Genomic DNA, 288,358 nt, shown 5'->3' on the forward strand with positions numbered 1-288,358 from the left:
CCACTTCACTTAATTGGACACAATACGCTGCTTTTTCAGCCTCTACCACGTCAAGCAGAAAGTATAACGGCTGTCCTATCACATTAGCAATGCAATTAGTGGCTGTATTAAATGCTGCATCAGCAGTTTCCCCTCAAATTTTTCCACCTAGTTTATTCTTGAATCAACAGAAGCCTATAATCAGAATGGTGGAGGAGAGGAAAACCAGAAGAGTGGAATCAAACATATAGCTTCACGTCGAGACCTTAGAAATCATCCTTAATTGTGGTCTGGAGCTATGCCAAGCCTATGATGCACTGTATAGGAATATCTATGCATGCTAATCTATAGTATGTTTTTATAAATACAACCACCCATGACAGTAATTTAGGTCAAATAGGTTTATTCTCTCCTGCTATCAAGTTAAGGATTTAACTTTTAATTATTTTAAGACTGTATAGGAAGGATTTTTTAAATCCTGTGTCAGGGGCAATAATTAGTAATTTTTTAAAAGCAGCAAAGAATCCTGTGGCACCTTATAGACTAACAGATGTTTTGGAGCATGAGCTTTCGTGGGTGAATACCCACTTCCTCAGATGCATACCCCGGGTTATTCCTCAGTGAATACCCCGGGTATTTACCCACGAAAGCTCATGCTCCAAAACGTCTGTTAGTCTATAAGGTGCCACAGGATTCTTTGCTGCTTTTACAGATCCAGACTAACACGGCTACCCTCTGATAATTTTTTTAAAATAACCTTCATATGCACCAAACTGAGTGTTACCTTAGCTAGCAATATTCATGCCTAAGTGAAAGTAAGCAATTACTTCATATTAATATGTCTTAGAATGTTACCTTGCATGAAAAATATACAGTCTAGAAAATGGCTGCACTTTCATATCCTCAAAGCACATGAAAGATGTGTCTAAAGATCTGTATGCCGCATGGAGCAGCTTTCATAGAAAAGGACCCAAGATGCTGCACAAAGATCTTCACTGCATTTGTGTGAGACACCTCTGGAATGTGGTGGTTCTTTAACATTGTTCAGTAACACTGCACATGCCTGGGACAGGAAATTACACGGAGGAATTATAGGAAAGCAGAAAATCATTACTCAAATTGGAGTTTGGCAAAGGCAATATTGAGTTCACATATTTATTATAGCAGCTATGTCTTCCCTGTGCCTCCTGCTTGGACTCCTGCAAAGGGCCTGGTTTTGATTGCTTTCTTTGGAGACATGCATGTCCAGTTTCATCTGGATAAGCATCACCAGAATGTAGACACCTACATGGCACTGTCAGAGCAAATGAAGGTGAGCCAATGCCAAGGAGCTCCTGCGAACATATCTGAAGACAAAAAAAAAGTATGGATTAGTTGACTGAACTATAAGATGGATAGAAAGCTGGCTAGATTGTTGGGCTCAACGGGTAGTGATCAATGGCTCGATGTCTAGTTGGCAGCTGGTATCAAGCAGAGTACCCAAGGGGTCAGTCCTGGGACTGGTTTTGTTCAACATCTTCATTAATGATCTGGATGATGGGATGAACTGCACCCGCAGCAAGTCTGCGGATGACACTAAGCTGGGGGGGAGAGTTAGATACGCTGGAGGGTAGGAGTAGGCTCCAGAGTGCCCTACACAAATTGGAGGATTGGGCCAAAAGAAATATGAGGTTCAACATGAACAAATGCAGAGTCCTGCACTTAGGATGGAAGAATCCCATGCACCACTACAGGCTGGGGACTGAATGCCCAAGTGGCAGTTGTCCAGAAAAGGACCTGGAGATTACAGTGGATGAGAAGCTGGAAATGAGTCAACAGTGTGCCCTTGTAGCCATTCGGCACTCGTGAGGCTACAACTGGAGTATTGTGTCGTTTTGGCCCCCCCCACACTACAGAAGGGATGTGGACAAATTGGAGAGAGTCCAGTGGAGGGCAATGAAAATGATTAGGGGGCTGGGGCACATGACTTACAGAGAGAGGCTGAGGGAACTGGGCTTGTTTAGTCTGCAGAAGACAAGAGTGAGGGGGGATTTGATAGCAGCCTTCAACTACCTGAAGGGGGTTTCCAAAGAGAATGGAGCTCGGCTGGGTTCATTGGAGGCAGATGACAGAACAAGAAGCAGTGGTCTCAAGTTGCAGTGGGGGAGGTCTAGGTTAGATATTAGGAAACACTATTTCACTTGGAGGGTGGTGAAGCACTGGAATGGGTTACCTAGGGAGGTGGTGGAATCTCCATTCTTAGAGGTTTTTAATGCCAGGCTTGACAAAGCCCTGGCTGGGATGATTTAGTTGGGGTTGGGCCTGCTTTGAGCAGGGGGTTGGACTAGATGACCTCCTGAGGTCTCTTCCAACCCTAATCTTTTATGACAAAGGAGCATAACAGTACCTCTGACAATGCTCTTATCTGCCCACATTGAGGACCTGGTCTGCTGCAAGCAATACCACCAAACCTGAAACTGATGTAGTGAATAATGCCAAAGAGAACACAGAAAGCACAAGAGAGCCTGGAGACCACTCAACAAATCACTGCTGTTCCCTTGGCCCCACACATGCCCTGGAGTTGGACCAGGCAGAGAATTATGAGGGTCCAAAAACTGTATGACTTAGCAGATGTGGACAAATACATAAGAACCCTGGGTGTACAACCATACTGAAACCACTGGGTAGGAAGCTGTACCAGAACCCAAGGGCACTGCACCAGTAAGTGTCATGTGCTGTATTACAGCACAAGTGTATCAGGGGATTTAAACTTCTCTTTCTGGGTACAGGCTGTCTGGAGCCATGTTTGGTGGAGCTGTGAGCCTCTCTCCCCACTTACTTAGCATTTAACCCTCTTTCAGCCAGCGTGCACTATATGACATCTGCATCAGAGACTTAGAGCATTATTTACACCTTTACCCCGATATAACGTGACCCGATATAACATGAATTTGGATATAAGGCGGTAAAGCAGCACTCTAGGGGGGGCGGGGCTGTACATTCTGGTGGATCAAATCAAGTTCTATATAATGCGGTTTCACCTATAACACAGTAAGATTTTTTGGCTCCCGAGGACAGCGTTATATTGGGGTAGAGGCGTAGATATTACTCTGCAGTAATTAATCTCATAACCACCAGCCACACTTTCTGGGTCCGTACCCACTCTTTTACCTGGAGGCTTCCTGATTGTGCGTCCTCCCTACTCCAGCCAATGCAGACTTACTCCCCCCACTCAGGATGTCAGCACGATGGGGGTTAAAAATAACATATTGCCTAAAAGTCATCTATATAGCTCAGTGGTTTGAGCACTGGCCTGCTAAACCCAAGGTTGTGAGTTTAATCCTTGAGGGGGGCCATTTAGGGATCTGGGGCAAAAATTGCTCTGGGCATTGGTTCTCCCTCTGAGCAGGGGGTTGGACTAGATGACCTCTTGAGGTCCCTTCCAACCCTGACATTCTATGATCAAAACCTGAAAAGCTAGGTTGGCTCCTAGTTCCATGAGTACATTCAGGGCTTGTCTACACTACAGAGTTGCAGCGCTGGTGAGGGGGTTACAGCGCTGCAACTTAGGATGTGTACACACTTGCACAGCATGGCCAGCGCTGCAACTCCCTGTTTGCAGCACTGGCCGTACACCCGGTCGAGCCTCGGGTGTAGAGGATCCAGCGCTGGTCAGCAAGTGTAGACACTCACCAGCGTTTTTGTTGACCTCCATGGCATAAGCAGGTATCCCAGCATACCTTAGAAGCCTCTCTGGTAATCAAGCAAACTCCACTGCCCTGGGCTCACCTGACCCCCTCCTTTAAATGCCCCAGGAATTTTAAAAATCCCCTTCCTGTTTGCTCAGCCAGGTGTGGAGTGCAATTAATCAATCACTCAGCCACCATGCCTCCACGCACCAAACGAGCCCCAGCATGGACCAATGCAGAGCTGCAGTACCTCATTAGTGTTTGGTGAGAGGAGGCTGTGCAAGCACAGCTGCGCTCCAGAAGGAGAAATTATGATACCTATGGGCAGATATCGCAGTCCTTGATGAGAAGAGGCCATGAACGGGACGCGTTGCAGTGCAGGGTAAAAATTAAAGAGCTGAGGAGTGCTTACTGCAAAGCCCGTGAGGGAAATCGCCGCTCAGGAGCTGCCCCCACAACCTGCCGGTTTTACAAGGAGCTGGATGCCATACTTGGGTGTGACCCCACTGCAAATCCTAGGAGCACGATGGAGAGTTCAGAGCAGGGAGAAGTGGGGGAGGTTGTAGAGGGCGGCGACAGTGAGGCTACTGGCATGGAGGGAGACACCCCGGAGTCCCAGGACACATGCAGCCAGGAGCTCTTCTCAAGCCTGGAGGAGGCTAGCTAGTCGCAGCAGCTGGAAGTTGATGTTGAGGAGGAAGCTGAGGATCGTGCTCGGGGTAAGTAGATTTTTATGTTTTGGGAGAGGAGGATTTTGGTTATGGCTTTCTGCATGCATGCCTAAACGTGGAATAGCCCATTGATTTGCTCTATCACGTCTCTGTAATCTGCCTCGGTAATCTCTTGAAATGTTGTTGCAAGAGTGTTTGCAATTTGCTTTCTCAAATTGATCGGGAGAGCCACCGTGGTCCCTGTCCCGGTCAGGCTAACTCGTCCGATCCACTGTGCAGCGAGGGGTGGGGGGACCATGGCTGCACACAGGCAAGCTGCATAGGGGCCAGGGCAGTATCCACATTCCTGTAGAAGACCCTCCCTCTCTTCCCAGGTAACACGCAGCAATGATATGTCTGGCAGTAGGAAACCCTGTTGAGAGTTTAGGGATAATTGAGTTCAGGGCGCCAGGTTCGCGTTTCCCCAGCCCATGGCGCTCTGTTTTTAAACCCCCCCCCCTCCCAGCACGTAGGCAGCCACGCGGTGCGCTCCTGTGTTCCTCACTCCCCCCCTCCAAGCAGGCATCCAGCACCGCGGTGTGCTCCTGTGTTCCCCACCCCTCCTCCAAGCAGGCATCCAGCACCGCGGTGTGCTCCCGTGTTTCCCACCCCCCCTCCCAGCACATAGGCAGCCACGTGTTGCGCTCCTGTGTTCCCCACCCCCCCCTCCAAGCAGGCATCCAGCACCGCGGTGTGTTCCCCCCCCCCCCAAGCAGGCATCCAGCACCGTGGTGTGCTCCGGTGTTCCCCACTCCCCCCCCTCCAAGCAGGCATCCAGCACCGCGTTGCTTCCCCCCCCCTCACCAGCAGGACGGTGTAAACGCGGACCAAGGAACACCCCCCCCCCCAAGCAGCTAGCTCACCACCTTCCTGTTCACTACTGTCCCTTCTTTAGGACACCAGCTACCTCCTGTACCCATTGCTGATAAACCCCAGTGACCCACTGGTCAATTCCCACTCCCAAGGGGAAATCGGGGCAAAACTACTCACCCCATTGCTCGCCATGACTTAGCTTGCCTGCCCTGTCTGTGTTATGTGAGGTATGTGAGAAGGATGCTACCAAAAGTCTAAAAAGTCCTTCAACGTGTGGTGATAAACAATGTAGCCTCTGTGTATTACATGGTTCTCTCTCTCTTTTTTCTAGTGACCTTGACTACTGCAGCCGTATCACCGGCCTCACGTAGGTTGCAGAACTTGAGACGGAATCCTAGGAAATCAAAAGAGGAATTGATCAAATCTGTTATGAGCCACTACAACAGAGAAAGTAGGAAGACACAGGAATGGAGAGAGAAGACCTATGAATGGAGAAACAGTGTACATGAATGGAGGCAAACAGAAAGCAGGAGAAAGGAATTGTCTGCCAAAAAAACCACAAAGCAGATGATAAGCCTCCTGGCTCGCCAAACTGAGTCTTTCGAGTCTATTGTAGCCATGCAGACAAATATGTACCGTGGTAACCCACAGCCCTCCCAAAGCCCTCTTCCTTGTTCCCCAGTATTTCCACAAAACAACATTCTCCAGCAGCCAGTTCCTTATTATCCCCAGCTGCCCCCAACACCTGTAAGATCACCTACCAGCCCTGATAACTATAATTCTTACCCTGTTCACTCCACCCCCATTATTCTGCAGCATAGTAATCCTGAAGTGCAGCAGACATCGAATATTGATCAAAATAGGACATATTAAAACCTGTGAATGTACAGTGCACCACCCCAACCCCCTTGCCTGTTATGTACTGTATGTTGAATAAAGTTTTTTTTTCTATTTATTTCACTACGTTATATTGTTGCTGGAAGTGGTAAATATTATACACCAAGGTAAAGCAAAGCACATCAAATGCATCAAACATTACTGATGGCTCTCAGCATCAAATTGCTCCCTTAAAGCATCCCTAATCCTTGAAGCCCTTTCCTGGGCCTCCCTATTAGCCCTGCTCTCTGGCTGAGCAAACTCATCCTCCAGGCGTCGAACCTCGGAGGTCCATTCCTCACTGAATCTTTCACCCTTCCCTTCACAAATATTATGGAGGGTACAGCACGCGGATATAACAGTGGTGATGCTGCTTTCCACCAAATCTAGCTTCCCATAAAGACAGCACCAGCGTGCTTTCAAACGGCCAAAAGCACACTCCACAGTCATTCTGCACCGGCTCAGCCTGTAGTTGAACCGGTCCTTGCTCCTGTCAAGCTTCCCTGTATATGGTTTCATGAGCCAAGGCATTAAGGGGTAAGCGGGGTCTCCAAGGATCACAGTGGGCATTTCGACGTCCCCTACTGTGATCTTGCAGTCTGGAAAAAAAGTCCCGGCCCTCAGCCTCCTGAACAGGGAACTGTTCCTAAAGATGCGTGCATCGTGCACCTTTCCAGGCCATCCTGAGTAAATGTCAATGAAACGCCCATGGTGATCCACAAGCACTTGCAGAACCACGGAAAAATACCCCTTGCGATTAACGTACTCTGATGCCAGGTGGGGTGGTGACAGAATAGGAATATGCGTCCCATCTATTGCCCCTCCACAGTTAGGGAACCCCATTTCTGCAAAGCCATCCACAATGTCCTGCACGTTCCCAAGAGTCACGATTCTTCTTAGCAGGGTGCGATTAATGGCTGTGCAAACTTGCATCAGCACCATTCCAACTGTAGACTTTCCCACTCCAAACTGGTTCGCCACCGATCTGAAGTAGTCTGGAGTTGCCAGCTTCCAGATTGCAATAGCCACCCGCTTCTCCACTGGCAGGGCAGCTCTCAATCTCGTGTCCCTGCTCTGCAGGGTAGGGGCGAGCTCAGCACACAGTGCCATGAAAGTGGCTTTTCTCATCCTAAAGTTCTGCAGCCACTGCTCGTCATCCCAGGATTGCAGGACGATTTGATCCCACCACTGAGTGCTGGTTTCCGAGCCCAAACGCGCCAGTCCACGGAGCTGAGCACGTCTGTTACTGCCACAAGCAATTTACTGTCTTCACAGTGAGGTGATTCAATATCATCGTCTGACTCCTCACTCTCACTCTCATTTTGCAGCTGAAGGAATAGCTCCACTGCCATGCGCAATGTGCTGGCAACATTCATCAATAAGGTTGTCAGCTGCTCAGGATCCATTTATAACAAAAATTGCAGAAAAAGTGCTGTAGAATCACAATGCCGCCAAACTGCTTGGAATGTGTAGCAAAGCACCATGGGGCGTTGGAACAGGAAGCGGAAAGACAATCACACTTCCTTCTCCTTCCCACAAGCCACAGCGCCGAAATGGGACGAGGTGCTCTGTGGGATAGCTGCCCACAATGCACCACTCCCAACAGTGCTGCAAGTGCTGTTAAATGTGGCCACACTGCAGCGCTGGCCCTATACAGCTGTACTAACACAGCTGTAACTACCAGCGCTGCAAAACCGTAAGTGTAGACATACCCTCAGCTTCTACTGAAGTTTACAGTTCCTGAGTTAAAGGCCCCAAATCAGGCAAGACCTTTCTAAATGCAGACACATTTTAAAGCATTAGAATGCACTTCAATAGAGAATAATTACTGCATTTTGCAGTGCACTTTATGCTGATCTGTAGGAGTCATAAGAGAGACATTAAGGCAAATACAGTGCTCAATTTTGGCATGAACTTTGCATGACAAAGAAGATCTTTCGGAGCTGCCCCCTTTTAGTCCTGTACCAGCTGGCGGGGAAGGGGAGAGGGAAGGAAACCATCCTGGTAAATAGTAGCACTGCTTATATTTCCAATTTGCCCTTTGCCTTTTTGAATCTCTCTCTTGGGGACTTGCTTCAGGTTTACATCCTCCAATGGAATGACAGCCTGCAGAGATGTGCCTGCAATTAGTAACCTGCCTCCTGCATCCCCCACACCCCCACTCTAGAAAAGCAGCATTCAATTCCTGCTCTATGGTTCTCAAACAAACTTTAAAAAGAAATTACAGGCACCCAAGAAGTCCCCCTCCACTCACTCACCCTGCAATACAGGGGGCTGTTGTGTGGGGAAATAACTGGAAGACACTGTACCATTGCAAAGGGAACCACAGAGTGGGAAGAGAAGATGGGAATGCTATTCCAAAATTGTAGGAAAAAGCATTTGGATCATTATTAGCACGGAAGCGAGGCGTGAGACAACAATGATCATGGCACGCAGCTCCAGGCCCTCTATGATGCCTGACAAAAGTTTGAAAATGATGCTGGCAAACGGATGCCAAGAAAGGTATCATAGGACTTTGTTAATTTGACTCCCAAGTCTCAGAATTCCTGTAGTTTCTGCTATGAATCCTAGAATGCCCTGTGAAAACACAGAGTGCAGAACCGCGGAACAGTGCACCTTGAATGCTGAGCAGTTCATTTGAATGAAGGCAGAATTGTGCAGATGCAATGATTAATATGAAATTACCATAGTGAAGAGGCGTGGAAGCACTTTGGTTTGCTACAAATACATTGCTGCATTTAGATAGAAAACTACAGTGGTTAGAAATGCTGTCAGTAATCTTGTCTCATATCTGCATATCCTGTTAGGGAGGTATTAACATAGAGAAACAGTACTATACAGCATGGGACATAATGTGTTGTAAAGAGACAGAATAAAGGATGTTAAAAATGGTATTCATGCAGGAAATTTAAGATCAGTTGGGATTTATGCATGTAGTATAAATTTTCTGTAAACTCAATATTATGATTATTTCTGATGTAAGTAATTTTCAACAATACATAAAAGGGGCTCACCAACTTTGGGTGGAAAGTAGGTAAGTTTGGGGTGTAAGTAATGCCCCATGTCATACAGGACATTTGAACATTTGTCTATACTGCTGCTGAGAGGTGTGATTTCCAGTGTGGGTGGAGAGATCTACACCAGCTGTCTGCCCACATTGGGAATCACATCTCCCAACTGCAGGGTAAACATACTCTGGCCTGGTCCACACTACACAGTTAAATCGATTTAAACAGCGTTAAATCGATTTAACTCTGTACCCGTCCACACTACAAGGCACTTTAAATCGATTTTAAGGGCTCTTAAAATCAATTTCTGTACTCCTCCCCAACAAGAGAAGTAACCCTAAAATCGATATTACTATATCGATTTAGGGTTAGTGTGGACGGAAATCGAAGTTATTGGTCTCATTCCTTTAATGTAGCTACCCAGAGTGCACTGCTCCGGAAATCTATGGTAGCCTAGGACCATGGACGCACACCACCGAATTAATGTGCCCTAGTGTGGACGCATAAAATCGATTTTATATCGGTTTTATAAAACCGGTTTAAGTAATTTCGATTTTATGCTGTAGTGTAGACGTAGCCTCTGAGAGGCTTGTATGGGAAACAGAGACGCTTCTGAGGATTTCACAGCGATTATAATTCAGCTCTGAAATAAACTGGTTACTTACCTCAGAACATGCTGTTAAAAAAGTCTTTCACAGGTCCACCACCAAATATTAAAAACTTTGTATCTATAATGTCTATAACCTTTGTTCCAGTATTGTTCCTTCTATGTTGGGATCAGAGTCATTTTTACAGCACTATTCTATCACTGCTATGGAAGAGGGGCAAATGAGCTGGTTATATTTAAAAAAAAATTGTGAGCAGTTTTATTACTGCTGGCTTCAAAATACTTACTATTGCAGCTTTAAATCTTTAACATGTTGACATGCCAGCAAGTGAGTTTTTCTAGTGGCAGCTCTTTCTTCTAGTGACTTAGAATAGTCTGAAGTGAAGAGAGTTCTTTTATTTGTCAACAACCAGAGTAAAGCTGGTTTTCAACAGCACTAATCAGCAAGCGTGTTTTCCAAAAGGTGCATTCCTAGTACACCAGCTAGGACCCCTCAGGCCCCATAGCCCTTCTTTGATCAGTATTTATAATGGGGCCTAGCATAGCAGTCAAAACTTTCTCAACCTCAGCCCTAGACAGTGCAATTGCACTTTTACTTTAGTTTTTCTTGTGGCTGCAGATGTGTTAAAAAGGGCGGTAGAGCCAGACACTCAGCACAATGCAGAAACAGTGTTACATTTCATCTTAAAGGGCAGGATTTGATGGGATCTACCATGGACAATCGAGCATGGGTAGATAGATAGTGGTCAGCATGTCTCATGGAGACTAGCAGGCATGGGATAAGCCACAGTCTAGAACTTTACTCTGTTATCACAGTACAGACCACATGTTAAAATGGTTTGGTAACTACTGTTGTAATGGTATAATTACTGCAAACTTATCTCTTAAGTTTTTGCTGCTCCCTCTTTTATTACTGCTGTGCAAACACAGACTATTCAAACCATGTTGGAACTATGCCTAAGCAGACTCATATGTAAACAATGCTTTGTTGAAGACATTTATTCACAGTGCTTTCTAGATGCATCTTACATATGCAGAAAAGAAGTGTTCAGTGGCCATTGTTTTGATTTTCTTCCTTGCATTAGCCCTTTCAGCTTCTCACACAGCCCCACGGCAAGGACCTTTTCTTTCCATCATTTACAACTTCAAATTCTTCAGACAAATTGTAATTCTAGCAGGCACTCTTTATTTCTAAATCAATTTGTTTTTCCGGTATCGATTTTAATTCTTATGTTTTTCTTACTTTAATTTAGTTTTACTGAGAGGGCTGCTAAATCTGCACATTTCAGTTAACTTGAGTTTAGCCATCAGAAATTCTTGCACTCCATAACTTAACTACAGAAGAGACTGGCTTTAGACCAATAAGATGTTAATTCCTGAGTATGTGGTGAATGTAGAAGAATAAAATAAACTGACTGATTTAACTGGCTTCAATAATCTTTGTCAGGTACACAACAAAAACTCTACCAAAGCATTTTGGAGCTATTTAATGAAAAAAGCAGAATTTTATTATGTGATTTCTGTCCATTATTTGGCATTGCTGTAAATGGTTCACATTTACTGCAACTTCTGTACAGATGTGTGGTTTTGTATTACCAGAACAGCAAATTTAAATGAAAAATAAATGTTCAACAGTTCCACACACGATTTTACAGTCCAACATTTCACTGAGTAGGTGAAAACTACAGAATTGTTACTACAGAATTATTCAGCATGAATAAAAAACTACAACTTTTTATTTTTAAACAGGAGTCACTGGTTTTAATTTTTACACTGTTTAAAATTACTGTGATAAAAAATAATGAAAAAAGCTTTTTAATATGCCATACACCAGTATAATATAGGCTCTGTCCCCATTATATATCTTTTGTTTAATATACAAAATAGAATAATGACACACTGTTGAATCAATGCTGTTAAGCAAATTAGTTTAGGGTTGGGGTATATTTTCATACATACAGCCTTTATCAGAAGTAAAACCCTCCAAGCATTTTTTTTAAAAACTGTTGTAAAGAGGCTCTATTCCTATCCTGAAAAATTGGTTCCTATGTGACATCAATAACTGGCTTTGGACTAGACAAATGGCGGAGCTTTTAATCACTCAACTAGTATATAATACAATCCTTTTAACATTCTCTCATTGGGTTGGCTTCTGCAGTCCTAACTCACACAAACAGTTTCACTGAAGTGTGGCTAAGAGAAACAGGATTTGCTCCTCACTGCTTCAGGCACTTTCTCCTCCTCCTTGCCCATTCTCAACACTTAATTTTTGTGATACTAGAGAGACTATTATTTAAGCTATGTTGGCACTTAGTCCCATACATTCTTCCTCTCTTACCAGTTGCAAAATAGATTCTAAGTAGAATTTTGTTTTACAAAAACACTGTACAAGATTAAAGTTCCTCCTCTCTCCATCCCATGCCCTGGCTTATCCTATGTAAGGCCATTCCTTTCAGTTTCCATGTGCAATTATAACATACAGCATGTATCTCTAGGGCTGTCCAAATGTCCCTTTGTCAGATGTATGCATTATGTGATAAGGCACTGAAGAGACAGAAATCAGGATTCTCTCTGCTTTATCTAAATTGTAGGTTTTTCCCAGTGCTAAAAGACTAATCGTGCAGGGAACGTATAACATTTCACTGATTGCTAAATGATTACATATTTAAAATGGTGTCGGTTTAAGACTTAAACAGCACATACAGAATGAATTCTCTCTTCCGACATCACAGTTTCCTCTTTTCTTTGAATCCATAACTCAAGAATGAATATATGGGCACACAGATCAAAGGGGTTAGAGCCTCTTTCCTCTGAAGTACTTATTCTCACAAGGTAAAACTATTTTGTTCATGTACATTTCAGTTACTTTTCTATTGGCAAACAAATAACAGCACATATCCTTTGTCCACACACACTATGAAATTTCTTGAGAGCTTGAATTGAGATATTGGGGACTAAAATGAGAGATTAATGCATTGGAGTGTCTCAGATTAAGTTTTAGATCATTCTCTGAAATAACAGTTTTGAAGCTCATCCTTTTAATTAAAGAGCCTTTTTTAAAGCAAACACTGTGAATCTTCTAACTGTGCCTCAAACAACATAAATATTTTCATCCAGTTGGGTTGCCAATGATAGTTAAAATACTTTTTGAGGTTTAGCTTAACTGTTACAAAATGTACATATTCTTTAAAGATCATTCAGTGAGAACAGAATGATTTTTTAAAAATTAAATGTGATATTTTACTCACAAGCACTGAATACATCTTTTTAACAGGTATAACATTCAAAAAAAGATGTAAGAAACGACAAAAATGCAGTTTCCTATTTTACTTGGAAACAAACTTTTGCTGAACAATAGAAATGTATTAATGTATAGTGAACACCCTATGCTCTATATTTACATATTGCTGGTACCTGTATGCATATTATTGCCAAATTTTTCAAACTGTTTTTGCTATGCCACGTGAGGCTGTATATGAAATTAACCCCATAAGTTCATACATCTTTTCGGTTTAACATTTTTTGCAGTAGAGGTCAAGTTAACCTACAAGTCTGAAGATTTACTATTGGAATGTGAAGGGTAACCAACCATGGGTTCCAAGTTCCAAGATGTGGTTCTATACAGTGATCTAATGAATGTAAATTTCAGCCCTAGGAACAACCCACTCAGCATGGGTTTCTTCCTTTAAAAAAAAAAAGTACCTCTTTGGATACCTAACACCTATGCTAAAAGTATTAACACTTCCAGAAAAACCACAATTTGTATGGGTTACCATTCAGCATATTTGTGACCCCTACAAAAACTATAATCATGTGTCATGATAAAGCAATCTGTCATCTAAAAATCACTTATTATACACTATACAAGCTATTTAACAATCATTCAATAAATTGCTTTTAAAGCTGCAGTATCCCTTCCCTTCTTTGCTTAGATTAGTGAATATACCAATTACATATATTTGAAACTATAACTAAATATAAAAATATATTAGAGATTTCATATTTTATCAATTAGATCCCCCCCCCATTTTCTATTACACAAATAATTGGGCCACTTTGAATAAAAATCTAATTTCCGGGTGGCTTAGTGAGTATTTAAATTATGCTTATACAGAAAGTGTTAAGGTGCACATAGAAAGGGCTACTACAGCTTCTAAACTATTTAAAACATCATTATCAATGGTGACAAAAAGTTGTTCACAATACATATGGTAATTTTATGGCACACTAGTAATTTGACATGACGGGATGCAGCCTTACAAAGACAGAAGTCTGACGTACAATTCTAAACTACAAAATCAGTAGCGGAACGTTCCTGCTCTCCAGGAAAAGAAGATGAACCAATCAGTGACAGATGAAAGTGTGAAAATGGGTGACTAACCACTCTCAGGTTTGAGGTTTGTATACCCAGCAAGTTACAATGTGTCAGTACGGTTGGTATGTTTCACTGTCTGCTTAAAGGTAAAAGTCTAATTGAAGAAAACCCTTCAAGAACCAATACAATATTAAAAAAAAAATCGAGGCATAATTACAAGTCTGCCTCATAAGCCAATAATTTTTTTCCATATCAACTTGTATGATGAGACATTTATGTGCATGAAAAATGTGAATTTCTCTACACACACAAGCTATACATATTTTTATGAAAGTTTCCTGATGGACAGTCAGGACTGATCTTGACATTGATGCAGCCCAAGACTACTACACATATGGCTGTTGTACTATATGCAAAAATCAGCTTTGTTTTTTGTATAAAATAACCTCATTTACATCCAAATAGGACTGGGCTAATTTTCTATGATCTGTATATCCAACCCATTTTCATATATACCAAAAGTGTGTGTTTCGTTAATGTCTACTTGGACTAGATTTGAGCATACTTTCCCCTCCAACCTAAAAAAGCCCAAAACCAAAAAAAGTCAAGCCAAATTGTTAAGGTCATCTTGACAATTAAAGCAACCAGGTTAGAAAAGCCAACCCATTTTCACATGAATATGCTCAAGGATTAATGGCTAGAGGTCATTTAGGAAAGCTACAAGCTGTCCCACCTTAAAAAATAGTTGTACAATAGGCATCTTGAAGTATTACAAAAAATTATGTAAGAAAAAAATGAGCAAGCTTAGTTCACGGTATATAAAGTTAAAGGAAATTGCTAAAACCAGACAATAATAGCTATAAAAGGCACAACTTCCCTTTTCTGATATACACTTGTAAACTTTCTTCAGGTTACATGCATAAATCAAAATGCTATCTTAACTATACAAAAACCCAAACCATTTTACTGGAAAAAAACCCCAGAAAATGTTATCCAGCCAACTGCAGAAATTACTAGCAGAATGTTTGTAAGTCAGCCTCAGATCTTGACACCAGTAGTTTTGGAGCAGCCGTGGATGTTGCACTAGGGAGAGAACTTCAATTCCTAGCACATAAGGGTTATTTACCTTTCCTTTCGTCTCCCCACCCATTCTAATCATCCAATGTGAGCAATCTGCTGCTTCTGTAGCTTAAGTCTTGGCCCTCTGTAAACCACATGTAGTGCATAATTACAAAAGAAACACCGTTGCAAGACAAAATTAACAAGTCTGATAGTTTATACAAAAAAAGCTATAGTTTGACTTTTTCTTAAGGCAATCTTTTTGTATTAAGGCAGTCACTTTTGATGAAATAAGAGTTTCTTGATATTTCCATTTGAATATTTTGGTATCTGATTGCTGATGATTTCTGCCAACATCTCTGGGAACTCAATACTCATGGATTTATCCAAAAACGTTTGGAAGCAAAAGCTTAGAAGATTTTCAACCACCTACAATTGATAAAGAGAAGATTTAGTCTCATGCTAATGCACAGAGAAAAAACACTGCTTTGGTACTGTATTTCTTCATTGTTATTAATATTTTGCTATAATAAAGGTTTATATATACCACTCTAAAATGGGGATAAACACAAAATACTTGAAAACTTAGCTAAAACATTCATATTTAAAGGCTGTAATGTTATATTGACTAATGTGTCATTCTGTAATGACATACATAAAATGATAGGATAAAAACACTATTAATAGATTTTAAAAGATTTTGTGTTACTCTATTTTAAAAGAGAGACAATCAACTTTAAATCTAGTCAGTTTCAAAATATGAGTTAAAAGGTGTTTCAAGTATTATACTATACTTGTCCCTGAGACTGACTGTAAAAATTCTGCATCAAGTAAATAAACTAAAAAACAGCAGCAAAATTCTCTAATAATTTTCTATTAATCTTCTTAGGTGTTGCGTATAAAAAGACAAAAAAATACACTTCTGATTTTTTCTTTTAAGCTGACAGTGTCCCTTTAACATGTATTCATTACAAAAACTTCAGAGAACAAAACATTTTCTCTTAACCATTCTATCTGGTCTGATAAGCTCAGGTTCTAAGGGCACAGTACCTTTCCTCAAACTTCTCTATACAGAACATGTACAGTGCACATTTTAAAAACTTACATCATGCATGGAGTCCAAAAGTTTAGTCAGTTGATAAAATCTCTGCCAGTTCTGGCTCGAGTTCCCCTCTCTCTTCACTATGGCTTTCCCCAGCTCTTTGATATACGTCATACGAATCTCATCAAACAGAGCCTGACTCTTCAGGCCTTCCTTGGGAACTGAAATATTGAAATTAACCTTTGAGATGTTACAGATCTCATCTGGTTCTACTGTACATGTGACTATAAAAGTGCTCTTTTCACATTAATTCCATGACAAAATGGCAAAGGGGAATACAATCTGGGACTTCTATGTTAATATGTATCTGGGCCTAAGCAGGAGTTGTCCTGCAGTTGCACTTCCCGACATCTCTGGGCCATTTGAGGTACAGATCTGGGCACCTAAACTGAGGGTAGGGAGCCTCTCCCTTCTGTGCTCTGAAAGCTTCTTCCCAGTGGGCTCAGAAAGCCTGGATGAGGCAGCTGCTCGATTAGAATACAGAGGAGATAAGAACTGGATGGGAGGTGGAGAGTACATTAGGGAGAAAGAGCCTGGGAGTGAATTAAGGAGCTGGTGGAGGGAAGACTGGGGCTGATAGGGCAATGAGACTGGAAATAGGAGGGAGGGAACAGGGCCAGTGCAACCATTTAGGTAAACTAGGCAGCCGCAACTAGTGGTTGGGGGTACCTAAAAGCCCACTCAGGTGAGGAGGTGGAGGTGAGCTGGGGCGCGGGGAGGGCGGCACACAGGAGAACCGCTCCACACCCCAGATCACCTCCACTCTGCCTCCTCCGCTGAGCACACAGCCCCCGCTGTAAGTCTCCTCCAATCGGCGCCACAAGCCTGGGAGGGGAGGAGAACTAGAGCAACGCCAGCATGCTCAGCGGAGGAGGCAGAGCCGAAGTGAGCTGGGGCAGGCTTCCCAGGCGGGGTTAGCTGCTGCAGGAGGCTCTTGAGGCGGGGTTAGCTTCCGCGGAGGTGGGAGTTTTTCTCCGTGGACAGAGTTAGCTATTGCGGAGGGGGGTGTCTCTCCCCGGGCAGGGTTAGCTGCAGAGTGGGGGTAGCTGCTGTGGGGGGGGCTCCCTGGGCGAGGGGGGGGTGGGCTCCCCAGGTTCGGGGGCTGGGTTAGCTGCCGTGGGGGGGGGGCGGGGTTAGCTGGGTGGTGGTGGGGGTGGCGAAAGATGGAAGTTTCGCCTCGGGCGCAAAACTTCCTTGTACAGGCCCTGGGAGGGAAGAAGGGGCAGAAGAGACTGGGGAAGGAATGGTAGATGTGAAGGGGGGGGGGGTACAGGAACCAGTATGAGGAGTTTGGGACTGGTATCCAGAGGGGTGTTGGAAAGGCAGTGGGGGCAGGAAAGGAGACCGATCAGACGGGGAGGCAGTGTGTTTGTGACAGGAGAACTGAGACAGGCTGGGCAGAGCTTGGGATAAGCAGGGCAGACATCTTTGAAACACTCTTACAAAATATCTCATCCCCCTCTAGTGATGGACCACACAGAGGATGACAACCTACTACTGCTATCAGTTACTCCATAAGTTCATGTGGCAGATATCTGCATGGGGAATCTAAAATGTCCCAACCTGCTTATGACCCATATATGTCAATATGATGGAATATGGTTTTTCCAGTTTTATTTTTTAAAAACCTAAGAAATTTTACACTCTCCCCCCTTCCACTGGTAAAAGGGATTTATTAGGACTACAAAATCAAGCACTCAAAAGGTAGGAAATGCTAGAGGTAAGGTTGTCTCTGGAAGCTTAATTTTGCCTGCTTGCGGAAACACATCATGATACAGTCTTTAATTATATGAACACACACTATTTTTTCCACACAAACATTCTCTCATTTAGTGCAGTCTGGACCCACTCCATGGACAATCAGGGTTGTGTAGTGAAGAAAATTGTTGACTGTAGGGCCCTTGCCTCATGTGTTTGCAGAAGTTGGAAGATGTAAAATGAATGAGACAGGAACTGCAGGAAAAGAAAGGATGGTCTCACAGTAAAGGTAGCCGAATGCTGCCCTGAAGAATTGGATTCTATCCCTCCTTCTGCCATAGAATCCCAATGTGATGCTAGGCACGTCACTTAAATCAATCTCTTCACAGATGGTCACTAACTGGTGATCATTTCTGGGTACCTGACTTGAAACTCTGTGGTCTGATTTACAAAAGTGCTTATCATTTGCAACTGAAGTCAATGGGAGCTGTGTCTTGAACATACGAAGCGCTATGTTACAAACCCTCAAAATCAGTTATAGGTATCTCAAAGTGGATACTTTTGACCTTAATCCTCTCTGTGCCACATCTGTAAATTGGGGCTAATGCGCCCCTCATCTCCCAGGTGTTCTGTGGAAATAAATTCATTTTTCTTTGTGAAACACTCAGATACTGTAGTCATGAGTGCCAGAGAAAAGCCCATGAAGAAGTTAATAATTCTGTCTTCAGAGCAGGGTTTGAATAGTGTGGAGCAAATAAGGCACAGGGCCACACACAGAACAAAGAGAACAACAAAACACTGAAATAGTGGCACATTACGTGAGTGCTGTACCATTCTGTGCACTGAATGAGGTAAGAGTCCTGAAGGAAAATGAAAGACTATCGTAATGCATAAGAACAAGGGAGCCAAATTATGGTTGCACAGTGCACTTTAATACTATCATCTCCTAGCTTCTGAGTGCATTGTAACCTTACGATTCTTTTAACAGTTTTTTGTGTTTTATTCTACAGAGGAAACACGCAGTTATATGTACTACTATTTAAAACATATTATAGCAGCATCCATGAACCCCAATAAGATATGAGCCCCATTCTATAAAGTGCTGCACAGCCACATATGAAGGCATCATCTCTGTTCCTTATGCACGAGCATACAAATCTGCAGTCAAAGTTGCAAAGTTTATGAAATGTGAATAACTTACCATCAATGTCATATGTAAGTAAAACAAAAAACATGAGCCCAAATTACTCTCTAGCACATATTCACCTGCAGCAAGTGAGATCTTTGTCTCAGTCTGAACCAATGTTGCTTTGTGGGTTATTGTACATGGGATAAGAGATAGTACTGTTGCCTTTTCTCAGAGGCCAAAAATTCTCAAATGAAAGTTCTTTTGACAATGTTACCCTAAGACTCATTTTGAAAAGTGAAAAATCAGTGAGACTTGGATGCTTTTGAAAATTTACCTTTGGCCTGGGGTTTGAAGCAGATTTTTTATTTTGTATAGAATAGCAGCATATGTATCACCTATAGAATGGTGTCTAGAGAATTAAGAAATGACTTGGTGTACATCCCCAAAGATTTGTGCTGTATATCCAAAACATTTAAGGAGTTTAAAGAGAGCTGTCAGATGGCTGTCTCATAACTTCAGTTTCAAAGGCCCCACAATACACATAGAAGTGTGGAGCTGAGAGACTATGAATGCTTCCTTTCAAAAGAACCTTTGTCCCAGTTTTTGGGCTTGGAAGGCAAAGGCTGCACTGGGGTCCTATGCCAGGACACTGACGGAAACTACTGATGGAATAGCTTGGAATTTTGAACACTGAAGATTCTTGCTTTGTGATCTTGGAACAAACTTGCATGCTGGACGTACAATATTTGAAAAAATAGGTTGCAATATCTTACCACTGAATAGGTTCAATTTAATAATATATCCAGTTACAATAATCAGAAGCAGTTTCCTTCAATAGCACCATGCAGTCATGCTGGAGGAATAACATTTTTGCATAGTGCTCAGTAAGAAGCTCAAACTTTGAGCTTTAACTTTGTGTGAGATATTTGCCATACCATCAACCTAATACACACATACAATCTCATGATATTTGTAAGATTCATTCTTCACACAGATTTTGTAACTGGCCACTTACTTGTAGAGAGAAGCAGCAAGGTTTTCATGCAGAGATATTCTTCATATGACACTTGAAGCCGTGATAGCTCATTGGCAACCATAAGCATATGTTTGCATTGGTCATACATACAGGGCAAATTCATTCTCTGCCTGAAAAATAACAGAATAAAAATCAATTAAGTAAAATGTTTAGCTCTCCATATCTTCATCCCAGGGGCAAAAAAGAAAAGAAAAAAATATTCCTATTGTATGCACTAAAGTTTCAACCGGAGAATCTTCACTTTCAACAACTGGTGAATTTGTTTGGGACTACTGTTCTGCTAACTGGATCTAGAGAAAGATCTAAAAGTGAAGGGGGAATAAAGTATTAAAATCCCACTTTGTATGCCGATAGACAAACCCAGTTTCACAACAGCAGCTTATTTAAGCCAGGCCATGCATTCGGTAACCTAGCAGTCCTACTGGTCGCCAAAAGACAACTTTTGAGATTTCACAACCATCTTGAGCTAAACAGATTTTCAGATTCAGTAGCTTTGCGACAGGTTTCTCTTCCCAAGACCGGCATCCTACACATTTAACAGTGTGATCCATTGGCTACAGTGAAATGAAATGACACACTAAGCTGGGATTTTCAAATGGGTCCAAGGGAGTGAGGTGTCTATATCCTACTGAATTTAATTGGGCATCTTGCTCCTCTAGGCTCCCAGGCCAAACTACCAATCTGTTCATCACTAACGACACCATTAAATCTTTTTAGAACAACCTCCCCAGTTACAGCTTAGCCTTCAAAGCCACTTTATTACTAGTCTTGCATCCTGTGATGTTCTCAAAGAGGTGCCAAATCTAGAAGATAAATTTTAATACATACAGTTATAATCAGGTTTCTAAACATGGTTTAGAAAGTGAAGATGAAAAGCACCATGCAGGAATCAGTTTGGCTGAAATACTATGTTTATGCATTTATCTTCTCACTCATTCGTTATGTCTAATGAAATCTGCATCAGGATGGGAAATCTCCTTCTTAACAATCCTGTAGTTTTGGCCATGGCTACACTGGCGCTTTACAGCGCTGCAACTTTCGCGCTCAGGGGTGTTAAAAAAACACCCCCCTGAGTGCTGCAAGATACAGCGCTGTAAAGCCTCAGTGTAAACAGTGCCGCAGCACTGGGAGCAAGCTACACCCGTAGAGGATGTGGAGTACATGCAGCACTGGGAGAGCTCTCTCCCAGCGCTGGCGCTGCGACCACACTCGAAACTTCAAAGCACTGCCGTGCAAGTGTAGCCAGACCCTTAGTTTCCCACCTGGCAATTACAATTCATTGCTGTGAATATGGCTTTAACAGGATTACAACTTCAGGAGGGGAACAAGAAACAGGACCACATCAACTCTGAAAGTGGGCAAGAGGGAGAGGCATAGAGGCTGCATTCACACAAATTTCTAGTGGGAAAAAAAAGGGCAGGAGACAATAAACAGAAAAATGATAGTACACAAGGTGAATTGTTTCAAATAGGGTGATTTTCTAATTTTTCAATGAGGTGTTAGCAGGTTTTTTTTTAAAGATTAAATGTAGTCTTCCTTAACACAGTTCTTACTCTATTACTTTTCAATTTATAATCCAAGAGCTTCAAATCCCAATATAACATAACCTTATTCCTGAGGGAATTCTGCACCATATGTAAGCATAGCATTAATGTGTCGTCCCCTTACCCCCAGATTCTCCCCCTGCACAATAACTGATTCTGACAGGGAGGCAAAAGAAAGCCACAAGAGATGTCACACTGCAATTACCCTTTTTGCCCACCAGGAGCTGACGGGAAAATCAAAAGAGGGGGCAGCTGGCTGACGGCCCAGAGTAGCCAGCCACAGAGAGGACCAGGTGAGGAGGCATGGGATATGGGGAGATGGACAGATGGGGGTTCAGAAAAGCTAGTAGGGGGGACAGACTGGGGCAGGGGCACAGAAGCTAGTGAGGTGAGAAAATCAAGCCAGGGTTGAATGGGAGTAGGGGTGCAGGGCCATATAGGGACAGATGTGAAGGGACATGGGCAGCTATACTTGTCTGAGTAGGGGTGCAGGACCACATGGGGACAGGAGGATTTGTGCCTGGCAGAATGGGAGAGGCTAAGGATCAGCCAGGGTCTGCATGGGGGAGGCTCCTCATCTCCATAACAATCCCCAACCAAAAACCTGTTCTATATTTCTCCCATCCATACTCAACAACTCTACAGATTCACTCCCAGGCTCCTTCCCAGAAATTACTTTCCTCTCCCTCCGTTATCCCTATCTCCCCCAAGCTTTTGCACTGCTTCTGAGAGGTGCAGGAAATACATGTCTGCATTATAGTTTAAATGAATTATTACTTGAAGTTCTGTAGTAATATGCCTAGTAAGGAATCTATTTGTCAAAAAAAATTTCCAGAATGTTTTTTGTTATCTGTATTGCAACAGAAATACTTGCTGACAGGTATCTCGGAGCGATTGTATTGTGTTATTTTGACAAATAAAATATGCAGAATTTTGCAAACTTTAAAATATTGTATGCAGAATTTTTAATTTTTGATGCAGAATTCCCCCAGAAGTAAAACTAGGATTTGTGTATGAAATTTTCCCAATTTTTTTCAAAGCTGGGATCATTTTTCAGGTCTCCTTCCACTACCCCATGTAAGGGAAATATGCATTATACACTCACAAAAATGTTCAGCCCAGGAAGTATCATTTAAAAAAAAACAACTAATTGAAAACAGGAAGGCACATGCTTCTTCCACAAGGACACAATAAAAAATACAGAAAGAATATGAACTGAGACGGGCAATTTAAGAAATTGGTGACTGCACAGCAAGAAACATGGACCATTTAAAGACTGTTATAAACAAATCTGAATAAAATTCTGGAAAACCCTATTTACAAATACATGTTGCAGTACCATTTTTTGAACTATATTAAGACTACTATTTGTGTCATTTTTCTATATCTATCCCGAGAAACTAAAGCCTAATTCCAAAGTTTAACAATCAAACAGCAGCTGAAAGAATACACAGTAATCTTACAAGGCATCGGGTCATATGGGGCTGGGAATAAACATTAAGAGACCTACCTTTTCTTTGGGATCTTGACATAAATCTACACTAAGTCTGCTAATTTTCTGCTGTCTCCTTCGAGCTTCAAAGTGTTTTAAACTGAGTAATTGTAACACATTTTGTGACAAGGCTCAGCAATTTTCCTCTTGTAAAATATTTCCATTTCTGGGCAGAAAGTTAAAATAAATATTATGAAACAGGCCAGTCTGTTATTTATTTTTATCTATTATAAATACACCCATCAGTAAATATCTGGGTGCCTGTACAAAGCCAAACACAAATGTTAATATTACCAAAGCTACATAAAATGCACTCTCCACAAAAAGAGCAGAGTATAAACACACCCTACCTTCTTTCAGACAAGGTTAAGTAAACAGATGAGCTTTGCACTGTGTCCTGAAGGGCAACAGACAAGCTAAGTCAGAACAAGGGGAAAGCTAATTCAGTGGATGGTTCTCAATGCTAGGAAACAGTCTGGGAGGAGGTCTCAGACATTCCACTCTGAGATCTCCTGGCAGGAGAGCATCAGATGATCTCAGCTGCCACAGTGATGCACAGGGAGGAAGGAAAGGGACAAAAGGATTATGTACAAATGATGGAGCAGGGAACCAACCAAGAGGCAGGGCTCCTGGGTTCTTTTCCACTGCTATTCCTTACATATGGCCACACAGCAAGAAAGTAATTTAATGGGTTTGTGAATTAGTTTATCCACATATACAATGGGTATAATACTTAATGACAGTACCTAACGTGGCCTAGTCTTTGGACAGTGCGTGAAAAGCAACGAATACTCAAAGTGCAAAGGATTTATTATTGCATAGGTCTGAGTGGGCATATACAGATATACCCTTCGTTTCAGAACAGCAATACAGTAATACAGATAGTGCTTATCCAGGTGACTGGCAACTACAGAGTAGTTGCATTGCAATTATAGAGTAATTAAACAGTGGTTTTCCTTTCCAGTATGTAATTATAGCCTGTTCTTATAAGTGGAGCATTAACTAGATGACTGCATTACTTATTATTCCTCTAGTGGGGTTCTTGTTTTGATAGTGATTTTAAAACTGATATGAGTTGGGTAACTTTATTGGAGGGGTAGGCAACCTATGGCACAGGTGCCGAAGGCGGCATGCAAGCTGATTTTCACTCTCGCTGCCTAGGTCCTGGCCACCGGTCCAGGGGGCTCTGCATTTTAATTAAATTTTAAATGAAGCTTCTTAAACATTTTAAAAACCTTATTTACTTTACATACAACAATAGTTTAGTTATATATTACAGACTTATAGAAAGAGGCCTTCTAAAAATGTTAAAATGAATTACTGGCACGTGAAACCTTAAATTAGAACGAATAAATGAAGACTTCACACACCGATTCTGAAAAGGTTGCTGATCCCTGCTTTATTGTTTCTTATGAATCAATTATGTCTCATTCTCTTGATCAGCTACCTTGCAAGGAAACAAACTGGGGAGTTATTTAACAATCAAGCTCCTCAGTGTTTAGTCATCTGACAATCTCATGCCACTGGTATTGTAAAAAGAGACACACTATGTGTTGTTTCAAACATAAAATAATGGTCCAGTCTCCAAAAGCAAGAACTGGATACTAACTGCTGAGTTAGTGCTAATATCAGGCACACACTGCCACTAGAAAATCCCAGCTCTCACTGTGTAAATTCTTACTCAAAACACGCTATCCTATATGCCTACTTTATTTTACAATGCCAGTAAAAAAAAACAAACCAGCTATACTGCATCTGGATGCCATATCTCCCATGTACAGAAAAAGTATATATGCTTTTATTAGACAGATTATGTTGTTACTTAGATTATAATATTCTGTTTTAAAGACTGCCTTCTTTGAACTGATCTTAATAAAAATATATAGGATTTTGGAGTAAACTTTACACAGAATATACAACGCTAGTTAAAAATCGATGTAATTTACAGTTAAAGGGCACATGAGGTTTGCGTGGGACACAAGAGGGAGTTAAAGGCATGTGATTTTCAACATTCAATATGAGTCATTCAGCTCTATTAAATCTAAGAAAGAATAAAATCAGTGAACAAGGTGCTGACACCGAACAACAGGCTATACTGATTCAAGAGTCTGACGTACTAACAAATATTTTTAAAAGAAATTGTTCTGGGAATAAGAAAACTTGACTTCTAAAAACATTTTTCAAAAAGCAAAAATACTGTTTTATTTTCTTTCCACTTAAATAATGCTTTATAGGGTATATAACACTGTGGAGAAAATGAAACAGTGGAGCAGACTTCAGAACAGAACAGAATGCTGCTGAAGTGGTGAGCAGGCAAATGAAAATAGGAGTTTCAAAACACGATTTACAGAAACCTTTTTATAAGGCCATGCAACCGTTACATGCCCTATACTGCTTCATGGCTGCAAATGCATGTGATTTGCTGTTGCTTAGTACGATTCACATACAATTGGGAGGCCTTGTCTTGAAGACAATAGTTAAAATATGCTGATGTGGGCTCTGATATAAAGTGCGTATTGCATGGTATTTTTCGGCAGTAATGATACAGCAGCATAAAATTTCACATTTTTACAGTCTCAATACACTAAAACATGTCCTGGAGCTTAGGATATGGTGGGCTGCCAAGCTCCACCCCAGCTTTTAAAATGGGTCATATAAGCACATGCCATGATGGTGCATTTGTAAGGCAATACACACACACTTCGGATGTATTCTATTTTACATTTCAAGATGTAATGTGGTGCATTTGTTAAGCATTAAAATATTAATCCACCACAGAATATGGTTTCCACATGGGAAAAAATTTTAATATTTGATTTTGTACAGTCTTCCCAGTTTTTTTGCGGGGGGGGGGGGTGTTGAAGAAATTTTTATTTCAACAGGTGCTAGGAATCTAGATGCTTTTGAAAATCCCAGTAGGTGGATAGATATTTTTAAAAATCTGCCTCAATCTCTCTGTGCCTCAGTACCTATCTGTAAAATGCAAATAATACTCACAAGGTGTTGTGTGAATAAATACGCTAAAGAAGCTCAGATATTATTGAGATGGGGGGGCAACATTAGAGTAGCTGATATAAAGAACCGTTTTTCAAAATATTCTGCATGCTTTACATATATTTAAATCCCTTATTGTTGGAATAGCATTATCAGATAGTTTCTCTCTTTCAAGCACCATACTATTGATGAGCCTTTAAAACACAGAAATTGATTAGAAAATAAGCACAAAATATATAAAAATATAAAATGTACCAGTCTGCATCTTTATAGTTAAAAAGCAGCTAAACAAATCCTGTTGTGTTTTTTCTTTATATTAGGTATTAATTTGCAATTTTTGATATGCCCAAAATTCACACACTTGATAATATGCTAGGAGTAATATCAAATACTGCTAAATTCTCTGAAGCCAGTTCAGTTTAGTAACTTTTCCTGTGCTTTACTCCTGCAGCAAATTTTGGTATTGACTTTATACAGGAAGTAGTTTAAGATCAGTTCTATCATGTTGCTGTAAGGGGATGATACAGAAAGATGTGATTTGATGATGTCCTAATCAATAACTTCAAATTATGTAAATAGTATGATTGTTAACAACTTGCACTGCCAATAAACATACCACTTTTAAATGTCTGAGCGCAAACTGAGCTCCAGGGAGAAAGTATGTTAACATGAATTTCAGATTTCTCAGCTTAACTGCAGTAAAATAAATTTAAAAATTACTCTCATACCAGATATTTCTAGCTGAAAACTGCAACTGTGCAGATACCTTTAAAACATTATGAATTATTTTTACACTGCATTTTGCATAAAGACAGTCCCTCTGCCCTGGGGAACATGCATTTAAATAGGATCCCTCCTCTACTCAGTCTCTGATTAAGAGTGTTGCAACAACTGTAAAATGCAAGAAATATGTACATGGATGATGTAGTGTTTAGAGGTTGGAACTGTGAATCAAGAGCCAACAAAAATTCCTCGCTCAGCAACAGATTTCCTTTGTGACTTGGGTCACATCACTTATCAACTAGAAATATTTGGGTGAAGGGCACTAGTCATTCAAAACACTTTTCACTACTTTCGTAAGTGCTTCAAGATCATAATTTCACACTGTATTCTATAAAAACTGTTGTATGTTTGTTGTTGTAATGAGTCTTAAAATCTATCACAAGAACTTTTTTGACACAGTTTTGTATGATTGAACAAGTATAATCCATCCCATGTGGGTGAGTCCAAACAGCCCCGCAAGATCTTGCCAAATCTTCAGTTATGCAATACTCAGCTAAAAGAAAAGGACTATCTACTGATATTAATTTAATATAGTATGATATCGATCAAGGAAAGGGGCAGACAGTTCTATTTCAAGTAGTGAAAGTAACTAATGAATCAAAATTTGTCCGTGTCTGAAATTAAACTAATTAAATTAATATGAGGCCAAAGACAGATTATTTTTATTGTTGCCAGTGGGAAATGTTGTGCAATGTAAAAGGATGGGAGTATGGAAATGCTGTGGGCTATTTGCATGCCTTGAGATGGAATGCTCAAGCAGCTCCTATTTCCTAATCTTTATTTTCCTGTTAGAATTCTGCAACACTGCATGGGAAGTCAGAGTTCTGATGCAGAATTCCAATGCCTGTGTTGCTGCACTGAAATAGTCTACTCCTAATCCATTTTGCTTAGATAGGAGATAGTCAGAACAAACACTAGATACATGATCCTGTTACCACAGCTAACAATGATTAAGTGCCCGATTCACTGGGTACTGAACACCTCCTCACAGGTGCTGAGTGCCTTCAACTCTCAGAATCACACTCTAAAACAGCAATATTCACAAAGAACAATTAATACATTTCTCCCACTATTCAGTATACTAAAAATTGCTAAATCATAGAATATCAGGGACCTCATCTAGTTCAACCCCCTGCTCAAAGTAGGATCAATCCCCAAACAGATTTTTACCCTGTTCCCTAAATGGCCCCCTCAAGGATTGAACTCATAACGCTCAGTTTAGCAGGTCAATGTGCAAACCACTGAGCTATCAATGCTATACTATGGAAAGTTTTGATAATACTAAACAGCACTTTTCATTTTCAAAGGTTTAAATATTAGGTAAATAATTTAATATCTCTGGAAATGTTAAGACCTGGTTCTCCCAACAAATGAAGCTTATCACTCTACCTTGGATTGTGAGTCTGTTCTATTACATAGGTTAAGCATGCTTGAGTCTGGTTCACACTTGGATAAGAGACCTTCAAAACACCCCTAACTTCAACAGAAAGTGGTGTTAGTGATTCAACAGACAGTAGTCTTCCCTTTGAGTTAGTACTGAAAACAAAGCCCCAGCATGGTATTAAGGGATGCTATACTTCAGTTGGTGTCATCTTTTTGGTCACAGGTAAAGAGGAGGCTGTGGTCACTTTGTGTTTTTTAAAAATCTCAAGGAATTTTTTGCAGGTGTATGGATATTACCCCGATGTGCTAGCCAAAATCTCTAAATTTGGTAATTATATTCTGTCTACAATGTCCGAAGTTATCCTTATAGTCTTAGTTGAATATGATATTCTTCATTTCCTGACTTATAGCAGTTGTGTATTGTTTTTGTGCACTATTCGATAGTTGCCATGCTGCACTCAGAAATGCCTACAATTTACTGACAAGTGACATGTGAGAAATTTCAGCCAGGAAGGTAATTTTGGCAAATACGTAACACACTGAAAATAAGAAGTTAGAATGAAAGTGCCAATCTAATTTTACATACAACAGCACTAGCCCCATACTAATTTAATCTCTCAGTATACGTGCTTTACTTAAAATTAATGAAGTTGTACATTCAAACAATATATCAAGATTGTAACTAAATTATGGAAATAAATTAGTTATGTCAGAGAATTACCCATAGTTAATAATTTATCACTCAGACTGTATGCTCCTTGGAGTCACACGGTCTAGTCTGTAACGCTTTATGCATATTTACAGCACTATATTAAATAACAGCAGCTTTCAGAGGTAAAGCATTTTGTGTACATTAGATGGTGTTAATCCTATTAACAATAATATCAGAATAATCAACCACATGAAGGTTGCAGCTATTCAACAAAGACATATTCAAAATATTTTAATATATAAACGAAGTGAGAAGGGCAAAAATCCAAGGCTTTTACAACATAATTACTAAAAGGAATGATAAAAGGGTAAGACAAATATTTACACCAAAAAATGAAATGGAATGTGCACATGAAAAGATAATTTGAAACACAAATGGCCAATCATATAGAAAATAAGCGGATTCCTGGCTCCTGTCAGCAAACTAAAACAGGAATGGAGAGAAATTCTTTAACAATGTCATATTTTCTGCTTCTACAGTGCCTTCTATCCAAGGATCTCCAAGTACTTTAACTGCACTAAGCAAGTCTCAAAACACCCCAGTGAGGTGGATATTATACCCACTTTAAATATGGGAAAATTGAGGCAGAGTTTAAGAAGCCACTTCTGCTCACAGGGAAATCAAAAGCCACATGGGCTTCAATGGTGCAGGATCTGTCCACGGCTACACAGCAAATGTGTGGCACAATCTGGATGAGGATCCAGATTTTCTGACTCCCAGTACAGGGTGCCTTTAACCGTGTAAAGCAGTGCAACCTCTTATGCAATGGGCACAAAGTCCAATTGAAAAGCCAGGATCAGAAATCAAAATTTAGAAATTAGAGTCAATACAAATGAGAAAAAGCACACTGACTTTCATAGCTTCACTGGCACTTTCAGCCCTTTACAAAATATTTCCATTAAAATAGTGATAATGATAAAAAAGTTTAGTGGCTCTATATTTTGAGCACCCTCAATGTACCAATATTTCATAGTTTGTATGCCACAAAGGGGATGATGCTTGAGTTCATAAATAAAAGAGAAGCCAATTTCACATTTTTCATAGTAAACCCTCACATTTACTTTAAGTCTGTGGATGGTTAAACTGAATCTTGGACTGTTCTGGCCAACAACTTCAAAGAGTTATATTTACAGACTGCTTCAAAACAATCAAATGAGTCCAGAGACTTTTAATTAAAATGTGACAAAATATATTGTAACAAGAGTAAAAACCCACAAGACGACAAAATCAGTAAAGAAGCACAAAACCAACAAAGAAGCTGAAGTGCCTAATAAAAGTAAAGCTATAGTGCAGATTCAAGTTATTTTCTTGTCCTGAAAGACAAATATTTATATGCTCAAAAGCAACCAACAAGCAGTCATACTGTAATCTATAAAAAGTAACAGTGCACACTGGAAAAAGCAAGCTAGCAAATAAATTAGTGCCCTGATAGTTCATCCTCAGAGTCATTAGTTTAAACAGCTAAGATCAGAAGTTTTTATTATACAATTGGCTCATCTTGACTTCACATTCATCCTGGGCATTATTTTAGCATAGTGATGTCACCTCTGAAATCCATGTGCAGAAGGGCCTAATTTTCAAAAGTAATGAGCACCTGCAGCTCTTCTTGCCTTGAACTGAAGTTGGGGGTGCTCGCTACTTCAGGAAATCAGGCTCTAAAGCTTATTGTTTCCTTGTTTGGGAATACAACAGAGAAAGTGACTTAATCAGATTAGGTGCTAATATGCTGCAATAGGAGTTCTGTAATTTGTTTTCTCCCTGGCTAGTGAACAAAATATATATCCTGCCTCCAGTTAATTTAGGACAGGTTTAGACAACATGATGATAAGAATGCCTGAGACCTGTACTAGGTACCCACTGGAGCTGCCACAATGGAAGATTACCTGCAAGAACTATTGTAGACTATTCTGACAATTTCTACTCCGTAGAAGAAATAGGTTTAAAAGGTGAGCTAAAGGGGATGGTCCCACTGAGATCCACCTAAAGTAGAGAGACGGCACAGAGCAGTGATCTATCAGCCTGGCAAGCAAGTTACAGAATGTCCTGTAACTTCTGAATATTTTGGCATTTTCCAGAAGAAACCAAATGGTGTCAGAAATACCACATATACATCAGTCATAAATTGGTTTTAATCAATTCTAACGAATGGGCAGCAGCACACAGTTTCTTAGATCAGCCTCTCTGCTTGTGCTTTAGCTTTTCTATCAAACACAAGCTATCTCCTCCTCGTCAAGTTCACTAATCCACCAAGACTCAAACCCATCCAAAAGAGTTAACATTTTTTTTTAAGAAGTATTTAAAATCTTACCTTCAGAAGAGTCCAACAATTCAGTGGAGAGCACTACTCCCAAAATGTTTTATTTAAAACTAAATACAAGAAGACAGTTTGACATCAATGCACAAAATTGAGTTTTCTATAGAAAAAAGGCTCTACCCGTTATGCTACTTACCTAAAAGGAGAGGATGGGATTAGTGTCTGAAGGTACACAGTGCTAATCAAACACTATTGATCATAGTTACTATTAATCTATTAGATACCTACATGGTATTCCCTCACCATAATATCTAAGAAATGGTCCTATCACCCCTTACCCAGGGGAAGATTAAGCTCATGTGGCAGAGGCAAGCAAGAACGTAATTAAATTCTTTAGTGGCAGAAACTTTTAACACTCAACTTATTAGGATAAACGGGTTCACTAATGTAAAAGAGAAGAACGGATATGTGTCAGAGCACTATGATGCCTTCCTAATACTTTCTGGCCTGGCCTTCAAACACTATACTTTGGAAATTGTTTTGGTTTTGTGATTTATATCTCTTTATGCTTCTCTCTAGAACCATTAAGATGAAAATATTAATATACCTAAGTTTTTAAAACACATAAATATTACGTTAGATAAACTGATTTACTTGATTGACCAAATAATTTATCTTGAAGCCATGCTAATCTCTTGAGTAACTAATGTGTTTTATACCCTTTTTCCCCATTGACCTACCCAACTAGTTTTTTCGCTTTCCATAATTATGGACTTTCAGTGAATGACTTGATATTTTACCCTCTTTTAAAAAAATTAAAACCAATGTGCCACACTTTATGAGACAGCTCATCTGTATTCAAACTAAACACTGAAAAAGCAAAAACACAAATATCTTTAGACACATCAAGACGCTGAAGTCTTACTTGAGTTTGAGTGGTGCAACAGTGGACTAGAAAACTTGTAGAAACTGTTACAAAGACAAAGTCTTTTGAAAACATGTACCCACAGAACATACACATTTGTTTTGAAATAAAAGCTAGTGTGTACACCCAAATCTGATTTTAAAACCACAATTGTTGTTCTGCATTTTATCATCAAAATATCAAAAAACAAACAAGTTAGAACTAAGTTAGAGTTAAAGACTTATGTTATCTTTATATTATATACGGTATGAGCCCAATTCTCTTCTAGACCAATGTTATATGCTAATGTAACTCCACTGTCTGAACTGGATTTGCTCACAATTTACACAAAAACAGTTAGAAAAGAATAAGGCCCTATAAATGCAAGAGAAAAGAAGTCCAAATGCTCTAGCAAATTACTCAAAAAAATGCACAAAAAGAATCACCAATGTTTCCTGAAAATGGATAAAACTGGTTAGAAAAGAGCATTATCCTGGGCACATGATTTGTCTATAAACTGACTTTTTGCAATCTGCAGTTTTACAGTAGATTCCTATTAGAGAGTTCAAAACAGAACAGCTGTGGAATTACAAACAGCCGTCCATGGGCCTACTTGTACAATAAGGGTGACACAGAAACATGATTAACTACACAAATTCTTTAAATTGTGTTTTGTAAAATTCTCTTTTTTTTAAATGGGTTCAAGTGAAGCAAACATTTTAACTATATACCAGCAACTAGATCAACAGTACCATAAATGCCACCAACTGATTTAACTGATCAGGTCAGTGACAATGATAGTATTATTGTTTAGGAGTTTATACCATTTGCCAGTCTTCTTTTTTCAACAAAGAACTTTAAGAGAAATATCCTGTTAGCACCATTTTTTCCTGACCCTTTGGAACTAATTATTGTAATGAATAATGCAGGTGCATCAACAAAATAGAATCCATCCATCAACCCACCAACCCTCACCCACACAGAAACAAACTTTCAGCTAGTTCTAAAAGATCATTACTTCAGTTGACTTATTTAAAAGCATACATATCATGTGCTAAAAGGAAACCGATTTGCAGGCAAAATGTCTGTGCAGTGATTCTTTGCACAATTTTGTTACCTACTGACATACATTAGCAGGATTTATTTATTAAAAATAGTCTTATGGCAGAAAAATGTTTCAGGGAGTTTAATACAGTTCTGGCATATGGGGAAAATGATTCATGCACTACTTACTCATTAATAATCAGATCTGGTGCAAAACACAGCAGGTTTCCATTTGACTGTTTATATGATCTCCATCCTAGAGCAAAAGCCATCAGGAACATCCATGAGTACTGCAGAAGGGTCATTTGGTCGTCCAAATGTAAATTTCGGAAACCTAAAAAATACAAAATATAACAGTGTAGGCAGTGAACAAGTCATGCTTAGGATCTGCTCCTTTTCAAATCTATCAAACAAATAGTCAGTACAAATATAGTGTTATTAATACACAGCAGTATTTTAAAATGTGTTTCATATTATTTTCTTTAGTTTTGGTGGTGCATGTAGACTTGAAGACATCAAAATTGTGTGTCGAACTGCAATGAACAGATATAATCAAGTACTTCTGTATTTTATGTTGTTAGTTGCTAAATAATCTGATTTAATTAAAAGTGCATCTGTATGCTGAGAAAGAACAGACTGCACTTGTGGTGGTAGGGAAGATGAGGATGGGAGATTAGAAAAACTAATACAGTGTCTCTTACCTGCAAATTCTTGCTGTTCATCAAAGTAATATACAAAACTTCAGCATAATTTTAAAGTTACCAAGATTACATTCAGCTGCTTAGCATACAATTGTAATGAATCCTTCATTAGCCTAAATTTTTTTTTTGCCTATGCAGATGAAACAATGCCCACCCATTGGACCCAACGTAATGTGGTTATAGTCACAATCTCTTTGCCAGTCTTCAGACTTTGGAAGTCTTTAGCATAACTGAATTCTTGAGCTGGTTTGAATTTGTGGCCTTCCACAGCTTTAATTACACAGAATACAGAAATGCACTGAAAAGGATAAGTAGGAGAAAAGATAACATTTATACCTTACTTTTAAAAAATGTTATATATTATTCCTGAGTACATATACACCTCTAACCTCCAGGTGATTGTTTCCTCCTGGAAGAGTGTGTGTCACTTGGAGAACTCTTGGAAAGTACTACAGAAATCAGAAGGGTGTATAATATTAAAAATTCAGAAAAAAATTTTCCCCATGTAACTGGAAATGAAGATGACTGAAAAATATCCTACAAATGATGACTAATTAAGTTAATTTATTTCCTCATAAGCAGACAAAACTAGTTCAACTATCTTGTGTAAATATTACAGTGACTTCAGACTGAAGTCCACTGGCTTTATTTTAAACTGTCTCTTATTCAACAGTAATTTTAAACAGTAGTCACAAATCATAGAATATGTACCATATTACTCATCATCACTAACTGCCTGTAACATTATAGCAATATACAGAATGAACATGGCCAACAAACATAATGAAGAAATGTGTTAGATCTTAAAATTGCTCCCCTGAGCAGATTTAAAATGTAGGTAGCTTTAAATCTACAGTGGTAGCTCATGTCAAGCTCTGGCTGCTTTTAACAAGATTTTCTGCCACACTGAGTCCTTACCAAATTTAGATTCAAGTTGACTTTATTTAACGTCATCAGATACTTGACATCCCAAAAAGGTCACTTCAATTTCCCTGAGATGTTTAAAATGATGATATCTGGTGAATTAATATGCCCAAATTATATAGCCTCTCAATCTGGTCTACTTCAAAATAAAGGTAGGCACCTCTGAAGGTAGGAAACTTCCCCTCCATATTGCTACTTTAAAGACATTAGTAATATTGTTTAGAACTCATTTCAAAACTACTCGGTCAAACCCCGAGGTCCTTACTCAAACACCGCTCAGGCAAAATTCCTCTGACGTAAAAACTTCAGGATACAGGTCATCTTATTTTCTGTATATTTGTTTAATCATTCTTTATTGTTAACTAATGATACTAGGGCTAACAAAATGATCTTTGTTCCTTATCAGTTCCAACTGCTTGCCTAGTTTATTTCCCACCTGAGGCAATAGTCCTCTGGACATCATAAACATTTCCACAGCAACTAACTGTGATAACCCAAATGGAGGACTACTATGATTTCTGCGGGGGTGCAAGAAAGCAAAGTAAACAAACACAATAAAATGAAAGACGGTTGTGAAGAAAAGCTGTAGTGATAGATTGATCAAGAAAAGAAAGATAAAAAGGCCTGGTATGATCAGAACAGTTACTAGTAGTAATAATATTATTATTAAATAATAGAGCATTCTCTCAAGAAGTATCATCTTCTGTAAGATTAAGAGCTTGTCTACCTGAGGAAATTAACTAGAAGAGTTCCTCATGTGGACACACTAATTCAGAATAAAAAGTGTGCTTCCAAAGCTAAGTGCTTATCCTGGAATAAAGTCACTTTTTATCCCAGAATAGATAACGTAACAAAACTGCTGGGTGGATGCTAATACCTTTACTTCATTGAAATTATTTTCCCAGCGTACACAAGCCATAAGGGACATTTCAATCTCCCTAATCCAGAATAAATGTTTGAATCTAGTCTTTTCTTGCATCTCCAAATAAGTTTATTTTCGAAAAAAGGTGAGACAATCGTGTAAAATGAGAGGGCAAGTTACATTATATCTTTACTTATGTGTATATTGTACGTCACTCTTTAGATTTATTTATGGAAAAGGGTGGCTAATACCACTGCCACTGCCTAGAGCCAAACACAGCAGAAGCAGGTGTGACAGTTTTCCTGTTTATAGCTCTCCCAGATGCTCAACGGCATCACATTTCAGTCTGTCCGAGGACCATGCAATAGGATGCTATGCATGAATTTGTAACTCATGTGAGCTGCCTGTTTCCTGATGTGAAAGAAAGCCAACACAAGCTGTAAATACAGCATCCTCACTGACTCTACAAATGGGAGGCATATTGGCAATTCTCCTTTAAAAGTCACATGTAACAGACCCAATTTTGTGGAAGCAGCTATGGTGCCTAGGAACAAAATGGAACATTAGGCTTTGCTCCTGGCCCAGGATTAGAGATGGCAATGACTGTTCCCATTAAGGTAGGAAGGATGGGCAGAGTGGAGGAACGTGAGGACAAAGTGGCTATGGAGACAAAAAGATACAGGACAATTCAGTTAAGGAGAAGGGAATCAGATGGGTTGCTCCCTGAATCATGCGAACCCTCTTGCTAAAAATTAATAATGAAGCACTACATTCGAAATTGCTGTGGAAACAGACCCAGGAACACTTCTCTTCTTCTGTGTTAAAGTTTTTTAAAAACTGTTCATGTAGTGTGTATATTTTATCACACTGGGACTGAAGAGTCCAACTTAATTTAACTTCAAATTGTAACCCAAAGAAATCAGAAAGAGATTCTGGATCCGTTTTATGTCTGTATTGTTGGTAGGTATTTGAAACATAGGACTGGTTTACACTAGGGGAGGGGATTGATCTAAGATACGCAATGTCAGCTACGTGAATAATGTAGCTGAAGTCAAAGTATCTTAGATCGAGTTACCTATCGTCCTCATGGCGCGGGATCGACGTCCGCAGCTCCCTCTGTCGACTCCGCTACCGCCGTTTGCATTGATGGCGTTCCGGAGTAGACAGGAGCGCGTTCGGGGATCGATATATCGTGAGACGCGATATATCGATCCCTGAGAAATCGATTGCTATCCGCCGATACGGCCAGTAGTGAAGACGTACCCATAATTTATCTAAGATATTAATCAATAAGAGAGTTAGTCCAGAAAGGTATTGAAGGAAACGGTCAAAATAAAAGATAAAAGATTATAATTTGGGACAAAAACTCACATCTTTTACCAAATATCTCTGTATTACCTGGTATTGCCTTTGCCCATTTTACTGCAGCTACCACTTGCCGTCCTCCTAACATGTTGAGAGTTGACATTATACGCCATGTTGAGTCAGGCAGCGTACTGTCGTAGCCTGAATACAGAACCTCTGGCTCAATGACTTCCAGCAGGGAAACCAGGGTAGGGGTTAGCTGTGGCAAAGATGCAGGAACTATACTCTTGCTTACGGGACTTTCTGAAGCATCCCTCGCTGCTGTCACATTGGACTGCTGAATTCCTTTGATCTTCTTCTTCGTTTTTCGAGCTAGGGAAGATTTTAGAAATTACATATAAATTAAGTAAAATAAGGAATCTACACAGTACAAAAAATATAAGACAGGAAGTGCAGCTCACATAGGGAATGCACCTTTTTCTTTAGATTAGTCATTGGCAACTTTAAAAATATTTTTTCCATAGGTTTTTGTAAGAATTTGCATCAATGAAAGCTAAATCCCTATTGTAAACTGATTTATATCAGAGATGTCTAAGAAAGGAGAAGTCACGTTAATGTATCAGAGATGCAGAACAAGGAAGACAGACTAATGTGGGGTCTGCAAACCTATTGGGTGTGACCACTGGATTTCAGTGAGACTTCTCATCATACTGAGCCCACTTAGTACTAACTGTTTGCAGGATTGGGCACTTTATCATATGCTGAATATATGAACTATAGAAAACACACAGAAGAAAGGAAAACTGTATTTTATAAATAGGATGTTACTGAATACTCAGAGCCAGGGAAAACATTTTTGGGGGATGGCACTGGGCAAGAGAGGAGAATTTTCTCTGGCAATTCTCCTGCAAACAAATTATTGCTGCAGTAATTAAACAGTAAATAAAATTCATATGATATACCAGATAAAAACAGCATAAGCATCACATTGACAGAGATGTCAGCTCTGAAATAGAAAGACTATTTATTAGTGTATCACAAGTAACTGAGTCTCCTGCTTCCCTTTTGACTCCCCAGAATGCAGACTGCCAACCATATAGATTATTTAGTACATTTTTTGCAGTACAGGAAATGAAGTGACAGACAATTCTCTTCTGAAGACTGCATCTTGGTCCATACAGGAGTCCCATAGATACACCAACAGCACATAATAATGCCACTTGTGTAACTTCTAAGAGGGGGAGGGACATAATTTCTGTCCTCTTATAATTTGACTCGCCACCACTGCAGAGTAACATAAAATACAACACAGATATAATGAGAGATGGTTGTTTTCTCATTTGTGTCCGTTCCATTGTCCAGATGATTATGAATTGTGGATTATCACAGAAATTGCCTCAATTACCATTTTGAAAGCATACAACGATATAAAAAGAAGTCACAAGCGCAAGTCTGATCTGCCATGAATGGCAAATGAACACATAATACAGAGCCTGCCTCGTTATTCAAAAACCTCAGTTTTAAATTTAGTAATTTTTCAATTATTTTATTTCTACCCACGCTGTAGGTAACATACATTTGCCAAGGACAGACAAGTTACTTGCACTGAATATTGGAAGTAAATTGATATTACTTTTAAAAACATTACATTACCGTACTAAATGTCTACAGAACGAAACTTAAGGATATGTGATATGAGTGGATAATTTTATTATGTCTCCATGCCAACCAGTGCCTTGATTATAACTAATGCATTATTAGAAAATGTATCAGATAACAGTTCTTCTGCTCTCCTGTTGATAATAGCTCACCTTAGCTGATCACTCTCCTTATAGTATGTATGGTAGCACCCATTGTTTCATGTTCTCTTTGTATATAATTATCTTCCTACTGTGTTTTCCACTACATGCATCCGTTGAAGTGGGGCTGTAGTCCACGAAAGCTTATGCTCAAATAAATGTGTTAGTCTCTAAGGTGCCATAAATACTCCTGTTCTTTTTGCAGATACAGACTAACACGGCTGCTACTCTGAAACTTCAGCTACGTGAATAACGTACTTAGATCACTTACTGTGGTGTCTTCACTGCCATAAGTTGATGGCTGACACTCTCCTGTTGACTCCGCCTGTGCCTCTCGCCCTGGTGGAGTACTGGAGACGGGAGAGCACTCGGCGGTCGATTTATCGTGTCTGGATGCGATAAATTGACCCCCCACTGAATCAATCATTGCCTGTCGATCCAGCGGGTAATGTAGACAAGCCCAGAGTCACTCGTTCTCTCATTTATAACTTGGTTATCTGATGCATTGTTTTTCCTAGTGTGTCATGGACATTCTCATCAATACACAGTATTATTCATGTCAAGTTTTTAATGCTAGTTTTTGTGAGTTTTTAAGGGAAATATTACAATAATCTTTTACAATCAAGAAAGTATTTTTTTCTCCCAACTCTTCAATATCTCACAAATGGTTTAACAGATTTTATTCAATTTCTCCCAAAAAAATAAAAATGCATTTTTCATCTGACATCAAGCATGGCACACTTCCAGTGTACAGATATTTGTGTTAAGCAAGAGTAATAGTAGGCATTAATATTCATAAATAACTTCATAAAAAAGCAGGAGATGGGGAGGAGAAAATAATGGAAATCAATTTTGCAAACTTAGCTATGGGTAATCCCAAAAAGATGTTTTAATTATTTTTTATTTAGAATAGTTTCAGAAATTACCACATGACAATTTTCAACCATTTTATCACAGCTTAATCCTAAAGAAAATTACACACAAAAACTACATTGAAAGAATGTTATTAAGGTTGCATGGTCAAGCACTCACAAGTTAGGAGCTACCACAATTAAAGGTTCCATATACCGCCTTAATTTTCTGCTCCCATCCTCTTCCATGCACATTATGATACAGTCTTTACTTACATGATTACATACTATTTTTTTCATTGGACCCTTGCCTCATTTAGTGCACAGGCTGAACTTTGCCGAGCCAGTCCCAAGTTCCCCACATCTGCCCCAATTCCCTGTCCCCAATGTCCTTGTCCAGAGAGTTTCAGTTGTCCCCTCCTGACCACTTGTTTGATTCCACCCCACTGCCCATCTGTTTCCCTTTCCAGGTTCCTCATCTAATCTTAGAGCCATATCCCCTCTCTCCCTCAGCTCCTTTTCCCAATCCCCCCTGCCTTCCAGGCTCCTTGTCCCACTTTTTCTTTGTGAAGCCACTCCCAGTTCTCTCCCAGTTCCTTGTCTGATGTCTACCCTTCCTCAAACTCTATTCCCCACCCACTAGTTCTTAGTCTCAGTCTCTTTGCCCTAGCCCCTCCTCCTCTCAGCTCTCAGTCCCAGTTTCTCTCTTCCCTGCTCCCCAATCTCATCAGACTCCATGTCTCAATCTATTCCTTCCCCCTTCCCCTCCCCCACAGTCTGGCTTTTATTTCTTCATTAACTGAATTAAAGAACGGCCTTCTCCATGATACCTGGGTACCACGAGGGAGTCAGTGAGAGTTCAGGAAAGAGAGAGGGGCTCCCTGTTCTCAGTTCCAGTGTCTGGCTCTACCCAGATCCAAACCAGCTGGGAGCAGCCATAAGAGGAAAAGTCTGGATTTGCCCCGTAACGCTGGTCTGGAGCATCCACATGCACAGTCCCATTATATGGAAGAGCTGGGGAGATGGAAGAGGGGGCATGCAGAATCTGGTCGGTACTAACAGAGGCTCATGTATGCTCAGAGAAGACAGTCTTCAGAGATTTAACTGCTAAAATGGACATGTCTCTATGACGTATGTGCAAACTGTGACTTTTTCAAAGGCTTACAACTTGGCCAAATCTGGGCATATTTTCACAGTAATGACAAAAGGCACATCCCTGACACAAAGGCCACCCACTTTCCAAGTTTCAAGCCCCTATTCCAGACGGCATAACAGATGTTAAAAGAAAGGGACTTAAGAACTTTTTAATATGAGCAAAACAGCATATTTTTCCTAGCCTCATTCTCATAAATGACTAAAATATTTTGGCTTAAATTTTTTCACAAATATTCAGTGCAAGGCAGGCACCTGTCATGGAAAATTTCAGCCTAAACGGTGAAAGTTTGGCAAAGCAATAAGCAACTCAAAACAGGATCTTTTATAGTGGAAAGTGTCAAGCAATCTGCCTATAACAACATGCAAATATTACCCATGAAAAAGAGGAATGTTGAGGTAATTTTTACAGTACCCTGTTTTTAAACATGTATTTTCTGTAAGACATAGTATAGGGTTTCTCAAATGTTTACACAGACATGTCTTCATATAGATATTGTTTGATGGACCAACTGCTCTCTTGTTCACAAACTCCACAACATCACTGTGACAACTACAGAGGTTTCCCAAGTATTAGAGTCTCTTTTCCGTTTACAACTATTAATACTGATTTGTTTCCAAAGACTTTTACTGTCTCTGCTGTTTAAGAGGATTGTGTTTAAGAAGATTAGAGTGACTGACTCCAATACGACTCTTTGTAAATGTTGCCCCAATCAGTAGGGGGTTTCCGTTCAGTCATATTAAAGATCTGGAATGAAAAAATATTTTCTCTAGATGTTCTCCTGTTGTAGAATACCATACCTTTACTAGTGCCTAATCTCAAGAAGTACTCAGTTCCCAACCTTCTCATTACTTTAAATGGCATTTGTAGGTGTTCAGCATCTCTCAAGATTAAGCCTGCAGCTATAGCTTGAAACCAGATTTGATATATAGTGTTCCCATTTGGTTAGTAACATCAGAACTTTACATTAGAGCAGAATTTGGTAAACAGGAATAGTTATCACTGACTTACTTCCCACAAGCTACAGTTGCTTACACTGGCACAGATTATGGCACAAACAAACTAAGTGGATAAAGATGATGGTCTGAGGTTAATACTTAATCTCAGGTCTAAATTAATTAAGAAATTACCCATTTTATAAGTTTAAAAATTACTGTCTCAGCAGCTGACATTAATGAAACAATTTTGCCTTCCTGGAATTTTCCATACACAATATCATACATTATGCATACACAAATGTTTTCTTTCACATACTGTACTTTTTACTTGTTTGATCGCTAAATCTGAATAAACATTTGTGACACTAGCAAAAACAAAATCAACAGCAATAAAACTGAAAGCGAAAGAAAAGGAAAAATCTGCAGGCTGAGCTTTACATCCCGTATGCTCATGGACACAGACCTAAACACTTTTTAAATTAAAAATACAAAACCAAACCAATATATAATAAAATAAAAAGTCTACCCAAATCAGAGACAAGGAATATCCATCACTCGTACAACATGGGAACTATGGCCTAAATTTTCTGGACACATTCTAGTGATTCCATTTCTGGGATTCCAACTTGAGACACCTTAAAGTGGCCTGATACTTATGGAATGCTGAGCACTTGCCCTCTTAAAAAAACAACAACTGAGCTTCTTTAAAATGTGTTTGCAGTTGGGTGCCCAGAAAGAGAGGCAACCGCCACTCCACCCTCTCTCCCCACTAGCCATTTTTGAAAATATTAATTGAATATTCAAGTTTTTGAAAGGAAAATGAGACAATTTTCCATAGCATTCATTCAGGGCACTAGAAATGTCAATTTTTTTCACGTTTTTGAACTTGAAAAAAAAAGATATAAATAACGCTACAGCTGTCAAGAGGAAACCAACTGATGAGACGAAACAAGGGTGCCCAAGAGAAACCTTAAGAACCATCCTTTGCAGGGAGGGCAGAATAGAACATATTATCTCAGTGCCACAGAGCAGATGGACGCGGCAGTTAATGACAAAGAGGGATTCAAGAATGTAGTTACTGCCATGTGCCAACATTGGTGTGAGAAGAATGTAAATAATAATGTCGTGCCTACAGGTTAATTTATTAAACCCAGCAGAATTTATCATTTTTTAAAGCAATGCCCCCCAATATTTGAAATCTGCTGGATCACTTAAGTCTTCAAAATTTAGTTGTCTTGTCCGAGATGTTTATTTCCCTTCCTTTTACATACAATTTTCCCATAATTTTCCATTTATTCTGATAACCTACCTTTCTAGTAAGTTGTAACATTTTCTATAATGTTTATGGCTGGTTGCGACAAGAAAATTGAAGTCCAAAATTCCAGGTGGTGTACAAAAATGCACGCGCAAAAACTTTCCCCTGGCCTTTTTAACAAGCAAATAAGGTCAAATTTGCACTCAATATAGGAGTCTTGCTGAAAAGTTGGCCCTTGAAGCTCAGTGCTTAAATTATCACAGTGGGATGGAATTATATTAGAAAGAGAAAAAAAAATAACCTGTAAGTGCAAGAAACTGCACCTTATTAAAGGATACGTCACCTTATTAAAGGATAAGGTCACCTTATTAAAGGATATATCAGCTATAAACTGACTATATTTGATCTTAGCTAAAAAGAAGAGATGATATTTAGATGTTTATTTTGATTAATTTTGCTGTGTTTTTAGAAATACTGTTTAAGTATTTTTCTCATCTGGAATGGTCTAAGCAGGGATCTTCTGAGGGAACAAAAGGTTTGCTGTTCACTTTTAAGATAAATTACTAATTTATGTTTTTCAGAAGAAATGCTTAACAATAAATATAGTGGTAGTCTGGGATAAACATCTTTACCGACATAGCATAGCTAGTCAGCTAATTTAAATTTGAAATCAATAGCTGCTCTTATTTTAGCTCAATTTGCCACTAACACTCATTCTGGCATGGACAAAGCATGCAGGAAGGATTACAAGAGAACATCAGAGAACATTTTTGTTCAGTAGGAAAAATAAACACAATGAAAATGAAAACTATGAAACTTCAGTGAGGAGTCAAACAGTCTATCTATTGCATCATATACGTCTAATATTTTCTCCTTCAGTTTTAAAGATCTGTTTGTATTCTAAAAAGCCTTTAGCTCTGTTCAGCCAATCAGTTTACTCAACTCCTTAAATATAATGAACCCTAGAATAAGAGTAGTCATTTTTCCATGATACTTTTTTGGGAAAATTATCAATTAAATTCAGCAAAATTCAGCAGCATCACTGATTTGTTTTTACTCAATCACCTTTGTACATCCAGACTTTTTCTGCATTAGGATTTTGTTCACTCATTAGGATAGCAGTCAGGTATGTAGAAGTGTGCTTCAAAACGTGAAAGTGCATTTTTACTCTGTTGATGTCTGATGCACCATCAGATGGCAATGTGGCTTCCCAGGCTTGTTCTCTTTGAGTCATTCCCTAGTAAATGTGGTCAGTTTAAAATAATGGCATCCCCCACCCCCAACTGCCAGCCCAGCAAATTTACCCTGAAATCTGGAGGCCAAACTCCTAAATATACATCAGTGCTCCTGTCTTTGATGGGGTTGCATACATATAACTGAAGGTTTGATTTTGAACATAGAATCAGAATGCAGGGTAACAATTCTGTTGATGAATTGTGAGATAGCAGCACAGCTATGATAGAGGTTTTGTTCTAACACAAGTCAAAAAAATGTATTCTCAATACAAAGGTGAGCAGATAAGACTTTACGAAAGGATAGGAATCACCTCTCAAATAAGAAGGTGCCATTTACACAGTCACTTTTAAGAGTAAGCCTCACTTCCACAAGCATTCAAACAAGCAGTTTTAATCCTTGCACTTCAAGAAGATTACAAACTGCCAAGAGAAACCTACAAATGATACTGCTTTGTATTTGGCTGCCATGCTCTTTCTGTACTGGAAATAAATGTATCATAGACTTTGTGGTCTTATGCCAGATTGCTAGTTTTCTAAAGGCACGTATCTCATTGTTTTCTTGTATCCCCCCCGTAAGTCTGTATGTATCTGATGTCTCTCATGTTAGACTGTAAGATCTTTGGGGCAGGGTCAGTTTTTGTTAGAGTGACCAGGTGTCCCGATTCTATAGGGACAATCCTAATATTTGGAGCTTTGTCTTATATAAATGCCTATTACCCCACACCCTGTCCCGATTTTTCAGTTGCTCTCTGGCCACCATAGTCTTTGTGTTCTGTGTCTGTACAACAGGGTGCTTGCTGATCCATGAGTGGGGCAGGCACCGCAATAATAAAAGTAATAAATAAATAAATAACATTACAAGAAACTACATTAAAAAAATTAGGTTTGCAAAATCAAGAAATGAAAAGTTAAGAAATCCCAGAATTAATGTTGCTGGTGCTCTTATTTCAGGTGCCTGGCCCTGGCATGGCCCGCAGCAGCCTAGAACTACAAATTGCAGGGAAGTCCTGCTCAGCCCCAGGCTGAATCATACTTAGTGTGGATGAAATCTTCAGGGAATTTCACTGCTAAAATCTAAGAAGTCTACTGTGATTATTCAAAGGCCTATAACTTGGCCAAATTTTGGGTAGATCTTTTAGTCAAAGCACATCCATGACACAAAAGCTGCCACCATCTCTAACCTGTATTTCAAGTCTCTATAGCAAAGTGTGGAGCTGCTAGAGCTTTTCAAAGAAAAGGTTGTCAGAATTTCTTAATATGGGCAAAACAACATTAAAAAATAAATTCAGCATGAGGCAGCCACTTGGCAAAGAAAATTTAAGTCCAAATTGTTAAAATCTGGCAAAAGTCATAAGCATCTGAAAAAATAATAATAATGAAGACGTGTAATAGGTTGTGCTACTGTCCCCACGTATATTGTTAAAGGTGGTAATGTTAGCAACACCTACAATTAAGGATGCCCAACACTTCTTAATATAAACCCCTATTTTCAGCAGCTTATAACTGTGGGTCAAATCTTTTTTCCTAATGATGGCAAAAATCCCCACCAACTTCAACAGTGCCAGGACTCCTGTTTATAGATAACTAGAAAAAATACACAAACACCCACTAAAATATGTGAGCTTTTACTGTGTAACATCAAGGTGTGAAACTATAAAAACCATGGAAATGTACAGCTGAAAGGTAGAGGTTATTTATATTTAGTCCAGTGCCCTGTGCTGAAGCAGGACCAAAGAAACCTAGACTATCCCTGACTGTCAAGCTTGTCCTTAAAAACCACCAATGAGGGGATTCCACAACCTACCTTGGAAGCTATTCAAGAGCTTAACTACCCTTACAGCTAGGAAGTTTTCCCCAATATCTAACCAAATCTCCCCTTGCTGCAGATTAAGCCCATTACTTTTTGTCCTATCTTCAGTGGACATGGAGACAATTGATCACCATCCTCTTTATAAAAACCCTTAACATATCTGAAAACTGTTACCAGGGCCTGCCTCAGCCTCTTTTTCGCAAGACTAAACATATGCAGTTTTTTTTAACTTTTCTTGTAGAAGTTTTAGAAAAGTTTTTATCATTGGTGATTATTCTCCTCTTGACTCTCTCCAGTTTGGCTACATCTTATTTAAAGCGTGACTACCAAAACTGTACCAAAACTGGACACAATACTCCAGCTTAGGCCTTGCCAGTGTCAAGGAGAGCAGGAAAATTATCTCCTGTGTCTTATATATGACATTTCTGAGTGATATTAGCCTTTTTAGCAACTGCATCACATTGTTTGATCATGTTCAATATGTGATCAACTATAACCCCCAGATTCTTTACTGCAATACTACTACCTAGCCACTTATCCCTCATTTTGTAGGTGTGATTTTTCCTTCTTAAGTGTTGTACTTTATATTTCTCTTTACCGAATTTCACCTTGTTGATTTCAGAACAATTCTCCAATTTATCAAGGTCATTTTGAATTTTAATCCTGTCTTCCAAAGTGCTTGCCACCCCGCTCAGCTTGGTGTCAGTTGAAAATATATATGCACATTTTTGTCCCATTATCCAAGTCTTTAATGAAAATACTGAACAGTACCAGAGTAAGGACATATCCCTGTAGGACACCAGTAGACACATGATCTCAGTGCAACAATGAACCATACCTAATCTATGTATACTTTTTCAACCAGTTGTGCACCCTCTTATAGTAATTTCATCTAGACCATATTTCCCTGGTTTGCTTAGGAGAACGACTTGGGGGACTCAACTGTAAATCTTACTCAAAATCAAGATATATCATGTCTACTGTTTCCCCATATCCACTACACCAGTAACCCTGTCAAAGATGCAAATCCAGGCTTTTAAGAAACTTTCCCATAAAGACTGTCCCCTATACTGCTTGGTTTTTCTGCTGTTTTATTTATTTGGAATCTTCCTTTTTTTTTTTTTCCCCCCCCTTTCGCTCTTCAATTTCAGTTCTCTGTTCGAACTTCTTCACTCATTTCTACCTTCTCTTTTCTTTACAAGTAAAGTTCTGGGTAACTCTTCAGCCCTGTCGTGGTAAAGCATTTGCAAAAAGCTAGTGGGGGAAGTCATGATTAAGGCTATGTTCAGTCATGGGTATTTTTAGTAAAAGTCATGGACAGGTCACAGGCAATGAACAAAAATTCACGGCCTGTACGACATGACTTGTACTATATAAACCCCAACTAAAACTTGGGCTGGGGGACCATGAGTGCTCTAAGATGGGTGATCGGGGTGTTGCGGGGAGGTCCTGGGATGCTGCAGGTGCTTGCAGGGTGGCCCGCAACACCCGTTAGTGTCGGGGGGAAGAGGGAAGGGTGGTGGCGCATGGCCCAGGAGCACCGCTAATGCTGGGGGTGGGGGCAGGCAGGGGCATGGCCCAAGACTCCTGCTGGTGCAGGGGGGGGAGGAGGGGCAGAAGGGCTACACAGCTCTGCGTGTCCCTGCAGCTCCTAGGGGGCGGGAAGGCCAAGTGGGATCCCAGTGCTGCCCCCGCCACAAGCTTTGGCTCTGCAGCTCCCATTGGCTGGGAACCCCAGCCAATCAGAGCTGCAGGGGTGGCGCCTCTGTGTGCAGAGCCCCCTGGCCCCTTTGGGAGATGCAGGGACATGGTAGCCACTTTCAGGGAGTCCGTTCCCCTCTCCACTCCCGAAGTTAGCACCGCCCCACACCCCAACCCCCTGCTCCAGCCCTGAGCCCCCTTCCACACTCAAACTGCATCAGCATCGGCAGCTGCAGAAGTCACAGAGGTCACGGAAAGTCAAAGAATCCGTGACCTCTGTGACAGACACACAGCCTTAGTCATGATCACAGAGGAAGAGACAATCCCTAAGGCAAATGGATCCAGTCATCATGGGGGGATTTGAATATGAGGACAGAGAGATTCATATGAACAGTTTTCAATAGGAAATCAGTGCAGAAAAGAGAACTGAGAGATGGATGTATCTATTGTAAAAATTTAGAGCTGTGTGTCTTAATTCCACTGAAACTTCTACCTGTATTGTTTCAATAGCTCTCCCAAAGGTTTTACACAGATGCTGAACAACAACAGGGAGATGACTGAGCCTAGATAGGACTTGAATGCATCAGAAACCCTTCATGTAGTTCTTTACATGCTTCTCACTACAAATCCATCAGACTCATGTAATTTAAAAAATGCTATCATTATCTTCCTGCAAATAATTCCTTTAACTTCTCTATACATGACATCCCTACAGGCTAGTGGAAAGTTTTGTCAGATTTCTTTTCTTCTGCCTAAGTCTTTAAGTCATACTGAACATCGCTTCCTGCTAATAAATGCAATTTAAAAATGAACTGGAAAGTTTTACTTTAAAAGTTAACAAAAAACCAAAAACAGATTGTGTGCTCACACAGTGGTACATTTCTTGAATACAAAACACTCCTCAACTGTGTTTTGCTTTTCAATTTTTCATTTGGCCTCAAATGCAAGCATTTTTGTTTTTCTTGCTATGTAATTCTGTTTTTCTGACTTAAAAATAGTAGTTTTCAAAGCACTAAATTAAAATAAAACTAATGTTTAACTCCTACTTACAGATTTATACTTTAAATAAAGAAAAACTGATGAATTTTGCTGAATCTCACGAAGTTACCTACATTACCTGGAACTTCAAGGGTGTGCATCTTTACATCTTCATGAAAAACTAACTTTTAGTCACTGAATGCCATTTTTATGTTTAATGACACAGTTACTGTTAATCAGGTTAAATGGGATAGATTTAAGGGACAGTACAACACTAGCTGTAACCTGAGTTCTGATTTGTTACAGCTTCCGTTAACCTATTTTGAACTTATTTGACTCCCTTTGGATAACAGAAATGAAGCACCACAACTGACAGATTACAGTCTGTGTTATTAGAAGAAAAGTACATTAATCAAGCTAAATATTGGACTGAAAAAGCTGTGCTATCTATAACCACAATAATTCTGAAGCAGCAAAGCATGACAGACAACAATAAACTTTCAATGTTCAACAGCTATGGAGTGCTGGAGATTGTTACTGCCTTGTCCTCACTACATCATTTTGGGCCTATTAAAACTGCTTGGCTCCAAGTAAAGAAGTCTGATGGGCTGGAGAATATTTCTTAAGATTAAAATAATAAGAAATGTAAAATATATGTCTCTTGACACTTCTCATCTACAGCTAAGGCAGCCAACTATTTCTAGCACAAAAATATAGCTTTATCCAAAACAAAGGTTTATTACTAAAATTATCAATACAAAAATACTGTAATATTTAGGTCTTGTTTACACATAAAAGTTAATCTGGAATAAAGTGGAGTGTGAATTTAAATATGTTCTGCAACTATAAATTAGGATTTTTTTCTTGTATGAATTACTTAATATAAGAACATAAGAATGGCCCCAAAGGTCCATATAGCGCAGTATCCTGTCTTCCGACAGTGGCCAATGCCAGGTGCTTCAGAGATAATGAAAAGAATAGATATTCATCAAGTGATTCATCCCCTATCGCCCATTCCAAGCTTCTGGCAAACAGATGCTAGGAACACCATCTATGTCCATTCTGGCTAATAGCCATTGATGGAATTACCCTCCACGAATTTATCTAGTTCTTTTTTTTTAACCCTGTTGTAGTCTTGGTCTTCACACCATCCTCTAGTAAGGAGTTCCACGGGTGTGTTGTGTGAAGAAATACTTCCTTTTGTTCATTTTAAACCTGCTGTTTATTAATTTCATTTGGTGACTCCTAGTTCTTGTGTTATGAGAAGGAGTAAATAACACTTTCTTATTTACTTTCTCCACATGCGTCATAATTCTATACATTATTTACTTTCTCCACAATGTCATGATTTTATAAGATGAAGTTTTAAGTAGCTCTCATTTTTCAGCATTCCTGAGGCATTATTTTGCATTATGGAGAAAGGTTTATCAAATCAGACTTTAAAATGAAAAACTTTGTTTCAGTAACAAGTGTGGAAGAAAGTCTGAAAACCAGAAACATAATACTACAATGTAAATTGAAAGTTGTACTCCCAAACCTTTTTTAGAGTAGCCTTTACAGACTCACAAGACTTTAAGACCAGAAGAGACCATCATGATCATCTAGTCTGATCTCCTGCACATTTGCAGACCACAGAACCTCACCCATCCACTCCTGTAATAGACCTATAACTCTGGCTGAGTTACTGAGGACCTCAAATCATGAGTTAAAAGACTTCAATTTACAGAGAATCCACCATTTACACTAGTTTAAACCTGCAAGTGAGCAGTGCTCATGCTGCAGAGAAAGGTGAAAACCCCTCAGTGTCTGTCAGTCTGATCAGGGAGAAATGCCTTCCGAATGCCAAATATGGGGATCAGTTAAACCCTGAGCAGAGGGGCAAGACCCCTGGGAAAGAATTCTCTGTAGTACCTCAGAGCTCTCTCCATCTAGCATCCCTTCATTGGAGATATTTGCTACTAGCAGCTGCAGATCAGCTATATGCCATTATAGGCAATCTCATCATAACATCCTCTCCATAAACTTATCAAGCTCAGTCTTGAAGCCAGTTGGGTTTTTGGAAGGCTGTTCAGAACTTCACTCTTCTAATGGTTAGAAATCTTTGTCTAATCTGAAGCCTAATCTTGTTGATGGCTAGTTTATATTCATTCCTTCTTGTGTCAACGCTGGCGCTTTAAGTTAAATAACTCCTCCTCCTCCCTGTTATTTATCCCTCTGATGTATTTATAGAGAGCAATCATCTCTCTCTTCAGCCTTTGTTTGGTTAAGCTAAACAAGCAAGCTCTGAGTCTCCTCTCATAAGGCAGGTTTTCCATTCTCTGATCATCCTAATAGTCCTTCTCTGCTCTGGTTCCAGTTTGAATTAATCTTTCTTAAACATGGGAAACCAGAACTGCACACAGTATTCCAGACGAGGTCTCACCAGTGCCTCATGCAATAGTACTAACACTTTCCTTTCTCTATTGGAAATACCTCTCGCCTGATGCATCCTAGGACTGCATTAGCTTTTTTCACAACTGCATGGTGGCTAATAGTCATACTGTGATCAACCAATACACCAGGGTCTTTCTCCTCCTCTGTTGCTTAGAACTGATAAGCCACTAGTTTATAGCAAAAATTCTTGTTAGTCCCTAAGAGCATGACCTTGCATTTTACCGTGTTAAATTCCCTTTAATTTCTATTACCGTAAACTCTACCTGCTACTGGGCCATTAAACCCTTAACAAGGCAACACTTGTCTATTGTATACCAGGACTAGGTAAATCATACTCAAATTTCAAGCTTGCTTGTTAAAAATGCTTGCTTTTGTAAAAATACCATACACACTAAGTCCATGCACTCTGTAAGAGTCGGGAAATAAAAATCCAAGAGCGGATAGTATATGATATGCTACAGTTAAATCCACAATTAGTTTAGTGCCAAAGTATAAAGCCTTGAAAATAGAAGCTTATCAAAGAACACTGAGAAACTCAGTATTATGACAGGGCCTGTGGAGCCTGATTATAAGCAGTTAAACTACAGTACAAGCTGCAACCAAGTCCCCTGGATACCAGTGGTGTTTCTATATTAATCTTGTAGAGTTAATATCAGATCAGGATGATTAACTATTAATCTACTATCATGTTCTGCTATTTAACCAAAAATCCTATTTAGGACTAAAAAGTGTAGGAGATACCAATAGTTCTCTTGCTTTTGTATAGTTTAGTCTAAAGTTTTTAATGCTACTAGTCCTGCCAGTCATTTTTCCCATCCAAAAGCATTAACGCAAAAGGCCAAAAATCTGAATTTGGATGAGTGAGCTGCTCCCATTCTTTTTGGGTATGCCAATATAACAGCTGGTAAGGTACGTCCCAGGGTGGATAGGCAGATGCGCTAGCTCTGCCTGTGCTAGCATGCTAAAAATGGCAGTGTGGCTGTCGTGGCACAGGTGATGGCTCAGGCTAGCCACCCGAGCACTGTCCTGCCTGATCCATTGGGTACATATTCAGGCAGCTAGCCCAAGCCACTGCTCACGCTGCCACTCCCACATTGCTATTTTTAGCAAGCTAGCTTGAGCACAGGTCTGGCTACACCTGCTTGGAAGCATCCTCTCAAACCGTTGTTTAGACATACACCTCGTCAAAGGTGTTTCACTAGGAACTCCATTTATTTGGTTTGTTAGCACACAAAACATTTCTGTGTGCACACATGCCTACACTGAATTATTATTCATTATTTTATTTGCATCTAAAAAGTTTTAAAACAGAAACTTCCCATGCCAGCAGGAAATGTTTTTCTATTTTCCAAGGCTACAGAATCTGAGTTAGAAATCTCTCCCTGCACTCTATCTTTCCAATAAATTAATTTTCTCATTCCTATATTTCAACTAATTGTAATGCAAACGTTTAATATATTTTGTATTTTGGCAAAGGAAAGGCCAAAAAGAACATGTAACCAGTTAACATACAACAAAAACAGGAGTTAATTTCGTACAGTATGGTTTTTAATAACTGAAAGCCAAATCTAGGATTTGAACCTAAGCAGGTAATTTAAAAACAAAATACAACTTATTAGCACAGTTGCTTTCTGTATTTTTGGCCCTGTTTTTTATTTGGGTCTGATCTGGCCCATGCAGAATTCCAGTGATTTCACTAGAAATTCATATGGGTTTAAGAATCTGCCTGTAAACATCCAATTGCAGAATCAGGTCCTGAGATGTCAGTAAACACTTAATGAACCAAATTCGCTAAAGGTTAGAATCATAGAATATTAGGGTTGGAAGAGACCTCAGGAGGTCATCTAGTCCAACCCCCTGCTCAAAGCAGGACCAATCTCCAGATTTTTACCCCAGTTCCCCAAATGGCTCCCTCAAGGATTGAACTCACAACCCTGGGTTTAGCAGGCCAATGCTCAAACCACTGAGCTATCCCGTGGTCAAGAATTTCAACTCTTGAAGGAGATATATGTATCGTCTTGTGGAATTTATTTTGGATTACCATCTCTCTCTCATTTTTTGGCCATTTATCACACAAAGTCATGTATTGTGTGAAAACCGAGCTAAGCATTCTCACAAGAAGGCATGCAGTTAGAATAGGGCTCTGTCATGACTCAGATATTTTGCGAAGCAGGAAGATAAAAGGCTACTTGACTGCAAGTACTTGAGGAGTGTGGATATTCCTAAGTAAGCTTGCTTCGTCAAATGGGTTATTGGTTTTTGTTAAAAACAAAATAGTGATATGAGGGCAATGTAACAAAGAGTACTGTCAGGGTTCCTTCCCCACTCTGAACTCTAAGGCACAGATGTGGGGACCTGCATGAAAGCCCCCTAAGCTTATTCCTACCAGCTTGGGTTAAAACCTGGTACTCTGCCACCATCATGTGATTTAACAAGAAACAGGGAAAGGACCATTTGGAGTTTCTCTTCCCCCCAAAATATCCCCCCAAGCCCTTACATTCCCTTTCCTGGGGAGGGTTGAGAATAACCTAACCAATTGTGATCAAAGACCCAAACCCCTGGATCCTTGGACAATGGAAGTAATCAGTCGGGTTGTTAAAAGAAGGGTTTTATTAAAAATAAAAGGTAAAAATCATCTCTGTAAAATCAGGATGGAAAATAACTTTACAGGGTAATCAGATTCAAAGAGCCCAGAGAAACCCCCTCTAGCTTTAGTTTCAAAGTTACAGCAAAACAGGGATACCCCCCTCTAGCAAAGGAACATTCACAAGTTGAGAAAAACAAAAACTAATACACCTTGCCTGGCTGTTATTTACAAGTTTGAAATATGAGAGACTTGTTCAGAAAGATTTGGAGAGCATGGCTTGATGTCTGGTCTCTCTCAGTCCCAAGAACAAACACCACCAAAACAAAGAGCACAAACAAAAGCCTCTCCCCATTCCCCCCCTCCCCCTCTAAGATCTGAAAGTCATTTGTCTCCTTATTGGTTCTTTGGGTCAGGTGTCAGCCAGGCTACCTGAACTTCTTAACCCTTTACAGGTAAAAGGATTTTGGTGTCTCTGGCAAGGAGGGATTTTATAGTATTGTATACAGGAAGGTTGTTATCCTTCCCTTTACAGTTATGACAAGTACTGATCCCTGTCACTATATTGGATACTTAACAGTTCAAAAGTTCACTTAACCAGACTTCTGGTTTGCCACATGTCATTTTATAATTAAGGGTAACTCTTCACTTAATATTTTGTTAATTTTCTTTGTTTGTTAGATCAATACAGAGCCATTATTTAGGGTTTCAAACAGCTACCTTCTGCCACTCAAGTTTCATGCTTTGTTTTTTGTTTAAAAACAATTGCAAATTATTTACAAATTTACATCCAACAAAATATATTTTACATATATCTAACAATTTTGGTTATACACATATATTCGGGATATCTGCACCAATAAGCAGTGTGGTATGTTGTCTGGATGTACAACTGTCATCATCCATGTCCAAGAAAGATTAATTCAAACTGAAGCAGGACCAGAGAAGGGTTACTAGGGTGATCAGGGAAAGGAGAACTTATCTTATGACACAAGACTAATATAGCTTGGCTTAGTTGGCCAAGCCAAAACAAAGGCTAAGGGGAAATCTGACTGCTCTCTATAAATGCAAAGAAGGTAAACAAGGAGAGAGAAGAACTATTTAAGAAAAAGCATAATGTTGACACAAGAACAAATGGATATTAACTGGACATGAATAAATTTATGCTGGAAATTACAATAAAGTTACTATCAGAGGAGTGTGATTCTGGAACAGTCTTACAAGTAATGGGTGCAAACAACTTAACCAGTTTTAAGATGGAATTTGATACATTTTTGAATGGCATTATATGACAGGGTTGCCTGCAATAGCAGAGGAGCAGACTATGACCCAGGAAGTCCCTTCCAGTCCTACATTCCTATGTATGCCTGCAGGGGCGGCTCCAGGCCCCAGCACGCCAAGCATATGCTTGGGGCGGCAAGCTGCTGGGGGCGCTTTGCCAGTCGCCGTGAGGGCGGCAGGCAGGCTATCCACCGGTCCCGCGGCTTTGGAGGCCTGTGGGAGGTCCGTCGAAGCCACGGGACCAGCGGACCCTCCGCAGGCAAGCCGCCAAAGGCAGCCTGCCTGCCATGCTTGGGGCAGCAAAATGCCTAGAGCCGCCCCTGTATGCCTGGCCGTAAAAGGCATTAATCACAACAATTCAATAGAAACACATCAAGCTTAAATAGAGAGCTATGCTAATTTATTAGTAGAAAAAGTTTGCTGTGCTTATCCTTGATACTAAATGCTAGGGAAAAAAGTTTTAAAGCAGCTAACCACTACAACTGTAGCTGATATGGTTTTGGATTTCTCAGTAGCCATCTATGACTTAACACAAAGTAACCCACACTAGTACATGTGTACCTGTTAATGGTATATTTTCTAGAAAATTTAGGACAAGGTTTTTATTGACCAACATTTGTATTAATTTTCCACAGCCTGCACAGAAGGCTCTCTCTCTCCACCCTTCCCTTACTTCAATTTAGGAAGCACAAATCTACTTCATTTCAGTTCTCTGTCCTTGATCTTTTCTTCATTTGCGTTTTCAAATGGCCCATCATCTTCCTAAGTGATATGGCATATGTAGGATGTTTTCCCCATCTCACTCATAGCTAGGTTCCCACTGTCTGAGGTTCAGTGAAGGAAAGAGGGCAAGGGATATCTGTGTGTGTTGGTGGGGGAATGGAATGTCCTAATTTTTGTGCATGTGTTGTGTCTGTGAATAACAGGACACTGGTGCATAACAGTGGATTGTTAAAAGACAGAGTATGATAAGAGATATAGCTGTCGTAGGAGAGGAAGGAAAGATTAGAAGAAGCACACGAAGAAAATCTTAATTTTTGCCAATAAGAATGTGGGAGTATACCATAAAATAATGAAAAACTATTTTGAACATGTTAAGGCACTGCTCAGATGCCTGCTTATGTCATAAAACCAAATGATCATTGTCTGGGGTTCAGAGACAAATAATCCATTCAAGTATTTTAAGTTACCTTCTAGATTCATGCCAGCTTGAAGACATTTCCGGTAGCGACAGGCTGGACAGTTTTTTCTTCGAATTTTGTCAATGATACAATCATTTCTTCCAGCACATAGATAATTGTGCTGTCCTGTATTTACACAAAAAGAAAGTATGTACAGTTAAAATAGTGAGTACATTTGTCCAGTTAATTTTGGTTTTAGAATTAAGATATTGGGAAGTATATCATGTACTGAATCACCACACCTCATTTTTAGCAGACTTATTATAATAATATTGGTATCCACAATTTCCCATCATCACACACATTTCCTAGGCGAGATATATGAAGAACTCAATACAAATAAATGTTTAAAAATTCTGTTTCTTTATGACCAATTTAGGTGGGTTTTAAACTATTTTTCTCTTAAATTTATCACAAGTCATCTACTGAATCTCTTCAAATTCTTTATAATGCTTTTTATAAAGTCACAAAAATCTGTAAATATTTGATTCTCAGATGATAGTGAGGGAAGAGGAAATTATCAAACAGTCTAAATATACCGTGTAGCCTCCTTGAGAGAAATTTGATAATTAAAATTAAAAATAAACACTCATAAAGCAGTCCACTTTAAAATACTTAACTTTACTGCTTATAGGAAAATAAGATTTCTGAAACAGCAATATGTAGCTCTGCATTTCTGAGATTAAGAGAAGCCAGATAACACCCAGTCCAACTGTCAGAAAGGCCAGTTTGAGTGTGTTCATTTTTAAATTCTTCAGAAGATACTGATTTTACTACTTTTAAAACATGGAGGAGAGAAGCTCCTTGGGTTGAGCTTCTGAAGTTGAGAGACTAAATCCCTTGGTATTTTTATGGGTCTATGGATCCAAAACTAAGCTGACCTTGGAAGCCTAGAAAATTGAACTACATAGTTTACAGAGTTGCTTCTCTCCATGATGCATTTCTCTGCAGTGTTAAAACAGGAGGAACACTAGACTATATATTAATGAGTTTTAACTGTGACTAATTTTCTAAAGATCTTTTCTTGTTCAGAAATAATTGTCATCAAAGGACAGCTTCTTCTCCAGTCTGAAAACTAAAATAGACTCTAGAAGCAGAGCTTTCTTCAGCTGGTCTAATGCTGTTGATCCATAGGCTGATTAAATGGTAATTCTAAAATATAATAGTCAATGAATAAGAACTGAATCCAATTTTTGCTCTAATGGATTATTACAGTCCTGATCACTGTCCTGGCAATTTTCACATAGCATTCAACTATTGCAGAATATAAATGGGAAACAGAAGAAAGCTTTTTATCTTTGCATTAGGGATTCAGCAAGTTTTCTAAAAGTACCTGTGAATTTAGTATTTTTTGCTACAATGTATCATCACCATTATCACCCCTCCCATGAAGCAGGCAGAGGCTATTTCAGTCTGTTTATTTAAAAATAGGCACAAATTGTTTAGTGAAGTAACTGAAAGCCCTACTGTAGTATGATTACACTAAGGAGGTAATTTCATTATAAAAACTCTTTTGCAACTCCCTCTGAGAATAAATCAAGTGTACAGGAAATAGATTGAATTCACACTTACTTAACTGGCTAGCATTTAGAGTCTGCTGATTCTATGCCCAGTTTCTGGGACAACAGATAGAAGGCTTCACCTATGGGAGGGCAGTCTGAGAATTTTCTAAGGTGAAAACAAACATTCAATTTTCCCTGATATTTAAGCTATGAAAACTGCCTGCTTAGTAGCAAAAAAGTTTGATTAAAGAGTGTGTCAGGTCAATGTGTGTAATTGGCTTTGAAGGTGGGGTACAAACATTATTAGAGTGGCTTCACTCAGGCTTACTTCCTCAGGCAGTTCACTGATTTCTTGGGAGCTTTTTTCATTCCGTTTTGTACAAGCTCCAAAAATCTTCCATTTGGAGAAGAGGAAGCAACAGGGACCTTCAGTTACTATGTTCCATCCAGAATGAAAATAGTAAATGGACATCTTGTTCTCATTAGTAAATATGTATGTAAGTATGTATACAACTGGACACTGCAGATCTGCTAAGTAGAAGAAATACCAATCACTGCAATAAGATGAAAAAAGAGTAATGTTTCTTGCTTTCTCACAGAGATGCTGAAATTCAGAATATGAATATTGCAGAACAATTACAGAGGATGTCCCAGGGTAGGTAGTCTTTAGGAGCTGCTCCTCTTTTCCTGACACATGGTACCACTTATGGTGCTGATGCACTCTCTTTTGCAGTCTACTATTAGTGATTAGCAATCATTTCTTTTTTAGATGGAATGTTCCATTGATTCTATGGTGTTGCAAACCTGAGTCCCTGCATTAATATTTTGGAGTGAACAAAATTAAGGTGATTGCACACTGACCAGCTTCATGAAAGCCTGGAAGCTATGCAAAGGTACAGAGTTGGTAATTAAAAACCAAACTTTTCAGTCACCTTTGTAACTAAACAATGGCAATTCAAGCAATACAGTGTTAAAGGTAGCTAATAATTAGAGATCAAATTGGAAAATTTTTAAAGAGCGCTTACTGCAGATATGAATGCTTCAAATGTAGTGCTGAGGACTATATTGGACCATGATGGGAGCAGTGAAAGGTTGTTGTTGATCTAACCACTCTTGCATTATCAATCATGCTGCAGGCATGCTGCGTCTGGATATCAGAACAGACCAAACAAATCTGCTGATCCCCACAAAAAGGTCACAATATAATTTACTGATTCTGTTTCTTTTGAGATTCCAACACCTTCCCACTCTTGCTTGTGTGCCTTTTCTCAAGCTATTTCCTTCTCCTGAAATGACACTCCTCCCAACCTTTCAGTATATTCAGTCTCCTTTGAATACCTCCTCAAAACCCACTTGCTCCATTTGGGTCTTTGCCAGTCTCCTCCACACCCTCTTCCACTACCTTTTTTTCAATTAAAGAGACTATCAGGACTTCTCAACCTATTTGCCCCTCCTCTACCCTCTCTCCTTTGTCAATGCAGAGCATAAGCATAAATTCTCAGTGATGGCAGATGACAGAACAAGAAACAATAGTCTCAAGTGGGGCAGGTCTACGTTGGATATTAGGAAATGCTATTTCATTGGGCGGATGGTGAAGCACTGGAATGGGTTACCTAAGGTGGTGGTGGAATCTCCATCCTTAGAGGTTTTTAAGGCCCGGTTTGACAAATCCCTAGCTGTGATGATTTAGTTGATGTTGGTCCTGCTTTGAGAAGGGGATTGGACTAGATGACCTCCTGAGGTCTCTGCCAACCATAATATTCTATGATTCTATAAACTCTTCGCAGCAGGGATCAAGTTTCTATAAGTCTATATAAATGTGTTACGAAGTGTTTCGATGATATAACTAATAATTATTACTATTATTGGAATCCTCTAAAAAGGAGATGCAGTGTATGTGAGTTTCCCGTATACTTACAAATAAAGACTCTGACAGGTATACCATTTAACCAAACTGTACAAGGATAAAGATTATTTCATTAAAATACAGTAATCTGCAAGGATTACAAATGAAAGGTATTAAAACTGCAGTTAAAAAAGACCTTTACTTCATATAGTCTAAATGACATTTAAAAGTTTAAATTACAAGGCCTGTCATGTCGGATCTTATCCCACCACAGTTCATTCAGGAGCGTCACATAGCCAAAGCTGGCTAATTAAATGTCTCTTCTTAAAGCAGCTCCAGAAAACTGAAACAAGCACACAACCCTGTGGGCCTGATTTTCAAAAGGGTATGGCATCCTGGATCCCCCTTCTGAGAACAATGGCAACCACTGGGTGCAGAGCACTTTTCACAATATGGCCCTGCTCTTTCAGGTTTACAGTATAGCAGCTACTACATATGCTGTGCACCAAGGAAGTTCTCTGTCACAACCCAGTCCAGTCCCATCCTCTGAATGGACACCAGCCTGTTGTGAGGAGATCCAATCACTGATGACCACGTGTGCCAAAGCTCCCTAGGTCTGGGTAGTGACTCATCCTTATTAATAGCTCTGGGTCACTCAGGCACACTCTCCCTCTTGGCAGCAGGGTGGATAAAAATGGCTGACTTTTTTTGTATATCAGATTTTTTTATTTAAATTAAATATTTATTTTAAAAAAAATAAACCTACTTAAAATTATATTTGAAATTATAACCTCTACTAAGGCCTAAACTTAGTATAATCTATTAAAATAATTTAAATTAAATAAAAAATATTAAGAATTACGTTTGCTACCAAGCTTTTTTTTTAAATTTTTTTTTTTTTTTTTTTAAAAAGAGTCAGACCACTGGACTGGTGGAAGTAACTGCCTAAGCACCTGAATTTAGAGCTTATGACGTGCTAAACCAGCTTTCAACAGCAGTAACCTCTTCTGCAGGTCCAGAAAGAGGATTTTCTTCATTTCAGTTTATTAAACTAGTTTAGTTCAATGACTAGTTGAGAGGATGAGATCTCCTAATTCTAACATCTTGAAGGACATGGTGACCAGAAATAATCAGTTCAATTCACTAACTATAAATCATACTTCCTTTGCTTAATAAATCAATTATACCTCTACCCCAATATAATGCGACCCGATATAACACAAATTTGGATATAACGCGGTAAAGCAGTGCTCTGGGAGGGGGGAGAGGGCTCCACACTCTGGTGGATCAAAGCAAGTTCAATATAACGCGGTAAGATTTTTTGGCTCCTGAGGACAGTGTTATATTGGGGTAGAGGTGTAGTTTAAATATAAAACATGCTCTGATAAATGTTCTGATAACCTTTTTCTTATGCATGTGGAACATGTTAGGTAGTTGCATTTAAATAATCAATTAATTTTAGAATGCTGTTTTTGTGCATTTTAAATTGAATTTCCATCCAAATAGAACTTTACACAAAGCATAAATAAACAAAATTAATTGTCATTTGGTAAATAAGAAGTGCATTACTCATCATTTTCTTGCAAAATAAAAAAAGTAAAAAATTAAGAATCTGAATAAATATATGTTAAGCTATATATAGTGTATCTGTCTGATTAGCAAAAAGAAGAACCCAAATATGCCATATAAAGGCTATATTTAGTTGCAAATCAGTCAGTAAGGCGTTTGACACGGTTCCGCATGGGGAACTGTTAGTTAAATTGGAAAAGATGGGGATGAATATGAAAGTTGTAAGGTGGATAAGGAACTGGTTAAAGGGAAGACTCCAGCGGGTCGTCTTGAAGGGTGAACTGTCAGGCTGGAAGGAGGTTACTAGTGGAGTCCCTCAAGGATCGGTTTTGGGACCGATCTTATTTAACCTTTTTATTACCGACCTGGGCACAAAGAGCGGGAATGTGCTAATAAAGTTTGCGGATGACACGAAGTTGGGGGGTATTGCTAACACGGAGAAGGACAGGGATACTATTCAGGAAGATCTGGACCACCTTGTGAACTGGAGTAAGAGTAATAGGATGAAATACAATAGTGAAAAGTGCAAGGTCATGCACTTAGGGATTAATAATAAGAATTTTAGATATACGTTGGGGACGCATCAGTTGGAAGCGACGGAGGAGGAGAAGGACCTTGGGGTATTGGTCAATAGCAGGATGACTGTGAGCCGCCAATGTGATATGGCTGTTAAAAAAGCAAATGCGATTTTAGGATGCATTAGGTGAGGTATTTCCAGCAAGGATAAGGAGGTGTTAGTACCATTATATAAGGCGCTGGTGAGACCCCATCTGGAATATTGTGTGCAGTTCTGGTGTCCCATGTTCAAGAAGGATGAATTCAAACTGGAACAGGTCCAGAGACGGGCTACTAGGATGATCCGAGGAATGGAAACCCTGCCTTATGAAAGGAGACTCAAAGAGCTTGGCTTGTTTAGCCTGGCCAAAAGAAGGCTGCGGGGGGATATGCTTGTTCTATATAAATATATCAGGGGGGTTAACGTTAGGGAGGGAGAGGAATTATTTAAGTTTAGTACTAATGTAGGCACGAGGACGAATGGGTACAAACTGGATATTAGGAAGTTTAGACTTGAAATTAGACGAAGGTTTCTAACCATTAAGGGAGTGAAGTTTTGGAACAGCCTTCCGAGGGAAGCAGTGGGGGCAAAAGACTTATCTGATTTCAAGACTAAACTTGATAAGTATATGGAGGGGATGTTATGATGGGATAGTTTAATTTGGGCAATCGATCTTGGATTATCACCAGATAAGTCTGCTCAGTGGTTTGCGGGGAGATGTTGGATGGGATGGGAACTGAGTTACTGCAGAGAACTCCTTCTTGGGTGCTGGCGGGTGAGTCTTGCCCACATGCTCAGGGTTTAGCTGATCACCATATTTGGGGTCGGGAAGGAATTTTCCTCCAGGGCGGATTGGCAGGGGCCCTGGAGGCTTTTCGCCTTCCTCTGCAGCGTGGGGCATGGGTCGCTTGCTGGTGGATTCTCTGCATTTGAGGTCTTCAGACCAGTTTTGAGGATTTCAATAACTCAGTCCTGGGTTAGGGGTTGTTATAAAAGTGGATGGGTAGGGTTCTGTGGCCTGCCTTGTGCAGGAGGTCAGACTTGATGATCATATTGGTCCCTTCTGACCTATGAGTCTATGGATGTCTCTTCCTAATGTCAGCTCTCCACCAGGCGAGAAACACCTCCTCCTTTTCCGGCCTTGTTATACATTAAAAACAAGCTATGCATATACCAGTTCAAGCTGGCTCCCAATATAGGACACACATACTCAAACTGTGGGCCCAATCCACACATCTCTGTTATGCTGCATTCCACACTAGGAAAATTCTGTGCTTACCTGAAAGTTTCCTGTCTTCAGGCAGTAAGGTCCACAGATCAGTCATAATGGATATTTCAGCCTGCTTGCAGCTTGAAGGCCGAACCAGACCTGTCAGTCACTGGCAGAAGAGGAATGTCTCACCCAGAGAAGCTGCTGTCAGTTGAGAAAACTTCCACAGCCAGAATAATTTTATGCTAGTTTTCTAAATTACAGATTAGGCTAAATATTCTTTGAGGAAAAAAGCATAATCTCTGCTATGCAGAGAGAATGGGAAATTCTCCTTAACGAAACAAATCCAAGCCTTTGGATTTCAATTTCCATCTGCATTCTGGATGATCCATTTGTCTCCAGTGTGGGCTATATCTGTGGACCTTATTATCTGAAGAAAGGAAATTTTACATATATCCTCCATCTTCTTCCCTTTGGCACTAAGACACGGAGAAGACTTCTGCCAAAAAAATGGCATGGTCTAAAGACAATATGATAAATATGTAGAAGTTGGTGAATGTATGTATTGATGGCTGCCTAGCAGATATCCATTCAGGAAATACTCCAGAAAATGTATCACTTTGTGTGTGTTTCCATGTTTTCTCTCTGTACAGAACCCTGATAAGAAAAATTGTCCTAGGACAGGTAAAGGTGAATCAACTTTGGGAAGCCATCCCCAGCCCCACCAAAAACTGCCATCCGTATGCACACCAGAACAACTGTCTATGGAACAGTACAATGGGAAATGGAGATAAGCCTCCGTTAGGTATTTATTCAGATGTATCGGACAGAGCTCTGCTATGTGTGCTCCTGACTATCTGTGGCTAAAAATAGCATGCAGAATAGGCTGTATGTCTCTGATGTGAAGTAGATGATGGATAGTTTCATTCAGGTCCTGACATTTCTGTGGGGCTGCTAGAGACTGGGAATAGAACAAAGTTGTTCTTCCTATGATCCTTGCACAGCTCAACAGAGTATCCCCTTTGGACAATGTCTAGTGACAACATTTTTTACCAAAGCTATAGGTAGCCATATGCTCCCAAAATAAAAAAGTCTGGCACCAATTGGGGGTCTAATTCCAGACAGGGTTGGCTGGAGGCCATGCGGATAACTCTGAGGCAACTGATAGCAGCTAGTGGTGTCACCTCAGCCCTTGTTCTGGCTACCACTTGCAAAGTGGTATTTTTTCCTGTTATACTTCAGAGACTGCTTCAACTTTCCAAAAATCTGTATTCCTTCCTATAGTGTCTGGCAGGAGCCAGGACTGCAAGACAGCTTTTCTGATAATTCTGAATAACCTTACGTTTTCATAAAAGCTTCCCATTATATCACTAAGAGAGCTGGGAACTGCTTTGCCTGCAAGTTTAATTTCAAGGACCAAAGCCCCACATACCTGTGTGGAACAGATTTGTATCCCACTGTTTTCCAGGAAGAAGCCCTTAGAGATATTCTGGTTGAGAATAACGTCCCCTCATGTTAGCGTTGTTTGTGAAAGACAGGTAGCCAGCTAGGATGATTCACCTCAAACTGAGTAAGAATTGCTGCAAGCAAGACATCACACACCAAACCTTTTCATCTGCCCTTTAAGAGCTAGCATGATTCTTCCAAGGCAGGATTGACATTATGTGGCTTAGGGTGTGAGAATTATGGTAAGCTTTTAAATAAAAATATCTATCTAGCTAGCTAGCTAGCTAGCTATCTTCCCCAACAACTGCAACTTGCCCACATCTTTCTGCTTGTCATATAAGGAGGCAGAATCTGGTCCATTTCATAAAGCTTGTGTATGCAGCCCAAAATCATATCAGTGCTTTGGGGGCGGGGGGGGGGGAAGGTTTTAGCTGCCTAACACATGTTAAGTTCAAATCTATTCTCTCTCTCTCTCTCTTTTTTTTTTTTTTTAATTAATTGTTCCCTTCCTGGGATCAGGGAGAAATCTTGACAGTCATTTATCACAATGCTGTCATCTAGTGATCTCAAAAAATACATATGCACATTTCTAGAATACAACAGGTTGATGAGCATGATTATTTACAGCAAATGTTGTAAAATTGCTATAATACTATTATGGGATCAGCTGGTGTACAGTATACTTAAATGTTGACCTTCAAAATCACATGCCCTATATAAAAGTTTTATTACATATTAACACACACAAAGTACATAAAAATGACACCAACCCCACAACCAATGAAAGAAAAGCAAACAAAACAAATGATACCAAGCCAAAAACAACAATAAACCCTCTCACACTCTCAGTGAATGGGTGCATTATATAAATGCAAATGTACTCCATGCTTTAGGTACTCACACCACTATCAATTTTATTTTACTGGAAATAGTCTTGATATGAGAAAGTTACTTTACAATAACTGGAAGTTCCTCAAGATGGGTGGTCTCTATATGTATTCCACTGTGGGTACGCATGTGCTTCATGTGCCCAGAGTTGGAGAATTCTGAAAGCAGCATCACTTGGCTCGTGCATGCATCCTCACTCTCCTCATGGCTCCAACCATGGAGATAAAGGGTAAAAGTAGACTGACCATCTCTCCAATTCTTTCACTACCACAAATTCAAGAATGCAGAGGTGAAGGAGGGTGGGTAGTGCAATACAGATAAGGACCACAGACCTTGAAGAATCTTCACTTGCAATAAGGTAAGTAACGTTCTCTCTTCTTTGACTGCTTGTTCCTATGTCTATTCCACTGCGGGTGACTGATAAGCCGTACTCAAATAGGAGGAGGATGTAGGGCACAGCTATTTGAAGAACCACTGTCCCAAAAGATGTGTCACCTTTTCCTTGGTGCTGAAGAGGAACCCGTTCTATTGCTTCTTGTTGTAAGAGGACAATTTCTTGTTTGAGAATCTCCTCATTACAATGGCCCCTGAAAAGGGCCAAGAATGAAGGATTTGGAGAGAGCAAGGGGGTAAGTTCAATTGCATAATCGGAATGGATGAAGATTAACACCCACTTGTCCATTGTTATTGCACTCCAGGTCTGGAAAAAGAGTGCTAGGATGTGCGGGAATTAGCAGTTGGTGGTATCATGTTTGCAGCTCTTCAACTCCTGTCAAAAATATCATTTGGATGGGGGCGGGATGATGCTGACGCTGGCAGAAGGTGCAGAGAAACAAGACTTCTGAACCCACGGCTCCTTACAGAGTGGCTTATAAGGCTGCTGGTGGTAAAGTGCATGAGCCAACGGTTTAGGTTTGTATGACTGCCTGTTGACTTTTCTCTTGGGGACACTGTATATATTCCCAAGGAGAGGAAGGTGGCCCTGGAATCCTTTAGAATGTGTAAGGACCCATCTATCTTTTGGTTAAAGAGATGGGTTTCATCCAAAGGCAGGTTCTCCACAATGTTCTGGATCTCTCTGAGAAATCCCAAAGCATGAAGCAACGATTCAAGGCACATGACAATGGCTATTGCTGTTTATCTTGAAGATGCGTCTGCTGCTTCTACCACTGACTGAAGAGTGGTCCTGGAAACCGACTTGCCTTCTTCAATGAGAGTGTGGAATGGAGCTGTCATGTTGGGGAAGCTTGTTGATGAAGTCCGTGGATTTGGAATATTTCAGGTAATCATACTTAGGCAACAGTGCTTGGTAATTGGCTATTCTGAACTGAAGGTTAAAAGAAGTGAAGACCTTCCTTCCTAATAAATCTAGGTGTTTACCCTCTCTGTCAGCCAGAGTAGACCTAGGGTATTGCTGTCTAGAAGTCTCCATAGCAAATTGGATAACCAAAAAGAGTTAGGTGCAGAATGAGAAGAGAAATTCTGCCCCTTTTGGCCGGAAAAAAACCCAGCATTTTTCTGCTCTCGTAGGGATAGGGGCACTAGTCGCTGGGGTGCGCCAGACTGCTCTGGCTTGTTCCAGAATGGCTTCATTAACAGGAAGCATTATTTGGCTGGATCCAAAGGCCTGAAGGTGTCCAGGAATTTATGTTGGGGATACTGAATTTCCTCAAGGGAGATCTGCAATGCCACTACCATCCTATATAACAGTACCTGGAAGTGCTTACGGTCACTGGGGATGTGTGTGTGGGAAGATATTGGAGCAACTGCTTCATCCACAGATGAGGACAGTTTTGTCAGTATCAGAAGAATTGCTTGATCTGGCTCAAAATATTCCCCCTCCCCCCTCCATGGGGTCAGACGGAAGCTCTGGATGTCCTCTTGCAGGAAAAGGGTGAACTGACTCCCTAGTGGATCACATCAACTCCACAGAGTGGTACGGCCCCAATATGACCAGTAAGACAATTTAAAGTATGGTTGTGGAGGTCCCCACAGCATGGGGTACCAACAGCTGTGAGGCAGGGTGCTGAGGTGCAGGTTGGCTCCAGACTAGTCCAGGTTCCTTTTTCAGAAACGTAAGCCTCAAAAGGAGGAGACATCAGTTCCTCAGGGGTTCAGAGTCTACTGAGAGAGAAAATGCCAATTCTGGATCCACAAGTGGTACTGATGGTCCGGCTGGAAGGAAACCATGGCTGGATAATGGGATGGGGGCCACACTCTGCCTTTAAGCTGCAACTCATGAAGGAAGGACCTGATGGTGATGGAGATTGGGGGATCAGGGAGAGCAAAGATGTCATCAGATGGTGCATGAGACTCTGCTGCCCCTGTAGTGTGAGAGGTCCTGTCTGTCCGAACCAACAATATAAAGCACTGGAGTGTGGAAGCAAATAAAGCAAATATAGTCTGTCCCACACTCAGACACGTTAAAGCTGGTATTATCAGTGTCTGAAGGTCCTGATGGCTGCCCTCTGTTGGTGCTGTCAGTTCCCAGTGTTTAGGCTTAATTGGTGCCGGATGAACTGATGCTACAAGAGCATGCTCTAGTACTGAGAGAACATTAGATATGTGGGCTTTCCTGTCATGACCATGAGACTCAGGATGTTCTTTGTCCTCATGGGCTAAGTGGGAAGATATGCTTGGCTTACGCAAGGTTGTATCCAACTTCTTAGATGTGGACCTCGAGGAGGCTTTGCTCTTGTGTTTATGAGAATGCTCCCTACCTTCTTGACAAGACTCCAATGGATCTATGGGAGTAGATTCCCTTGTCTAACTCAGATCTCATGGTAGGAAACACAATCCTTGCTGAGTTAAGCTGCTGAATGGGGTTGCAGGAAAGGTCCCCCAGCCTGGATCTGACTGTGATCTCATAGCTTTCTTCATTAAGTGCTTGTAGCGAGGCAGTGGGATACCCCACAGTCCCACTGAAAGACAAGCCTCCCCTAACACCAATGTGGGCGGAGCCACTGAGTCCTGCGCCCACCTCTTAGAGGTCACGGCGCAGACCCGGAAGTATAAAAGCTCACCTGCAGAGCTCACTGAAGAACCAGCCGCCGCAGAAGCCAGACGTCTGCGACTGAGCTCCCTCCTGGGAGACAGCAGCAGGCCGCAGCCAGCCGGAGCTCACACCCAGCCAGCCGAGCCTGCCCCGCGCTCGCTGCCCCACGGAGGACTGGCCAAGCCTGCCCTGTGCCAGCTACCCCAAGGAGGAGCCGATGCTGTTCGAGACAGCCAAGGGAGCTAGCACGACCCAGGTACGCTACGAGGGGGAGTGTGGAAGTAGCCCGGGGGCAGCGAACCCCAGTCTGGCTGCAGGACTGCCTGAACCGATGTCAGTGTGTTGCAGCCAGGATCCCCACTGACAGCAGCAAGTCTTTGCTGCTGCTAGGGCCCCGGGCTGGGACGCAGTGGAGTGGGAGGGCCTGTGTCCCCCCTGCCACCCACTCCTTGGGTGGCAGACTCCCCCTTCTCCCTGGCCTGGAGAGGCTAAGACCTCCTGCTATGGAACTGCTGACTCAGCCCCTGCTTAAAGGCCTGAGTCTCTGACTGCTTGTTTGCTGCCCAGCCCTGACCTAGGGCCTGGGCCGCCATTTGACTATTGACTCAGCCCCCACTCCAAGGGCCTGAGCCCCTAACCGAGTGTGCATTACTCCCCGACCGCAGAGCCGACGGCCGGTGGACTAGAGCGAGGCGGTGGGATACCCCACAGCCCCGCTGAGAGACGAACCGCGGCAATTTCTTAAGACAAATTCCTGCACTTCATGGTACTACTGGGAAAAGTGCACCAGATACTGCACTGTGCCATGACACAAGCTTCCCTGTGGCAGTACAGGCAGCACTGATGGTCATCACTGACTGAGAAGGAGCACGGGCAACAAGTACAGATCCTGAAGCATGCAGACCTCAATGTAGTGCAGCACCCTTAACATGATATAGGAGAGTAATTCCCCAAGAAGGGGGACTACCTAACTATAAAACTTAGCTAAAACTATTGAGTAAAATTCAAAACTATTTACTATATATTTTTACAGACTGAAGAACAAAGGAAGACAAAGATCCAGACACGGGAGGATCTCACAGAGGTCATGTGGCGGTAAGAAGGAACTGGAGAGGCGGTTGGTCAGCTCCGGTTTTTACCTCCCCAGTTGGAGACACTGAGGATAGTGAGGGCACATGAGTGGACCAATGGACACTACTTTCAAAATTCTCTGACTCCGGGCACATGGCGTACATGCGTACCCACAGTGGAATATATATAGGGCTCAGCCTTTGTAGAAGAAATTGTTAATTTCCCATAGGATTCTAGGGAACAGCAAGGATGCCTGCAGATTATACACATAATTTTATCATTTTTAACAGATAATAAACTCTTCAAAACACATCCTACCTTCCACAGCTCTTTTGAAGAACACTTTGCAGCTGCCGCAGGTTAGGACACCATAATGACATCCAGAGGCTTCATCGGAACAGACCAGGCAAAGCTTGGGAGGTGGTCCTGTCGCTGTTGAGGTGGTGGATGGAGAAGAGCTTACATCAGATCTCACTCCAGGGCTAAAAAACAAATAGGAGGGAAGAAATTTCAGTCATACTTCTTGGAAAACCATGTCAAACATATTTCATTCATAGTCACAAGAGGAGTCACATATGTTGAATAACTTCACTAATGTATTTACATATTATATTTTGCATTTACACTTTTTAAAATGATCATCTTTGTTATGGATTAAGTACCCAGTGATATGCAGGTATTAAAATGTTGTATTGCTTATATCAGAATAATTATTAAAACAAACAATATTATTTTTCCAGTCTATTAATTAATCACAGAAATTCAGGATGGAACTTTACACATCTTGAATTAGTTTCCCACAACAAGTCAGCCAGCAGGTATTTCCAGACTTTAATACATACTGAAAATTAACCCCTGTATTAATAGAAGTAATGGACCCACTCGACCCAGGAGCTTAAACTAAGATATTTAACAATACTAAGGTTCCCAGATATCCCTAACGGGGAGGAGGGGGAGTTGTAGAAGTGAGCAAGACCTTGTTACTCTTTAATCTTCTACCCTAAGTTCCTCATACTTTGTAAAATCCTCAAGGTTTGTTTTTTTTTAAATATTGCTTTAAATTGGTATTTCCCAAACTGTTGAAAGTGCAGTTTCAGGAATAAAACCCAATTAAGTGCCACTGCCCATTCCATGAGTTGCTAAAGGCCTGCCCTTCTTAATTTATGCATTTTAGCCTCATTTTCCCCCTCCTCTCTGCCTAAGTGAGTCCTACATCAGCCTACCTTCACTTTATAAAATACTTATAAATCTTCATACCACTTCTCCTTTCTTATACATTTTAGTGACGTGAAACAATTAAAATATCCTATTTGCATCCAAGTTAGCATCAGCTAAATGAATGGGACAAGTCATAGCTAAGTAGTATTGTTCCAGGTTTTCCAGCAGATACTGCTGCACCATGCTTTGAAGATTTTCTTCACAGACAAAACCACCAGAGACTTTCCAACAAATAATACTGTCATAAACAGATACTTAAGGGTTAATAGAACAGGAGGACTTCATGTCTCTTTTGCCTGTAAAGGGTTAACAAGTTCAGTGAGCCTGGCTGTCACCTGACCAGAGGACCAATCAGGGGACAGGATACTTTCAAATCTTGAGGGAGGGAAGTTTTTGTGTGTGCTGTTAGTTTTTGGTGGTTGTTCACTCTGGGCTCAGAGGGACCAGATGTGCAACCAGGTTTCTCTCCAATCTCTTTGATACAGTATCTTATATGTCCAGAATAGTAAGTACTACGTAGATAAGGCGAGTTAGGCTTATGTTTGTTTTCTTTATTTGCAAATGTGTATTTGGATGGAAGGAGTTCAAATTTGTTTTTTGCTGAAAGGATTTTAATTTGTACTTGTATACTTAGGTTGAGAGGGTATTCCCAGTGTCTATAGCTGAAAGACCCTGGAACATATTCCATCTTAAATTTACAAAGATAATTTTTACTGTTTTTCTTTCTTTAATTAAAAGCTTTTCTTGTTTAAGAACCTGATTGTTTTTTTATTCTGGTGAGACCCCAGGGGACTGGATCTGGATCCACCAGGGAAATGGTGGGGAGAAACGAGGGAAGGGGGAGAGAAAGGTTAATTTTCTCTCTGTGTTAGGATTACTTTCTCTCTCAGGGAGAGTCTGGGAGGGAGAAAGAGAAAGAGGGGAGAGGGTGAATTTTCTTCTCTGTTTTAAAATTCAAGGAGTTTGAATCACCGTAAACTTCCAGGGTAACCCAAGGAGGGGAAGCCTGGGAGAGGTAACGGTGAGGGAAAGGGTTTACTTTCCTTGTGTTAAGATCCAGAGGGTCTGGGTCTTGGGGGTCCCCGGGCAAGGTTTTGGGGGGACCAGAGTGTACCAGGCACTGGAATTCCTGGTTGATGGCAGTGCTACAAGTACTAAGCTGGTAATTGAGCTTAGAGGAATTCATGCTGATACCTCATCTTTTGGACGCTAAGGTTCAGAGTGGGGAATTATACCATGACAAATACTAATACTACAACTAATAATAATACATACAGAAACATCTGGAGAACAAGTAGGAGGCCTTTGCTGTAGCTGGTCCTTCGTATCCTCTACCAGGGAACAGTTAACCTGTTGGGATCACCACTGTAGATCAACCTTGAATGCTAGATAGTATAATTCACAAATGTCTCCACTTCTAACTTCCCCCTTTACTTAACATTCTTGTAGAAAACTAAACTGTAGTTAATGTGGGTTTTTTGCGCAAAATTATATTCAGAAAGCTTTGCTGACAGGCTGCGTCTCTTATTTGTGTCAGTGTTATTAGCAAGTGACACAGCTGTTTGTGTCAATGTTATTAGCAAGAGATAGTTTAATAATTATTATCCCATGGGCTCTATGCAAAAATAATAAGGAAAGAAATTTAGCAGAACCATGACAAGCTTACATTAAGAGTTTGACAACATTTCTCTTTTACAGGATTAATGTCAATATCTAAAGAGTTGCAGCTAGTGAACATGTGGAAATTTGGCTGAGAAAAATTAAAATCCATGAGCAGAAAGAGTACAAACTAGACAGAAACAGATTCTACTGAGACAAACAACAACGAGCAGCAAAATGCAGAATTACTTAGAACATCTAAACAAAAGATTGCAATGTAGAATAAGAAAGTAGGATTCTTTTTTCAATAACTTAGTGTGCCTCAAAACAGAGTAATAAAAACACGCAAAAATCCCATGTGGAGGTAAATCCACATGCTTGTTTATCAAATGATTAATAAAAACAAGTCCAAGATCCTGTCAGAGAAAAATGAAATCAGATCAAACAGTTAAAGGCTAAATCTGTGTATCATAATTTTTTTAAAAAATGGATTTGAAAAGTATTAAGCAAAACAACAATAAAGCTCAACACATCTTGATGATACCAAATAATAACTGAACTCAAAAGACAGGAAAGCAAACACGTTTAAAAGCAGGGCTTAAAAATTACAGGTAGCTTTGATTAGTGTTTTGGAATGAATAGAACTTTTTCACATAAAAAACTAATGGGGAAAATAGAGATTTAATTTTTTTATTCAAGGTCTCTTTTGGTTTTCTAATTATTATTTATTGATTTTCTTACATCTAACCCCCTGTCCATCCTTCAAACCGCAGACCTCAACTTCTGTCTGAAACTCAGACAACTTAAAGTGATCATTTTGGCAAACTGTATACAAAGGAGAAGTTTCTTTAAGAGCTTGGATCCAAAACCTTTGAAGTCAATGGGAGCTATGCCATTGACTTGAAATGGGAGAAGGATAATACCCTAACCCAGGAGATTGCTTTTATTGTAGTTCACTTTTGTTCACTGCACAGGGAGTCTCTCTTTGTTTGAGTCAAAATATCAGCATGAAGAAATCATGAATAATACACAATGTATAGTTTTAAATCATCCCATAAATAATTAACACATTAATTTGCTAATTTTGCATATTTTTAAGGATCGTTTATAAACTGTATCCCTTTCCCTCCTTGCAGAATCACTTACAAACCACTGCTCAAATAACAGACAGAAATCATGCATGGAAGGTAATTTCTAAAGTTAGTCTAAGATTCTTTCCTGTCCTCTCCCCCCCCACACCTTGGAAAATGAGAAATATTTTTCCTTGGAGTACTTAATGTTTCTCATTGAGATAGTTATTTTTAGTACCAAGTCCCCCATGCTCAAAAAGATTCCTCTTCATTTCCTAATGTAGAGAAAATCTTCAGCTTCAACAACAGGTTAGGGTACCATTTAGTACAACTATCCATTCAGAGAATCCATGAAAACGAAGGAAAATGTACATGGAATGGAGTCAATTTGTGAATTCATTTTGATATTTGGATGTTTCCTCACTAATGATAAATATTTTTCTAACAATAAGATCAACAGATAGGACCAGGAAATTCAATATTCAGGCAAGTTCCTGAAAGAACCCCTGCTATTATCAGCGTCTGTCTCTACTGTCATCCACAGAAACATTCAAATCTTTCTAAAACTGTGATGACCACATGGCCACTTAGCATTTTCTAACCTCAACACTCCACTTTTTCTAAGACAATATCTACTTTGCCCCTCTTTGCACATGGTGCTTGAATGAGGTGTTTTCACCATTTGCTTCTACAATGATTTTCTGGAGTAATTAAATCATCATAGTGGCTGAAAACTGTCCGATACACAAATAAGCCTATGACAGAGGCTCTCAGCCTCCTCCTATCACAGTCTGATGTTTTCTTGCCTTTGTATTTAGGATGGAGAGCATAGACGGCAGTGAGTAGAGCCCTCCTTCAGGGAGGCTAGCCCCTGACTCTGCCTGTTCTGCTCCCCCACCCCTTGCCAGAGCCCCGCCACCCGCATGCAGCCAGAGCCACAATATCCCCACCACCCCCTTGTGGCTGCAGCCACGAGCTCCCCCCAGAGGAGCACTGAGCACCCCCACCCTTAGCTGGAGGAGCCACAGGCTGGCCGCAGCCATGCCGCACCTCCCTCCCCAGACCCCAAGGTGCCCCAGGGAAAAGCATCTCCTCCCAAAGAAACTTTTGACATGCCCCATGCAGGTTCCTGGGTGGTTGAGGAAGCGGTATTTGCTATTCAGCTTCCCGGGTTCATCAGTAATTTCTCTGGAGTCATGGTGGTGCTTGCCTCGGGTGGAGGGGGGGTAGGGACGGACTCCCCAGAAGCAGCAACATGCCTCCACCTGCAGGCACCGCCCCCACAGCTCCAACTGGCTGCGGTTCCTGGCCAATGGTAGCTGCAGAGCTGCCTGGACACACCTCCACCTAGGAGCTAAGGGAAGGGCATGTCGCCATTTCCAGGGAGGTGCGGAGCCAGGTAAGGAGCCTGCCAGCCTGCCAATGCCCCTCCCAGCACCAGCGGGGGTCTTGGTCCTCCCCCCAAACACCCATGGTGCTCCCGGGCCACGTCCTTCCCCAAGATTTAGTCAAAGTGTATAGTACAAGTTATGGACAGGTCATGGGCTGTGAATTTTTGTTTACTCTCCTGTCCATGACTTTTATTAAAAATACCTGTGACTAAAACATAGCCTTAGCTATTACTAGTATCCTTTAGGTGCTTAAAATTGGTTAATAATTTGTTACAGTATCTATTCAGGTATCAAAGTTAGGCTGACTGGTATATAATTCCCCAGGTTCTCTTTATTCCTCTTTTTAAAGACAGGAACTACTGTTTGTCTTTCTCCAGTTCTCTGGGAACTTACCCATCGTCTATGAAGTCTCAAAGATAATTGCTAACGGTTCCAAGATTGGTTCAGCTAGCTCCCCAAGAACCCTAGACTAATTTCCGACTACATCTAACTGATCTAAGTATTCTTTTAAATCAGTTATCTCCCTATTTTAGGCTGCATTCCTTCTCCTAGGTTAGCATTAATTGTGTAAATATCTGGTCACCATTAACTCTTTTAGTGAACAATGAAGCAAAATAGGCATTAGACACCTGATGCCATCTATTATTCGCTCTCCTTCTCGCTAAGCAGAGGACTTACGCTTTCCTTTCCACAGAGAATATGGTGGCTAATAGTCTCACCAACACTAACTGAAACTTAACGCTTGAACTTAAATAGCCAAATCAGGATGTACAAAACAGCAAATCCAGTTAGACTGATTGACCTCTGAGATCTGAGCACTGAGAAGGGATAAAAAACTTCCAAATTGTGTGCTGGACAAATAAAAACCTTATGTCATATGAGATTTTCAGGCATCTTATACTCTGTCTTTTATTAATAAAGGTTAGAGTCAACCTACCAAACCTTCTCCATAGTGTTCAGCAACACAGGCTTATTTCATTATGATAATTTTCTATTTCTAATACTTTCTTTCATCTAAGATTACTTGAATTGGGTCTTGGCAATGTTAGCTGAGGAAATTAGTAATAGATGCCACAGAAAGAGTACCTCAATTCTGATCTTACGCAGAGAGAGAACCACGATTAGGTAATGGCTTGGATACACAGATGGAGCTGCAGTTCCCTCATCGCCTCAAATTATGCCAGTGACGGCCAAGGCAGCTAGAGTTTGGAGAAGTGAATGATCTGAAAAGTCTTAGACATTATCGAATGTAATACAGAAAATATAACATGGTAGTCTGTGACCATACTATGAAATTATATGATCCCACCATGAGAGTGAGCCCCCAAAATTTACCCTCTATGCCTGCGTAGGTTAGTTAAGTATTATTAGCCTTATTCTGCACCTAACTGGATCAAGCGACTTGTCTAAGCTCTCACAGAACGTCAGTGGCATAGCTGAGAAGTGAACAAAGGCCTCCACTGCCTAGAGAAATCATTCTCTCTCTCCAGACTAACCTTTTCCTCATGGGGAAGAGGGACGAACATTTAAAGAAGACAATTTGGCTACCATTTTGATAGAGTACTTACTCCCTGCTATTACCTGTCTATCTTTGGACCTGGATAAAGAAAGCTTCTTTTGCATTCTTTCACTATGCCTCCAAGATCAAAGGAATCACCATCCTCAAGCATAGGCAAGATCAAAGCTCCCATGCTACTTGTTTGCTCATGTAAGCAAACTCCTATTACATGAAAAAGTTGCTTTTTCCTGCTATAACACAAACAGGGCCCAACAATGCACTAAACTCCTATTGCCACATTAAAATGCTACATATACTCCCTGAACGGTTGTAAGATTAAGTGTAAAATGATCTGTTCTCAGTTCCAGAAAACTTAAGCTCATTAGCTTTTGCACTTGCTGACCAATGAGCTTTATATTCACAACCTCTTTGAATTCCTTGGTCACGATTACTTTTCTTACTGTTCTTTGAAGAAACGATTCCCATGTGATTATCCTAGTACCTGTTAACCCATTAAAATGCACTTCCTTTCCACACCGTCCTTATTATTATCATGTTCCCGGCAGACAGAATAATACAAGAACTGCCATACTGTGTCAGACTAATGGTCCATCTACTCCAGGATCCTGTATCCAACACTGGCCAGTACCAGTGCTTCAGGAGCATACAGAACCAGGGTGTTGGAGATAGCCACCTGTTTTCCCCTTTATATACTGGCATCATATTTTCTGTCCCTTTTCTAATAGCGCCTAACATTCTGTTAGCCTTTTTGACCACTGCAATGCACAGAGCTGTACTACACTGCACAACCAGTGGAACCAAGGGCAGGGAGACTGTCCTTCTTGTGCACTCAGTGTGCCCTGCTAGCACCCAGACAATGCAAGCTATCTGAGTCCAGTGCAGGGGAGACAAAGTCTGGACCAGAGAAGAGGGAAAGGAGTAGGAGGGGACTAGAGAGAGGAGAAGAGACACTGACTCTGCTGGGCAAGAAGACTGACTGGGAGCTAGGGGGGATGGAAGTGACATGAGACACAGACTGGACGAGGAGCTAAAAGAAGGGAAACTGGGACTGGCTGGGCAAGGGAGACTAGGACAAGAAGCCTCTGGAGTGAACACTGGGACTGTTTACATGAGGAAAATAGGGCTGGTATGAGACTGGGAAAGGGACAGGTTGGAGGAGATGGGACAGAAGGGGTCAAGCTTGGGGAGAATGGGCAGAAGAGTTTGTGTCCGCTAGAGCACACGTCCCTCTGGAGCTTGGAATGGAACCTAAGTATCTAAAGTCCTGTCAGCATATATCTGCAAAAGCCACTAACAAAGCATGTTTCATTCCCACAAGTGTTAATCCACAGAGGGTGACAACGTAACTGCTACCATGTACTCCATTAGCTCAACTGAAAGATATCTGTGCAGTGTAACTAATCCTGCTGATGACATGCGTGTCATCGTGATGTCACATGATGGAATTTCTGTGTTTTCAGTTTGCTTTTTTAGAAATGTAGAAATTACATAAATGATGGTAAAAAGATTACAGTTGCAAAGGCAAAGCACTCTAAAATTAAGAAATGTCTGAATTAAGACTGATTGTGCAACCTTAATTCGGTCTACCTGTGCATATGCATTATGATAACTACATGATCACACACTTTTTCCACAAGACCCTGCCTCATTAAGTGAACAGAATGGATGGTGTTCAATTAATAAGCAACTATTCCATTTTGTTTTAGTCTCATTATTCAATGTATGGCCTTAGTTCTTTTATTTATTTCACACTACTCAAAGACTATTAAGAACACAGAATGGCCTCTCGAGCTTTTCTATGGAACTCACTACTACCGAACCTGAGTGCTTCACAAACATGAACTGATATTCAAAGCACCCCCATGAAATAAATGGGTATTATCGTCACCATTTTATGGATGGTGAGCTGAGGTACAATGAGATTAACATAAAAAAGAATGCATTAACTTTTGGTGTCAAATATGAGATACCTAAGACCTACTTTTTCAGAGTACTTTAATATTATATAGTATTTTACATATTCAAGTACACTTCTCATTTTCTTCAGTTGCAGCTGTGAGTGCTCAGCACTTCTGCAAAAGAGACCACAGCGTCTCAAGCTGGGCACTTATAAAATTAGGAAGAATTCACAATGAGTGATCACCTATGAAAAATTTGGTTTGAGTGACTTGACCAGCATCACATAAGAGCTCTATGAAGAAAACTCCAGTTTTCCATGAAGGCATTTAGCTGTCTTGACCATGAGACTATGCCCTCTCTTCCTGCAATTCTCTCTCACACTCACTAGGCAACTCCTAGATGTTCAGTGCTGGACTTTGCAACACTGAGTGAGCGAATGTCTCCAAGTTTAACAGTCTCCTGCAACAATCATATGTATGCCCAGACTTTTTTTTTTTTTTGATATCCTTCTTTGAATATCTCAAACTATCTTCACTTCCCCAATTCTGACAATTATGTAGTGATTTTAGAGCTCCTTCAAGCAAGTTCATGAGAAGTAGATACCACATTCTGATGGCACTGCTTGCTGTTTATTTAGATAATTTGATGTCTGTGTATAATGGTATAGTTTCACCATTTCCAACATTCACTTGTCTGAGGAATTTTTTGTTCACAACACATTACAAACATTACCAGTTTGATTCAGATTGTCAACTCCTTGTGGCAGGGAGCTGGCATTGGGCAAATATAACTGTGCCAAGCACACCGCTGGCATCAAATAAGTAGATTAAAAAAATTCCCTATGTTGTGCAGGCTGGTAGAGAGAAGAAAAGCATTACAGGTTTGATTTCCACAGAGATTTCAGAGAGTAAGTCCAGTGGGTAAGGTACTAACCTGGGACATGGGAAACTGGGGTTCAATTCCCAGCTCCACCACAAAGTCCCTTGTAAAGTTATTTACAATAACTGGTAAAGTTATTTAGATCTTGACTTAACTAGAGAAAAAGGTGTCATTTTACAAGGTGGGAACTAATAGTGATAAAAATACACCTTTTTTCCCCCAGTGTGGACATGCCAGTATGTATAAAATGAGGATAATAATGGTATTTCGCTACTTCATGCTAGGTGTCACGAGGATAAATTCACAGAAGATTGGGTAGCGTTCAGATATTACTATACTATCTTGCATGATATTCTTATAGACAAACTAGGAAAGTACAAATTAGATGGGGCTACTATAAGGTGGGTGCGTAACTGGCTGGATAACCGTACTCAGAGAGTAGTTATTAATGGCTCCCAATCCTGCTGGAAAGGTATAACAAGTGGGGTTCCGCAGGGGTCTGTTTTGGGACCGGCTTTGTTCAATATCTTCATCAACGATTTAGATGTTGGCATAGAAAGTACGCTTATTAAGTTTGCAGACGATACCAAACTGGGAGGGATTGCAACTGCTTTGGAGGACAGGGTCAAAATTCAAAAAGATCTGGATAAATTGGAGAAATGGTCTGAGGTAAACAGGGTGAAGTTCAATAAAGATATATGCAAAGTGCTCCACTTAGGAAGGAACAATCAGTTTCACACATACAGAATGGGAGGAGACTGTCTAGGAAGGAGTATGGCAGAAAGAGATCTAGGGGTCATAGTGGACCACAAGCTTAATATGAGTCAACAGTGTGATACTGTTGCAAAAAAAGCAAATGTGATTCTGGGATGCATTAACAGGTGTGTTGTAAACAAGACACAAGAAGTCATTCTTCCGCTCTACTCTGCGCTGGTTAGGCCTCAACTGGAGGATTGTGTCCAGTTCTGGGCACCACATTTCAAGAAAGATGCGGAGAAACTGGAGAGGGTCCAGAGAAGAGCAACGAGAATGATTAAAGGTCTTGAGAACATGACCTATGAAGGAAGGCTGAAGGAATTGGGTTTGTTTAGTTTGGAAAAGAGAAGACTGAGAGGGGACATGATAGCAGTTTTCAGGTATCTAAAAGTGTGTCATCAGGAGGAGGGAGAAAACTTGTTCACCTTAGCCTCCAATGATAGAACAAGAAGCAATGGGCTTAAACTGCAGCAAGGGAGATTTAGGTTGGACATTAGGAAAAAGTTCCTAACTGTCAGGGTAGTTAAACACTGGAATAGATTGCCTAGGGAAGTTGTGGAATCTCCATCTCTGGAGATATTTAAGAGTAGGTTAGATAAATGTCTATTAGGGATGGTCTAGACAGTATTTGGTCCTGCCATGAGGGCAGGGGACTGGACTTGATGACCTCTCGAGGTCCCTTCCAGTCCTAGAGTCTATGAGTCTATACCAGGGGTTACCAAATTACCTAAACTGGATTTGAGTACCGAAAGGTTATCAGGTTACCTGATGCCTTGCTTCTCCTTCCCTAAAACTTTGTAAATTCATGACAATTACTCTTTTCAAGGAAGCATTTATCAATTTTCATAGAGAATGCTAAAACTATGTCAAGCATATTCTACAGTAACCACTCCATCATCTTTAATTTTTAATAAGGCTCATTTGCTCTATGAATGCCATATAAAAATGTAGTATGAGACAGAAAGCAGATAATATGACTTACAAAACTAAAAATAAACTGATTAATACAACAATAGCCAGCACTCTACTGTCTAATCTGGGTTTCTGGCATCTCTAACAGGTGAGGCTACATCAGATAAAGACAATATTTACTGACTGCATGAAAAACTAACAGACACTATCTTTCTATGGTTCTGTGAAATTGTATTTTGTTTGCCACACAAATATGGAAACTAGGATGGATCACAATGAATGAAAACCAACGAATTTAAGACAATAACATGCAATTTTTAGTAAATATTTAACTAATTATGTAATTAATATAAATCTTTATTCATAATCTCTTACTGTAAAGCAGCATAAGAAGGAAACACAAACTACCTGAGCAAAAAAATTAGACTTCACAGCCTATCCTTTCATTGCATAATTATATTTTTAACCATCTATTAGATCTTCAGAAAATCAGTTAATTCTGACTCTCTTCTAATTCAGTGAAGAAAAAATTGAGGTGTCAGAAAGGCCATGCAAAAAGGCTAGAAAGTGTTCCAAACTGTACAGTATGGATGGTCACAAACCCTGAAATTATTATTTTAGGATTTCAGGGTCCTAGGTCAGAACTCCATCTGCAGGAGAAAACTTCAATTAATTTATATATCATTTAAAACATATACTTCATATGTACGGTTAAGGTTCCTTACATAAACTAAATAATAATCATGTTCTTAATGGTCCCTTCTGACCTTAAAGTCTATGATTCTGGAAGTGACAACGGGGTGGGGGGGAGATGTTATTTGCTTCTAATTAGAGGCAAAGCTAAAGAAAGACAAAGACACAAAGAAAGACTGGCTGGTAAAAAAGAGAATAGAAGAGTAGAGTAAAGAGAAATTAGCTCTTCAGAAATCAAGTTATTTAACTAACAGCAATTTTTTTTGTTAATGATTTGCCAGAGACTTCTCAAAGCAAGCTCAGAGTCCAAACATTGGCAAAGAAGGGTGCAGTAATACTCTTGGTGCTGTGAGCCAGATTTTCACTGCACAATGTCCACTGCCGTGAGCAGACATGTTTGCATGAAGGGATAAAATAAACATTTTTGCATCTGGAAAGAGACCCTAACGTCCATTTGGCTCCAAGTGAGTTACACTGGTAAAGAGCCCACAGCAGACTGGGAAGAAAAATCATAAGATAATAGTGAGTTAGTGATACAAAGGAGACAACCTTATTGCTAGAATACTAAAACGGAGATAGGAGACAAAGAAGCTCATAAAACTGACAGACCTGTAATTAACTATGAAAACTTTAGAAGAAAGATGTGACAGATAAAATTATTCACTCCCCAGAAGTAGTAAGCCTTCTTTCAGTTCAATTCTTTGTTACTGAGAAAAACCATTAATGTTTTTAAATACAACAGTTCATCCTTGTTTCTTCAAGTCTTAATTATAAAATCTCCCTGATACAATGTGTATAGTACTTTTAGGCCAAATTACATTAAAAACACTCTATAATTCTACTAGAGCACTTCTTTTAAAAATATTTTGAATTAGTTTTTTAAAAATGTAAAATCTCTATTGAGACAACATGAAGGCAAATATATTCAATACTTATCTTATTCTTATAGAATCATTGTAAATAATTAATAATTATAAGACATAATTAACCTTCAACCAGTGCATAAAAGACTTTGAATTTTTGCCATGACTTAGCACTCTAAAATTGGTCATGTTTTCAATTCTATCCACTGCTTGTTTAAAAAACAATGAAAGAAATTGTGTAATGTCAACTTATGTGGATGGACCACTAAAAATACACATTTGTCTCCAAGATGCACTTAGTCTACAAGTCTGCACCTCTATCATTCTCTTTTATAACGTGCATGTGAAGTCATGTAAGGTGAAAACTAAGCACATCTCCTATTCTTCAAAAGATAGAATTATAGAAGATAGCTGCCAGTTCTAAAGGTATATTCTCACCTCAAAAGCCACATGAAACTAGAGTCATTAAAGACAATGAGTTATACATGTGACATGAGATGAGAGGCTTAATAGTTTAAAGGTTAGGAGCGGCTCTAAGAAAAACATCTAGAACCCACAAAACAGGCTGAGCAATGCACCCCAGAAGACATATTCTAAGTACAAGCTGCCATCTTAACAGCCTTTCAGTTTACTAAAGTTACTCCAGAAAAAGTGAGAGGAAAATACGTACAGATAAATTCTTTAAGTTATAACAAAAGCCTAGCAATTAATATGAAAACTGGCAACCCTTGTGCTTACTATTACCTTACAAGCATAGTATAACAGCAACTGCCTGCTGGAAAACTGAAGTGAAAGTTGGTAACAGTGGACCATCAGTTTTGGTCTAAGAAGCAGACAGTATGGGTCAAAGTGGAAAAAGAAAATGGCTCACAGATTTGCTAAAATCTCTCAAGTCTGAATCACTCCAAGGAAGATCAGTCATCTTGCTTCCACTGCGCTACTACTTTGTACACAGGACTTTCTCTGATTCCATGTGAAGTCCAAATCATGAAACGTGTATACTTCACAAAAGGATTGGTTCTGGCAGCTTGATTTAAAAATTGTGCTAAACTGAAGTATATTACTGATCCACAAAAACTAGATCACCAGGATTTCATTTTCTGGCCTGCTCACATATTCCTGCTTTACCTTTAGAATTATAAATTATTTACCTCATACCCTGGCTAAGTAGAAATATAGTTTTCAAATCAAGTATGAAAAAAATCTCAGAAACAGGTTATATTACATTATTAAAAATGTAATCTCACTAGAATACTCAACTCAATTTTTCCTTGCCAATTAAAATAAGTAAAAGTTTAAAAAAAAAAAAGATTTGTTTAAGGCAGTCTCACACTATCTGTAACATTTTATTGGTAAATTACAGTGAGACTGTTTACTCGTTATCACAGTTGTACAGATTTTCCCATAAATGGAAAAAAGGTGGAAAAATTACTGCTGTTATTCATTTTAGTAGATAAAAGACAAGACCATGTGCACATTATATAGATGAATTATAGGCAGGGATGGTAACATCACCTATTATTAAGGTTGCCCAACTATTCCTATCAGACTGTCTTTTCAGTTGGATATAACTTTTGGCTAACTCTACCTGTTTGGGCTGAAGTTCTCCATGCTGGTTGTCTGTGTAAGGCTCAACATTTTCAGAAGATTTCAGACAAAACAATTCAGCTATTTTTGAGGCGGCTAGGGAAAAATAGGCCCATATTAAAATTCCATTTCTTTCAGAAGCTTGAGCATTCTCATGCTTTGGAGCAGAGACTTGAAAATTGGCACGTGTAGTCTGTGTCAGGGTTGTGGCTTTTGCTGTTTCCATGAAAAATCTGTCAAAATTTGGTCAAGTCATATGTCTTTAAAAAATTTACAGTTTGGACATGCTTAATGGTGTCATCTTAGACTTTGGCAGCCAATTCCCCAAAAATTTAATCTGCACTGAGCATACTCCAGACTGGGGATTAGCAGAGCTTTCCCTGCAATTGCAACTCTGGGTTACTGTGGGCTATGTTGGGTCCTGATCCTGAGAGCAGAGAACTTGTCTCGTCTGTGCTCTCAATGAGCCACTGCTGGCTTAAAAGGAAGAAGCTGCTTGATACTGACGCAGCAGGAACAAAAGAAGAACCTAGGGGAAAGGATATGGAATCTGGGGACAGATTTCACGAGGAGCCAAGATGCTGGGAATGAGATTGGATAAAGAGTCCCAAAAAGGGGTTTAAGACTGGTATCCAGTGTGAACAGGAAACTGGGGATAGCAGGGCAAGACTGGGACTGGGACAGGGAACCAGGGTGGGGAAGATACTTGACTGGAAAAGACAGACTGGAGAGGATGGGGCAGAGGAGTCCGTGCCACTAGAGCACATTTCCCTCCAGAGCTTGGAATGGAAGCCAGGATTCCTGAGTCTTACCATTCCTCTGCTGCCAGCAAATATCTGTGAAAAACTCACCAAGCGAGTGTTCCATCTGCTTCTAATTGCTGGTCCACAGAGAGGATAATAACCTACTACTGTTATCATTTGTGCTGTTAGCACAAGTGGCAGAGTTTTAAGTGGTTGATCTAAAGGTTGGAACCCTGCTGATGACTCGTGTGTATGTCATGTGATGCTATATGATGAATTTTGTTTTTTCTGTTTGCTTTTTAAAACCTAGGAAATTATACACAAAAAACTAAAATCATCATCATCAAGGTTTCAGAGTTAAATGCTCAAAGGATAGTAAGTGCCAGAATTAAGGTCAAACTTAATTTGGTTCCTTTGTGTGTAGGTATTATTATAAAGCCTTTAACTACACGATCACATACTATTTCCCTCCCAGGTTCTCTGCCTCATACACTGCACAGGATTCATTTATGAGTCTATCTTTACAAATCCAAGTTTGAAAAGTCTGACTGCAATGTGTATGTATACATTAAGTGCATATACATGTACTTATGGGCGCATGCATACACACACAAATACACATCAATTTCTTGATATTTCCTGGTAACATTATTAAATACATCATCTTCTTGCTTCTATCACTAAGACTCAGCAGTCAGAATGCCACAATAATTGTTAGGAGAAAACTGACTGAAGTTAATAATTTACATTAATTCTGATACTTTGTGTGTAGGAAGAAAAAGTCTGAATAATGAGGTGTGTGGGTATTTTTGTTTTTATTTTTTTATTTATGTTTTTATAAAGAAAAAGCATCGATTACCCTACCCTCACAACAAAAACAGAGGTGACAATTAACTATTTCAAACCAGTTGGCATTTCAGTTTTGGGTTAAATAATTCCCAACACTAACTAATTTTTTTACTTTAAGTAATACTGGCCTACTTACCAGATTTACTAACACACTCACCAATCTTTCATTAACGGCCCAGAAGCTGTAAAAAGGCAAGCATTAGGCAGTCTCTTGCCCACCAAACACCTTAGGGAACTAAATGTGACGGAGGTCTCTCATAACATGGTCACTGTGGTTGAGAGTCTCTGAAAATTATTGCTGGTAAAATTTCACCTATGCTTACATTTCAGACTCTCTTTTCAAACCCCAGCTCCACACAAGACAACACAGGTGCTGAGGAATGTACCCATTGGTATTTTACATTTAGTAAACATGAAGACCCTCAGCTTAAATATTTTCAGTGGAGGTGAACATACCAATTTGCATCAAAGTCAGTGGTCTCCCTATGATTTGGACAGCCGGTTACTTTACTTTGGCTGTCTCTACTGACTACCTGGCTCTACAGCAGTTCTACATAAAAAGTATCTATTTTTATTTTTTAAATTTTTCAAAGACAAAAAGCTGAATTATTCTGGTATAAAAAAAGATATATTTTGGATCATGAGGGTATTCCTGACCAGACTGCAACAATTTTAAAAAGGTATATCAAATTACTGTACTTAACCAATAACTCTGAACAAGTAAGTCCAATATTACCACTTCAGAAACCTACAAGACAAGATTGGCACCATTCCCCCATCATTCACTTACATGAAGTACTTTATCACCAATGGCTAAACTGCATTTTATTTCTGAAGCCAAAATCACTTTATGAGTAAAGGTTATTATAAATGCTATTGACCTGTCACTCAGAGTGTGTGAAAGAAAATGTCATGTTCAGCTTTCAACTTTGAAACTTCACACCTCTGAATACAGAAACCCATCCCAGATAAACGCATGCTCTCTCAGAATCAAATCAGTACATACCTATCACCACCCCTCTGCCTTCTGGATCCACCTCTTCTTCAGAGGCCTGATGAATATATTTTACAACTAATTTAAAACTACATACAGTATCTGGTAGTTTCAAAGTGCAATCTATTTTAATAGTGTGATGGTTTAGGTGAAATATATGCTTCATTGTCACATAATCTACTTACTGTGTCTATGTAATAGCCCTCATCATCTTTGCATTCTTTTTTATCTGCTTTTAAAAGTCTCTTTGCATTATGAGTCATTGCTCAGAAGTAAATGTATCAAGCAAGTTCTACTTATGCTTCTAACCCTTTTATATAATAATGAACTCAGCACAGGTATATGAAAACAAACTTATAATGGGAATAAGTCTTCAATCTAAGGGCTTGGCTACACTGGAGAGTTGCAGCGCTGGTGGTGGGTTTACAGCACTGCAACTTAGTAACCGTCCACACCTGCAAGACACATCCAGCGCTGGAACTCCCTGGCTGCAGCGCTGGCTGTACATCTGATCTGCTTGGGGTATAACAATTGCAGCGCTGCTCGTCAAGTGTGGCCACCACAAGCGCTGTAATTGGCCTCCAGGGTATTAGGAGGTATCCCAGAATACCTGTTCAGCCACTCTGCTCATCAGTTCGCACTCTACTGCCCTGGCCTCAGGTAACCCACCCTTTAAATGCCCCGGGGGATTTTAAAAATCCCATTCCGGTTTGCTCAGCCAGGTGTGAAGTGCAATCAATCAGTGACCATGCCTCCACACTCCAAACGAGCCCCAGCATGGAGCAATGGCAAGCTGATGGACCTCATCAGTGTTTTTGGTGAGGAAGCTGTGCAGTCACAGCTGTGCTCCAGCCATAGGAATTATGATACCGATGGGCAGATATCAAAGGACATGATGGAAAGGGGCCATGACTGGGACGTAGAGCCCGCGAGGGAAACCGCACTCTGGTGCTGCCCCTATGACCTGCCGTTTTTACAAGGAGCTGGATGCGATACTTGGGGGTGACCCCACTGCCAATCCGATGACCATGATGGACAGTTCAGAGCAAGGAGAGGAGAGGGAGGTGGAGGGGGGGAGGAAACCAAGAGTGAGGGTACTGGGGTGGAGGGAGACACCCCGGAGTCCCAGGAGGCATGCAGCCAGGAGCTCTTCTCAAGCCAGGAGGAAGGCAGCCAGTCGCAGCAGCTGGAACTTGTTGGTGAAGGAGAAGCAGAAGAGCAGCTTCCCAGTAAGCAGTTTTAATTTTCAGGATGGAAATGTTTCGGCAGAGGAGGGGGGGGTTATGGCTGCATGCATGCATGCCTAGATGTGGAATAGGCCACTGATGTGGTCTATCATGTCGCGGTAATCGGCCTCGGTAATCTCTTCAAAAGTTTTCTGCCACAGCATGGGCAATGCGCTTGCGCAAGTTTACAGGGAGAGCCAGTGTGGTCCTTGTCCCAGTCAGGCTAACACGTCCGCACCACTGTGCCGCGAGGGGTGGGGGGATCATTGCTGCACACAGGCAAGCTGCACAGGGGCCAGGGCGGAATCCGCATTGCTGTAGAAGACCCTCCTTTGCTTCCCAGGTAACCCGCAGCAGTGAGATATCTTCCAGGATTAACTCCTGTGGAAAATGTAGGGATAGTGTTCAGTGCAGGTCCCCCCGCAGCTCTCTGCTTTCCCCAACACACAGAAACTCCAGTGCAGCCCTGAACCAATCATTTCCCTTCCTAGGTGAGCCACGGCAGCGAGATAGCTTCCAGAATTAATTAACTCCTGCACTCATTACCCCTTACTCACCATGTCTTCGCTGCTGTGGGCTTTCTGTGCTGTGTTTGGTATGTGGAAATTATGCTAAAGTGAGACTGTGAACTCCTTCACTGTGATTATACACAATACTGCCTTTCTGTTAATTGTTTCAATTTTTGTCTTTTTTCTAATAACAGTGTCCTTGACTCCTGCTAGAAATGGACTGGCCTTATCACAGACTGCTGAAAAGCTACAAAACCTGAGGAAAAAGCCATGAAAAAGCAAAGAAGGTATGGTGAAAGCAGTTATGAATCAGTCTGCCAGAGAGAGTAAGAAGCTGCAGGACTGGAGAGAGAAAATGCAGCACTGGAGGGAAAGAGAAAGCAGGAGAAAGGAATTGGCTAAGAAGAAAAGCACAAAGCAGCTGATAAGCCTCCTGGAGCGCCAAACGGACTGTATCCAGTCACTCGTAGCCATGCAGGCAGAGCACTACTGTGCTGCCCCCTGCCACAAAGCTCTCTCGTTTGTGCCCCAATGTCAGTTCAAAACCCCCTTCTCCAGCATCCAGGTTTTTACCACCACCAGCTGCGCCAACACCTGTACGTTCACCCACCAGCCCTGAGAACTACAACCCTTACCCTCTGCACTCAACCCCCATCACCATGCAGCATTTTCATCCTGAAGTGCAGCAGTCATTGCACAGCACTCCAGGCAGGACATAATTCAAACCTCTGACTTTACAGTTCACCACCCTACCCCACAGCCCTTTTACTTACTTTCTTTTCAATAAATGATTTCTTGGCTTTTAAAACAGTTTTTATTATTGCAGAAAGTGAAAGATATTGTACCCCAAGGAAAAAACAGGCACTGCAAATCATTGTAACCATTGCACTTCACTCCCGTGCAAGGCACCAAACCTTACTGTTGGCTTTCAGCCTCAAATTCCTCCCTCAAGGCATCCCGAATCCTTGTAGCCCTGTGCTGGGCCTCTCTAGTAGCCTTGCTCTCTGGCTGTGCAAATTCAGCCTCCAGGCGTTGAACCTCGGGGGTCCATTCCTGACAATGTTTCACCCTTCCCTTCACAAATATTATAGAGGGTACAGCACACGGATATAACTGCAGGGATGCTGCCTTCCCCCAAGTCTAGCTTCCCATAAAGAGAACGCCAGCGCCCTTTTAAACGGCCAAAAGCACACTCCACAGTCATTCGGCACCGGCCCAGCCTGTAGTTGAACCGGTCCTTGCTCCTGTCAAGCTTCCCTGTATACGGTTTCATGAGCCAAGGCATTAACGGGTAAGCGGGGTCTCCAAGGATCACAATGGGCATTTCAATGTCCCCTACTGTGATCTTCCGGTTTGGGAAAAAGTCCCGGCCTGCAGCTTCCTGAAAAGGCCACTGTTCCGAAAGATGCGTGCATCATGCACCTTTCCAAGCCAGCCTGTGTAAATGTCAATGAAATGCCCACAGTGATCCACAAGCGCTTGGAGAACCATAGAGAAATACCCCTTCCAATTAATGTACTCGGATGCTAAGTGGGGTGGTGCCAGAATAGGAATATGCATCCCATCTATCGCCCCTCCACAGTTAGGGAAACCCATTTGTGCAAACCCATCCAGAAAGTCCTGCACGTTCCCCAGAATCACGGTTCTTCTTAGCAGGATGCGATTAATGGCCCTGCAAACTTGCATCAACACGATTCCAATGGTCGACTTTCCCACTCCAAACTGCTTCGCGACCGATCGGTAGCTGTCTGGAGTTGCCAGCTTCCAGATTGCAATAGCCACCCGCTTCTCCACTGGCAGGGCAGCTCTCAATCTCGTGTCCTTGCGCCGCAGGGTGGGGGCGAGCTCCTCACACAGTCCCATGAAAGTGGCTTTTCTCATCCGAAAGTTCTGCAGCCACTGCTTGTCATCCCAGACTTCCATGACGATGTGATCCCACCACTCAGTGCTTGTTTCCTGAGCCCAAAAGCGGCGTTCCACGGTGCTAAGCATTTCCATTACTGCCACAAGCAAATTTAGTGTCACACACATCAGGCGACTCAGTATCATCGTCGGACTCCTCACTGTCACTTTGGAGCTGAAGGAATAGCTCAACTGCCAAACGTGATGTGCTGGCGACACTCATCAGCAAAGTCCTCAGTAGCTCGGGCTCCATTTCCCACAGAAATCGAGCTGCGCACAAACCGTTGGGAGACTCACGATGGCGCCAAACGTGGACGGAAAAACAGTGACTGATGGGATGTGAAGCTTTGCACCACGGGGCATTAGGACAGGAAGCGGAATGACCCGCACCCTTCCGTCCCCTTCCCACAACTCACGGTGCCAAAATGGGACGAGGTGCTCTGTGGGATAGCTGCCCACAATGCACCACTCCCAACAGCGCTGCAAATGCTGCAAATGTGGCCACACTGCAGCGCTGGTAGCTGTCAGTGTGGCCACACTGCAGAGCTGTCCCTACACAGCTGTATGAAGACAGCTGTAATTCCCAGCACGGCACAACTCGAAGTGTAGCCAAGCCCTAATTTATAGGAGGATTGTGCATCTCTCCACAATGAAAACAACATGACAACAGCTCACTGGGGCTTTGCTAGAATACTCAAGCTGCTGTCTGAGCATACAAAGTCCTTAAACACCTTTAGTGCAAAATTGCACTTAAGAGTCTGTCAAAGTTTCTTTTAAATGTTGCTCATTAAATCATACTTCTTCCCCTTCACTCACATACCTTGTGAGTCATTTTCAGGGAATCTTAACTAAGACCCAGAGGTCAGCTTTGGATATATAAATACCAAATAGTTGTTTTCTTACTGTACAAGGCTAATGACAGAAAGCACTTATTGGAATCCAATGATCATATATTAAATTATTATTGGTTGGGGTAAACTAGACAATTACTTCTCTCACACCAGTATATTATATCATAACTTATTGAAGAATAAGGAAATACAGAAAAATGTAAACAGTTTTAAAGAGATGTAAAATAGTTTTGAAGTTCAAATAGATAAAACACTATTTAGGTTTTCTAATTTGAAGTATGTACAATTTAAGCACTTTAGATTCTAAAGCAGCCAAATGCTTTTATACATAAGGCAAAAATCAAATTAAATGAGTATACTCTCTGTAAATTTGTTGCATAAGAACCAGCCCAGATTCTTGATGCTGAGACGCTTAAAGTCTCTATATCCAAGAGGTCAAATGGAATCCAGAGAACAGACCCCAATTGTCTTTTATTAAGCATCCCAAGGACATAATAAAATTAGTATTATTGGAGCAATAATATTTTCTTAATACATTTTTCCTGTACTTTACTAACCCTGGGAATGAACAAAACAGACAGACATTTAAAACAAAACAAAAACACCTGAGAGACAAACAGCCCTGTTAAAAGCAATTAGAACTACTGATGCTGGCATCTAGGTAGACCACCTGGTCCAAAGTAAAGAGGGAAGTGACATGCAAATGCTACAGTGCAGGAATGGTATACAAATGTAAATAGAATGAACTAGTTTACAAGATTTCCCACTTTTTGGAAAGTATAATTAGCAGAGTTAGACCTCAGATTAAAAAAAAGTGTCAATAAGGACAGAGTTTAATAGAGTTTTCACTTCCATGGCATCCTGGCAAAAGGGATCTCAACAACTACTGTATCTTCTACAGTTTATTGCATTTCTTATAAATGACTTTCTATTGGTATACATGTACCCTGAGGCAACAGGTAACGGGAGTGTAAATATACATACAAATGAACAAAGAATGGCCTAACGGTGCACAAGGTTCTATCAAAAGACCAATTGATTAAAAGCAAAACAGACAATTCAAGCGCTTTGGTTTCCCTGTGAACTTATTGTTTTACTTAATTTTTCACAGAGTCCTGTGAAATTCCTTCCAAAATGTGCACTTGTTTCTGAAAAGCAAGGTTTTCCTAAGACCCAATTTATGTTCATTTCCACTTTATTTGGCGTTCAATCATCATCTTTACTTTGGCACTGTATGTTGCTAACAAGGATGAGAATCGTCACCTACTGCACAGGGTCTCAGCTTTAATTATTTTGCCAAACTCAGAAGTTGAAGTTACTGGAGTTTGTTTACACTCTAAAAAGTGTGCACGGCTTCGGCTCACTTCAGAACCACTTGCATTAGAGAAATTCTTCTGCGTTTCCTTAAAATGGCGTCTGCTACCATTTTAGAACTCACACAGGAGTGGAAAAGAAACATCTAAAGCCAGTGAGTGATGTGATTTTTTTTTTTTTTTTTTTGGATACTGTCCAGAATGTAAAGGTTTCAAGGGCACAGCCAGACTTTTCTTGGAATGGATAAATTGTAATTGCTGTTGCAGCTGCAATTTTAGGTAGAGCTCTGAGGATTTCAAACATACTACAGTCATAGTATTTATGACTGAAATATAATAATTCAATTAAAGTTTAATATTTTACTTGTATTAATTTGTGTTACAGTAAAGCAGAAAAACACACTACATCCAGACTTGAGGATTTATATGTAACTCATGTTTTTCAGAAATTCTTTTCATCAATGATTTCCATTGTGCATCGTTACCTCCTTTACAGAATGGCCAACAAGACAGTCAGACAGTAGAAACCAGCATCCTACCTCCAAAGAGCATTTAAGTTAAAATACGGAAGCCATCATGGAGCTTCCTAAAATCTCGATGCTTTGAAGGATCAGATCTTTAGGCCTCAGTGTTCGGGGACTTCTTGTTTTATGCACACATATAGTTCCTTTGGTGTCAATATACTGTGTGCATAATGCTCAGCACATAAGGCAGTTTAGTTTATAGGATACTCACTGCTTAAAGAGTAATGAGGTTTGAAGTAGGTAGAGCTAGGCTCAAAAATCTAACACGGACAGGAGTTATGAAAAGACAAATTCTGATTTCAAACAGAGAATGTTTGAAACTGTTGGTCTCCTTTTGATATGGGAACGTAGCAAACATTCTTTTTGAAAAACTCTGATAACAGTTTCCATACATATACAAAATAAACACAAATTTTTCTGGAAACAGATTTTTATTTTAACAATTTTACAATACTGTACTTCACAAGAGAACACAAAGTCAATCACCTGCCAAAACATGAATCATAAAGTTTATATTTTAAGGACATAATAATTTGTTCCATAAATATCTCACAACCTTGGACTAACTGAAAGAGTGATGTTTCTGCAGACAAATATTTTCCAAATGTTATACTGATTAAAAGTATCAGAGGGGTAGCCATGTTAGTCTGGATCTGCAAAAGCAGCAAAGAATCCTGTGGGCGAGGACTGGCCTGCCACCCAAGGCCTGTGAAAGTGTGGGATCGTTGTCCAGGATGTTGGTTTCTTTCTTGGGTTTATCAAGACAAAGAAACCAACAGGACTCCACTGGCCATCACATACAGTCCCCAGCTAAAACCCTCCAACGCATCCTCAGGGATCTACAACCCATCCTGGACAACGATCCCACACTTTCACAGGCCTTGGATGGCAGGCCAGTCCTCGCCCGCAGGCAACCTGCCAACCTGAAACATATTCTCACCAGTAACTGCACACCGCACCATAGTAACTAGCTCAGGAACCAATCCATGCAACAAACCTCGATGCCAACTCTGCCCACATATCTACACCAGTGACACCATCACAGGACCTAACCAGATCAACCACACCATCACCGGTTCATTCACCTGCACGTCCACCAATGTAATCTATGCCATCATATGCCAGCAATGCCCCTCTGCTATGTACATCGGCCAAACTGGACAGTCACTACGGAAAAGGATAAATGGACACAAATCAGATATTAGGAATGGGAATATACAAAAACCTGTAGGAGAACACTTCAACCTCCCTGGCCACACTATAGCAGACCTTAAGGTGGCCATCCTGCAGCAAAAAAACTTCAGGACCAGACTTCAAAGAGAAACTGCTGAGCTTCAGTTCATCTGCAAATTTGACACCATCAGCTCAGGATTAAACAAAGACTGTGAATGGCTTACCAACTACAAAATCAGTTTCTCCTCCCTTGGTTTTCACACCTCAACTGCTAGAACAGGGCCTCATCCTCCCTGATTGAACTAACCTCATTATCTCTAGCTTGCCTGCATATATATACCTGCCCCTCAGTGAAGATCTCACCCCAGGAGATTTCTCGAGTCATTCAGGTGAGATCAAGGACTGTCTGAACAAGAAAACAAGCACAGCATAAATTGATGAAAGCTTAGGGCAGGCCTGTACAACCCCTAAAGCGCTGAGGGCCACATTACTCCAAAGAAAACAGCTGAGGGCCGAAACCTCCTGGCCCCAAAGAAACATCCCCAACCCCCAGCACCTCCCGGCCCCGTGGAAACACCCCGTCCCAGGGCTGCCCAGCCCTGCGGAAACAAACCCTCCTCCCCCAGCGCCGCCCCACCAAAACAGCTGTGGGCCAAAAGAGAAGGTTGGGGGTGGGGAGGTGATACATTATTTTAAATCAACCAGACGCTCCCAGCTGAAGAGGTGGCTGGGAGCCCTCAGGGTCAAATTAAAGGGCCCGGGGCTCCTGCGGCTGGGGGAATCCAGCAGGGCTGGCTCTAGGTTTTTTGCTGCCCCAAGCAAAACAAAAAATTTGACTGTTTTCACACTTGAAGGACCGGGTGAGATTATGCATACTTGGACTTGGCTGTCTGTAAAGGCCACGCTTTCCGGTAGAAATTCTTCCCAATTAGAAATGTTTTTCCCCAAAACACACATTTATCTTTGGTTGTGACACTGGGACACATTTTGACTGATGCACACTGAGCTTTATAGAATGAAAGCCAGAGGACATGTAGGGTAGAAAGAGAAAGAAATGGTGGGCCTAGAGGCCACTCACTACCTGCTGGTTCTTCCACACCTGGACTGCTGTCCCTCATCACTCCATAGCCATCTGCTGGGGGAAGGAGATGGAGGTGCTAGCAAGGCATGGCAACCTGCAATAGAAGTGGGTAGCAATAACCAGGACTCTAGGGCCTTGTCCTGGCAGCTGGGAATGAAGGTCCAATAGTAATGACATGGCAAACTTCAGTGGCAGCTGAGGACAAGAGCCCAATACTTCCCACTCTTCAGATATAGCAGGAAAATCCCTATTCCACTATCACACACTCAAAGGACATTTAAGGGGGGATATATAGCTATAGTGTCTCTAAAGCATCCGCAGTTCTCACAATTGTAGTTCATAATATTCAATGCACTTTTTCTAAAAGTCTGTTTTCGGTGTGTTTTGGGTTGTTGGTTTTTAATATTTTAGTCTCTAGCTATGATTTGGATTGCTTGCCTTTTTCTCAAGCAGGGAGAATTCCCTTTTTGGGTTAATGTATATGTATGTCTAGAGGAAACAGCATATGTCTACAGCCTGGTCTTTTCTGCATGGACTTGCCATGCAGTAAGTACTCTGCAAGGGTGAAGATTATCTGCTCTGACGCACTCTGCAGATTTATGCAGGTTAAGGGAAACAGATTTTATTTTGTGTCTCTAGTATGCCTCCTGGAGGAATCCCCTAAATCAGACTCTTCAGAAGACGAAGGGGAGGGGTAACTGTCTTGTGTGTGTAGGCGATTTAGGCTGGGATGATTAGAGACATCTGTACAGCTTACAGACCTCTTTCGCATGCCTCCCCTTGATCTGCCTCCTCAAGAGAGAGAAATTTCAGAATGATGATTCCCTGGAGAGGAAGAGCAAGGAACTCTGAAGTTACTCCTTTGAGAAAGTACGGTTTTGTGCTGGACTGTGTCCAGAAAGGGGCATCCCAGGATCCCAGGCTTTGTTCAAGTGAGATTCCTGGATGTAGCTTGGAGATAGGCTGACTCGACCCAAGAGGCAACAGGCTCCAACCCTGGACATTCAAAGGAATTCCTTGGCCTATTATACTACACTGGGAGACAGTGCTGGGCTTACATTGCTGGCAGGAAGTAGCTCTGAGCCACTGCAGGGCTGGACCTGCAGTGGAACAGAGAGAGAGGATAAGCCCTGGCCTGCCTCTGACTCCCTACTATCACAGAACTGCAGGGAAGGGGCTAAGCAGCTGCTGTGGTCAACAAATGTGGTTTTGAGCCTGGGCTCTAGCAGTTGGTGGGAAGTTTCCCTGGCCCTTTGATACTGTACTTTAAGCTACACGCCCCTAGTGGGGCTGGGGAGGAGAGCGAGCACTTGCTGATCCTGTGCCGATGCTGTCACCTGTGTCAGGTCCAGGGGATTTTACTGCCAAAGTGTTGCCATTACTTCCTATGAGCTTTCCTTCTGCTTCTGCCTGAGCATTTCTATAGAGACCGAAGCCTCTATCAACAGACACAGAACTCCACACAGGCACTTAATCAAGAGTGGAGATGCAAGAGACATCTGGTTTTTCCTCTCAGCTGTTCTGCCATGCAGCATGCTGCAAGGGTGAGCAGGGTGCACAGAGAGTCCCAACATCTGAGAAGAAAAGGAATCCTCTCTGCTGATAAAGGCAGACCCTGACAGCCAGGAGATTTTAAGCCTGTCTCCCGCTGCCCCTTCTTTAAATTTGCTCTGCAGCAGGGACTAAGGTCCTGCCTGCACCTACTGAGTTTCTGAGGGAATGGATGGGCTTCTAAAGGCTTCCCCACCCCAAGCCCCTGCAGATGAAAACTCTGGTGGTTTCTCAGAAGCGGAGCCACAACTCTCCTGTCTCGGATTAAAAGGTTTGGTCTGCCTCCAAGGCTGCATAACAGCAGCATACCCAATGTCCTGGATCTGTGGACCTCACTGTGAATAAGAAAGTTCTTTGAGAATCTAAATGTTAGCATTAATTAATTAAAGATGGTTACTCACCTTTGTAACTGTTGTTCTTCGAGATGTGTTGCTCATATCCATTCCAGTTAGGTGTGCGCGCCGCGTGCACGTTCGTCGGAGAAACTTTTACCCTAGCAACACTCGGCAGGTCGGCTGGGCGCCCCCCGGAGTGGCGCCGCTATGGCGCCGGATATATACCCCAGCCAATCCGGCCACACTTCAGTTCCTTCTTGCCGGCTACTCCGACAGTGGGGAAGGAGGGCGGGTATGGAATGGATATGAGCAACACATCTCGAAGAACAACAGTTACAAAGATGAATAACTGTCTTTTTTTCTTCGAGTGAGTGCTCATATCCATTCCAATTAGGTGATTCCCAAGCCTTACCTAGGTGGAGGGATCGGAGTGAGATGTGGCAGTATGTAGAACCGCTGCGCCAAAGGCTGCATCATTTCTAGATTGCTGGACCAGCGCGTAGTGCGAGGTGAAGGTGTGGACCGATGACCAGGTCGCTGCACGGCATATCTCCTGGATAGGCACGTGCGCCAGAAAGGCGGCTAATGATGCTTGAGCTCTGGTAGAGTGCGCTGTGAGGTGGCCCGAAAGGACATGAGCTAGGTCACAGCATGTGCGGATGCATGCAGTCACCCAGGAGGAGATTCTCTGGGAGGAGATTGGCAGACCTTTCATCCATTCCGTGACCGCCACAAACAGCTGGGGAGACTTCCGGAAGGGCTTCGTCCGCTCAATATAGAAAGCGAGTGCATCTAAGGAGTGTAGCTGCTGCTCCCGCCAAGAAGAGTGGGGCTTCGGAAAGAAGACCGGGAGGAAGATGTCCTGGTTGGTATGCAAGGCAGACACTACCTTAGGGAGGAACACCGGATGAGGTCACAGTTGTACCCTGTCCCTATGAAAGACAGTGTACGGCAGGTCTACAGTGAGCACTCTCAGCTCAGAGACCCGCCTGGCCGACGTAATGGCCACCAGGAAGACTGTTTTCCATGATAGGTACAGGAGCGAGCAAGTCGCTAGTGGCTCAAAGGGTGGGTGCATTAGTCTGTTTAGGACCAAACTGAGATCCCAGGTAGGGGCAGGGTGACCTACAGAGGGATAGAGGCGCTCTAGGCCCTTAATAAACCGAGAGACCATGGGGTGGGAGAACACGGAGTGACCACCCTCACCTGGCTGGAAAGTGGATATAGCCACTAAGTGCATCTTCAGAGAGGATGTCGCCAGGCCCTGCTGCTTAAGGTACCAGAGGTAGTCTAGGACCATGGGAATCGAGGCTTCCGAGGGAGTAACGCCCTGTGTTGCGCACCAGCAAGAGAAGCATTTCCACTTCGCCAAATACGTGGAGTGGGTGGAAGGCTTCCTGCTACTGAGGAGAATATGCTGTACCGGAGTGGAACAGCGGAACTCCGCTGTGTTTAGCCATGCAGGAGCCACGCCGTGAGGTGGAGGGCTCGCAGGTCTGGGTGGCGAAGCCTGCCGTGGTCTTGCGTGATCAGTTCTGGAAGGAGAGGGAGGGGAACTGGGGTGGCCATGGACAGATCTAGCAGGGTGGTGTACCAGTGCTGTCTGGGCCATGCAGGCGCAATCAGGTTCAGATGCGCTTTGTCCCTGCAGAGCTTTAACAGGACCTTGTGCACCAGAGGAAACGGAGGGAAGGAATACAGCAGGTGGTGCCTCCATGACAGGAGGAATGCGTCTGTGATCGACCCCGGAGAGAGACCCTGAAAGGAGCAGAACTCCTGGCACTTCCTGTTCGAGCGGGAGGCGAACAGGTCTATGAGAGGAAATCCCCACCTCTGGAAGATCGAATGGATGACGTCCGGCCTTATTGACCATTCGTGACATAGGAAGGACCGGCTGAGCCGATCCGCCAGAGCGTTCCGGACCCCCGGGAGAAAGGAAGCCACCAGGTCTATCGAGTGGGCTATACAGAAGTCCCAGAGTCGAATGGCCTCTTCACACAGGGGAGACAAGCAGGTCCCCCCTGTTTGTTGATACAGTACATGGCCGTTGTGTTGTCCGTGAACACCGAAACACAATGGCCGTGAAGATGTTGCTGGAACGCCTGGCACGCAAGGTGGACTGCTCTCAACTCCCAGACGTTTATGTGGAGTGTCAGCTCCTGGGATGACCAAAGGCCCTGGGTACGCAGGTGACCTAGATGGGCCCCCCAACCGAGGGATGACACATCCGTCGTTAAGGCCAGCGATGGCGGCCGTGGATGGAACGGCATCCCTGTGCATACCAGGAATGGAGTTAGCCACTAATCGAGGGAGCGGAGGGGGCTCGGGGAAACTGTCACCAGGACGTCTATGGGGTCCCTGCCCGGGTGGAAGACCAAATGGAGCCACGTTGGAAAGGGTCGCATGCGGAGTCTGGCATACTTGGTCACATAAGTACGTGCGGCCATATGCCCCAGGAAGCCGAGGCAGGTTCGAGCTGAGGTGATTGGGGAGGTCTGCAAACCTCGGATGATCGATACGATTGCCTGGAAGCGGGGCTGAGGCAAGTAGGCTCTGGCTTGAGCGGACTCCAGTGCTGCCCCTATGAAGTCCAGCCTTTGTGTGGGGACCAGGGTGGATTTCTCGGTGTTGAGGAGTAGGCCCAACCAGGAGAATAGGTCCATGATTATGCCGACATATTGTCGGACCTGAGTCTGAGAGGTCCCCTTGATGAGCCAGTCGTCCAGATACGGGAACACATGTATCTGTTGACGGTGGAGGTGGGCGGCGACGACGGCCATGCACTTCGTGAACACCCTCGGGGCCGTGGAGAGACCGAAGGGGAGGACGGTGAATTGGAAGTGCAGGTGGTTGGCCATAAAGCAAAGGTACTTCCTGTGTGGTGGAAAGATGGCAATGTGGAAGTACGCGTCCTTCATGTCGAGGGTGGCATACCAGTCTCCAGGATCCAAGGACGGGATAATCGTTCCCAGGGAGACCATGCGGAACTTCAACTTGAGCATCCATTTGTTGAGTCCTCGCAGGTCTAGGATAGGTCTGAGGCCTCCCTTGGACTTGGGAATCAGAAAATAGCGGGAGTAAAACCCCTTCCCCCTCTCGTCTAAAGGTACCTCCTCTATGGCTCCTGCGGCGAGGAGCAACTGAACCTCTTGTAAGAGGACTTGCTCGTGAGAGAGGTCCCTGAAGAGGGACTGGGATGGGGGGCGGGAGGGTGGGGATGAAGCAAATTGGAGGTGGTATCCTTGCTTCACCGTGCGTAGAACCCAAAGATCCGAAGTCAACTGGGACCAGGAAGGGGAGGAAGTAGGATAGACGGTTGGAGAAAGGAGGGGAAGGATCCTGTCTTGAGACTGGTACGCCGTCCCCGGGCGCACCTTCAAAAGTTGGACTTAGGCCCCAGTGGTGCCTTAGAGGGCCCGTGGTTTTGGCCCCCCTGGGGACCAGACTAGCGTCGACGGCCACCCCGCCCGAGCTTTCTGCTGAGGTCCTATCTGTGCCGAGGCGTAAAGTACGGGCGGTATGTTTCGGGTCTGAAAGGTCTACAGTGGGTTACGGGGATATGCATTCCCAACGAGTGCATGATGACCCTATTATCCTTCAGGCTCTGCAACCTGGGATCAGCCTTTTCCGAGAACAAACCCTTGCCATCAAAGGGTAAGTCCTGGATGGTGTACTACAGCTCAGGAGGCAGGTTAGAGACCTGGAGCCAGGAGATACGCCTCATGGTGATGCCTGAGGCCAAAGTTCTGGCCGCTGAGTCGGCCGCGTCTAGGGAGGCCTGGAGAGAGGTCCTGGCCACTTTCTTCCCTTCCTCCAGGAACGCGCTAAATTCCTGGCGTGAGTCCGGGGTAGCAGCTTGGTGAACCTACCCACTTCTGCCCAGGTGTTATAGTTATAAACGGCTCAGTAGAGCCTGCTGGTTGGCCACTCGGAGCTGTAGGGCCCCCGCTGAGTACACCTTATGACCCAGGAGATCCATCCGCCTGGCCTCCTTGGACTTTGGGGCAGGTGCCTGCTGGCCATGGCACTCCCTTTTGTTGACCAACTGGACAACTAAGGAGGAGGGAGGAGGATGAATGTACAAGTACTCATACCCCCGAGAGGGTACCATGTACTTTCTCTCAACTCCCTTTGCCGTCGGTGGAATGGAGGCTGGAGACTGCCAGAGAGTGTCGGCAGTGGCCTGGATAGTCTTAATAAACGGCAGTGCCACCCGGGTGGGAGCATCGGCAGTGAGGATGCTCACTATGGGGTCTTCGACTTCCGGGACTTCCTCCACTGGGAGGTTGATATTGAGAGCCACCCTGGGAAGGAGGTCCTGATGGGCCCTGAGGTCTATCGGCAGGGGCCCTGATGATGAGGTCCCTGCCACAGCCTCATCCGGTGAGGAGGAGGATGATACCCCAGGAATGAGAGGGTCCTGGATGGCCTCTTGCTCCTGGGACGGTTCCTGCTCCAGCTGTCCCGGGGAGTCCGGAGGACGTGTCGCGTGCTCCTCCGACTCAGCCGCGGGGGGGCGGAAAATGGTGGCCTCTGGTGCCCGATGTTCTGAGGCAGCAGAGCGGGTCTGGACTAGGGGAGCACCCTGGGCTTGATGGTATGCCCAGGGTGTCCAAAAGGACCACTGTTGAGGTCCTACGTCCTGAGGCTGTGAGTCCTGAAAAAACCCCGTAGGCACCTCCATATCACGGTCCCGGTCATAATAGCTGTCCGCATGGGAGGATACGGACGTCTATCTGGACGGCCATGGAGGAGCAGAGAAGCCTGGAGCCGAAGTCCCGACGGATCTCGCACCCCTCGACCGTGGGGACCGGTGCCGGTACGCAGAGCGGTACCGAGAACAAGACCGGGACCCGCGACCGGACCGGTGCCAGGAGGTCGACAGGGATCTTGAGTCTCTACGCTGTGATCTGCTCCGGGAGGTACGGTGCCTGGGTCAGTGCCGGGAACTGGAGCGGTACTGCGAGTATCGGGTCGGGGAGCGAGAGACTGACCGGTGCCGAGAGTCCAAACGGTGATGTGCAGAGGAACAGTGCTGGGACTGGGAGCGGCATCGAGAGTGGGAGCGACGTCTCGACCTAGAGTGCCTGCGGGATCGTGACCTTGAGCGGTGCCGGTCCGCTACGTTGACAGACAGCGGTTTGGTAAGGGTCGGCTTGCCCATGGATTGTAGTACCCGCACTGGCGGTGCCGGGGATAGGGGCGGTGCCGCATCGGTAATGGCGATCAAGTCTCTCGCCGCAGAAAACGTCTCTGGAGTAGACGGCAAAGTGAGCTCTACCACGGCAGGTGCCGGGGAGCTGTCAGGCGCCGGACTCAACAGCCCTCATGGGGCTGGAGTCGACGGTACTGGTTTCGGCAGCGCCACGGCAGGTATTGGTGCCGGGCGGTCTGACCTAGGCGCAGTCTCTGGCTGTGACGTGGGTGTTGTTGGGGCCGCCTGACCCTTCATCGTCTTCGACCTCGGGAAGAGGGAGCGGCGTGGAGTCGATTTCGGTGCCAGCGGTGGCCGGTGCCGGGAGTCCTTAGGCATACCGGCGATGCCCAGTGCCGTAGGGGTGCCTCTGCTCACCGACTGGCTGGTGCTCGGTGGCAAAGGTGTCAGGGCCGCTTCCACGAGGAGCTGCTTTAACCTGATGTCCCACTCCTTCTTAGTTCTCAGCTTAAAAGCCTTGCAAATTGGGCACTTAGCAGATAAGTGCGATTCCCCTAGGCACTTCAAACAGGAGTCGTGGGGATCTCCTGTTGGCATCGGCCTATGACAGGCCGAGCACTGCTTGAAACCCGGTGAGCCAGGCATGAGCTCCAGCACCGTGTGCAGGGAAGGGGCTACCCCCCGAACTCGGCAAACAATTACTAACTAACAACTATAACTATGAACTATAACTAAATCTAACGAACTATATATAGAAGAACAGTTAACTACAACTATGGATACAACAACTAGAAGAGAACTACGAGTAGCTAGGGAAGGTGGAGGTCAGCTAAGCCGCACTCCACTGTTCCAACGACCGACAGGGGCGGTAAGAAGGAACTGAAGGGTGGCTGGATCAGCTGGGGTATATATCCGGCGCCATAGCGGCACCACTCCAGGGGGCGCCCAGCCGACCCGCCGAGCGTTGCTAGGGTAAAAGTTTCTCCGATGAACGTGCACACGGTGCGCACACCTAACTGGAATGGATATGAGCAATCACTCGAAGAAGAACTATTATTATTTGCACTGAGTTATCACCCAAGCAGGATTGGTGTTGATTTTTCATATAAACATATAGAAAAACATAGTTCCTTCCCCAAAGTGCTTACAATCTAAATTACAAGTATAGCAAAGTTGCCACCCCGCATGCTGCCTCCTGGCTGGATGTGGCATTGCAGCACCTTTTTCTCAATTTCCCCCACTGTCCTTTAGCCAACTCTGACTGTAAGAGCGTCCTGGGCCCCCAGCCATACCACTTAGCAAAGTCCTGCTCCCTCTGGGGTCACAGAGTTTTTTTTACCAAAGTCCATCAGAAACTTATATAAAAACCAAACCTTCAGTCTGGCTAGGCTCAGAGGGCAGCCACCTTGTCACAGGTATGCCTCCACTGTCTAACCACAGGTTTCTTTGTCTCTCTCTCTACCAAGGGCTTCAGGAAGGCTACAGCTCCTCACAGAAGTGACCTATGGAGAAGCTTATCTGCTCTTCTCTCCTTCTAAGCCTTCTTTCAACCTGCTTCCCACGGAGAAGGAACTCTCCACTTCAGCTTCTCTCCCTCAGTGCTCTATGGGAAAAAAAAATCCCAGCTACCCCACTAGCTGGCCTGTATCTCCAATTGGTCTGGCCCACCCTCCAGGTGCACCAAAGCAGTAAACTGGCCTCTCGGGCCTTTATTGACTCTTTCACTGCATGTGTGGGGTAAACACTGTAACACAACAACTGTAACAGGAGGAAAGAGGATAAAGGTAAGAACAATTCATTCCTTGTTTATTATTAAAATATTGAACGTGAAGTGTGATAATGTAAAAAAAAGTTACTGTACACATAGATAGACCTCTTTAAACTTGGTAGAAATTACAAAATTGCCAATTCTGCTTGCTTTCTTAAAATGACTAATCCCACAGACTCCAACATACTGATTTGCATGAGTAAAGCAAGTAGGCTTGGCTCTGTCTCTTGAATTCAAACAAAAACAGTACAATAAAGCCATGCAATCTGTTACCAATTTAGCAACAAAAGGGCAGCGGTGGGTGGGAGAGGCCGAAAACCAAACATATGCAGAAAACTCACACAGAGAAACACAAGAAGAAAATCAGTCTGTTATTGGGCATGTGAAGAGCATAGTTTCTCACTGCATTGCTTGCCTACAGAACTGCCTCTCTGCCCTACAGCCCAATGCCATTCTGTATAAGCCAGATTCAATATTTTTTTAATTGTTATCAAAGTTGACTGAAATGTGGAGATGTACATCTGATCAAAATATATGAATGATGGGAATTAAAAAAGTTTAGAGACTACAAATCATACTTTCCAAAAATAGAAACAATTTCTTTAACCATTTTGAATTCTCATTTAATCAGAATGTGGATTTCCTGCTCCCCTTCAATGAATTCATTCTTAAAAAAAGCCTTTGTATTTTTTTTATCAACAATAAATATAAAGACATGCACATACATTTTTTCCTTAAATTCATTTTCTACCATTCTAATTTGGCTGTGCTGTTCCCTTTGGGTATTAACCTCCAATTGCCGGGATGGGAACTTAAACTGCTGCAACTGCTTTCTTTGATGCCATACACAACTTTTCCCCCTAAAGCACAGATTTTTTTTACTCTCAGAGAATCCTACTTCACATTCCAAGAATGTAGTAACGTGTTTTAATTTTAGATAAGTGCCAAGCCCATTTATTCTATGAAATGATTGTAATGACCTCTGCAAATGAACACAAGCAATATGAAGAACAAAATAACCTTCACAAATGCCATAAAGCTGTCTTAGCTATGGGTCACAGATGTACAAGTCTCTTCCTTTTAGAAAGAATTTTCACAGTTGATCTATTACTGAAATCTATAGTTAAGGTGTGGCACACATCCTTAAGCAGAACTGACTTTTAAAAAAAGGAGCAACAGAGATTCCTGGTATTCTAAATCATAGGCATTTATTCAGAAGAAAAGCTACTGCAGTTAGAAAAGAATATGTTCGCAATAAAGGAACAAATATATTTATTTTTATTTACCATTGACCTTCAATTTATAAGTTGCATATTTAAATCTATCCATCCTACTATTTGGGTTAATTAAACCTTACCTCTGCCTCACAAATACTTAACACAGAAATAACACTTTTTCCTTCTTCCTTTCCAGCCTGTAGGAGAAACAGCTTGATTAGTTTGGGATGTACGTGTGCATGCGTATTATATATAAACAGAGAAAAGGCCAGTTCAAAGAAGATGAGTTTTGGATTTCTGAGGCCAGTGATCATTCTTATCTCTCAAGAGCGAGTTCCACAATTTAGGTCCAACTCCTGTACAAGTTGTGGGACCACTTGATTATGGATGCAGAGGTGGATGCAGACAGCTAGGGCCAATTACATGGAAGACTGAATGTCAAGACACAGGGCTGGTCTACACTGAGGGGGTGGGGGGGATTGATCTAAGATACTTCAACTGAAGTTGCGTATCTTAGATCGATTTACCTCGGGTCCTCAAGGCGCGGGATCAATGTCCGCGGCTCCCCTCTTGACTCTGCTACCACTGCTCACTCCGGTGGAGTTCTGGAGTTGAGGGGAGCGCGTCTGAGGATCTATATATCGCGTCTAGATGAGACGCGATACATCAATTCCTGAAAAATCAATCGCTACCCGCCTGGTCTGGACATACCCAGAGACTTTGCACTGGTTCCCCATTTTATACGCTGGTTGAAAGAGCAGGTCACCAAGTGTGTGCTGTTAGGCGGAAACAGGCATTCCACTCTTCTTCCAATACACCCTCCTGATCAGTGGACATTCATTTTCAACTATAATTTTTTCAGAGTTCTGTAATAAAAATACTCCTTTTAAATCCATACTTTTAAAAGAGAAATTGGAAATATGTGCCTGGAAGGAATGCAACAGCAACTGATGCTGGCAAAGGGATTAATCTTCACACAAAAGCAATGATAAATAAATGATATCAATTGTATATTTTAGTATCTAAAATAATATATTTTCCTACTTTTAAGTGTGTAACTTCTGTCCTTCAGATTTATATATATGTAATTCTGTATATATACCTAAAGTAAAGTGTTCAGCATCAGGCAATCTCCAGCTGAATAAAAAAATCACACTTACAAAGTAAACAAACAAATAAATGGGACAAGAATGAGCAATTGACCCAAGGGTAAAATCCTCACCCCAATGAAGTCAAAAAGCAAAACTCCCATTGACTTCAATAGGGCCAGGATTTCACCCCAAAATATGACCTAACACCCTTTTCTCCTTGAAATTAGCTCCCTCCTCACACTCAGACCCTTGCTGCAACAATTAACTTAAATTCCATATTTAGCCTACAAAACATGCTCACTCGGTGTGTCTGTTTTGTTTTTGTGACCAATATTGTGGCACTTTCATATATTTTCCAGTGTCACGTCCTAAGAATCCCAAATAATGGGGCTTAACCCTCTTCCACTGGGAGACTATTTCCCAGCCTAATACATCTCACCCTCAGACATATGGAGACATACTATTGTCTCCTTGCTAGATAAGAGAGTATGTGAATGAAGCCCAAAATGGCATTGTTTTCTCTGTTAACCGATCCCTGCAATCTCAGCTATTATGCTGTTTAACACTCCCTTAAGTCCTGCTTTCCAGATTTCTTCTGGATGTTTCAAATTACCTTTTTCTTCTCAAGCTGTAGGAGGAGGCTGCACTTTTCCCATGATGAATGTCACATTATTTCCTGACCACATTGTTAATCTATGCCCCTTTGTATTCTCTCTCTTCCTGAGTTGTGCTCATAACTCCTCCCAATTTAGCACCATCTGTGAATCTCATTAGCGTGTTGTTTATTCCCTCCTTCAGAGCTTTAACAAAAGTGCATAATAACGAAAATGCTAACACCCATCTCTGCTTATCTATAGATGTCTGTCTCCACATAGTGATAGAAAACGGAGCAGGAAAAGACTCATCAACACCTGGCAGTTCAGAACTGCTCCGTATATTACCATCAAGTTTTATACACTTTGAATGACTGGGTGGCTTTCACCACTCTTTTGAGATAATTTCCCATCTAAGGGTAAGTCTACACTACAGGATTATTCCGATTTTACATAACCCGGTTTTGTAAAACAGATTGTATAAAGTCGAGTGCATGCGGCCACACAAAGCACAATAATTCGCTGGTTTGCGTCCATGTACCCCTGATGAATCTTTTCCAATTCCAATATATCTTTTTTGAGATGGGGTGACCACATATGCACACAGTATTCCAGGTGTGGGCAATACCATGGATTTATATAGAGGTAATATGATATTTTCTATCTTATTATCTGTCCCTTTCTTGATGATTCCCAACATTCTGTTCGTTTTTTTAACTGCTGCTGCACATTGAGTGGATGCTTTCAGAGAATTATCCACAATGACTCCAAGATCTATTGACTGGTAACAGATAATTTAGATCCCATCATTGTGTATGTATAGTTATGATTATGTTTTCCAATGTGCATTACTTTGCATTTATCAATATTAAATTTCATCTGCCATTTTGTTGGCCAGTTTTGTAAGATCCTTTTGCAGCTCTTCGTAGTCTGCCTGGGACTTAACTATCTTGAGTAGTTTTGTATAATCTGCAAATTTTACCACTTCACCGTTTACCCCTTTTTCCAGATCGTTTATGACAATGTTAAGTAGGACTGGGCCCAGTCTACAGATCCCTGGGGGACACCGTTATTTACCTCTCCATTCTGAAATCTGACCATTTATTGCTACCCTTTGTTTCCTATCTTTTAACTAGTTACCAATCCATGAGAGAACCTTCCCTCTTATCCCAGGACTGCTTATTTTGCTTAAGAGCCTTTGGTGAGGGACCTTGTAAAAGGCTTTCTGAAAATCTAAATACACTATATCCACTGGATCTCCTTTGTCCGCATGTTTGTTGACCCCCTCAAAGAATTCTAGCAGATTGGTGAGGCATGACCACTGCCTATTACACTGACCAATACTGTCTTATTGTTTGTACTCCCCCATCTATGTCCATCTGTTGCGTCTTGTACAATACTAAGGCTGAAGCCCCTTGGGACAGGGACTCTCTTTTTGTTCTGTGTTTATACAACACCTAGCACAATGGGATCCTGGTCCATGACTTGGGCCTCTATGCACTACAGTAATACAAATAATAAACTATTTGTATTAATAATTTGTATTATTGTAGTATTTCTAAGAGCCTCTGATCTGAACCAGATCCCATTGTGAATGGTGCTGTACAAACACAGAACAAAAAGACAGTTGTCTTTCAGAGGCCTGTACCATGTACGCTTTCATTTGGGACATAAAAGTTTGTAGCCCTTGTGGTTGCAAAAAGAGACTTCCAAATGTGAAGGAGAGATTATTCGCCTTGTGCAGTAACTGGAGTTCTTTGAGATGTGTGTCTGAATGGGTGCTCCACTTCAAAGGCGCACAGGTCATATTTGCTCATGATCAGAGACTTTCGGGAGCAGTGCCCATTCATCCTAAACATGCACCTTACTCTCCTCATACCCTATACTGAGGAATTGTAGGGCTGCACAGGCAAACCAGCCCCAGTTCTGTCTCCACCACAAAGTCCCACAGATAGAGCCCTGAAGGATAGTGGAGCACCCATAGTGGGAAATATCTCAAAGAACTCTAGTTACTGCACAAGGTGAGTAACTTCTTCTTTGAGTAGTCTCTCCATGCATGGTCCACTTCAGGTGACTTCTGAGCAGTAGCCATGAAAGGAATGAGCTTTGGAGTCAAGCCCAATACTGAAGAAAAGAGTGTATTCCCAATGGCAGCATCTAATCTAATAGAATGAACCATAGCATAATGCTTAGAAAGACCAAGTTGCAGCCTTTCAGATCTCAACAACTGGAATGTGTTTAAGTAATGCCACAGAGGTATAGACCTCGCAGGATGAGCTAGCACCCTAGGATGGGGTTGTAAATTGGCAGATTTGTAACAGGAAATAATATAAGTACAAATCCACTTTGAGAGGCTTTGAGTAGAAACTGCAGACCTGTTGGATCTTTCAGCAGCAGAGATTAACAGTCTGGGAGACTTTCTGAATTATTTGGTTCTGTCCAAATAAAAGGCTAATGCCTCCTGATGTTTAATATATGGAAGGTAGCACTTCTCTGATCTGTTTGGTTTCAGACAAAAAATACATAACTTGGTTAATGAGAAATTCAGGCAATACTTTGGGTAAAAATTTAGAGGTGGAATCATAATGAGGCTTTGTCTTTAAGAAAACTGTAAAGTGAGGATCCACCATTAACACTCCTATTTTCCTGACTCTTTGAGCAGAGGTGGTGGCCACCAGAAGACCATTTTCATTGAAAGGTGAAGGGAACAGGTGGCCTTCAGTTCAAAAGGGAGGTTTCATAAAGGGAGTTAAGTGCTACATTTAAATCCCGTACAGGGGTAGGTTCTCTAATCTACAGAAAAATGTTCCTCAATCCTTTAATGAATCTTCTTGTTCTGGGAAGAGCAAACACTGACAATCTCTCAATCAGGGAACAAAAAGTCATTTTAGCTGCCGCTTGTACTTTGACAAAGTTCACAGATAACTCTGATCCTTTTAATCCCAACAGATAATCAATGACAGCAGGAGGGATGAGAGAACAGACCAAAGGCATTGCGAGATACATCAGTGGTGGATCCCTTACATTTCTGGAGGTTAGTATTGCATGTAAATCTTTTCCTACTATTTAAAAACACTTGTTATACCTCTATGGAAGACATTCTATTACCACGAGCAACACAGTAACCAAGTCTTGAGAGGAAGAATTCTCAGGTTGGGATGGAAAACGCAACCAGTAGCTTGAGAAAAAAAAGTGGGGAAATGGGTGGAAAACTGATCACTGTACAAACTGTAAGGCAAATCAGATAAGGGTACCAGACCTGTCTGGGCTATGTTGAAGCCAACAGAATAGCCTTGGCTTTGTCTCGCTTGATCTCGTTTCCCCACTTTCAAAATTATGGTGTTGGAGGAAATGGAAAAGGCCCCTTCTTCATGGAACAAGGAAAGCATCTCCCAGAGAGTGGGGGCCCAAACCTCCCCTCGAATACAATTGTTTGTATTTTTGTTGGTGATTTTAGCAATCACAGAAACCCCCAAATCAGAAAATCCTAATTAAGAGTCCCCAAGCCCAACTCCCAATTCTTGTCCTGGGAGAAGTGCCAGTCAAAGTAGTCAGCTGTGGTGTTTTGTATGCCCAGAAGGTAAGCTACCAAAATTTGGATGCAACTGGCTATGCACCAGTTCAATAGTCTAGTTGTTATACCACAAAGAGAAGGGGATCTCATCTCACACCCCTCTGGTGATTAATATAAAACATGCAAGCTACATTGTCTTTCATGATTTTGATGGATGCGTTCATGATTAATGGGAGGAAGTGGAGACAAACATTCCTGACCACCCTCAGCTCCAAGAGGTTGATGAGTAAATGAAATTCCTACGAAGATCACTGGCCCTAAATGGTGTGTGTCCCTAACTGCTCCCCCCAGGGAGACACCTGAAACTGAGGTCACTGAAGAGGAACATATAGGGGAGGAGGCTGCTTGTCTTGATGAGAAATATCAGAGGCTCATGAGAACTGCTGTCGGTAGGCAGCCCAAGGGTCCCAATATGAGCATTGAGGAGGACCATAAGGCACAGAAGGTGGCATCCACTGTTGCTCTTACTAAGGAGGCAGAGCATGAACATGTCTGTCATGAGAACAGTCCTTTTCCCTGTCGGTATCAGGAAGTATCAGAGAGGTAGCCATGTTAGTCTGGATCTGTAAAAGCAGCAAAGAGTCCTGTGGCACCTTATAGACTAACAGATGTATTGGAGCATGCGCTTTCATGGGTGAATACCCACTTTGTCGGTATCAGGAAGGTAGCTCCTGTACTGGTAAGCAGGGGAGTCTTGCATCAAAATGTTAAAGTCAGATGTGAGGCCGTCTGCAACATCAAAGGGAAGAATTCTGCTTAGCTCAGACATTGGTGCGGAATTGGGAAGTATTGGAGAGAACTGCAATTCCAGTGGCCAGGTCACCTTTGGTACCAGTAAATATCCATTAAAAGGGGATAGACTGATTCAGAAACATACAAATCCTTAGAGTATCTAAACTCTTGAGGTATTGGATGAGGTGCTGGAGATGTGAAAAAGGTCTGCTTCAATGAGTCTCCTGTAGCGGAAGTCTTTGGTACAGATGATGCTGACAGTCTCAAAGAGTAAGTTGCATGAGGTTGCTTAGACTTCTGCAGTACCAAGGGAGTCATGTGGCGGGGTACCGTTGATTGCAGTAGAGAGTCTATTGGTACCATCTTGCCAGGAGCCAAGTGTATCTTCTTGGTACTCCGATAACGTTTTGACAGTACCGAAGAGAATTTAGGTACCAAAGCCTGCTTGGAACCATGGCTGTTAGATGAACTTGGAGCCTTGGAAGCACTATTAGTACTGGAGGAGCCTAGAATTTTAATGGTACCATGCCTGGTACTTGAAGGTTGAGAAATTATCAATTTCGGTGGAGGCAGAGATCTTTTTGAGACAAGCTGTTTGTGAGCAGAACTAGAACTCCTCTTCTTCGATACCTTCCTGTTACCTTCTGATGTCTTCCCTTTCTAAGATCACGATGACTATGATGCTGAAGCGGACAGGGCACACTATGTTCACTGGAAGGCTGATGTGCAGGGAGGGTTCCCTGACCCAGAATGAAGGGGAGAGATCCATCATGTGGAGTTTGAGAGTAAATTTCCCAGTTATTTCTACTCCTGCTCTTAAGAGCTGCACAAAAATTACACTTCAGGAGGATGTTCCCCCCCCCAAAGGCAACAAATGCACCAGGAACACCTGGTTCTGACCAGGATAACAACTGAACCTGAGTGATCTTGGCATCCACCCCACAACAGAGGAAAGAGATCCCTGCAGGAGGGGGGGAAAATGAGGGAATAAAGACCCTAAAAATGAAATATAAATGTCAAACTGCTCTAAGCTAAATAGTAATAAAAGGCTCAACTAGAAATAAAAATAGCAAGCTGAACCGACAGCCAAGCAGGCACACCAGGCACTTCGATGCAAATCAAGGCAGTTGAGAAGGAATTAAAAGTACAATACTATAGGCCCTCAGAGCGGGGCATGAGGAGATGTATGGCACTTGCACGGACAGAATGGGCATTGCTACCTAGAATCTCTGATCAAAGGTGAATGTAGTGCATGAACACCACAAGTGGGGCACCCATAGGGACACTACTCGAATAAGTCATCATTATTGTCTGAGGCAGCCTGAATTGATAGCTTGAAGTGAAGTATGAATAATGTGCTTAAGTCAAATCTAATAATGAAAAATTCATTCATAAGTATTTTAATGTTGATCATTTTAGTAGAACTATTTAACTATCATCATTATCTAGGAACAAACTTACAAGGATTAAGTATGTGTTATGGCTTCAATGTACTCCTGTAAGAGCTGAATGTACCAAAGACAACTGACGGTAGGCAGAAAAGTAAAGATCTCCCATAGTATGCTAGATATTTCTGGATCTGTTCAGCCTCTCATCAGCCATCAGTCAGAAGTTCATAGAAGAATCATGATGCATCTAACTGGAAAACTCAATCATTGTCCGAAAGTCTGAAGCTGTTACTTGATTCCACTGAAAATATTTTCAGAAATTTTAAAATATGAAACTTTGGAGTGTAGAGGAGACTTTTGGTTGCAACTGACTGGGAAACGGAAACATTTTCACAGCTGCCAGGGAATAAAAGCTTTTGTTTGCAGTTGCAAGCTTTTTCATGGACAGTTTCGGCAAAAAGGCTTTTCCTTCTATGACTTGCCTCAGCTTTCCCCAAACAGAACAAGAATCAAGGGTGAAATCCTGGCCTCACTGAAGTCAGTGTCAAAATGCCCATGGACTTCAACAGATGCTAGAGTTCATTTTAGGAATGTGACAGCTGTCTCATAGTAACAGATCAAGAAACTTCAAGAGTCATTCAATCAAAGAACAGACTGCAATGCTGTTCAGAATTTTCAACACTGATGTCAATAAAGAATACTTGGCTAATAGTGAATATAATTGGGGTCTAAAGGACAGGATGTTAATAAATAGTAAGTACTTCACAATTCTATAGCTCTGTTCATGTTCACAGCACTTTATAGTAATTAACTAACTGTAACATCTGTGAGCTAGATTTTTTTAAACCGATGTGGAAACTGAGGAAAAGAGTTAAATGATATAGCCCAAAGCTACAGGAAGTCATTGTCAGACTGGTTCCTGGTCCTGCCTAATCCACTAGAGAGCATGCCACTCATTTTTCATAAAAATTCAAACTATCTATGATAGATTCAGATGCCACACAGTGATTAAAGAAGTTTTAAAAACAAGGAATCATATATGATTATCTCGTTTGTGTCAAATTTTACTACACTATATAGCCTTTGAAGTAATGACTTGAAGGCATAGATACGATGTTTCTGTTGTACAGCTAACGGTATGATCCATCTGAGAAACATTAAAAAAATATCAAATTGATAAAGAAGAAAGTCTGCAGGCAAGGAACAAAGAGAGCATTGGTCCCCAGGTTTTATTCCTTGTTCCACTAAGCTCTTGTTAAAGTCTGTGGTTAAGTGCACGTTTTAAGAGGGATTAACTTAAAACAAATTTATAGTTATACGATTAGGCATTACTTGTAAATCTGTGCTACGTTTGCCCTGCTTGCACCCAACAAGCCACATTTAGCCTTTCATCTTTATAGAACCATTTCACAGTAAGTAGACAGAATGTTTTTGATTTCTAACTTGTTAAAAGCAGCAGTTCATATATTTAACGTATTAGTTACTTGGTAACAACAACAGAGTCTAGTTGAGAGAGGAGAGAAAAAACTAGTTTTTAAGAGCTACAATGATGCCTGAACTATGCAAAATTGCTATGGTGTTTAGAATTCAAAGTCTGTGAGAGTCACTTTACAAAGTAACTTCTATAGTTATGATGTGACCAGCAAGTAGATTAGCAGAGTTGAAAATGCAAAGAAATAGCCAAGAAGTTACATATTTTGTACAAGATTAAAAGTCAAATTACTTTGACTACAAATATTTCAAGTCTCAAAGTAAATTATATGGCTTTGTTTTTAGATCTGTATGTATAAGCAGCCATTTGTAAAAGTGTAGGTTTACATTAATATCATCCTAATATAAGACGCCTCTTTAGCTGGGTATTGGATCACTAGTCAACATCAACCCGCACTATATTTAGCTGCTAACAAATGCTGGTGTACTTCAGAAGCAGATATTTAAGTGCACTAGGAATCTTTCAGTGCACTTTTGATGTATATTCCACACATATCCTCTGACCGGTTTGGTTCTCCCACGTATTTGTATTTTATTTTTTTAATTTAGGGACCAGTCAGATAGAACTTGATCTTGCAAGGTGCTGAGGATCCTCGAGTCCCACTGATTTTAATGGGCATTGGGGATGTTAGCGGCTCTTCGGAGTGCTGACATTTTACCAGATCACATCTCCACAAGGTTAAAATCACTAGCAATTTAGTGGTACACTACATAATATAGTTTCAACAGCCACTAAAGTGCCAAGGCATACGGGGAAAAAAACCCGTCTAAACTGTTAATACTAAAATGACAGTTTTCCCATTTGAGATCATTAAAACTACTAACGTAGATTAATGTTATATTTACCATGAAATCTGGAATGGAAAGCTGCAACTTCCACCTAACTGATTTTCTTTTGCAATGGACAAAAAGAAAAGCCAAACAGAGACAAAGATCTGTAGTTTTTCCATCTTAATTGTAGATGGCTTATTTGAGTAAGCATTTCCCAGTACTGATAACACTGTTCTACAGCCAAAATGCTTCTGAAATAAATGTAGTCCAACTTTACTAATTCTGGGTCACTGAGAACGAAAATGATGCTTAAAATTGTTGATTGGCTCTAGTTTTCAAGATATGCTATTGGGTCAGTATATATGACCCATGACTTGGGATGGCGGAGGATAAGTGAGTTATAAAGGGAAGGGATCTCAATTTAAACCAGAAATGACTAAAATACATCTTTGACTGGATCTATGACTGGGTTTAGATAGTACTTGCTTTTTAGGCAAAACAATGAATGATGCAATCTGAAGCTGGTATTGCATCATACATGATATGAATTGCATCATGTTATTCCTAGACGTCATGGATGATGCAATCATAACGAAGCTTACATCACTCTGCTGAACAAATTGCCCTATATCAGCTCTAGAAATCTCACAGTGTCCATGCTCTCTTATTTGTCAGTGGTTTGATTTTGCAAAGGGACACATTTCTGTTTAGCCAAAGTGAGCAGAGATGCCTCGTACTTGTGTGAACAGTGCAGATAACTTCAGCTATGTTTGTGGTGAAGTGACTTTTGCATCACAAAAGCACAGTATAACCACTATGGTTAAGAAAGCCTATCACCTTTATTTTGGCTACAAAACTGGAGATCAGGACAAGAGGTGGGCCCCACACATATGCTGCAACAATTGTGCAACAAATCTTCGCCAGTGGTTGAACAGGAAAAGGAAATCTATGCCTTTTGCAGTGCAATGATTGGAGAGAGCCAACAGATCATACCAGCAATTGTTACTTCTGCATTGTGCCTCCAGTTGGGAAAGGTGTGTCAAAGAAGAAAAAGTGGACTATGCATTATCCAAACATTCCATCAGCTATACGCCCAGTACCCCACGGAGAAGGACTGCCGGTTCCTGATGCACCAGAATCATTCTCACTTGAGTCAGACGAGGAAGAGGAAGAGGATGAAATTTCTGGTCCTGAACCATCAATGTCACAGAACCCACATTTTCTCCCATCCTCCTCCTCTGAACCACACCTCATAACACAGGGTGAACTGAATGACCTTGTCAGGGATTTGGAACTCCCCAAGAGTAAGGCAGAGCTGTTGGCTCCAGACTACAGCAGTAGAATCTCCTGGCAGGCTATCAGGCAAATGGAGCCCATCAATGCTTGCAGACTATTGCTGGACAGTGACAAGAGATGCTCCATTTAATGAATACAAGAGACAAGCCAAGAAGCGCCGAGTAGACACTGAATAGGACTAAACTATGTATATAATAGTTTTTTGCCTTTTGTTTCATAATACATTTTATTATATAAGCCTTTTGCTGATTTTTAAAGTGTTACATAAACAGGACAGGTGAAATATTATCATGTAAAGCAACCATAAAGACATTAAAAGACCTAGGTTTACAATTATGATTAAAACTCTACTATCTACACAATATACGTAGACATAAAAATGTAAAATCTTAAATATCTTAGAAACAGTAGCCATCAGTTGTTTTAATTGTTCATATTGAATTCGCACATCAAAATACATAATAAATATCACATTTTATCTCTGAAGCAGACGATTTCTCAAAAAATTGTAGACCAGTGTAACTTGCATTCTTATCACAAGTTTCAAGGGTTTATCACAACTCTTGCAGTACTGTACTAGGTATTTTTTCTTACAGCCTCAACTCTTGGAATTATGTGAGACACACACTTTCACTATTAAAAAAAAAAAAAGTTTCTAGCCTTTGGCTGCAGGTATAAAAAACTCTAAAGGCTCAAAAACCAGAAAAAACAAACACAGGAACACAGCATTGTATTTTTCAACATCTCATAATTTTAGGGACCAAACTCATATTTTCACATACTTGATGTTAACAGTACTTATTTCCTTCCTCTTTATGAAGAGTCACAATTTTAGGTCCTGACAATGTAGCTGACTCTGTGTAGGAAGACATACAAGCCTCCCACCTCCAGTCAGCCCATGGCTCCATAGCCCACTTGTCAATTTTCAAACAAGCACCTTCATGCTTTCTCTCACACTGCCCCTGATATTTTGAAGTACTCCCCATAAACATCCACAAAAGTAACTCATTATCCTCCTCCAAATCCCTACTTAAAACTCTCCTTTGTCGTGATGCCTACAAAGATCTTGACAAAAGTTATACTGTTGATGTGCAGAGACCACGGCCTATCACGCTGACCAACACAGTCTCATTGTTTCCTTGTATTCCTGTCTGTATTATTTGTTATCTCGTCTCATATGCAGATTGTCTGCTCTCGCGGACAGGGAATATTTTTGTTTTATGTTTGTGCACAAGTAGCACAATGCGGCTCTGGGACTATCCCTCGATTTGTAGGTGCTATGATAATACAAATGATAAATATTAAGTGTGTAAATATACTTCAAGCATTTTGGGGTAGGGACTGTATCTCCAAGTGTGTACACAGTATTCATCAAATTCTGAGCACAACTGGAATATAAATTAATAATTTTAGCTAGTGGCTGGGATCACAGAGTGAGTAAACAAAGGGAATTATCATAATGATGTCTGTATATCGTAGATTGTTTACACTAAGCTTTGTACTTACGAAAATAAAAAGCTTTAATGTTTGAAAACTGTTTAAGATGTAGAATAAATGGTCTGATATGCCCAAATATTGTATGAAATCAGCAAGATGGTTTTGGGGGGAACAGTAGTGGGTTTTACTGGAGTAGACAATCATGTGAGAATACCATTAAACAAGCTAGAGACAATGAATGTTAGCAAAAGTAGTTTTCAAGGACTATATTCCCTTTAAAGTAAGATTGTTTACTCATTTGTATTACTGCTGGACCCTTTTAAGGCCACTAAATAGCGGACATAGGTTTACACAATGTTATAGGGAAGAAGAAAATATAATTCACCATATGCATATCCCTCGACCATGAAAAAGAACAAGGCAATCTAACTGCAACAAAATGACTGGTAAGTGTAAAAAAGGGAGTGTATGCTATATGCTCTAAAGTGTTTTAATATGAAAAGATATGTAATGGAAACAACATTCAGAACGTTTAGAAATATTCCTCACAAACAAAAATGCCTAATAAATTACTTTAACGTTCCCCTCAGACACTCAATTTAATACTGAGTTACAGTATGAAAAATCATTTCCCAAGTGACTTTCGAGGAGAGGCCCTTCTTCCTCCTTTTTCTCCACCAAATGAAAAATGTGAAGCATTTTATCCTGTAATTTTATTTATTTTGGGGGACAGAGGGTGTTATAAATGAAGGAACCTCTTCTATTCCCTCCTCAGCCTTCTAGAATCTTGCTAGCAGCTCACAAAACATATCCAGCTGCTAAGCTGTTCTGTTTTCCAGACTCCAGAATGCTGAATCTCCTTCGCGGTTAAGGCCAAACAAATGTCATTTCTGTGTAACTATCTAGTTTATACTATTTGCTTCTATTACCATAAAAAAATGCAAAGCAAGCACAATAGTTGCCTGCAATGCATACTGTTGTGAAATAGTATTGTTTGGATGATAACCACCCTGTTAAAATAAACATTTCCCCCAGATTATGAAGAGGGGTTAAATTAAGTTGAAAACAGGACTTCTATAGAAGGCATAAATAGGCCAACCCCAAGGAATGTTTGCATAGTTTCAGTTTTATTGCCAAGGCATCCTACTTACCTCAGTTAGCACATAATGCTTATTGAAAGCTAACTAAAGGGGCAAAAATAGATTGTATCAAGATTTCTATTGAAGTAACAGCATGTATGCATAGTATAGTACATAGGTATTACTGTATATATACACAGTTGATCTTAAAAGGACTTTTGTTTCAGCATCCAAACAGACTTAACTCCTAGGTACATGTAATATTAGGTTCAAAGGACACCATCAAGGCTAGCAAGCCCAAAATAACCTGGCCTATTTTACACAGACGTCTGTGACCAAAGAGCTCACCATCTGGAATGAGGGGGGGAGGAGGGGAAGAGAGAGAGAGAGATCCTTGTTCAGAGCAAAAACAGTAGGCACAACTGTGAGGCCTAGTATACTATTAAAAGTTTTGTGAGCATGTGTCTGTTAGGGGGTAAAAAAAAATTTAAAAAATCACACGCCTATACAGCTATGCCAGCAAAAGCCCCAGTTATATAGGCAAAAAAGCCCCTTATAGATTACTTTGTTTGGGGAACTTGTATAAGCTGCATCTCCACAAGGAAGTTTTGCTGGTGTAGCTATACCAGTATACCACTTCTAATGCAGGCAAGACCAGAGTCTCATTGTAATAAACTACCGTATATACTTGTTCATTACCCCTTTCTTTTATAAGCTGACCCCCCCAAGATGGATAGGTAAAAATAGCAAAAACTGTATGACCCGTCTTATAAGCCAACCCTATATTTCAGGGGTTGGCAAGCTTTTGCTCCTGGCCCGTTAGGCTAAGCCGCTAGCGGGCCTGGACGTTTTGTTTACCTGGAGTGTTCACAGGCACAGAACCTCTCAGCTCACAGTGGCCACTTCCTGCGGCTTCCATTGGCTGGGTACGGTGAACCACGGCTACAGGGAGCTGAGGGGCTCCATGTCTGCAGAGGTTCCAGGTAAACAAAATGACAATGTATTAGATATTCAATTCAATGATTCCAAAGAGTTTAAAATCATCAAATTTTAGTGTAGACCCGTTTATAAGATGACCTCCGCTCTTTGACGCGTCACTTTTTTTTACCAAAAATATTCTGCTTATGAACAAGTATATACTGTAAGTGATCTAGAGTATATAAAAGATGTGCATTTCAGATGCCCAAGTTACCAGTTTATCATGAACCTCTCAGTACGTCAAGGCTATTTTAATATAATTTTCTAATAAGCAGAATGGTTTTATCTGAGGAAGAGCAGAATTATATCCTTGCAATCCTGAAAGGTGTAAAAACACCACAACATATCAAAATTATTCAATCAGAGACAATACTCAAGATAAGCCAACCTCAACATTGTCCCTTTAACACTTCTAACTAAACATATGACACTTCCAAAAAGTTTTAGAAAAAATTTTTTGCACATTAGTATTTGATTATCTTCATCCCTCATTTTTGTATTTATGCCAGAGATGCTATCTAGCAAGTTCTTCTCCAGACAATGCTGCTGATATTTTTTGCATTTGAAAGGAAATGAACGAGTTAAGAGACATTTTTCTAACCCTGAGTGCAAGTCACAAGCTTCAAAGTATCCTGGATGCCAGCTGGCAAAGAGCCTATTTACAGTAAGTTGTTTACTTGCTGTCCACCAATCATAAATACAAAAAAAAAAGAATATGAGTCCAAAAGAGAATCAAGATTTCTGGTAAAAGAGAAAAGAGGAACAAAGCAATGATCCAGACACTAAAGGTGGATTAGCATTTTTGGGCTGTTGCACCACACAGATAGCTGTTACAATCAGTTCCATATTAATGTGGGCCAACATTTTTTTTTTTTTTGAAAAAAGACGTGTAGCAAACTGCTATGTTACTCAAGCTAAGAATAGAAAACCAATATTTTGAAAGAGGTATAAATATTCAGATACAAGTAGGAAGTGTGTTGTTAAAGAGAAACAATGTTGCTGTATATGCTCACATTTAAAGGGTAATGATCATACTTTAAGATATATGTGGAATTTTAAGGCTATATTTATTCTGTTTACTATTAAGCTTTTTATTTATATTTGCAGTATGTGTGAAAGCAAAATAGAAAATTATTCCTCCTTTTCCCTGAGATCAGGGCTGTGTGCTCCCCAAGCAGGGAGTAGGTAGCCAGACAGAGCATAGCAGGAATATCCTCCTCGCAGTTGCTTACTTTTTAATTTAATTTCAAGACTCACAATATTCAGTGTTTTTCTTAGAGCCCCAGAAGCTAGAATCTGGTTTCACAAAAATCTCTGATTTCAATTTTTGAAAGCTTTAGCAGCCATTGCTGCAGAGAGAAGCTTGAAAGTGTGAACAATCTACTCAGAAGGCAAATAAAATATCCATTAAAAACAAAACTAAACTCAGTTTTTTAGAGCCCATTTTATAATTTTGAGATCTTGGGGTTAGCAATACTGTGCCTGGCTGTTAGTTATGTCACTGACTGTTGCAATGCATTGACTGATCTTAAGTCAGGGAGATATTCAAAAGCCTTTCAGTTCTCTCTCTCTCTCACTCTCACATACACGTATGTGTAGTAAATCATTGTGTAATGCGCTATAGTCCTGTACAAAATAAACCTAAAAGGATTTTTAATTTTTTTTGTTTTTTTTTTGTTTTAAAAAAACCATTGTCTTTATCATTCCTGAACTAGCCAGTGAACGAAGAACAGAAATACTGCCAAGGTCTTATTTTGCACTCCAGTATGTCCAAACAAGATTCCATGATGTAAATCAGGAAAGTATACTTTGGAGCCTACTTTGATGTGTTAGAGGGATAGAGCACACTTTTAGTTCTGCTTGGTGATACTAAGATAGATGGAATGCCTACATACAGACCTCTCTTTTTGGGGCACACAGTGTGAACTGGCCATTACATAGACACATCCTAGTATTAATATTCATTCATACACACATCTTTTTGCAACTACAAATACTTAAATTATATATAGTTTATTTTTAGTGTTATTTAGCAGATTAGTTCAGCATATTCAATGCTCCAAACTTCACAAAATAAGTGTTCAATACACAAACATGGTTTATAGTTATGGGGGCTATGTGGCAGGGTTTCAAAGGACCAGTTTCTCACAACCATTCAAGACTTGAGCACTCTGGCAGATAATATAGTGCTTTCAGATCAGTAGAAGTTTAAAGCACTGATTTTGGACCAGTGATCAAAATAAAAGTCTTCAATCCCTTTATAGGCTATTTGGATTCATTTGGGTTGGTGAAGGTCACAGTTTATTTGGCAAGCATATACTCGGTGGGGTAATGTGTAACTAGTGACTCCGCTCCTTGAGAGCTAATCCTTTGCATCCAGCGAAGTGGATTTCACCCCGAAGCTCATGCTCCAAAACGTCTGTTAGTCCGAATAAGGAATCTTGCTGCTTTTTGTGCTACTACAATTCACATTATACTACTACTTACATGGCTCACATCTCACTCCACTGACGATGGCATGATCAACATGTATTTAGCTCGGGGTAGGCAATTACGGCCCACGGCTGCATCCCAAGCCCATCAGGCCATTTTAAAATCCAGCCCTTGAGCTCCCGCTGGGAGCGGGGTCTGGGGCTGCACCATCGGCCACGGAAGCAGTGCACACCCCCTACCGCCGACCCCCCCGTATCAGTCCACTCTGCATGCCTCCCCCCACCTCAAGTACAGCCCCTGCAGTTCCCTTGGCTGCACCATAGCCAATGAGGGCTGCGGGTGTAGTTGCCTGTGGACGTGTAGCGTGCAGAGCCGCCTGACCTTGCCTCCACATAGGAGCCGGGGAAGGGATATGCTGCTGCTTCTGGAAGCTGCTTGAGATAAGTGCCACCCGGAGCCTGCACCCCTAAGCCTCTCCCCATGCCCCAAACCTCTGCCCCAGCTCTGATTCCCCTCCCACCCTCCAAATCCCTCAATCCAAGCCCAGAGCACCCTCCTGCATCCCTCCAAACTCCTCATCCTCAGCCCATCCCAGAGCCATCACCCCCCCCCCCCGACCTCATTCCTCTGCCCAGCCTGAAGCCCCCTCCTGCACCCTGAACTCTTCATTTCTGGCCCCACCCCGAGCCTGCACCCCCAACCAGAGCCTTCACCCCCTCCTACACCCCAATTTTGTGAGCATTCTTGGCCTGCCATACAATTTCTATTCTCAGACGTTCCCTCGGGCCAAAACGTTTGCCTACCTCTAGTGTAGCTAGTTATCCATTCCCTGTGCCCGTTCTGGATTGTACTCTTCTTCAGCAAATTCTAATACAAATTGTTTGTGGCACTAGAGCAGAATAAATTCCTAAACGTACAGCATATGTAACAGTCAAAATGAGCTAATCTGTTGATACCAGAGTGGCCAGCGGTCATTGACAAATATAGCAATTTCCCGTTGGGGAGACCTTACTACATTAAAGTTTAAGTGTTGCGGGGTCCGCTGTACTAAACAAATGGTTTATATTTTATTGTGATCCAGGATCGTATACTCGAGGGGGAAGATGTGATAGATGTGAGACTTGGGGGTTCAAAGGACTATATTGAACAAGAATGGACTTTTGGAACAAAAAGTATTAAGTGGTTATCCCGGAGAATATCAAAGGTGCGGTGAATGCAAATTCCCTACCTCCTGTTATGCAAAACCCCAGCCTTTTCAAGCTACACTGAGGAATGCGCCTTTGTCTGCTGATCCCTGTTACGTGACTAGGGCTCTCCCAAATTCATGGTCCATTTTAGTCAATTTCACAGTCATGGGATTTTCAAAATTGTAAATTTAATTATTTCAGCTACTTAACTCTGAAATTTCACAGTGTTGTAGTTGTAGGGGTCCTGACACAAAAAGGAGGTTTTTTGTATGGGGTGGGGGGTTCGCAAAGTTATTGTAGGGGGAGTTGCAGTACTGCTACACTTATTTCTGTGCTGTTGCTAGTCGGGCAATGCCTTCAGAGCTGGGCGCCGACCAACAACCGTCATTCGCTGACTTCAGAGTTGGGTGGTCAGAGAAGTAAGGGTGGTAGTAATGTGACTCCCCCCCCCCCCGCTCCAAATAATCCGGTGGACCCCTCCCCCATAACTCCCTTTTGTGTCAGGACCCCCAAATTGAGAAACACCGTATATAGTACAGGATAAAAGCACTCAAAAGACCAGATTTCACAGCCCGTGATGCATTTTTCATGGCCATGAATTTGGTAGGGCCCTATACATGATGCCAAGATCAAATGCCCAAACCGTATTAAGAAAAGACCTAACTATTGATGGTTGTTTTAGTTCTGAATTTGCGACAGCTATGATTTTGTAACCACAGGATACCATATTGGTCTTTGTAGCTTATAGCGGACTGGTAGATGGGTTAGGGATTATTTGGATTGCATGTAAAAGGGTAAGATGCGAAAAAGATTCAGATTCGACTACAGTAGAAAGGTGAGATTGGTAGAGGTGCTTTCCTATGAAAGGCCACTGATTTATATGTAGCTGAATGAAAGAGGATGTGAACCAGAGGAATGTCTGAGACTGGATGTATTTCAATTATGGGTGAACGGGTTACACAGTTTTTACAGCAAGGAATAGTGTAGTTGGGTTATACAAAAAAACATAGTTCATAAGAAATGCAAAGCACCCATAGTACATGGCTGTAAGGGTGGCTCAGGCAATAGTTACAAAACAATGTGGGACATAGGGGACTAGGATTGGGCAAAATGAAATTGCCTTTATGTGGAATCTTAACTCATATTTCCTGATTTTAATTCTAGGACATTCTAATGTGGTTCTTTTTGCTTAAAGTGGGTGTTTTATTCCAAGCAGTGACTTCATAAAAACGAAATAATGGGGCATCATTTATTTGTGACTCCTGATCAAATCTGTTTCACTTACAATGTAAAGAGCTGTTCGTTTTTTTTCTAATGGCAAGCACTACACATTCTACCTGGAATCTAAACAGCTGGATGGTTATTTCTGGCTCACATATCACCAACAATAAATATTTTACAATCAAAATGGCATCATCAACTCTCTCAATACATGACCTGGGATAGAGTACAGCTCAGTTTCCAATTGTCTTGTATCTGCAGCACTAACAAATGTAAAAGATAGTGAAAAGTAACTTTCATAAGAAGTTATCATTTTTACACTAGGATGATGATTCTTCTGCCTCCAGTGCACATAGGATTTTCTTTTTCCTCAGCAAGGATATTACACAGGTGAACTATTTGTACTCTAAGACCTTCTCAAAGAATGTGCATCTAAAAGCACTAAAGAAATGTCAAAACAAAAAAAGTGACAGATATATGGGGAAGATACTTCTAGCCAAAAAATATGCTGATAGCTATGAAGTGACCCTATCATCACTACACCTTCAATACTAAAATAAATAAATAATAAATGAAAGACGAAATAGAGACTTAGTCAAATCAACAGATCCCATAGAAAGAGTAACCAGCTAAGAAAATATTGTTGGATCAACACAGATAAAAGAGCTAACTCCCAACACACACAGTTCAAAACCGAAGTACTGTATAAAAAGAACTACAGTGATATAGGAACTCTGCTTTGTGTACATTTTATATTTATATTATATAAATATAGAATATATATAGTAAGAAACTGGCTCCACAAACTCCAAACAGAAACTTCAAAACAGAAACTGCCTATAACAAATTCATGAAAATAATCTAGAGGAAAAAACTGCAAATTCCTTGTATTTGCATGATTGAATCCATGAAACAGCAAGCAGATATCACAACAATGGGTGCTATATTAAAGCATACCGAAGTGATAATGTTGCCATCAGCAACTTATTGGCCTAGCCTCATTTGTGCATATGGCAGTTTCTTGATATGATACATAATTTGATTTATTAAGTTCACAGCAATAAATATGAAGTTAGCAAAACAAGCTTTAGCAACTTAATGTGTGCATCAGTTATTATTAGCCTACTCAACCACATCGTAAATTCAAAGCCTTAATCTTATAGATTTCATCAAAGCCATGTTTACATTTAAAACTCAAGCATCTACATACTCTTCAGCATCAGAAAATATCAAATAAACTCCAGGTCATTCACTGTTTTTTCCAAGTAAAAAATAAGTGCATCCTTAAATAGCAGCAGAAATCAGGATTTTGTAATTAAATGTAGTGCACCAAATCCATTTGTTGTCACTTAAAAATAAATAGTTAAGACTCTATTTCCATACCAGAATACCTAGCAATCTTCAATGTACTTAACTTTACAATATTCCAATAGGTTGGGAAGCACCTTTATCCCCATTTTACAGAACCAAGGCACAGAGACACTAGGGGACAGATTTTTAAAAGATATTTGGGACCCTAAGCATATTTAAAAATCTAGCCTTAAGTGCTCAAAGTCACAAAGGAAGTCTGTTGCACACCATTGCCCTAAATATTGGACCCTATTTTTTTACAGTGCCCAAAAACAGGGAGGCAAGAGATAAAAATCTTCAAAAGTACCTAAATCCCACTGACAGTCAATGGGAGTAGGTAACCTAAATAACCTTTGAAAATGGAATTTAGGCACATTTGAAAATTTTGCCCAAAGTATTTACCCCCAAAGAGTCTAGGTTAGACTTTTTATGAGCAAGGGTAAGTAACAAAAAAAAGTGTGTAGGATGAAGAGTAGAGTTGCAATAAGAAGATCACAGTTAACTCAGCATATCTTGAATGGTACTAAACTTGTGTGTACATGTATCCACACATTATTTTTCAAATATATATACATAATATATATACTTACATACAAATATATGTAGTATGAATTCATTCATTTCTGGTGACCTCACAACAGCAGAAGCGAGCTTTTAGGAGAGATTTGAATGAAGAGAGGGTGATGGTTTGGCTAACAATTTAAGAACAGCGTGCACAAGTATCCAACAAATCTTTTGAACGTATTTAATCTGTATGCTTCACAGATACTGTATTTAAGATTTGAACAACATTTTCAAAAATGCCTGGCAATTTACAGGTGTGTACAGATACACCTACAATAATCAAAAGGGAGGGTGACAAGGTAAACTTGCATGCTAGTTCTCTGACAAAAATCTGGTATGATTATTAGCAAGAACTCCTCATTCAGTTCAATAAGAATTAGGAAAAGCACCCTGTCTGGAAAGAAAAATCAGTTGTTAAAGTGCAGCAATCCAAAACTATGTCCAACGTTTTTCCATCCAAGAGACAGCTCTCCCATAATTGGAATTCATACAGTAAACTTGATTAAGATGCATGAATGTGGAAAAGCTAAAATGTAATTAATGCATCCTACTGTATATTGGCTACATATATGGAAAATTCTTTGGACAGTCTTTTTAGATTAGTGCTGAGAGAAGAGCATTTAGATGGAGACTGGCTGGATCCCAGTATAATGTTAACTACTTGATGCCAGGGGTCTGTGTATGTCTATTCCAAAAATATTAATCAGCATTCCCTCCCACCTCCCCACCTCATTCCCCTACCAAAATGCCAGACTTGGTGCAGTCGGTTTTAAAAGTACAGGAAGCAGAAAACAACATGATGTATGGCAAAGAAAAAAAGTTAAGTATCATCTGTATAAGAGAGTAGACAAACAAGAGTACTGAACTGGATGCTTGGCTTTTCAAGAAAAGATATGGCGTTAATGACATTGTTTTAACAATGCTGCAGTTATTCCAACAAAGAAAAAATGATTAGGCATTTAAAGTACCAAAACACACCACACGCCAAAGGGGGAATAGTACAACAGAGCTGGAGCGGGTTGGCAATATTAGCGGAGGATAATGTTAAAATCTGTGGATGAATGATATGAATGTTTTGGCTGACACATCAGAAACAGAATAGAAATTAAGGACAATAAAGAGTCATAATTCTTGAATGTTGCTATATCAATCTGAGGCGGAAACTAGAGGAAGATGATCAGGAAATACTGCAATAATAGACATGCCAATCAAATGGCCAGAACTTTGATCATGGGAGATTTTAATTACATTTATTTAGAACTACAACTGATACATAAAGCAGAGGCAGGACACAGGTTTCAAAAGTGAAATTTTCTTATGCATAAGGCCCTACTTGAATTGCAAGATGATTGTCAAATAATTGCTGCTGAGTTGCGGACAAGATCATGGAAAATCGTGGAAAAGTAATAACTGACCTTTACTAATTGCAGTAATTTGGAAAAGCCATATCACTTAGTATCAGTGACCTATCCTTTTCATTATTTACTCCTCTCCTAATATTTACGTCATCTGTCAAATTAATCAGTGATAATTTTCTGTTTTCTTAAGTTGTTAAAAATATTAAATGCAATGGTCCAGTGATCATTTTTTATAGTAGCTGAAGTCCTCATGAGAGTAAATGATAGAATATTTCTGATTTATAGAAGTGATGAGTAAATGAAAAATATCCTAAAGAATTTTGACTGGAAACCTATATACTATTGCAGGAAAGTGATAATTTAAGAAAAAACTTTAAAACACGAATTAATATTCATCCCGGTATAAATAAAGAAGGGAAAAGAAGCCAGAAAAGCTGAGTAGGGATGTAAAAATTAATATATATATACACACACACACACACACACACAGCAAAAGGCTTTTTATAAAATGTTTATTTTAATATATTTTACCAAATAATTAACAGCAAGTTAAAAATCAGGAGTGAAACAAATACTATATATTAAAGTGCAGATGTTAAAAAAAGAAGAAATCTCAAAAATATAATGTATACGAAAATTTTCGCATTAACAACAGAGAAAAGAAACTTCCTGCACTAAGATAGCCTAAGAGCTTGTCTACATGACCCTGCCATATGAAGTGTAGGGTGCAGCACGCACTGAAGTGTTGTAAGACAACTCCCTGTGTAGACCTGGCTACGATGAACTAAAACATACTTAGTTTATGTTAATGTAGTCCCATTTCAAACAGGACGTTAATGTGATTTTTTAGTTCACGCTAACACGGTCTACTAGGGCATCACAATACAACACTTCAGTGTACGATGTAATTCCCGCATCTCCGTAGTCCGCACTGCAAAGCCACGTAGACAAGCCCTAAGTCACTCTGGAGGGGGGACTATAATTACAATGAATATCTCTCTCATACACATCATTATGAACACTTGGCTTGTATTTTGCAATCAATTCTCTTTGAGGCAGGGGCTTGCTCTTATACAAACACATAAACCAGATTGTATTTCAATAGTGCCCCAGCACTCCAAACTACTAAATTAACCAAAAAACCAAAACCCTTTACAAGTGTTTTATGATAATGAATAGGACACTGAGTAATGGACAAGGAATAAAAGACATAGATTTGATGCAACAGCTAAGGCAATATATGCAGGAGCAATTACTATTTAAATCTTTATGATTTTTTTAAACCTACAGCCATCTTAAGAGAGTCAATTACAACATTTAGAACCATAAGCTATTAATAAAGTCTTATAGGGTTCTGGGTGCAATCCAGACCAGTGAGGGGTGCAACTCTGTGCACCTTACGATGCCCTGCTGCTATAGCTCCTAGCCTAGCCTAGCCTAGAAGCATGCAGGTCGTGTGTGTGCATGTGCGTAGACAGCCCTGCTTTAGCAGCAATGACCCAAGCAGCCTATCTACACTCTTGCTTCCACCAGCCTTGGTTACAAAGGCAAGGTGACCCTACCACACTCCCATTTCAAATTTTCCCCAAAACTGTGTGCCCTGTAATGTCCAGCCCTCTCCTAGACAGTTCAGAGTAATAATATGGTCCATTTGTTCCTCTAAAGAGACACAAGCAAATCACAGTTTATTAATTTAACTAGGGTAAATACACCCTTCAGTTTACACGGCACTGAGTTGGTTTATAGTAAAAATATAGCAAAATTGATTAATAGTAGGACATAGGTTAAGTGATGCCAAATAAAAACCAAACAAACATCTAGAAAGTGTTACCAGCAAACAAAAGTGAAAAATCATCTAACAGTCTAAAAGAATCTAGCAAGATATAAGCTTTGTTCACAATGGGTTTCTCTCACCAGTCATTCTTCTTCCCAGCAATGGTTGACTTTCCCTCAGTCAGGACCTTCCACAGAAGTATAAGGTACTGGCTTCACTTGTCTTCTTAAGTGAAAGATCTTTGTCTAATCAGCTCTCTCACCCATATCTAGTTCCAGAGATTCCAACCCTTCCTCTTCCTATGCTGAAGGGTCCATCTTTCTCAAGTTGCAAGAGCTCTGGCCTCTTGTGTCTGTCTAGTGATGGAAGCCAAAGATGGCTTGTGTCTTTGCTTATCTCTTCCAAAGTTCAAATTACTGTTTCCAGAGGCAAGATGACCCTCATGCTGTTCCTCCCTTTCTGTGGGCTTCCCATCCCCCTGTATGTAAATGGGGTTCCATTTTTTTGATTCCACCAGGCTTAAATTACAAAACAGGCAGGTAAATAGGCCCTTCCCTCCTGTCTGGAAAGGAATCTGTTTCTTCCTGTTAGGCCACAACCTTTAAAACATAATATCATTACCTACCCAAATTTCCTCATATAGTATTAATACACATTTCACACTGAAGTTAATCACCAGTGTTTCATTAGCTTCCAGACAAGACCTCACTCTAGACAGTCATATTGTATTCAGCTGATTCAATTGTTCATCCCTTGATGTTCAGCCTCCCACCTGCTCCTATCTTTACAGAGCAGTAAACCTTTGAAATGGATTCTTCTAAGGGTTACCTCTCAAAGTAAAATTTATTCAAGCTGTGAAGACGGCGACATGGAGTCGGTGGTGAAGGAAGCTCCATGCTCTTTCCTCTCTAACTTGTGTTTACTGAAAGGCAAACTGCTGACATCCTGACATCCCCTCCCACTGCTGTCCTGATGGTCCTATTTATTCCTTATATATAAACTGAAGTAAGCAGACATTACTTTTTTAGGATAGAACTGTTTTATCAACCCCCAAACATACCTGGTTTATACATATTTTAGTCCTAATTCTAGCACGTATCCGTAACTCAACAGCCACTTCGTACATGCATCCTGCAAGAGCATTAATGATCCATGAGTTATTATTTTTCAAATGATACTTCACAACATACATTTTGTACTAAGATTATAATATTGTGTAGGCCAGGGTATGAATACTTGGGTGCTTAGTGTCAGAAAATCACAGTGGAAGTAAAACAGAATCGTTTCCTATCCATGAATAAAAGATATAAAAGTGATCTCAAACAGAGGCAAAAGGCAAGAAAAACAAAACTGATGCTTGAACTAATTTAAATGGAAAGATCCTCATTCCCCTCCACCTCACAACAACAAGGAAGAAATCACTGGGCTGATTTATATGTATCCTTAAGTGCATGGGCACTTCTGCTCTAGGGTTGGTTTGGTGATGCAGATTAAGGCTATCATTCAAATGGAAGTACTTCCAAGAAAGGCAAGTAGGACACTTAAAAAACAAGAAACAAAAATAAAAAAAAGTGTTCCACTGAGAATTACCAGAATTAAAAACAAAAACCTAAACATTTTGCTTTGTGAGCAAAGTAATTATTCTAGACTAAGTGATTTATTGTAAAATCTAGAGTTGACGCTGGAATCTATTACAAGTCAATTTTCCCAGTACAGACAAAGTCTAAGCTTTCTTTTTCCCCTTCTACTTTTTTTTTTCCTACATGCCTTGTGATGGTCTACCCAGGTTAGGAGCTGTCCTTGTTTAACATCTACCTGCTCATGAGAAGTTTGTGAAATTATGTGCTATTGGGATAGATGGGAGGAGCCATGGTTACTGTACCTGATTTAGGAGCTTAACACTTTTAGCTTTAAGACAGAGTTATGTGCTCATGGGACAATCTCAGCCAGAAATAAATTCCGACTGTTTATATAGTTCACAGTAAATCACAATAAATAGAACATTTGGTATGAACTTAGAATTCAATTAATTAATGCAGTTAACTTGTGTTCTTCCCACTAGCTTTAAAATTGCAGTTTCAGTTCATATTCAGAACTGAAGCATCTTTTTTCAGAAGCAGCTTAATATGCTCTATTTTCCACTAGCGGCATGTAGTGGATTTTTGTTTTGCTTTGTGTTTTTCTTTGTGGCAAGGACTTAACACAGCAAACTAAGTAGTACACCTACCATGAAACCACAACACTGTAATACAAAGTTAAATGTAGGGTTTCCATAAAGGTCCTAACTACTTGTGGTTCAAACAGCTCTGTTTTCTACTCCTTCACATTTCCCTCCTTTCAAGTGAACCCTCACTTTTTAAATTGAATACAAAAGTAATCAATTTTAGATGCATTTTCAAATTTCCATTTTTGTAGATATTTGTTGACTCGCTACTCACCTTCTTTAAGATTTTGGGAGATGTCCTAAGCTATGGCTACGCTAGACAGCTTACAGCGGCAAAGCTGCATGTTTCCTATCGACCTAATTAAGCCACACTCAATGGAGCTATGTTGGTGGGAGAAGCGTGCCCAACACAGTGCTGTCCCTACTGGGGCTTAGGTCGGTGTAACTTACCTCACTCAGGGGGGTGGTTTATTCACATCCCAGAACAACATAAGCTATATCGACATAAGTGACAGTGTAGACATAGCCCTAGTTGTATATTTAAGTAGGATATATCCCAAGATTTTAAAAAGAATGAGGAGCAAGTCAACAAATAGTTCATGGACTTTTCTAAGACACTACAGTGTCTAAGTGCTGCACAAATGAGAATTTTCACAACATATCTGAGATGAGTGGGTTCTCTTATTTGGGAAGTACGATTTTTATTTGAAAGAAGTTTTAGGAGAAAGAGGTGAAACTCTTGTAAAATGTAATGTTAGAGTAGAGACTGGCCAGGAGCAATGTTAAACCCCAAATTGTCCCCAGGAATGGTCTAATCTAGGTCAACCACGGAAAAGGGGAACCAACCCATTTCCTCTTTGCACACCATTCTGCAAGAGTTGAGCATGCATTTCTGTTCTGAAGTTTGTGACAAACTTAATACATCTGCTTTTGCCAGCGTTAACATTATTCTATACTTTTCCTTTGGTATTTAAAAACATGTTAGAGACTATATAAACCTTAACTACTTCAAAAAGGGTTTAAGAGGAACTCATTGGTTCCAAACTCATCTGACCTCCTAGTTGCCTACTTGTTTGTCAGTAACTGTTAAACAGCTAGTATGACTAACCATACCGGGCATCTTGATCATAACTGCTAATTAAAAAGAAAGAGAGAGACAGACAGACAGAGACAGACAGACAGACTTGAACAGAGTCAAATTTAATGCTTTACTACAGAAAATATTTGCGCTGATTGCAAGCAGTAGGAGTTTTACAACCTTTACATTTTACCACAAGAGTTTTATTAGCAGTGCAGTGAATCATACATAGAATGCTTTAGTTGGGAAATATTTGAATAGTACTGTCTCCTCTAAATTGTAGAAAGTTAATTCATTTGAAATGTTCTACTAGCTAACAAATTTTCAGCTAGATGGTATTTTGAAAATGGGTTCTTACTGAAGGCTGAGAAGTCAGAATTGGATGCCTGCTTGGTAACTAATTTGAGAAGGCTTAAATAAGTGTGTGAGTTGACTGGAAATAGGTACTTGCCAGGAGCAGCACTGGGACAATTCCCCAACTGAAAGAGAAAGATATATTTTGGGAGTTATGCAGCTAAGCCATAACAGAGATGGGACTAGAAAATATGCTTGTTGGGGTGAAGAGGAGGCATTCAGCTCATGAATTCTTCAACAAATCATGGCTGTTTATGAAGGAAAAGGAGTTTTCTTCCATCTGTTGCATATTTTAGAGTAACACAGAAACTGTATATAATTTTAGGTAGCAAAAGAAAAAAGTATTAATTTTAGCATTTTATATTGTCTAAGCAAATAGGAATATATAGAAAGCATAATTAAAGGTTATTTTCCAAAGGAAAAAAACAAAATCATCAAAAGAGTGAGGAAGGATAATGGTTAACACAAAAGAAACAAACCTATCATTGTCTTCCTGTAAATTTCAATTTGACCTCTATTTGCTTAGTTATCTAGGGAAGGAGAACAGATGCTAAGGTTTCTTTGCTTATACTATTCCAATAAACACTGTTTGGTTAATCTGTACTGTTTTCTATGATTTTTTCCTGTTATTCTGAATTTTAAACCACTGTCTTCTGACCAATACAATTTCAATGTTCTCCAAATCTCACTGAGATTAGTGGAAAGATTTCCATTAACTTCAATCAAGCCCCTAAGGTCAGCCATTTGCAGTGCATAGCTATATGCCAAGAGAAATAAAAAGTGGACTGTTGGAATGGATTTGGTCTTTGTCATCACAAAGCTGGAGCTACGGTGTGCAGGTTTCAGAGAGCTGTCACTGAGTTCCAACATTCAAAACTCAGTCCTACATCCTGCATTTAATTTAGAGTTGACACTCTCGTTTCCTAACTATGGGATTCAATAGCAAACACACAATTATGCTGGTATCACAACTTAAAGAGTTTCTTTTTTGGTTCAGAACCGAAGACCTCCAATTGGCTTAGGTTAGCAGATTCACATCAAAAGAAAAAAAAAATCAGGATCAGAGTTATAACTAATTTATCTGTGCCTGAAATGTAAGCTATTTCTCACTTAAAACTTCTGTATTAAAATACTATCTAAGTAGGAGAAATTCATATGCTGCTGGAAGAAAAATATTCCAGTTTTAAGAGTATTTAAAAAATTAAACAAAAATACATTGTTATAATTGCTGAAACCCAAGAATTTGATGAATATATGTAAATAATATTTCCTCTATAAAGTAAACACGACAATCATTTCTTCCCTAAATCAATGGAGAGGGATTGATTTCAAGCAGATTAAAACAGAGAAGGTAACACAAAAGACATTGAAGTTTTGCTCTTAAAAGTGACTAAAAATGCACCATAGAGTAGAACCTCAGTTACGAACATCTTGGAAATAGAGGTTGTTCATAACTCTGAATTGTTAAATGAAACAAGCATAGAAATAGTTTCCTTACCGTGTAAAATCTTTTTTTTTAAAACTCCCTCCCCCTTTTTTTTAATAGTTTCCGTTTAACACAGCACTGTACTGTATTTACTTTTTTTAGTCTCTGGCACTGCCTGATTGCATACTTCCGTTTCCAAGTGAGGTGTATGGTTGATGGGTCAGTCTGTAAGTCTAGTGTTTGTAGCTCTGAGGTTCTACTGTATTTGTTGCCTCTCAATGACTTATATATCATCAAGATCATCACTCAGTTTATAAATTAAAGGACTTCTTTCTCTCATCATCAGATCTACAAACACACCTAGGGTTGAGAAAGTGGGACTGAGTGCTCTCTCTTACTGGCTCATGTATTGCTAATAAGAAAAAATTTGCCCATACTCTGGGTTCAGTTAAACTTGTGCAACCTCACTGAAGGCAATGGAGATTGAATACAATGAGACATTTATACTTGTGCAAATGACTGAATGGAACTTGGTTAACAATTCAGTGGATATGAGTTCACACACAGCACTGCAAAGCCAACAATTCTGTAACAGAAAATAGGGACAAAAAATAGAAACTTATTTTTACAGCTAAAATAAAAGCACATGATTTTGAATATGAGAACTGATCTGATGTGCAGTCATCTTTCACAGTCATTTTCAAATAGACTTCAGATTTGCTATGAGAACTGTTCGAATTAGTAAATATTCATTTGTAAAGGAAAATTGTGCCTCATCTGCTAGGATTCTCTGAGTGCTGCCAACAAGACAGTGGACAAAGGAGAACCAGTTGTTATCATATGGACTTAAAAAACCTTTGACAAAGTTCTTCACGAGGCTAATAAAAAAGCTAAGTAGTTACAGAGTGACAGGCAAAGTACTGTTATAGCTAGATAGGAGATAACCTAAAAAGTAGGAATAAATGGACAATTTTCAATATGGCAAAAAGTTAGAATTGGGGTGCTGCAGTGTTCTGTACTAGGGCTAATATTTAATATATCAATTTTTTGGAAAATAGGATGAACAATGAGTTTACTCAGTTTACAGATAAAATTAAATTGGATAATCAAGGCCAGGCTGAAGAACTTAAATAGGGTCTAACGAAGTTAGGTGAGCAGCAAGTTGAAGTTCCACTCAGGAAAGGTTCTGGATGTCATTGCTGACTGCTTAACGAAAATCTCTGCTCAATGTGAAGCAGCACTGAAAAAAAACCTCCAACATTTTTGGATGCATAAAGAAAGGTGCAACAGAACAGAACTGATATGTAACAATGTTTAATCCATGAATACTGATATAACACACTATTGGACCAGGTCAGTGAGGAGAAAAGTTAGTCTATAGTAAAAGCTGTTTTATCCAGCATTTTGAGGGAACGGGGGGTGCCGGTAAGTGAAAAATGCAGGTTAACTAAGAGGGAGGGAGTTTGGGTGTGGGGCTGGGGCGCAGGCTCTGGAAGGTGCTCACTTCAGGCAGCTCCCTGCAAGTGGCAACCTGTCCTGGCTACTCCTAGGCAGAGGCGTGCAGGCAAGCGCTACCTCCGCAGCTCCAATTGGCTGCTGTTCCCTGCTGCGCTTCCACTTAGGAGCAGCCAGGAGAGGGTACTTACTCACATGGGAAGTGACAACACCAGCCTGAAACAGAGCATCTTATACCATTACCACTCACTACCCTGCAACAATAATAATAGTCTCATTTGATGTCCCTTATTGACTCAGATTTGGTTATCTCAGGCTAGTCCTTCCTTAAAGCTACATAACTAACCCTTCCTTTACTATTTACATAATGAAATTAACTCAATGAAACCAACTCACAGCTTGCTCCTAGAAGGAGGTCTTTGCAGCTCAGGGGTGAGGTCACTTACACAGTAATATTGGATTGTCCATATGGCAGCCTCAGTCTTCTACAATTCCAAGAGCATGGCTGGTCTGCCACAAAAGCAGCCGTAAGGGGGAAATTCAGCTCTACATACAATCTGTTAAAGTCACATTCTCACTACTCTATCCAATGTACTTTAAGGTTGTTCCCTCAGGAGAGCAACCAGGAATAATATATGGTTCCAACTAGTTATACATGGGATGCCATTATCCAAACATTTCCAGGCTGTTCATGGGAAATAAAACCAGCACAAACAAACAGCGCTACATACAAAAGATGTAGGCGAAACGAGAGAAAGGAGAAACTGAAGTTGATCACATAGCCTAGGGGAGAAGAGATGATCTTTTAAACTAATATCGTTGCTTATTTTTACAATCTTGGAACTAAACTTGCCAAAAGTGTCTTTGGAGAGTTCTGGTATCCGATTGCAGAATTAAATATTTCTATAGTTGAGATTTTTGAATGAATTCCATATTTATTTTTTGGCAGAACACACAATGGCCATTTTCTCTGCATAGCTGTTATACCTTAAAATAAAATAATTCAGTATGTATTTACATAACTCACGTTAGGACATCCATCAACAATTTTGTAGCTCGAGTTTGATTGCTGCACATCAGTTTTAAGAGGGAACTGAAAGGGGTAAGGCCATTGTCCAAGACTGTGGGGCAGAGGGGACCAGGTAGGAAAGAAGAGGTAAGAGGGCAGGAGTGGAGTGATGCTGAGGTGAAGAGACTGAGGTATGTCTACACTACGGGATTATTCCGATTTTACATAAACTGGTTTTGTAAAACAGATTGTATAAAGTCGAGTGCACGCGGCCACACTAACCACATTAATTCGGCCGTGTGCGTCCATGGTCCGAGGCTAGCGTCTATTTCTGGAGCGTTGCACTGCAGGTAGCTATTCTGTAGCTATCCCATAGTTCCCACAGTCTCCCCCACCCCTTGGAATTATGGGTTGAGATCCCAGTGCCTGATGGGGCAAAAATCATTGTCGCAGGTGGTTCTGAGTAAATGTTGTCACTCATTCCTTCCTCTGGGAAAACAACAGCAGACAATCATTTCGCGCTCTTTTTCCCTGGATTGCCCTGGCAGACGCCATAGCACGGTAACCATCAAGCCTGTTCAGTTTTGTTTTTTTTTTGTCACCATATGTGTACTGGATGCCGCTAACAGAGGCGTTACTGCAGCGCTACACAGCAGCATTAGTTTGCTTTGGCATGATAGCAGAGACGGTTATCAGTCATTCTGTACCGTCTGCTGCCATTGTAAATTGGCAGTAAGATTACTGTTATCTGTCATTCTGTACTGTCTGTTGCTATCATGGGTGCCCCTGGATGAGGTCGGCCGGGGGCACAAAGGCAAAACTGGGAATGACTCCTCGAGTCAATCCCTCCTTTATGGTTTCTAAAAATAGAGTCAGTCTTGCCTAGAATATGGGGCAAGTGTACTAGAGAACCAGTGTATCAGAGAGCACAGCCGCTCCGTGTCGGATCCCGCAGAAACGATGAGCTACATGCCATTCATGGGGGATGCCCCTGCAACAACCCCACTTGTTGCTTCCCTCCTTCCCCAACCTTTCTGGGCTACCATGGCAGTGTCCCCCCCATTTGTGTCATGACGTTATAAAGAATGCAGGAATAAGAAACAGTGACTTGTTAGTGAGATAAAATGAGGGGGAGGCAGCCTCCTGGTGCTATGATAGTCCAGGCAGGACATTGGGCGGTGCGGAGGAGAGGAGCCCAGCATCTCACTGCTATGATAGTCCAGGCAGTACAGAATCTTTTCTTTACACAGGAAAAGGAGGGGGCTGATAGAGCTCAGCCCCCAGTTGCTATGATGAGGACGGTTACCAGCCGTTCTGTCCCATCTATTGGGAATGACCAGGAATCATTTCTATTTTTACCCAGGCGCCCCCGGCCGACCTCACCTGAGGCCAGCCAGAAGCACTCACGGGCTGATGGTGACGATGGATAGCAGTCATATTGTACCATCTGCACCAGGGAGGGGAGAGGAGTGGATACTGCTCTTCAGTGCTGCAGCATCGCATCTATCAGCAGCATTCAGTAGACATAGGGTGACACTGAAAAAAGTCAAGAAACGATTTCTTTCTCTTTTCTTTCACATGGTGGGGGGAGGGAGTAAATTGACGAGCTATACCCTGAACCATGCCGGACAATGTGTTTGAACCTACAGGCACTGGGAGCTCAGCCAAGAATGCAAATAGTTTTCAGAGACTGCTATGGACTGTGGGATAGCTGGAGTCCTCAGTACCCACTCCCTCCCTCCATGAGTGTCCATTTGATTCTTGGCTTTTCGTTACACTTGTCACGCAGCACTGTGTAGCCTGGAGATTTTTTTCAAATGCTTTGGCATTTCACCTTCTGTAACGGAGCTCTGATAGAACAGATTTGTCTCCCCATACAGCGATCAGATCCAGTATCTCCTGTACGGTCCATGCTGGAGCTCTTTTTGGATTTGGGACTGCATCGCCACCCGTGCTGATCACAGCTCCACGCTGGGCAAACAGGAAATGTAATTCAAAAGTTCGCTGGGTTTTTCCTGTTTTCCTGGCCACTGCATCTGAGCTGAGATTGCTGTCCAGAGCGGTCACAGTGGTGCACTGTGGGATACCGCCGGGAGGCCAATACCGTCGATTTGCGGCCACACTAACCCTAATCCGATATGGTAATACCTATTTTAGTGCTACTCCTCTCATTGGGGAGGAGTACAGAAACCGATTTAAAGAGCCCTTTATATCGATATAAAGGGCCTCGTAGTGTGGACGGGTGCGCAGTTAAATCGGTTTAACGCTGCTAAAATCGGTTTAAACGCGTAGTGTAGACCAGGCCTGAGGGAGGTGAAGAGTTGAAACAAACAGCCAATCAGCACAGGACAGAGAAGGTACAGTAAAAACAAGAGAAAGTTCTTCAAGGACATACGAAGAGCTATATTCACCACACTACTTTAGCTGTTAGTGGTGCAACCCTCTGCTGCATTTAGAGGATGGCAAGTGTAGAGGAAATGATTTTCATATTGTCTCTGAAAATATATGAAGCAACAGGATCTTGTGGTTAAAACATGAAAATGGAAGTCAGGAGATCAAAAGGTTCTTGCCCCAGCTTTGCCACAGAGTTTCTATGGGAACTTGGGCAAGTCAGTTAATCTCTCATGACTGTTTTACAGACTTATAAATTGGTGGAAAAATACTTCTGTCTCGGAGGTGTGTTGTGAAGCTTAATTTATTAAAGTTTATCAAGTACTTAGATGGAAAACTTTACAGAAGTGACATGTATTAAATCAGGGATATCAAACAGATTTTCCTGAAGCTTTTAAAGTCTACACTTACATTCTGTTAAGAATTTTAGCTCTTTATGATTTTCAGTTATCTACTGAAACTATTAATATTTTAGTTTTTACAGTGTCCAGTTCATTTAAATGCTATTAGCAATGGATTTGGAAGGTGGCACTAGTAAACAAAACAGAAAATATGGAGCTAAAACAAAAAAACCTGTAATTATCTATGGTATCTAAGTAAGTCTCATCATTATTAGAGCATAATTGCAGAAATTAGTTAAAAAAAATCTTAAGAAGTTGATACATTTGTCTCACAATATTTGTAAAAATGGAGTTGCAGCAAACTACTGATTACTGGGTTTCAAATAGTAAAAAATACCACATAACAGTATTACAGAGCAGCCTGTTGCTACCAGAAATAAAGAAAACCAAGTGCAGTACTTGGGGGAGTGTGATGATAGTGTCTCCCCTTAAACGAAAGAGACTTAAAGGTTGACACAATGAAACAAAGATGCCTTACACTCTTCTCCATACCAGTGACTTTGTTTATTTTGAACTCCTCAGTAAACAGTGACATGCAGTAGCTAGCTGTTCAGTGTACTTGGGCATCTGATACCAACATAAATGGACGATGGTTAAGGAATTTAGCAATCACGTTTCGCGTATCAGATTTGGTTGGTGCAGACTGTGTGGAGTAACTCTGGACTCAACACTTCTGAGTTGAAAATACAACCACAGAACCACCTGATACTGAGGATAAAGCTTTGCTTTATTTCCTATCACCCACAGTTATTTTGGTCTAGTTAATCTATGACATGTAGTATAGCTAAATAGCCTGAAAAGGCATTTTTATTTATATATTACAGTTCCGCATGCCAATATACAGGCAACAGTGAGGTTCTCTCTGAATGTCAGGCTAGAGATGTTTGTGCAGTATAGGTGATATGCAGCACTTAATTGGCATCACGGAGATTTGGAGGGATAAATCTCATGACTGGAATGCTGGTAGAGACAGTAATAACTTGTTTAGCAGTGTTTTCTCTGTAATGTTTTTACCTTACGAACAAACAGGTTTGCTTACAAAAAACTGTGTGGGAAGTAACTGTTGACAATACACTGCTGTTCCTAGGCCCCAGAGAGAAAGCAAGGCACAAGTGGTGACCTTTACACAGACTGACTTGATGGGGATATGAAGGGTAAGGCAGGGAGCTGTTCACACATAGACCCCAGTCAGTAGGAAGAAATTCAGAGGTCTCTGCCCAAGAAAAATGGCAGCTAGGAACCAGAAACCTTAACCATAGGTCCTTCAGAGACCACAGAGGGGGAACACAGGAGCAGTTATCCTCAAACTGTGACATCACTATCCCCAGCTGGGGAAACGGGCAAAGAAGGTGAAGTGACTTGCCCAAGCAAGCCAGTGGCAGATGAGATTTTAAAAGTATTCCATGGATTTTTTTAGAAAAATTAATAACATTGAAATATTTGCATGCATAAGTTTCACGAAGTGTAATTTTATATATGTAACAACTAATCAGTATATGGACTGATATACTTTTATACAAAAGCCCCAAACTCGCATCAGGATCAGCTACCAAGGATTTCTATGCTATACAGTGCTTCCACCAATCCTGCAGTTAACACACCATGGAGAAAACAGAGGCCTGCACACACATGGAGCCCATTGTAAGTTCAGGGCCATAGTTTGCTTTCCATATGTTTTCTGTATAGGACTGAGAAAACAAAATGATTACTAGAGGGTTTGGAAACATCACTGGATCATTGGTAAACAGGCTTTCAATATTTACCAGCTGAAAAATTTAATGATTTCTTTTTTCCCCCCTTTTCTTTCTTTTTTTTAATTCCCTTCTATCTTTGTAGGGGTGAGAAAAGCTTTCAGAATTCTGAAAAGAGAGCAACAAGAGAGGAAAATCTAAGCTTCCCAGCTGAGCCAACTGCCAACTCCTAACGAAGGGAACTGAGTTTGTTTGTGACCATAAATGTGTTTATATATTCTGTACTGTCCCTCCTCTCTGCAGGACTACTCGACATTCTTGTGAACAAGGAGGGTATTGAGATTTATAAGAAACTGATCTCACTGAAAGTTTTAGTAGAGGCATCCATTTGAATACTCAGAAATAGATACAGAATGATAGACAAAAGTTTGCTGAAATAAGAAAAATGAAAACCCATAATTCAGTTTCACCTATGGCCTAATAAGTTCTATATAACTTAATTTTTAAAATGTTTATTTATAAAGAACGACTTCAACACTTTTAGCCGAGTTTTCTAAAGTGCAGAGCAATGGGAGCTATGAGTACTCAGAACCTGTGGAAATCAACTTTATAGTTTCAATGTAACATTCTCTATTTAAGCAATCAAGTAAAAATGATCAACAATGCAGACAGTCTATTCAAACCACACCCCTACCTGATACTGCATATTCCATATGCGGTGGTTTTGTGATGCACTGTTCATTTGTGACCTGGGTTTATACCAAACTAAGGAACTGCATGTTGACTTGAATTCTGCCACACTGTGAAAGGCAACTGCTTCACCTTCCTGAACACTATAATGTTATTAAAAGGTATGCAACAAGAAATTTGAAGACCCCAAGAACTTACAGCAACTGTATAGTAAATTGTTCCCTGTAAACTGCTAAAACGCTTCAGATTAAGCTTTCTACAACCATAATGCATAAATATAAGTATGATCACCAGCTGTTTGACACACAAAGTAACTGTAAAAATCCATCACATAGAACGAAGACTGTACTACTGCAAAATCTAATTGTGAAGTGGAGTTTTCTAACTAAATTATACAGAAATGCACTTAGCTCATGAAGAGTATATTGCTAAAGCAGGGGTAGGCAACCTATGGCACACTTGCCAAAGGCGGCACGCGAGCTGATTGTCAGTGGCACTTGCAAAGCCTGGGTCCTGGCCACCAGTCCGGGAGGCTCTGCATTTTAATTTAATTTTAAATGAAGCTTCTTAAACATTTTAAAAACCTTATTTACTTTACATACAACAATAGTTTAGTTATATATTATAGACTTATAGAAAGAGATCTTCTAAAAACATTAAAATGCATGACTGGCACGCGAAACCTTAAATCAGAGTGAATTAATGAAGACTCGGTACACCACTTCTGAAAGGTTGCCGACCCCAGTGCTAAAGCATACTGCTTTTGGACACAGCCAGAACCTTGATTTTGGAATGGCAATTACTTAAAGAGGAAGTGAACACTTATATAGCTTAAGCACACAATCTGACCTGACATTTACTAAGATATATGAAGGGAAAAGGCAAAAGATCAAAGTACCGTTTAAAAAAACACTTCCACCACTAGATGAAGTAGTGCCTTACCGATGACTAATTCCTATCATTCTACGAAGATGGCCAGAGCAGCTCTACACTTGAAATACTGCTGTGACTCAGCTGCGCTTCAGTGAAGACGCTACTATGCCAACGCGAGAGTTTCTCACATCGGCTTAGTTAATCCGCTCTGAGAGATCCTAGCTATGTCGATGGGAGAAGCCCACCTGTCGACGTAGTGCCTTCTACACCAGGGAGTAGATTGGTACATCTGCATCACTCAGGGGCGTGGAATTTTCACACCCCAGAGCGACGTAGTTATACCAATGTAAGTTTATAGTGTAGACTTGGGTCCACGCCAGCCACAGGGACGTGATGCCAGCTGCTTCAGGGAGCAGCACGGGGCTTGAGGGTGGCAATCCTGCAGCTCCAGTTTGCCCAGCCCTGGCCTGGAGGTAGGCCGGGCGGGCGCAGCCCGGGCCACGTGTTTGAGACTCCCAACTTAAAAAGACAATGCACTTAAGAGTGAGTCAGCTTACTTAAAGGGGCAGTGTGCATCTCTCTCTCTGGGTATGTCTTCACTACCCGCCATATCGGCGGGTAGCAATCGATTGCTCGGGGATCGATATATCGCGTCTCGTCTAGACGCGATATATCGATCCCCGAACGTGCTTATATTGATTCCGTAACTCCACCAACCCAAACGGAGTTGCGGAATCGACAGGGGGAGCCGCGGACATCGATCCCGCACCGTGAGGACAGTAATTCAATCTTAGATACTTTGACTTCAGCTACGTTATTCACGTAGCTGAAGTTGCGTATCTAAGATCAATTTTTTCCCCGTAGTGTAGACCAGCCCTCCCACACACAAGGTGTGTGTCTGTCTCTGTCTGCTGTGCTGTCTCCCCTCCCTCATATTCATACTGCCTTGTGTGAGAGGCTACATTAACAACGTGTTAACCCTTGAAGGTTCAGCCGAGTGCTAGTTCTCATTTAGCAGCAAGGCATTTCCTGGGAAATATCCCTCCCTCTTCCACCCTCTAACTTCACCACCTCAACCAAGCTTCACAATCATCATAGCTGTGAACAGCATTAATTTGTTTGTTTAAAACGTATACTGTGTGTATATCTATGTAATATATAGTTTTTTGTCTGGTGTAAAAGATTTCCCTGGAACCTAACCCCCCACCCTTTTACATTAATTCTTATGGGGAAACTGGATTCGCTTAACATAGTTTCACTTGAAGTCACATTTTTCAGGAACAATAACTACAACGTTAAGCAAGGAGTTACTGTAGCTACACAGAAGTAAATTCCTAGTGTAGACCAGGTGTAAAGACGGCCTACAAATAGACAAAAGACAGAGGGGATGGGGGAAAGTTGTGTGTGACAGGAAGTAATGTGTGTGTTATGCAATTAATGGGGAGCAGCACTCTGGGAGTCCTCACATGCCCTTACAGTTCTTACAGGAGCTATCAGTCTCTGTTTGGAGTCTGATAGAGGACAGAAAAGCTTATTAACAATACTCATGCAACGTTTGACTGGATAGTGCACTTGTCTGGCTATGCCAGAAGGAGGACAGAAGACACTGGATATGGATTAATTGGGCCATGACTTTAGTCCTAAATATCTGGGAGTATGCAGCAGATAATTATGGAATTACCTGCATTGTACAATTTTATGTACATATGTCCAAGGAGCTGCTGACATCCTTCCCTATTACCAATCCTGGTCCCCCACCCTCAAATGAGGATTAAGGGAGGCTATAAAGGAGGTATGGGGTTGACTCTCTGCCATACCAGTCACAGGAGCCTGTCATAAACAGATAGCTAAGGATTAATGTCTCTTACACATGGAAAGAAGAACCTGAAACACCTGACCAGAGGACCAATCAGGAAACCAGACTTTTTCAGATCTGGGTGGAGGGAAGTTTGTGTCTGAGTTCTTTGTCTTCTGCCTGTACTCTCTCGGCTATGAGAAGTGATTTTTTCTGTCTCCTGCCTTTCTAATCTTCTGTTTCCCAGTTGTAAGTACAAAAGATCAGATAGTGATTTATATGTTTTTTTGTATTTACATGTCTATAGTTGCTGGAGTGTTTTGAATTGTATTCTTTTTAAATAAGGCTGTTTATTCATATTCCTTTTAAGCAATTGAGCCTGTATTTGTCACCTTAATACAGAGAGACCATTTTTATGTATTTTTCTTTCTTTTTATATAAAGCTTTCTTTTTAAGACCTGTTGGAGTTTTCTTTAGTGGGGAACTCCAGGGAATTGAGTCTGTGCTCACCAGGGAATTGGTGGGAAGAAGAAGTCAGGGGGAAATCTCTGTGTGTTAGATTTACTAGCCTGTCTTTGCATTCCCTCTGGGTGAGGAGGGAAGAGAGATTAGTTCTCGGTACTTCTGTTTTCCAAGGCTGGAAACGGGGAGGGTGGAATCCCTCTGTTTAGATTCACGGACTAGGTTATGATATGGTGGTAGAGGTGGGATCATATCATAACCTAGTCCCAGATTTGGACCTTAGCGTCCAAAATATGGGGGTTAGCATGAAAACCTCCAAGCTTAGTTACCAGCTTGGACCTGGTAAAGCTGCCACCACCCAAAAAATTAGAGTGTTTTGGGGCACTTTGGTCCCCTCAAACCTTCCCTGGGGACCCCAAGAACCAAATCCCTTGAGTCTCACAACAAAGGGAAATAAACCTTTTCCCTTCCCCCCTCCAGGTGTTCCTGGAGAGATGCACAGAAGCAAGCTCAGTGAATCTAAACAGAGGGAACTGGGAAACAGAAGATTAGAAAGGCAGGAGACAGAAAAAATCACTTCTCATAGCCGAGAGAGTACAGGCAGAAGACAAAGAACTCAGACACAAACTTCCCTCCACCCAGATCTGAAAAAGTCTGGTTTCCTGATTGGTCCTCTGGTCAGGTGTTTCAGGTTCTTCTTTCCATGTGTAAGAGACATTAGCCCTTAGCTATCTGTTTATGACAGAGCCACAAATCCCCCACCCTCACACCATTTCCATTCCTATAAAGAATTTCTCTTTTAAATCCCTTCTCAATCTATTTTATTGATCACCATATCCAACCCCTACTACGTACATGCATTGGACATCTGCCCCAAGCTTACAAAATAAATTGTAAGATCACAGCCTACACTTTCATTCTTTGCCCCTGCCCCTCAAACCCCAAACCTTCCCATGGCCAATATGGCAGTGAAGAAAAATTTATTTCCCAAGCCCCCCCACCCCCCAAGAAAGGAGTGATTAACATAATGCCCAAAGCAGATCATAACAAAAGCCTAGTGTTTCAACTACTTCCATGTGTAGGAAGGTGGATGCTGCACAGCCTGTTCAGGTGAAAAGAGGGCTTTCACTGTCCTGCCATGGACATAAACAGTCCTCCTCCCTGTGATCACGTGAGGGAGGGATGGATCTGTGTCCCCCACACAGACCTGGGATGCAGCTGCCTCCATGTTGGAATTAACTCACTGGTTCTCCAGCTGTCCTTAAAGGGGGCAACACACCTTCTGCTCTCTATTCACCCTTAAAGGAGCAACAATTGTCTCCTCCGCTTAATGTGGGGATGAGGTCATTCTGCCAAACCCGAAGGAGAGATGCTTAATAAACCAAAGTTTCCTAAAAGTATTTTTAAGAAAAAAACATTTTAAGAAGCTCTAGGTTATGAACTATGATTTACTCAATGCACACCTCCATGTGTTGGTTATTAATAAAATGAATCATTACACTATAAGTCAATTACAAAATATGGGAGATAAAATCATTTCCCTTTATGGTCATTCCATAGAAGTGATGATCTGGGCCTCTGCCAAATCTGAAATCAGGCATTGTTTCTAGTTATTGAATCTACATTATTTAACCTGCACTCCAGCAGTGAAATGCTGATCCCACTAAAGTCAATGCACCAATTATTTTAACGGGGCACATATTTCATTCCAGGATTTATTTTCTACTTATTTTACTTCCTTGAAAAGAATAAGCTGGATGGCACAACAATAAACTGTACACTTTCAGTGGTCTCTGTCCTGCAACTGAGTGGTATATCTCTGTCTGGAATTCAATATTCATGCAGAATTTGGGCTTATGGAAACAGGATTTATCCTCGTTTTTTTAAGTCAATGCTCCATCCAATTCCCAGTCTCCTAGTGTTGAAAAAAGCTTAAAACAGAGTTGTAGTTGGGAAAAAAAAACAACACACACACAGAGTCCTTTACTGAATTTATTTTTACTATATGGGTTTGATGCAAACAATACTCCTGAGGGCATTCTAAGCCAAAAAATTAAAATTATACACCAAAAAAATAAAATTATGCACACAATATTTTAAAATTCTACACATTTTATTTGCCAAATAATTATGGAGACTCCAGCATGGCATTGGGAAGCACAAGCCACGGGCTGCACAGAGGTGGGAGATCACTAAGCAGCGCCCCAATGTGACACGGACTCAGCGGTGAGGCTGCACCCAACCCTGACACAGCACAAGGACCAGGTCTGCCCAGAAACACTCCAGGGCCCTGCCCCTCCATGCCAGGTGCAGGCAGGAGGGCTCAGTAGGGCAGGATCCACATTTGGAGGGATCCAGGTGTGGGTTGAGAGGGTTCTGTGTGGGGCAATCTGAGTGCAGGAGGCTCAGTGCGGAATCTAGGTACAGGGGAGATATGGATGCACAGGGGCTTGTTGGGGGTGTGAGTTCTGGGTGCAATGGTAATGGGACTGTGCAGGGGGGGGTCCAGGTGAAGGTGGTTGGGGTTCAACAAGGCAGGGTCTTGGTGTGTGGGGATAGAGCTTGATGGAGGGTCTGCATGTGGGAGGGCCTCAGTGGGGGGTCCAGACGCTGGGGGAGTGGGGCGGGGATCCAGGTACAGCTGGTTGGGGCTCAGTGGGGTGGGTATTTGCGTGCAGATGGCTCACTGGAGTGATCCAGGTACAGGACAAGTGGGACTCATCAGGGGATGCTCTGAATGCAGGGCCAGTGAAGCTCAGTGAGAGGGTCTGGATGCACAGGGGCTGGGCGGATGGGGGAGCAGCTCCCTATACAGGGATCCCTGTCCCTGCAGCTGAGGAGTGATGGATGCAGGAAGTGGAGGGCGGAGGGGAGAAGAGGTAGGGAGTTTGCAGAGCTTCCTGCAGCTGGGGGAGAAATCTTGGGGTGGGTCTGACCCGGTCCCGGATGCCATGTAGGGGAAGGGGAAGTCCTGTCCTCCCCAGCCCAACCGGGATTAGCAGCTGAGCCCAGTGCAGTGTAGGAGCCACCTCCTGGGTCTTCCCCAGTCCCCCTGACCCACTGTGATTTCTCTCTCTGCTGGCTGCCCTGGGCACCCAAAACATACTGCTAAGGAGGGTCACATGACCGCTCTCATGGTTTCCCTTTGCTTCCCTGTCAGAAATACATTTTTCTGCAGGGAAGCAGAATTCCGCCAGGAGAAAAACAAAAGAGGTAATTTTTGCTTTGAGGTCTCAGAAAAGTGGAACATAGGCTTCTTCTGATGAAAGGCACAAAACCAAAGTAGCAATTTAAAAAATAAATATGTATTTTAATATCGCAGACACTACAACAACTCGTTGCACTTAAATTCTGATGTATGTTAAAAATTAATGTTTCAGCATCCCATTAACTTTAAAGTGAGACCTTGACAAACACAGGTTGATTCTGGAGGTCTAACATATAATTCAATACAGACAACCAAGAATGTAATTATTTGACACAAATCTTCAATTTAAACATTTAAGAGTTTAAATTGGCTTTTGAAGTTTGCTTCTTCTTCTGGATTTTCATGTGAGAACCGCAGTGAATGATGCCTAAGAACTTGTGCCACTGGCCCTTTTGTTAACACTACATACTACCTACTAAACACACTGCTCAGATAAATATATAACAGTATCCCGGGCCTAGTATCCTGTTTTCCAGTTCCTGCAGAAATGAAAGAATTCCCACAGAAACCCTTGCGGTAAAGTTAGAACAAACAGATTGTGACAAAGTTCCTTCTCTACCTTGGTGGGTCCTGTGCTTATTGGCAGGTTTGTTTGCCTCAAAGATTCACCCCATGGGTCAGGAAACAGCCCAGAGACCTTCCCCTCTGGTGGCTTCCACAGTCCAGGTCAATTCCTCCTGTGTTTGATCAGGAGTTGGGAGGTTTGGGGGGAATCCGAGCCTACTCTCTACTCCGGGTTCCAGCCCAGGGCCCTGCAGACTGCAGCTGTCTAGAGTGCCTCCTGGTACAGTTGCGCGACAGCTACAACTCCCTGGGCTACTTCCCCAGGGCCTGCTCCCAACACCTTCTTTGTCCTCACCACCGGACCTTCCTCCTGATGTCTGATAACGCTTGTACTTCTCAGTCCTCCAGCAGTATATCTACTCACTCTCAGCTTCTTGCACGCCTCTTGCTCCCAGTTCCTCGCAGGCACTTCCTCTCTTCTGGCTCTCTTTGGCCTGACTGGAGCGAGCCCTTTTATAGCATCAGAGGGGCCGTAATTAGAGTCAGGTGCTTAACGGCCTAACATGACTCTTAGCAGGTTAATTAGAGTCAGGTGTCCTCATTAGCCTGGAGCAGCCCCTGCTCTGGTAGAAAATTGCTTATCCAGTGGCCAGTATATCTCCCTTCTATTACTCTGCTCTTCCCAACTGGCCTGGGTCTATCACAAGATGCACTGTCAAGGGACTTCTTTCCATTTTTTTTTTTTATCAAAGCAGATATGTGCAACATTGGACCTTCACGGAAAAGACAAAATAGGGAAAAAATATCTAGAAGGTTGAGTATGTGTGAGAGAATGAGAAATAAATGCCTCGTACTAACCAGCATTTTAGAAACCATTCACCATAACACTCATTTCTTAAATATTTATTTATAATAAAAGGTACATAAAGATATATAAACACCACTAGTGATGCAGAAACATGAAAGAAATGTATCTATCAAGGAACTGACAGCCTCCTCTTCCTTCAGTCCATTAAACCATCTCCCCATAACTACCATTTTGATTTTAAAATCAATCATTGTGATTTCTCTATATAGCATATAGTACACACACTAAACTAGGATTCTGATTGTGGAATTACTTTCCTAAGAATCATTTGAGAGTGGCTGAGATGAAGTGAAAGCCTTAGCATTCCAGCTGCAGTGAGGACCTGAAGAGGACTACTAACAGAATTTAAATCTTCCGACATACCAGATATTCCAGCTGTACAGATTTATTTCCCCCACATTGGGGTGTGATTACCTAATTACAATATCTATATTACAATGATCAATGTTGTGTTCTGGGAGTATCAATTCTTGAAATACTTATGAACATTTTAGTTACTTAAACCAATGTTGTAAAATAAATGGATTTCTCATTAGAGTGAAGAGAGTCAGAAAACCTCTGTCATAAAGACCACTGAAATAACCTATATATTATACCATACAGTATCTTATTACTTTAGGGTGCATCAGAATTTCAATTCTGATGTATGCACTGTCAAGATTTGAGAGACAAAGGCTGGAAAACAAAAAAGACAAACTGTCTCTCTCAATCTGCTGTACAGTGGAAAGGAAGTTTTAATTCTAACTTGTAATAATGGAATATAGTTGTACCTCCTATTTGCAATTCAACAGGTAGTTTTATTCATCCAGAAGTGAGGATTTTTCACATCCAGCCTCATACTCATGCTGCAGGCCTGCCTTTTCTTCTTTAGCTAGTAATAAACCCATTTCAGAACACCATAGCTGAATACTGGATGACCTTTTCTGAATGAGAGAGCACCCTGGAGAAATCCAAATATACCAACTCTCACTAATATTTCTTTTTCTGTATTGGCTTCACTCATCTGGAACACAGGTCACATCTAGCAGAGCCCACAAATCCCAAGTGGGACTAAAATATTCAAAAACTTGGACCAAGCTGCCTTGGATTACAGCTGCCAAGATTCTACAACGAATTGACACAACTAAGAAAATACTGACATTTGAAGGAGTGGACTCACCGCCAGGTGGCAGCCTAGCAAAATTTCTTTACTGCGCAGGAAATGATCATTGCTTTGGTGGAATGTGGCTTGACTCCCAGTGAACTGAAGAGGACTTTGGCTATGAACACTGGCAACCCTATTGAGAATTTAGAGAAGGAGACTAAGGAGTGGAGTTCAAAATTAGAAGAAAAACAGCCAGTGGAGAATCAAAATTAAGGCCTAGGACTGGTATGAGACCTAGCGGCCAGGCTTATCACTGCACAAAATTTAGAGGCCATTGCATCAGAACCTATCAATAGATTTCCCTATATACACCACTGCTAACCTCTAACAATAATGATTCTAAGTGCTGCTTCTCTCTCAAATCTTTATGAAAGAATTTCAGGACTTGAGAAATAGAATAGGGCCCACCTTGAGAAATAAAAGATATATATATACCCAAAAACACTTTTCCCAAATTCAATTTAAATAATCCTCTCAGTATTTAAAATACTTTCTGGAGCTCAGTAACATTCTGATGACCTGGCACTCCAGGAATTTCCTCTCATATACCAAGTTTTAAGTTGCAGCTAGTCCAATAGCATCAGGGTTGGTAGCTTTCTGAAGAGGCAGGTGGAGGGGGGTAGTAATGATTATTTGCTTCTATGAATTTCTCTTCTGGACAGAAAAAAGTGCCTGCTCTGGTGATAGGGCACATTTCTACCACGCTACTTCAGAGGGTCTTTAAAGCTCAGAAGCTCCACTCAGCAGTAGAAAAGTAGAACATTCAGAAGAAACTAGATAAGCAAAGCTAATTGCCACATGTGTATGAGGGGAAAAGGGCAGCGAAAATCCTCCCAGTTTAAATTGGTAGACCTACTCATTAATTGTCCTAAGTGTTGATTAGAGACACAGGCATTGCCATACCAAGGCAGATCAGTTGTCCATTTAGTCTAGTTTCTCCTCACCCACATCCATTCCCAGTGCTTCAGAGGAAGTGCAATTAATCCTGTATTAGGCAATTACAGAGTAGATTTTCCTGAAGTACCAATTCCTATCAAACTTCAAAAGTTAGATATTAGTTTAAGCCCAGAAGAAAGATTTGTTTAATCTGAGCCATATCTACATTCTTCATTATAGCAAAAATACAAATTTCTGCAGAATTCATTTTTGATTAATTCCCATAACACAAACTAATATCAAAAGAGAACAAGGGTTTTTTTTTGAATGCAGAAGAATTATGAACTGGAATTTAAATAAAGGTTCCATTTCTCATTGTAAACATTATGTTTACGATTTCCATTTGCCTTCTTCCACGATAACAAAAAACAAAACAAAAAAAACCCCACCACTATGCAGGTTAAAACTATAAACTGGAGTTTTGACAGTGTTTAGGGGTGTACATAAATGTTAATGCATTAAACTTCAGGAATAACTGGAAATCTATTATTAAACTAGTATTATAAAATGAGCCAAATTAACCATAAATCACAAAAGTGCAGCTAACTAACAGCAAGGCAGAAGACACTTTTTCAAAGGCATCAGTCCTTTGAGAGAACCTGTGATACCTATTTAAACCAGGGAGCTGGCAATTTTTTTAATGATCATATCCATTTTATTCTAGTTGTTGTCCTTCCTTACATCAATTTAAGATAATACCTCTTTCAGATGATGAACTGGCATGCTAATTTCTAGAATAAAAACTATATTTATTACTTTAAGTCCATTCTAACAATGATCTCCAGTCTATGTCTTTCAAATTCTTCCTCTTAACAAATGCTTAGATTAACCTCTAATTTATGACACTTTTAAAATGTCATCTACAAAGTGTAAAGACTGCCTTTAAAAAATAACCGCTCATCTTTAAAATATCATTGTTTTCATGAGTCCTCAAATAGGCAGATTACTTTGAGTGTATATTTTAAAGTATATTTCTATGTGTACCAGCTACCAGTCCAATACTTAAATAATCAGAAGGTTAATTCAATATCTCTACAACTCTTCTGTTACTCATCACTGAAGTTGAAAAACTGCTTTTCATCCATGTGCTATTTATCTCAAGCTCTCTTGATGAAAGACAACACTGGATATAGCTGCCGAGAGGCCTTTAGTTAAGTGTTGGTATATTGGTGGCACTGAGAAACATGGGGAGGCTAACCATGTATGCTGAAATGGAGCTGAGATAGAATTAAGCTCTGCAGGACTCCACACACAAGTTCTTGGTGGAGAAAAAATGTTACCCACCAAAACTTATTGGAATTTGTCCAAGGGAAAATGAACCTGATGCTACAATGTCCACTCCTAATAAATCTTGAAGGCGAGTTAGCAGCATCATGACAGACTGGGGTGAAGATTAATATCTAATATATCCAACAGTATAATCATGGATGCTTATCCTTTGCCCAAAGCGATAAAGAGATCCACCACCAGTGCCACTAAAGACACTGAGTGGCATATCCCGTACTCTACAAAGAATGTTGACAGCTGAAATCTGCCCTATCTGACAATGAACATCCTAGGAACGACCATCAAGTCACAAACTATTAAAAACTGATTTTATAACCTTGACAAAAAAGACTAGGGTCAAATAAGTTACAAGAGCACAGAATTAAATGATTTATTTTTGAGGAGCAGTGGGAATAATTACACAAGAACAGCCCGACTGGGTGAGAACAACAGTCCATCTACCACAGCATCTTGCCTTCTGACAGTGACCAGCTCCAGATGCTTCAAAGGGAATGAGCAGAACAGGACAACTGTGAGTGATCCATGCCCTGTCACAAAGTCCCATCTTCCGGCAGTCAGAGGTTAAGGGACACCCTGGGCATGAAGTTGCCTCCCTGACCATCTTGGTTAATCATCACTGATGGACCTATCCTCCATAAACTTGTCTAACTTTTTTGAACCCACTTGTACTTTTGGCCTTTACAACCAAGAGCAATAAGTTCCACAGGCTGACACTGCACTGTGGGAAGAAGTACTTCCTTAATGTTTGTTTTAAACCTATTAATTTCATGAGACGACCCCTGGGCTCTTGTGTAATGTGAAAGGGTAAATACTATTTCCTTATTCATTTTCTCCACACCAGTCATGATTTTATAGACCTCTATCATATCTCCTCTTAATCATCTCTTTTCTAAGCTGAACAGTCCCAGTCTTCTTTAATTACTCCTCATATGAAAGCTATTCCATACCCTTAATAATTTTTTTGCCCTTTTCTGTACCTTTTCAAATTCTAATATATCTTTCTTGTGACAGGGCACCCACTTTAGTGCAACCCCTTTGTAAGTTTCTGCAGTCAGCTTTGGACTTAACTATCTTGAATTATTTTGTATCATCTGCAAATTTTGCCCTCTCACTCTTCACCCTCTTTTCCAGATCATTTATGAATATGCTGAACAGCATAGCTCCCAGTACAGATCTTTGGGGGACCTTGCTGTTTACCTGTATTCATCAATGAGGGAGATAAAATTTAAAGGAGTCCCTTGTTAATATTTTGGCAACACAGACAGAAATATATTTCAAGACACAAACTCATCAACAATATAGCTTCCGTTTCACAATGCAAAATCTTATGAATCAAACCATCTCTCAAATGAAATGAAGTAGTGAAAGATGTTAACTAAATCTAGATTACTGAGCTAAGAACCACCTCTCTCTTCATACCTAACTCCTTTACCAACTAACATCAGTTACAAGCAACATAAATCACCTTCGAAACTAGGGGCATGTCTACACTACAAACTTCAGTCGACCTATGTCCACATAACCGTTCTTCTGCCTGTGGTGCACGTCCTCACGAGGAGTGTTTCCACTGACTTAAGGGGCAGTGTGGGACACAGAGAGTCCACGCTCCCCGCCAGGAGCCAGGCTGTCACCGTGTCTCTCAGATCCACATGGAGCTGTCACCTGGTCCGGGCACAGATCTCACCACCAGCACACACAGACACACACACACACACACCCCCATGCACGCGCTCTGGGAGTGGAGCCCCAGGGGGGCAGCTGGGCTTCCAGCAGAGAGTAGGGAGTCCAGGCAGCAGCCCAGCTGGGAGCCCCCCCACGAGCTCCAGGATGGGAACTCAAGCGGTGAACCCATGAAGGGTTCACAGCAGGGAGCCTAACAGCCTTTCCTGTCAATTTCACAGCTCTAGCACCAGCAGTGAAACTGACAAGAACAGTCAACAGCCAGCTGATGTAAATAATGCAGTGTCTACACAGACCCTGTGTTGCCCTAACTACACTAACATAAGCCCTTCGTCTCTCATGGAAATGGAATTATTATGTCGGTATAGCAGGGCACTGAGGGCTTCTCTACACTTACCGGGGATCAAAGCATGGAAAGCGATGCATCAGTGGTCGATTTAGTGGGTCTACTGAAGATCCACTAAATCGATCTCAGATCGCTCTCCCGTCGACTCCAGGACTCTATTTGAACAAGAAGTGCAAGTGGAATCAACTGGAGAGCATCTCCCGTCGACACAGCATAGTGTGGACCCCGCAATAAGTAGATTCAAGTACATCGACTTCAGCTATGTTATTCACATAGCTGAAGTTGCATAACTTAGACTGATCTCCTCCTGTAGCATAGACAAGGCCTTACATCAGTAGGAGCAAGGCTATAGTTTAGACACTTTAAATAAAGCAGCTTACATCAACCCAATTCTATAGGATAGATCGGGCTACATTACAGTAATATCTACTTTTAGATGTTAATGATTTTTTTCCTGATGAAATATTTAAGTGGAACATCTGGCTGCCAAAGGCAAAACAAGAGCAAGACAGCAATATCCATCCCTAGGCAAATATCTAATACAAAAGAAAAAATAATCAGGGTCTATTTTGGTTGTTGCAAGTTTTAAAACCTGCTTTCTATAGCACAGGCTGATACAATGTTAGTTTCAATATACGATCAGCAGAGTTTTCCATATGTGCCTCAAAGTTCCAACCAACACGTGACAACTCATTTTGTGGACAAGTGGCCATTTCAAAAGTAGCTTTCACATCTTGGTGACCAAATGAACTCTTACATTTTTAAATTCCGCTTCTGATCATAAAACAAATGGAAAGTTAAGCCTTTACAAGGGATGTTTTCTTATGAGACACAGCAATTGCTAAATAGTTAAGACAGAAACAGTGAGAAGGCTTATCCAAAACCCTTGGAGATTAAGTTCCTGTTACACATTTATATTTTTCTTGCTAAGGGTGCAACTGGAAGCATTATTTTTAACTGTTATGAATTAAGAGTTTGACCAATGAACAGTTATCCTATCCAGACCGTATTTTATTAGCTGTAGCCAAACGAAGAATAACTAAAAGCATTTGTTTTTAAAAAGGTGTCTTGTTACCATTTGAAAAGTTGAACTCAAGAGCAATCTTTTAACAAGTTTGGAATTCAAAACTTGGGTCAGGATTCAGAGTTATGTTTAAACTGACATGCTCACTAAGAAAGCGGACAGGCCCTTTTCCTTCCTCGTGTAATTGACTTCTGCTTTTACTAGCAGATATGAGCTATCTAAATAATTTATAACATCACAAGAGGTTTAATTTTTCTTCAAGACAGACTCATATGTAACATATGCACAAGACATTAGCCAAAAATGCGTTCATTGAAAAAGCATATTTAAACCACCGCCAGCCATTCCTTGTGGTGTTTTTCTTGACACAAATATAACTGAAGTAATACTGCACTAAAGGAAAAAGGGTGAAGAACTTAGCCAAACAGCACAAGAACCATATAATTTTTACTTTAATCTTCATCAGGGATGGACCACTGGTGTTATTTCTCTGAAAAGGGATTCAATAGACTAAAAATAAATCTAAGCAGAGACAAAACTGTCAGAGAGTGATTTTGCCCTAGAAGAGAAATACTAAAAAAAATACTCTATGCTGTAGCACGCCAGGCTAAGTGAGAAACAAAAGAGATGACGACTAGCTATTCTCAAATTTGTAGTTTTCTTTTTCCTTATGTAGAAGAGATGCTAGTTTATTCTCCCCTCATTAGCTTTAATTTACCGGTTCCTTTCAAATTAATCCCTGAAACCACTAAGGCTATGTTTACACTACCGAGGTAAATTGACCTACACTATCCAACTCCAGATACGTGAATAACATAACCAGAGTTGACGTATCTTAGGTCTAGTTATCGCAGGGTCTACATCGCGGGCAGTTGACGGGAGATTTTCTCCCGTTGACTTACCTTACTTCTCGTTGGGGACAGAGTACAGGGGTCAACTGGAGAGCGATCTGCAGTCAATTTGGCAGGTCTTTACTAGACCCACTAAATCGACCGCCGGTAGCTCGATCGCAGAACGTCAATCCCTGCGGTAGTGTAGACCTGCCCTAAGTTTAAAAAACAGACCACATATTCATTCCCTTCTCTAAAAGAGTTATCCTATGCCACCATTAATTTAAAATAATAGCCAATAAAGGAAGTAGAGCTACTTTTCCATATTTTTAATCTTCTACCATTGGAGGCATTATCTTGTGCTCTACCCTCCCTTGCTTAAAACCTTAATAAAGAGCTATAGTTATAAACGCTGCACATCAAGGACACACTGTTCTGTAGCTGGAGCTAAAGAAATAGTAATACACAAGCATCAAAAGGAACAGCAACACCTGTTGTATTCAAGGCAAGTGTCAGACAAAAATATAAACAGATATACTTTAGATTACTTACGGAGCTTAAACTACAGTTTGAGTAAATTCCCTTCTGATTCCTGAGGCTGCCAAACACATCATTTGGCCCCTAGCATAGGTCACAGCATCTTTAATACTGCTCTAACTTGCATCCAGCTCCAGTGGCCCCAAAGGAACCACTCTGGAAGCTAGGGATCACCAAAGTGCAACTTTTTCTAGCCACAGACCCTGCACCAGTTGCACTGACATATCCCCTATGTCAGAAGTACCAGGAGAAGGACATACCATGGAGAAGGTGCCAGTTTTATGACACATAGGGATTCCCCAGGAAGACTGAGATAGGCCCCTCTGCACAGACTATCACAAAGGAACCGTACTAGGGGCCAGGATCTGGTCTACAGCTTCCAAAACTCAGTGAAAGATACTTCAGAATATAAGTCCTACCTATAGCATGTTACTGTGTAATGCTTTATCAAAAGCCAGATTCCACCACCATTATGCACATTTGGTAATATCTTTCTCCTGACACCACTCTCAGAATAAGGTACTAGTCAACATGAATAAGAGTGGCAGAATCTGGCTCAAATTATTCAGGCATAAAATATATGAATGCTATGGGCTGAACTGATTCAAATTCATGTTTACTGTATACAAATTAACAGCACATTCAGGTTTTTTTAACTAAACATAATACCTTAAATTCTGCCTCTTACAAGTGGTGTGGTTTTATACTGCATAATATTAACCAACACCACCAAAACTAGTTTTAGGTCCTTGTTTGTATGTGATTTATAAAATTCTTTTAAAAAAGGGGGGGGAGGGCAGGGAAGGGCGAATCCAAAGACAATCACTCTGCTCATTTTCTGAATAAGAGTGGAAGTTAAAAGAAAACAGTATATTGAATACTAATTTATTTATTATTAAATTAAGTGGGATGGTGCCAGGTCAGGCAAATTTGAAAAACTTCCCTGGACTTCTAGATGTTTTCCCATAAGAGAATGTAAAAGAGGACTTTATAAGTCACACAAAAGTGATTATTTAAGAATTTTAGATGTGATCTTTTTAATTCTGCTGCAAATAGCACTAAGTAATTGACAACTTATTTTTGGTTACTTTTAAGTAAAGGTAAATAAATCACAGTGATCTTAGAAATCCACAAATTATCTGAAGAATACACCTGAAAAATTATAGGAAAAGTAGAGGTGGAAGCTTGTCTGCATCCATCAGACAATTAAATTGCACAATGTAAAAGGCAGCAACCTTTAATACATTAATTGCACACACACTTGTAACTACTGCTTCACAAAATTTCCTTTTTTGAAAAACTGTATAAGTCAGGGATCCGCAACCTTCGGCATGTGGCCTGCCAGGGTAAGCCCCCTGATGGGCTGGGCTGGGCTGGTTTACCTGCCGTGTCACCAGGTTCTGCCGATTGTGGCTCCCACTGGCCGCGGTTCGCCATTCCAGGCCAATAGGGGCTGCAGGAAGTGGCGTTGGCCGAGGGATGTGCTGGCTGCAGCTTCTCACAGCCCCCATTGGCCTGGAACGGTGAACCGCGGCCAGTGGGAGCCGCAATCGGCTGAACCTGCGGATGCGGCACGTAAACAAACTGACCCGACCCGACCAAGGGGCTTACCCTGGCAGGCCGCAGATCCCTTGTATAAGTAAATAGAATTTGTTTAAATTGTAGTTTTATGGTTATCCTCAGCTGAAGAGTAAAACTAAGCAGTAGAAGTTCCATCTACTATTTAAAAACGGTTAAATTATAAACACAGCATGCAGAAAAATCAGATTTTTTAAACCTAATTTTAATTATAGAAAACAAACAGATCAGTGTACTGGAACAACTCTACTATAACAACTCTAGTAAGGCCTTTACAGCTTTTCATACAACCCTATTCAGCCCTCCTCCTAGTACAACTGAGTATTTCAAGCACAGGGAGACAAAAAAGGATTAAGTCTTGCATAACTAATCATTTAATGTAAATACCCTAAGTTTCATAATATTTTAAGTCATGTGCTATAAAAAATTCCTGATACAATCCCTTTTTGCCAAAAATGCCACAGTATTTTTTAAAACTATAAATATAGTATTATTCCACCAAATTCACATAATCAAGACAAACACTGTAGTCCTAAATGAATTCTCCTACATTGCAATAAAATCTATTCTTTCAACAAGTTTAGTTCTGTATAAAAGGATACATTTCAGCATGTGTGCCATAGAACCAATACACTGCAAATACAGTCATGTTATAGATTAGCTATATGCACTGAAGCAGCTAAATCAAAAGTGGGTTTAGGTTTAAAAAATGAGGCGGGGAAGGGTAATCTTTATCACCCATAAAGAATTAGCCAAAGGAACCTCAGAAGCAGGACTGTCATTCAAGTCCTTAAACTTTTAATTCTCCCCCCCCCCAATTCTCCCACCCCACACTTTTAGAATCCATAAGTTTCTGTCCAACAGCCTACTTTCATTTTTCATTCAAACATCCCAGAATCTATGAGGCTGTTGTCATCAATATCAGCACAAATTAGCTCTGACACAGTGGAGTCCATCTATGCCTTCTATGAGAAAATGGTGAGTTGTGCTTAGATCTTGTGGTGGATCACATTTTGCCCTATCAAGCACATCACTTTAAGGACTCTGATTTTCATACACTGCGGGCTACATAAATAGAATATTGAAAACCCAGTGAGCCACCAAGTACTCAGTTAAAGATGTTTTTAGTTCTCTCTTTAGCACTAATTACCCTAAAAGCCCCTCACATATTGTGAGGCTGAATTTCCTGAAACAATTAGCTTTGAAGAGCCAGGCAGCTAGCAGCAGAACCTAGGCACCAAGAAGACAGACAGCAGTTGATGCGTGTAAGGGAGGAGGCAGCGAAAATTCATGTCAGAAGACTCACTAGAGATCAACATGAGAACGTGTCACTTAAAAAAAAATACAAGTTAACCCCCTTTTTTTTTTTATTATTACTACTACTGTCTGAAGTCAGGTGACTCATGCCTCTCCCAATTATTCCTTCCTCTTGCCAATACCCACATGGGATTTTTTTTGTTTGTTTGTTTTTGGAGGCAACTCCTCAACTGCAACTGACCAGAGAAACTGTGCCGAATGGGACATACATTTCCATTTTTTCCTTCATCTATGGTCTTTGGCCTCTTCTCTCCTTCCTCATTAGCCATTATCCCCAGTGTCTTCTAGCACTGGAGAGATTAGCAGATCCAGGGCATAACAACAGAAGCACTACCAACGTTAGGACTAGCAATGCTTGAAAAAGTGTACACAACTTTCTAGCTCCAGGCCTTCTAGACAGGATGAAACCCTAAACCATGCTATGTCCCACAGAGCCAAGTCTGCATCTGAGAGGAATAGCACAGTCATGTAGTGAATTTAAGTGTAACATTGTCAATATAATGATTTTGGAAATTAACTTTTTTATTGGGCAGTATGAACTATACAAAGTATTTATTGATAGTTGTACAACAAGTTTCACTGGTATTTAGGGCATGTATTTGAGCCAATCACACATCACACAAATAAATTATTCAGTAAAGTTAAATGAAAAATATATTTAGTGATTATAATCACCCAATCATGTTTAATACAGAAAAAGGGGTGTGAAATCCAAGGGAAAATGTAGTAGATCAAGGTGTATCTTCTCAATTGCCTATATCCATTTCCTCTCTCTTTTCAACTAATTCCTCCACTTCAGCATCATTTCTGACTCTTCCTGCCCAACTAATAGCTACAGCTCATCTCTCTTGATGCTCAGAATTTTCATAAGCAGCAGAGGAGTGTAAGTGAGGAGAGATTAATAATACTGGGACTTTTCACCTTGGAAAAGAGACAACTAAGCGGGGAGATGATTGAGGTCTATAAAATCAAGACAGGTGTGGAGAAAGTAAATAAGGAAGTGTTATTTACTCCTTCTTGTAACACAAGAACTAGGGGTCACCAAATTAAATTAATAGACAGCAGGTTTAAAACAAATAAAAGGAAATATTTCTTCACATAATGCAGTCAACCCAGGGAACTCTTTGCCAGGGGATGGTGTAAAGGCCAAGACTATAACAGGGTCAAAAAAAGAACTAGATAAATTCATGGAGGATAGGTCCATTAATGGCTATTAGCCAGGATGGGCAGAAATGGTGTCCCTAAACTCTGTTTGGAAGCTGGGAATGGACAACAGGAGACAGATGACTTGATGATTATCTGTTCTGTTCATTCCCTCTGACGCATCTGGCACTGGCCACAGTCAGAAGACAGGACACTGGGCTAGATGGATCTTTGGTCTGCCCCAGTATGGCCATCCTTATCACTCATCAGTTTTTCTGCTTCCGCAAGCTTCTGAACATCAGTAGTTGAAAAGCTGCTGTGCTACAGCTTGGAAAGCTTTGAGGAGCAGCAGAAGCAAAGGACCACACTGTTTGCAGGCTTAGGAATACAGTACTGCATCAGTTACACCCAGTTTTCTTTTGGAAGGCTATTTTCATAACCATAAGGTCTAGAATTTTCTTAAAGTTTAGATTCTGCAGAAAACTGACAGCGTTCACCTTCTAAAGCTTTGTACTCTACATGGGCAAATGGACTTTTCCAAGTCCTGATTACCACTGATCTCCCCGTAAGACAATATGCTAAGGGGCTGAAATATTTAAAAAATTGCCTTACCCCAATTCAAGACTTCAACCCTAGGGACCAAGTCAAATTAAGTGTTTTCATTAAACGATTAAACACCATTTGACCAAAAAACAAATATGTTTAATCAATACTTAACAGATTAACTATGCTAAAAACAAAGAGGATGTGTCTACACAAGACCCTGTGCCAGCATAACCCTTTAGTGTACACGCAGTATACATCAAAAGAAGGTGTTTGTCTAACGGTGTAGGAACACCACCTCTCCAAATTACATTAACTATGCCAAAAGAATCACATTCTGTCAGCACAGCTGCAGCTACATTGGGGTTTTTGTCAGCACAGCTACGTCAGTAGGGTTGTGTAGTCTTTTCACATCCCTGACTGATGAAGATGATGGTATAAGTTTTAAGAGTAAACCAAACCATAGACTAAAATACTGACAAAGCACTTTTTTGGAACGTAAGTTTAGCTATTTAACTCCTCCACCCCATCAATATAGTAAGTACAGTCAAAATCCCAACCTTGACCTAAAGGAACCAGTTTCTCTAGAAATAAGGAGAGTAAAGGCTTGTTGGCAACTAGTTCTTTATTTCTGTGACAGGTGACCAGCCTCACTATATATTTTTTTTTTTTACCTTTGGTAAGTCTTGTCTTTAAAGTATCAATTTTTAAATCAGCAAAAGCTTCGCCTACACATCTATGTCAACACTTAACAGAATTTCTATTGTTTTAACAGTACTGCACCTAAAACTCATTAGAGAGTAATGGACAATTTTAAAAAACAAGATAGTGAAACAGTCTCATTTTCAATTGAAAAAAAAAAACAATAGAGAACATATTTCTGGGATTGGATTCACAATTTTAGTAGTCTATTTAAAATCACAGTAAGAAGGCATTCTACCCTCACCTCCCCCCTCAGACAGCATTTGGATACTTAAGATTTACTGACAAAAATCCAACTACTGGTTTCAAAAGTTCTTTTTCCTTTCTCTGTCTTAATTAAATTCATTTGGAGGGAAATTCATCATCTCAAAGTATGCAGAAGGAAAGAGTTAATGACAGGTAATGAAGTCCTGTGGGAAGTGGGAATGTCAGCACTTTTAAATAAACCATTTGTCATTTGAACAATGATGGATTACCACTTTTGTTCTAAAGATGGCACTGGTCAAGGCTAATGTCTGGCTGCAATCCTATAGATTCTTATCTGGCAGGGTGGATTAAAACAATCGATAACTTAAAAAAATAAAATTGGATTTCTTATTAAATTAAATACCGGTCAATTTAACAACTATTTAAAATTAAATTTCAAAGTGACAACCTATATTAAGGCCTATTCAAATCATTTAAATTAAGTACAAAAAATAGTAAGGAGTAGGTTTGCTGCCAAATTTTAAAGAAAGTCAGACCATTGAACTAGAACCAGAGTTTGCTGAAGTGCTAAAACAGTTTTTGACCACAGTAGCCTCTTCCGCAGGTCCAGAGAGATTATTCAGTTTAATTAGCTAGTTTGATTCAATGACGAGTTCACGAAAAGTTAAAAAAATAATTGGGAGTTGAAAAAGCAGAAAACTTGTTTTCCTCTTAAAACTAGCTGTGAGAGGATGAGATCTACCAGTTTTAAAATCCTGAAGACCATGGTGATCAGAAACAATCAGTCCAGGTCACGAACTACAGATGATACTTTGTTTAATAAACCAGTTTGTTTTAAATGCATGTTGTTAAGCTTTTTTCTTATGTATGTATAAACACTTTTAAGGTAGTTTTCTTTAATAAAAAAATTAAAATGCCACTTTAGGGCATTTTTAATTGAACTTGAATTTCCATCCAAATTAGCTTCTGTGATAGATGTGCATCCTTCTGGTTAGCAAAAAGCAGGGTGGATATGATTTAAATAAATAAATAAATCGATTTTTTTTTTTAAATTTAAATCTGATTTTTTGATAAAATGCTTTTTGAGGAAAATACCTACCTAAACATAGTTTTAATTAAGACACCTTCTAGCTCAAAGATATCTCATCATGGAATAGGGATTATAAATTCTAATTCTATCGTATGAGTCAATATATTCACGTAATATTTAAGAAAAGTTTTGTAAATGAGTTCCAATAGCTCATGGATTAGGAATCCAATCTTATGGGGTTCCAGGGTCTTCTGTATAGATTGCAGAAATTAATCTTTCTATCTACCGAATGGGATTCAGTGCTCAGTCTACAAGACACCACCAGAGATGCTTAGTTTTGCAGTTCTCAAACTGTGGATTTGTGACTCCAGAGATAACAGCAAAAATGTTTTTAAATAAATCAATAAATAATATATAGAGGTGAGAAATAACAGACCTCAACTCTATTATCCCTCTGCAAATCTGTGTACATAGAGGCAATCCCCTGCCTCTCTCTAAAAGTGCAAAGTTTCAAAAAAAGTTCAATGAATAGAAGATTGTTGGGGCAGAATAGATCTGGACAAGGAGAAGAAGTCTGGAGATAAATGTGAGAAGGGAGGGACAGGCAGGAGAAACAAAAGTGAAATTGTTTGAGCAGCATATTCAAGAAGTCTTGAGGTCTTTCTGAGCGTAGCCTTTATTGATTTGAGGTCTACCATACCATTCTCTCACTAGAAGGAAAAACCTATAATGGCAACAGGTCGTAAAAGAGCCCAATTTGGGAATATTTTAATGAAGTTCCTCTACCTGTGGGTAAGAGAGGCATGCGTGCAAAATGCAAAAAGTGCAACAAAGAAATGCAAGGTCTGGTTGCCCGCATGAAACAACATAATGAGAAGTGTTCCTTCTCAGGACGAATCTGCGCTGAAGATGATGAAAAGAACATGTCTGAACATGCAGGATCTTCAGGTTGGTAACAACCAACAAGAATGCACTTTTATGTAGAAATCCATGATTAAAGCAAGTCTTCCCGAATAGTGATATAAATCAAATCCACCGTGGCAAAAAGCACCACCAAATCTATTGTAAACGCTATACTTAGTTGAAAACAACATATTTTAATGGTTGTCAACTAATGAAAATCAATCTCTCTTTAGACAAATAAGTAGAAAGTACAAATGCAAAACTCAATTAAAATCAGCGATTTCAAATCACTTTGATTTAACTCAATCCACCCTGCCTTCTGCTATGGGTCCCATCCTTCAAGGGGCTCCACTGGACCCTTGTATGGAGTTTGATTTGTGAAATACAGTATTTCCCAATGGAAAATTTTAAACACATTGCTCAAGTCTTCCTCACAGTAGCAGCAGCAACAAATATGAAATGCTGCTCTTTTTAGGTAATTTGGACTAGATACATTATACACACAAATTACTAGAAAAGAACACTGAAAATATAATATTAAAAAGTGACAAAGACATCCAACTAATGTATTTCTCATAAACATATATAAATGTGAACTATTCATAACAACCAAACTGTAGTCATCCTTAACTTCACCCCGTAATATAAAAGTGAAAACAAGAAAAAAATCCATTAACGATGCACAAAAAAACCTTAAGGGTGGTCTGACAACTACATTGCATTAACTTATAGATTATTATTTCCATGTGGATCTTTACAGTGGGATTTTTCTACACTTGTCTACTGAAGTTAAAATCCCAAATTTGAAAGCTTTGTTTTTTCTTATTCGATTACATATTGGTTTTATAACGGTCACCATAAAATGCAACATATGATTATTTTTAACATGCAAAGAAATTAGAACAGTCTCAAGGGCTACTACCATAAAATACTTTTAATTAACTTATCAAAAGGAATAATACAAGGACTCTAAATATTCAAAGAGCAGTGTTTCCATTCTGGTATAATTCTAGTAGCTTTCTCTGAAATTTCCCAGGTTCTTTACACCACAAATTGCTGTAAAACTCTTACAAAGGAAAAGACATTTATGATTTTAAAAGATATAATATTGCCAAGGAATTCCAGGAACAAAGTTGGTAAAAGGGTCACTTCCTGAAGCATCAACTACACATACTTGAAAAAACAAAAAAACTACTATAAGCAAATTATGTCTCATTTCAATGTCAATGGAAAAGATGCAACTTACTGTACACCAGTAAGATCTCCAGGCACTAACTTGTAACTAGCAGAAAATGAATACAGTATTAAAATAAAAAATTCCCCCCCAAAAAATGATAAATATGGTTTTCTTCATAAAAAGTGTTTATGCATAAAGCCAATAGTTGTAGATTTCTAAAAGAAATTACACAAAAACTCAGTGAAAGCTGACAATTCATTGAGACAGACACATTAAACAAATGTTCCTATAAATGTATACTGTATAAGAAATAAAGAACTATCGAAGCCATACCACTTAAAAATAGGTGTCCCTAAGGTTAGGTCAAGCATCTACTGTAGTGTAAATGGGTAAGTAGGAAATGGATGGCTGCTCACTGAAAAAGTTTGGGAAAAAGTCAGCACTACCATATGTCTCTCATCAAGGAGTGGAAAGTGTTATTTCCCAGCCATTAGAGACTTTAATTCAGGAATACAGATACTTTTTTAAAATGGCCACTCCAAAATAACTTTTGGAATTTAGTATCAATTTTAACAAAATGGTTATTCTTATTTGTGAATCAAAATGTTCCTATAATTCAGTTCCACAGTTAAATTTGCAAACCTGGATTGCCAGATGCAGCTGAATCTTACTGCAATACCCTTATATTTTATATGTTGCTATTAAACAAACAACTGCTATAGATTTCACACTTTGTTGTCCTGTGTACTGTAAATACACCACCAAGATAAACCTAGTTCGATTTAAAATCTAACTCCACAAACTTTCCCAACAAGCAACTTATTTGGTGCCGAACAAAAAAAAGAGGATATAATTATTAAACCCCTAATTCCTGAAAGTAAAATGGCTTTTGCATATGCTTACAAATTGGTCTGAATCATTTTGTGCAGCAGATCTCTACTGAGTCTTCATTTTCCCCTCTTAAGTAATCTATCTTGTAGTGTGCTTTATAAACAGGATGCCAGTAATTTTCTTGTACCCACTGATGAACAAATAAAATCACTTTTCTTCTATATTGCATATGAGAAATGAAGTCTGCTATGAAAACCGTGGGTTACGAATGAAAGAGAAAAGATGATAAACTTTAAAGAAAAATCAGCACATATAAATTACAATGCTGAATAGCTATATTTCTAATATTTTAATAAAATTAGAAATAAAACTTCTCTTACCTCAAATAGCCATTAGAGAAAACAGGTCTGGCAGAAAAGTTCAGGGTTCCCAAAGGGGTCATACTGTCATCCCCAGACCCCTGGCACCTATTCCAATTTTCTGAACTAGCAGGAAGAGACGGAATGACATTAAAAACTGGTTTCTGGTCCTGCTGTTGAGAGAGAGATGCGGTATTCAAGTCATAATGATACAATTGTCCTCCAGAAGTACTGACACCATGGACAGAAATGGCAGACATTTTATTACCCATTAGGTTAGACCCAGAAAAATTAGCTTGACAATAAACTGGGCCGATTTTCTCTTGTTTTATTACCCCAGGGGTGCAGAGTTCAATGAAGTCTTCCTTTTCTTTCTTCACTTGAGGCATCTGCATTTTGGGGCTGGGTAAAAGATCTCCACGCTCATTAATTTTAGGCTTAGTGTCTGGTAAAATGGGAGGCTTGCAATCTTCACTTGCATTTCCTTCCAGGAGAAATGCCTCGTCCGCAGTCATAGGAGACAACAAGTCCCCTTCATCTAGCAATGGGTCCAGCCTCCATGGGCTCCCATTTGGTTCCTTACTTGGCGACACTGGTGGCAATTCTAAATCCTGCAGAATATCAAACGTGCTTTGGTCTTCAGAAAACAACTTCAAGTTGCCACCATTAGTGCCAGCCTGGCCTAAAGGGAGACTGCTGTTAGCCATAATCGGGAAATCCTGCTCAAGGGGCACCCCAACAGATACTGTCCCCTTTGTGCCCTCTCCCAGGCTTGTGGACTTGTTCAAGCTTGCAATGCTTTCTTCCAAGAGCCTGAAGTCTGTTTCCCCAGAAGAGATGCCACTTTGGCCCTGATGTGGAAATCCAAGTTCGTTTCCCATCACTTTTGACTCTGTCTCCCCCATATAGAGTCCCATTGAGAGTAACACTGCCTTGGAAAGATCCGGCTGAGGCGCATTGCTCACTAGTCCTTTTGAAAAGTCACCCAAAACAGGCTGCTGTTTAGAATCCGACTGAGAAGACGCAGGCAGGGGAGATGTAGATGCAGGAGCCCTGACAGTAGCTCCACCCCTGAAGGTTGAATGAAAGTCCATCACAGTCTTTCCTCTGTCACTGAAGTGCACATTTTTCCCTGCTTCCTCTCCATCCGAGGGGCTTAGTGATTCTTTGGGGTCCATTATTTTAACACTGGCTATTAAAAGAAGAAAGATATTTGTGCAGTTAGCACAGTAGTAAATGTTTTCACAACACAAGAAACCCAGATTAGCAGCATGGTGAACCTAGTTTAGCCACAGCAGATAGGCTTGTGTAAAATCAAACATTTTTTGCTGTCAATGAACAAATTTGACTCCTGGTAACCATAATGTTGACTATATTTAAAAGCTTTTCTGAACTCCGATTCTGTGGTAATAGCAAGCAAACTGACTTTGCTCCCTCCCTCAAGATTAATTTTTCACAATTCCACCTATCTCAGCTATTCATCTGTCCAACTGAAGGAATATAAGATTAATAAATGTCTTTAACTAAGTTACAATTGCTTATGTTTGTTTTTTTAAAACCCTAATTAGGTTTCAAATGCACTTTTCTTTTTTTTAGAAGAGAATATATTATTACAACATCCCTTTCCAAATGAATCTCCCCTTTTTCTAGAGAGTTCAGATGCATCTGCTGGCATGGGTAAATCAATGTCAGAATTCTCCAACTGCTCCCTCACAAATTCCCCACTGCCTGACTAAACACACAACCCAATTGTTTTATTACTGTTCTCTGATCTACTACTGTAAACTTTCCACCAGAAAAATATATATATAAAAGATGGAAAGTTTGCTAACTTCTGATCAGATGATCACTGCTCCCAAAGAGTTCTCAAATGTAACCTATATACCCTGAAATCTGAACACAAAATGGAAGCTTAAAAAAAAAAATACAACCCTCATTTCCTGATCTTCCAATAAAAATCTAAAGGAAAAATAAAGTCTTATTTTGATTACATCCAACACTACTATGTAAATTTCAACCATGCATACTTCCTTCCTTAAAATTTGTGCTTATGATCAGTTTCATTGCCATTCACTTAAGATGTTGAAATAATTAGCATATTATGATCTCTTAAATTGTCCACAATAAACTTACATCCATCTTAATTTTAAACCCTCCTTACTTTGGGGCCCATACTGATCAGGAAAATAAGCCACCTTGCTACTGCTGTATGAAGCAGCCTATGCTTTCCGTACACAAAAAGTTCAGACTGCAATCAACAGTCAATAGGAGTGTGATATGTGCAAAAATATTTTCAAATGTCAATTTAAGGCAACACAGACTAAAATGTAATTTGTATGGATGAACCCTCCCCCTCTCCCCAGAAGTGCAAAAGCGTGAGCTATCTTATTACCCAAATAAAGTTAACATAAAGCATTAAAATATGATTTAATATTGCACAGAGGAATCTTCTAGCTTCCCCACCGCTTGCAGGGTGTTTAGGTGAGAACATGTACGTATGTACGTACGTACAAACACACAAATGCTGCCTACTGTATTTCCACGCTGCTTTCCTGACAGCTGCCACCGAACTCGAAACCAAAACAGCGAGTGCAAAATCGAAACCAGTCCTTCAGTAACATCCTCTCTTTTAAAAGTTGCAAGCGACACTAAACTATTATTCGGCTATTTAAAGTAAACGCCACAACACAAACACAAAACACAAATGGGGGAAAAACAAGTTCTGGTGGTGGTGGGAGGGAAGCAGAGGAGGTGGAGGGAGCAGGAGAGAACGGGAGTTACTGCATTTGACAAGTTTGCAAAAATCCAATGTCACAACGCAATAAACCGTCCAAAATAACCAGCATGCCAAAACAAAACAAAAAAATACTAGCTACACGATTCGGTTTAAATGGGAGTGGAAGAGATTAACGGGGAGGGGGTCCGCTAATATTTAGGCTCGGAGAAATGTGTCAAGACCTGTTGAGCTTTCTCCTGGCACGCCCACTTCTGCCAAATAACGCCAGCTATTGCTACAAAAGTCGCCGACTGGGGCGCTTTCCAGCCCCTCTTGGCTCTTCCCTTTCTTTGCCCCCGAACCCCAGAAAAAGATCAAGCAACCGGCCACGTTGGTTCGTCGGAAGGGAATTCTCCATCGATCCCGAGAACATCGGGCAATAAAATATACCAATAAAACCAAACAGGAGGGAGGAAGGGAGGGGGCTCACCCCCCGCCCATCTTCAGGGAGGAAATAAACTGCGCAAATACAAAACCACCTGCGGTGTTCGAAACCTCGCCCCAAGAAGCCTTTAAATCGGTATCTTGAAGGTGTTGAATCGGGCACGGGCTTACTCGTCCCACCTCCAGATTTAACGATGACGACTTACAGTAACGCGGCCCAAAGGAAAGGGACGGGTTCCCCGTCCCAGCCCAGCCCGGGCTCTTGACAGACTCGGAGGGGGGACGCTTGGCGGAGCTACCCGCCCCCCCCCGCCGGAGCACGCGACTCTTAACAGTTCCCAAAAAGTTTGCGGGGTCACCAAAACGGGAGGCGCCCCTCCCCCCGCTACTCCGCTTCCTCCCCCGCGGGGCTCGGAGCCCCCTTCCGCCGTCAAACTCCCCTTACCTTGTCCGGGAGGGGGGGCGCTGGCGCCTCTAACCACCCACGTCCATAGCTCCCGCCGCGGCGGCGGCGGCGGCCTGGGAGGAATAAACAAGTCGGCGTGCGGAAGGAGGATGCAGAGGGGCGAGCGGAGGGGAAGGAACAGCCGCCCCTGTGAGCGCAGAGCCCGAAATCCCCCCCGGGCCCGAGCAGCCCCGCACCCGAGTCTGCCCCCCCTTACCCAGACACTCCTCCCGCCCCTGCCGCCGTCTTCAGCCGGCGCTAAGCCGCCTTCGCCCGCTCCCGTCTGCGCCTCACGCCCGGACGGACCGTCCCTTCGTGCGCCGGGCAGCCAGGGACTCCAGCGGCGCTCGGCCCCGCCACAAAATGGAGGACGGCGGCAGCCGCCTCCTCCCAGACGTGCGGCGGCGGGAGCGCACGGAGGCAGGGAAGCTGCGCTGCGCTGCGCTGCGCTCGCTGGCTGCTCGCAGGGCCCCGCGGGGCAGAGCCGGGGAAGGACGCGGGAGAACGGTGCAACCTGTTGGCTGAGCAGCTCAACTGCGCCCGAGCTGCCCTCCCCTCTGCGCCGCTTTACTCCCTCGTCCCCCTTCCCGCCGCTACAAACTCTCCCCGCGAGCTGCTTTTCCCCGAGTTCCTTTCCGCTGCTTCCCTCGCCTCGCTCCCCTTCCGCTCCTGCCCCCTCCCCGCACGGCCGAGCCGCCCCACACCCCCGCTGGCTGCCTGCTCCTGGGACGGGGCTCCGAGCGAGTCCTCAGCGCTGGCTGGGCGGGGGTAGGACAGCGCTGCTGCTGGGGGAGCGTGGCTAGGCAAGGCGGGGCTGGCCTTGCGCAGGGCTCGGGCTGGCTCGGCTCTCAGGGTTGATCACTGGAGGGGAAGCCACCGGCGGCCCCATTTCTTCCCCTTTCCACTTTATCGTTTCCTGAGCTAAGGAAGGAGCCCGGGGGGCGGCAGGGCTGCTCCCGGGTCTGAGCTGTGGAGATCCTCGCTCCTAGGGGAGGTGGCAGAGACTCCGTTTTTTTGCGGGGGGCGGGGAAGAAGGTTGCAAGCGGCTTATAAACCCCCCCCCCCTTTTTTTTTTGCATCGGAGGAGGCTGCTTCTTTCTCTCCCTGTTGCACTTAGGAAGATTTTATATCTATGTCAGTTATTGTGTTTCCAGCATGCCTGTCACCAGGGTAGCTGTAGAGCCTTGCACAGATACAGAATTTGAATCCGCAAAAATGATCCGCAGATTTGTAGGGCTGTAGGTATCTGAACAATAAAACTCCTCATCTGTGTTCCTCGTTTTTCAGCTTCTTTGGGTAAGGTTAATCACTCCTTGTTCTTTCACCTACTCTCTCACACACGCACCCCTTGTTGTGGATGCCTTGTCCTCTGATCCTACCTCACCAGCTTTTCCACCAGTGGTTCCATCCTTTCTCTTCCCCTCCCTCTCGCTGTCCCTCAGACTTCTGTCCTCGGTCCCCTCCTCTTCTTCCTCCAGTATTTCCTTGGGCAAACTCATCCATTCCTATGGTTTCAACTATAATCTCAATGCTAAGGGCAACCAAATCACGCTATCTCTGTGTCACTACTTTCTCTCTGACATCTGGTCCTGGATGCTGCACCATCATCAAACCTCTCAACTTAAACTGATTTTTCTGTTCAAGTTAATTTTTTGTTTGTCTTCTGGACAGCTCCCACTTCTTCCTATTGGAGCTACCAGTCAAGCCTGTCCACTGAAGCGGATTAACAGCTCTTGCAGGATCAGGGAAATCAGTGCTAGGTGGTGGACAAATGCTGTTTCAACCCTAATATGTGTCTACCTTCAGTAGCACTAAAAAGCATTTCTTCAAAGTAGCAGCACTATCTCTGCTGCATGCTCTTGGCAGCATTGAAGAGAAAGTCCAGAATAGGTGGTGGAATGGGGTATATTTGGGGACAACTCTGGGATACTAAAACTTGAGCTGAAGAGAACAAGAGTCCAAATCTTGGAGGGTGTATGTATGGGGCCTAAAACGTGGAGGAGGAAAATAAAAAATGATGTGTGGAGGGAAGAGAGTGGTGATGAGGGTGGAGAGAAAGGAGACTGGGGGAGACACCGGGGACCTGCCCCCTCACAATCACAGTTTAGTCATTCTCATCAAGCAGGGTTGCTCCCTTCCTACTAGAAATGTCCCCACCCTTTACGGAATCATTCTCTCTCTTCTCTGGGATCCTACAGATGTACCTTTGAGTCGGGGCTCTGAACAGTTGGGGGGGAGGGGGCAGACACCAGCTATAAAAGTTTCAGATGTTTGTTTGTTGCAAGTATAAAACATTTGACAGCCAACATTTGAATGTAGCAATCAGTGCAGGTAACTATAGAAGGATTTCTATAAACCACAAATGTCCTGTTACTGTATATACAGGATAGATTGTTCAAAGGAGAATAATTACTAACTTATAAAATATAAGCAATTACATTAGTTTCTTCTGGTTTTGAAGTGGCAGCTGAGCCCTCAAAATGGATCTGGAATTGTAATTATTGTGCCAGAAAAGCTAGTCACCACCTCACATCTTTATTGGATTCAGGACTGATAGCCACATCATCATGCAACGTAACACAATGAGAACAGGGAATCAAGTTGTTCTTAAGAGCCACTCTTTCATTGCATATAAGGGATATCACACCGAGGCCTTAAAACCCTTAGATACTGTTTTAATTACATTCAGTCATCTACGTTAAACAGAGAAAGATAGCACTGTCCTTTCACTTCAGTCTTCTGTAGGCTGGCCACATTTCTGCATTGAAATCCCTGGGAATGTATAGGGTTCAGGTGGGAGTTGCATTAATTCCCTGTCTGTGGCTCCTGATGAATAGCTGCAGGAGGGCTTAGCCAATGGCAACAGGAGGCAGCAATGATCAAGTGTAAAGACAGCAGTTGTCACTTTTCTCCACAGATCCCCTGTGCATCCCTTGGATATGTATGTTTCGGAGGCCTTGCATCTGCAAACTCTGCAGGGCTCCAAACACCATTGCCTTCATGGAATGTGTACCAGGAATTGCCAAGAGGGGAAACCATGATTTAGGTAGATTTTTCCACAGAAGTGGATGGTCTGTACACTACTTTCACTGAAGTAGCTATAACAAATTCTGAACAGATGAACTAAGATAGTCAAGGGTAAAACAGTGAAGAGATATTGCTCAAATAGTAAAAAACAAACAAACCAAACATACTAAGATATGCCTTTCCAACTAGCAGCTAAAGTTTATTCACCTTGTTTTGGGGATCACAGAAGTTGGAGCCCAGTTGGACCATCAAGTTCATCCCATTGCAAAGGCAGGACACAGGCTGATCAGAAACTGCAAAAGAGAAACAAAGACTAAAGAAAAACACTGATGCTAAACACAATATCCCAAGAATATACTGGCCCCTGAGAAGTAAGAGATGATAGGAAATGTGTTGCTTCTTTGGATGTGTAAGGCAGGTGATCCTCTTTTTCTGGTGGACTTGCTATAGTTCCTGGAGCTGACTGATACATTTGTGTGTGTGAAAAAGCAGCAGTTGTCCATCTATGAAGATGACAATCAAACTAACAGAGACAATTGGCCATAGTCTTCAAAAGTGATTAATAAATGCTATGCACCCTCTGAAAAATAGGGCTTCTTTAAATTGTTTTATGTTAGGCACAAAAAATCAGTAGTCATCTTGAAAATCTTTGCCATGATTCTCTCTTTCTATCTAAGCACCATGGTACCTGAGCACCTGTAATTCTCTACTATATTGTTAGTGTCTCTTTCTAAGCTTGCTGATGTTAATTAAAAAGGAATATTATAGCATGTTGAAACGGATTCTATTAAAAAAATTAAGATCTGCAGGCCCATGTGGTTCATTACATCATTTTTAGATTTTAAAAATTCCAATTTTCATTGTTAATAGAAAATGAGAGACTTGGTCATTTACTCTTGATTTCGGAAGCTGACCTTCAAATAAAGCATTCTGCTCTCATGCCTCTACAGGGGATAACTGAGAGAGACAGAAATATTTGTGTGAGTATTGTAAGTCAGAAAGCCATCTGAATCAATTCTGATTTCTCTAGAAAAGTGATGGTTAAGTCTGTGAGCATGGGTAATTAATGACTTTTCTTTTAGCAGGGAAAAAACTGGAGGAAAATGCTGAAATGTTGCTTGGATTTGAATTGTACTGTTCACAAGCAAGGTGTGTCAGGCATTGTAAGCACTAGTTGTAGTAATATTTGAATTAAAGTTGTTCAACATATGTGGCCAGAAAGCAAAGAAGTTTGTGTCTCCTCTGTGCTTTTAGATGTTGAGGGAGCATATTTGGGGGGGTGGAGGGTTTCTTAGCTAAAAACTGACAAGCAGCAAAATGCCTTGAACTCTTAAAAACAGACAAGATTTTTATCACAAATGTTTTTGAAATGTTACATTTTCAATGAGGATATTAATGCATATCTAAATGTGCCATGAAAATGCATAAAATGAGTAAATTTCTCATTAATTCACATCATAGTTATTGGACAAAGGCACTTTAAAACCTATAGACATTTCTGTATAATTATCTTTATCCTAAAAACCATTTTGGACTGCCAAATGTGAAATGACACTGCAGTGCAGGCCTTTACACTTTTTGGGAATGATGCAATGGATTTGTGACCTAAAATAAAACATGTGCCCCATGCTTCCTGTCAGCAAAAAAATGGTGGGAATGGAAGAACAAAGTTACAATATCCATGAGTATTGAAGAAACATTAGGAGGAATGTGTTACCAGGTGCTTCTAGGTGACCAGGCACTCAGATATTACGACGGGCTATATGAGAACCTAGACAGATAAATCAGAAGAGGCTATGCGAAGCACTAGAATTCCTGGGGGGAAATCAGGAATGATTGCCGTTAATTATCTGGGTCTTCACATAGAAGGTCTACTTCAATTTACTGATGTGTTGATACCCTGCTATAGGCATTGTACTGCCTTGTCCTACACACACATCCATCTCTGAAAAACCAGAATCCAAATGTACAGAGTAGATGTATATGGGTATCTGCTAGCTTGAGAGAACTGGGACAGTATAGCCCAGGGCTCCACTCCTTCTCTTGAGGACAATTTGTGCCCCAGTTCCTGCTTCTTTCCACCTTCCTAAGCTGTCCAGCAAAGGACATATGTTTAAAAACATCACACTAAAATGCTTTTTCAGCTGGTTTTGCATTGTAGTGTGTAGGACATTCCTTCTGAAATTAATAATACTGTATACTAATATTTCACTGTTTATCCAGAAGAAACAAACTTTAACTTGCTTACAGAATATATAGGAGCATCACTCAGCAACATTATACAACACTGTAGGACAGTGAGCAAAGAATATCTCTCATTTTAACATGAAGAGGACATTTAGGTAGATCTGAATGTAATTTCCTATAATATAATATGATCAGCAAATCAAGGCATTACCTTGCAATGTGGTGCAATGCCTTGCTTATTACCTTTTAAACATCAGAGTATGAGTTATCAGGTCACTCTTCATAAAGCTCGCAATTTGCTAGAATGTTGCAAATCAGCAGCAGAAATTCACATTTGTTTTAGGTGAAATATTCATATTGCTCATTGTCCTAGTGTCACTGCAGTGCACATGCATTCATTCAGATTTTTAAATGAGCTCATTTTTAACAGATTTGTATACAATAAAGTAGATGAAAAATTCATTGCATCTCCACTTGGATATCTCTACTTCCGTTTCCAGTGTATAATGGAGCTAGGAAAAATTATTACTGACTCATGGTTCTGCTAGCTACCGAGACTGAGCTAGTGCAGAGCCCACAGCTTCATGCACAGGAAGCCTTCCAGAGTAGTGGAAATATAAAGCTATCTCCCTTCCACATCTTGCTCACCTGGCTTCTTGTCCTACTACCATAAGTGATCCAATGTGATTGAGCAAAACGATGCATGATTTGTCCCTTTGTTCTCCTTCACAGCGCTGTACAGAAGTTTCTTAGACCATGTCTAAGCTAGAAAAATGTTAGCTAATGCATTTTGACTTGCACTTTAACGCACTAGTGTAGATTGGGTGGTCATGGTCAACCTTAGGTTAAACCTTGTCTTCCCTAAAGTATAAAATTGTAATACATTAGACTGGATGTCTTTCTAAAAGCTATCCTCTAGCTCAATGAGAAGTTAGAGATTGATGGAGGAATCACAGGATGACAATCTATGGAGTGCATTATGCTGGTAACCAGACTAGATGATCAAAATGATCCCCTCTGGCCTTAAACTCTGTTAAACACAATTTCAAACACTTCCTATTGTCTAATGAGGTGTGACAGCGTTTAGAGTATGTCTGTGCAGTGTATGTAAATGGTGACTACAGCAGATTCAGATTTCCAGATAACACAGAAAGGCTTGGGTTCCTGAAGTGTAAACCACCTAGAAGTGATTCTAATTACTAAAGACAATACAATGTATCACTCTACCACTTCTAATCTACACTCGAACTGAAAATATATGTAAATATCTTGTGGTCAGATTAGTAACAATGTTATTCTTACATTTTAGAAGTGTATATAACATGCTGACCAATCCTGCACTGAACCACTTACTAGTACTGCTCTATTAAACCTGACCTGTGCTATAGTGGGAAATTTGAGGGGCGTGGGAATCTAGCGTAGATGTCGCAACCAGAGCAAATATGCAGTTCTAACTGTGCATCAGTTCACTCCTTGACTTCTCTGGTCAGCTGAAATTGCTCGTGTGGGTTCCAATGCATTTAAGCTGGGATACTTTTTTCCTGATGTGAATGCCAGTCTTCTAGGAGCTGTACTAAGACCACTAACTCATTTCACATAGGCCACACAAAAGCTATCATAGTTTGGTTATTTACTACAAGTCTAAGCAGAAGGCATACTGGTGATATTTCCTTTTTTAAGTTCCCAGGTGGAATTCATGGTTTACATGTATCCGAAGTCCTCTGGGTGCTCACAATATCAAATCTATATACAACAACACTCCTCACACAAATGTCTTGTGTTATTTTTTAAAAGAATGACATATAAAAGCAATTTAAAAGGTTAAACTCAAAGGAGTATGTTTTTGTTCATCGTAAAGCTTTTCCAAAGACAAAATAGCAACCACAAATGGATAAGCAGTTAAATCAGAACAAGAGGGAAAAGCTCTTTCTAGAAGCTTAGAAGTTTTAATTTGAGGAGGTTGTAAATGGCTTGGGGGAAAAAAGTATAAAACAGAGTCTAAAAAGCGGAAGCAAGATCACAGACATCCAACGTGGCTTCCCCATGAAGTGTCCTCATATGGAATCAAATTCTGCTCTCAGTTATACCAGGAAAACTCCACTGACATAACTGAAGAATTTGGCCTAGAGTCATTAAAAGTCAATCCATAGCTCTGTCTGAGAGAATTGGAAACCTCTCAAAACTGATGTAATGCCATCTGGGGCCCACTTCTGGTAAATATCCAAAAATATTAATATCTGGTGAATGCAAACTTATTCCATGAGCTGCTACAGTATTCCACAGATCCGAATGGTTTGCAGTTGTCAAGACATTAGACCAATAAAAAAAAAAATCTATAAGTGATTATACATTTCTTGAAACACTAGAACTAACAATATTTCAATGATAGTGATTGATAATGTTGACAGCCTAATAAGGGAATTAAACAAAAGTTCATTATGTAATGTATGGATGTAGATAGTATTTAACCTAGATAGTCATTTGACCATTAAAGATATAGTTGTGATCTACAGAGAAAGAGATGTATACATTTACAATATTCTAGAACGAACATCAGAAAGGCCTTTCTGCAAGCACCAAAGGACTTTCTTGTGGATCACCAAGAACAAAACAAAAAAACAAACAAAAAACCCCCCTGTAAATCTGTCTTTTCTGGGCTCTACAGAGAACCCTATTTTTAAACTTCAAAACTATGTGTATTATAATCAATCGCAGATCATAATACACATAATTTTGAAGTTTAAAAATGCATAATATGAATGGAAACAAATGTAGATAAGCAAGGAAAAATGTAGTACTCACACTAGAAGTATGGAAAACCAACAATAGTAAAATGCTGCCATATATATAAGTTTAAATACTGAAGGAAAATTCCTTAGTTACAGGCTGCTGACAGGGAGTTATAAGAGCAAAACTGACAAATGAGTCACAGACATGGAGGCCACTGAAGACAGAACTAAATCATTCTTAGTGCTAGAAGTAGGATAGAAAAAACCTGATTGAAGTTTTTCATATAAATCATTTGCTTAGATGCGCATGAAACAAGATAGCAACTATCTTTTCCAAAACCTTTATGAAATCAGAGAATGGATTGGCAGATCGCAATTAATCGGGGGGAGAAATGGGGGGACAATTTTCAGATGATTAGTCTTATCTGAACAAAGTAGACCCTAAGAGTATATTAGGTAGGAGATTGATTTAACAGTATTTAAAGTTACAACAGTTAAAGCACTCAGATAAGACACAGATGACATTCCTGACTTCTGCAGTAATTAATAAAAGTAATGTGAATGAAAAATCAGATGCTGAATAACAAGAACTATATAGCAACATAAAAGGAATAGGAAATGAACACATGGTGGTGATTGAATACACACAGTGGTCATTTTGTCAAAACAGCAGCAGAAACAGCATAAAACAAAAAACTTACTAATTAAATATTTGCAGATATCAGGAATTATATGAGTGCTATTTAGAATTTTAGAAAATGAAGAGCTTGAACTTGGAAGCAGGTTAATAATTGTACTAGATCTCAAAAATGTGATTGATTTTATTATTTTTGCTTAGAACATCTTGATAATACTTCCAAACAGAATGGGGAAGGTAATATAAGTAGTTTTCTACTAATTCTCCAGGCCACCCAACAGCTTCTTAAAAACAAAATAAATTTACATTTGAGTACCAAGGACTGCTAGTAGTAGACCTATGGCTTTGCAAGAGAAGTAGTACTTGAAAGCAAAGTGAAAATAAAAATTATGAAAATGAGAGTTATGCAAATTTGCTGCTTCTCCATGAAAGGCAGTGAATTGCACAATTATTAATGCTTTACACAAGTAATAATCTTCAAGGTCACAGCTATCTTACAAAGAGGTCAATTGTATTTCCTATCAGTTTGTAAGTGCCTCAGGTCAATTCTCAAATAAACATCCCTGTCTGTCAGCCAGTCATTGTCATGCATCAGTAGCTTTCCAGGTGAGCAAGAATGGAAAAAGAATGTTCCCCAGCTGCTGTTTTCACAAGCACAGTAACAAATATCCTTAAGAATCTCCAATCCTGCAAGCTCATTCACAGTCTTCTGGGTGAACTTTAGTGGGGCTCTGTGCCAGCATAAGGGTGCCTACGACCCTGTAAAATTGGGAACATAGTATCCAACCCTTGGTCCTCTCCTTCATCCTTTTCAGGCTAGTACAAATCCATTTTACTTTTCACTTCTTCCATGTCTTCCCCTGTCCTTACTCCCTTCCACTGGTCCTGATATCCTTCTGCCTCAGTTAGTTTTATCCATTGCGCCCATCTGCACTCACTTTGGTGCTTCTCTATTGCCCCCCTCACCTCTGAAATGTTCCTTCATGTCTGTTGGTTTGCTCCATCTTGCATCTCTGGATTAAATTTCCTCTGCTGCCCTAGAATCTTCACCTTCCCTAGAACCTCTTTCCAACAGAGCCCTGTAGTCTGCTCTCTCTGCCCCCCAGCATGCTGGAGCCTTAGGTATCCTTAAGGATCACTCAGCTCCAAATGAAATTAGGAGTCTTTCCACGGACTTTAATGGGAGATTAATTGGGGCTTTTGTGGGAAGTTTGGCATTGAACTCAACCAGCTAAATAGAAGTAGACCAGGATCTATACTAGGGAAAGAGCTGTGATTAGATGAGGTTAGCTAAACACATGAATCATAGAATAGCAGGATTGGAAGAAACCTGAGAAGGTCATCTAGTCTAACTCCTTGCTCAAAGCAGGGCCACTTCCCAACTAGACTTCTTAAGGATTGAGCTTACAACCCTGGGTTTAGTAGGCCAATGCACAAACCACTGAGCTATCCCTCCTCTCTACACTTACAAAAGAAAAGGAACAAAGGAGTGAAGAATATGTGTGATAGTTGTGTAGGAAAAGGAAATCGCTCATCAGAGACAGGAAAATGTGCACAATGAAACTTAAAATCTCATCATGTAATCAAATATAAAATGCAAGTAATGCCAAGACCCTGCATATGATGAGCCTGTCCATCAAATTCATTATAGCTGTACAGTGAACAAAATGCAAGTTCATACCTGGCTAATGAACCAAAACATAGGGCTGGTGTAACTTGACAGATCCATTGACTCCAATGCAACTGTGCCTTGTGACACCAGCAAGAATTTGGCCCATAGTGTTTACTGGAGCAACAAGAACAATGTTGAGTGCTGAATCTAGCAGTCAGTAGGATTTGCATTGTCAAAACATTGAGGTGATTGTTTGTTTGTTTGCACTTCTTTTGTAAAAAAAATACAAGACATCAGCTGTGCTGGAGATTATCCTGAAAAGGTTTAAGTTCTACTGAAGAGGCTTTCTGAAGAGTTGGATACAGTACAATGACAAATGGTTGAAATACTGTAACAAATAAGACAATAGAAATGCTTTATAAAGAAATTGGAGGAAACTTAACTGGTTTAATTGAGGAGGAGCAGCATCAGCAGCATTTTGAAGAAGTCATTAGGGATGAAGTCACATACACCAGTGCACACAAATAACTTTGTTTAAGTTTTGTGGAAACATCTGGCACCAACATGCAACAAAGAGGAAACTTTTCTGTTTTGTGCATCAATATCTTGCTGTGAAGAGAAGAAAACTTTAGCTAATTACAGGATGCCTGCACAAGAAAAAACACCTTTATGTTTTGCAACTAATTTTTCCTGTGATTCAATGTCTAGTATAAAATTTGTAGGGCATAATGTAGGGAAAGTGTTGGATAGAATACTGTGCAAGAGAGATGAAACTCAGCCGTTGGCAAAGGGGCCATACAAGGATCTTTTGTGCGGCAAAACCCCCCTCCACTGTATTTGGCAGGGCAAGGAATGAATTGGCTATGCACCGAGGCTTTCATACCCCCTGCATGTTCTCTTCTAGCACTGAATATGATGATATTGAGGGGAGTGCTGAGAGAGAGGCCAATGATCAGAGGCAGGGCTGGCTCCAGGCACCAGCCCAGCAAGCAGGTGGTTGGGGCGCCCAACAGTGAGGGGCGGCATGTCCGGCTCTTCGGCGGTGGGTCCCTCACTCCCTCTCGGAGCGAAGGACCAGCCGCTGAAGAGTGCAGTAGCGCAATCATGCTGCTGTGGCTTTTACCCCCCCACACCTTCTTTTTGCTGCTTGGGGTGGCAAAACCCTGGAGCTGGCCCTGATCAGAGGCCAGGAACATCTACATAAAAATGATACATATATAGCCGTATGTTAGAAGTTGTACAGCACACAACAAAAATAGTATTTGAATATTTTTATATGCTTCTGTGGAAGAGTCTGGAATACTTCAGTAAGAACAGCTTTGTAACAGGAACAATAAAGTGGAATTCAAAAACAGCTATGATGTTAATATAATGGACATTCAAATTCATAGATTCTAAGCCAGAAAGAATCATTATGATCATCTAGATTGACTTCCTGTATAATACAAGCCAGAGAACTTCCAAAATAATTCCTAGGGCAGATCTTTTAGAAAAACAAACATCCAATCTTGATTTTTAAATGGTCAGTGATGGGGAATCTACTACAACCCATGGTAAATTGTTCCAATGGTTAGTTACACTCACTGTCAACAAATTTATGCCTTATTTATAGTCTGAATTTGTCTAGCTTCATCTTCCAGCCTATACCTTTGTCTGCTAAACTGAAGAGCCCATTATTAAATACTCGTTCCCCATGTAGATATTTATAGACTAAGTCACCCATTAACCTTCTCTTTGTTACTTAACATACATTTATATATTGTAGTGTAATCCTCATGTGAATGATAAATTTCAGGAATACAGAACACAATAGATATTTACTTGTTTTATTTTAAAGTCAGTCCTATCTTTCTGAGTTAGTAATTTCAGGAAAAGTTTAATAAATTTGGAACCTGTCACATTAAAGTAGAATTCCAAGTGAGTAATTTGCTAATGAAAAGGAATTCGGAAACCAACACCATGCAGTTTTAAAATTCAGGTTCAAAAGTAATATGTAGGAGAGGACAAAGCAAGTGAAAGAAAATATTATGATCATTTTGTATTTTCTGAAATGTCAGATAACTTTTAAAAACATCTTTCTCGACTCAAAATAGGAAAGAGCTATGTAATGTCTTTGAATATTTAAAAAAAAATCCAAAATTTAAAACACACCTCAATAAACCTGTACTGATTTGGGTCCTGATCCACTGTAACACCAACAGACCTTGGTCATCAGTGGGCAGGATCAAACCTGGGATCTTTGGAGCAAAATGCGTGACACTCTACTCCATGAGCAAAAAGCTACATGGCCCTTAGTTAAGGCTGTAGCAGACTCAATCTCTAGGTGATCTTGGTGCCACTAGAGGGGACATAGCACCACACTCACGAGATATGTGGGTTACACAACCACCAGTGGAAAGACTTCTATAACATATATGCATTCTGGATCAGGTCCTTAATACAAAGAGAACTTATCTTTTTTAAATAGACCCAAACAGTACAATTCTATTCTACAAAAGGAGTAAACAGCAAACAGATGGGAGCTGAAACTTAAAACAAGTTTTCCTATAAACAAGAAAGCACAGTATAAAATGAGTTTCATATAAATCCCTTATCTACTGGATCTTTATATAAAGCTTTGGGAGCGGGAGCGGGGGGGAAATCCTGTTTATAGAGGGCCTTGCTTTTATATTCTGTTTTCTGTGTTATTCCTTCACAGTGTTTTATTATTTGGACATTTACAAGAATACAGCTTTGATGGACTGTCAGTTTTAAAACAGGTGAAGTTGGTGATTTTAGTGGGGAGCTCTGCTTAAAAGTCAGGGTTTGACAGGGTCCTTGATTTTTAAGGTTACATCTGTTGCTTTTGTTTATTGTCATCTGTTGTCAGAGGCTGATATCACGGTTGGTAGAGAAATGATTGTGATAGAAAGATTTAACTTTAGATGGGAAGTAAGCAGGAGGAGAAATAAAAGCAAAATAATTAGGTTGTATTCAAAGATGACCTAGATAATGAGACACTGCTAAGTTTTTTGGGGCAGGGTCCATCTTTTTGTTCTATGCTTGCACTGTGACTAGCATAATGGGGTCTTGATCCGTGACCGGGGCTCCTGGTATTACCTAGGTCAGGGGTAGGCAACCTATGGTACGAGTGCCGAAGGCGGCGCGTGAGCTGGTTTTCAGTGGCACTTGCATTGCCCAGGTCCTGGCCACTGGTCCAGGGGACTTTATATTTTAATTTAATTTTAAATGAAGCTTCTTAAACATTTAAAAAACCTTATTTACTTTACATACAACAATTGTTTAGTTATATATTATAGACATAGAAAGAGACCTTCTAAAAACATTAAAATGAATTACTGGCACACGAAACCTTAAATTAGAGTGAATAAATGAAGACTCGGCACACCACTTCTGAAAGTTGCTGACCGCTGACCTAGGTAATACCAACAACAAATAAATAATAATTACACCAGCATCAGAACCTGTTTCTAAATCACTGTTTTAAAAAAATGTCACAGTCATCAGCATCTTTCCATGTGCAGTCTCAAAGGAATATATTATTCCTATTCTGCATCTCTTAGGACCCTCCAGATCTCTCAAGGTTGTCAGCATTTTGCAGAATATTACCTTCTGCCTTCTTGTTGCACCCCACATTGCTACTGAACTCCCATTGGACTTGAATAGGAGTTGAGGGCAGTCAGTGTCTTGCAGTATCAGGCTCTCAGTAGGCAAATTATTTACAGCAGGACCAGCTCAGAGTTCTCTATTTCTTTAAATTGACTCTCTCTTGTTCCAACAGCTTAATTTACCTATTGGTAATTTATATCATAACAGTGGCATTAAACTATTCCCAGAGTGTCAATTCAAATATAGTCTGCTTAATAGCTTGCTATAATCACACGTGTAATTGGAATACTTTTTAAAAACCTGAATGCAGGAATAAAGAATCCCTCGGTCCTTAAACTCAGAGTCAGACATTCCAGTTTTCATCTCAGATGCTCGAGCTGCTACAATTTGTAAACATCTCATCCTACAGAATTATGGTAAAGGTCACTTTGAAAGAATAAAGCAAAATCAATTAGAGTCTTTTGTGTAATGAGAGTGGCCAAACATCTATTAAGATGCACAAAGATCATCCATGGATCTCTGTGCCACAGCCATTCAGCTTGACATTTTTTATAAAAATCAAACAACTTCCAAGAAGTGCTGGCAGCATACACAGCACAGAGGCACATTAATCCACATCTCTGGTACTGCCTGAAAATGCCCCGCCTACTCTGGCAAGGAGCCTGATAGACTCAACCTACTTCTGAACTTACACCATCAAGCACACATGCTGCCTTATATATGCTTCTGCTAAATCTGAAGAAGTGCTGGACCATGCTAGGAAAGTCTGGCTTTTAAGGGCATCTACCGTTTCCCTCATAAGACTCATATCTTGACCTAAATTTTTTAAATCAGGGCTAGAACAGACTAGTGAGCTTGCTCTTGATGAGATACATCTAACCTTTAGTATTGTTGTTGCCATAGGGCCTAGGAGCTCCAGTCATGGACCAGGACCCTATTGTGCTAGGCGCGGAGGTTGAGAAAGGGTTTCCTCAGCAAAACTGCTATTTTCAAGCAGTCATAAATTTGTCAGAAAACATTTATTTCAAGCTGAAAATTTATATTCATGGTTTCAGTGAATCAGAGTGATTTTTTTGGAGTGGGGAAAAAGACAAGGTTTGCATTTAATATTTTGCAAGGATCAGGAAACTCAAAAATAACTTCATTTTAAACTCTGAAACTTAGCATGTCATTTTCCAAAGAGAACTAATTAATTTTCTTGCATGCCCCCCTGTCCCCTTTTTCTGTGCAGTGGGGCTGGGAGTGGAACTATTCAAACTGACAGGGTTATTCACTGGTATAAATGATGTATGTAATATGGTCATTATGGGGCAAATCCTGCAGCTTCCTACACAAGTGTGAACTACTCAGGGGAAAACACAGTATGCAGGAGGCACATACCTGTTTTGTTCTGTTCTCTAACATGACATGATACTTGTGTATCCCTGTCCAAATAAATATGCACAGACTGGCAAAAAACAGAGAATGAAGGTCAAATTCTGTCCTGACTTAGGCCTTGATTCAGCAAGGCACATAAGCATATGCCCAACAATAAGTGCTTTAGTGTCATGACTTCTGTGGAATACTCAGTTGCTTCAATTAGGCGCCATCCTGAATCAGGGCCTTAGATCTCAAAGAAGGGCAAGATATTGCAGAGACCTTTACGCCACATAGCAACCTGCATCCAAATTACAAAGGGACAAGGATGACAGATGGGGGCAGAAATAAAACCCCAAACATTGTGAAACCCCCTTGTGGGTGGATTGTATCTACTATTACTCAAAAGGTAACAACAAAATGTTTAAGTACATCAGAAGCAGGAAGCCTGCTAAACAGCCAGTGGGGCCCCGGATGATTGAAATAAAAAAAAAGAAGCACTTAAAGATAATAATGCCATTGTGGAGAAACTAAATGAATTCTTTGCTTCAGTCTTCATGGCTGAGGATATTAGGGAGATTCCCAAACCTGAGCCATCCTTTGTAGGTGACAAATCTAAGGAATTGTCTCAGATTGAAGTGTCATTACAGGAGTTTTTGGAATTAATTGATAAACTTAACAGTAACAAGTCACTGGGACCAGATGGCATTCACCCAAGAGTTCTGAAAGAACTCAATGTGAAATTGTGAAACTATGGTTTGTAACCTGTCCTTTAAATCAGCTTCTTACCCAATGACTGGAAGATAGCTAATATAACGTGAATATTTAAAAAGGGCTCTAGAGGTGATCCCTGGCAATTACAGACTGATAAGTCTAATGGCAGTTCTGGGCAAATTAGTTGAAACAATAGTAAAGAAAAAAATTGTCAGACACATAGAACAAATTGTTGGGCAAAAGGCAACAAGGGAAATCATATCTTACTAATTTGTCACAGAGTCCCGGGGTGATGCTATGGAACTGCTCCCCACAAAGTCAGTCAGGACTTTGGGGAGCATCCTCTCCCTTAAAGCAGACTGTTTTCAGGGCAAGAAGCTCACATGGCTTCACCTTCCTGGGTCTGACCTTGGAGCATTCAGCATATTCCCCTCCATGTGCTTCCCACAGCAAGTCCACCCAGGCAGAGTCCTGGGGAAGCCAGGAGGTCCTGCACACACCCCTACTTTGCAGTCAGACGTGACTCTTAGCCAGCCAGTAAAACAGAGGTTTATTAGATGACAGGAACACGGTCTAAAACAGAGCTTGTAGGTACAGAGAAGGGGACCCCTCAGCCAGGTCCATTCTGGGGCCCAGTGAGCCAGACAACCCCGTCTGCCCACACTTCCTGTCCCCAGCCAGCTCCCGACTGAAACCCCCTCCAGCCCCTCTGTCTCTGCTGAATTCTTTTCCCGGGCCAGGAGGTCATCTGACCTCTTTGTTCTCCCACACCTTTAGCATCCCCTTGCAGAGGGGAAGGGCCTGGGCCATTAGTTGCCAGGAGATGTAGTGTTGGTCAGAAACTGAGGCACTCAGACAGTATTCAGAGGAAACATTAAGAACAGTCCCGCTTCATTACACTAATCTATTAGAGTTCTTTGAAGGGGTCAGACATGTGGAAAAGGGGATCCATTGAACATAGTGTACTACATTTCCAGAAAGCCTTGGTAAGGCCCCTCACCAAAGGCTCTTACGTAAATTAAGTTGTCATGGAATAAGAGGGAAGATCCTTTCATGGATTGAGAACTGGTTAAAAGACAGGAACAGAGGGTAGGAATAAATGGTAAATTTTCAGATTGGAGAGGGGTAACTAGTGGTGTTCCCCAAGGGGAAGTGCTAGGACCAATTCTATTCAACTTATTCATAAACGATCTGGAGAAAGGGGTAAACAGTGGGGTGGCAAAGTTTGCAAATAATACTAAACTGCTCAAGATAATTAAGACCAAAGTAGACTGTGAAGAGTTTCAAAAAGGTCTCACAAAACTAAGTGATTGGGCAACAAAATGGCAAATGAAATTTAATGTGGATAAATGTAAAGTAATGCACACTGGAAAAAATAACTGCAACTATACGTACAATACAATGGGGACTAATTTAGCTACAACTAATCAGGAAAGATCTTGGAGTCATCATGGATAGTTCTCTGAAGACATCCATGCAGTGTGCAGCAGCAGTCAAAAAAGCAAACAGGATGTTAGGAATCATATAAAAAAGGGATAAAGAATAAGATGGAGAATATCTTATTGCCCTTATATAAATCCATGGTACACCCACATCTTGAATACTGGGTACAGATGTGGAATCCTCATCTCAAAAAAGATATGCTGGCATTAGAAAAGGTTCAGAGAAGGGCAACTAAAAGGATTAGGGGTTTGGAATGGGTCCCACATGAGGAGAGATTAAACAGGCTAGGACTTTTCAGTTTGAAAAAGGGGAGACTAAGGGGGGATATGATAGAGGTATATAAAATCATGAGTGATGTGGAGAAAGTGAATAAGTAAAAGTTATGTACTTGTTCCCATAATGTAAGAACTAGGGGCCACCAAATGAAATTAATGGGCAGCAGGTTTAAAACAAATAAAAGGATGTTCTTTTTCATGCAGTGGACAGTCAACCTGTGGAACTCCTTGCCTAAGGAGGTTGTGAAGGCTAGGAGTATATCAGGGTTTAAAAAAGAACTAGCTAAATTCATGGAGGTTAAGTCCATTAATGACTATTAGCCAGAGTGGGTAAGGAATGGTGTCCCTAGTCTCTGTTTGTTAGAGGGTGGAGATGGATGGCAGGAGATAGATCACTTAATCATTACCTGTTAGGTCCACTCTCTCTGGGGCACCTGGCATTGGTCACTGTTGGCAAGCAGGATACTGGGCTGGATGGACCTTTGGTCTGACCCAGCATGGCCATTCTTATGTTCTACTTCTGAGAGATACTTGTAAGACATTAGGCTGAGACTTGGGAGATCTGTGTTCAAGATAGTAGCCTCTTTGTCTCCAATTCCCATCTATACAATGAGGATAATACTTGCTTTCCTCATCTGCTAGGTCACTCCAATCCTTGACTCTGGGAACCAGCCTTACCCAGCTCTGCTGTAAGAACCCCCACTCCTGGGCTTTCATGCACAGCCTCTGGCATGTAAGCTGCTCCTTGGACTGTGCAACTGAATGTTGCTAGCCAGTATCTTTGGTCCCAGACACAACCCTAGGAACATCTGTCTTGCAGTATCCAGTTATGCCTGCTGGATGCCCCAAGCCTATATGAGTTCATCAATTTAACAAAGAAATTGATATGTACCAGGCTTGTTATCCCAAGGGGAGCCTCTGACACACTCCCAAACAACCAACAACAAAAAAACTGCTTCAGGTAGAACAAACAGATTTATTAACTATAAAGATATAATCACTTAAAATCTAAGTCAAAGCACAAGAAATCAGATTTGGTCAATGAAATTAAAGCAAAATGGATTCTAAGCTGATCTTAAGCACTTTCAATGCCCTTACACACTTAGATGCGTCTCACCACAGGCTGGCTGCCTGCCCTTCTGCCAGGCTCTCCCCTTTGATCAGCGCTTCCTGCAGTTGCTTCGAGTGGTTTCTGTAGATGTAGGTTGAAGAGAGAGAACGCGAGAGCATGGCAAATGTCTCTCCCTTTTATCGTGTTCTATCTTCCTCTTGGGTTTGCCCTCCCCCTTCAGAGTCAGGTGAGCATTACCTCATCACAGTCCCAAACTGGCCAAAGGAAGGGTGTGCGAGACTCACTTGAGAGTCCAATAGATCCTTTTACTGCCGCTTAGGCCAGCGTCCTTTGTTCCCGTGAGGCTGGGATGGGTTTGTTCCATATCTGCTCTGATGAGATATGAACATCCTCTCTGCTCTTGGAGAGTTTTTGCCTGGGCTTATTTTAATCCATGAGGATACATTTTCAGCCTCATTACTGTATAGAGTCATGTTATAGGGTATAGAGTAATGCTGTATAGAGTATATATATTACTATAATACACAGTGTATATATTACTCTGTATAGAGTAATGCTCAGTGCATTGTGGATCATTTTACAAGGATGAACATGGAGGTGCTGGGTGTTTTCCTGAGGTACAGAGCATCACAGAGGATTCTCTCCCCCCACCCAATTTAAAAAAAGGTCAGCTGTGAGATAACTTAAAAAGAAACATACATTTTAATAGCACAGCATAAAACAAAACAGGAAGAAATATAAACAGAGAATGAAAGCATCATACTTAAAATATTACATATACAGTTCTCGCCCCTACTCATGACTGTGAGCTTTGCATCTCAGTCATATCATGACACACAGGTAAAAGACATTTTTTCTCCAGTGAAATCAAATTTTTTTGGTTCTGAGTAAGATTTTGAAGCACCAGTTAAAAAAGGCAGACAATTTAATTGACAGCCCTTGAACTCATCTATTTTCAGCAACAACAAAGTCTTACAAACTAGTGACAAGAGGAAAAGCCGTTACTATACAAATGTTGGTGACCGAGAAGGGAAAAATAAAATAGCAGAGACTTCAAATTGTGGCTGCATGCCAGACAACAAAGAAGGAAATCTATGAATTCAAGGTCTCCATATCTCTTATTTTCCTTTGCTAATACTTCCACCAGGAAAACAGTGTTAAAAAAAAAATCAACTACTGCCTAGCAAAGATCTCTACTTGGGGAGAAGTGCGGGAGGGGGAATGTAGGAAAGACAGGAAGAATCCCTCAGTAGAATCAAAGTGAAATAAATATCAGAGTAACTTCCTTCTATCAAAACACTTGTACACACATCACCACATCCTTGAGCATCCATCCCAAGGAAATCATTTACATAATTACAGGGGATTGTACCACCTAATATAATCTTCAAATTGTGTCAAATGTCAGCAAACGAAGCAAGCACAACTTGGGGGGCACGGGAATACCCATTAATATTTTATTGTATGGAAAGAGCTGCTTATTGCATACTTTGTAAGAGAAGTACTGCAATAGAAGCCAACAGCAGCATTAAAAAATTACTGTACTAGAAGACTAATGCCATGTCCCCAGTAAGGAAAGGATTAACGCCAGCTTTCCTTCCCTTTCTCTCCACACATACTGATACTGATAGGTGCTCAGGGCATGCATACGGGATGGACTTTGCACCCTGATTTGGAGGTCTGGCTGTTTATTTTTGCTTGTTGTAATTTGTTTTAAAGTAGAATTATAAAGATTTGCTTCTTCTGAAGCATCCTTGCTGATAACTGCAGTCTTCTTTCTCCTGGATAATATCACCAGTTTATAGTACCCATTCTCTTTCCATATCGTATCATCACATGATAGCAGCAAAGGCACTTGTGCTGCCTTATATGAGAAAAGGTTGGTAGCAGAAAGGGTTACTGTGAGGGACCCATAGCTTTGCAATTCACTCCCCCTCCTCCCTGGTTTGAAACAGACTGAATTCAGGGACTTTCATGGCATCCTGCAAAGCTTGTATTTTTCCCCTAGGCATTTGAAAAGGAGTCTGGGGGTGTAATTCAATCTTTTGAGTCCCCTGGCTTGCAGGCAGCAGATTATATTCAATTATATTGCTGCATTTCAGTTATGTTTGGGCATTTATTTTTCTGATACTTTTAAGTTATATCAAGGATGCCAAGAGCATATGGATACATGCTTTTGTGTGTGAGAGAGAGTATATACTCTTATCTAAATAAATACATTACTGCAAAATATGCAGGACCAGATAGGTAGCATAAATCTGTGCTGCACTACTGAAGTCAACATAGCCATATGGGTTTACACCAGCAGAATATCTGTCCCCAAATGCAGATACCATGGATTCTGAACTCCTTATTCACTGACACCAATGGGAATTTTATCTGACTACAGACTGAAGTAGCAGGACTTGTACTCCTTATTTATGCTAATGGTCCAATTGAAGTCTATTGCATTACTCTACTATGGAAGGGTTTGCAGGAGTTGGCTCTGGATGTCAGTGTTAAACTTTTCCAAAAAGATTACTATTAAAGAAAATATTGCTCCATTGTTTTTCCATGCATTATGTGAAACATATGGTTAATTTTCATGCAACAGAAGGTTGCACCCATTCTGTCACAATGTGAAAGGTTATGTAAGGGAATAGTGCTGAAAGGGAAATGATTTATGAGGTTACAGTAACAGCAGAAAGGTCGAGAATTATTTGGAGTGAATTATTGTAAACATTTCCTGCATAAAGATCTCTGGGCTCTGAACACTACACAAAGTCACAAAAACCACTGTGCTACATATTATTGTGTCCTTTACTTCAGACGGGGATATCAAAGCTTGCGCATCTCTTAAGTTGCAAAGTCTGCCAGATCGTTTACCTACAGAAGATTATTAAATACAAACCAAAGTATTTAAATCTCTTGTTTCCACAATATCATTCCTTTACGGGTATACTGACTGGCATCAATCCTCTCTCACCTGGATCTTCTGTTGGTCACTTCAAATTATTCCACGAGTGCTCTCACCCTGCATTTGATTTAGCTGGAGAAGCACAGGAAAATACTGACTGCCTTATTTCTGCTCCAGACCATTTTTGAATTGACAAGTTTGTGGCATACAAAAGAGAAAAATACATGAAAAACCTGACAGAATTAAGGATATCTAAGTGATTGGTCTCTAGGCAATTTGCTCTGCTCTGTCCAGCAAATACAGAATAACTATCAAGTTGTTCCTGGAAAATTAATACTTAGCATTTATAGAGCACTTTCCATGTTCAGTACACCCAATTACTTCAGTGGGAGCAGAATCAGACCCGTAATCCTCTCAACAGCACCTTGAAGTAGGCGAGTAATATTTCCTCCATTTTACAAGTGGGGAAACTGAGGTACAGAGAGATGAGTTTTCAGCTGCAGCCACACTGTGAATGGCACAGTATGCGGGAAGGAAGAGAGGGCAAAGATATTTACCAACATTATACAGCTGATTGGATCCAACTTAACACCTGGTGTAATCTAGAAGGGACTTGTAATGCCTTCAAGGGGATGTTCCAGCATCACTGGAGATCAAGATCACTCAATATACCTCCCCCAGCTTGACACCACTTGGCAATTCTTCTGCACTGGAGAACAGTGCAATACCAGAGCTCCTATTCCTGACTGCAAACCACTAGATTGCACCTCCTTTCAGACATGGTTTTTACCCCCTTTTTAAAAAAATGGTTAATGGGCATATAAATTCAGTCACTGCACATTTAAAACACAGTCTTGGCCTGATTGTCCACCACCCTACACCAAGTGGGTACAGTGTGAAATATTACCATTCTAGTTTAGTACCATGATACATTCATTTTGCATCCATACATTGTCAGCAATGACTGCACAAAGTGTAGGACTGAGGAGTACCAAGCCTATTGCCCTCCTTTGGAGTTATGGGTATGCAAGTGCTGCAAGATCAGGCCCAGGACTGCTAAGAGGAGTTAATCTAGCATTAGAGAGAGGGAGATGAAGAGAAAGCTTATGCTTGAAAAAAAATGCTAACAAGTAGATATGTGACTCATCAGTTAGCTCTGAAGTAATTTGTTTTCATTTTGGAAAACAAATGATGCAGATTTAAAAAAAAAAAAAAAGCGAGAGAGAGACAGAGAGAGAGAGACTACTCCAGGCAGAATGAATGTTTTAAGCTTTTCCCAGCACAGGGGGAAGTTGAAGAAAGAATTGTTTAAAAAGGCAGGGAATATGGTGAATGAGTATGGCTGGAGCGTGGGAGTCAATAGAGCTGGGTTCTTTTCTCAGCCAGATTGTTGACTTTCCGGAGGGTCCCAATTGTCTCAGGAGCTTAAATCCCGTTTTCAGAAGAGACTTAAGCACTTAGGCTCCAAAGTCACTCAGATACTTTTAAAAAGTTTACCTTTAGTCTCTCTATCCCTTAGTTTCCTGTTTTATAAAACTTATTTACCACACAGGGCTGATACAAGGCTTCATTCAATAATGTTTGTAAAGCACTGTGAGATCCTCAGATGGAAGGGACCAGAGAAGTATTATTAATAATTATTAATAGTAATTGTTGAGACTTTTTTTGTCTCTTGTTCAGATGGAGGAAGGAAGAATTTGCAAAGAGCTGCATAGAAATCAGAATTTGTATGCAGAGGTCTGTAGATTTGAACAGATTGCCACCAATGGTCCTTTTATACTTGGAAGGTCAGGCCATGCCCTCCATAATACTACATAATGAGGCCCAAGACTTGAAGTGATTGCAAAAGGAAGACAGTCTTTAATTTAAAATCTCTTTACCAGAACACTCCTTGGTACAGTTCAGCATAACAACTCTTGAAGAGCAGGAGTTAAAAGACAAGAAAGTTAGAGGCCTGGAGATGGCAAAAGCCTGCATCTCAGATTAGACTGACTAGTAACTAACTATAGGTTGCAAGGACTTTCAATTGCCTATTAATATGGTCAGCTCTTATGAGACAGGTGTCTCTTTAACCCCTCCTGAATGGTAGATCTTAAAATGGTAAATGTAGTGCGCTTAACAGCTGAAAGGCATCTTTTTAATACAGTTTTAGTGAGACACACATACAAACTGATTTTCGGTGCCCAACCAGCTGCTACAATATTTGAGAGTATAGAATGCAGAGTCTCCTATTCATCCTGAATGAAAGTGAAAGCAAGCTGAACGACTCCTTTTGTACTCATGCTTAGGCTAGAAGTAATGTAGATTAACCCCCTGTCGCTCCCTACAGAGAGACTGTCTTTTCTGGACTAAATGCCATCTACAATCTGAGAAATTAGCTTTCACACAACACATTGTATAGTATTAACCTTCAACTGTTATATCCCAAAATAATGACATTCTTCTCTGGCCATTTATAAAGAAAGGGCCTTGTTACAGTTGAATCCCAAATAACAGAAATGAGTTATATTTACTTGGAAATCAAGGTATATTGTTGGTATTATAGAAACACTTAATAACTTGCCAATAGTACAGAAACATATCTATGTACAAATTCAATTAGGAAGGCAAAACAACAATATGATCTGAATTACTGAGCTAGCCTAATACATTCTAGCCCTGAGTTCAGAATTGGTTTGAATTAGATGAGAAGCTATAATCAGATTTAAGGTAGGCTCCATAAATTTAACAGATATGAATGAAATAAATAATGATTTTCATTCTTGATTATGTGACCAAGGTCAGAAATGGAGGATAGGTGTGTAATGAAAATAGTTTGGCTAATGCATTTGCAGCTTGTCTGATGAAGATTAACTCCTTTTTAAAATTCTCTTTTCTTTAGCGAGCTTAAGGAAGCGTGTCTTCAAATCAATCTAAACAAAGATACAGAAACTGACAACTTCAAAAACACACTTCTTTCCATAGCTGTTTGATCCATAATTTAATCAGTAACTGAGTTTTGTAACTTGACTTTGTCAAAAGGCAAACCACCTACCATGTAGAAGTAATGCCACGGTAATTCCTTAATATGCATGGATGCTAAACCACTAACCAGAATGCATAGACGGTTGTGTATTCATTCACACCCATTACAAACAGAAACTTAATTTAGAATGTTTGAATTGACACAGTGAATAATGTCAGGAGGATCTAGATGCAGAGAAGAAAAGTCTATTACCCTCCCATTCCATTTGGAAAAAAGGATATTCCAAATGCAGTGGATTCAGGCCAATGGAGCTGAGCTATCTTTATAGATTTACCCCAAACTTTTGATCTCTTAAATTATCGACTTCCACTTCAGGAATGCAGAAACATTATACTGAGTGATTTGTTATATTAATTAACTAGACTCTTAAATTGTAGCCCTCACAATTACTAATCAGCTATTTTAATCCTTTTAGTTCAGATATGAAGGGCATGAGTGTGGTTTGGAGGTCACTTTGACTTTCTATATTTTACTTTTTGCTGTGACCAAAGTCACTTGTGGGCAAGCAGTGACACCAAAACAAGGCTACAGATCTAAATAATATCAGAGGAAAAGATAGGTTAAGAGGCAAAGGCAAGGGTGAAAAGATGAGACAGATCTTCAGATGGGGTAAATCAACCTAGCTCCATATTTTCCATAAAGCTGTGTAAATTGACATAAGCTTGAGGATCTGACCTGATGTTTTTAATCTGAGAGTAAAAATGAAATGGAAAGTCAGTGACTCTATTCCATATTACAGGAATTGCACAGAAGGAGACTTTAGCATCAATAGTGGCAAGACTGGTGAGGGACTGAGGAGGCAGGTGCTAGACAGATAGTAGAGCAGGAAGGTTATTACAAAGAAAAGGTGCATAAATAATATTTGCCTGCATGGAGGTGATATAATCCTTCATACTAGCCTATGGTCTTTGCATCTGGAGATAGGAATGGTCAATCACATTATTTACTTAACTCATTCCTAGTTTATTTGGAATAAGACACCCTGTAGCAGATCACAGACTCACCGCCATGGCACCTCCTTCTGGTCATCTGGGAATTAGCTCTTTTCCAGCCTTGAAGCACCATCTGCTGGCCAGTGGGTCACCTGCCTCAGGCCCCATGCCCCTGTCAGATCCCAGTGCCCCATACCTTGGGGTTCTACCCCACCACAGTGCCCCCACACTCTGGGTCTCCCCTCCTAGGGGAACCCTCAACCATCTAAACCCACCTTGGTTCAGTGGCTACTGCTGGTCATCATCTAACCCCCATTTTCTGGGGCAGACTGCAGTCTATAATGGCCACTCATCATTAGCATGGGGTAGGACATGCTGCCTTTGCCTGTCCCTGGGCTGCCCCTCTACAGCCCCAGTACCTTTTTGGGCCTTTAACAAGGCCTGTAGTCTGGGGGTTTACCAGACTGGAGCTCCCCTGCTCCCTTTGCCCTTCCCCAGCATTGCTCCGCTCCAGGTACCTTGCTCCCAGGCAGCTAGCCTCTCCCACTCCAGCGCTAGAGTGAGACTCCTGGCCCTCCAGCCCTCTTATCAGGGCCAGCTGGGCCCTGATTGAGCTGGCCATATCTGTGGTCAGCTACTCCCTCAGCTGCTCTCACTCTTTTTATCCAACCACCGCCCTCTCCAGAGCTGCTTTTAACCCCTATTCTGCTGGAGTGGGGCAACTGCCCCACTACACACTTCTATAGACAAACACTCCTGAAATCAGGCTAGAAGCATGCTCAAAGCCTTGTGAGGAGAATGAGCATCTTGTACCCTTTCCCTCTGGCCAACACATAGAACAGTTGTGACACAACCAGTTGTGACAGTGTAGGACCTTTGAGGGAAGAAATTTTTAAGAGGCACTCAGAGAGAGATATTTTTAGCAGCCAGATCTGAACTCCATGGCTTACACCTACCTTTATGATAAAGTTGAAACAAACTCAAATCTCAAATACTCTCAAGTGTGAGGGAAGTTCAGAGGTGGATTTGAACTCTATAGTTCAGGCCTATCTCTTATACTATTGTTATGAGACAGTTTGATCCTCTTGTAGTGAAGCCTAATGAGAACTAGATAACTGATTATCATCAATACTTTACGGGGCTGGTCTCAGTCCTTACTCTTAACCAGGTTTCAAACTGGAGACCGGTGCATCTGCCTCTCAAGACTTTCTGTAATCTGCCTGCAACAATATCTATGGTAAGAAATACTACACCTCTACCTTGATATAATAAGACCCGCTGTAACACGAATTCAGATATAATGCAGTAAAGCAGGGCTCCGGGGGAATGCGGCTGCGCGCTCCGGTGGATCTAAGCAAGTTCGATACAAAGCGGTTTCACCTATAATGCGGTAAGATTTTTTGGCTCCCGAGGACAGCATTATATCAGGGTAGAGGTGTATTTGTAACCAGTTTCTTTAAGGAAACTAGCACAGTTTGCATGTTTGGTTTCATTTGCTTAGCACTCTGCTTTGTTCTGTTTGCTACCCTTTTTACCATTTAAAATCTGCCTTTTGTAGTTAATAAAATTTGTTTTGTTATAATATAACCCAGTTTCTGTAATTTCTAATGGGTGGGGGTGGGGGAGAAGTTGTGCATACTTTCCTCCACATTGATGGAGGAGGTGGATTTCATAATATACTTTTGGATCTGCACTACAAGGGGAGGCTTTAATAGCCTGGCTCAGCAAGACAAGTTAAAGGGGGACCTATGCTGGCAGAACAGGTAGACTCAGTGGTATCTCAGCACATCCCAAGGGGACCAACCCGTCACAGAAGGGCTTGAATCTTATTTCACCACCACTTCCTCAAATCATGCCTATTTTGGATTAATAGAGGGCCATAGCAAATTATGCCATTACTGAATAAGGAGTGTGGGAAGACATACCTCCATGCATGATTACCATTCCTCTCTTTGGACACCTTGCTCTCAAGGTGTGCAGTAAGTAATAAGAACCATTAGATTAAACACACCAGAAAGCCAAAGGAAATGCAACAAGAAAACTGTGCATCCAGCCCATTCTGCATGCTAACCCCAGCACCTAGTTCGGTCAGCTCTCATGAAATTGTGCTCACTGATATTGGGGAAAGTAGATGCATACTGGCTGACTTGAAGGCCTCAGCTATTCTCAAATGTTGTCTTAGCTAGACAGAACACAATCTGCAATGCCTCTCTCACTTGGTCCATTTCACAGATATTTACTTCCTTCCTGTTGAACTGACTACTTCTTCAGATAGCATCACTTCATAGAAATCAGTGTTGATAGACATGTTGTTTTGAGTCATGTGACAACTAAATGAAGATTTGAGACTCGTTTTGCCACTGCCACTAGAGAGCTGGAACATATCTCTTTATCCAGTGAAACTCTGCACTTCATAAGTCCCAAGACCTCCTGATTTAGAAGCACTTTTAACTGGGCAATGACGGGAGCAGTTCGAGTGAAGTCAAATCTTGAGAGGTGCTATGCATCTGCAATTCAAAGAGACTTTAATGGAAACTGCAGGTGCATAGCACTTATCAGCATCTGACCTAGAATTCTTCCCATCTCTTGTTTTTCCTGTGACAGGGAGGATGGGCATGGCTGTGTGTTTGGTGCATCAAAAATAAAATATTAAACAATATTCAAAAGGAAGAAAGGAAGTTAGGGTCCTAGCATAAACACTTATGCAAATAAGTACCTTTATGCATGCAAATAGTTCCAGTGAGTTCAACAGGACTGCTTTCATGTATAAATATTTGCAGCAACTGGCTCTTAATTTAAACCTAAATGCAAATAAACTATAATTTCTAAGTTATTTTTGATATCAATGTGTAAAACCAATATCAAAACAAAACTCTATCGAGTAATATACTACTGCCTATTTTCCAGTAATATGATCCCATGGTGATGAGATTTACAAAGAACTTTACCCCAGACACAGTGCCGTGGATGTGCAATGGATTCTCCTTGCCAGACTGTTTTTTCCCCCCCAAACAGAATTCAGTTTTTAATAATTTTAGATTTGCACATGGCTGAAAATAATTGTTCTATATCTCTGTTTGTAAATAAAATGACTTCATTTTGGAATCTTATGTCTCACAAGCAGGCATCGAGCTGTGTCAGTATTTGGATGGTAGACCTCGAGGAACACTAAGCGGCTGAAGGAAGTGGTAATGTTGATTCAAAAGGGGAGATTCTTCTTTTCCAGTCAATAATGACCCAATACATCACAAAGATAGGGAATATTGTTCTGCTGGAGGGCTGTCTTTTGGATAAGATGTAAAAGTCTATATGACCATTAGAGACAGCATGACCTAGTCCAGTTTAAAGCTCTCTCAGATCTTCCAGGATGAAAGGGACTATATCAGTGTTTCCCAAACTTGGGATGCTGCTTGCTTAGGGAAAGCCCCTGGTAGGCCGATCTAGTTTGTTTACCTGCTGCGTCTGCAGGTCAGGCCGATCGCGGCTCCCACTGGCTGTGGTTTACTGCTCCAGGCCAATGGGAGCTGTTGGAAGTGGTGCGAGCCGAGGGACGTACTGGCCACCGCTTCCAGTCGCTCCCAACACTGTTCTAGAGGATTATACACCCCCCTTATTTCCATAAATAAAGCATACACAACGTATAGACCTGGGGTAGGCAACCTATGGCACGCGTGTCGAAGGCCGCATGCAAGCTGATTTTCAGTGGCACTCACATTGCCCAGGTCCTGGCCATCAGTCCGGGGGCTCTGCATTTTAATTTAATTTTAAGTGAAGCTTCTTAAACATTTTTAAAATCTTATTTGCTTTACATACAACAATAGTTTTGTTATATATTATAGACTTATAGAAAGAGACCTTCTAAAAAAGTTAAAATGTATTACTGGCACGTGAAACCTTAAATTAGAGCAAATAAACGAAGACTTGGCACACCACTTCTGAAAGGTTGCCGACCCCGATATAGACTTTATCCTATGACCAGAACCTACACTCAGAGACTGAAGTTCATAATAGTGCTCAGATATCACGATGTAAATACACAAATAAATGTTTGAAATAGCTCATATTTAAAAATATTTTCAATTAAAAGTATTTGTTTGGGTGCTTTACAGGGCTGGGTTCAAGTCCTGCTACTCTTCACATTTGCTGGATCAGGACCGCAGTTCCCATCCATGATGGTTTATAATCACCTCTGACCTAGTAGAGCTTTTCAGCTCAGCACACACAATCAATTTCAGGTTAATAAGAGCTTTCTTTTCTTCTTTTCCCAGTTTAGAAAAGAAAGACTGTAACCTTCTTAGCTGTGATAGCTGCACTATAGCTGATAGAGCTGTCACTGGGACTCATCTTTGGACTGAAATGAAGCTGGAATGTGTTTAGTGGTAAAGAAAATAAATTCTATTATGTATCTGGCTAAAGAAACTCTGTTTTCTAAATGGAAAACATTGCAGTCATTTCAACCTGCTACTTACCTTAACCAATACCATCTGACAAGCACAAATAGAAAATAACATAGAACTGCGCACATATTATATTAGTTCTAAAAGAGGCAATTTTTTCTTCCTTAGGACTGAATGCTCTTTGCCATTGTACAATATAGAAAGAAGCAAAAACAAGATTAAAAAGGGACACTCTGGTGGAGCAGGTGGAAGTGAAAGGTGACTATTATGACGGCTAGTATCAGAGGGGTAGCCGTGTTAGTCTGGATCTGTAAAAGCAGCAAAGAGTCCTGTGGCACCTTATAGACTAACAGATGTATTGGAGCATGAGTTTTCATGAGTGAATACCCACTTCGTCGGATTGTGAGGGCTGTCATATATTCCTATCCACAGAGTAAACATGTAGTTTTCAATCCAGATTTAGTTTATTTAGGCTGGGATTTTCAAAAGAGCCTTTTGACAGTCCATGAGAGTAGGACACTTAACGGTCTTCTGCCATTTTGAAAATTCCAGCCCTAATTTATTTATATTTTTTAAAAACCTAGATGCTTCAGTGACAAGTACCCTAGAAAAGTCTCTCAGCATGTCACACGTGAATACATCTCCCAGCACAACATAGGGAAGTAAGAAAACTAATGACTTATTGAATATTAAGGAAACAAACAGAACAAATGCAGTTGCCTTAAGATATGGCAAAATGCTAACACTAAGCAGCAGATTTGCCCCTCAAAATAGCAGCTGCCCTTGCAGACTGGCAGAGGCCTTAGAAATGAAATGGTGCAGGGAAGAGAAAACAAAGTCATAATTACACAGTTATGTACAATACAGGTGGCATGTGCCCCTGCTTCAGTATAGCAGCTGACAGACTCTTGCCCAGCAATCACAGAATCATAGAAATGTAGAACTGGAGGGACCTCAATAAGTTGTCTAGTCAGGTCCCCTGCACTGAGGATGGACTAAGTATTATCTGGACCAGTGGTTCTCAAAGCCGGTGTGCCGCTTGTTCAGGGAAAGCCTCTGGCTGGCTGGGCTGGTTTGTTTACCTGCCATGTCCGCTGGTTTGGCCGATCACAGCTCCCACTGGCTGCAGTTCGCCGTTCCAGACCAATGGGGGCTGCGGGAAGGGCAGCCAGCACATCCCTTGGTCTGCGCCGCTTCCTCACTTCAGAGGCTAATGGTGTCCACTGCAGCATTACTTAAGAACATAAGAATGCCCATACTGGGTCAGACAAAAGGTCCATTGAGCCCAGAATGCTGTCTTCTGACAATGGCTAATACCAGGTACTTCAGAGCAGTGCTTCTCAAAGTCAGGCTGCCGCTTGTTCAGGCAAAGCCCCTAGTGGTCCGGGCCAGTTTGTTTACCTGCCGCGTCTGCAGGTTCGGCTGATCGCAGCTCCCACTGGCCTTGGTTCACCGTTCTAAGCCAATGGGGGCTGCGGGAAGCAGCACGGGCTGAGGGATGTGCTGGCCACCCTACTGGCAGCCCCCACTGGCCTGGAGCCCAGACTCACTTGGGCCCAGACTCCCTTAAAGGAGCCAGCAACTCTGTGACACTGTGCCTTCCCAAAGAGCTTGACCCCTCCTCAGAAAGGGAGTTAGTGTGCAGATACTGTCATGCTAGAAGACAAAAGGGCAGGTTTCTAACTAAGGATGTGTCTACACTGAAAAAAAGCCAACCAGCCAACAACCCCCCTGGGTATTCTTAACTTGGGTTAGCTAATTGGTGTTAAAATAGTGAAGTCACAGCAACTCAGCTTTTAACTTGGATTAGCAGCTCACATTAAAGCCAAAGCCGTAGAGGAGCCTGGAGCTTAACTTGAGCTTCTGAAGACAAACTGCCAAGTCTTCAGAGCTATTTTAACCCACCTTAGCTAGCCCAATTGAGACCACACACCCTTTTTTTTGCAGTACAGAGACTCAGGCAAAAGAGTTCAAGATGCCACAAGAACAAATAGATGGATTTGCAACAAAAAAGAATAAAAAGATGTTAAAACTTGCAGGCACTGGGAGTGCAGGTTAAGATCTAATGGTAAATGCACATAAAGAATACAATAAAGCTGCCTTTGGAGGCACTTGAGGGGCCCAATTCTTTACAGTCCGCATCATCTGTGCACCAGTGCAAAGTAGGTGCAAATTGTTACCACCCTGATTTAGAAGCATTTTGCATTCACATTTTAGTTATTTTTGCCCTGGTATAGATTAGGTACATGCCAATGAAGAATCTAATCCTGGATGTGAGCTGTGCTGGGGCGACAACTCACCGACGCAGCACCTCCTGCTGGTCATCCTCAGAATTAGCTCTTCCAGCACTGAGAGCCCTCTTCAGGCCAGTGTCTCACCTGCCGCTGGCCCAATGTCCCCCTGGACCCCAGAGCCCCACTATGTCAGGGCTCTGCCCTGGCAGTAACCCACATTCTGGGTCTCTCCTCCCAGGGGAACCCCCAACTCTCTATCCCCACCTTGCCTCAGTGGCTACTGCCAGTTACTATAGAGCCCCTGCTCACTGGGGTGGACTGCAGTCTATAAATCACTCATCATCAGCAGGGCCAGCTCCAGGGGTTTTGCTGCCCCAAGCAGCCAAAAAACAAAACAAAACCGTGATTGTGATCTGCATCAATCCAGTGGGAGGTCCTTCGCTCTGAGCGGGAGTGAGGGACCCTCCGCCAAATTGCCGCTGAATCCTTGAAAGTGCCTCTCACTCCCGAGTTGCCGCCCCAAGCACCTGCTTGATAAGCTGGTGCCTGGAGCCAGCCCTGATCATCAGCCAGAGCAGGTTAGGACCTGCTCCCTTTGCCTATCTCTGGGCTGCCCTTCTGCAGCCCCAGTACCTTTTTGGCCCTTTTTAACAAGGCCTGCAACCTGGGGCTTTTCTTGGCTGGAGCTCTTCCGACTCCCTCTGCCTTTCCCCAACACTGGTCTACTTCAGGTACCCTTCTGTGCTCCCAGGCAGCCAGGTCCTTCTCTCTCATGAAGCTAGAGAGAGTCTCCTTTCTGGTTCACTGCCCTCTTACAAGCTGTGGCTGCTTTCCCAGTCAGCCTGGCTTTTCCCTGCTGCAGCCGTCTCCCAGGGCTGTTTTATGCCCTTCATGGCAGGAGCTGGGTGACCACCCCGCTACATGCACTAACAGAGAAGAGCCAGAAATTTAACCAAAAAATTCCAAAGTGCATTAAATAGCTTGACTAAACCCCCCTTCCCCTTTCACTAGCACAATTTTCATTTTCTTGGCTTTTGTTAAGGTATCATTTGGCTAGTTCACTAGACCCACTAAATTGATCCCAGCTGCATTGATTGCAGCAGCATCAATCTGCCCGTTATGAAGACCAGCCCTCAGTGAGTCAAATTATTCTCACATCAGGAAAGAAATAAAGGATCAACCATTTCTACTGGTGTTAATTGTGAGAGCATTGCTTGGAAAGAATTAACACTTCAGTTTAATGGCTGCCTGTCTATGGGAATGAATATTTATAGGCATGCTAAAGATAGTACACAGTGTAATATATGTGTTTTATGGATAATTTATAAGAAATTGACTACAAACAAGTCACTTTGAGGGTCATAGATTATAAAGCCAGAAGGGACCATTGTGATCATCTAATCTGACCACCTGTATAACACAATTCAGATAAGTACTATGGCCTAATTCCTGCTCAAACTTAATTAAAAATTTTCCAGAAATGGCGAATCCACCATAACCATGGTTAAGTTGTTAAACTTGTTAATTACCCTCATTGTTAACATTTTGTGTCTTATTTTTAGTCCAAATTTGTGTCACTTCAATGTCCAGCCATTGGATCTTGTTATATGTTTGTCTACTAGTCTGAAGAGCTATCTATTACCACAACTTAAGACTACTACAGTAAATCCATTTACTAGCCCATTTCATTTTAAATTATGTAGGTGTTTATTAAGTCATTTGGAACAAACCATGCAACCCACAGAATACATTTTATTCACTTAAAGTGCATTAAAATTGTTCTCTGCTGTGAACATTTTGCAAATCATTTGTAAATTACACATTCCCATATCCTAATAGACCACTGAAAGAATATAACCACCATTTGTAAATCAGTTCTGCTAGTGTAACACTTACAATAAACTACTACCCACAAAGATAGTACCATAGAGGGGACAATGATTGCTTTATAACCTTCCTGGCAGTGGTGTACACGAGTTCAATATATCTTAGGTTTGTTGTTGCTGTTGGGAACTCTGGACACTAAGGAGCTAGTTAAATTGATTCCTTAAATATCTGTAAATTAGATTGAAAAAAAAGTGTTGTGACCTAAAAGAGCAAATTTAGAATGATTTTACAGCACTTGTTACAATTTTGACAAACCACCCTGCTTTCTTTATTCACAACCATTCAAAACAAAGGTGGCAGTACAACTTCCCTTCTTGCTGTTACCAATAAAGTTTGCATTGGGTAATAAACTGGAAATCCCTCCCATCCATATATTAATAACATGGATCTTCTGTCTTTGGTGTTTCTGATGCTGGTTCTGTGGCAGGCAGCTCCTCTGGGGAAGCATCAAAAAGCTCCTTCAGGTAGGGACCCACAATGTGCTGCAGCTGCTTCAATGGCAAAGCCTCCTCAGAGACTGATTTGGGCACAAGAGTCACTTTGTCAGACTCATCTGGTGCTTGCTGGCTCCGCTCCAGTCCTATACTGGATTCAGAGGTGAAAGGTCACTGTCCCAACTGACCAGCTGTAGAGAAGAGCTGGTGGCTCAGCACACAACTCCATACCCAGCACACGGTCAAACTCCTTGTAAAAAGGACAGGATGGTGGTGAGTTCTCAGAGGTGTGGTTCTCATCCATGGCTTTCCAGTGTCAGTCTTAAGCCACTTAATCTGCTCCCTCCACTGGTCCAGTGAATCCCTAATGAGTGCTTCTGTTGGCATAGCTAACATCAGGGAGGTGATATTCCCATACTGGCAGAAAAACTTCTGTTGGCATACATTGCATCTATTCTAATGGGCTATGCTGGCACAGCTGTGCCGACAAAGGTCTGTCTACACTACAGAGGCTAAGCGGGACAGAGCATGAAATGTCCCCTGCCTTCATAAGGGACCTGATTAATCATGATGAGTAGCACCTTCACAAGCTATTCTTTGACTGTCTTTGATGACACTACTTGTCATGTATATGGGTGGCAGAACTCAGCTCCAAGACAGCAAACAGTTAAATACCTTGTTAAATATACAAACATCCTCACAACTTCTTCATTTGGGCCTCCTGTTTATTCCCTGTGTATTCTCTCCATCCACCCACACAAACTCTGGATGTGCATTGCTATCTTTGCTCTGCAGCCATCAAAGTGAAGTAACTACCTATATGGCTGAAAAGATGATGCAAACTGCTATTTACTTTCCCTCAAATATTGAGCCTTGGAGTATGAAGATTGCTAAACAACCTCAGAATGCTGAATGGCATTGGATTTGGCACATCCCAAAATGCAAAAGTTTGATTTGCAGATAAATTATGTACCTCTTAGGATATCTTCAAAAACAATTCTTATCAGTGGGATCCTAGAATGTTGTGCACATCACTAAACCACCACAACAATAGGGCACAATTGTTGGTTCTCTGCTCCAAAGATCCATTTTTTACTTAGCTCATGTCTGTGAGGTCTGAACCAAACTGTTTTTGTTCAGCACCCAAATATTCCTGGAAAACCTGCAGATCCCATTGCACAATAGTTTCTAGTTTCCAGAAACTATCTGCCACTAATAAGATAAGAGCTGGCTTAATAGTTCTGCTGGAGTTGTTACTTTTGTCTAACTAGTTACTGAACATAACACAGCTGAAACATTATTCCTCCTCCTTGCAATGAGGTTGCTTAATCAGGTCAAATATCTCCTTTAAGCCCTCATCCCTCCAACAATTCCCCTCCAAAGCATCAGCCATTTCTTACCCCATTTCATGGACATTTTTCTTCAGCTCTTTTTAGGAGAGAAGCAAAACTACAAATCTGGCCCAATCTACTGTTTGCTTTTCCTTTTTTATTTTTCCCAAAGAGACAGTTTCTCTCATGATAAGAGACTTCTATTGCTGTGCTACACTTGTCTCACCTCAGGCAATTCCCTACAATTTTCAGCAAGATAAACCCTATCTCAGGCAAAAAGATGCAACGGTAGGCAAAATCATATTATTAAAAAACAAACAAACTCCAAAACAAACAGCAAGTGCTTGAAAATTAAATACTTTGCATAGCACAGCAATAACAGTGTAATCTTTAGACAGTAGCACTTCCCTGAATAATGTGTAAATGAAACCCTGATCATGCTGACACATACAGCTGATTCTCATCTCACAACACAGAAAATAATGATCAATTTCACAGGAGGCAATAGTGTTACACTGGTAGAAAGCTGGTGTAAGCACATACAGAACCAACCCCCAGGATTCACAAAAAGCAGTTAATTGGCAAAGAGAGCTATGCGTTTTGTAGCAGATATCTCCAGATCAGCTTGCAATGTTATCTGCCCAGACAGTCCAAGTCCCTCCTTTGCCCTCCCCCTGGTCCACATCTGATCTCAGTCTTTACCCACCAGATTCCTTGCTTCTGTTCCCCTCTACACTCCTGCTTCCCAGTTTCCATACCTAGTCAGTCATAGCCTTCCCCCTGCACCAGCTCCCCGTCTTCCTGACCTCCCTTCCTCCCTTCCCTAGAGTCTTTGGGCTTGTCTACATCAGAAAGTTGCAGCGCTGGTGAGGGAGTTACAGCGCTGCAACTTAGGAGGTGTACACATCTGCAGGGCACCACCAGCGCTGCAACTCCCTGTTTGCAGCGCTGGCCGTACTCCCGTTTTGTCTCGGGTGTAGAGGATCCAGCGCTGGTGATCCAGCGCTGGTAATCAAGTATAGACACTTACCAGCGCTTTTCTTGACCTCCGTGGAATAAGCAGGTATCCCAGCATACCTGAGGAAGCCTCTGGTAATCAAGCTGGTCTCCTTTCCCGGTTTGCTCTCTCGTTCCCCGAACCCCCGAGCAAGCAGGTCTCCTTCCCTGCGGTTTGCAGGGTGGTTCGGGGAACGCGAGAGCAAACCGCGGCGAAGCTGGTCTCCTTTCCCGGTTTGCTCTCTCGTTCCCCGAACTGCCGAGCAAGCAGGTCTCCTTCCCTGCGGTTTGCAGGGTGGTTCGGGGAACGCGAGAGCAAACCGCAGCGAAGCTGGTCTCCTTTCCCAGTTTGCTCTCTCGTTCCCCGAACCCCCGTGCAACCAGGTCTCCTTCCCTGCGGTTTGCAGGGTGGTTCGGGGAACGCGAGAGCAAACCGCGGCGAAGCTGGTCTCCTTTCCCGGTTTGCTCTCGCGTTCCCCGAACCACCCTTGAAGCCGCCCAACAGCGCTGCAGTGTGGCTACATCTAACACCACTTGCAGCGCTGGTTGCTGTAAGTGTGGCCACTCTGCAGCGCTGGCCCTATACAGCTGTACTAATACAGATGTAACAACCAGCGCTGCAAAATTTTAGATGTAGACATGGCCTTTCTCCTCCTCCTCCATGCAGCTTAGGTGCCAGGCGTTGGAGCACTAAGTGCACACGAGACACAATCTCCCTTCATACCAGCATCACAGCAGTAATTGCAGGGAAAGTCCTGCTCAGTCCCCAAAACCACAGGATGGAGCATGCTCCATACCAACACTATCTCTGGAGAATTTAACTGCCAAACTCTAAACAGTTGTGTGCAGTGTTGTAGCCGTGTTGGTCCCAGGATATTAGAGACAAGGTGAGTGAAGTAATATCTCTTTTTGGACCAACTTCTGTGAGTGAGCGTAGCTCAAAAGCTTGTCTCTCTCACCAGCAGATGATGTTCCAATAAAAGACATTACCTCGCCCACCTTGTCTTTCTAAACTTTAATAAGTCACTACTGAGCATGTGCAAACTGCGATTTTTCAAAGGTTTATAATTTTGCCAGATTTGGGCAATTTCTCAAGGAAACAGCAAAAAGCACATTCCCGACTCCCAGGCAATACCCCTGCCAAAGCAACTCCCTTCTTCAAAGCAAAGGGGCACTGAAGCTTCTCCATGATTTTTTTTTTAACATTACCAAATGACATTTTTTCTTAATCTTGTTCTTGGAAATGGTTGAATCATTTTTGCTGAAGCTTTCTAGAAAAATTCAGCTTGAGGTAAAATACCCAACATGGAAAGTTTCAGCCTGAGCAGTTACAGTTTAGCAAACTTCTAAGCAACTGGATCTTATGTGAAGTGTGGAGCAACCCTAATTATGGGTATAGTTACCAGCTCTACCTGTTATAGTCATGGTCCTTTTCTAAAGGAAGAAAGAAATTTGCTGCACCGAAGTAGCTACCTTCAGCACTAATGTTTTATTTTGTGGGGGATTAATTAATGAAATAAAGCTACTGATAAATAATATAGTAATAGCCTAGCCTAATATCTGTTGGCTCCAAACCTGGATTATTTTTGCTATGATCTCTGAATTACTAACCAAATAGCCCTTATCTAAATGTAGGGATGAATGTAACACACTCATTTACTAAATGGGCCTAATAGAAATGTCAGCTCAGGGTTAGCAACTCAAGCCTATCCCTATCACAGGCTGAACACTGAATTTCAAGAGTGTTTTTTTGGATTCAGATTCTGAACCCCTCCTTGAGCTGGGCAGCATTCAGACCTGGGGTCTGAGTTGTGGCCCATCTCTAGACTTTGCCAGTTTAGCAGCATATTCTGGAATTTTGCTACATTGCTTGGACAGGTGCCCCATTCCATGTTGTAATTTTCCATTGACTTCAGTTAGCTGTTGTAGCCTATTAAGTGGGTGGGTAGATGTGGGGTGATTCTACCTCCACGTCCACAGTTTACTCTTATTGCAGATGAAAATATTATTCTTTGTACTGTAATGAATACTCTTGTAGGGACTACTTTGTTGCTGTAAATACTTTGTCTGTTGAACTGACAAATACTCTTTATTTGATTGTTACTATTGTTGTTGGGGCTGCTCCAAGGTCTGTGCAAGTTGTCCATTCTTTCTGACCAGCATACTAAAACCACAACAACAAATTTGTTTCCTCCCTCGACCTTCTTTTTTCCAGTAAATTTCCAGCCCCGGGTGAATTTCCAACTCCTGGCCCCATTAGTACCCCATATTTTTTTCAGAGTACACTTTTATTTTCCTCCTCAAAAGACTTCCCATAGCAAATGTTGCAGCAAAGTCTGTGCTTCAAAAAATATACATGGACTCTTAGAGCCAAATTCCACTTGCCTTACAAAACATGCTTAAGTGTTTTTTCTCTCAAAATCTTCCCCTCTTCTCTCCTTTCTAATCACTCCATTTTTGAGCTAGACTGTAGGTCATTAAGGCAGAGCTCTAAGGAGGGGTCATTATAGAACAGTGCTATTCCAGGGGGAGCTTTGGGTGGCATTGTGTCCCCTGGGGGAGCAAGAGTTGCCACTGAGATATGACTTTTATAAAGCTGTCCATCTCTGAGTTTTTTCTAGTATCCAACGTTATAGCTTTGAGTTGTTCAGAATCCTAACACGAACACCATGGTGTAGGGTGCAAGAAACTCTATAGCTGAGGAGTTGGGCACCAAATTTTGTTTTGAAAATTTAATTTTAAATTAACAGCTGAATCAAAAATACTCAGCAAGAAGGAGAGGAACACTCCCAAGGTAATGTTCCAAAACCTGCAAACCCCTCCTTTGATTTTTTATATTTATGCTATTCAATATAGTGATGGCAGAAGGTTACAAACAGAGCATGTAGGATGTGCCAGATCTGCGTCAAACTGCCATATACTTGGTCGGTCCAGTATATTTATCCATAGAGCTATAACAGTTAATATAATATAAACAGGCCTATTTGGTGATATTTTGATAGCTGAACTTTGAGGAAGTTTTATAACGTGCTTTCTTACATTCACACGAGAACTTACTCTGTGTTCACATATGTGGGGCCAGATCCTGGTCCAAACGAAGTAGACAGCAGAACTCTCACTGACTTCACCTTCCCAAACACCAGAGGGAAAAATTCTGTTCAGGATACATATGTGCAGTATAAATGATCTTCAGTAGGTAACCAAAGTGTTCTTAAGCTGGCAGACCTAGGTCCCACATATGACAAGTTTTTTATCCAAGTGGATCCCATGCATTTAGGTTTATTTTTGTAGCTGTTCATCTCTTCAGTCTGTACATCCATTACTAAAGTGACTCTTTATAAGACTATTTTTGCAAGGATGAGTTGTTTATATGTTATCAAGGTAAATGTCTATTAAAATAGATGCTGAAATTCTATATTGGAAAAATATGGATGCATTAGAAAGATAGAGGAGACGTTATGGAAGGCGCAGCTAGTATTCCAAGGTTAACTTACTGACCCACCCCAAAATGCTTAATTTTGGGGGGGCAGGGGGACACTGTAAAGAATCTGACAGACTACAGTGGAATACAGACTTCAATAAGTCATGTTTCTTGATCCTCTCTTACAGTAGAAATGTTGGTAGGTTCACTTAGTTTTATAAATCATTTGCTTATAAATGTCAGTTCAACCATTGGCACATATTACAGCACAGGACAGCAGTGCATAGAACTCCAATTATTAGTTTGTATTACATCATTAATTCCCTCTGCACTGTTTTGAAAAAACATTCTCCAGAATCACGATGGAGGATTGGGAAAGATGACAGAGCTTGTCTGATTTTGCAAATTGTTACCTTGATTTTAATTGGGCTATTTCCATAACACTTGGACCTTTTATAATACTTTTCGTCTATTGATCTCAAGTCACTTCAACAAAGTTAGGTAAGCTTTATTATCTTCATTTTACAGCTGGCAAAACTGAGGCACAGAGACATGATATGACTTGCTGAAGGTCATATGCTGTGCCAATGCAAATATGGACACAAAATCCGGGTCTCGAGTCCCCAGACTATGTTTTCTTCAACAAAAGTGTTTGGAGAATCAGGACTTTCATTCTCCAGTACAGCCATGGGTCAGAGCAAGGCAAAGTGAGAAGATGGGATAGAAACCCTCTCATTCCAACATAAACAGTAGGGTAAGATTCCTCCATAGCAATCAGTTGGACATGACATCACATCCCCAAGATATGGTCAGCTCTTCAACGTTTGCATCCAGAACTTCATGGCAAGGGCATGAACTGCAGCTAGTAGCATTCACAAATCAAGGACTCATGCTAAACCTCCGAAGAGCATCAGTAATGGGTGCTTTATTGTCTTCCCAGTCCACCTCATGGAATTCCATTCTGCCCAGAAGGTCTCTCATGACAGAGAATGCACAAGCAGCATCTCTGCCCATCCTCAATCTGCTGCTTATGGCACAATTTATACCGTATGAATATTTGCAGTCTAGAAGGGTAGAGATTGTATTATCATTCTTAACAGCTTTTTACAGGCTCATCGTGAAAATGTCTGCTCCCCACAAGTGCTGCCTAATGGTAGGGCAAGGGCGTGACAACTGCTCTTTTGGCTTGGTGTCACCCGGTTGATAGTCGTTCTCATGCTACAGTGGGTTGTCCCCTTCTGTGACTTGGTCCTTCGTCTGGGACACAAATTGTGTCCACTCTTCAGGAGTACATAACAAGAGTCCATAAAAGGATAGTTCTGCTGCCAGGCAAGGGGCTTTAGGCGTCACTCAACTAAGTCCCACAGTCAGGACTCTCTGGGATATGTGGTCTTCCTAGTCCTGAGTTTGATACATGAGATAGGCTTTTTGCCTCTAGCCCATCAGGAGGAGGGTAGAGGAATCAGGCCCTCCCTCTGCACTGGGTTCTGATCCAGGGCCCAAAGGTAGGTAGCTGAGTCCTGCACCCTGGAATAGTATGTGACTGCCTCACTTCCTACCGGCCTCCCCATGCAAGAGGGAAGAGCGAAGCTTTGCAAAGAAAATAAATCAAAGAAGATGTCTCAGACCTTGCAAATGTCCAGAGTCCTTTTCCCTCAGTAGGCCAGGGAGAGCATCAATAATCAAAGGCCCCAGCATCTGGGCCTCCCATGGTGCTTCTTCTGGCTGCCTGCAAGTGAGTTTCTCTTCTCTCCTTTTAAACTCCTCCTCTAGCCGGTGCAGGCTTTGCAGATGTGGTGAGGCAGAGCTGCCTAGATCCAGAGCAACTTCCTCTCTAGTGTGGGATTGGTACACCCACCACACATATGCACTGGCAAGAAGGTAAAAAAGTTAGCATCTTTTAGATAAAGTTTTTAGATTTACAAAGGAAAACAAGAATTAGTACATGAAAGGAACTACAAAGAGCAATGACATATAGTGAGATGTTTAAAAGTCTAGAAGGATGTTTTAAAGGAAAGGACAGCGAGTTAGGGAATCTGAGTTCTGTTTTTGGTGCTGCCACAGTCTTGCTGTGTGAACTTGCTTCAGTCTGCACACTGCAGATCTCTAGTTGTAAAATGAGGACTATGCATACCTCACAGGATTTGGAGGTTTATGTGTAAAGTGCTTAAGAAATTCTCTAATCCCAGGCGCTATAGAAATACAAAATACTATGTGACAAGTCAACCTCAGAGAGCAAGGAGAAAAAGTAGTTACTTTTACTGTCTGTATTATACCCCATCCCATAGACTGCTGGGGAGGGGTGGGGGAAGAGAACATAACTAAGTCACTGGAAAAAATAATGAAATTATAATTATTTAATTTATGTGAAATGAAATAGTTCACAATGTCTTTCAGTGACTAGTAAGTTAACTGTTTAACTGACATTTTGGGGACTTTGTAAGCAACTTAGGGCAACAGTAAATAAAAGGGCAGGATAAGCAACACATACACACACACACACATCCATATATATATATGTATATGTTTTCAATATATATTGAAAGACATTCACCAAAAGGAGTCAATGTGATTGTAGAACTGATGAAGCAGAAAAGAAAATCCTAAACCTAGTTAAGGAGATACTCTGTATAACTATCAAGAATGAGCTAAAAATAGATATCCTTGAATAAGCAGTGCTGCAACCTGTGGACGCTAATGGATCTAGCAAAGGACAATAATGAAACCTATAGTAGCTGTGTAGAAAACAAACCTACAGTAAGTATGGGCCATAAACAGAGGAAAGCCTTTGAAAGATGTTAATATAGGGAAGTTACAAAGCTTGAGGCTTCATATTTAAATGCAAATGAGAAATAGTTTAGAATCATTGACCTTGAACATATTCAGCTACGATGGCAATAATAATAAAAAGAATATGATGATTCCTCACTTAGTCCATCGGTTCAGCATGAAAATGTCATTTTTATCTCTTTTTGTGGATTATGGAGTGACTCCGAAGTCTAAAGCATGTGCATGTTCGTGAGCAGATCAGGCAGACAAAGTCATTATTGAGTGTCTTGGTAGCTATAGCAGTGGTATGACACTTTTCCCTTGCAGCTAACAGTCAATTATGTCCTCTTCAAAGGCTTGGAAAGCTCTGAGTGTTGTGTGTTGCCATGCTGATCTATTTGACGCAGTCATCTCGAGATCATTTGGTTTTATTGCATCAAAGTGTATGATGATCTTGATGCCATCCTTGTAGTGCTTTCTGGGGTGGCCTTGATTCCAGTGTCATGGAGCCAATTCTCCACAGAAAATTTTTCTGGGGAGTCGATATTCAGGTATCCTAATGATGTGTCCAATCCACTGTAGTTGGGCTTTTATCAGCATGGTCTTGATGCTGGTGGCATGAGACTTTTGGAGAATCTCCAGGTTGGTAATTTTGTCTTGCCAGCGGATCCCCATAATGGTGCACAGAGACAGCATATGGATGGCCTCTGGCTTTATGATATGCCATTTGTACGGTGTCCAGGTCTCACAGCCATAGGGGAAAGATGGGAACACAAAAGCATTGTAAAGTTTTATTTTTGCTGAAAGGGTTAGGTTGTGAGATTTCAAGACTTCATTGCATAGCTTTCCTAATGACTGAGAAGCTTCTTGTATCCTATTTGTGATCTTGTCAAGAGATCCATCACTGGAGCTGTTGCTGCTGAGGTAGGTAAAATTATCAACTTGCTTTAGCTGGATTCCACTAATGGATATACCTAGGGAATATGCCTTGGGGGGGGGGTGAAGATGATTGATGCAACACGACAGTTTTCTTCAGACTGATTGTGAAGCCAAACAATTTTGATGCTTCAGCAAAGTGATCTACGATGCAATGGAGATCTCCGTGTGTGTGTGTGTGTTAGGAGGGCACAATCATCCACAAAGAGTGCCTCTCTTATTAGGAATTGACCTTGAACAAATTCAGAAGTTACGACAATAATAATATAAAGAATGTGATGATATGAGCCAGAAAACATAGGTTTCTGGATGTGGGGTTAGTTTTTGCTTTGCTCATTCATGTAAATGTATACTTTGTTACTCAAAATGTACTGAAGTGTTTCAAACTGTACCATAGTATTAAAAGGTAACTTAGACACAGATCTGGTGGGAAATAGTAAAAGCCAGATTTCAAGAGTCAAGACATGCAATTTAATAAGCATAATGCATGTGCAATTGAGAATCTATTTGTGCAAGCAATTACAACTGCATATGCAAATTAGGTAACTGCCTGCACAAATAACTGAGTCTGATTATATGCATATCTGAATTTCCAGTTTGCATATGTAATTAGTTATATATGCACTTGTGCTTCTAAACTTTAAAAACTGGACCTTAAATCTATAACAATGAGCTATAACAGGGGTTAGCAACCTTTGGCACGTGGTCTGCAAGGGAAATCTGCTGGGGGGCTGGGATGGTTTGTCTACCTGCAGCATCTGCAGGTTGGCTGATCGCAGCTCCCACTGGCTGCGGTTCGCTGTTCCAGGCCAATGGGGGCTGTGGGAAGCGGCAGCCGGCACATCCCTCAGCCTATGCTACTTCCTGCAGCCCCCATTGGCCTGGAATGGCAAACCACGTGGCTAGTGGGAGCTGCAGTTGGCCAAGCCTGTGGACGCTGCAGGTAAACAAACCATCCTGGCCAGTCAGCGGATTTCCCTGATAGGCAGCGTGCCAAAGGTTGCTGATTCCTGAGCTATAAACTTCCCACCATGTAGATTTTTCTGTGCTCACAACTATATATATAACAATGTTGAACATGGACACTTACCCCACTTTTACTTTTCATGTGAAAAATTGGCTATATTGTATGACTGGAACATTTATAAAGGGTTTGTGAAAGTTTCCAGTAAAGTCATCAAGTTTTGTTCAAAAATATTTTCATCTGAAAATTTTTGACAAGCTGTAACTGAGAGCATAAGGGTTAAGTAGATTTTTAAAGGAAGTCTGCAAGGTGTCTCAGTTGTGAGAGGTTAAATCTCTGGCAAAAACAGTTCATTGCTGTTAAAATTAATTAGTGGATTCAAGCAAATTTATCTGAAAATGCCAAATTTAAGATGATCTCAGGCTATTGGGCTATTATTGTATACATGGCATAGTTCTTTACACTGAGAAAGAAATATAAAACAAAAATGCTATTGGTGTAAATACTTGTATATCATTTGTAAATTTATGTAGATAAAATATTATCTTCCTTTTCCCGCTTGGGTAAGTGGACACTTTTCATTGCTAAACCTATGAGAAAACGGAGTAAAATCAGCTTCAAAAGGGCCTTGTCTAAATTTAATATATAATCTAGCATGCCTTTTCAACCAAAAAGGACTTTGAACATATTTTAGTAAAGAGAAATTACTGCAGCCTTAACCAGCAATAACTTATGCACCAACAACTTACATGGGTTATATGCATTTATTTTCTCTGCAATTCCATAAAACGTGCATATTTGCCATGGCAACCTCTTCATTACATGTCAATATTCCATTGCTAAGATATAGAACTTCTGCTCCAAAGAGACAATCTCAAAGGTCATTGGGGCTTCTAAACCTTTAGGGACATGGTGTGTGTGATTTAGTGAAAAAAGGGTTGTTTTTGAAAATATACCCAAAAGACTTGAATATGCTCTCTAGAAAAATAGATTCAATCTTTTTCCCTAATACTTATTAGGGAGATGGTAGTTAAGAGCTCTTGTATGGCTGAAGGCCATGTTACCTTCATGCCATTCTTTGTATTCTTACTTTTTATATATATCTTTAGTGGTCATATGAAAACACTTATAAAATGTGAATTCTTTTAGGTAAAATATGCATTTTAAAATGTAGAATATTGAACTGAACAAGTAACTTCATATTTAGATTATGTAAATAATATCCATTGTAATTCATAGAAGCACACCCAAGAGAGCAGAGGGGTGGGGGAGGAGGAGGCCCTAGGCTGAAATGTCATTTTGGACAGTTCACTCAACTAATCTCTAATGTGTTAATCTATCTCTCTATCTAAATTCTAAAGCTATTCTTTTGCAGTAGTAGGCGATACAGAATGTTATACAGAAATTAGGAACACAGAACCAAAATTCTTCTGTCTTTCCTCATTTTGAGCTAATCCCCAAGAAGGTCCCTTCATGACTGATTGTCTTCCCTGAGGACTATTGCTGGAATTCTCTGGAAGATCTGTGCAGAAATATAAGTCTTGCCTCATCCTCTGAAACTGGCCAGACTTGAGTTCCACATCCAAGAACCCTTCACTGAGAATACCTTGTCCTTGGCTAATGTGGCTGGCCCGAGGTCCCCCTCTTCCCCTGCATGTGAGGTTGGCCTGAGGCCCTCCCCCGCCACCCATCTGCCCACAGGGCCAGCCTGAGACACTCCCCCACACCATGCTGCCCATCCGCCTAGCCCAAGACCTCCTGCCACCTGCTCATTCATGAGGCCGACCTGGATGGGGCCTGCCTGGCTTGAGCTGCTTTCCTGAGCCCTCCTTCACAGGGCTGGAATTGTCACTTGCCCACCGCCTCCTCATGTTCCTCCATGCCCCACTAGGCAGTGTACCCCAGTTTTTTGGGCAAAATTGTGCATTTGTCCTGTTTGCCCTTGCCATCTGATGATCAGTTGGCAAGAGCAAATGGGAGAAATGCCCAGGTTTTTTTTTAAAGTCAAGACAGCTGGTACAGGGCTTAAAAAAAGGACTGTACTGGCCAAATGCGACGTATGGTCACCCTAATACAATTGGACAAAGAAGGCAGCTTACTGAAATATAGAATGGGCCTGGTTCTCCTCTCCACCACTCTGGTAGTTAAAGTGACCCTAAAGTGGGTATAAGTTACATTCACACCAGCAGTAAGGCCTCTTTATACTGCTCTGGAAGAACAGAGGGCTAAGAGTGGCATTAAACATTAGGAATTTGAAAAAGATGTATTGTCCTGGGCAGTGAGAGGAAGATGGGAAAGACTGATGATGATGAACTGTTTTCAGTATCTCCTGGCACAAACTGTACCCCACAGAGTTAACATTAGCATTTTATTTTATCCAGTAGTAATGCAAAGGAACCTACAAGCCTATATCCTGTAAGACATTCACTTAAGCAGTTAGCATATGGCTTTGAGGACTGTGAACTCAGGCACAGATAAATGACCCAACAGTCACCCTGCGTTTGGGGAACTGGGAAAGTGTGTTTAAGGGGGAAGTTTATACTGGGTAACTGCATGTGAGGCCAATAATATAACGGACATTTGCTCACATCATGCAACTTCCACACGCTTTGGTAACATCAAGGTTCACTGCTCAAATGAAGCTTATTCTGTGGAACAGCAGATTTGTAGCAAGCAAGGACTGAGATGCATTGTCAGTGTCATGAGGAAGCCCACTCCATATACTGTGCAGGTGGTAGGCAATTGTAATTAATATAAAAGAGTCTATTTTCATGAGCATTAAAAGTAACCAATCCCAGCCTCACAAACAAAATGAAGATATATACGCAGCTCTAAATCTAATGCATTACATTTGTCTCTATGGTCCAGTTTTCTGCAGGCTGTAATCTCTCCAGAGGAGCACATTGTAAATCCTTTATTCACACAGATATCAGCTCATCAGAGCAGCCCCATTCATGTACAGTAACCTACCATAAAGCTTGTCTACATTGTGCATTAGTGTGCACTGAACTAGTATGTACTAACTGGCCCGCATGGACTGCTGTGCAGTAGAAGTCCCCTAGTCTGCATTAATGTAGTACTATTTGAAATGGGACTACATTAAAGCGCAAGGAAGAACTTCTAATGTGCGGCAAGAGAGTCCACATGAACTAGTTAGCAAGTGACACCCCAGTGTATACTAGAATATACACTCCTATAGGCAAACTAATGCTCAGTGTAGAGATGCCCACAGAGAGTTGTTAAATGATGAAGTCCGGCCAAATAGTCAGTTATTTAGTAAGTTACTAATTAGGGGATTCTATGCAATAGAATGACAAGAATTTATTGTTGAAGTTGCACCCCATTGTGATATTTCACTGTAGGGCATAATCTCCTCACTTGAATGGGACTATACAGATGAACAATGATGCGAGGAAAGGTTTTGCAAGCTTTTCCCTCTCCTAGGAAGTTTTAGCTTTCAGAAGGAAACATCATAATAAATAGCCAGTTGCTAAATATTTCAAGCACAGTGGGTCTCAAAACTGACAATTGAATGGCATGCAAGCTTGTTAATTAATTCTTGCCATTGAAATTAATCGAGTCACCTAATCAATAAGCTATTACCTAAAATGCTATCCGGCTGGCCTTCACCATTATTTACCAACAGCTATACAGAACATTCACTTTGGACCCAAAAGGGAATGTAAATTTATGCAGAAAAGATTTTAGTGGAGAACTCAACATTTCAGATTATTTTTTAAGTTGAGTTCAGAAAACTGGTACAACATCACATGTTGGTAATAGCCTATGGAATACGGTGTGTCACAATTCAAAAAGTTTGTAGGTGAAATCTTGATCTTAATGAAGTCAATAGGCATTTTGACTTCAATGAACCCAGGATTTCACCCTGTATCTTTAAAAGTTTATGCATGAAAGATAATGTTATGAAGAGATTATTAGTAAATACTACAGTATCTGGGGATACCTGAAGCAACAAACTCTTCCAAATATCTTGTACGTTATGAATCACCCCAGGAGTGTTGAGATTATTCTTATGTGAAACGTCTGGAAGGCAGTATGTTCCTGGAGAGGTGTATCACAATATTGACCATTAATCATTATTGTCTGTAACTACATGTAATTCCCAAATATACTACTTTCATTGGCCAGTACTGAGGATTATGCGGCAAATCCAAATAAGAGGTAGTTGGGCAGGCAGAATAACCCTACTGTAGCTGTACTCTGTTTATAGTCTGTTTGAACAATCTGTTTTCATTAGGCATTATTATTGTAGATTCAAATCCAACTAACAGCTTCTCAAGTGACAGAAACATCCTGTCAACCTAGGCATACAAACAGTGCATAAATGATTACTATTCGTTGAGTCCTCGCCACGTGTTTAGCACTATCCTGAACACAGAGTTGGGGAATAAGGACCTGAACCTGCAAAACATCAGTCATGTAAGACCTCAGACAGAGGGACCAGTTGCCTGAGTAGGGATGATTTATGTGAATAAGAGTTTTCAGGAGTGGATATAATCTAACAATAAGTTCCTGTGCCTTACAGATTGTAGACTCCATGACACAGTCAGGAGCAGGGCTGGTGGGTACTCCCATAGTATAGATGCATTATAAATGAGATCATATTAGATCTTACTTTCCAAGAGAGAAACACAGTAAAAACCTTTTCAGTGAATGCATGAAGAACAATCTTGTTGATTATCTGGTTTGCTTTTTTAAGGAAACTTCTAGCATTACCAAGGCAAATAGCAATAGCAAAAGAACCTGTCAGACAAAGATACAATTCTCCTGTCTCTCATATTACATTTTAAAATGCTACTTAAATGAAGAGTAAACAAATTAATGATAAACGACCAGACCTGTTAGAATGATGTTTTTGTTCAACAAGATGTATTTAATAAGAGCCTTGCAAAGAAATTCTGCTCTTTTCATGTTGATAAAATAAATACTTGTGAGTCAGTGTGATCATTACTTTGATGCTGAACAGAGGTAAGAAATTAGCAATGGCAATGGAAAAGGCACCTACTGTATCATGTCTTCCAGTGTTAATTCTCAGGAGGGATCAAAGAAGATGCATGCCATGGGATTCTTTAGATCTGAAAATAATGTTACTGGGTAACGAAAACATAATTATGCCCATTGAAAGAGAGTCATACAGTGACAGCTTTTGGTGTTTAAGAGTAAGCCTAAGAAAAACTGTAAGCTACAAGAAGACATTCCTACTTCTTGAACACTGTAAATCACTCTGACTACAAACACTGGTGCACATATAAACTACATTTTCATCAATAAGCTTACCACATTCCCAAGTGTATCATAAATACACAGGTGGGAATTTCCTCTGATGCTTATGGTAGAAGCTAATACTGCAGGACTTTTATCAGTCAAAACTCTTGTTCCATAGACTTCAACAAGAATCTTATCTGAACATGGACTGGGTAGTAAATGATAGCTTTAGATTAAAGGTGACTAAGAAGGAAAAATTAACTCCTTTACATTTGTAGAAGATAAACTCCGTGCACTAGGAAGAAAGAGTAAAAGAATAATGGGCGTAACTTGCCTTAAAAAAATATAGAACCAGATTGTATCACCCTGGCTGAAGTTGAGTAGCACCTTATTCCCCATATAGCACCATTGATTCCAGAGGTCTGTTTGCAAAGCTAGGTACTACTTAGTTGAGGGAGGGTTACAGAATATAGCCCAGAAGTGCTATGCTTTGGTAAGGATTTAAACTTTGGAAACAAACAAAAACACTGTGCACAGGTGTCAGATCAGCTTGTTTGAAGTGTCACCTAAAATAGATACAGAGCATCAAGGTAATAATTCTTGTCACCCTGTAAATACTTGTTTGACAATGATACTGTTCAGACAGATGCTTGAGGTATGCAAGGATAAGACAGCAGCAACAGCAGCCAGCCATTGCAAGTCATTTTCTGTGGGCAACTGGCAGAAAGGTATGTGTGTAACGGGAATGGTGTGTGACTGCAAGAAGGGTAAAAAGGAAACTTGTGAAACATGATAAACAAAAAAAAATGCTGCTTCTACTTGGCTCGAACTGGTAAATGGGAATACCAAATGGGAATACCAAATGGGAATACCAAAAAACGTTGGATAGGAATCAGTCTATGTTTTGTACATTTGAAAATATTTGGTTGTTTTTTTTTGCATTGTATTTTCTCTTTCCCCTCCCTCCACTATGAAAGCCTAATCTGAAATCTATTTTCTATATCTATTTTCTGAAATCTCTGCTACACACATATACACCCACTTTTGTACATACACACTGTGTGTAATTGTGGAGTTGCTTGCACATACTATGTATGTATGAGCACTGGGCAACTGACATAGAAATTATGTTTCTTCAGGATTTAAAAAACAAAGCAAAACATGGATTGATGGATACAAAAATATAGATCAAATTTTGGCTCCCACAACCAAATTGGCATCTTTAAAATAATGTATCAGTCAATATCCTTGGGCATAATATTAAATCCAGGACTTTGAAGGGCATTTTAAATTGTGTTTGTAGAAGAAAACTGCATCCATTTTGCTCAGCCTAACAGTATGTCAGTTTAGAGGGTTAGAGGCAATTCTCATTAGAAGTAAACTCTGATGTATAGAATGCCTGCCCAATACAAATGTTAGATATTGGAACCTGAACAATTACGCCATTTATACATGTGACTGGAAATTTTATTTTTTTTTAAACACACTTTTGGAAAGGTTTTCACAAGGCTGAACAGCTTGGGACATGCAAAATGGTAACTTCCCTTGAGTTACAAATCGGATCGGTGAATTGTGTGTCATGTATTATCAGTACAATGTGAAGTGTTTACTGCATGTCACTTGAACAGGAAATGCTAAAAGAATGATGATACTCTTCATATTTAGCGGGGACTGTTGAGCAGATGATGTTTGAAGAAGGAACCCTTCCGTCTGCCAACTGATCACAACCCTAGATGGAAATAAGTTTGAGAAAGTTTTGTGTGCTAGCCCAGGAGGAGACAAACGCGAACACTTTTTTGCCTGGAGCTAATTTAGAGACTGCTGGAGATGGTATAATTGCAAATGGCCAATATAGATCTTTCATGCAGGGCAAAATCATCTTTATCTATCAAGCAAAATCATGACAGCAAAGAAACTGCTGGAATGTGCTTATTCAGGGTCTAATCCTACAGGATGCACCCATTGTATCTAGTGGAAGCTGAAGGCACTTCACACATTAAAGTAGATGCTCAGAATCTCACAGTATTCAGATCTTAGTTGCTGTGTGTCCTATTCAATTAACTAGTAACATATGGTACAAGGGCACAAGTTTAGGGCCTGATTTTGCTTAAGACCCATTTCATAATTAGAACCAACTTAGGTCTAACTGTTTACCTTAAAACCAGATTTTGTGCTGTGAGCCAAATCCTGCCCTCTACTGCATTAATGGGGGAAAGAGGACATAGGGAGATGTAGTCCCTTCTTCCTCCACCACACACTGCAAGAGCACTTTAGAGTGCTCTAGTATTGGGGAAACCTATACTGCCTGGGCAGATTAAGATAAAGCCTGGCTTGCTAGTTTGGAGCATGAGTGGGTGCTCTGGTTTTCTCCAAGCTGTTGAGAGAAGCAGGCAATAAACGTTGTACAGTAACAAGTGCACCCCACCAAGCCTGCTTCCCCCGACCCTCCATGGTCTGTACTCAGCTGCATTGCCTTGGTGGCTCTGGTTCCAACTCTCCATTCTCTCATTCCATCCAATGCCGCTCCAAATAATATGGGCAGGATTTTCCCCTGGATGTGTAAGAACCATGGAAGTGGTTATCTAAACCTTGTTTTGATGCAGTGGTGCTGGCACAATTTTTATAGTGGGGGGTGCTGAGAGCCATTGAACCAAACTGTAAACCCTGTATATGATGGAAAGTACTTCAAGCCAGGGGATGTGGCAGCACTCCTAGCACCTGTAGTTCCAGCACCTATGCTTTGGTGTGTTTTTTGGTTATTTCAAACTTTATCTTATTCCCCTTATTCTTTTTTTCAGGCTTTCTCCATTCTGAAGTTATCTGAGTAGTCTGGTATGAGATCAAAAATGTGCTCCCAGATGTATTATACCAGTGGTGGGTGATGAGATCTTTCTATATTACATATGTTTACGCTTTAGTGTATTTATTACTTTGCCAGTGCTAGACCATTGGAACCTGTCCAGATTCCACTAGCTGCTCCACAGGGGGCTAGAGAAAGGCCAGTGAAATGCAATACATTGTTGGTCACTGCCAACATATTTAAACATTTTGTTTATTGAGTAATTTATCTTTGGCACATTAGGAGGTCATTAAAGAGAACTGTGCTAGAGAGGAATAATTGCTGTTCCCGTGATTAAGTTGAAATGAATGCAGATGTATGATTAACAGGACATGGTATTTATATAATATTCTCATCATATAAATAGAGTTTCTGTGTATAATACTAAGGGCAGAGCGTATGAATCATTCATATGGTTTGTGTGACTGAGTGAATTTTGGCTCCTTCTGTATTATCATCACTGAGAAAATGGACTGGAATTGGAGGAACTATTTGTCACAAATCCGACACAGGAGAATTTAATGATTATTTTCCATTTAGAAGCCATAACCCAAAAAAGTTTTTTATTCAAAATTACATCAGAAGAGTAACTATTTCCAGCAGGGGCATAAGATAAAACGTGGTTTTAATACTAGTATATGGAGTTCTTTGTTCCCTCAGCAATAATGAGTCTTGAAATCCTTACTTGGGTTTAATTCCTTTTTGATATCAGTAGGAGTCTGTCTCTGCTCAGATAGAACTATCAACCCAGAAAGAACCCCATGGTTTGGCCAGATAAATATAACAGATTATTATAGCTAGCAGCCCAAACAAAAAAATCCTTTTCCAGACACCCCTTAACTTTGAGGAGTTTAGATTTGGATAAATTGAGGTCCATCTCCAGAAAACTGCAAAGCCACCCTTCAGAATCCCAAAGCACTTCCCAAGCTGTGAACCAAACAAATCCCATGACAGCTAGCGCTGTGAGAGGAAGAGGGGAATGTTGTCTGGTACTTCTTCCACACTGGTGCTGAATACAGGAATGGCACAGAAAACACCCACAGCTAGAGTATTCAATAGGTGTAACAACTAGTGGTTGGCCTTTAGGAGGAGGTGTTTCAGTGTGGTAGGCAGCCCCTGTGGCTGGCATTCTGCTAAGCACTATGCAGCAATGGCTGATGCATGGAAGAGGCTACCTATATCTAATCCATGCTAGTTCACTTGCAGAGTATATGGCAGAAAACAAACATGGACCCATTTTCCAGGATTCATATTTGGATGTAGATTGAAATATCTCTGAAAGAATCTCACCACCTGTCAGTGAAATGCAGCCACCTCAGGGGGAGGTGAGAGACAGCTACTACATGGGACACTTCACCAGCAGAAAAACAGGAGTACAGGTGTCTTGCCCTTAAGGGCTAGACAACTCTGATTACTAGAATGGTACACCTGGGTTGGATCGGGTAGTTCCCTTGTATGCGCTTGCAGCAAAGGGAGAAGATTAGGAAATGACAGGCAGTAAGAAAGACTCCTGCAGGGAAGACCTACATACCAGGCGGTTTTGGAAGTCAGAACCAGAAACCTGAGGCTCCAGCCCTGGAGGACCTGGGAATGACTTGCCAAAACAGGAAAGGCCCCAAACCAGAAGGCCTTGGAGTAGGGTGAACTGGAGATTGCTGGTAGTGAGCACGCTCCAGCAGAAAGATGTTGGGTTTCCCTACTAAGACCACAGGCAGTAAAAACCTAGGAATGGCCCAACGAGAGGGTAAAACACATCGACTGTGAGTTGTCACATTGAGCTTTATTTTGGAGCTTTATTTATGTGGATCCCTCAAGAAGAGGTGTTAATGAACAAGAAAAGCTGGTGTGGAGTTTTAGAAGCCTTTGAGGGGTGCACAGGAAGTGGCTGACTCCAGTACAGGGAGCATTTTAAAATGAGGGACAGTAAGGCAAGAACTTGCCTTACTGAAAAATGCCTGGGGATCCTAAACATCCATGTCCCATGTTGAAAGATCTAATCTGAAATACACCTGCACTATAACCTACATAGAACTTTTATCTAGCTTGAGCAGCTAAAGGCTGAGCTGACTCTGGTTAGCTTGGAATCAGTGATTACAAGAGTCCAGGTGTTTCAGACATGATGCTTTCACCACTAAGCAATCTCCGATCTAGAGAAGTTTTTGCTTTCTACTGATAGCTGAAAGACATTGTTTTAAATGAAACAGGAATGTCCACATACTGATATCAAACATTTTGAACTCTACCAAATGAACTCGATCTTGTGAGTCCTCATTCAGCAAAGCACTTAGGCACCTGATGAACAATTTTAACATGTGCATTACTGAGTTGCTTCCCTCTCCTGGCTTCTGGACACAGATCTGCTTCAGTTTCCCTTTGGATGCGGGGACATGATGTCTCTCTCTGCTGGTCCTCCAGCTCCCAGTTCTGTTGGGTTGATAAGGTGACTTTACAGAAGGGATGGACTTTTGTGAATTAGCCTAAGTGCTGCCAAAACAAGTCCACAAACAAGTTTTTCGCCCCACTTTCTCAGGCTTACCCTGTCCAGCTAGACAGGTTCTTTATTCCTCTCTAAGGCTCATCAGCCCAAGGACCCCATATTCCCTTCCAGTAGGGGTATCAGCTTGCTTTTCTCCTGGAGGTACCCTTGAGTTGACACTCCCACCTCCAAATGGCATTGTACCAGAAGACAGATTATCTCTCTACCCTGTGTTTCATTCCAATGACTGTGGCAAACAGAACAGTTCTACTTACTCAGACCAGTTGCTTCACCTTCCTGGACCACGGCCTTCTACTGAATGAAGTAAAAATGGTAGACTGTGTGTTACAGGCTGACTGGACTGGTTCCCCAAAGTTCTGAGTGGCCTTTATGTACTGCAGACACAGCTCTGAAGTTACTAAATGACTATGGATTTGTTGTTACAATATTTTATGGTTAATTTGTAAAAGAATCAGGCACATTAAAATATCCTTGAATGAGAAACCTTAATTGTAATAGGAAACATAGCTGCAAACTCAAAATGAATTGCTCTAATTTCAATTTGATTAAGAAAATATGTTTTGCATTCTCATAGTTTCCCTATTCTGGCTATTACATTTGGAAACATTGCATAGTTGTGTTGATGTTGTCTTGGTTGCTGTGGTTAGCACTAGAATGGCACTCACATCACATATTTGTCACTGAGGTATTTAATATTTCCAAAACATAGCTAATAAGAATAAAGCATTATCCTACAGCTAGAGGGACACGTTAGCCCAATCCGATTTCAATATTAGTAGAAAAACCTGTTAAACCCAACTGACTTACTCTGTTAATTGACCAAAGTTATTTTAGCTTTGGCTCTGCTCCTTTTCCTAGTGCAAGAAATGGAAGTTGTGTCACTGAGAGCCGTGACAGTGGGGCATATACTAGGGCCTCAGTTCACAAAAGCACTTAAGCACTTGCTAATTCCATCCATCAGGAAAGACTTAAGCATGTACTTAAGTCCAATCATATACTCAAATGGCATGTTTAAGTGCTTTCCTGAGCAGGGCTACTTTCCTTAAAACTCTTTTTTTTAATCTGTTATTTGATTCCAATGGGATTGCATGAGATATATAAATCAGTACAGAAATGATCTTTACAACTGAGACGTGCATGGGGGATGATTTTTTATACAATTCAGTATTAAGTGAATTACATTTTTCAGAGTTAAAGTGCTGTGATAAATAGAGGGGAGAAAAAATACTAAACAAAAGTTGAATAACGAATTACATCTATTACTGCTGTAATAGACTAAAGGAATGAATGTTTGTGTTCCACTGGAATATATTACTTATGTTAAAAGACATCCAGAAATATTTAAGACAATGTGGGATCCATATATGGACTTGAATATGTTTAAGTATATGTTTGAATCTACTGAAGATTAATAGACTCCACACTTACATGGATTTATAATTTGTTTAACTTATGTATAAAGATTTATATAAATATCTATTTTCTTGCTGTTTTATAGCAACTAATATTTAAAAGGTATAAAACCATGCGAATATTTTAGAAACTATCCAAGACAAAGGTTTCAATGTATATGCACCTTTGTTACAGTGCTATTGATGAGGAATTAGTGGAACAAGATAGCGGTATCCAGTGGGTTACAGGCACCTCTGCTGTACCCAGAGAGCCTCATTGTGATTTATTGTAGGGTCAGTCCATTTCCATTCTCTTCAACTGGAAAAGTGGCAATTCATTGAAGGGTTAGTTTGCTGGAATTAAGAAATTTTTTAATATACATTTTAAGAGAACTGCAACACTGAAGCTGAACACAAGTGGACCTTGGGGATGTTTAGGTCTACATCCAGATATGGAGTCAAAATTCACTGTTTTAATTAGAGCTGGTCAGACAGTGTTTTTCCCCCTCTGTGCAAAATATTGATAAAACAAGAGCCCTGCTGTTATATCCTTGGGGGCAGCCGGTTTAGGAAGAAATCACTTGAGGTCAGACAGCAGACAGCTAACAAAACTACCATTTATTTACAGACACAGAGTTTGCCTAACCGGCCGAAGCTGGCTGGGCTATACCCTAATAATCTAACTCAGTTGCCATAGGAACAAAAACCGTGACAACCAAATACACAGCACCTGCAAGTGGCACCATGTCTTGATTTTCCTTTTCCAGAGCCCTCCAGTAACTCCATATCAGCCTTTTGAACATAAATAACCCTTTGTAGGGTTAATTTACTACAAGAGTCCTACAACCATAATCCAGAATTCCACAGCACAGTCCAAACAGTACATTCAATCTTCAGGACACACCAAGAACAGATCTGGTATCTCTCACCTCACTTGGACTCTCAGGTATGACTTTGCTATCCCTCACCATGCCTCACCCCAGCCCCCGCAGCTCGGATGCTTGCAGGGGCAGCGGGTTTGCATAATTTTTGGTGGTGCCCAGAATGGATCCAAATCCTGCCCCTCCTCCCCACACCTGCCCCTGGGAGGGAGTTTGGGTGCAGGAGGGATGTGGGCTCTGGGAGGGAGTTTGGGTGCAGAAGGGGTGAAGAGTCAGGCTCTGGGAGGGAATTTGGGTGCAGGTTCTGGGCTGGAGCAGGGGGCTGGAGTGTAGGAGAGGATGAGGGGTGCGATGCTTACCTCTGGTGACTCCCAAAAGCAACTCACACATCCCTCTGGCAGCGGCTCCTAGGTGGGGGGGGTCAGGGGATTCTCCACGCACTGCTGCCGACAGGCACTGCCTCTGCAGCTCCCACTGGCTACAGTTCCCTGCCAATGGGAGCTGTGGAGTCGGCGCTCAGGGCAGGGGCAGCACAGAGAAACACCTCCCCACCCCCAGAGCCGCAAGGATTTGCTGGCTGCTTCTGGGAGTGGCGTGGAGCCGAAGGCAGGCAGGAAGCCACCTTAGCTCCCCTTTGTAGTTGGTGGTGGCAGCAGTGGAGGCCAGGAGACCCTGTGCCCTTTTAAATACCCATGGTGGCAGGTGTGGCCGGGAGACGCTCCGGGGGAGGCTCTAACATTGCTGGAGACAGGCCACAGGCCCTGAATATTCCTGGAGAATGGGCACCACGAGCCCATATAACTCGCAGCACCTGGATGCTTGTCCACTGTGTTTTATCCACAGATACAGTTTTAGCTCTTGCCCTGAGACATAAGCAGACCTACTCTTCCATCATTCCCCTGCCTTCATCCCTCTCTGGCCCTCATGCTTCAGCTCTCTGCCTCAGCCCTCTACTGCTCTCAGCCCTCTCTGGCTATGGTTGCCTTGCCTGCGGAAGTTTGTAGGTGACGACCCCCCTACATTCCTCCTGCTTTCCTGCCTCTGCTTTCATCAGCCTGATCTGGCTCCACTGCTCAATCAGGGAACTCTCATACTCTCTCCTTCAGGGACATTCCATCCTTGAAGTTCCCAACTGAGGTCTGCTCTTCCTCTGAGCTCTCTCTATCTCTCAGGACCCGGGACTCTGAAGTATCTTGTGCCTTTGGGCTGTCTCCCATTTATAAGGGTCAGCCCTGCCTTCCGTATTATACCAAACTAGGGCCCACTTGGACAGGAACAGGAGATCTGGGCCTCATTTCATTTAAGGGGCCAGCTATCCTGTGACACTATCTGAGCTTCCATTTTACTCTGCATTGAGAGGACAGTGTGAGTATGTCTACACTTGAAGCTAGGGGTGTGATTCCCAGCTTGTGTAGACGTATTCGAGCTAGCTGTCATTAAGCCAGAGCACTAAAAATAGTGATGCAGCTCTGATAGGGCAGGCAGTGGTGAGTGGAATCATGGGTTAGCTAGCCTCAGTACATTCCCCCTGGGCCCTGTGCTGCTGCAGCTACACTACTATTTTTAACATGTTACTCAATGAGAGCTAACAAACGTACATCTACAAGAGCTGGGAATCACAGCCCTAGCTCCAAGTGTTGGCCTAGCCTATAGGAGGCACTGGGCAGCGCTGCATGAGCTCATAGCTAGATGAGCCATTCTTCTCTTGCAGTTTATCTTTGTGTTATGTCCATATTTGGAGTCCTGGCACAGATAATTCTTACTTGCTGTACCTAACCAGCATTATGTCTTTCAGGGTGGAGGAGATGCTAATGGAACTACTACTTAAGTAGCAGGATTTCACTTTAGTTATTTGGGAGTATTTGTAATGGTGTCTTTATCATTTTTGTTTCTCTCATACACCCCTCCCACTCATAAAGTGAATTCCCTTCTCTCTAATTTTCATTGTTTTGTTTTTTCAATAAAAGGCTACATGTAATATTCATAGACTCATAGACTCTAGGACTGGAAGGGACCTCGAGAGGTCATCGAGTCCAGTCCCCTGCCCTCATGGCAGGACCAAATACTGTCTAGACCATCCCTGATAGACATTTATCTAACCTACTCTTAAATATCTCCAGAGATGGAGATTCCACAACTTCCCTAGGCAATCTATTCCAGTGTTTAACTACCCTGACAGTTAGGAACTTTTTCCTAATGTCCAACCTAAATCTCCCTTGCTGCAGTTTAAGACCATTGCTTCTTGTTCTATCATTGGAGGCTAAGGTGAACAAGTTTTCTCCCTCCTCCTGATGACACCCTTTTAGATACCTGAAAACTGCTATCATGTCCCCTCTCAGTCTTCTCTTTTCCAAACTAAACAAACCCAATTCCTTCAGCCTTCCTTCATAGGTCATGTTCTCAAGACCCTTAATCATTCTTGTTGCTCTTCTCTGGACCCTCTCCAATTTCTCCACATCTTTCTTGAAATGCGGTGCCCAGAACTGGACACAATACTCCGTTGAGGCCTAACCAGCGCAGAGTAAAGCGGAAGAATGACTTCTCGTGTCTTGTTTACAACACACCTGTTAATGCATCCCAGAATCATGTTTGCTTTTTTTGCAACAGTATCACACTGTTGACTCATATTAAGCTTGTGGTCTACCATGACCCCTAGATCTCTTTCTGCCATACTCCTTCCTAGACAGTCTCTTCCCATTCTGTATGTGTGAAACTGATTGTTCCTTCCTAGGTGGAGCACTTTGCATTTATCTTTATTGAACTGCATCCTGTTTACCTCAGACCATTTCTCCAATTTGTCCAGATCATTTTGAATTTTGACCCTGTCCTCCAAAGCAGTTGCAATCCCTCCCAGTTTGGTATCGTCTGCAAACTTAATAAGCGTACTTTCTATGCCAACATCTAAATCGTTGATGAAGATATTGAACAGAGCCGGTCCCAAAACAGACCCCTGCGGAACCCCACTTGTTATACCTTTCCAGCAGGATTGGGAGCCATTAACAACTATTCTCTGAGTACGGTTATCCAGCCAGTTATGCACCCACCTTATAGTAGCCCCATCTAAATTGTACTTTCCTAGTTTATCTATAAGAATATCATGCGAGACTGTATCAAACGCCTTACTAAAATCTAGGTATATCACATCCACCGCTTCTCCCTTATCCACAAGGCTCGTTATCCTATCAAAGAACGCTATCAGATTAGTTTGACAAATATTGGTCCTTTTTTGTGCATATATGAACATCTCTTTAGGGCTGGGAAAGCAGGGTTGACGGTATCCGACTGGAGAGAGATAGGGAAGAGTGGTAGGTAGATGAGCAGTGGATTAGAACAGCTGGGGAGTAAAGCCACCCTTAATATAGTCCTGGATGTGGATCTATTCTTAATGGCGGTTGTTGTCAGGAGGCCAGATTCATAAGGCCATATGTCTGGCAAGTTTGCCAGACTCATTTATAAACCAATGTGGGTTATGCACATCCCTGTTGCATTAACAGATTTCTTAATTTTGCTTAAGGGAGGATTCTACCATTAAAAACATACAGATAATTTTTTAAATCAAAGCAGCCATCCTTGGTGTAAATAAGCCATAGAAAACAATAAAGCCTTTGTCTCCGTAGGCACTCTGTCTTCACTCTCTTGGCTCCATCAAGGTTTCTGTTTTCTAGGGGTGTTGTGCACTACAGTCAGATGGCATACACGCTCATTTTGAACAGCTGGCTGTGTCTACACTAGGGACCTTCCAATGGCACAGCTGTACTGATGCAGCTGCACCGCTGTAAGATCTCCCGTGTTGTCATTCTATGCCGATGAGGGATAGCTCTCCTGTTGACATAATTAAACCATCCCCAACAAGTGGTGGTAGCTATGTCAGCAGGAAGGCTTCTTCCACTGACATAGTGCTGTGCACACCAGCACCTCTGTGCGTCTAACTTATGACCCTTGGGGCTGGGGGTGTTTTTTTAACACCCCTGAGCAACCTAAGTGACACTGACAAAAGTGCTAGGATAGACATAATATATGGGGGTATACCTATCTCATAGAACTGGAAGGTATCCTGAAAGGTCATTGAGTCCAGCCCCCTGCCTTCACTAGCAGGACCAAGTATTGATTTGTCCCCAGATCCCGATGTGGCCCCCCTCAAGGATTAAACTCACAACCTTGGGTTTAACAGACCAATGCTCAAACCACTGAGTTATCCCTCCCCACCTTACTATGTCTATGTTGGCTCAGCAGTAGATCTACAACCCATCTACCATTGGCATGGAGCTTACTCCCAACATTTTATATTTTGTATAAGGGCCATTCACAGTGGGGTTGCCAGATAGGAGAATGCTGAGGAACTCAAGATGGCTCACTTGACACTATTGCAGCACACAGTCCTGCACCTATCACAGAGGAACAAACCTATTTATGCACCGTTTCTTTCCTGCTGGTGGTTATGCAATGCTTCTTGTTTACAGAGCACAAATTGTTCTAACAAACAATTAAAATAGAATATAGCACATGGTTCCAAACCTCTGAATATTCCTATTCACAGACAGAGAGCTACAGTTATCAAAAAAGAACGTGGCGTTGATGGCACTATCTAACTAAAGCTAATATATCACTGATAGAAGGCGAATCTCCATCCTGAACTGGCTAACACCCTGTTTGCAAATTGTCCTGTTACACCTTGGTGTTGCAGGAGTCTGATGCAAACATATGATGTTATGTACTCTACCTGAGACACAGCACAGTGAGTTAAGGACAGCTTTTCCCCTAATAATCTTAGTGGTTTTGTCATTGTTTTCTTTAAATTTGCCAATGTGGATAGAAGTGTCTTATGGAATATAGACAAGTACTTGAAAGAATACATTTGGGTAAAGTGGAAGACACAATCCACAGACTATGGAAATCAATGGAAAGACTCCTACCGACCTCAGTGGGCACTGGATCAAGGCAGTCTTCCCCTGAGCAGCTTCATGTCATAGTGTAAGAAAATATGGTGCTCCTTTGGATAAATGTTAATTGAAGGGTGACATGAACAGTTTGTATGACAGATTAAATTTAATGGTCACTAACATCTTAAACTTTGACCAAATTTAAATTTTGTAAGGGAAGTTTTTATTAAGCCAAAGAACAATGTTCCCACAATAAAATTTCCAATGAAATCAGATGTTTATTTTATTTAAACAAAACAAAACAAAACAAAACAACCTTCCCCAGTCCCCTGCAATGTCTGAAACCCAAACACTGCAGCACTGAAAGTGAAACTGCCTAGCAGCAAAACCAAAATATCCTTAATTGTCCACACTCAGTTGTTATTCAATAATATACGTAAATACATTTGTTTGCATGATTTTTAACTAGAAATATCTGGTTAAATTAGCTAACGTACTCAGACATGCCAGGAACAGGAATAGACTTTTAACATAATATCCTTTTGGGAATACTCAATGCTCACTCCCATAATGCTCAGAAGCACAGTGATGGCCCAGGATGATTGGATCATGGATAGATTGGCTGAGCGATAAAACTGATTTTAAAATTACCCGTTACATGAAACTGCTAAAATAATATCAATTTTCTGAAACTATTAAGGTTCCTCTTAAACTTGACTCTGATAAGAGGCTTTCACTCATTTGTTCATACCTTTAGACAAGCAGAAAGATAACCAGCCCTTTTATGAAAACAACCATGACAATGCTGAACTGAATATTTTGGTGTTCTCATGAAAAGAGATTTGCTGTGGAAATGCCTTTTCACCCTAACACATGTACATGCATCTCAATGTTTTGGATTTTTTTTTTGTTTTTTTTTTGGTGGGAAGAGATACAAACGTTTTCTTCCTGCAGGATATTTGTGAGAAATTGAAATAAAATTACAGTGCCACTTCCTCTTGTTTTGCATGGCACAATCAGCATAGCCTTGGCCTCAAACTGGAGTAATTGTCTCAGGGTACGTCTATACTATGGGATTATTCCAATTTTACATAACCGGTTTTATAAAACAGATTGTATAAAGTCGAGTGCACGCGGCCACACTAAGCACATTAATTCGGCGGTGTGCGTCCATGGTCCAAGGCTAGCGTCGATTTCCGGAGCGTTGCACTATGGGTAGCTATTCCGTAGCTATCCCATAGTTCCCACAGTCTCCCCCGCCCCTTAGAATTCTGGGTTGAGAGCCCAGTGGCTGATGGGGCAAAAATCATTGTTGCGGGTGGTTCTGGGTAAATGTCGTCAGTCATTCCTTCCTCCGGGAAAGCAACGGCAGACAATCATTTCGCGCCCTTTTTCCCTGAATTGCCCTGGCAGACGCCATAGCACGGCAACCATGGAGCCCGTTCAGCTTTTTTTTTTTTTACAGTCACCGTATGTGTACTGGATGCTGCGGACAGAGGCGATACTCCAGCGCTACACAGCTTTTGCATGATAGCAGAGATGGTTACCAGTTGTTCTGTACTGTCTGCTGCAAGTGTAATTTGGCAATGAGATGATGGTTATCTGTCCTTCTGTGCTGTCTGCTGCTATCATGGGTGCCCCTGGCTGAGATCGGCCTGGGGCACAAAAGCAAAACTGGGAATGACTGCCCAAGTCAATCTCTCCTTTATGGCTTCTAAAAATAGAGTCAGTCCTGCCTAGAATATGGGGCAAATGTACTAGAGAAGCAGTGTATCAGAGAGTACAGCTGCTTTGTGTCAGATCCCACAGAAATGATGAGCTACATGCCATTCACGGGGGGTGCTCCTGCAACAACCCCACCCATTGCTTCCCTTCTTCCCCAACCTTCCTGGGCTACCGTGGCAGTGTCCCCCCCATTTGTGTCATGAAGTTATAAAGAATGCAGGAATAAGAAACACTGAATTTTTAGTGACATAAAATGAGGGGGAGGCAGCCTCCTGGTGCTATGATAGTCCAGGCAGGACATTAAGCAGTGTGGGGGAGAGGAGCCCAGCATCCCACTGCTATGATAGTCCAGACAGTACAGAATCTTTTCTTTTCACATGAAAGGGAGGGGGCTGATTGAAGCTCAGCCCCCAGTTGCTATGATGAAGACAGTTACCAGCCGTTCTGTACCATCTACTGGGAATGATCGGGAGTCATTCCTATTTTCACCCAGGCACCCCCGGCCAGCCTCACCTGAAGCCAGCCAGGAGCACTCACGGGTTGATAAGAAGGACGGTTACCAGTCCTACTGCACCATCTACCACCGGGGAGGGGAGAGGAGCGGATACTGCTCTTCACTGCTGCAGCGTCACGTCTACCAGCAGCATTCAGTAGACATAGGGTGACATTGAAAGAAATCAAGAAATGATTTCTTTCCGTTTTCTTTCACGTGGGGGGAGAGGGAGTAAATTTACAAGCTATTCCCTGAACCACGCCGGACAATGTGTTTGAACCTACAGGCATTGGGAGCTCACCCAAGAATGCAAATAGTTTTCAGAGACTGCTATGGACTGTGGGATAGCTGGAGTCCTCAGTACCCCCTCCCTCCCTCCCTCCATGACTGTCCATTTGAGTCTCTGGCTTCCCGTTACGCTTGTCACGCAGCACTGTGTAGCCTGGAGATTTTTTTTTCAAATGCTTTGGCATTTCGTCTTCTGTAACGGAGCTTTGATAGAACAGATTTGTCTCCCCATATAGCAATCAGATTCAGTATCTCCTGTACGGTCCATGCTGGAGCTCTTTTTGGATTTGGGACTGCATCGCCACCCGTGCTGATCAGAGCTCCACACTGGGCAAACAGGAAATGAAAATCAAAATTTCGCGGGGCTTTTCCTGTTTACCTGGCCACTGCTTCTGAGCTGAGATTGCTGTCCAGAGCGGTCACAGTGGTGCACTGTGGAATACCGCCGGGAGGCTAATACCGTCGATTTGCGGCCACACTAACCCTAATCCGATATGGTAATACCGATTTTAGCGCTACTCCTCTCTTCGGGGAGGAGTACAGAAACCGATTTAAAGAGCCCTTTATATCGATATAAAGGGCCTCGTAGTGTGGACGGGTACAGCGTTAAATTGGTTTAATGCTGCTAAAATCGGTTTAAACGCGTAGTGTAGACCAGGCCTCAGGGATGATCACCCAATGGAAGAGTGAGCCTGTAGTGGTGCACAGCTGCTGTAGGCCTCTTCTACCACTCTGTCTCTCTGCTGCCTGCACAGCAGGAGAAAAGAGGCATCACTAGAGGAAAAGGTTTGCTGCCCATAAGGTAGATCAAAAAAATAAGATTTCCATGAAGCAAAAATTGTTGAGGTTTTGATATTTGTTTCTGTTCTACAATGGAATGAAGACTAGACTTTTCAAAAAAAATTCCCAGTAGCCCATGTGCTTTAGACATGGGACTCCCAAGTTTCAGTCACTGCTGCTCTGCCTGACTTGGAGCAGGGACTTTAACCTGGGTGTTCTGCATCACAGCTGAATGCCCTAACCACTGGGCTACTAGCTATTTTGTCTCTGCCCCCTCCCCCTCCCGCCTGAGAAACTTTCCCAACACATTTTGTCAAAAATCAAAATGTTGCCACAGATAGTTCTGTTTTTGAAAATAGGCATTTTCTGTCAAAAATCTTTTTGTTGAAAAATTCCCAACCAATTTTGCCACATTTGCACCATCAGTCCCCTGTGACCTTTGCACCCCAGAATATGTTAGAGCAGCAAACCAGACCAGTATAGAGCAGCCCCAGGATTAGGAGAGAGCAGAGATGAGTTCTAAGTCACTTTGAATAACAACTCCTGACTTGTACTCTGTGCAGATAAGCTGCATCCCAGGGTTTAACGTGTACATTCCAAAGATGGCATAGAGACAATGCTGCATTCCATTATGTCAAAATCACAGCCCCTATGCATTTTGCCTGCTTAAGTCCCATTGACTTCAATGAGACTCAACTGTGTTAAGGTGCCCCCTCTTGAATAGGGATGCTTTTCTGAATTGAGGCCTTACTTTTCACAGTTCTGTAATATATACTTTCAGTGTTCTGCAAATAGATGCCTCAGTGTAGCATGTCTTTGCATGTCATCACAATCTGAAATCACAAAACCATAAATGAACCAACATACTGTTTTCCCCAATTTTGTAGGTTGTTTCATTAACTCGTTAAGCAATATTTGTAACAAGCACACCACAGATCATCTCACAATACTCTTCACAGTTTGATAAAATGACCAGCCCCTTCAGTACAGCAATCATAGGCTGTGATGAACCCATCAAATGTAACCATTTGATCAACTGAGTAATGATCTCAAGAATCTCGTAAGTGATTGCATGTTGTGAAGGCCAAGACTTATAACAGGGTTCAAACAAGAACTAGATAAATTCATGGAGGATAGGTCCATCAATGGCTATTAGCAAGGATGGGCAGGGATGGTGTCCCTAGCCTCTGTTTGCCAGAAGCTGGGAATGGGTGGCAGGGGATGGATCACTTGAAGATTACCTGTTCTGTTCATTCCCTCTGAGGCACCTGGCACTGGCCATTGTTGGAAGACAGGACACTGGGCTAGATGGACCTTTGGTCTGATCCAGTATGGCCATTCTTATGTGCTTATGTTTATGTTCATGCCAGATCCTCAGCTGATGTAGTTAGCACAGCTATGCCAATCTAAAAGAGATCATCTTGACTTCAATAGACCTATGCTGATTTATACCAGCGGAGGCTCTGGCCCAATAGATACACAGTATTCATAGACATTTGAGAAAAATGTTAAGTTTCAATAAATCAGTAGTACTTTCATGGTTTCATGAAGTAGTTTACATCTGATTGGTGTGATATCTGCAGCATAGGGAAAGATCTAAAAGAGGAATTTTCAGCATGCAAAATTGTCATCAGGTACAGGAGACTGCAGGGTAGATATATTTTATTAAGATCTAGTTAGTGTGCGTGGAACCCACTCCACCTAGACAGAGTAGAGAATAGAACCCAGGAGTCCTGCCTCCCTAACCCCTGGTCTAACCACTAGCGCAAATGACCAATCATAGAAGAGAAAGGTGCATTTGCCAAGAAGAAAATGTAAAGGAAGCTAGAGAGAACCCAGAGGGACTCAGTGGAATACAGAGGATCAGATCCTCTGCTGTGGTAAATTTTCTTAGTTCCACTAAGGATCTACTCCAGAAATTGGATTTTAACCCTATTTCCTGCCTTCAATATGTGGATAAAAAGATAAACTCAAGATTTTTAAACAGTTTAAAATGATGAAAATGATGAAGATGACTCAATATTCAACTGCATTGGGAAAGCTGTATCCTGGTTCTCAAATCCACAGACTTTGGGAACTGATTTCTTAAGGCTTCAAGCATAGCCAACCATGGTTGGGCTTTACAGACTAGGAGGGGGAAGCATTCCTGGAAGGAGGGAGGGATTAAGATATGAGAAGAATTTTTACAGTAAAATTTTTGCTAACTCAAAGAATGTTGACATTTTCCAGGCTCTCTTGCAAGGGCCTAATCCTGTAAACTGCTGAATGCCTAATAGAGGTACTGTGAGTGCCCTCAATTCCTTTGGGCTCTCAGCACCACATAGGATCAGCCCCACAAGAATTCTCCTGGAGGACATTCAATGGAGTGTATTCATGTCTGCAGCTGCCAACGGGTGAAGTAATTACAGGAGGAATTTTATTTAGCCAGGGAAGATTTCTGGAAATATTTACAGGTCAGCAATTGCATGTTTAAATTATTTGACAAAAAAGAAAGTAATTGCCAGTGGCCTGAGCTTGAAGAGCTTTGTAAATATTTCTTCAGCTTTTCCACCTCCAGCAGGCTTTTATTATGTTGTATTGATGGGCACAGACAAATCCCCCAAGTTACAGAGAACTGGAGAGTTGGACTTGTGTATGGAATTTTTCTCTGCTGAACGGAAAGCTGAAATTTCTTTTCAGTCTAAGGCAGACAGGGAGAGAAAGTTGCTTTTATTAAACATAAACATAAAACTAAACAAGTTTCTTGGAGATAAGCAATCAGATCCCATCTTTTATGTAGCAATGTAGAAAATTGTGAATTTTTTTTTAAATAAAAATTGGTTTGTCAGACCTGTCAACTCCACTCCGATGCAAGAATGGAAGTAAAGATAGTCATTGTACGCTCTTCTGGGTAGGAAGCATGTCTGGAAGATTAGCTGTCCTCATATACTTCAGACAGAGTTCAAAGCCTTGAAGCCAAACTCCCCCAAGGAGCTCGAATCCTGGCAAATTGTTCTGTACATTTGTTGAAGTTGTGTAAACCCAAATCATGAGGTTTCCCTCAGCATCCTGATGCTGATTCCTCATCCCATAACTGTGACGCTCACGTTGCCCCCTGCAGCTTGAACACTTCATACCCCATACTGGCAAAACAAGCCTAGAGAGAGCTCAGGAAGTTTCTACGCACCCTGCTTTCCCAATAGGTAACTGCATACACAATGAGCACTATTGGGCAGGTGCTGAGAATCCAGGTGATGGGCTCTGTATAAGAACTTAGTATTTGGGTATCTCAGTTTTGTCTGATGCGTGATTTTCAGCCTATTGGATGCTTGTAGCATTTATACAATTGCCACTTTATGCTCTCCTTCCCCCCCCGCACCCAAATTATCTAATATTTAGCTCTTGACAAACACTTTCCAGAGTGCAGCTCAAACATAAGATTCATAGATTCTAGGACTGGAAGGGACCTCGAGAGGTCATCGAGTCCAGTCCCCTGCCCTCATGGCAGGACCAAATATTGTCTAGACCATCCCGGATAGACATGACTTAAGTAATTCTCACAACATTTCTTTGCATGAGGTAAGTAGGCACTTGGGTAAAATCCTGGCCCCACTGAAGTCAATAGCAAAACTTCCATGCCACTGACTTCAGTGGGGCTAGGATTTCACCCTTCATTCTTATTTTAATGGCTTATAACCAAGAGGGGTTGGATACAGGATCCCTGCCTTGGGCAAGTTACATAGCCTCCTTGCCTCAGTTTCCCCCTTTGTGAAATGAGATTAATTCTTTACTTCATCATAGAGTGAGGGGTAGGGAAAGGGCTTGTGGTGATTTAAGTTAATTTTTGTTTGTAATGCAATTGTTTGAAATTCTTGGATGAAAATTATAGTAAATATTAAAAAAACCTCAATTGTTCCTACAAGATTTCTGGGCTTCTGTACTCTGCATGTGAGAGGGAGTTGCTCAAACAGAAGAGGCACAAAGGATCTTGTTTTACTCATCTGCTTGGTGAAAAGGCATGGATGAAAAGCATATCTTACTTGGGAGGAAAAAAAATACATTCTTCACCTTATCTACAATCAAAAACACTACATTCCTGCACAAACAGGTCTTTATCTTGTGACGCCAAAGTGCTGATAACTGGAGAAGTGCCTGAAAACCAGTTGTGTGTGCATGTGTGTGCATTATTGAAATATATACTTGAGTTAACTGATCTGTGGCAGCTTCAGAGGGATCAAGCAGTTACAGCATGGGATTGAGCACCAGGAACTCCTGAATTCTAAACTAGGCTCTACCAATTACTCAATCTATGACTTGGGGCAAGTCACTAACCCTCTCTGCCTCCACTTATGCATAAGGAAAATGGGGGAGAATGGCTATGTTACAAGGATGTTGTGAGGAGCTATTAGTTAATATACATAAATCCCTTTATTCAGGCTGAGTATTGAGTGATAGATTCCTTTAAACAGCAATGTAGACGTCCGCTGTCGGGGTTCGCCCCTCTCTGGGGCGGCTGGGAGCCAGGCCGCCTCACTACCTGGGCCAACAAATGACAGCTCAGGGCTCAGACGCTCAGGCAGGGGCTGAGCAAATGGTTCAGTCTATTAAGCCCATCTCTAGGTCAGGGCGGGGCAACAAACAACAGTGCCGGGCTCAGACCCTCAGGCAGGGGCTGAGCAAACAGTTCAGTAAGGTACACCCAGGCCCTATGTCAGGGCGGGGCAAGAAACAATAGTTCAGGGGCTCAGACTCTCAGGCAGGGGCTGAGCAAACAGTTCAGTATATTAAGCCCAGGCTTCTGGGCCTGAGCATCGGGGGGAGGGGGAGGCTACCACCTACTGCTGTGTCAGTGGGGATCCTGGCCACAACACACTGACATTGGCTCTGGGTGTGCTGCAGCCAGACTAGGGTCGGTTGCCCCAGGGCTACTTCTGACCTCCTCCTCTACTGGTACCTCTGTCTCAGTGGCATCTTCCGCAGCGTCCCACACCACGGGCTCCTCAGAATACTGAGCCAGGGGAAAACTGGGCAGCTCCTCAGGGCCCCTTTGTACAGGCTGGCCTAGGGGCTCTTCCAGCGCCTGGTCGGCGTCCAGGTTCCACAGGTACAGCCAGTCCTCAGGTCGGTTGCAGGTGGCAGGAGCCTCTCCGGCGGCCAGACAGCTTCTGAGCCCTGGGGCTGGGCTTTTATACTTCCTGCCCTGCGCCTTGACCTCTGGAGGGCCGCCCACTTTGGCTTCTGTAAGGGCTCGTCCCTCTCTGGGGCGACTGGGAGCCAGGCCGCCTCACTATAGTCAACATGAAAATGGTGGTATTTGAAGATAGACCGAATTAATTCGCGAACTTCAGACACTTTGTGGCATCTACTTGATCCATTCTGGATTAGTAAGAAATCCATGAGATTGATGCCCGATTCCTAGAGATACAGACAAATCATGGCAAAGTAATAGTCTTTGGCAGATCCAGTTACATTATTCCTGGAGCTATCCACAGTACTTCTGCAGGTATTACTTCTGGAAATTAAGCTCAGATCTGACTCCTCATATATATCCACATACACTTAGGGAATTAGGCTAGTTAGGTACTGGTCCATAAAATAGCTATACAGTAGCATCCTGATTATTCAAACAGCTTGGGCAACACCAAATGTATTTGGGTAACTGTGAGTTTGTATGTACTGCGAGTCAATGACATGAGATTGGGAAGATTTGAAGTCTGAAGGTTCATAGACTAGTAATTATGACCCTGCTGGATTTCAGTTCTGGCTTATCTCAGGAGAATGAATTCACTATGAGGAGACCACCCACCCAAATATGGCTGTTCACAAATATTTTAATCATGCAGGTACAGCCTGTTTTTTAAGATTGGGTTTAATAGAATTAGGGTCTTTTTTTGTCTGCTCCATATTCTTCATAACAAAAACCAAATGTGCTTCCAACAGAGAGACAAGGGTCCAGTTAGGATTTACCATTTAAATACTTGACAATCTCAGTGCAACCCCTTTCATTTGAGCATCCTATGTACTTGTTCTAAACACTTTACATCACATTTAACACCATGGAAATGCCTTCACCAATGATCCCAACCCTCTTCCTTGAAAATCACCTGTGTGAAATCTTCCTACATTAACCTGTCCATTGACTGTCTCCACACAGTGCTCAGATAGGAAAAGAAAGTGATGATAGCTCCCCTCTCATCAACCTTTCCGTCCCACTCATTATAAACTAGCATTAGTAGTTGCAACATCTGAATATGGCATAGCCAGATTTACTCATGTGATTTGCACACTACTCTCATATTGGAACAACTATTCTCTGTATTAGATTTGAGTTAAACTGAATGCTGCTCAGGGCAGGTGCCCCATCTCCTATGTGTTTTCCAATATTCTATGAATAAATAAATAATAGTAACAATAATGAACCAGGAGCAGGTTTTATTACCTGGCAAAATTATTTGAACACAATTGTCTCTTACATGGATATCCTGCCTTCTTTCACTTTGGGCTTCCATCCCAAGCAGTTACTGCTTCCTCATCTTCATTAACTGGTACCACTACACACATGTGGGCAAAGCTATAAGGAGAAACCTCCTTAATTTTTCACATAAAAAGAGAATTCCATATTGTAGTTCTGTAAGAAGGACATTTGGGAAATACATACAAGTGGAGAAGTTTTGTCTTGGGTACAATAATTCTGTAAATTCAAATATAAAAGACGGTGGATAAAAATAGTCCTATACCTATTACACTGAAGTTGGACTAATTGAAAATGAAATTTTGTTGAAGTCATATTCGGGTGGCTCCTGGGACGATGAAGAGATTTTTACATCAGCTTACTGCTTCTGTATCTAGAACTTCCAAGCATCTAGAACAGCTAGACTGGGACTGCTTGAGGGATGAATTCCCTGATTTGAGATTAGCTAAGAAAGACATGGAGACTTGTTATCTTGTCATACAGGGAAAAGGGCAAAAGAAAAGAACAGCTCTCCACCAGTGTCACATTCCTTTGTAATGAACCAAAATCAAGAAGCAAGGGATGCTAAGTGTGGTGGCCCCAAGTAATGTCAATATTTAAAAACTAAGGTGTCGCAATCACCCTCAGTACCTGGTACACCCTCCTCACGTCTCCTCTTCCAGCTCCAAGATGGTCACTCACCTGCTTTTAGGTGGGCAGAGTCCGGTGATTCTAACTGCACCCCTTCCAGGGTAAAGAAAATGTCCAACAAAACAAAACCTTCAGGAGCCTCCATGCTGATTCCAGTTTCAATAATCCTCCCATCCGTCGCAGCAGGGGCTTTGCACACTGCCTTCCTAGGTGGCAACAAAAAGTGGGGGATTATGTTCACCCTTTACTCGATGTGGTCAGCAGGGCTGCCTGAGCTGGATCCCTATCATTGATAAGTTAGGGGATAGGGATCAAGGCATTCTCTGTGAGAGTTCCACGTCTCTGGAATTTACTTCTCCCCTCCCCCCATGTCCCCAGGCACTTTGTTACAAAATAGCCCATATTTGGTGACCTGCCAGACACACTACAAAAGACATCTGTTTGGTAGTTTTCTTAGGGCGGGTATGCTTCCCACAAGGATGAAGTGATGGAGTGGGGCTTCTCACAGGCAGAGTCCTGCTGAAATGATTATTTTAATGCTGCTGGGATTTCACTGCATTTATTGTGGTGATAGTGATTTGTTAGGGTGCCCAGAGCCTTGGCTAAGCAGTTTTAAAATTTTGTTAAATCTAAACAAACAAACAAATAAAGATAGGCTGTTAGTCTGGGGAGCATGTAACCTGGGCTATGTGTCCTTAAATGCATGACTCAGGATCTTCTGCCTCCATGTTGTCTCTCGCAATAGATAAGCCTCTCCCTTTGGGTCCTCCTGTGCTCAGTCTCTTCCAAGCTTTCCAGGCCTGTTTCCCTGAGCTCTTCCTAGGCCTTCTGCTTGCCCCACTGCAGAAAACCTCCCAGTACTTTCTGCTGTCCTCCTCCCTCTACTTCAGGAGGGCCTTCTTGCTCCCTACAGGTCTCTTCCCTTTTGAGCTTACTACTTGGTCTTCTATCAGCTGACCCTATCCAGCCATATGACCACTATGAGTGCCTCTGTCGTTATGCAGTTATGGCCTTTCCTGGGCAGAAGAGTTAACTCTTTCTCTGCTAGTCTAGGGACCGCATCTGTATACCTTGTCACAGAGAACAATTTTCTCCATAAACAACACTGGGGGGTGGGGTGGGGATATTTCCAGTCAGAATTTACTTTTAATGTAGATTAAAAGAACTACAAAAATAAAAGAAATAGAGGTAAAGTCCTCCTTAGGGAATAGGCAGTGTTGGTCTCCTTTGGAAGTCTGCACTGAAATTAACACAGAATGGCTGCCACTTTCAGAATACAGCAGAGGTTTTAGAGATAAGAAGAAGAATCGTCACAGTTCCATAGATACAAACACCACACCAACTTTTTTGACCCCCTCACCACAAGGGATATTGTGTAAAGAACAAAATGAAAATGTAAGACTAGAAACCATCACGTTTTAGGTTGATGTAAAATCCTGTTTGTTGCTCGAAGTTCCTTCCTAAAGGCTTACCAAAAATATTTATAGGATAAATGCTAAAGTAAAAACAATCACAAGTATAATTCTGATGAGATTGAGCAGGAGAAGCTAGAATGTGGAAGCTGTGGGATTGACAGACTAACCTAATACCACAACTGTTGTCATCATATTAAAATGATCTCAGAGGACTAGATTATTAAACCAACTATGGTGTGAAATTAAATCTTGTCATTTATAAAGGAAAAAAAATGTTCCTGGCATACAGACAGCTAGTTATGCATGAGTGTAATACATACAAACCACAATGTTAGAAGAGTCCCAAGAGCCAATAATTCTGCAAATATAACTTATTCAATATATTCAAATACCCCCCCCCTTACCACACTCCCCAATCATTTATTTGCATAGCTTTCTTTAGGGGGACTGTTTTCCCTACCTAACTTTCATCATCATTTAGTGACATGAAAGCCATTAATATAGGCTAAAAATCATTGCCCACACGGCTGTCAGCAACTGTAAAGAGCAGACATTTTCTGCCACAAACAATTTCATCATAATTATCCTTTAGCAAATGGCTGCGTTCTGAACATAGTCAGAATGTTTTCACCTTTCCCTGAAAAACTGCAGTTCAGCTAAGCAACTTGTTCCTGACACTGCACTAAAGGTTAGTGTTAGGGAAACTGCTTCAAGTTAAATTTCCTCTTTACACCATTTCACCATTTAATAGTTTGAGCAAAAAAAAGGACCAGCTCGGGGTACAGCCCCTTTGGCATTCTCTGCTTGGTCTTGAATACAGCAATCTAGCCACAGTTTTTTCAAGCTTCCAAAACACAACAGCCAAAGTTCCTTTGCCACTGGCCCTGCTTTTTATTCTGATGGCTTTGGTCAGAACTTCAGCACGATTGGTCAGGGCATGCTAGTGAGATCATGTCACCCTATTAGCCATGTTTGCCTCCCCACTGAGCCCACTGGTATTGTTCAAACTATTGGTCCTAATGGTGCTGCTCACTGTGAGGCATGTTACAACTTACATGTTATAACTAATAGGTTTAATAATCTAGTCCTCTGAGGTCATTTTAATATGATGACAACATTTATGGTATTAGTTTAGTCTGCCTGTCCCACAGCTCCTACATTTTAGCTTCTCCTGCTTAATCTCATCAGAATTATACTTGTGATTGTATTTATTTTAGCATTTATCCTATAAATATTTTACAAAGTAGCATTTCCAGCAGGCAGAGGAAGGAGGAAGGGTCACCAAAGGAGAAAATGGAATGATCCAAAGAAGGGCAGCCCCCACACAGATTTCAGTAATGAGAGATTTGAAACAGGGTGATAATCAGAAGCATGAGGAGAAGCTGCTGTAAGGGGATGAGTCATCCCTGAACTAGAGCCGGATTAAGCCCCATGCACGGATGAGTCATTTCTGTGCTAGGCTCCAGCCAATCCACAAACCAGGAACTGGCTCTGATAACTCTAAGGGCAGGTACATAAACCTCACAGGAGGAACAGCAGCTCAGTCTGCTCAATGTTACTTCAGGGCTTGGGACTCTCTCTCTTGCCAGATGCCTCAAGCGTTGCTCTCAGTCTTGCATCACTCCAGCCCTGCTCTGGACTCTTGATTCTGGTGCTGATCCCCAGGCTCTGACCAGTAGGTCAGAACATCCCCATCACAGTTTTTGACAGCTGCCTCTTTGCTGTCCTTCAAGGAAGCCTTTAGAAACATTTTCAGGAAGTGCCCCAACACCTCCCCAGTGGCTTTCCCCATCTAGGAAAGATTTAGAACTAACTTATTGACTCATAGATTGTAAGGTCAGAAGGGACCATCATGGTCATCTGTGTAAGTCTTAGAATGTTTGGGACAGGATGTACCAGCTGGTGAAACTCAAGAAAAGAAAAATCTGTATGTGTCCACCCAAGAACTGATTCCACTCTCATGGAGGCAGACAGCGCATTCTGAATCACAGTGATCTTATCACCACAGTAATAAATACTGAATGGTCACTGGATGCAAAAAACTTAGATTAACCAGGTAGTTTATTATCCGCATAGCTGTCATGCTCGGAATTTTACAGATACTTAACTTTGCTTCCTGGACAGCCTCATTGTAAGATTTGAAAAACACTTTCTGCCACACTTGGTCCATCTCAGAACAAAGTTTCAATCACTAATCCTATCTCTCATTTCAAGTGTCATGGCTCATCTGAATCCCATGACGACATGGGAGGATGAATCCAAGGAAGAGGTTATTTAGAAGCCCGTGTGTCAATGATCAATGATAAGAGATCATTCTACTGAGCCATCAGTAGACCATTCTGGCAGTAAGCCAATGTTCTTCCTCAGAACCCTCTAAGGCCCACCAGGTTCCATTAACCTCAGTGGTAGGACATCAGGTCTTCTACTCAAAAAGAAAATTGTTGGCCTCATGGTTTGACACAACAAGAGCACAATCTGCACCCTTCTTACTCTCATTCCCATCCCGAAACAAGATCCAGAGAGTGGCCATCTATGTAAGTTAAGCCTGGGGCAGTACCATCCTGGCTATGACATCCTGAGCATATCCATGATTGCTATTGTACACATGAAATCACCCCCAAACAATTAGCTCAGATGACTCCAAGGTCACTGTGCTGCAAGGTTACCTGTATAACAATACAAGTTCTATCTTAACCCCATTCCGGGACTCAGGTCCCTTGAAACCATTGCAAACTGCATGTCCTTAGTATACACATTGTGGGTGAAATCCTGGCCCCTCCGAACTCAGTGGTGAAAATCCCTTTGACTCCAACACATCCATTAGTGGGGAAGATGCCCCCTGTGACAGGGCTACTGCCATATAATCTCCCTAACCCTAACCCTCTGTTATTTAATGTTGAATAGAATGTCCAGTTGAGCAGTAATGGACTGTGTACCTTATCTATCCAGGTTCCTGCTATGTATGCAAATTCAGGGGCATTATCCTTAATAAAGGTTGTATATATAGATAATGCAGGTAAAATGCAATAATTTTAATACATCTGAACATGGCCCTGCCAAATTCCTGCCCAAAAACAAGTGCTTCGAATAGAGATGCTTGATAGCTTTTGTACCCACTTCATTCTCATATGCAGAATAATAAAATGGACTTGAAATTTGGCTATATAATTTATATAATGAGCATCTGACCTGAATTATCAGTGTTGAAGAATGAGTGGGGATATTTGGGTAATTCTTCATTACTTAAAGGTAAAGTGAGCTAATAGATATTTTACCTGCTAATATGATCTGGAATGTTGCTTTCCCAATTATCTCAGATACCAAACACTTGAGTGAAATGAGGATTATATTGTTTATTTTATTTGTATTGTCCCAGCTTGGAAGCGAAAATTTCTCTCAGAAGTGCTTCTAAAAGGAAAGCCAGGTTGGGCTGTGAAATGCCAAAGTCCATGAGTTGGCTAAAATGCTTCTGCTATTCTAACGTTCCCCTTAGAAACACATTTTTAAGTGAACATGCAAATAATGTATGTGCCTTTTGAGGTGGTAATTAATGTACAGTATTTGGGAAGGGAATCAACATACATTTTTATAACAGTGAACCTTTATGTGAAGTTAAGTCATTTAAAAAAAAAGTTAAACAGTGAAAAAATAAAAGATAGCAATCAGGCCATATTTATGAACACAACACCAAGCTGATTTTCATGAAACTTACTGTGGTCCAAATTTTCAACAGAACCTCTAATTTTGGGGGCCCAACATGAGAGCTTTTGGGCTATTTTTCAGAGGCGCTAAGCACTTGAAAATCCAACTAACTTCAGAGGGAGCTGTAGGCTGCTCAACACTTAAAAATCAGACCCAACGTGTCTCAGGCTGGGCATTTGGATCCTGAGGCACCCCAGGTTAGAGGCTGCCAACTTGGTACTGGGCAAATTGTTCAAAAATTTGGCTACAATGTTATTGTAGGTTGGTCTAGTTGACCATATTGCATAGAACTAGCGTGAGAGCCGGAATGAAGAGTCAGTGGTCATGCACAGGCCTGCGCTCACGCTGTGAGATCATAACTGTGTCTAACATAAACCATCATTTGTTCACTTATAAGAGTTAATTTCTAGATGGTGAAATCAGGCCCCTGTTGCAGTTCATGGGAATTTTGCCGGTGAGTTCAATGGGGCTAGGATTTCACCCACAATGTATACATTAAGCACTTGGAGTTTGCAAAGGCTTCAGACAAATCTTTTCCTTTGTTTTGGTTTCCTTCAGATCGTGTAAAACTCTACATGTAGCATTGCAGATTCACAGTGGTGATACTTGAGATGAGATTCTACCTGTTAATGAGTTAGCAACATCCTTTATTACATGCAGTGATTTGCACAAGTCAGTGAAGCAGCTGGTAAAAGTCCTAGGGAAATGTGATATTTCTTCTTCGTTCTATACAGCAGAAACATGCGTATGCATACACACACACACACACACACACGTGAGTCAGAAAACAGAATCTGTGAGGAACAAAAGGTGCAGTGCCACTTTTTATATTATTTATTATATTTTTATTAATATTTTAATTTGACAAAATTCCATAGTTGTACAGCAGGAAGGATTAACAGTACTGTTCTATTAGCTAGTTACAGCACTGGGAGGCTTTACACAAAACATGTATCTGTTCCCATGGTAGTTTTTGCCAATTGTTTCCTTGCTTTCTCTAGTGGATATACCTCCCCCCTTCCCCCCAAAGTGAGTCTTTAAAGGCTAGAAGTCATAGCAACAAGTTTGCCAGCCCTATATTTCGGGCATACCTGTATGAACACACATGGCTCTCCCGCACCCTGGAACATATTTATCAAGAAAGGAACATCTAATATAAAAATTTCATGCACCAATGTGCTTATTTTCCAACTAATTTATGAAATAGTGGGGTTTTCCACCTACACTAATGGCTTGATCCAAAGTCCATCAAAATCAATTGAAAAACTCCCATTGATTTTGAAGCCCGGTGGGCTTTGAATCAGTCCCTACGTGCCATTTTGTGGGATGCCGCATTCAGATGTGTTTTGAACTTGTAACAAAGCACTAGTGGCACTTCTCTTTAGCAACATAAGTGTAGTGCTCTTGAAAAGGTGGAATTTGTCAATAACCAAGCAAAGAAACAAAGTGTTTGTCAGATGCTTGTTCTGTAGTATTACACAGTCATACCTATTAAATTCCCATGTTCCTATTACAGTCTCAGCCTATCATTATTAGTTGGTTTACGTCAGTTGTACATCTGCAATCCTTACTTTTGTAGCACTCAGGATCTCAATAATTTATTTTTCAGCCAACTGCTCAAATGACTCATCAACAGGAAACACGGCTTAAAAAACACCAACAAAAAGATACATTTATGTTGGGGATAGGAGGCTGTAGGATTTGCTAGGAACAAGATCACTTTTCAGAAAGAAGGATGTTTACCTACATTTTCTCTGCTGCTACGGTAACTGAGAGAGAGTATTGTTGTTTTGTTTTTAATTAGACTTTTTAGCATTCATCTCAGCCACAGTATTGACTTTTTAATATATGAATGTTAAAGTACACATAGACTTGATACTCCACATTCTGTATTTATTCACTGAGACACACAGGATTCTCTTCAGAAAACTGTGTTGCATATTTTCAACAGCATCCTGCTATGCTTCAGAAAAGACAAGGGAGGCAGAGGAAAACATTGCCGTAACCCACTGTGTCCTGAAATTTGTATGTGCTCAGCTCAGACTACACATCTTTATTAATAATTATGCTTCTCACTCATATTCTGCAGCAGCCGGTGATTTCAAAACACTGTGCGAATGTAAATTCTCGCAACACCTCTGTGAGATAGCCAAGTGTAATTTCCGCTTTAGAGATAGGGAGACTCATTGCCAGAGGTTAAGTATATGTGCTCAGACACCACGTTAATATGCTCCATGTAACAACATAGTCATTTTAAGAGCCAAGAATAGACCTCAGGAGTTCTGAATTCTGGTCTCCTATACTCATTACTATACTGTGGGGATTTAAGAACTGTGATACCGAATCAGGCCAGATGTCCAGGTTCCCTGTACCAGATGCTTCAGAAGAATGTGTCAGAAACCTGCAGTAGGTAGATGCAGGATAATCTGTCCTGATATTAAGTGTCATTCTGACCTCTAATAGTCAGAGATTAGGTTGGTAATTCTGGATATTCTTGTGGGGCCAGATTTTAAAAGGTATTTAGGTGCTGAAATAAAGCAGATAAGCATCCAATGGGATTTTCAAAAGTGCCTGGGCAGCTAAGGGAGTTAGGAGCCTTTGAAAATCCTAACAAGCACCTATCTGGATCTTTAGGCACCCAAACACCTTAAAATACTGGTCTATTATCTGTATAAATAACTATCTTGCTTTTCCTTATTACAAGGCTTAACTTTCCAAGAAATTACTTTTCACTTGGTAAGCACTAACAATATGTTCAATGCTGTACAAGGTATGAAATAAGATGCAGTCTCTGCAACAATGGGCTTACGAGCTATTGCAGACAGACAACAAAGCATGCATTGGGAAACCCAGATGATGGTGATAACTTAGGTCTTGATCCTACAATGTGATGTGTTTGGTTGGACCACTGAGCCTGCATAGCATCCCACTGAAGTTAATAGGGCCCTGAATAGATGCAGAGGTCTGCCTGTGTGCAGGACTGGGGCATTAGTACTTTTTTTTTCAGATGGTGTGATCATTGATAGATTTTACATGAGAACATCGGGCTTATATTAATAAGGTAAGAAATTGCCATCTGGCTAAGCTGACTGTGTGTAAAGGTTAATTAAAACAGGTAGCGAAGCTTACAATAGGATCTATGTGATTTAATTTATATTACAGTTTTCCCTTTGAACATGTTGCATACTATTGAGAAACCAGTAACACCCACCTCTAAATAAATAAAAATAACAACTTAATAAATTGGGCCAATTACCCTTCAAATAATTCATTATACCATCACTACCAGCCATTATAATTCTTCCTTTCAGCAAAACCTGGCTTGAGCGTTGAAAAACATGTCTTAAATGGCCTCATGCAAGGTAATATAAAATAACTGACTGGATCTGAGTAAAGAGTAACTGATATTATTAATATATTATTCAGAATGACTGGGCCATTATTCTAATATTTTCTGTCCTATTTGACATTCTGGAGATAGGCAGAGGAAGGTGCATTTACAACCACAGGAAATAGTACGGACCATTTCCCCAGACTATTCCATTTCCCCTCCTTCTCCCCTCTTTTTAATGAGTTTTACTGAAATGTAATTCCATTCACACTTGGTAGGTACTACATTTCACAACGAAAACACACAGCAATGGGAATCAGAAAGCAGAGCGCTCTCTGGGCCAATGTTTACTGCTACTAGTTTGGCAATGGAGATGTCATAAGGAGAGGGCCTTTGTAAAAATTTTCTTGTGGCCATTTTTAATTAGGGTGAAAAATTTTTTTGGTAAACAAATCAACTATAGAACTTCAAAGCCTAGTAAGTATTGGAAACTCACCAGAGAATTCCAGTAAAGAAGTATACATTTGCTGAACTCAGGGAAGGATTTATTTAAACAGCTATTAGAATACATTGTAAATATAAGTCACAAATAAGTAGAGCTGAGCAAATGCTGCAACATTTTGCCATGAATATTCACTTAAAAGGAAAATTTGCTTCCCGTGTTTGTGCTCATTAGAGCATTTGTTTTTAGCAATAGCTTGGTGAGCAAGTACACTGGCAAGGATGTTTGCAGAAACAAATGTTAGAGGAGGTTTACAAAAAGAGTGTCCTGAACTTATGAACTTGAATATTTTGCCAAAATCTTGATTTTCAGAGTTATGGTCAACCAATTAGGGATCAGAAGCAATGCCATGTAATCTGCATGTCCAATCAAAACTAGCCAATTCAGTTGAAGGACAATCTATAGGATAAAATGTTCAAGCTGTTTTAAAAAATTATCCAAGTCCCAATCCTGTAAAATAATTAGCATAGGAGGACCCCAGTGCCTATGTGGACCCTCATTGTCTTCAGTGGGGATCCACTGGGGTGCCAGGCTCTACCCACACACTTGACGTCTTAAAATTGGTGTTGAAAACTCAAAGTCAAAGTCTGTCCCTGGATAATCTGCAAGTTGACAAAAGGGCTAAAGTTGTCCCTGCTCAGACCTTTCTCTGACTTCCCTTTTTCAACAATTTCACAATGAAAGTGTTAGTATTTTATTGAAAGTTAAGGATTGAAGTAGACTCACACTCCTAAATAGTGCTCTGGTCCTGATGTCAGCTCCTTGACACCTCCGAGCACCCATGTTAGTCCTACCCTGGGGCTGCCTGTCAGACCAAATTATCTGCAGTTCAGAGCCACATGCCTTTCTCAATCGCCCAGGTCAACTCCTGCCTCCAGTCCTATCTGTTTCCTGGGGCCTCCTGCTGGCCCCAGCCCCACATGAGTCCTGGGGCCATCCACCATTCCCAGTTTGACCTTGGCCTTCTTCTGCTTTCACCTCTACCCGTACCCAACCTCTACATGCCAGTTTCAACCTTAAACCTTTCCTTGAGCATCTGTTGGATCAAAATCCAGCCTTTGGATGGGGATCACCTGCTGACCCCAACCATATCTCTGCCTTTGTGTCTCCTCTTGACTACATGTGTATTGCTAGCCTAGGGTTGCCAGCCAGCTGTAGCTCCAGCCACATCACTAGCCTGGGGTTAGACAGGAGCCCAAACCCAACCCTTGCCTGGGCCGTATCCTAACCCCAGCCCTAATGCTAGCCTGGGGCCACTTTTGCCAGGCCCAGCCCTAACATTAGCACTTTGCATCTCCTGGTTTCAGTGCTAGACCTGGCCCATGGTTATCTCTCAGACCAACACAATATCTAATCTGGAGCAACCTGCCAGCCTGAAACATAATCTCATCTGTGGACACTGGGGCTGGCCCAAGCCTCAAACATGATATCATTCTCAGTAAGGACTCAGCTATGCAGAATAGCCTATAGAATATTCAGAGTACAATAGGCAATTCTGCTCTTGTGCCTGCTGAAAGCAAGCCAGCAATCCCTCCCTACTACTATTTCCTATTTTCATTGTCCCTGGCCTTACTCAAACTCTCAAAGCCTTTTTAGAGGATCAGCCTCACAGTGCGAGAGAGAACACTCTACATCATTTATGTACAGATTGAGCAGTATGATCCTGGTGGCACTTCCACTTGGAGTCATCACCTGCCTTACTCTGCTAAAAGGTTTTTTGCCATTAGATCAGCCTTGCAAAATTCTACTCACACACTCACTCAGTCTGGGTGAGTAACTTTTGGTTTGGTTTGGTTTGTTTTTTTTTGTAGGTAAATATAATATTGTTTCTTTGCTCTCATGTACAAGATAAGTGAATAGGTTTTGTTTCTGGACTGGTTAATTTTCATGACGGCACTTAAGTCTGCATCACAGTCTGTACCTAGTCATTTTATTAGTTGCTTATCCATTCTAGGATGATGCCTTTTGGTCCTTTACTCACTGACTTTAAGGCCAGTAGGCTATTACATTGACACAGGTAATATCTACTGCATCAGCCCTTCTTGCTTCCTCCATGATATGCTATAGAAGTTCCTAGCAGATTTGGCCAGTAAAATATTTTGCTTTATTAAAAAAAAATGTGGACTATTTTTTTAAAAAATCAGCTGAAACTCCTCCAGCTGTTGCCTGACACCATCCTCTAGTAACTTCTGTAGACTCATTTACCATGGAGATCACCCTTACTTGTGTATAATTTCCTGACTCCTTTCCAGTTTCTTTTTTCTAAAAAAACATTGGGGTTAGATATTTGCTCCCCTTTAATCCCTCGATAATGGTTCTTCTCTTCAACGAGCTGTTAGAGAGCTGATGATACAACATGGATTCTTTTAAAGAAACACTTTTCTTTTTTATTAAGATATGAGTATGGCTTATATATTTTCTGTTATTGTTTTTCTTCCTTCTCTATTGCTAAGCTGGACATTGGCACCAAAATAAGATTGCTGTGTGTTGAGAGTTCATGTTCTCTTGTTTTTCCTCTGTCATAACAGAGTCTATGTTTGTGATGTTATAGTTGGTTCCTGTGTAAATGAGTATGATGTCACAAACAGTGGATGATGACTTCAGTGAAGAACAAGTAGCAAGATTGGAGGTGGAGTTTCCAAAATTACTTTCCTTCTAGGCCAAGCCTTGTGATTTGCATCGACTTCCCAGTATTTGTGCCTCAGGATCCCAAGACTATCTCTTACCGATCCCTGACTGCTTGGATCCCAGCCTGGCTAGTCTTGTTATGATGTATATCAGCTGGGCAATCCACTATTTGATTTTTTCCAGGTCATTACAAAAGATCATGTTATGCATCCAAGTGTGAAATCTCTCTCCAATCTCGTACAATCAGGGACTATACTTCTGTTTGTATAACACCAAGCACCTTATTGGTGCTAAACAAATAAGTACTAATAATATTCCCTTCCTAAGTTTAATTACGTCTGATATCTAGACATGAGCTGGTGTCTAAACATGAGCTGAATGTGTTCTTTGGCATCCCACCACTGTATTTGATTGTCTACCCTGGGCCTTTCATTGCAAGATTTACAATGTTGCAAGTCTATGAATCTGGCCATCACATACTTTGTCCTACTACTAAGCTGGCCATATTATCTTTTTACTCTCTATTTGCTGTCATTCAGCCCCATACTTTGATCACTGTGTTCTAGACTATAGCTTCCCTCTTTCCCTTCGTGCGGTACATTCAAAGTTTTTTGCCGCCTCAAGCATGCGGATTCAGTGGCGTTTCTGTGGGTGATCTGCCAGTCCTGTGCCTTTGGCGTACCCGCCTCTGATTTGCCGCCAAAACCGCCGGACCGGTGGACCTTCTGCAGGCCTGCCGCCGAAGGCACACTCCGTTGGTGACTGGACTCACTGGGACTCACTGATGAACCCTCCCACCCCATTTTCCTTAATACTTCTTAACGTTACCAATCCTCTTCCATTTTCTCCCTGTGGTTCTTATGCATTTTGGTGCTTCATGAAACAATACATCATGCTCTGAATGCAAAAAATCAGCCTTTCAGAGATTACCAGTATTTAATTACCCACTTAGGTACAGTGTAAATTAAGTACATTATAAACACAGTCACCTTTAAGGAGGTGCTTGCGCACACATGCAGGGAAGCTCTTAAGATAAACCCAGATCCCAAAGTATTACATCCCACAAGAATGATTTCAACATTTAAATTCAGAGAGTCAGTTAAATATTTGTCCATACACAGATGCCCAGTGGAGAATAGCCACAAACAGAAGCACCAAAACCTAAACCCATAAAGCCAACTACACATAGCACAAGCAGAACTCCCTCAAAACAAAACATCCAAAGACCAAAGTAAAAGGTAGTAGGATATCTATTCCTGAGCATGATCATTCGCTCCGTAGGCTGGCAGGAATAACAAGGGGGAAGCATATTCAGTCCTTGAAATACCCAGAAATCCTTGGGAGGGAGTGTTTGGTTTGGCTCAACAGTGTCCTAAATTAGCAATGCTGACAGTCTCCAAAGGAAACCCTTCCAATCTTCTTCATCTGGAACCATGGTGACATATAGGGTAGGGATGTAAAAGGGGGAGAAAAAAGAAGGGAATCCTCAACTCTCTCACAGGAATTTAAAGTAACTCCCCATCTCAGAGATAGTAAGTCACCTAGCAAGATAAATACAGCACAGATATAGACCAGGTATCCCCTTTGGCTTTCTATTTATGTAACAGAGAAAATGCTACAGGTATATGGGGAAATTGTTTCCAGGCAGTGGGTAGAAATTAAGTGAGGCTGACCTAACATTGCAGTTGCTAGTCCAGCACTACTTACTATCCAATGCGAGGCCTCAATTTGCCATTGCCCTTGAGCCTTGATTGACCAAATGCATTGCAGTATGGGCCATATTGTACACACAGTAAATGGTTTGGAAACCACATTACATGTTGGTGAGTCTCAGCTGAACTGGGTGCAAGGCAAGTTGAATGACTCACTCTGTAGGTATTTTGGCAGTACCTGTGGATAGTGTGTATTTGTACTCTGCCCATTTGTAATGAAAATATGCCAGAGATGGATGGATAACAGGAGACCAAAACAAAATAGGTATGTTTATCAAGTGTCTGTTCCACAGTAATAAGGCTGAAAGTACAAAAGTTATTTATGGAGTTCCTTAAAGTAAAAAAAGTAACTTGCTTTTCATTTAGAAAAACAAGAGTCAATCCAATGGAAACTAAAAGGAAAATCACCTGTAAAAGACAAAGGTTTATGAGGAAGAAAGTGGCACTTGGGTAACATTAACTCAGTAATCACCTGAATTTAGGGGAAAGAACCCCAACATGTATAATGCCAGATCATCAGCCCCTGTCCTACAGTGCAAAACATCCAAAAAGGTGCTCCTGGGGCAGCTGGAGATCCTCCTGCTGTAGGGAAACCCTAAGTGACATAAAGCTGGTGGAGCAAACTCTATGCCACCCACTCCTGGCTCCCACCAAAGGGGTTGGGGCAAGTGCACATGGGGGCATAGTAAAGGTGCTCCCACGATCCCTGGCTGGTGAAATGTTCATGTTCATAGTGTAACTTAGAGCAGCCCTCAGGCCCTTAGTTGGCCCCAGAATTGGGGAAGCAGAACGGTGGCTTAGAGTCTCCTTTCTATCCATGCCTGAGTCCTGCACTAACACAGCTCAGCCAGACCCAGGAATCTGGCCCAAAATATCAGTCTTTCTGATGGGGTGGTCCAGATTCTGATTTCATCTACATTGGTGCAAATCAGAAGTAAAGCCCCCATTGAAAGTGGTATTATACTAATATCAAATCCAGTCCAAGTTAGATCAAACTCAGACTTTATATGCCCAGAACATGTGAGAAAAATAAATTATTCCTGCTGTGGTCACTGGACAGCGGCACATTGGTCTAGCATTGGTCGGTGGACCATTAAAGTATCAACATTTGTCAACAGTTGTGGTTTTTCCCTGGAAACAGTATAGAGAAAATCTGTTGAATCTTAGCTATCTCTGTGTAGCAAATGTTACCAAATACTGAGATCTGAATGGTGCTGATGAATCCAATGAGGCTGGTTCTGATGGGGACTCTGCGGAGGAGGGCCACTTATCTCCACCCTTCGTAGAGTAACTAGACATAATTATAACCATCAAAATGCTGCAATTTTGCCATTAGTTTCATTAGTGCTAAGCTAATGCAGCAACAATGCTAGCAGTTTGTCACACTCAGAAGCTGTTAACGTGGACAGTGGGACTTATAAAACCATGACTGAAATTAATGACAGGAAGGCTAAACAAAAAAATAAAAAAAAATTGGTTGCTATGACAGTAACAGTAGAAGAGATAGCTCAGCTTCAAGACAAGTAATTAGATAGGACACGGTAAACACAAAGCAGAAGCATTTTGAGTATATAAATCCCAGTCTATGGTTGCAGAAGTTTCTTCGGCTCGTGTTGTACTAACAAATGGACAAGAATTCAAGAGAAACGTCAGCTGTGTCTGACATAATAGCAGTGTTAGCGTCCTGCTGCAAAGCGTGGCTAAGCTGAGAGCTTCCCCTCTATCACACCACAGAATATATGGCACTGCAGCATGAAACTGCAAGTTTCAGGGCAAGGACTGATGGAGTTAATTAAGAGAAGACTGTGAAATGCTCTTAAGACATTGCACAGGGATAGAGAGGCCTCCAAAGCAAGCCATCGACTGGGGTAGAGGGAAAATAGTGGACAGGAGAAGGGAATGGACAGACTCTTGGTTCTGTGCGCCGACCATCACCATGCCAGCCAGTGCGGCTGAGCTTTGTGGAAGTGGGTGAATGGTAAAGGAATCTGCTACAGGTATTATCAGTGTAGCATCTAAACACTGCTTAGATATTACACAAATCATCTTTGGCTATGCAGTTATGCCTCATTATGGTTCATTTCTGTACTTCCCTAGTTGTCCTTATCTTGAAAACTTTTCATTATAGGCTATAAATCAAGGACATTATTAGAACAGCCTTTGGATAGCTGGGCATTGGTTTGCCTACTCCTGGGAGTATAAGAACATATAAGAATGGCCATACTGGGTCAGATCAGAGGTCCATCTAGCCTAGCATCCTGTCTTCCAACAGTGGGCAATGCCCGGTGCCTCAGAGCAAATGAACAGAACAGGTAATCATCAAGTGATCCATCCCCTGTTGCCCATTCCCAGCTTCTGGCAAACAGAGGCTAGGGACACCATCCCTGTCCATCCTTGCTAATAGCCATTGATGGATCCATCCTCCATGAACTTATCTAGTTCTTTTGTGAACCCTGTTATAGTCTTGGCCTTCACAACATCCTCTGGCAAGGAGTTCCACAGGTTGACTGTGCGTTGTGTGAAAAAATACTTTATTTTCTTTGTTTTAAACCTGCTGCCTATTAAGTACTACATGGATCTTCATATGAAGACCCTGTCACGGAAAGCCTACTCCCTAAAAGACAGAAATATACCTCTCATTCTTTATGATCTTGTGCTATAACCAGTAACAGATTACTTCCTTCCCTGAGCAAGGAGTTATGGAGTCACAATTCCCTTCTGCTCCTGGGGCAACTCAGCTACATACTGCCCCTTGCTCAGGGCAGATTTTAATTTAACTATGTGGCTGTATGAAATTCATCAGTTCCATGGTCCAATCCTGTATTTTTCACCACAATGGGAAGCCAATGGAAGTCTTGGGGTACATACAAATGCAGAATCGTGCCCCTATGAGCAAATCAGAAGCTCAGTCTGTGAAAAACATACATCCAAATCAGTCAAAGGAAGCTTTTTTCATGAGGTTCTTTAGTATTCATAATGGGTGGGATCTGCAGTGCATTTATGACCAATTGTCTGTTACCCATTTATATTTCAAGCCAAGCAGTCCAATGGCTCATCTGTAAAAATTGTTCAAATGCTGGACCGTGTATTTCTTTAATTGAGATGAACTGGTATTTATTAGAGAATAGCTGATAGGGGAAAATGACTTGAGTATTTTATTTTGAATGTACCAGTAAAGACCTAGAAGGGTTCCCAAGTTACTTTACAAACTTTATTCATAACAGAGCCAATTTCACTCACCTCTGAAAGGCAGACACAGGAAAACAGAAGCTGCTCAGACACAACAGTTTAGGACAGGAAGTGAAGAAAAATACAGTCTCCAAGTGAAAGTGCTGGAGAGAGCAGTATTGGAGGTAACCAGAATGCTATTAATCAAACTGGATGCTGCCCAACAGTTTTATGTTTGTTTTCCCATTTGTGTTCTGGCACCTGAAAATCCTTTTAAGGATCTGCTGGGTTTTTTGGTGCAAATTATAATTATTGCTCTTGCAAACCAGCACTCATCTTATTGAGTATAAAAAAAGATCATTTTTTCCTCCTCCTTCATAAAGGGTAGGGCAGAAGTTGCAGCTGACATCACACAGAAGGGGACAATACAGTCTGTAGTGAGCATTATACTGCTAAATAAGATACGAACATAGTTTGTGGTAGGGAACTAACTGCTTAGCCCACACAATCTGATTTTACCTGTAAAGCTGTTAGGCGTTGGGGCCACTTTGGGTATAGCACAATGCATATCAGACCAAGTCAGTGTTCAATTCAAAAAGCACCCCTCTGATTCTGCTAGGGCCTCCTTTCAGCAGGAGCTGGAGTAAAGGAATTAATGAGCAGGATTTATTCAACCTTTCATGGAAACACAGTGTTTGTTTTAAGATATTGAAGAGTGAAAAATAAATGTGTGGTTTATAAATATTTGCATCCTATAATTGTCTTTAGGAAAGATCAGCTGGGTTGAATCTCACCGGGGCCATTTTTTTCCTTCCTGGGAGGGACAGCAGAGTTGTTAACATGTTTCATTTCTACCACTCAGCAGCTAATACATGATCTCTCAGTCTGATCACACTTCTGCTTCAAAATGGCACTTCCCAAAGGAGAGCCTCTAATCTGACATTTTCCCTTAACATTGAGGGTGCTGGGAGGAATGGTTTACCCAGATATGTGAGCAAGGGGCTGGAAGTCTCCTCAAAGTGCAACGAGAGAGCTTTTGAATGATGGGAAGAGGGGTGTATTGGTGGTGGTGGTGAAGGGAGGCAGACAAGGAGCTAGAATATAAATGTGAATTGGGTTGCTAAATGTGAGACGCCGTTCTTTGAATGATGGAGGCAGCTGGGGAACTGGAACTCAAATTCAGCATCTGAATGTAATGTTGGCATTCAATACAAAATGCCAATTAATTGTTAGTGCACGTTCAATCCACCACCTTCCTCTGGATTTTGAATTGGACAATGAATTAGATTAATTCTGGATTCCCCAAAGGGTGGTGAACCTAATGCAAGATGAGTAGTGGTGGAATAAACAGTCTTGCATTGAACAGACATTGACTTCTAGCTGCTGGGTTCACCTGCTTGCCTGGCTAATCCCTTCCTGCTTGTGGGAAGCCTTTGCAGGTTTTGTCCCAGCCGTGGAGGGCTTTCTATGGAGAGGGGTAGAAAGGGAATGGGAGAAAGAAGAAAAGATGAGCAGGAGGCTTCCCTGCAGAGAACACTTGGAAGAACTTAAGGCTGTGTTAACTTTTCCATGGCCCCCTCTCTGCATCCATATTCTGAGCTCAGGTGAGCCTCACCCAATCTTCTGAACTTCAGGAGAGTTTGGATCCACATTTTCTGACTTGAGCCCATTTCTAATTCCAAATCTTTATTAATACAACATTAATAGTCTTTAGGGTTTTCTCATTGCTTAGTGGCAGATGCTGTAATGCAAAGATTGTAATCTACACTGACTCATAGAATTATCACCAAATAAAGCATTCTGAAAGTTCAAAATGGACAGAAGGTAAAAAAGTGAGAATTTCTGTCACAGAAGGAAGGTTGTGCTATAAGATCTCCAGTATTGTCAGGAGATTATAATGACATGTTCTAGGAAGAGGCCACAAATAAGAGAGTATATGCTAATCATATGCTAATGATATGCATATGCTAATCGCTAAAGAAAGGAAGAACAAACTCTATGATACTTCCACCCCCAAATGAATGAGATTTGTTTATTCTCAGTGAGTCATGGAAACCCAGGGACCGATTGTAGGAGATTCTCAACACCCACTGACTGGAGCTGCATTAACCTACTTTGATTAGGCCCTATATCCAGCTCCATTACAACTTCACTATTATGGTATAAATCCTGGTCCCAATGAAGTCAGTGAGAGGTTAGTCATCAACTTCAGTGGGATGAGGATTTGGTCCTATGTGCTCCATTATAATCTTGAAGTTCTCTGACTGTGGATGGAAGTATTGTGAAGAGGATAGCAAAGATACAACATGGGATGGAGTATGAAAAAGCTTTGATAGCACAGGAAGATTTTATTAATGTCTATTTTTATTTCCTGTAGTTGCCAACCATATCGTCTAACAGGACATAATGGGAAGACTGGATTTAGTCATTTGCTTTATTATTAGGTCTTGATGTACTTCTGTCAACTCTAAAATACTCATTATATGTAATTAGGAAGATGAGAGTATACAAAACAACAATGCAGCTCAACAAGGGCCAGTGGAAAAAACAGCCCACTTAGAATACAGTCTCAAAAGTGCTGGGCAGAGGAGGAACACTACTTGAAAATGAGAAAACTGGGGATGGTGGTTAATAATGAGGGCTAGAGTTTGAAGTGGAAAAGATTCAATGTGATAATTCTGCCTCCTCCCATAATGAACCTCTGGTGTTTATTTAGACGTTTGGAGTAATGTTAGTATGAATTTCCCCAAAATCTGACACATACTAAATGTGATAGTTAATTTCAGAATTTCATAGAAGAATTTAAAAAAGACAGGGGAATAGAGGTGGTTGTCTAAATGAGACAAATTGTGACTGTTCAAAGGATATACAACAGTCTGGTCATTTATGCAGAAGAACTAATTGCCAGATAAGAGGGCTGATGATATAAAACCTAATAAACTAGTATTTCAATCTCATTTCCTTAAGCATGCTCCAATTTATTAGATCAAAAATACCAAATTGTAGATTAGATTTAATGTGAAATAAGATTTCTGTATTTGAGAGTAGCTTGTGTTAGGATTCATGAACTAGCTAAGGTGAGAACTAAAATGATTAAGTGGGATGAAAAGTTGGAAAGACAGAGGGGCATTTCAGAAAGTTTCTTTTAACAACGTGGCCACCTGGTAAAAACTGGGGGATAAAGACTAGAAAGGAAAATGAGACTGGAACTGCATAAGAAAGAAAGACAATAATGAAGAGCATAACGTAATGATGAAAGCCTGCTACTAGCAGCCAGTGCTCTGGGATCTATTCCCAACTGTACTATCAACTCTGACTGTGGATAAAAACAAGATCAGTTTCCCTATCTGTAAATAGATACAATTACAGCGTAACTAGGAGCTTGTACAAGACATTCAAATAAAACTGCTCCAGTCTGATTCACAGCTATTTGTGGGGCCATATACTTGTCAAAGAAATCACCTAGAACCTAGGATTCATGATTCACATGTTAGTGTTGTGTCTACTGAACCATGCAGCATCCCAAAGAACACGAGTAAGCAGATAAATTAATTGTCAAGGCACTTTGAGATCCTTAGCTAGCTGGTGTTATGGGATTATTATTCCTTATGAATATAAAAGTTATTCCGAAGATCTATACAGGGGAAATGAGAGTCTCCATCTTCTGTATTAGTCACTGCTCAATTACAGATTAATTCAAAATCACTGATACAAAGGAATAAGCCCATGCAGTTACTATAATGCAGCATGCTATTTCCTTTGCCCCTTCATCATATGATTGTAAGAGGGTGGTTTGCCCTTGGGCTGGAGAGTCTGGGGCCAAACCAACCCTGATTACAGAATGAGCCCCACCTGCACGGAATCAGGCAATTTCCTGTAAAGAGCAGGAGGCTGCAGTAAGACTGTGGTGAGTGACAGACTCCTGCAGGAGGAAAGACCCTGAGACCCAGGGAATTGCTGCAGCTAGGAAGGGCTGGGAATAGCCTGCTAAGACAAGGACTCTGGCCAGAGCAGGGGAGTTTGGGCTGCACTGGCTGGAGGGAAGAATGTTGTGTTTCGGTTTGAACTTCAAGTTAATAAATCAGACCCTAAGATGGGCTGTTGTGACTGTGTGAAAAGGGCTGTGTGGAATTTATTTGAGGATCCAAGAATGGAAACTGAGGTGAGGGGCTGTCCTGGGGCCACTGGGCCCTGAGGCAGCTACTCATCGAGATTGATCGTGTTTGGGAAGCCTATTAGTCTTTTCTAGCATCTGTTCAGTAAAACCGCTCCAACAGTCATTAAAAGAGCTGGACAACATGTCTGTTAACTTCATGACAGCAAATGAAAATGGAGCGGGGGGGGCAAGAACGTAATGGCATTAAAAGGAGATGATTAGTAGATGAAGATGCACTAGTCAAGGTGAGAGTTTACCATATCAGCGAAGTGGAGGATGCATTTGATGACTTAGCAATGCATGCAAGGTCATGCAAATGGCACTCGAGAATTAGTTTCTGACAGGTTTTTTAATAATACTGTTTGTTTACTGTTATACTGTGACTATGCCAATCTGCCAGTCCCCTCTATTGCTTATCTATAGACTTTAGGGTTGGAAGATTAGATTTTTATCAGTAAACATCGATTTCACCACACACAAACTGAAGAAGTGTTTTCATGGAGAAAAATCAAATGTATAGATGGACAAAGTAAGAAAAATGCTGCTTGATAACTTAGGATATTTATTTTGTGTCATTTGGCACAATGTTGACAATTTGTATTTTAAAGGTTAGAAAGCTTTAACTTTTTGAAATTTAGCATCTGTGGTTATTAAATATTGTCTGACCCCCCACAACACAATTTCCCACAACTGTAAAAATTTATAACAAATAAAAATAGAAAAAATACTTAAAAACAAACATTGATAGCTGTTGTGATTATTTAAAAAAGTTGAATTCTGCCAACCCTGCTTATACTTTAAAAGTGTATAATCTATCTAGATATGGTACTTATATGCACCCTACTATACTATCTGAGAGTCCATCTTTCAATGCATATATCCTCCCAATACCCCTGGGAGAAAAGGAAGCATTTATAGATGGAAAACTGCAGCAGGGCTGCCCTGGGGATGGTGGAGGTGTGGGCAAGTGGGGCAATTTGCCCCAGGCCCCGCAGAGGCCCCCATGAGAATGTCAGAGGCTCCCCCTGGCCCTGCTCCCGCTTCCGCCTTCCCCCATCCCCCGGCACCTCAGCGTGCCATGTCCAGAACAGAGCTAAAGCGGCATGGCTCAGGTGGGGTCTGAGCTCCTCCTGCTCAGAGCTGTGTGGTAAGAGGGCGGGGCTGCGAGCTCAGGTCCCGCTGGAGCCAGGCTGCTGCAGCACTGTCCAGGGCCCCTACTGGACGCAGCGCACTGAGGCTCCAGGAGGGGGAGGCGGGGGTAACTAGCATGGTAAGGGGGCCGGGGCTGCGGGGGTTGGATAAGGGGCAGGGAGTCCGGGGGACAGTCAGGGCACAGGGATGGGGCAGAGGTTCTGGGGAGGGAGGGCGGCGGTCAGGGGACAGGGAATAGGGGCTTGGATCATGGGCATTCCGGAGGTCTGTCAGGACTCGGCAGAGGGTGGGGGTGGATAGGGGTTGGGGCAGTCAGGAAGCAGGGGGGTTGTGGGAGGTGGGGTCCCAGGGTGGTGTTGGGGGGGGAGCTCAGGGGTTGGTAAGGGGACAAGGAGCAGGATGGGTAGGAGATTCTGAGGGGGACAGTTGGGGGGCAGGAAGAGGGTGGGGGCAGGGCCAGGCTGTTTGGGGAGGCACAGCCTTCCCTACCCTAAAGCTCATTCAGCAGTCTGAGGCTTGCAGACAGTTATTTAACACAAAGAGCCAAGCTGTTATCTTTTCCCTTAGGACTACCATCCCTTTCACTTCTCAAATGCCAAATTATACAGTCTATATTTAATTTCAGTGCCATAGGGAGATTCATGTCAGGGGAGGGTAGCCTCATTTAAAATTAGTCACTTTAGATTAACAGTGATAGAGCCAAGAGAGCCATGGGAGCGGGATCACATGAGAAGAGCAATCTCCTACACCACGTACCTCCTTCCTAACACTACCAAGGGAGACCCCTGTCCCCTGCATTCCCCGAGGCTACAGAGGGGCTAATTCAGTGGTTCTCAAACTTTTGTACTGGTGACCCCTTTCACATAGCAAACCTCTGAGTGTGACCCCCCCCTTATAAATGAAAAACACTTTTAAAAATATATTTAACACTATTATAAATGCTGAAAGCAAAGCAGGGTTTGAGGTGGAGGCTGACAGCTTGCGACTCCCAGTAATAACCTTGTGACCCCTTGAGGGGTCCAGACCCCCTGGTTAATTTAATTTTAGCACCCTGTGTCCATTCACTTGCATGTGCTATTTTGAGCATTTCAGTTTTCACAACATAGGCTCATCCCAGATTCTGGAACAAGCTCAAATGCTCAGTTCGTGGAGTATGTACAAAAGCTATACTAAAGACAAACGCACAGTAACTGTCTCCAGTTTGTGAGGGACCTCATGGAGCAAGTCTCTAGGAAACAGATAAATTAACGGAGGTTAAGTCCATTAATGGCTATTAGCCAGGATAGGTAAGGAATGGTGTCCCTAGCCTCTGTTTGTCAGAGGGTGGAGATGGATGGCAGGAGAGAGATCACTTGATCATTACCCATTAGGTTCACTCCCTCGGGGGCACCTGGCATTGGCCACTATCTGTAGACAGGATACTGGGCTCGATTGACCTTTTGTCTGACCCATTGTGGCCATTCTTTTGTTCTTATGTTCTAACCTAAATGAACCCAATGTATGAGTCAAGGAAGCCAGCAGAGTCTCAGAAACCTCGAAAAATCTCTGACTGGCTGGGCTCAGGCGTTTGGTCATAAGCTGAGGAGGTTCAAAAGTTTTGGATTTTTTTTAAGCAGAATTTTTTTATTGTTTCTTTAAATAATCAAAGACAGCAAGCAGCAAATATTTGGCCACACACTTCTGAAACCCCAAACCATGTTCAGGTCTTGGCAGACTAATTTCAGCTTTTCAATTAAAAAAAACCACAACAAATTTTGAAGGAAAGCAGATATTGTCCATGATTTTTTCTGCTTTTTAAAAACCCCTAGTTTTCGATCCAAAAAGAGTTTTGATGGAAAATATTTGTCCAATCCTTTTAATGAGCTTTAGTGCCTTTTAGCACTAGCTGATGCTGAGAACCAGATATACCTTGTAAAGGTGGCTTGAAAATAAGTTTTCTCACCTAGGTTTGTGCCGAGATGCAGAAGGTTTTTAAATGTTTATTTTTCCCAGGGCGGGTGGGGGTGGTGGAGGGGGCAGGGGACAAATGAGGCAATTTGTCCCCCATGAGAATATAGTATTCTATAGTATTGCAACTTTTTTATGGAAGGGGCCCCCAAAATTGCTTTGACCCAGGCCCCCTGAATCCTCTGGGTGGCCCTGAACTGCAGCCCAAGTGTCTTGTGCAAGGTCACATAAGAAGTATATAGTGGAGGATGGACTTAAACTCTGGCCTTTTAAGTCCCAGCCTATTGCCCTACCCAGTAGACCATCCTTCCTTTGGAAAACTGTCCTTTAGCTCAAGAGGTGAGGGCCTAGGCTCCATGATCTCTCCCTTCTGTTGCTGTACAATTCCTAGCAGTTATAGATGTGCTTAATGTCTGACTAGCCTGAATAAGTGAGGCTGACCACTGAAATCTGGGTGCTTAGAAAGATCTCTTTTCTAAAGACTCCAGTTAGCTTGATGCCTTATGTAGGATGAGGTGAAGGAGACATGTATGGGGTGTGTGTAGAGAAATGTCAGCTTATTTTGGCTGCCCAACCTATAACATTGCAACACATCCACAATGGCAGCCCTTAAAATATAGAATTCTTCCAAAATTTAAATGTATAGAGACAGTCTTTCCGCAAATTTGTCACACACCTACACATTCAGTTAACTTCTTTTGGCTGCTTGAAAAATATATTCAATGAAGAGATTAAACAAAGAAGTTTTGCAGACACAGAAGAATCCTGAGTTTACACTGCATCTGTACACATACTAATTGGGCAGATTAGATATATCGATCCTAAAAATGTTTATGTACAGCTGTAGTGAGGAAAGTTGGATATCTGAAGACGGAAGTTGACAAAGACTTGAAAACAAAATCTAACTAGGACAAAACAGACACATCCATTGCAGTATATATTTAGGCTACAAGAAACACTAATACACGCAATCAAGTTTTTTTTTTTTCCGAGCACTTTCATAGATAGCTCTATTCATGTTGTGCTTTTAGCATATACAAAAGACATGCCTGGAGAGCTTTCAAAATTTTTTCTAGTTGATTTGCAGTAAGTTGCATCAGAACAATTTACAATTTGAAAGAAAGAAAGAAAGAAAAAGAGCTGAGAACACAGGGGAGAGTAGGGGGCATTTTATAGTGAACCAAAGCAGCAAATACCTGAATATGAAAAAGTATAAACCCAGCTTGTTTGTAATGGACAGTCCATCCAATTGGTTTCTGTGGCTACACAAATGCAACATTACTATGTGATTATTATGAAATATTTGCTTACAGACAGCTGCAGCTTCTAATACCTTTTTACAGCCAGGAGACAGTGTGCAAGATACTTTTAAGCTTCACATATAAAAACAAGCACAGAACTGTATTCAGTTTCCAAAGAAGCACCTCCTTACTCTGAAAATGAGAAATGAAGAGGATTTTAAAATTATCTCTTCCAGTTCTGGCCAGGGAACCTCTAACTAGTATATCTATAAGGACTTATAATAATGACCAGATGTTTCAACTTGGCCTAGATAAATTAAATGAGGGAGAACAGCCAGTCCTCTTTCATGCACAGAAGTCAGATGCCAGCTAGTAATGAAGAATAACGTCTGAAAAGCAAATCTCTGGTTTTATCTAAAATATAAAATTGGGAACCAAACCAAAATGAGTGGTAAGTTCTAGGTCAAATGTTTTGTTAGTTAGTTTAGGTTAGGTTACAGAGGTTGGAATAAAATGCATGCAGTATATTCACTTTACATAGAATTATATTCAGAGCCTCATGAAACGTAGTAACCCTTGCAGGGTTATTTTTCTAAGACCTTTCCCAAGTCTTCAGTACTGTTCTACAACCTGCTGTGAGACTGTGTACTATGGACTATTGTTCCTTCTTATTTAAAATACCCTTACGACTGATCCTGCTTTTGGATCCCTACTCCCTCAAACTATGGAGATTGAAATGTGAGGCAGAAAAAAAAATGCAACTTCAATTATTCAAAAAAATAGCATTTTCTATAACCTTAGCTTTATGACTGAGTGTTTCTGATATAAATAATATACAATAATAAGAAGGAATGATGAGTATGCATGGACTGGAGGTCTTAAGTGAGGGACATCCTTAAAAGACAAAATGACACAAAACAGCGTGGCCAGTTGTTTAACAGACTGGGGCCTGGTCCACACTACGCAGTTAAATCGATTTAAACAGCGTTAAATCGATTTAACGCTGTACCCGTCCACACTACAACACACTTTAAATCTATTTTAAGAGCTCTTAAAATCGATTTCTGTACTCCTCCCCAACGAGAGGAGTAACGCTAAAATTGATATTACTATATCGATTTAGGGCTAGTGTGGACGGAAATCGAAGTTATTGGCCTCATCATTTTACAGTAGCTACCCACAGCGCACCGCTCCAGAAATCGACTCTAGCCTCGGACCATGGACGCACACCCCGAATTAATGTGTCCTAGTGTGGACGCATAAAATTGATTTTATAATATCAGTTTTATAAAACTGGTTTTAGTTATTTCGATTTTATGCTCTAGTGTAGACGTAGCCTGGGTCTGGTTGCATTAGAGAAATAGATGATGGGAATCATAGAGACAGGTGGGCCCTTGGTACCTTTCTTCTGAAACATCCTTTAGAGCCACTGACATATACTTTGATCCAGTTGATGTTTTGCTTCTTTGGGTTTTATTATCCAGTGCTCAACCGTAACTAGTAATGAGTGCCAGCAACGGGAGTAACAGATGTTCTGGGTCAGAGTCAGAGGAAATGGTCAGATATAGTGACAGTGGTGGTTGGATCTGAAATATTTTTAATTTACTTAAAAGATTCTGGTGATGTGTTATCTTGATTTACCCCGCTTTCTTTTTTTTAAGGCAGGATATGGGTCAGATGTACAATAGCTCTAATAGAATTTATAATGGTTAGCTGAAAACCTGATTCTGCTGTCCCACCAGTTTTACTCAAGCATTGACTTTAATGGGTTTGCTCCTGATTTACAAACGTTTCCATGAAGTAGGATTGGAATCTGGTCCCAGATTTAAGTGTAGTTTGCAACAAACATATTTTTTGCTGTTTTTTGGGGCTGGAGATATAGGAATTTAAAAGAATCATCCATCACTCAACTGTAAATCTGAAGGCCTTAAGGCATGAAACTGCAGATAAACTTCTCGGCTGAGTGCCACCATCATGACTGTTGGTGTAAACACCGAAAAGAGTTTTGTATTTAGCCCAAATGTTAGTTTACAGATTTTTTTTTGCTTTAACCACATACTGTACAGTAAATTGACCTACCAAAACCTTTTGTTTTATGATAATTTTATAAAGCTCTGCTATTTATTTTGTGGATTTTAAATGTATGAATAGTTGGCCTGTAAATCCTTCTCCAGTAGACTATTTGGAGAGGAACATTACCATATGTTAGAGGAATGGCAACATTTCTTCTCCCTCCCCTTGGCTTGCCTTCGCTTCCTGCTTCCCTTCCTGCAACTTTCTCCTCCTTCTGCCCTGTCACAGACACAGAAATTTCTCATCTGGTCTCCTCCTCTAACTCCTGCCCTTGTCGTAGTGACCCCATCCCATCTTCTGATCTTCCTCATGATCACTCTCATCCCCGCCCATACTCTGACTCATTCCTCTCTCAATATAAAAATGCTTTAATCCATCTCATTTAAAAAAAAACAAACCATTGACCTTACTTGCCTCTTCAACTACTGCCCCATCTCCCAGCACATTGAATACACTGTCTACAGTTGCTATCTGGAATTCCTCTCCTCCAATTCCAACCTAGACTCTCTCCAATCCAGCTTCCAGCCTTTGTACACTACTGAAGCCAGGTTTGCCCAAGTCTCTAATCACCTTTTTCTAGCCGAAGCCCAGAACCACTATTCTATCCTCATCCTCCTTGATGCCTCCAAACTCCTTTGACACAGTTCATTGTGCTCCTCTTCTTCAAATCTTGTCGTCCTGTGGCTTCCCTGACTCTGTTCTCTCCTGGTGCTCCTTCTGACTCTGTAATCACTCCTTCAGCAGGACCTTCAGAGGATCCTTCTCATTCCCCGCCTCTCCAACTTCTCTGGGTGTTCCAAAAAGCTCTGTCCTTGGTCCCCTTCTCTTTTCCCTCTACACCTCATCTCTTGATAACCTCATCTGCAAACTCAAATTTAACTATTCTCTGAATGCTGACAACTCACAGATCCACCTCTCTACACCAGACCTGTTCCCTTCTGTCCAAACTAAGGGTATGTCTACATTACCCGCCAGATCTGCGGGCAGTGATCGATCCAGCAGGGATCAATTTATCGCGTCTAGTCTAGATGCGATAAATCGACCTCTGAGCCCTTTTCTGTCCACGCCTGTACTCCAGCGCCATGAGAGGTGCAGGCAGAGTCAACGGGGGAGTGGCAGCAGTTGACTCACCTCGGTGAAGACACCATGGTAAGTCAATCTAAGTATGTCGACTTCAGCTATGTTATTTATGTAACTGAAGTTGCATAACTTAGATCAATCCTTCCCCCAACCCCACTCCCTCCAATGTAGACCAGGGCTAAGAACTTGGCCTGCCTCTGTGACATCTCCCTGAGGCAGTCTAACCATCAGCACAAGCTCAACATAGCTGAAACAGTACTCTGAACCTCTCCTCCCTCTCATCAACTCCTTTCTCAGTCATTCTGGAACCTGCTTGTTAATTAGGCACAAACTGTGTATCATGTTTGAATCAGACCTCTCTTTGGGTCCTCATATTCAAGCTATGTCTAAGTCTTGCAGATTCTTTCTGCATAACATCTAAGATATGGCTTTTGCTATCTATCCACACAGCTAAATCTCTCATCCTCTCCCATCTCGATTACAGCAACATCTTTTTCTCTGGACAAATGCAGTCTTGCTCCACTCATCTCCATGCAGAATGCTGCTCAAAGATCATTCTCATAGCCTGTTGCCTTGACCATGTCACCCTCCTCTTAAAATCCCCACCATTAGTTCTCTCTTCTCTATTGTTTCAAACCCAAGCTGTTTGTAATCACTTTCAAAACCCTTTATGGCCTATGGCTCCCCCTACCTGTCACCTCTCATTTACTATCAAAATATCAAATCATACCACCAACTTCCATTGCCTTCTTGTTACGTTTTCACACGGACACCTTTGTACTTTTTCCCAAATGCCCCTAGGCTTGGAAGGAGCAACCCACAAATGTCTGTAAAGCTACCTCATTATCCTCCTTTCAAACCCTTCCTTAAAACAATCTTTTGTCTACCTACAAACAATGTGACAACAGTTAGGCCACTGTTGCTCCAGTACCACCACATATCATGTTGACTAATATTGTCTCATTGTTTCCTTTTATGCCCTGTGAGCCTGTCTATGTCCATCTGCTATAGCTTGTCTTATACTTAGATTGTAAGCTCTTTGAGGCAGATAATGTCTTTTTGTTCGGTATTTGTAGTAAGCCTAGTGCAAAGGTGTCCTGGTCCATGGCTCAGGCTCCGAAGGGTTAAAGTAATATTAATTATTAGTAGTGGTAACAACAACAGAAGTCTGAAGTGGTCTCAGATTTAATGTATGCCCTTAAATATATGATAATTTTGCCATTACTATTTCTATATCTCAAATGATACCTTCATTAACAGATGAAATAATAGATTTGATTATATACTAGTTTATGGAAAAGATTTTCAAAACCACCTGTGGATTTAGGTTAAAGTTAATGGGATTCCAAATTCCTCCTCTTCCTCCTCAGGTGGTTTTGGAAAAATCTCACTATGTGCTTTAGATATATTCCCAGAACAAACAATATTGTGCTAAATTGGAGGTAAGGATGATAGAATATATCAGTAATTTGAGTTAAGAAGCCCTGGCAAGAATCATGTCATTATCACTAAAACAAGAAATGCAAACCCAACTCCCAACCTGAAATTTAGAGATCATGTTAAAGTTAAAAAAAATCAGAACACATGAAAAGTATGAAAAATAATAGGTAAGGACCAAAACAACCTTAACACTGTCTTGTAGTGATGCCGTGATGGATAAATTTAAAAAAATCACAACCCTAATCCCTCTTTAACAATCAATTTAAATCTAAACTGGGTGTCAACTCAAATAATTCAGGCTTTGTCTGAGTACCGATGGTAGGATTTAAGTCTCTTGGGGAGGAGGGGGAGACATTCTATTGAAAAGTGCTCCATTTCCTACATTGCTTTGTGACACATGATCTGGTATTTTCAAAGCTTTACAGAAAACTGTTAGCTGATTGGGGTTTCATCCATCTTTTTGTCATCTTTTCATCCTATTTAAATCTGGTTTTTCCCTCTTTGTATTTTTAATTCAGTGTGCTCTCTGGTTTATAACATACAATGGAGATGCAAGGCAAGGAAGGCTCTTGCTAACACTGGGTCCCCTGCTTTTCAGAGGTTAATGGTCTGCAGGCTTGGGGAATGTTACGGCCTTATCTCTGGAAAAGCAGCCTGCTGATGCCTACAGAGACCGGACTCATTCTCTAGGCATTCTCTCCTAGCATGCTTGGGGAATGCTGAGAGTTCATTTTTCACAGCAGACATGGCATACAAGCATTCTGGAAATCCAATAACCTTGAGATTAGATCTTACAGTCTTATTATTTAGGTTCCCTACCTAATCTTTTAAGACTTTAATATCCTTTAGAACTAATGTTGTCACCATTCCTGAAGGGGCAGTACAGTCTCCTGTTTCATTAATTAGGTTTCTGATTCCAGACGATGACCCCTCAGACCAGAGCTTTTCTTTTGCTAGGAAATGCCATAGATTCCTTGGGGTAGATTATGCCCCACTCTCCTGCGACTGTACAGGGGTGTAGATGGGAAAAAGACCACACCCATTTGCACCCACTGGCCACGACAGCTGTGGTTACCCAGGGAGTATCTCCAGTGTGTTCACCCAGGAAGCCGGGGAAGAGAAGATGTGGGCAAAATAGAGAGTAGGGCCACAGTTCCGTGCTTCAATGGACTGAACAGTGGAGCCAGCTGGTCATATGGGAGGAAGAAGTATGCTACCTCTTACAGTAGTGTGGGAAATTATTCCCTAGTGGTGGAAACAGAGAGCCCAGATAGGTACTGTGCACAATGCCCCCTGGTCCTTCCTTGGGGCAGTGCACCCACACATCGCCCCTTACCATGGGCTGCATGCTAAAAAACGTGAGAGGCCACTGATCATAACTGTTTTCAGATTTAAATGGCCATGTCCCAAGCTTACTTTTCTAATACTTTGAAGCATGACACAGCCTTCTGCGGATCATATACATAGCTCAATGTTTTTTATCTACTGCAATTTTGCTCTTTAGAGGTGGTGGGAATGAAAGGTAGAAGTCAGGTATGGTTTTAATGATCTGATTCTGCCAACTTTATGCCTGATGAGTCGTTCCTTTCACCTTAGAGTTGTCCCAGGCATATGGAGTAGGGAAACATTCCATGTGAGCAATGGTGGCAGCATCTGGCTCTTAGTCTTCTTGCCAGTTTTCTAGTCACTCTTTACATACCAAGAAGTAGTATATATAAAAGTGTAGAAGACTTCTGGTGGCCTGCTTGCAAGCCTCCCTAGACAGAAATGATGAACATGGGCTTTTCTAGAGGGAGACTCTCTCGTTTGATTCTAAAATTCAAATTTTCTGAAGGTAGTTAATAACTGACAGCAATTTGCAATTTCCATGCGCTCTGGCTGATCTATTGCATCCCTCCCTCTATGTAACCATTATCTCACAGACCTGTCATTACATTCACTGGGCCAAATCAGTGCACAGGCAACACTCCTCCTGAAGTCAGTGACTGAGGACTGCTTGAATGGGCCCATTATGAGCACTGAGAAAGCCAGTGAGGTTAGATACAGCCGTGTGTTAAAATAAAAACTAGACCAGTCACCAAAAACGTGCTGCCAATTGAGGAAAGTTGTTCTGAAAAAAATTTTTTTTTTTTAAAAACCCTGGCGTATGTGGCATGTGTATGTGCCTGATTAGGAGGAAGGGTCTGTACAGTGGGAAGGGAGTTGATGGGATTTACAGTCTTCTGCTTAGCCAGATCATGAGACTTCTGTGATTCTACACCCATATACCTTTCAGAAGCAATGCCTGGGGGTTGATTTATGTGACACCATGTCTTAGTGATATTAGTGGAACCCACAAAGCTTGATCCCAGAAATCTGATTTGAAAATGAATCTAAACAGATTAATTAATAAAAACGAAAACAAAATGAAAAACCTGGAGGCTGATTTTCTGAAGTATCCTTAAAAGCAACAGTACAAACTCCCTGCCAGGAATTCATGGCTGAATTCATCCTTCTAAAGCAGAGTAGTTTAGTATAGACAATAAAGCTTCAGTTGGGATTAGGTCAGATGAGGTAGAAATTAGAGAATCTGTGTTACTAACTGTCATGATTTTAATGAGAATCATAATATTTGTTTATTTCCTTAACATTCCAGCTTTGGAATAATTTAATCATATGAGAATTTTTTTTAAAATAATGAAAACAAACCCCACAAAGTATGTTTCTAGACCTGATGGTTGCAGAGAAAAGCTTGAACATGTAAACCTAAAGGCTCAAAACTCAGCAAATAGAAATAGCCCCAATTTTTAAAATCTCACGAATAAGTTGTTTTCATTATAGGGCAAGGGGAAAGGAGGAGAGGATCTGACTCATGCTATTTAGACTTGTGGAGTTGTCAATAATGGAAAATTTCTAACCTTAAACTCACCTAGTTACAGTAGATTTATGCCGCATAACACAAAATAACAGAGGAGATAAGTTCTGTTGGCAGTTAATCTTAGTTAGAAATATGAGGAATTAAAGTAAAAACAAACAAAATAAGAAAACATGCAGACAGCGTAAGCTTGTAAATACCATCAAGATAACCCTTTACAGCCAAATTGTACTCACGGGTACACATGTACATCCCACTCATGTAGCTGTCCATTACTAGCAATAGTGGGAAATTCTTGTAAAACTTCCCTAGTGTAAACGAGACTATTTTGATCAGTACTAGAATGTAAATGTGTTTCAAAGCTATGTTCTGTGACTATATTCTTAAACCACTTTGAGTCAAACCATGTTATAAACCTCTTCCGCTGGAACTACGTTTAAAGTGAAGGTTAGACCCTCAGCAGGTGTTAATCAATACAGTCCCACTGACTTCCATGGCATTACATGGATTTAGACTAGCTAAGGGTCTGATTTTGAGTTTACACATAGTCCCCTATTATCAACTTGGGCACATTGTGAATAGGGCCAAAAAAATTCTTGAGCAAGACAAAGTAGCGGAAATGATAACACTCCAACTATACTCACTACTGTTGTCCTTTGCATTTTACAATTAAATAGAAGAAGTGATATTAAAAACTGGTAAACAAACCTTGTCTCCTTTTCCCAGCTGGTCCAAAATAGACCCAAGCATAGCAATGGCCATTTGTTTTTAAACAAAGGATTTATTTGTAAATGATGATGTGGTTTAGACTTATTGTTTTGAAAGACATTGGTAACTCAGGATTGATAACTATGGGGGCTGCAATTTACGAAAGCAGGAAAGCACTTAAGCACATACTTAATTCTATTCCCATTCAGGACAGCACTTAAGTACAGTACATCCCTTAATTTGGGTGCTTTTATTTATAGGATCCTATATTAAAAGGCTAAAGGCCATTGCATATTGTGGCAATAGTTTGGATGATTAGGATAACGGTAATGATGGGACATTATCAAACTCGGCAAGCCAGAAAAGACTGTGGAAACAAAACAACACAAAGACTTTTTGATCCAACAAATCTTGGTAATAAACAGGTAACAGGTTCAAAACAAAGAGAAATCCAGAAATCAATCAATCAATCAGTCATTCTTAAAACTGTTTGGTTCTGAGTTCAATGCCAAAACAAGACCAACATTGCCAAACATTCTTTACTTGGTGATATTAAGAGGATATTTAGGTAATTAGCTGGGAATCACAAGATCCATCACCTCTGAAAGAAACAAAGGTTAGCTATTGGGCAAATGACTGAAGGATAGTATCATGCTCAAAGCATTGCTAAGAAGGGTTGGATCAGACCCATAACAAACTGCACTTCCAAAGAAACGACAACATTTTTATGGTGCCCCAAACGTCTTTTATTCTCAGTAAGTGGCACATGGCACCAAAAAACGTAACTACAGATACAGATACTGAGGTGCTAATTTGTTTTCTAAAAGGATGCAAAGAAATATGACTTCTTAATCTAGGAAAATAGCACTTAATTCAGATTTTACTGATTTCCAGTGGACTCATTTGAGATTAATGATACTAATCACACGTCAATTAGTATCTGTTCCTTTTTAACTAATTAAACCTGGAAATTTTTATTTTATTTATTTAAACTTTCTGTGTAAATTCTAGCAACTCCCTAAAGGATAGAATGTCCAAGATAGATATTTGGTTAGCTACTAGGGCTTTTTTATGTATTTGACATAATCCTTCTGGAGGTTTTTCTAATCTGGTTAGTTAATAGGAATGAGATGTTATATTCATTGTCACTTTAAACTCGTGTGTATACGCTAGATTAGATAATCCAGGAGAACCAGGATTTGCAGTCTGTCTTTGGTTTATTATGGCACTTTTTTACTTAAAGGAGTGGTCATCCAGCCTGGTATCTGATGAGTACCCAGATCATTTCAGATTTTATCCAGTTTTTACAATTATCACCTGCAGCCATTTTGCATAAGAACAGGCAGAGCCTGACTTCCACCTTACTATCCCACTATGCTCAAGCTCAACCACAAGATATGGGCTTGATGGATGAATTTCAGGGTAAAATTATTTGGTTGGTGTTACTAGATGATCCCAATGGTCCCTTCTGATCATACAAATCTACGAATTTTCATGTGAGGGATAGCTCTTTTGACCTATCAGGTTAGAAACCACTAGTCATTCTTGAGAGGTGGGAGGTGCTTGTTAATTGAGTACACAGTTTTACAAAGGATTGAAAAATATGATCGAGGACTTTGCAAAGGCCCTAGAAAAATGACACTGCAGTTTGTGGGCTTTAACATTTTTTTTATAACCCTTAGAGGATGGTGAATGGAATTTCATGCAGAGTGCAAGTGTTATGGGTGGTTTATTTCAAAACACATGGATAAGTGGTAAAATCATACAATCTCATTCTTCAACTCAAGCATCTGGCCCAATGTCAGACAATTGCTTGCTATGGTTATCATACGTGAAGATTGTATACACATATGATACTTTTCACAGGTACTAATGGCAGCAAAGGCTGGGTCCATTCTCTGTAGAAGTGTTTCTCTAAAAGGAAACTATGTCTCACACCCTCACTTAGAGCTATTTTCTTAGAAAGAAAAACACATTGAAAAACATAATCGCAACTATACATACAAAAAGTTATTATGACTCATGAAAGAGATCTTGGAGTCATTGTGGATAGCTCTCTGCAAACATCTGGTCAAGGTGCAGCGGCAGCCAAAAAAAGCTAACAATGTTAGGAACTATGAGGAAAGAGATAGAAAATAAGATAGAAAATATAATAATATTACTATATAAACCCATGTTGTGCTCACGCCTTGAATATTAAGTGTAGTTATGGTTGCCCAATCTCAAAAAAAGACACATTGGAATTAAAAGTAGTACAGAGAAAGGCAACAAAAATTATTAGAGTTATGGAACCATTTTGATATGAGGAGATTCAAAAGACTGGGCCTATTCAGCTTAGAAAATAAATGATTAAAGGAATATGATGGGGGGACATGATAGATGACTATAAAATCATGAATGGTGTGGAGAAAATTAATAAGAGTTATTTGCCCCTTCACATAACAAAAGAACCAGGAGTAACTCAATGAAATTAATAGGCAGCAGGTTTAAAACAAACATAAGGAGCTACTGCTTCACACAATGAACTGTCAACCCATGGAATGCATTGCCAAGGGATGTTGTGAAGGCCAAAATTATAAATGGATTCAAAAAAGAATTAGAGAAGTTCATGGAGGATAGGTCCATCAAAGGCTATTAGCCAGGATAGTCAGTGATGCAACCCCATGCTGTGAGGGTCCCTAAACCTCTGACCACCAGAAACTGAGACTGGAGGACAGGGGACAGATATCTCAAAATTGCCCTGTTCATTGCCTCTGAAGGAACTGGTGCAGGCCACTGTCAGAAAACACAATACTGGACTAGATGGACCCTTGGTCCTGATCCAGTATGGCCATTCTTATTCCTGTCTCTGGGAAATTGAATAAAATGCATCACCATTACCTTTGCAGACATTTTCTTCCCACTTACAAGTACTCAAGAGTCCTTGGGAACATGTATCAGAGGGGTAGCCGTGTTAGTCTGGATCTGTAAAAGCAGCAAAGAGTCCTGTGGCACCTTATAGACTAACAGACGTTTTGGAGCATGAGCTTTCGTGGGTGAATACCCACTTCGTCAGATGCATAAAGCTCATGCTCCAAAATGTCTGTTAGTCTATAAGGTGCCACAGGATTCTTTGCTGCTTTCTTGGGAACATGGGAACACAAATATATTTTTATTTGCATAAAAGAAACTGAGAAACCTAAATCAATACACCAGGAATTCAACCAACGCCCCAGTTCGAGATAATAACTATCTCACTGATGGAGATATGGAATTCTGTCACACACAAAACCCACCCACCTAAAACTCCACTGTGATGTTGTACTTCATGTGATTTTATGAAAATATGCTAATGAGTGTGAATATAATGTAACTGGAATATGCTTCCTGCAAAAGGTCTGTTGTAAGGTACCAGGTAAGGCCCTGGAGGTTTTTCGCCTTCCCCTGCAGCATGGGGCACGGGTCGCTTGCTGGTGGTTTCTCTGCAGCTTGAGGTCTTCAAACCAATTTTGAAGATTTCAATAACTCGATCCTGGGATAGGGGTTGTTATAAAATTGGATGGGTGGGGTTCTGTGGCCTGCCTTGTGCAGGAGGTCAGACTAGATGATCAGATTGGTCCCTTCTGACCTATGAGTCTATGAGTCTATGAGTCTATGAGTGTGGTCATCCTATTTGTATAAATGTATCATTCTTATATCTGAAACTAGAAATATGAAATATAACTCTGAGGTCCTATGTTAGTTATGCAAAGCGTGGGCCTTTAATAGTGGTCTGGAATCTTGATGGATCCCATCAACTAGGACAATTGGTTGTAAATGGCTCTGTTTACTTGCAAGCTTTCCTGTGAGTCAGGCAAGGAAGAATGAAAGCTTGGGGTCTCAGAGGACATGTGACCATGTCACCTGGTACTGGAATCCATTATAACCTGGTGCTTTTCCATTTAGAAGGAGGGGTGGGGACCCAGAGAGACAAAAGACTCCTGCCTTACGCCAAAGCTATATAAGGGGGTGGGAATAGAACAAAGGAAGCTGCAGTCATGAGAAATCCCCTAGCTACCACCTGAGCTGGAACAAGGACTGTTCCAGGGAAAGGATTTGGCCCAGACTAAGAAGGAGTCTAGTTTGTGAAAGAAGCTTATTGGAACATCTCTGAGGGTGAGATTTTATCTGCAATCAGTTTCTTAATGTATTAGGCTTAGACTTGCGTGTTTTGTTTTATTTTGCTTGGTAACTTACTTTGTTCTGTCTGTTATTACTTGGAACCACTTAAATCCTACTTTTTATATTTAATAAAATCACTTTTGCTTATTATTGAACCCAGAGTTAGTGACTAATACCTAGGGGAGCAAACAGCTGTGCATATCTCTCTATCAGTGTTATAGTGGGTGGACAATTTATGAGTTTACCCTTTGTAAGGTTTATACAGAGTAAACTGATTTATTTGGGGTTTGAATCCCATTGAGAACTGGGTATCTGGGTGCTGGAGACAGGAGTACCTGCTGAGTAGTTTTCAGTAAAAGCCTGCAGCTTTGGGGTACGTGGTTCAGACATGGGTCTGTGTTTGCAGCAGGCTAGCATGTATGGCTCAACAAGACAGGGTTCTGAAGTTCCAAGCTGGCAGGGAAAACGGGCTCAGAGGAAGTCTCAGCACATCAGATGACAGTCCCAAGGGGGTCTCTGTGACCGAACTCGTCACATCCACTTTTGGATTGTTAGTTTCAATGGTAGCATCTAGTGGTGGCGCTCTTCCACTGACCTTCTCGTGTCCAAAGAAAACTGGGCCCTGCTCCACTGTGCAACTGTCAGGTGCAGTCCAGCAATTTCAGCTCTGCTTCCACCAGCGCGGGTGGGATCAGCCATGAAATCAGCTTAGCACTGCCTCCTGCCTTGCTGTGGATTCAGCTGTGCTCTTCCTGCTGGTGCTGGCCAAGCCCAACAGATTCCTCCGCACAGGAAGCAGAACTTCCAGATGGGGAAATCGGTGCAAAGCAGGTCGTCAGAGGGATCCTGGATAGCACTTCCCAGATCTGAGGTAGAATCCTTTCCCCTACTTACTTGCTGAGCCTGAGCTTCATTCACCCACCCAAATGCCCATGCACTCAGGATGACTCCTCCTCCAGGGCACATCCTGCACAATCTCTATGCCCTTTCATGACAAAGATAAATAGTCTGTTATCACATACACTTATCAGAACATAAACAAGTTCCAGCCAAAACAACACTGAGGTGGAATTATGTGTAAACATTACAATTCATGTAAATAGAGCCAGACAGAGCTGGCTTTCTTCCTTCTCCATTCCTCTAGGTCTTCTAGCTTTTGGGCTTATTCACATGCTTTTATATTCCTGTATATAGCCTTTTTATCATAAAAACGTCCACATAAAAGTTATATGTTAGTATAATTTTCTAAAAATTTTTTGGGATGTGGGAAGTGAGGGGAGACACAGGGAATCATCTACAGACCTCCACTTATTTATCTTCTTGTTCCATTGAATCTTTTGGGATGATTCTTTGGCAAGACAGCACTCTCTCCTCTGTTACTATACAGCCTGAAGGATGGTATCTAAACTCCAAACGGGTCAGTGGGTCAACATAAATCTCTTTTCTATGATCTCAGGGAATAGCAATGCTTCCACAGCCTAACATTAAGTTAAAAATATTTCAGAGCATTAAACATGAGCAATCCACTTTAGAAATCCTAGTCTGAAACTGACTGGAGCAAGCTGTTCAACCATGCAGCCTTACAGTGCTTTACCAATTATACTAATTAATAAGAGTTGTATTGTAACAGTGATTTGCAAATGGGCGATGAGGGTCTATAATTCTTCAAGGATTAGCGAGATAAAATGTTCAGTTGCTAAGGAAGATTAGATGGAATTATCCTTTGTAGCACCCTCTAAAATGGATTAGTCACTGCTCATCATACGGGTGACATCCATATCACAATAACAAGATGTTAGCCTGTTACAAAGAACATTAATTTTTTTAAAATGTGATAACAGAACAGAACTCAGCATTATAAATTACTAGCCAAGTGATGATGTTGATTTATTTAGTATTGTACAGTAACAGGCTTTGCTAATATAAGTAAAATCAAAGGTTGTTCCTATATTTTGAGAGTCAAATATACAATAGGAAAGTCCTTCATCATCACGTTATGCTTCAGATGTCTAAGAACTTCGATAGTCCATCCTTTTTATCCTTCACACAAATGGAAAACTAGCTCTAAAATGTTTAGTAGAAGAGAGAAGCCCTGCCTAGAGAGCTGGCTTCAGCCACTTGTTCAGGCAGAAAGGGGAAAAGGACTTATGAAGAATGGAGTAGAATGAAAGAGATGAAATTGTACAAGATGCAAATTATTCATGTAGACAGAAGCAAAGGGAGGATGGATTGATGTAATATAGAGGGCAAGGACAGGTGAATGGAGTTTGAATATGGCGAATTTTTTTAAGAACTGGTTTCTAATTCCTATGTTACTGATTATATATGTTCTCTATCTGTTCTGTGTCTCACGTTATAGCTCTTATATTATGGGTAACTATAGTTCAGTTTCCTACTGGTAGCTGTGTCTAATAACAGAAATGCTATTGTCATTGCCCAAGCATAGATGCACGTTGCACAGAAGGGCAGTTAACTACCAGATACTAAAATGTCAGTGTGCTTTCATTTTGGGGTGTCTATTCAATAGGAGAAGGAAATGTGAGAGCTGGTTGAAAAATGTGTGTGTGTGTGTGTGTGTGTGTGTGTGTGTGTGTGTGTGTGTGTGTGTGTGTGTGTGTGTGTGTGTGTGTGTGTGTGTGACTTCTTTAACCTGGAAAACTTTGAAGTTTGAATTTTTTTGACTAGCTCCACTGAATTTGCTGCTGTAGCTGAGAATAGTGTGATTCTGGGCTTCTCACCTTCATCCCTGCATCTCAGTCCTGTCTTAAAGCATCCTGTCTCTTCCAAGGAGTGAGCTGTGCTGAACTTTGGAGTGGATTTCTAGCTGGGGTGAAAGGGGATTAGGAGGAGACATGCCTGCCGCCACCAATCGCTACACTCAGTTTTGCAGCTGTGACCAGATTTAGAAAATGAAAAAGCTTTTGAGTAACTACCCATTGCATTACCTAACTCTGCATGGTTGTTATCATTATGATAGCCCTGTCTTAGAGCTGAAGCTGGTTTGCAGGAGATAGTAGATTATTATTTAGCATGGGCAGCAGAGTAGACATTACAAAGAGGAGCTCATAGGCAGTTTAACGGAGGCATGGATAAGGGCTTGTTACATGGTGTGGCAAAGCACATCAGAGAAATGTGATTTGTATCATACTCTAACATGTTGCACTCTGCCTGTCCTATGTAGTCTTCTGCTGGTGTGCCTAGGCACGCAAACTAGGTATCTTTTAGAGACACCAGCAGGCTCTACACAGGGTGGTTAGAGCACAGCATACTAGAATGTTATACAAATCACACACTCCTGGTGCACTTTGCCACACCATGTAGACAAACAGTAAGTAAACAACCCGCTGTCTCACAAGCCTCTGTGATACATCCGTTAGCCGAGGAGACAGAAGGGGTAGAGTATGTACTTCTGCTATCATAGACTTACCAATGTTAGAGCATAGAAGGAGCTTTGGGAAAGTTCCACAACTGGCAGCACCACTCTGTACCTGGTCTAGAGGTCTGTGTCCTAGTTAATGGCAAGGCTGGATACTTCAGTCAGGAGCGGTATTCTTGACCCTGAATCCACTGGCATCCCTTGTCTTTACCTGAGCCATCTGCCCAAGTTTGTAGATGCAACTAAGCACCTACAAACCAGCAAGTTCTATCTGCCTCTTCACAAGAGTGGGGCAACATTTTTCAATGAAAGTTTCTTGTGAATTTGGTTTTGTGGGGGGCTGCATTTTGGCCATCTTGTCAAGTGGTGGATGCTTTTGGAAAAGTCAACATTTTGTCAAACCATTTTAAAAAAAGTTTGCAACATTTTCTTTTGCATTTTCAAACAGCTCGAGTCTTTGCCCTTTTTCTGTATCAGTGTTCTTTGCTTTTGATTTGACATAATTGCCTTTGAACTAGTAGAGTCTGCCCTATTTCTGAACAAATTATTTAATTTTTACTGGACCCAACAGCATCAACCTATACATCAGCCTGGAATATCTCTATCAGAACCAGTTTGTTGTATTGAATGAAGCCAATATTTTTTCCACAGTTGCAGTGGCATTAACTCATACTGGAGCCAATATTCTCTACCTTGTTCAACTTTGCTATTTACCTTGGACCTACACCTAGGTCCTGATTGTTGCTACTAACGTTATAACTAATGCTCATCTGATCTAAAGTTTCCTCCACATAGCCTTAGTCAACAAGTACTGCCTCATATCAAGGTCAGTGATGCTACCTCACATTAGCCTTCTCCAAAAATATCCCCTAAACCGTATCTGAGCTGGTGGCTTCTCTTCCAATAACTAATTCATCCACTTTTACAGTCTACAGTACTTTTAACTACTGCACCAAGCCAGCAATATCTATTCTATGCCCACTCGGTGCTTACAGAGGCAGCAATCATTCTGTAACAAATCTTTGGCCACCAAGGACTTCACAGTTGTTATAGTGCTGCACATCACGACTGCTTCGGCTACCCTGACACAGTGAGGAAACACAGGCTCCTCCCTTTTCACCTCAAGGAGAATTTCCACCACCTGACAGCAATATAGGTGATCTTTGAAAGTTGTGAGCAGTCTGATTTCCTCCATGTGTGTATATGTACACACAGATGTACAGAGAGTAAGGGCTTCTCTACACGATGTGGCAAAGAGCTTTAGAGGGGTGAGATCTGTAGAGTACTCTAATATGTTGAGCATTAACTGCCTCATGAAGAACCTGCTGGTGTGCTCTAAAAGGTACCTATCTCACATTAACGTGGTCCTGTTAATATGAGCTAAGTAACTTTTAGAGCACACCAGTAGGGTCTATATATATTACAGTGATTTCCAACTCATCCACCTCTGAAGTGCTTTATCATGAAGTACAGATGAGTCTTTTAGCTATAGACAGGATAAATACTCCCTGTAGCCTTTTTTTACACCTTCTCTGATGTCACTATGTCCTTTCTGCTACTTTTCCCCTCAGAAAGAACTCACAATATGCTTTATGTGGTTTCAATTAAAACACACAGTAAAACCTTCCAGCAGATATTTCCGTTGGCAGCTCATGAGATTGTCTCGGCTTTCCTCCCCGACCCCCGCCATACACTTTAACACTGGCACAGATAAGGGCTCATTTTTCACTTGAGCAAAGAGTCTAAATACACTTCACATTGGGCAAAGTCCACATTTTATCAGAAACTAAACAACATAAAATAAAACGATCAACAGACAATAACACGTTAACTTAGCTTCCATGCAGATTTGAGAATTATTCTAAAACATTTTCCTTCTTACAGTCATTTTTTTTTCAAGGTGAAAGAGAAGCTACTTTCTCTAGGAGGTGCAGTGTATCTTTACCCTCCTGTGATTTTGGTTAGAGGTTGTTGGATCACATAAATGAAGATATTAAACAAGTTAAGAATTTTGTTCTTTGTGACTGAGGCTGGGAGCAATGTAAAGGCAGTGAATATAGGGAATGTAATGGATCGCTTCATTTCTTGCAGGAGATTAAATATGTGCTATCCAAAAATACCTAACATACATACTTTTCTCCGGAAAATGAAGGTAGCTTCCAAAGTTGAAGGTGCCAGCCAGGGATGGGGTTGATGCTACAGAGGCAGTATGGTCAGTCAAGGGAGCTGTGTGCAATTTTCATAAGAAAAACCAAGCTAAACTTTCCGGGTTTGGGATTTTGCCACTAACCCAAAACTCAGACCAGGCTCATGAGGCTTTCAGCAAATCTGAGCCAAACTATGAGCAAATTTCAGCTGGATGTAGCACAGCAAGAGAATTGAGTTCCTAATGGGGGAGAGGAAGAAATATTTCAGCACCCTCCAGAGACTCCCTTCTGGCCCACCTGGGACCAGCACCAACAGACTTCAGACTTTTAATCCCTGCTATGGGAGTCGGTGGAAGGAGAGAAGAGGAGTATCTGCTCTGAGATGGGGCCTGGGGAAGTTTTTATTATTCATAGACACAAGGCCACATGCATAACAAGCATGGCAGAAATTAAGTGTTGTTGAGAACTAGGTGTGACTCCTCTCAACTGCCCTTAGTACCTGAAGTGTAAAATTTGTCTGTATTAATCCAAACACATTTACTATTAGCCTGGATGCTTCTTGCATCTTTCAGTTTCATCTACAGACTGCACAGACAAAGCACACATGTATCAAAGAGCAGCTGATGGCTTACAGGACGTTATGGATAAGGATTTATTTAGAAAGCTTCTGTTTTGCAGGGTCTCAACACTTCCCTCAGTCCTTATGAAGTCTGTGTGAAAACGGATTTTGTGGCTTAATATTTCCTCTATTTCAGCTGGTTATTTCCCACCCGAGGTCACAATTCTCAGTGACAACACAATCATTTCCACAACTGCCAACTGAGATATCAACCACAGAATGATGAATTCCAGCAGGGAATGTACAGCAATAAGATGCCATTAAATGAAAAATGCATTAAAATATGTATCAGTAGAAGCATTTTAATCAACTTTCCATCTGGTTACATCATTATTTTGCTCTCCCTTAAAGCCAAAGTGCTAGCACATTCATCTTATGAGAGACAAAACACCGATACATCAGCATCTAAGCTAGAGTTCTGCTTCTATGGAGATACTTCTGTGTCTTAGGGCTGATCTACAGAAGGTGGGGAAATCGATCTAAGATGCGTAGCTGAAGTCCAAGTATCTTAAATCGAGTTACCTATCGTCCTCATGGTGCGGGATCGACGTCCGCGGCTCCCCCTGTTGACTCCGCTACCGCCGTTCTCATTGGTGGAGTTCCGGAGTTGACAGGAGCTCATTCGGGGATTGATATATCACGTCTAGATGAGACACGATATATCGATCCCTGAGAAATCGATTGCTACCCGCTGATACGGCCGGTAGTGAAGACGTAGCCTTAGTCTTTTCCTTGTGAGCAACAGCATCTGCACTCAGGACAGGAGGAAAGGGGAGGGGAAGGCAGAGAATTTGCTTTGGAATGGGGTCTGGGAAGAGAGGAGGAGACACAAGAAAATTAAAAAATGAAATGTTGATGTTTTAAGTTGCAGATGGTGGCATTTTAAGAAGTTGCTGAAATTGGATGAAATTTTGCAACTGTTTTAAATTCAGCTGCCAACTTTGTAAAGCAAAACCTAGAGATTCCTCTAATGGGGAAAAATCAAATGCTATCTCAGATGCAATGGCTGATATTCTCTCACCGGTAACTTTAGCCTGCAGATAGACAAACATATTTAACAAAGATCAGGGCCAAGTGACTGGTGTCTCTCTTTAAAACATGTGTACAGCGAGGAAACCCAGTAGTTTAGTGGGAAAGCCCTGGGAAACCTGTGTTCATATTCCTACCTTCTGCTCTTCTCTGCAGAATGAGAAGGGACAGAATGTGTGTGTATATGTATGTATATATGTAGACAGAGATGTGATTAAAAAATATTGAGAGCTTCTGGGCACAAAACTCTTTTGAAAATCTGGCCCTAAATGACTTTCCAAGATTATATCATGATTGACAGATCTAGGATTAAAAGTCTTGCACCTGTACTACTAAATCACACTTCTC

General features: G+C 41.2%; 1 protein-coding gene across 3 annotated transcripts; it reads right to left on the reverse strand.

The window, feature by feature from the left end:
• Window positions 1-11,144: 11,144 nt before the first annotated feature.
• NR3C1 (nuclear receptor subfamily 3 group C member 1) lies at window positions 11,145-171,488 on the reverse strand. 3 transcript variants are annotated; one of them, XM_030574184.1, is made up of 9 exons: window positions 170,844-171,488; window positions 167,043-168,213; window positions 69,503-69,666; window positions 56,111-56,227; window positions 36,996-37,274; window positions 33,300-33,444; window positions 19,980-20,110; window positions 16,141-16,298; window positions 11,145-15,464 (listed from the first exon to the last, which is right to left on the reverse strand). In XM_030574184.1, the coding sequence occupies exons 2-9, from the start codon at window positions 168,197-168,199 to the stop codon at window positions 15,312-15,314; spliced, it is 2,304 nt and encodes a 767-aa protein (XP_030430044.1). In that variant the 5' UTR covers window positions 168,200-168,213; window positions 170,844-171,488; the 3' UTR covers window positions 11,145-15,311. The 3 variants fall into 3 exon arrangements, with proteins under 3 accessions (XP_030430044.1, XP_030430043.1, XP_030430045.1); XM_030574183.1 differs by lacking the exon at window positions 170,844-171,488 and adding an exon at window positions 170,627-170,829; XM_030574185.1 differs by lacking the exon at window positions 170,844-171,488 and adding an exon at window positions 170,274-170,465.
• Window positions 171,489-288,358: the final 116,870 nt, after the last annotated feature.

The sequence above is a fragment of the Gopherus evgoodei genome, chromosome 8 (genome assembly GCF_007399415.2).
Source record: "Gopherus evgoodei ecotype Sinaloan lineage chromosome 8, rGopEvg1_v1.p, whole genome shotgun sequence".
NCBI lineage: Eukaryota > Metazoa > Chordata > Testudines > Testudinidae > Gopherus > Gopherus evgoodei.

Excerpts from the sequence above, each read along its gene's own strand:
- NR3C1 (XM_030574184.1), bottom strand. The coding sequence starts at position 168,199 with ATGGACCCCAAAGAATCACTAAGCCCCTCGGATGGAGAGGAAGCAGGG. Across the intron at positions 37,275-56,110 it reads AGCTGGCATGAATCTAGAAG|CTCGAAAAACGAAGAAGAAG; the intron begins GTAACTTAAAAT and ends AATCTTCCCTAG. Across the intron at positions 15,465-16,140 it reads TTTTGGACTCCATGCATGAT|GTGGTTGAAAATCTTCTAAG; the intron begins GTAAGTTTTTAA and ends TATCAATTGTAG.